This window comes from Mobula birostris, chromosome 12 (genome assembly GCF_030028105.1).
Source record: "Mobula birostris isolate sMobBir1 chromosome 12, sMobBir1.hap1, whole genome shotgun sequence".
Lineage (NCBI taxonomy): Eukaryota > Metazoa > Chordata > Chondrichthyes > Myliobatiformes > Myliobatidae > Mobula > Mobula birostris.
This window is the reverse complement of record NC_092381.1, coordinates 76,083,014-76,371,371: the sequence shown is the minus strand read 5'-3', so window position 1 is coordinate 76,371,371 and position 288,358 is coordinate 76,083,014. Positions and strand designations below refer to the sequence as shown.

The 288,358-nt window shown below is 39.6% G+C and overlaps 1 protein-coding gene across 8 annotated transcripts; it reads left to right on the top strand.

Moving 5' to 3' along the window:
* The first annotated feature begins 56,848 nt into the window (after window positions 1-56,848).
* nek7 (NIMA-related kinase 7) lies at window positions 56,849-284,402 on the top strand. 8 transcript variants are annotated; one of them, XM_072274171.1, is made up of 14 exons: window positions 56,852-57,086; window positions 72,435-72,502; window positions 112,159-112,325; window positions 143,020-143,125; window positions 152,274-152,364; window positions 152,741-152,830; window positions 202,294-202,434; window positions 204,020-204,082; window positions 210,574-210,684; window positions 241,645-241,753; window positions 243,100-243,207; window positions 257,950-258,044; window positions 275,768-275,881; window positions 279,819-284,402. In XM_072274171.1, the coding sequence occupies exons 6-14, from the start codon at window positions 152,768-152,770 to the stop codon at window positions 279,927-279,929; spliced, it is 915 nt and encodes a 304-aa protein (XP_072130272.1). In that variant the 5' UTR covers window positions 56,852-57,086; window positions 72,435-72,502; window positions 112,159-112,325; window positions 143,020-143,125; window positions 152,274-152,364; window positions 152,741-152,767; the 3' UTR covers window positions 279,930-284,402. The 8 variants fall into 8 exon arrangements, with proteins under 8 accessions (XP_072130277.1, XP_072130275.1, XP_072130272.1 ...); XM_072274170.1 differs by having other exon boundaries at window positions 112,156-112,325; XM_072274174.1 differs by lacking the exons at window positions 112,159-112,325; window positions 279,819-284,402 and adding an exon at window positions 276,200-276,553 and having other exon boundaries at window positions 56,850-57,086.
* The last annotated feature ends 3,956 nt before the right edge of the window (window positions 284,403-288,358 follow it).

The following is a 288,358-nucleotide window of genomic DNA, read 5'->3' as shown; positions in this document are numbered from 1 at the left end:
AAGTAACCTTTTGAAACAGTAAATCTCTAAGAAGGATCCATCCAAAAATAGTAAGCAACATTTCTAATTATATATAGGCAGAGAAGTCAGAATTATTCCAATGATCATTATATGTAATTTAAATAATCACAGCAGCAGTGATGCTAAAATTAGGGAAGTTTTAAAAATATTTTAATAATGCTAATTGTGAATTAGATGCTTAAAAGTTAATTGGAGGAGTACATTATTGGAGCTTTCCATACACGTTTCCAAAGTAGAGTGAGTGGCCACAGTACCAATTGCATTATGCATATTCTTTTTCTATTTTACAAAATGAAATTGATTGTTTGAGAGATCACAAACCTACAGGAAACACTGATCATAATGTGACTTTGGGGTGGCTCAGTGGCACAGTGGTTAGCTCAACGCCTTACAGTTCAGGCGACCTGGGTTCAATTCCCATTGCTGCCTGAAAGGAGTTTGTACGTTCTCCCCGCAACCGCGTGGGTTCTTCCCACAGTCCAAAGCCCTACCAGTTGGTAGGTAGGTTAATTGCTCATTGTAAATTGTCCTGTGGTTAGACTAGGATTAAATTGGGGAATTGCTGGGTGGCGTGGCTTGAATCACTACTCCACACTGAATCTAAATAAAATAAAAGAAAATGTACACACGCTAAAAGGAAACAGAGTGTGTCGTGTGTCATCAATTCTCTCCACCCAACTGATGCCTCCTCTGAATCACATATATGCAATTACACAGAGTGTGAACAGCATAGGAAATCTGATCAGGGCACCAGGTATGTGCTCCTGCTGTTTGAAGAGGTCATCAATTATTGGCAAGTTTGTTTGAGAGTCAGTTGAATTAGACACACAACTTGAACCGAGCAAAAGTGATCTGTTTGAAGACAAAACATTAGCTGTGATCCTGTTAGTTCCCCAGAACCAGATACCAAGCCAAGGCCTCTCTCACAGAGGAAGTCAAAGCAGGAGAAAGGAGGGGCTATGGCTAGAAGTTTCAAAGCCCAAAGCTTTCTGGGATCAACACTTCTAACCCAAAAAGCAGTGTTTGCAAATCAGAGGCTTTCAAATGAATGGTGAGAGATCTGCTGTCTTATGCAGAGAGCTTGAGCATCACTTCATGTCTGGGACTACTCTGATCAGTAAGAGTGGTGATGTGGTGTAACCAGTAGAGCCATTGCCTTGCACTGTTAGGGACCTGGGTTCAATCCTGACCTCAGGTGCTGTTTGATTGGAGTTTTCATTTTTTTCCGTGTGAATGCTTTGTTTTCTCTGGGTGTTCTTCTTTCCAATCATGCCCAGAAGCTGTTCAGCTTCCTAGGTTAATTGTGCTCTGTAAATTGATACAAGTGTGTAAATACGTGGTAGAGTTTTGGGGATAATTGAAGAGATTGAGGGAAGAATAAGAAATGGATTAATAAAGGGTTGGTGTAACAGATAGTTGATGGTTGGCAAGAGCTCAGTGGATCAAAAAGCTTGTTTCCTTGCTGTATCTCCCTCTATAAAAGTGAAGATCTGTGTCACCCTACCCTACTTAGTCCCCAGATTATTCCAGATATTAGAGGCTTTGCTCCTAAATTATAGAGAAATAGATAGTCGCTGATGACTGATGGAAAGGTACACCAAGAAAAATCCTAGTACTAAAATGCTCTGGTGAGCAGGATAAGGAGGTAACCATTGGAAAAAGAAATACAAATATACAATCATAGCATTTTCATGAAACTTCACTTTCAAAAGAAATATTGTGAAGATCTCACTTTTTCCCATTTCTCTTATATTAGTTTTACCAATTAGGCGGTTGCATGGGATTAAGGATGATTTGATTCTATATGCTTTATGTGGACACTGGGTTGACTGTTAAGAAATAGGAGCAGGAGTAGGCTACCTGACCCAAAGAGTCTGATTAGATTAGATTAGATTATGAGGACACTCAGTCCTCGTTTATTGTCATTTGGAAATGCACACATTAAAAAATGATCCAATGTTCCTCCAGAGGGATATCACAAGAAACACAAGCCAAACCAAGACTAAAACTGACAAAACCACATAATTATTACATATAGTTACAACAGTGCAGAACGATACCGTAATTTGATAAAGAGCAGACCATGGGCACGGTAAAAAAAGTCTCAAGTCCCGATAGCCCCATCATCTCACGCAGAAACTCTCCCTGCGATGAACTTCCACCTGCCGCAAACTTGCAGATGCATTGGAAGCACCCTACAGCAGCCGACTCTGTGAGTCCGTCCGAAAACTTCGAGCCTCTGACCAGCCCTCCGACACCGAGCACCAAGCACCATCCTCTGCCGGGCGCTTCGACCCGACCCCAGCCACCAAGCAACAAGCAAAGCCAAGGACTCGGGGCCTTCCCCTCCGGAGATTCTGGACCACACAGTAGCAGCAGTAGTGAAGCAGCCATTTCAGAAGTTTCACCAGATGTTCCTCCGTGCTCTCACATCGCTCTCCATCAAATCAGGATTGTGCATGGCACCCTACTTGAAAGATAACAGATATCATCATCATTGGAGTGGCCGCTGCAAGCTGCGTCGCGTCGCGTCGCCATCTTCTCCCTCCTGGCTGATCTGGTCATGGACTTAGCTCATTTTTCCCATAACTCTTAATTTCCCTGCTATGCAAAAATCTATCTACTGTGAAAAAGGATCTAGTGCTTTCCTGGCGTATATGACAAATAAACTCTTATCAGGCTTCCAGCTGGGTACAGTTATCGATTTTAACCAATGTTTTGATGACAAACTGCCATCTTCATCACCAGTGATGGCTTGGGCATATCTAGTCCAGTGGTATTTATAGTCCTCAACCAATCAAGTTTCTGCTATCCCACCTTGTTTACAATCAAATTCCAGTTCTTACTTAGAGTGAAACCTTCACTTTTGAGGTACTGGAGGAAAAGAATTTTAACAAAAATGAAGTGTCACTGAGTGGCGCCATTGATGCCCTCGCTGCCACTGAAAATGCTTGTTGAGAGCTATCTATTAATACTCTTAGCTTTTCAAAGCAATATTAGGTTTATGCATTTCCATTCTCTGCCATTAAAGGTATCCTTTGCCTTGCAGAGATTGCACTAGTAAAATACATATTGTGCATTTGTGTTTGATAATTTTTCAATAAAGTTTTTAAAACAATGCATGATCTCCATGCATCTTAAAAGAACACCTTTTTTGTCAGTCTGTCTTACAGAAAGTGTGACATTCTTATCAGTGATATCTTGCCAATTCCAGAGCGAGTTCTGAACCGGAAGCTGGGCCGCCTCAGCCACGTAACGGTGGCAGTGCCGGAGATGGAGCGGGCCCGTGCCTTTTACCGAGAGGCGCTGGGCAGCCGGGTGGGTGAGCCGGTGGTTCTGCCCGAGCACGGCGTCAGCGCGGCCTTCGTGGAGCTGGGCAACATCAAGTTGGAACTGCTGGAGCCACTGGGCGAGCGCAGCCCGATCCTCAGCTTCCTCCGCAAGAACCCTGGCGGCGGCATCCACCACGTTTGCCTGGAGGTGGGCCACATGGCCATTGTCTTTCAGCAGCTGCGGGCCCAGCAGGTGCGTACCCTGATGCCGCCTCTTGGTGAGGCCGAGGCCAGGGCCCGGCCAGAGGCCGCCCGTCGCCACCGCACCGTCGGTGGCCTGCAGCCAGTGCGAGGCGGCGGCGGGTGGAGGGGGCGAGGCCCGAGGCCTGGAGCTGGCCTGCCGCTCGTCGCGACCGCCGCTGCCCACCCCTGCCGCCTGGTATGGCCAGCGCAGCGGCGAGCTGCGAGCCCACTTCCATAGGCCAGTAACCAAGGTGATCATCCCAGCGGCAGAGCAGGCGGAAGAGGAGACATCTCTCAACGGCTGCAAAGGCAGATGAGGATGCCCAACAATGGGTAGGGAGGCTTGCGAGCACACCACAAGAACTGCCGTAGACCCACAACACTCAGGGCTTGTCTACCTAGCGTGTGAAGCCTGGATTCGGCAGACTGTGCGGAAGAAACCATCACTGGTTCAACGGGCAGAAAGGCAATTCTCAGCAATGCGTCGTGGAGCTCTAAGAGGGCACAGTGAGACACACAGAACACTGCTGGCCATCCACTGCATCCTGACCTATCTCCAGCCATCTCGACTATGTCTTGCCACTGGGTCCAGATGGGCCGGGACGAGGGAATGAGGCTGACGACCTGCGCAGCTCTCCCTCACTTTAATCCAAGTCAAGCGTAAGTCATGACTTCAAACCCAACGCACAGCCTAGAGTCCTGTGGCGATGGGGGAGTGGCGGAGCAGCAGGTACGGATACACTGGAAGCTGTAGTCGCAAACCTGCACACAGGCGGCCCAGGGCATAGGGTCGCTCTCTACTGGACAAGCAGCAGTTGAGTTCAGCAGCCCCCTGGGTGTCTGAGCAGCCCTCTTTAGGAAGGCTCTGCTCACCTCCATGGAGGAAGGGGCTGGAAAAGGTGCCTCAAACATAGTCTGCTTCACTTCACCCTGACCAGCTTACCGCGGCTGGTAGGGATCCCTCATAGCGGTCGACCTACAACAGTGAAGAAGAAAGTGATGGTGCTCAACCTTGGCACATGGAACGTGAGAACTCTGCGAGATAACATCAAGGCAGACAGACCAGAGAGAAGAACTGCACTGGTTGCAAAAGAGCTAGCTCGCTACAACGTGGACATAGCAGCTCTCAGCGAAACACGCCTAGCAGACAAGGGCCAGCTGACAGAACGTAGTGGTGGATACACGTTCTTCTGGAGCAGTCGCAGCAGTGCTGAACGACGAGAAGCAGGCGTGGGATTTGCCATCAATTCTAACCTTGCCCGTAAACTCACCAAGAACCCAGAGAGCATCAACGACCGCCTGATGACATTTCAGCTCCCACTTGCAAACAAGAAGAGTGCTACGCTGATTAGTGCCTACGCTCCCACCATCACCAACCCAGATGACATTAAAGACAAGTTCTATGAAGAACTCGACGCCCTCATCTCAGCAATCCCACAGTCAGAGAAGCTCATCGTTCTCGGGGACTTCAATGCCAGAGTAGGGACAGACTACCAAACCTGGGAAGGGATCATTGGAAGACACGGCACTGGCAAGTGTAACAACAACGGCCTTCTGCTCCTCAAGACATGTGCCAGACATGACCTTGTCATCACCAACACCCTGTTCCGCTTACCCACCCGTAAGAAGACGTCATGGATGCACCCACGCTCGAAGCACTGGCATCTGATTGACTACATCATCACCAGGAAGAGGGACAGGATGGATGTCAGAGTGACGAAAGCCATGTGTGGTGCCGACTGCTGGACTGATCACCGCCTCATTGTGTCCAAGTTCAGGCTTCGCATTCTGCCCATGAGAAGACCCCAAGGGCAGAAGATTGCAAAAAGGCTGAATGTCTCCAAGCTGAAAAGCAGCAGGGTTGCAGAAGAACTCATCGATGACCTTGAAAGCAGACTGCCAGACACACCACAGGATGATGGGACCAGCGTTGAGGAACAGTGGACGGCCTTCAGAGACGCTGTCTACACTACCGCCCTCGAACATCTCGGACCAGCAACCCGAAGAAACCAAGACTGGTTCGATGAGAATGATGAAGAAATACAGGCACTACTAACGGAGAAACATCAAGATTACAAAGCGCATCAGAATGACCCCACGTCGCTAGCCAAGAAAGATGCCTTTACCAACGCAAGAAAAAATTTTGTGAGATGCAGGACAGCTGGTTCAGCAAGAAGGCCGATCAAATCAAGGGCTATGCAGACAGCCACGACATAAAGCACTTCTACGATGCGCTCAGGCTGTATACGGACCCCAGTCCTCCGGCTCCTCACCTCTCCTCAACGCAGATGAGACACAGCTGCTGACAGAGAAGAAGCAGATTCTGGATCGGTGGGCTGAGCACTTTAACAACGTCCTTAATCGCCCTGCCGACATCAACGACGAGGCCATTGCCCGCCTGCCCCAGGTAGAGATCAACAAGAACCTCGACACCTTCCCCACAGTAGATGAAGTCAGGAAGGCAGTGAAGCAACTCTCCTGTGACAAAGCGCCAGGACCCGATGCAATCCCTGCTGAGGTATACAAAGCAGGAGGCCCTGTCATGATGCAAAAGCTGACTGTACTCTTCCAGTCCGTGTGGGAAAAGGGACAGGTCCCGCAACAGCTGTAAGATGCCAGCGTAGTCCACATCTACAAGAGGAAAGGCAACCGCCAGTCTTGCGACAACCATCGAGGCATCTCCCTCTTGCCCATTGCGGGGAAGATTCTGGCCCGCATCCTGCTCAACCGCCTTCTCCAACATCTTGAGCAAGGTCTGCTCCCAGAAAGCCAGTGCAGCTTCCGTGCTGAACGTGGGACTGCGGACATGATTTTTGCTGCGCGCCAACTCCAGGAAAAATGCCAGGAGCAACACAGCGACCTCTTCGTGACCTTTGTCGATCTAACCAAGGCTTTCGATACGGTCAGCAAAGAAGGCTTGTGGAAGATCATGGAGAAGTCTGGCTGCCCCAGCAAGTTCAACACAATCGTCCGGCAGTTCCACGACGGTATGATGGTGAAAGTTCTGGATGACGGCGACGAGTCGGAGGCCTTCCCAGTGACAAATGGTGTCAAACAAGGCTGCGTTCTTGCCCCGACTCTGTTCAGTATGGTATTCTCTGCCATGCTGACAGATGCCTTCCGTAACTACGAAGAAGGAATCCACGTCAGGTACAGGACTGACGGCAGGTTGTTCAACCTTAGGCGCCTGCAGGCAGTTACAAAGGTGCGAGAGACTGTCATCAGAGACCTCTTGTTTGCTGATGACTGCGCACTCAATGCCAGCACAGAGCAGGAGATGCAGTGTGAAATGGACTGCTTCTCACAAGCCTGCGACAACTTCGGACTCACTATCAGCAGCAAAAAGACCAAAGTTATGTATCAGCCTGCCCCAGGAAAGCCATACCAGGAGCCGCGCATCACGGTGAAGGGCCAGAACCTCCAGGCAGTCGACAACTTCACCTACCTGGGCAGCATACTCTCTCGCGCAGTGAACATAGACGCTGAGGTCAACAACAGGATTGCCAAAGCCAGCGCTGCCTTTGGGAGACTCCGTGAGAACGTCTGGGAGCGGAGAGGACTCAGCCTTACCACCAAGCTGAAGGTCTACTGTGCAGTGGTCCTTACCACCCTCCTTTACGCCAGCGAGACCTGGACTGTCTACAGCAGACACGCCAAACAGCTCAACCATTTTCACCTGAGCTGTCTCCGCAGACTTCTCCACATCAGGTGGCAGGACAAAGTCCCCGACATGGAAATCCTGGAACGAGCTGGGCTCTGCAGCGTCTACACCCTCCTGCTGAAAGCCCAAGCCAGGTGGGCTGGACATGTGGTCAGAATGCCAGATAGCCGATTGCCTAAGCAGCTGCTGTACGGAGAACTGTGTCAGGGCAAGTGCTCAGTCGGGGGGCAGAAGAAACGTTACGAAGACTGCCTCAAAGTGTCCCTCAAAGGCCTGGGTGTCGACATCAACACGTGGGAGATGCTTGCCTTCGACCGTCCAGATTGGCGCAGCAAGATCACCACAGAAGCCCGTGCAGCTGAAGTCAGGCGCATCATTGAGGCGCAACGAAAGCGTGCTGTGCACAAGGCCCGAGCAGCATCCACTGCCACGACAGCACCCACCCACTTGTATCCCACGTGTGGGCGAGCCTTCAGGGCCCGGATTGGCCTCATCAGTCACCTCCGGACCCACAGCCACCAATCTTCCATTTGACTTTGAAGCCATGGCCATCTTCGACTATGAAGGACAAACAACAACAACAACATCTTGCCAATATAATAATTGAAACATAGCACAAGTCACAAATCATTTACCATAGGCATATAATTATGTTCATTCAGTTCTATTGTGCATCTGTACAGAATACAGAGATTTGTAGCTATTCACCTAGATTGGACCTGCTGTGATTTTTTTAAAGCACTGTAGTTAATTTATTGAATCACTTAAACAATGGGCAGCATTTCTGAAAAGTAGATTCAATCATGTAGGCAGGCCAGAAAATTGAGGACATGTACTGTGTCAGTGAGAGATACTTCCTAAAACCACTTCAACATATTATGTTAAAATGTCAATTTGCTAAAGTGGTGTTATTTGCATGTTTCTGCATAAAATGTTTTGCCTTATTGCACTCTACTAATGAACACCTGTATTTGAAAGAGCACTAAAAAATGTTATTTTTCTCTGTTTGATTTCATTATAGGTAATATAACCACACATACTTTTGACATCAGTGGTTGTGCTCTCACCAAAAATAAAAATTATAGCATTCTGTTGACAGGTGAAATTATTATTATACACACGGTAGCAAGGTTGATATAAAAGGGATTGCTCACAGTAATTGAGCAATAAATAAGACATATCCCTTTTGAGGTTTCTTTATATGTAGAACCCTTGGGTTAGGCCTGAAAAATATACCTAATGTCAAACCCATCTTGCTAATTTCAAAAATGTTTTTTCAGTCTCATAAAATATCAAAATTTAAAATGAGCATATAAAATGTAATTCAGTGCTAAGCTTAAATTACTTGAACCTTGAAATTGGAATTTGCCCTTTTTTTTTAGAGTGCTCAGCATGTGTTGTATATCACACAATAAAATGCCTTACAAAAAATTCTGAAAATGACCAGAAATACATTGGGGCTATTGTTAATTACAGGCAGAATCATGTGTTGAAGTACAGCCTGTGCTGTCCTGAATGGGATTGCACTCATTATAGCGCACTTGCATAATAATATTTCTATATTCTAACTGAGAAAAGTGACAGCTCTTAACGGCACATTCCCCAAGACAACCTGATACCAGCAATACACACCAGGGCTGTAGTGGAGGAAAGAGGGAGTTTGTGGGTGAGAAAGGGGCAGAAATTGTAGATCTAGTGAAAGGGATACTGTGAGATAAAAGCAAGGAGGGAGGCAAGGAGACCTGTAATGGCCACCACAGGAAGAACCTAGCAGAAGGTGACGCTGAGAGACTTTGAAGGTATGAGAATCCCCTGTTATTCCAGTAATGCAGAAACAAATTTCACATCATAGAACTTAGATGAGTACAGCACAGGAACAAGCTGTCGGCCCACAATATTGTGCTGAACCAGCTAAAAAGCAACTCAAATACACCCTCATACTAATCCCTCCTACCTATACTATCTGCATATCCCTCCATCTTCCTTACATCATGTGCCTACCCAAATGTCTCTTAGAAAACTCTAATGTATTTGTCTCTACTGCCATACCAGGCAGCACAGTCCAAGCATCCACGACTCGCAGAGTGGCGGGAGGAGAAGAGAAGCAGCGTGCCGCGCGTGCACAGCCCTCCAATGAAAAATGATATTGTATCTGTTGAATAGGGGCTGTGGACAATTCTGATTTGATGAAGATGGATGTGAAAGCACAGAGGAACATCTGGAAAAATTTCTGAAACGCTTGTTCGCTGCTGTTGTTACTGCATGATCGGGAATCTTTCGGCGGGTAGGCCTCAAAATCCCCAGCTTTGCCTGCTGTTGGCGACTGAGAAGGAGGTCGAATCGTTCGGATAGTGATGGCGCCTAGCACTCGGTGTTGGAGAGCTGATCAGAGCTCGAAGTTTTCGGATGACTCAGAGTTGGACTGTGGTTGGGTATGGCAGGGAGAGTTTTTCTTCCTTCTCTCCGTCTACCTGAAATGTGGGACATTTGAGAGACTTTGAACTTTACTGTGCTCATGGACTTCTTCATCAAGTTATGGTATCGTTGCACTGTTGTAACTATATGTTATAATTATGTGGTTTTGTTAGTTTTTTTCAGTCTTGGTCTGTCCTGTGTTTTGTGATATCACACCGGAGGAAATATTGTATCATTTCTTAATGCATGCATTACTAAATGACAATAAAAGAGGACTGTGTGTCTTCATAATCTAAAAAAAAACTTACCCCTCACATCCTCCTTGAAGCTATCCCCTCCCACCTTCAATTTATGCCCTCTGGTACAGTATTGGACTTTTCAACCTTGGGAAACAGATAATCTCAGTCCACTTTAACTACACCTCTCATAATCTTGTACACCCCTATCAGATCTCCTCTCAGCCTCCAACACCCCAGAGAAAGCAACCCAAGTTTATCCAGCCTCTTGTGAGAACACATGCCTTCTAAACCAGGCAGCATCCTGGTAAAACTCTTCTGCACCCTCTCTAAAGCTTCAATATCCTTTCTATAGTGAACAACTAGAACTGTATGCAATACTCCAGATGTGACCAACCAGAGTTTTATAAAGTTGCAACATAATCTCCATTTGAACTCAATGCCTCAACTAATAAAAGCAAGCATTCCATAAGTCTTCTTAACCACCTCACAAAATATATAAGAGTACACCAGAAATGAAAGTTAACTGAGATAGACTAGTACATCAGATTGAGTCAGTGTGAATGGGTTAAAATATTAGCAATACAACTGTGCTAATATGGAGCTTGATAGTTTCATCCGAATGAAGATAGTTTCAGCAAGCTATTTAAGTCATTAGAATGGGGATTTCCTTCATTCATGTCTGCACATGGATCTGCAAAGGAGAAAATGAGGCTCTATTACCTGTCATCTGGGGTCTGTTGGGAGAGTATTGGTTAGCGCCCATGATGGGCACTGGCCTCCTCAGCATTCAGGGCATCTTCAAGGAGTGATGCCTCGAAAAGGTGGCATCCATCATTAAGGACCCCCATCACCTGAATGGACATTGAACCCATGAACACTGCCTCACTACTTCTTTTCTTTTTGAACTACTTATTTAATTTAATTTTTAAATTATATATACTTCTTACTGTAATTTACAATAATAACAATGTTTTTATTATGTATTGCAATGTACATTTGGTTAGGCACATGGATGAAATTTGCACAACAACAAATTTCACAACATATGCCAGTGAAAGTAAATCTGATTTTGATTCATAACTATGTTTTTAAAGAGTAGAGTGTGAAGAGGGTCACTTTATTTGGATTGGGGACTTTGATCTAACAACAGCCTTGTGAAATATTTGTATTAAAGAGTCCCTTACTGTCACTGTCTTCAGTGACGGTAGTCTTCTTGATGGTATTTTGCGGGGCTAACTTTTCAGTCCTCTTGCTACTGCTGTTCTTCACATTGCCCCGTGTGACCCTCAAACACTGGTCTCCATTCCACTCTTCCTTCAGCTGCTGTCTTTGGTTGGCTAGGTCATGTCACATAAAGCTCACAATGTTGTCTCGGTATCTGTCACACATTATATGGGAAGATGCCGCTGAACTGACTTTGGCACCGGAAACCCAAAGCATCTTCCACAAGTTCCCATCCTTTGAGGCCCCTATTGTGATGGTACTCAGCATTGTGATAGTACTGCAGGTTGTTGTCAGGAGTCAGGGAAACAGAAGTTAGCCCTCATCACCAAGGATCCATCTCTCCAGATATTGTTAGCTAAGTCTGGCAATCTAATGTTTTCATAGAATTGTAGACTTGTACAGCAAAGAAGCTGATCCTTCATCCCATTGAGTTTGTCCTGACCATCAACCACCCACTTGAAACAAGCTCATTCTCCCTACAATCCCATCAATTCATCCTAGACCCTATGATTCATCAGACACTAGGGACAATTGACAGTGGAAGGTTAACGTCCCAACCCATGTTGTGGGATGTGGGAAGAACGTATAGGCCCCGGAGGGAACCCACACAGGGTCATAGGAGGATATGCAATCACCACACAGACAGCACCAGAGATCACAAGCTATTAGAACTCACGCCACCGTGCTCCCCTTGTCTTAACAGTTGATAGATGGATGTTGAAATATTAAATATTATGAAAACCTCTGAGTTTCCAGTGTGACATATTTTGATCAGTTAATCCGTGTATTTTATGCCAGAATGTTGCTGGGTACAAATTACTACCAGCACTGTACTGCTGCTGCAAAAACAACAAATTTCATATAATTGATTATATCTGACTCCGAGTTAACATTTGGTCATAATGTTGCATAAAAGCTGGTGTCACTGTTTCAAAGAGTTGAACTGCACGTGCATATAACGAGAGTGTCTTGGACCTCCAGGTGGTCCACAGCAGGGATGATTGATAAGTTCGTGGCCCAAGGTGGAAGGAGATGAATTATACAGCTCTTGTTACATGCACATGCTGTTCAACTCTAAGTGAAAATGCAGAAAGTTTGAAGTTAATAAATCATCTCCGTCTACCTTAGGCCACGAACTTATCAATCACCCTTGCTGTGGACCACTTGCTGGAGGTCTAAGACGCCGACTTCTACAAAGAAGGGATCCGTATGCTCCACCATGGACTAAGTGTGTAAATGTAGGAAAAATAAATGTGCTAGGTTTTCTAAAATTGACTCCTTCTACCTTAGGTCATGAACTTATCAATCACCCCTCTTATATCTTGGTGCAGCTTTTAAAGCTACTTGCTTCAAAATAGTTGTAAGAAATATATAGATCTACATACAGTATATACAGTAGGTCAAAGCTGGAGATTAAATGTAATTTTCTAATCTAATTTGCTGTGAAGAAATTTCAGCCTTTCACATCCGGGTTCATTTCCAGGAACGTATATTCACAATGATAATCTTTGATCTTTACACCTGCCGATTTGGTCTGTGACTGTCAGAGACTCTTCACTAAAGTGGCATAAGGAAACTAGCAAAGCCTTTCTGAAACTTTCACTACAAGCATCCAAGTATTGCCATTTGTTTCAGTTAAAACCTGCAGTTACAGGTAAGGTTCCTATGATTGAGTGAGTAACTGTGAGGACAAGATGTTGATATCATAAATGTACAGATAGCAGTTCTTCCAATTTAATTGTTCAGTAGTGATGAAGAAAAATACCTACATAACACCATGACTAGAATTTCACACTTCATAACATTCCCACTTGAACAAATTTAGGATTAAGTTATGTTATTTTTAACTGAAAAGAAACATTTACTGCTGTACAAGTAGAGGTTAAGTTGCATCTTCACAAAGCAAAAATGTTGAATGTAGCACATACAGATAATTACAATTGTTAAAAATGAACAACAGTCATTATTGGTGTTTTTTTTGCACATTTATGGAAAAGTATAAAAATGCATAATCCCTGTACTTCTGGAGACCATCCCTTAAAATGCCAATGGATTAAAATACTAACATGCTTGCTTTAAATGACCATTATATGTTGATAAATAAGGTAATTACTAGGCTAATATCTCCACAATAGACTCAAAGAATTAAAGATACACGTGGACTAAGATGTTAACTGTCCTGTGCTATCACCAGTGGGATCATCAGTTGATCTGCCACCTGTCTTCAGGAGTTTTGGCCCGCTTATGATCAAGACTCCCTCGAGGTGGTGGGCCAGCAGTGCTAAAGCACCACCTCCCACTGGTTAGCTTAAAAACTTGGCATCTGCCTCTATCAGAGTTGTTGGTCCCTTCCATCCAACAGATAGTCTGCTCGCCAGGTGTCTATGCAACTACTGAAGGGTTTGCAAAAGATGTATACACTGTCTGACTATCTGCCCCTCTGGACATACTTGGTCCACACCCATGATGATCCCGTCTCTGCTGCCTCAGTTACAGCCCTGCTGTTTGACTTGATGTCTCTTCTAGTGAAGCCAAGGTCACACAGCCACTTCTGGAAAGTGAACGCAATAAACCCACGGCAGCCTACTTCGAATGGGTAGCATGAGATCTTCCACCCTCTGTCTCTACACTCTGATCTTAATTCTGCATACTTGATTAACTTGCGCTCATGGGCTTCACCGACGTTGTCTTCCCAGGGGACTGTGAGTTCACCAATAACCACTTCTCTACTGGTGTCAGACCATACGATTATATCTGGATGCAATGTGGTGAAAGCTATTTGCTCCGGGAAACTGCCTTTCCCGTCCAGGTCAGCCTTGACACACCAATCATTGGCTGAAGAAAGTATGCTTGATCGTGAGCCTGCGCTGTACACCCTTGACTTGGAGCCTTCTTTCACAAATGATATGCAATGTTCTGTGCAGCATGGGGCATGAGATAAGTTATGCTGCAGTACTCTCTGCTCAGCCGCTTCTGTTACAACTTTGAGAACATTGTTATGTCTCCAAGTGTACATGCCGCTGGAAAGAATGACTCTGCATGCACTCAAAATATGTTGAAGAGTTCCCTTCTTGCCACAAGCAGCACACCTGTCTGTCTCATCTTCATACCAGGTGCTGAGGTTGGCAGGTGTTGGGAACAGATCGTACGCTGCTCTGCATAGAAAAGAGATGCGGAGCGGTTCCATCTGCCACAGAACATTCCAAGATAGATGTCGTTGTTCAACACTTTCCCACCAGGTCCAAGACCCTTGTATGGCCAGGCCAGGTGTCTTAGCTAACCTCTGCTCCTCTTCTACCTCTCGTAGTTTTTGAGTTACAAGCTCATGGTGCTCCTTACCTGTAGAAGATGACCACCACTTGTGGGTTGTCCATCCAAGTCCCTGGCAGCCTAGCTGGATAGCCCCAACCGTCTCCTTGTGCTTCAATCTAGACTCTGCCTCATCAACTGGTACATGGGCTGAGCACTTCCTGCCTGTCTCACAACTGGCTGGATGTTCTTAATGACAGGGTCTTTTGAGTCTCGAAGCATCAAGAATGATCTTACCTTGGCTACCTTGACCTCTTCAACAAGGGATTGCACTGGGATGGTAAGCTTTATCTGGCTACTCTGGATTGCAACATTGGTGAGGCTGCTCGTTACTCCAAGCCACTTCTTCACATACTTGTTGATCTTCCATTCCAATGCCTCAACATGGGACATTGCCACTTCATAGACAGTTAGTGGCCACATTATCTGTGGCATCAGTCCGTATTGCAAGCACCACAACTTCAACTTGCCAGGCAAGCCACACTTGTCAACAGACATCAGACCTCTGCTGATCTGTTCTCCTGTCTCTTGAACCCTCTTGGTGTCTCTCAGCTCCTCTGTGTACCATTGCCGAGGCTCTTAACTGGTTGGTCCTGAATGGATGGAATCTCCTCTCCACAAAGGGTGAAATGAAAGTCAACCAGCTTTCCTCTCCTAAGAACAAGGCTCCTTGACTTCTTGGTCTTGAACTTCATTCTTCCCCAATCCATTGGCTCCTCGAGTCTAGATGGTACATTTTCCACTGCCTCCGTGCTGGGACCCAAAAGGGTGAGATCGTCCATGAACGCTCGTATTGTTGGTAATTCCCCTCCGCCATCAAGTGCGACACCTGGTCCCACTGATTCTGCAGCCCTCACAATGACCTCCATGGCTAACACAAAAAGGATGGGTGAAATCGCACATCCCATTGGGATTCCAACATCCAAGCTCTGCCACCTAGTTGTAAACTGCTGAGTAGAAAACCTCATCTGGAAATTGTTGTAGTAACAACAAAGTTCCTCACCTTAGCAGGAATCCATAGGAATTCCATCGCAAACTCAATCAGGACATGGGGAACAGAACCATATGCATTTGCCAGATCAAGCCAAACTACAGCCAGATTTCTTCTCAACCTTTTCGACTCCTGGATGTTATGCTGTATCATACTAGAATGTTCAAGGCATCCTGGGAAGCCTGGTATTCCTGCTTTCAGCACAGATGTCTTTACCAATCCATTCTCTATCACAAATGAAGATATTCTTTCTGCCAGAATGCCAAACATAATCTTCCCCTCTACATTCAGGAGTGAAATTGGTCAGAACTGATTCAATGTAGTAGAATTCTCTTCCTTCGAGATGTATACTCCTTCAGCCTCACTCCATGACAAAGGAACAACACCTTGTCTCCACACTACCTTTAACAATCTCCACAAGTATTTCCTCAGCTGTTCACACTTCTTGAACACCTTATATGGCACTCCATTAGGTCCTGGCACTGAGCCTGACCTTGCCTTTCTGATGAACCGTTCGACTTCTGCCAGTTTGGATTCTGACAGATCGAACTTCACTCCTGGCTTGGTAGGCTTCACAAGCCCTGAAACGTCAAGCAAAGGAGCCTCCCACTGTTCATTAGAGTAAGTACTTGCCAGGTGATCCTCAAGTTCTTGTTGAGAGATGTTAAGCTGCCCGCTCTTACTTTGTTCAAATAGTTTCTTTGAGAACTTGTGAGGGTTCTCAAAGGACGACATTTTTGCCTTCTCTCTCTTCTTTCTCTTTCTCTTTCTCAGCAAATGTTATTTTGAAGTGAATAATGAGAACTACTCAGTGCATTAACAAGGAAATTTTAATGTTTTATTCAGTATTTGGATTGTTAATGAAAGGCGCATTTATTTAGACATCTGGGAATACCAATAAATTCTGTGCTTATCACGAAGTGATTTAATCCTAATGATAGCATGAAGATGCACAGTTGTCGCAACACTTAAATGTGAATAATGTGAACACTTTCAGGTTGAGACAAATGGTGATATACTGTACATTCAAGCAATAACTTGTTAGTCTTTAATCTTACGAAACTGCAGAAACAAACTATGTCCTATTTTATCTTGTTTATTTAATCAACTGCTTTAATAATTTAACTTAAGTGAAAAGACAGCTATGTATTTACCCATTCACTCATTACTTGACAAGCAGGCAACCCAGCTGACAATTAAGAGGCAACTCAAAACACATCCAAATGAAATGGATGTATACCTGTACACCTGAAGATAAAAATGTGGAAAGCAATTTATGTGGCAACTCTACATAAATGGTATGAACAAGTACTTTTTTTTTTGTAAACATTACCTATTCTTCCTTCAAGCTATTATGATCAGAGACATCTTTTTAAAAACAGAATAAAACAAGCTTCATTCGACATTGATGGAAAGAAATGAGTCAGAATTCTCCTAGAAAGATTTCTTAGCTTTGTATGCCTAGAGTGATGGTGAGGTCAAAAAGCTCACTCATTGCAGAGTTTTTGCTCTATCTTGTTTTTGCTAAGTTATCATGTTTTCTAGTAGAAATGAAAACCCCAGGAACTGCATTATATTGCAAACTTCAAGTGTTACCTATCAAGGAAGACCCTGAAGTATTTCTTTGATCTGGCCTTAAATCAGTCGTTTCAGAGAAATAAAAGGCTTCCAAGTGTCGAGAATATTTTCTAGTACAGCAGAAAAGATGGAAACTGCAGTGTGTTTTGCTAGATTTATTCACTTTCTGTTTACATATACAACTCTGTCCCCACAAAATAGCTAAAGCAATTTGAGGTCACTAAATTGCTTTAAAGGAGAGGATTGTAATCCTCTAAAGTGTAATAAAATGACCAAATATGTCAGTAAGCATTTAACTATTCATTCAAGAAACAGCACACATGCAAACAATTCTGCAATAATCCAGGCAGATTCTTAAATTAAAAGCAGAAATTGTCAAAAATATTTCACTATTGCTTTGAAATACTTCAAGCTTTCAGGGCATCCCAGTCGTGTAGCATAATACTATTACAATGCCAGCAATCACTGATCAGGGTTCAATTCCCGCCACTGTCAGTAAGGAGTTTGTATGTTCTGCCTGTGAGAGCATGCATTTCCTCCAGGATACTTCAGTTTCCTCCCACGTTCCAAAGATATCCTGTTAGGGTTAGTGAGTTGTGGGTATGCTAGTACCAGAACCATTTCAACACTTGCAGGCTCAATCCTCATCGATTTGATTTGACTTGACAAAAATGATGCCATTTACTGTGTATGTTTCAATGTACTTGTGACAAATAAAGTTAATCTTTACTTGCCTTGACTTAACTTACTCTGATTTTCCTTAAACTGAAAAACATATAGGGGAAAGGTTATCACAATTTAAATGCTGGCGCAGTTAGACTGGAAGCCCAAGTGTCGGGTACAGAGGGAAGGGTCAGGCAGATCTTGCTCGCTGTCCCATGAATGTTTATTCCCTTCTCTGCGGCGCCGAGGCTGCTATGCATTTTTGTCCCAGTGGTGTGATGAACTGGGGACTGAGGCTCTGGGCTGACTCCAGCTGCTCCACAAATGGATCTGGGGTTCAGTGCAGTTTGAAACGCTGTTGGCCTGTTTCCATTGTTTGCACGATGTGTGTGTGCTTTTTTCTCGCTCTCTTTCTCTGTGCAGTAGTTTTTGTGTTTTTTTTAATTGAGTTGTTGGGCTTCTTGCTTTGTGGCTGCCTGTAAGCAGATAAATTTCAAGGTGTATAATTTATACATTCTTTGATAATAAATGTGCTTTGAATTGAATTGAAAGTTACATTTTCAGTGTCTGTTAGACAGGCATATGAAATTAAAGATATTCAACCTTTCAATTTAACTCAGCTTTTTATTGTTTAGTTTCAGATATTATTGACCGGACCTGACCTGACCTGACTTTGGGAGCCAGTAGCTTGACTGTGCTAATCTACAAACAGACTGCTCATAAACATCTTTCATTTATTGTGGTATCAATCTTCGTTGCTGCCAAACGTCAGCGCCAAGGTATCTTCATCTTTCAGCAACAGTGAAGTTTTCAAGCAGGCTGATTATTCAATCACATTGAATAATTTGCACATCTGGCAAAGCATATGGAATAAACTGCAATTCTTAATAAATGTTTTAAGCTTTTTACAGAACAGGAAAAAAAGATTTAGCTGTTATGAGATGGAGGTATGAACTGAAATATCATATCTTAAGATTTTTTTTCATTATTTACAGAGATAAATTTTGCTTTCATTGGTGAACTAGCCATGTTTGCTACTGATGCATAAGAAACATCAGTGCTTATCTTGTGCTGTATAATTAACACTAGTTTCTGCTGGCAAGGCCACTCAATCCTTAGCATTTAGACTTATCTCTTCCACTCCTTTAAATCCCTTCATGTCGGACAGGGTGTGATGGGGTGTAGAATAGGGCTGGTTAAGTCAAGAGCTGATAGAGCTTTGACAAATGGCTAAGTAATTTCCCAGCTTCAATCTGCCATCAGAGCTCTAAAAACACAGCAAATGTTTTGAACATTTCAAATATTTAAAAATTTGAAAGCTTTTATAATTATCTCCTATTTTTCAAAAATATTCGGCATCCAAAGAAAAGCAAAAAATTTAAATAACTCTAAAGATTTTCCCCCATCACTGTCTTAAGTGGGTGACTACTTACTTTCAAACAGTGACTTTGAATTCTTGATTCTCCTTCAAGAATAAACATCCTCTCCACATCCATCCTGTTAAGACCCCTTAGGGTAATTTATATTTCAGTTAAGTTCCTCTTGCTCTTCTAAACCCTAGCAGCTAAAAGCCAAACTTTTCCTCATAAGACAACCTATCTGTTCCAGGAATGAGTCCAATAAACTTCTAATCTGCTTCAAATGCATATATAACTTTCCTTATACACCCAGAACGATAAGGCTGAGGCTTTATAATGCAATGGTCAGACCACATTCGGAGTACTGTGAGCAGTTTTCGGCTCCTTATCTGAGAAAGGAAATGCTGGCATTGGAGAGGGCACAGAGGAGGTTCATGAGAATGATCCCAGAAATGAAAGGGTTAATGTATAAAAGCAGTTGATGGCTCTGGGCCATACCAGCTGGGGTTTAGAAGAATGAAGACCTTATTGAAACCTATTGAATATTGCAAGGCCTAGATAGAGTGGACATAGAAAGGATGTTGCCAATAGTCGTAGTGCCTCAGACCAGAGGGCACAGACTCTTTTCTAAAGATGTGTTGGCTGTGGAGGCCAAGTCATTGTGTGTATTTAAAGTGAAGGTTGATAGGTTCTTCATTAGTAAGGGTGTCAAAGGTTACGGGGAGAAGGCAAAAGGATGGGGTTGAGAGGGATAATATATCAGCCATGGTGGAATGGCAAAGCAGACACGACGGGCCATCTAGTTTAATTCCATCCCTATTTCTTATGTTTTTATGGATATTGTACACAGTTGGAAATAATTCAGAAGATGTGTAGCTCAGATGGTCGATGGTTGAGTTCAGTTGTTCTCCTATATTGGCAATTTACTTACAAATGTTTCATCACCATATGAGGAGACATCATCAGTGCACTGTTGAATATGGAGCATACTCTGAATGCTTGGTCTTTATATTCTTTTCTATCAGCTGATTGGGTGTAATTTCAGAATCTCAGTTGTGATGAAGGGAGGAAATCTTGTCGCCGATTGGTTGTGCATCAAACTTCATGCATTGTGGGCTGGAATTTTGCCCACATTGGCTCATAAATAGGATTGAGGTCTACATATTTGTTTACAGATTTGTTCATGGAAAACCACACTTCTAGAAATTCTCTTGAATTCTCTGAATTCTAGCAATTCTAGGAATTGCTCACTGGCGCCATGACTTTCACTGATGCTTAGTTGAATTTGTACCCTTCTCGATCTTCATGGGTAGAGACTAGGGAGATTTGGTCATGCCACTTTACAGCTAGTTGATATTCCTAGATCCTTGTGGATAGTGTTCTCCCAGTTTGTAATATTTAATACTTGCTGCAGTCCCCACATTGGATTTTGACCAAAGTTCGACACACAACTAATCAGCAACAAGATTTCCTCCCCACATCACAAAAGAGTTTCTGAAATTATGTCCAGTCAGTTGTCTAATAAAACCTAAGCATTTGGAGGACACAACACATTCAACACTGCACTGACAATCTCTCCTCACATGATAGCGTTTGCAAGGAAATTGCCAAGATCGGAGAACAACTCAACTCAACCCAATCATTGTACACAGTAACACATGCAAAACCCTGGAGGGACTCAGCAAGTCAGGCAGCATCTATGGAAATGAATAAACAGTTGATGTTTCGTGCTGATTGAGCTATGTAGCATAATTTTGGAGATAGATCTTCCAACCCGAGACTAGAACTATTGCTGGAACTGATCAGCATCTCATAAAGTCATAAACGGTCGTGGGGCCTTACAGCATAGAAGTGGAGCCTTCAGTCCAACATACCCATGCTGGTGGTGACGCCTATCTATGCTAATCCCATTTGCCTGCATTAAGCTTCTGATCCTCTACTCCTTCCTATTTAAGTATCCATCCAAATTCATTTTAAGCATTGAAATTGTATCTGCCTCTATCACCACCTCTAGTAGTTTGTTCCACATAATCACTACTCACTGTGTGGAAATACCTATTCCTCTGATCTCCTTTAAATTTCTCTGCTTTCACCTGAAACTTGTGCCTATTAGTTTTGGATTCTTCTATTCTGAGAAAAGGACTCTGTCTATCTACTCTATGCATTCAATTCATAGTCGCATTAACGTCTATAAGGTCTTCCCTCGGACTCATATGCTCTATTGAGAACAAACCCAGCATGTCCAGTCTCTCATTGTAACTGAAACCTATTCCCAGAAACATCTGGGTGAGACTTTCCGCACTCTTTCCAATGCTACCACATCCTTCCTGTGGTGAGGCAACAAGGAGTGTACACGGTGCACTAACCATGACCTGGCCAATGTTTTGTGCAGCTGAAACATGATGTCCCAGCTCTTATGTTCAATACTTTGGTTATGAAGGCAATCATGCCGAATGTCTTTTTTTTTCCCTATTCATTTGTGTCACCATTTTCATGGACCAATGAACTTGGACCCCAATGTCCTGGTACATTATTTCTGAAGTCCATGCCATTTACTCCATGGATCTGTATTTCCCCACAGAATTTCCAGTTTCTAATACTGCTATGGCCGTAAGCACCGACAGCATTTTCTGCCTTGCCATTGCCAGCAGTAACTGCTCCTTCTTTGCGCTGGTGGACTCCAATGGTGTGACACAACTTCTTGTGTTCCAATGAATGCCAGCAGTTTCCTAGTTTTCAGGGCAGGAAGGCTACCCACTGAACTTGTGCTGGGTTAAACCTGGGGGCCAAGCACAGCAGTCGACTTTTAAATGAATGGAAGATATTGGCTGAAGGGGAAGTACTGTAAACCTCATTCCATTATTTAAGTATTACAGTCTTTTAACTGCATTTGAATGTTTTATCTGTAAACTGAGTTTCATGCGCTTTAATTTTTTAAAACTGGAACTATTGTTAATACTGCTTGTAGAATTGGAGCAAGAGCAGGTAGGAATCAGTGATCAACCTCCAAGAAGTAGCAATCCTTTTAAATGTGTGTTCAGGAGGTGGAGGGGGTAGATAATATCTTTCCAGCTGTTCATATTAAGTTCATTTGAGGTTCAGGAAGGACATATTTCCCACCCATTTGAGGGTAACGTAATGGCTCAGTTAGTAGAGCAGCTGGCTTACAGCTCCAGTGGTTTGGGTTCAATCCTGACTTAGGTACTACCAAAATGGAGTTTGTTTGCTCTTCCCGTGAGCAATTGGTTTTCCTCCAGGTGCTCCACCTTCTTCCACGTCCCAGGAACTGTGGCTCTATATGTTTATGTATGAATAAGCAGATGAATCTGGGAAGTAATAATGGGAATGTTGGGATAATAAATGAGATTAGTGTAGGATTAGTGGAAACAGGAGGTTGATGGTTGGTACAGACTTGAATAAAAGATACCGCTTCCCCTATTACAGCAGCATTAAGTTTCAATTTGTCAATATTAGCATTCAATAAGGATTGCATACTGGCATCACAATCTGCCTGTGCTGTTTACTTCCAACGGGCGTTCATGACTCACAAAAATTTCCTTCCCAAAATGGGAGCCAGCATGAATCACTGGAATGAAGAGATAATTAGTAAATGATGTGCATTTACCATGGTGGTATTTGAATGATTCAAAACTTTGAAAGGGGGACACATGATTCACTCTTAAACTATGCATTAGAATAGATCGGAAATACTTGTACAGACCAACTGCAGAAGTATTGAGGCCATGATCACCCAGTGTCAGCTGCAGTGGCTGGGGCACGTGATAAGGATGCACCCATGTCGGCTACCCCGTAGAGTGTTATACGGCCAGCTACATCATGGTCGACGCTCAGCTGGAAGGTCGAAGAAGCGCTGTAAGGATCAGATGTAGAATGCCTTAAAGAAGTGCAAGATCAGACCCGAGGACCTGGAGGATGTTGATGCTGACTGTACCACTTGGCGACAGCTGTGTAGGAATGGGGTTCGTATTCTGGAGGTGGAAAGAACAACCGGAAGACAGCAGAAGAGAGCCAAGAGAAATGCAGCCATGGTTGCCACCATTACCACCACCACTACTACATATACATATCCCACCTGCAATAGAGCTTGTGGGTCCAGGATAGGACTGTATAGTCATCAAAGGTCTCACCGTTAAAGGAGTGGACGTCGTCATCAGATTTCGATGGATAACCGAAGAAGAAGAGATCATCTTGATCTTGTCCGCATACACAGAAGCATAACCTTCAGTTTGCACAGGTTCATGGCTAGGCGTGCTGAATGCAGAGGAGCTCCCTCACTAGTCCTCTGCATGATGGTCTGAGCAGTGAATGGGGCTTAGGTGGCATTGTACAGCGATCCTTCGACAGTTTTTGGACAGAGGCAAAGTTAGGGGCATATGGCTTTGTCAGTTGCAAAATTTCTCATTGGATTAAAATTTCATGCCTTACTATACCATGAGCATGGTATTGTTGAAGTGTAGCTTTTAAATCACATAATTGCATGATTTATTTGGGGAAACAAATGGTTTCAACTCCCAGGGAATGCAACAAACCAATATTAATAGGCAGATGCAACCTAAATTCATTCAGTTTAAAAAAAAACAAGCATTAACTTATATTGCACAGATACATATGATGACCTAAAGGTTGTTTTCTATAATAATATGACCATCCCTGACTTTTTAAACTGCGGCTACAGATTTGGTAACATGGACAAACATCTATCCAAGAACACTGTCCCATTTTCACAATATAAAAGCAAACCTCAAGCAAGAGAGTGGACACTAATGCAATAGTTTCCCTTGTTGCCAAACACCCACCTCTGCAGCCACCATGGTATCCCAGCGTTCCATTATTTCACACCTTTGGACCTTTAAGGCAAGTTACAATATATAACCATATAACAATTACAGCATGGAAACAGGCCACCTTGGCCCTTCTAGTTCGTGCGGAACTCTTACTCTCACCAAGTCCCACCGACCTGCACTCAGCCCATAACCCTCTATTCCTTTCCTGTCCATATAGCTATCCAATTTTTGTACTTTAAATGACAATATCGAGCCTCCTCTACCACTTCTACTGGAAGCTCGTTCCACACAGCTACGACTCTCTGAGTAAAGAAGTTCCCCCTCGTGTTACCCCTAAACTTTTTCCCCCAACTCTCAACTCATGTCCTCTTGTTTGAATCTCCCCTACTCTCAGTGGAAAAAGCCTATCCACGTCAACTCTATCTATCCCCCTCAAAATTTTAAATACCTCTATCAAGTCCCCCCTCAACCTTCTACGCTCCAAAGAATAAAGACCCAACTTGTTCAACCTTTTTCTGTAACTTAGGTGCTGAAACCCAGGTAACATTCTAGTAAATCTTCTCTGTACTCTCTCTATTTTGTTGACATCTTTCCTATTATTCAGTGACCAGAACTGTACACAGTACTCCAAATCTGGCCTTACCAATGCCTTGTACAATTTTAATATTACATTCCAACTCCTTTACTCAATGCTCTGATTTATAAAGGTCAGCATACCAAAAGCTTTCTTTACCACCCTATCCACATGGGATTCCACCTTCAGGGAACTATGCACCATTATTCCTAGATCCCTCTGTTCTACTGCATTCTTCAATGCCCTACCATTTACCATGTATGTTCTATTTTGATTAGTCCTACCAAAATGTAGCACCTCACACTTATCAGCATTAAACTCCATTTGCCATCTTTCAGCCCACTCTTCTAACTGGCCTAAATCTCTCTGCAAGCTTTGAAAGCCTACTTCATTATCCACAATTTAGTATCATCTGCATACTTACTAATCCAATTTACCAACCCATCATCCAGATCATTAATGTGTATGACAAACAACATTGGACCCAGTACAGATCCCTGAGGCACACCACTAGTCACCGGCCTCCAACCTGGCAAACAGTTATCCACCACTACTCTCTGGCGTCTCCCATCCAGCCACTGTTGAATCCATTTTATTACTTCAATATTAATACCTAATGATTGAACCTTCCTAACTAATCTTCCATGTGGAACCTTGTCAAAGGCCTTACTGAAGTCCATATGGACAACATCTACCGCTTTACTCTTGTGAACTTTCCTAGTAACCTGTTCAAAAATTCAATAAGATTTGCCAAATATGACCTTCCATGCATAAATCCATGTTGACTGTTCCTAATCAGACTCTGTCTATCCAGATAATTATATATACCATCTCTAAGAATACTTCCCATCAATTTACCCACCACTGACGTCAAACTTACAGGCCGATAATTGCTAGGTTTACTCTTAGAGCCCTTTTTAAACAATGGAACAACATGAGCAATACGCCAATCCTCCAGCACCATCCCCGTTTCTAATGACATTTGAAATATTTCTGTCAGAGCCCCCGCTATTTCTACACTAACTTCCCTCAAGGTCCTAGGGAATATCCTGTCAGGACCCGGAGACTTATCCACTTTTATATTCCTTAGAAGCGCCAATACTTCCTCTTCTTTAATCATCATAGTTTCCATAACTTCCCTAACTGTTTCCCTTACCTTACACAATTCAATATCCTTCTCCTTAGTGAATACCGATGAGAAGAAATTGTTCAAAATCTCCCCCACCTCTTTTGGTTCCACACATAGCTGCCCACTCTGATTCTCTAAGGGACCAATTTTATCCCTCACTATCCTTTTGCTATTAATATAACTGCAGAAACCCTTTGGATTTATTTTCACCTTATTTGCCAAAGCAACCTCGTATCTTATTTTAGCTTTTCTAATTTCTTTCTTTAGATTCTTTTTACATTCTTTGTATTCCTCAAGCACCTCATTTACTCCACGCTGCCTATATTTATTGTAGGTATCTCTCCTTTTCCGAACTAAGTTTCCAATATCCCTTGAAAACCATGGCTCTCTCAAACTTTTAGCCATTCCTTTCAACCTAACAGGAACATAATGGTCTGTAACCTCAGAATTTCACTTTTAAATGACCTCCATTTCTCTATTACATTCTTCCCATAAAACAATTTGTCCCAATCCACTCCTTCTAAATCCTTTCGCATCCCCTCAAAGTTAGTCTTTCTCCAATCAAAAATCTCAACCTGGGTCCAGACCTATCCTACTCCATAATTATATTGAAACTAATGGCATTGTGATCACTGGACCCAAAGTGCTCCGCTCCCCAACACATACCTCCATCACCTGACCTATCTCATTCCCTAACAGGAGATCCAACACTGCCCTTTCACTAGTTGGTACCTCTATGTATTGCTGCAAAAAACTATCCTGCACACATTTTACAAACTCCAAACCATCCAGCCCTTTTACAGTATGGGCTTCCCAGTCCATGTGTGGAAAATTAAAATCTCTCACAATGACAATCTTGTGCTTACTACAGATATCTGCTATGTCCTTACAAATTTGCTCCTCCAATTCTCGCTCCCCATTAGGTGGTCTATAATACACCCCTATAAGTGTTACTATGCCTTTCCCATTCCTCAGTTCCACCCAAATAGCCTCCCTAGACAAGCCCTCTAATCTATCCTGCCAGAGCACCGCTGTAATATTTTCTCTGACAAGCAGTGTAACACCTCCCCGTCTTGTCCCTCCGATTCTATCACATCTGAAGCAATCACACCCCTCCTGCAACCATGTTTCACTAATAGCTACAACATCATACTTCCAGGTATCAATCCATGCCCTAAGTTCATCCACCTTTCTTACAATGCTCCTAGCATTAAAATAAATGCATTTAAGAAATTTTCCACCTCTCACTCTCTGTTTATCGCTAACGGTGCAAACAACTTTACTAACTCTTTTTTCTTCCTTCTCCCCTACATCTGTTCCTACACTCTGGTTCCCCTCCCTCCTTGTATCTAGTTTAAATCCACTGGAGCCTCTCTAGCAAACCTACCTGCAAGAATATTTGTCCCCCTTCAGTTCAGATATAAACCGTCCCGCTAGAACAGGTCCCACCTTCCCTGGAAAACTGCCCAACTATTTATAAATCTGAAGCCCTCCCTCCTGCACCATGTCTTCACCCACGTGTTGATCTGCACTATCTTACTATTTCTAAACCCGTCTGCACGTGGCACTGGTAGCAATCCTGAGATTGCTATCCTGGAGGTCCTGTCCTTTAACCTGGCGCCTAACTCCCTAAACTCACCTTTCAGGACCTCCTCACTCTTCCTACCCACATCATTGGTCCCTACATGGACCACGACATCTGGCTGCTCACCCTCCCTCTTGAGAATACTGAGAACTCGATCTGAGATATTGCGGACCTTGGCACCAGGGAAGCAACAGACCATCCGGGATTCTCGATCTCTTCCACAGAACCTCTTATCTGTCCCCCTAACTATCGAAACCCCTATCACTACTGCTCTCCTCTTTTCCCTCCTTCCCTTCTGAGCTGAGGGTCCAGTCTCGGTGCCAGAGATGCAACCACTGCAACTTGTCCCTGGTAGGTCGTCCCCATCAACAGTATCCAAAATGATATACTTATTTTTGGTGGGAACGGTCACAGGGGTGCTCTGCTCATTCTGTCTTTTCCCCTTCCCTCTCCTGACAGTCACCCAGCTACCTGACTCCTGACTCTTAGGGGTGACTATCTCTCTGTAACTCCTGTTTATTTCTGCATCTGCCTCCACCTCCCGAATGATCCGAAGTTCATCCAGCTCCAGCTCCAGTTCCCTAACTTGGTTTGTCAGGAGCTGCAGCTGGATGTACCTTCTGCAGGCGTAGTCATCAGGGATAATTGTGCTCACCCTGACTTCCCACATACTGCAAACGGAGCACTCAACTGCCCTAACTGCTGCCTCCATTACCTACTCGTAAGGTAATTAAATTAATTAAAGGAACTTACCCGGCTTTACCTCACTTGGAGTGAAGCTCGTCCTCAGCCTCTGTTCGCCGAAGCCTCTTGAGCCAAAGCCTCCCTACTCTGTCTGCCTCTACTCCGTTGCCTGCTAAAAAAATCAAAGGAGTTGTTTTTCCCCCATTGGGATGTAATTATGAATTTAAGGATTTCTGACATTGAAACAAGCAGATATTCTGGCACTATTTAGAATTACCCTTAGATGTCCAGCCTGTATGTTCTATATATTCTTTCAGAGGTAAATTAATTTTAGAGTATCTCTAAGATGAAGCATATATATATTTTAGAAAGCTAGTAAGGACACATTCAAATGAAGGGGGGATGAATATTTTATGGAACAAAATGATTGTGCAATTGCAGAGGAAGTGAGGTGATTCATTTTCTAGTTAAACAGAAATCTTTTCATTGGAAGAAGTTGGCACATATCCTATTCTGAATGAGAATAAGAAATAATAGCTGTATGGAAATAAAACCAGAAAAAGTCAGAAATACTCAGCAAGTCAAGCAGTATCTGCGGAGAGAAAATTGGGTGAACATTTCAGGTTGATTACCTTTCATCAGAAGAAAAGTAGCAGCGAATCATTAAATAATATAAAAAATATTACTCCTTTTATTCAATCAACAAACATTTCAATCTCTACTGATTAAGACCAGTGCCACATTTTTCCATTAGTGATGCTGATTCTCTGTTGTCTACTGAATCAAACACAATATTAGTTTCATGGTTGTATGAACTGTGGAATCTCTATTGAAACTATCTGTATTTATTTTATAAAGTATATGTGCAGCCACCAGAGAGGGAAGCTTTCATTCTGTTAATGCAAGGCAAATTTGATCCAAGAATCGGCAATAAAACCATCTACTCCTCTGCAACATCTGAATCTTCAAGATTAACTTCTTTAAATTCTCACTTATCATATCATGTTTCATCCATTCCTCTTCTGCATGTTATTCCCAAATTTGAGAAGGGTCACATTAGTTTTGCTCCAGAGCCTTTGAATGCCTGCAATAGCATGTATTGATTTGCTATTGTGCCTTCTGTCGTCCTCTTGCTCTGTGACTGCCTTGGTGGATTGAGCCGATAGCTTAGTTGAGATTTGTAACCTGTTGTGTGGAATTGTGCACATGAATCGAGCTCCAGCTGTTCTTTATATTCCACCTCACGCAGCCAAAAGATAACCCCAAATATTTCCATATTTATGATATTAACAACATTCCCCTGGCTTGCAAGAGACATAACGAGTTTCTCTTAACCTAGCTTTCCAACTTCTGTGATGCATGTGTTTCTCTCAGCCGTCTGGAAGTTATTCATATCATCCCAAAGCAACTTCAGCTTTCCCACAGACATGTCTTTTAAGGAAACTTAGCTGTCCTCAGCTAGGGTATCCACTTTGGGGCACACAAGGTCTTTGATTTCCTCCGAAACCCCTCATTCCTTTGTAGGCTGGGAATTCAGCACCTCAATTCGAATAGAGATTGGCAGCGTCAATAGGAAGGAGTGAGGGAACTGGAAAAAAAAATTAGAAAGGGAAAGATATGAATAAAAGAATTGACATGGAAAATGACAAAGAAAAATAAGGAAAAGAAAGACAATTTGCTCTCAGACTGAATGAAAGCAGAGAGTAAAGGGTAAAAGTGGAAGTGAGAAAAGAGGTCTTAAAACGAAAAAGTGTGATTGATAAAGGAGAACAACAGCATGAATCTGAAATTAAAAGAGGAAGTCACAATGCTAATAAATTACACGTTTCAAATAAATCTTAAGGGTACATCCTTCCTGGCTGATTTGTTTTCGTCTAGTTATATTTGGTCAATTGATAATTATACTACAAGAGAATATGTAATAATAGAGAGGATTTATTTCTGGACACATGTTAGTACTTTGTTAATCTCTATGAGAAAATTAATCTTTATTTCAAATAGATAACATGACAATGGCAAATAAAAATAAAAGCCATATGACGACTTCCTTCTCACTTCAGTCGCTGCCATTGCACTTGTTTGGTTTGCTATTTGGTACAAATCTGACCTCTTTCAAAAGGCCCCCCTGCTGCTAAAGTAAGCAACATGACTGATGCAGTGAAAGAAAAAGCAAGGAACACATCCCATGAAGGATACTGCTAACATTAATTTGTAATCCTCTAGAATATGATTAAACTTTGACCTATATTTTATAATATATATACTCACGAGAAGGCTCATTATAACCAAATTTATGAACTTTGCCTTAAAAACTAACAGTTAATGCAATGTTACATTAATTGTAACTGTAACTTCAATTAGGTGATTCCATCAAGGAGACTTCAGCGCACAAGAGAGTCACTTAGCTCAATGTGCTGATTCTAGTAAAATCTCCAGAGCCATCCCACTTTTATTTATCTATATAAAGATATAGTTTTATCTTTAATGTTATGATTCTATTTCCAAAAGGCATGTGATAACAAATTCTACTGTATACTCTATCTTATTAGGTCCTTTGCTGTACGTAAGCCTTCTGATTCACCTGCACCGACTTACTTGCTGTTGATCTGCTGGTTACTGGTAAGAATTTTTACCTCTTTTTAGGTTGTGCAACTTTAATATTCTGATGCATGTCAGCATTGTAAAATACATGAAACCTCTCTCTCATTCATGCAACTACAGGTTAATATTAAGGGCTGTCTTCTGATGAGATCCATTCAGACTGGCCAATAGATAAGCCTATAACTGGGCCAATCCCAAGCACAGCTTCCAGCACCAGAACACGTGCAATGTACTTGTGAGCTCCTCATGGAGTCTGAGGTGATGGAACCAATTTCCCAGTTCTCACTCTCGAGCATACAATATTTCCTTTGAGCCTGTGTCAGTTTAAATTGACACAAATTCAGTGAGTCCATTGAAGCTAATGGGAGAAATTGTTGACCAGCAGGAAAATAAGTAAGGACTTTCATTTATTTCATTTCAAATAGTTTTAAATGTGTTGAAGTGTGCATATGGGTTTCAACTTTAACAATCTTCAATGTTATTCACACTCCTTTAAGAGGACCCAAATATTATTAATGATGTGAATGTCAGTATTCAATTCAATACTGTTGATCACCTTGACAGCTATGAGCCTCACAGGCTGTTGGAGCAGTTCTGTGAGAACAAACAGCTGCTTGTGCTGGCTTGGTCCCTGTGCTGCATTCCATTGTGACCGTGTATTGGGAGCTGGGGTCTCTGCGTAAGACTGCAGTGAAAGACACACTAGATAACATCAAATGACCCAAGGACAGACCATCATCATACTGAAGCAGTAAAGGAGCTCCTTCAAACATTATGCATTGTTGGTTATTTTATCATTGTTTTCTGCTTCAGTCTCAGTTTGCTCGGTATAGCATCAGACAAGCCCCAGACTTTCTTCTGTTCTTCAAGTTAACAGAAGGATCACCTAAACTCTCAGATCATACAGACTGAAAGATGTGATCCAAATGCTAAATAGTGTTTTTGAAGCTGCACAAAGAAAAGTACTGGCAAAAATTACTGAACCTCCAATGGATAGACTCCCTGATTTCCATCCCTTGCCAAAACTATCCTAGAACTTCTTTCCCTCTAAAATCCCCTCACCCCAACATTTTCAACACTCTCGCTGAATGGCTCCATCCTCCAAATACCATCCTACCTTCCCCCTCCCCCCCCACCATCCCCACAACCTTCTGTCTATCCTACATGAAAGCAACATGGGAAGCAGAGCCACTGAGGAGTAGAACTGCGCAGTTAGGATTGGGTGGGGTAGAGCTAGCAGCAAGTTTTGAAGACGTCCGGTAGCAATTGGGAGGTGGCATTGGGTGATTGGAGTTGTATGGGTGAAGGCAAATGGCAGGTCTCTGGGAAATAGAAAAATGAGGGTATGATTGAGGATTGTAGTGGTTTGTCATCCAGCGAAGAAGGCAAGGATTTAAATTTTTAAAAAAACTAAATGATACATTTCACTTTATGCTTTGATGTACATACGGCAAGTAACTTTAACCTTTAAAAAGGAAGAAGGAGTTGGAGGAAGTAGACAGGATTTAAATAAAAAGAAGTAGTGGAGTGCTGTTAGCAGTTTTGGACCCTTATCTAAGAAAGGATGTGCTGACATTGGAAAGGGTTCGGAGAAGGTTAACGAGAATGATTCCGGGAATGAAAGGGTTATCATATGAGGAGCAATTGATAGTTCTGGGCCTGTACTCACTGGAATTTAGAAGATTGGGTGGGGGGGATCTCATTGAAACCTATCAAAAGGCTTAGATGAAGTGAATGTGGAGAAAATATTTCATATATTGGGTGACTGTAGGGCTAGAGGACACAGCCTCAAAATAGAGGGACATCCATTTAGAATGGAGATGAGGAGGAATTTCTTCAGCCAGAGCGTGGTGCATTTATGGATTTTGTTGGCACAGATGACTGTGGAGGCCAGTTCATTGGGTGTATTTAAGGTGGAGGTTGATAGGTTCTTGATTAGTCAGGGCGTGAATGATTGTGGGGAGAAGGCAGGAGAATGAGGTTGAGAGGGAAAATGTATCAGCCATGATGAAATGGTGGAGCAGACCTGATGGGCCAAATGGTCTAATTCTGTTCCTGTCTCTATGGTCTTATGCCTTCACACCACACTACTTAGAGGATGATGGGCAATAGATATGCCAAGCCAGGTCTCAAATTCATTGGTGCCTGGGTATTTGTTGTCTTGAGACAATAAGGCACCCAGGGCCGTTATTTTCCCTGGTGAAGGGAAGGCAAAGTTTGCAGCCAGTGTCAAGGATTTTGGAAATGGCTGCTGAAATCAGCACTAGAAGCTTGGTCCCATGTTCAGTGCTGACCAGTGCAGGATGTATTTTGATAATGTTTTCAGCTCAGGAAACAGTGCCACCCTCACCTTATTGGTCAGGTGGGTAATTACTCCAACGACACACCTTATATACCGTTCACTCTTAATTTGTCATGTCTCATATCTAAGCATACACATCCCTCTCTCTCCAGATAGTTTCATATCAGCAACTCTGCAGCCACTATCAAGACTTAATTTTATACAATCTTCCTATTCTTCCTATCTTTTTTCCTATCAACAGATGTTCTGCTTAATTCTTTACTTTTGAGATCTGGACATTACTGACAAGGAACCTCACCAATTTTCCAATATCCTTCAGGAGTTGGTGGAGAGCAGCTACCTTGAACTGTTGCAGTCCTCTGGCGAAAGTGTTCCCATGATGCTGTTGGGTAAGGAATTCCAGGATTTAGACGCAGTGATATCAGAGGAAAGGCAATGTATTATCAGATTAGGTTGCGACTTGGAATCTGCAGGTGGCAGTTATTCCCATCGGCTTTCTTGGCGACAGAAGTTGTGCGTTTGTCACGTGCTCTAAAGTAGTCTAGGTGAGTAAATGCAATGCCTTATGCAGATAGTAAACACGAGAGCCACAATGCATTAATGATGAGGGAATGAATTTTAATGTACCTGATGAGTTTTCAATAAAGTGGCTTGTCTTGTCCTAGATGGTGTTAAGTTTCTTGAAAGTTATTGGAGTGGCATTCGCTAGGCATGTTGAGAGTATTCCATCATACTTCTGACTTGTGCCTTTTCAATGGTGGAAAGGAGTGTTAGAGGATAAGTCATTCATCATAGGATACCCAGCCTGTGATCTGTGCTTGTATCCTTTGTATTTATGTGCCTGATGCAACTTAAGTTTCTTGTCAATTTTGACCCTCAAGGACATTGATCACAGATGACTTGGTGAAGGTAATGTAATTAAATAACAAGGCATCCGTGCTGAATGTGGCTTTACTCTCACTCATCAGTCTCTTCCTTCCCTTCTTGCAGCAGAAGATTACATAAGGAATGTAGGAGCGGCAGCCCTCCATCTAGTAGCAAAGTAATTTCTGATCAAGAGGAAATAGCTGGGATAACAGAAGGTGTAGCTGAAGGAGGGGAGTTGGGGATTTCGCAATCAGCTGGTGATAAAATTCTATGTCACTCACATGTGCAATGCTGAAATGGTTGCATAGGACTTCAGCAGCAAGTGAGGCTAGCAAACTCTGAATGTCACCTTGAACAGGATAATAGGTATCCCAACATTGACTATTTAGTGTCTCATTGAGCTGCCCTCTCTGGTCAATATCTTAATATGAACAGTGAGGTGTGTTGTGACCATTTCTCCTACTGTAACCACAGTGGTTGCACTGCAATGGATCATTTATAAGAAAATGTAAAGATATGCAGCAGGAACAAGGCATGTGCATGAATGTCTTACATGTGTTCGGCTGCAAAGGTTTTATTGCTGGTACTTGAAACAAAAATATTTAATTGACTTCACTTCCTTCTCTATGGCCATTGTTGCATAAATGATAAACAGGCTTTGAGTGTGACTTTGAAATGGAGAATCAGTTAAGGCAATCGTGAATGGCTGTGAGGCAGCTTTGTGTGGGAGGAAAGAAAAGCACAGAGGAGGCAACTGCTGCATCTTGAATGAACCCCACAGTTGTCAATGCGCCTCAGATCCTGTGTAGCTCTGCAACCTGGTTTACATCCTTTCTAGGTTATTGCTGCTCTTGCAAAATCTTGTCCTTTACTGTTCATCTGTAGCTGCACAAAGGTGTGCAATACACAGCAGGCCACAAATAGTCTTGACATCCTGCAGTCCACCGAACGGAATATCTTATTCTGGACAAATATCAGAGGAAGAAGTAGATTCTAGTTTGTGTCATTAGGCAGACTTACGAACTCATACAAAAGCAATAAGACATTGAAAATTTTATGAACCTATTCAACACCAGTTACTGATTAGTTTCAGGTTTTATTGACCTCTTTATGAAATACATAGATGAATGTGCAATTTCTGTATGGTTTCCACAGTGTTCTTTCAAACAAAATTGCCGTATAATTGGAACAGCCATTTTGTGAATAATTGTGGTGCACTGAATCACACAAAAACCTTTTTGCTCAGGAAACCTAGACCGCACTTCAGCCAGGCTACCGGCAAGAAGAAAATTCCAATGTCTGTCATTTGTAAGGATCCTAAGTGAAGCTAATTGGAATAGCTTTGACCTAGAGTCTAATAGTTCAAGTTATACAACATCAAACAACTTCAAATCATTAGAAATTGGGAATTTTGCTCTTTATATCATAAGAAGTATGTTTCACACATGGTATTGAAAATTTGCATGACATGGGTATTAAATAATACTTAGAAAGCTTTATTTTTAGAAGTGACTCATTTATGCTGGGATTTTTACCTCATTTACATTCAGTCTTGATGGAAAAGGAAGGGAATATACAATTTAATTTTTTTTTAAAACTCAGGAGAGTTCCAGAGACCTCTTTAACCTGGAATCTTAAGTGTTCCACTTTCTGCATATGCTGCCTGACTAGGTGAGTTTTCCTGTGTTTTATAATATTTTTCCCCAAGTTTTCAGCATTTAGAGTTTTGTTTTGATTTTAATGTGCAGTTCTTTGACTGGAAGATTGATATAAATAAAATGAATGATGTGGGCAGAGTCAATAAATAATAGCATAAAGGAATGTGGAATTCAAAGGAAACCAGAACCAGTGGATGGAAGGGCATGAGTGAGCCTCGTGGTCACAGGAGGTTCAGATGTTAGAAGACCCAAAGGCAATGATGAATTTGAGGTGCAGGTCATGGACCACAAGGAAAGTAATTTTACCTTCAGGCTTAGTGACCAAAACTAGATAAAATATGTTCAGTGTAACTTCTTGCATATCTTTCATTCTGTTTCTTATTTTATTTTTGGAATGACTGAAGAGAACAGTGAGAAATGGACGTTAGTCTACAGCAGGGGTTCCCAACCCGGCATCCACAGACCCCTCAGTATTGCTACGGGTCCATAGTTTAAAAAAAGGCTGGGAACCCCTGGTCTACAGAGACTGGAAGTCCAAAACTCAATTTAACACTGTTAAGCTGCTGGCACAGACTTTAATTTCAAGTTACCTACCTTACTGATTGCTTCTGTCATCTATATAGAAGGAATGAAAAGGGAAGATTGCAGGGTACATGGAACAACGGGCGGAGTATGAATGACTGCAGCATATAGAGAGGGAACTTCTGCTCCCATTCTAAGAAGTTCTACTAAAAATTCAATTCAAAACACATTTGGCATTAAACACCACTGAAGCACTCTGATTGCTGAACTGTTCAAATCTATCTGTATGTCTCTCACTTAATAGTGATCAACATATCAAAGCAGCACCATAACACCAAAGTAAGCCATTAATCTCTATATCCAAATGGTCTATTACCTGTCCGGGACATCTGTTTCTAAAACTATAAAATTGGAGCCTATAAATTTGGAGTGGGAATAATCTCTGCACAAATCAGATACAACTGCTGTTGTAGGGATGTGATTAATTCTTTAAAGTAAGCCAAAAGCACATTTATTAAGTGCAAATGTGTTATGAATCCTAAGGTGCTTTCAATTCCACTCACTGTTGTTAACATTATTTAATTTATTCGATTTCTTTACTCAGTTGTGTCAACTAATGTGAGCAGAATTCCTGAATACTTGCTGTTGAACTAATTTTGAAGTAGTGCTACTATTATCATCAGCTGTGGTTGACTTTTAATCATGGTATTTGGGCCTGGACTTTCCACTCAGTTGTGGTATTTTACACAAATGGGGTTAGACATGATTCAAACTGCTGTGATCTTTTGAATTAACCATAAAAATAGGTCTTGTCCATGGTTGGAACAAGGGAATTGATACATTTACTCTTGCAGGAGTTTCTTGAACCAGAAATCAGTCTCAAGGTCAGTGATCAAAGTTCAAAAGTTCGAAGTAAATTTATTATCAAAGTACATATATGTCACCATACACAGTGCTGAGATTCATTTTCTTGTGGGCATATGCAATAAATCCAAAAAAATGACAGAATCAATGGAAGACCGCACCAACAGGGCTGACAACCAGGGTGCAAAAGACAACAAACTATTCAAGTACACAAAGAAAGAAAAAATTAATAATAACATTAAAAATAAATAAACAATAAATATTAAGAACATGCAATGAAGAGTTCTTGAAAGTGAATCCATAGGTTGTGGGAACAGTTCAGTGATGGGGCAAGTGAAATTGAATGAAGTTATCTCCTGTGGTTCAGGAGCTTAATGGTTAAGGGGCACTAACTGTTCCTGAATCTGGTGGTGTGAGTCCTTAGACACCTGTACCTTCTTCCTGATGACAGCAGCGAGAAGAATACATGTCCGGGTTGGTTAGGGCCCCTGATGATAGATGCTACTTTCCTGCAACAATACTCTGTGTAGATGTGCTCAAAGGTGGGGAAAGCTTTACCCGTGATAGACTGGGCTGTATGTACTACTTCAAAACTACTTATTCAGTAGTACTCCACTATTTCAGTCATTCAAAACTGAGCTGAGAAGAAATTTATTCTCTTAGAGGGTGGTGAATTTTAGAATTCTCTACCCAAGAGGGCTATGGAAGCTCAAACACGGAGTAAACTCAGGATAATGAATGAGAGATTTCTCCATATTGGAGAATGGCGATTGGTTATGGCACACATCAAACACAGCCTGCCAGTCAGCCTCCACGCTTTGCAATTCGCCTACCGGAGCAACAGGTCAACAGCAGATGCCATCTCTTTGGCCCGACATTCCTCCTTAGAACACTTGGAGAATAAAGATGCACATGTAAGGCTCCTTTTCATTGACTACAGCTCTGCCTTTAATACAATTATTCCAAATAAACTGATTCCTCAGCTCCGGAACCTGGATCTTAGCACTCAGATCTGCAGCTGGATCTTCAACTTCCTCACAGACAGGACCCAGGCTGTAAAAATAGGGGACAAGCTCTCCTCTACAATCACTCTGAGCACTGGTGCCGCACAGGGCTGTGTACTCAGCCCCCTGCTGTACTCACTGTACACCCATGATTGTGTAGCCAAGTTTCCATCAAACTGAATATATAAGTTTGCTGATGACACCACAATTGTAGGCCGTATCTCGGGTAATGATGAGTTTGAGTACAGAGAGGAAATTAAGAACCTGGTGGCATGGTGCGAAGACAATAACCTATCCCTCAACATCAGCAAGATGAAGAAATTGGTTGTTGACTTCAGAAGGAGTAGCGGACCGCACAACCCCATTTATATTGGTGGTGCGCAAGTGGAACAGGTCAAAAGCTTTAAGTTCCTCAGGGTCAATATCACAAATGACCTGACTTGGTCCAACCAAGCAGAGTCCACTGCCAAGAAGGCCCACCAGCACCTTTACTTCCTGAGAAAGCTAAAGAAATTTGGCCTGTCCCCTAAAACCCTCACTAATTTTTATAGATGCACCATAGAAAGCATTCTTCTAGGGTGCATCACAACCTGGTACGGAAGTTGTCCTGTCCAAGACTGGAAGATGCTGCAGAAGTTTGTGAACACAGCCCAGCACATCACACAAACCAATCTTCTGTCCTTGGACTCACTTTACACTGCACGCCGTCGGAGCAGTGCTGCCAGGATAATCAAGGACACGACCCACTCAGCCAACACACTTTTCGTCCCTCTTCTCTCTGGGAGAAGGCTCAGGAGCTTGAAGACTTATACGGCCAGATTTGGGAACAGCTTCTTTCCAACTGTGATAAGACTGCTGAATGGATCCTGACCTAGATCTGGGCAGTATCCTCCAAATATCCAGACCTGCCTCTCGGTTTTTTTGCACTACCTTACCTTCCATTTTCTATTTTCTATTTATGATTTATAATTTAAATTTCTAATATTTACTATCGATTTGTACTCCACAGAGCAGGAAGCGCAGAATCAAATATCGCTGTGATGGTCGTACGTTCTAGTATGAATTGTTTGGTGACAATAAAGTATAAAGTATTAAGGGAATCAAAGAACGTGGGCACAGTGCGGTGAAGTTCCCCACCACTGAGTATATTTATGTGAAATGCTGCCACATGAAAGCAGAATCCATCACAAAAGATCCCCACGGTTCAAACAAAACCCTCTTTTCACTACTACTATTGGGCAGGAGGTACAGGAGCCTTAGGCTCCACACCATCAGATTCAGAACAGTCATTACTCTACAACCATCAGGCTCCTAAACTGGCACAGATAATGTTAATCACCACTGCTCTGAACTGATTCTATGATCTACAGGCTAACTTTCAAAGACCGTTTACAACTCATACTCTCAGCCTTATTTTTACTTACACAGTTTGTCTTTTGCACATTTGTAGTCTGTCAAACTTTGTCTGCTTATGTATAGTTTTATATGAAATTCTACTGCATTTCCTTTTTCTTGTAAATACCTGCAAGAAAATGAATCTCAGGGTAGTTGTGGTAAACCATATATATATGTTGTTACTGGGTTACCTGTCTGGACACGCCCCTCTGCTGACTGCTCCTGTGGCTCCTCCCACAGACCCCTGAATAAAGGTGATTGTGCCATTGCTCCTCTCTCAGTCCAGGGCAGATACTCAGCATGATGGAGGTCACATTTCACTGCTAATAAAAGCCTTTCAGTATTTACTCTACCTCCAGTCTTTTGGACTTATTGATGGTGCATCAGTAGTACATAGCAACATATGCAAACTTTGATTAAAAAAATTGCTTTGAAATTTGAGAAGTGGCCGAGGTAGGGAATTGGTTATGAATACAGCAGTAGATGTGATGGACCTGCATTTACTATATGGTTCATGTGCTTGTGCTGATATAATAGGACACTTTAAACCTTTTTGATTTTTAAAAAAAAGGTTACTGAGGAAGTTCTGCACAGAACTGCAGGCACTTGCATTTCTGTTTATGTGTAAGTTGAAAACTCCCACACAAATGAGTGTGAATGTGTTACATCCAAAACTTCTATGTAGCTAATCAGAAGTTGGCAAGCGGACATGGAAAATGAACATCAAAATTTTGGGAACAGAAGAGGGATTACATTGGCTGCAGAACTGTGAAGTCACTGGATGCCCTCATCTTTGAGGATGCTGGAGGAATTCAGCAAGCCAGGCAGCATCTATAGAGAAGAATAAAGAGTCAACGTTTCTGGCTGAGATCCTTCATCAGGACTGGAAAGGAAGGACGAAGAATCTAGAAAAAGAAGGTTGGAGGGGGGAGGGAAAGGAATACAAGCAGGAAGGCGATAGTTGAAGATAAGTGAGGAGAGCGTAGGTGGATGGGGGAGGGAGGATGAAGTGAGAAGCAGGGAGGTGATAGGTAAGCGCTGAAGAAGAAGGACTCTAATAAAAGAGGACAATGGAGCATGGAAAAAGGAAAGGAGGAGGAGCACGAGAGGGAGGTTTTAGGTGAGAGAGGTGAAGAGAAGGGTTAATAGGGAAGCCAGAATGGGGAATGGAAAAGGAGAGAAGAGGGAGGGGAGGAATTACTGGAAGTTGGAGAAATCAATGCTGGCAGATTGGAGGCTACCTAAATAGAACATGAGGAGTTGCTCCTCCAACCTGAAAGTGGCCTCATTGTGGCAGTAGAGGAGGCAATGAACCGACATGTCAAAATGGGAATGGGGAATGGAATTAAAATGGTTGGGCACTTTGAAATCCTCCCTATTGCAGATGGAATGAAGCTCCTTGACAAAGCGGTTCCCCAATCTACTTTGAGTCTCACCGGGGTACAGGAGGTCACACTGGGAACACCTGACACAGCAGATGACCTTGACAGAATTGCAGATGAAATGGTGCCTCACCTGGAAAGACTGTTAAGGGGCCTTAATGGTGTTGAAGGAGGAAGTGAATGGGCAGGTGTAGCAATTGTTTTGCCATCAGGGTTGAGTGCCCTGGAGGGAGATCAGTGGGGAGGGACTGAGGTTAGGTGAGACCACACCTAGAAGTCATGGGTTAAAGGTGAAATGTGAAATGTTTAAGGGCAACATGAGGGGGAACTTCTTCATTCAGAGGGTGGTTAAAGTGTGGAGTGAGCTGCCAGTGCAAGTAGTGGATACGTGGTTGATTTCAATATTTAAGAGAAATTTGGTTAGGTACATGGATGGGAGGAGTATGGAGTGCTCAGGTACAGGTGCAGGTTGATGGACTAGGCAGAGTGATTGTTTGGCATAGATAGGTGGGCCAAAGGTCCTGTTTCTCTGCTGTAGTGTACTGTGACTCTATGATAAGTAGACAACGGAATCATGGAGAAACAATCCCTGTGGAAAGTGAAGAGTGTGAGGGAGGTAAAGATGTGCTTCATGGGAGGATCCCATTGAAGATGGCAGAAGTTGCAGAGAATAACGTACTGGATGCAAAGGCCCATGGGGTGGTGGGTAAGGACAAGAGGAACTCTGTTTCTGTTGGGGGGGAGCAGGAAGATCAGGTGAGGGTGGATATCCAGAAAATGGATGAGATGCAGGTGAGTGCAGCATCAATGTTTGAGGAAGGGAAATGCTGTTCTTTGAAGAAGGAGGCCTTCTCAGATGTTCTCAGAAGGAAAGCCTCATCTTGGGATCAGATGTGGTGAAGACTAAGGAACTGAGAAAGGTGAAAGGCATTTTTACAAGTGACTCGATGGGAAGAGGTATAGTCAAGATACCTGTGAGAATCAGTGATGGAGACCAACAGATCATGAAAGGATTGAGTGGTGTCAGAAATGGACCAAGTATATTTAAGAACAGGATTGAAGTTAGAGGCAAAGTTGATGAAATTGACAAACTCAGCATAGGAGCATGAAACAGCACCAATGTAGTTGTCAATGTAGTGCAGAAAGACTTGGGGAGCAGTACTAGTGAAGGCTTGGAACATAGACTGTTCATGTAGCCAATGAAAAGGCAGGCATAGCTGGGGCCCATGCATGCAGGTGCCCATGGCTACATCTTGGGTTTGGAGAAAGTGGGAGGGGTCAAAAGAGAAATTGTTGAGTGTGAGAACCAGTTTTGCCAGACAGAGGAGATGGTGGTGGAAGGGAACTGGTTAGGTCTGTTGTCTAGAAAGAAGTGGAGAGCTTTAAGTCCTTCCTGATGGGTTTTTAGAACTGTGCACGCAAACAATAAGTGTCAAGTGGGCTGAGGTTATACCTGTCCCCAATTGTTGTGAAGGAAGGATCATACTATTAATGCATTGAACTGTACTGCACTGCGTATCATTCAAAGAAAACTTTCTACAGGGAAACATTTTTGATCAAAATTTCATCAGGCCTGAGTCAACACAGAATGCCCTGTGAAAGAAGGACATGACAGATCCTGGGATAGTTTCCTGAGCAGATGGTAAAAGTCACTTGGAAGAATCTCTCATTGCCAGAACTCCCAAGCAAGAACCAGGACCTTGCTTGGCTAGCAGTTAGATAGCCCATTCTATCAGACCCTCCCCGTGCATTTGGAGTCTCACTGACACTGCACACCGTTCTTGAGATGGCTTTAGTGCATATCAGTCTACCTCCTGAGGCACTACAAGTTGCTAAGAAGTTCTGGAAAGGGAAGCAGCGGTCTTTGCTGTGGTTTGCCCCAAGCACCAACATAACAAAAGACTCTGTTCTTTGTGGGCTGTTAAAAGGGACACAAACGGACACAAACATGAACTGCTATTGGAAGACGATCAACTGGGTGAAAAATACACTTGAGCATGCCTGATGTGTTAGTCTTGAAATGTAAGGAGATATCTATGTGGGTGCTGCCAGCTGGTACATTCCAAGGTGAAGGAGTACGTGCTGGGGGGGGGGGGACACTGAAATTCAGTATAACAACTGCAAAGGCTTATGGGAAAGGACCACAGTCCACAGTCTTGCTGCCTCTGAACACTGAGGGTCTGGATTCTGTGTAGCAGCTTCTCAAATGCTCATACGTGCATCGCTTAGGGAGGAAACATGGGTGGCACTGATACTTTTAAAGATAATGTATTGAACTGAAGGTACAATGAATCTAGAGAAAGATATGTTCCAAATGTATTTACAATGCATATTATGAATAAAGTATACTTTTGAAATAAAAAGCTAATTTGTGAAGTTGCCAGATAGGATAATTTTCATAGGATAGATGTTGTATTGCCACTGTTCAAAAATAAAAGACAATATGATTTATAATGTGCCAAAGCGCAAAGTGATTATGTCAGCAGCCATTTACAGCCCAGTAATTTTCCACAAGCAAAGAATGAATGGCCTAAATTTTGAAGTATAGTATTAGGGGAGAGTTGTTTACATGATTCACTGTTTTGCATTGAATCAGCCCACTGAATCTCTAACGCCAGTCTGACAAAGCTGGTATTGGAGTGGGTTCAGAGGAGGTTTACAAGAATGAAAGCGTTAACATCTGAGGAGTGCTTGATGGCTCTGGGCTTGTACTTACTGAAGTTTATAAGAATGAAGGGGATCTTATTTAAACTTACTGAATATTGAAAGGCCTAGATAGAGTAGACATGGAGAGGATATTTCCAATTGTGAGCGAGTCTAAGACCAGAGGGCACAGCCTCTGAAAAAAAGAACATCCCTTTAGAACAGAGATGAGGAGGAACCACTTTTACCAGATATCGTCTTCATTGACAGTTTCAAGCATTTTCCCACTACAAATGTTAAGCAAACTGGCCTATAGTTACCTGTCTTTTGCCTGCATTCTTTTTAAAACAGTGGTGTGACATTTGCTGCCTTTCAATCTACCAGGGCCTGCCCCTAGTTCAGAGAATTCTGGCAAGTTATGACAAATGTATCCACAAATCTTCCTGCCGAAGGGTTTCAGCCTGAAATGTCAACTGTAGTTTTTTCCAAAGATGCTGCCTGTCCTGCTGAGTTTTCCCAGCATTTTGTGTGTGTTGCTCGGATTTCCAGCATCTGCAGATTTTCTTTTGTGTGCTTTAATTTCTGCCATTTCTTTCAGTACACTGGGATACTTCGCAACAGGATCAGGGGAGTTGTCTGCATTTGGGATACTAGTTTCGTCATCACTACCTCTTCAGTGACAGTGATTATATCCAGGTGAACACCTCCCATGGCATCAATAACATCTCTCTTTGCATGTTAGACATGTCTTCCACCATGAAGACCAGTACAAAATTGTTGTCTGTTCAAGGCCTCATCCATGTACACATTACCCAATATTAATTCCCCTTCTCATCTTCCAAGGGACTCATGTTCACTTTAGCCACCATATAATTATAAAAACTATTTTTATATGTTTTATATATTTTGAGCTGGATTACTTTCAGAATCTATCTTCCCTTTCCTTATTCTTCCTTTGCGGTTCTTTGTTACATTTTAAGTTTTCCCTATATTCCAGTTTCCCACCACTCTTGACAACTTTGTATGCATGAGCTTTTAGTTTGGTACCTTCTTTTATTTCTTAAGTTATGCAAATCTGGCTTTCCCCACCCTTACTGTCCTTGTTTTTAACTGGAATATACTTTTGTCGTGCACTGTAAAAAATTTATTTGTTACCCTTCCACTCTTCCTCAACTGTCCCACCATGTAGCTTGTATTCCCAGCCTACACTAGCCTGCTCTCTCATCCCCACTGTAGTTACCCTTGTTTAGGCATAATACATTGTTTTTAGATTGAACTATTGCACTTTCCATTTGTTTGAGAAATTCAATCATACTATGATCACTCTTTCCAAGAGGATCCCTAACTGCAAGATCATTAATTTCACCTGTCGCATTGAACAGGACAAAATCTAACTTAACATTTTCCCTTGTAGGTTCACTAACATGCTTTTCAAAAAAAGCTATAGTGGATGTATTCTATAAAGTCCTCCTCAAGACTGCCTCGACCAACTTGATTCGCCCATTCTATGTGCAAGTTAAAGTGCTCCATAACAACTGCTGTTCCATTCTTTTATTGTGTGCATCAGATATTTCTTTGCTTTATTGCCTCTGCCATTGTAGTATTATTATTTGGTGCCCTATAGACAACTCCCACCATTGATTTTTTTCCCTTTACTATTCCTAATATCTACTCAGGACTCAATATTCTTTCACTATAAGCCTGATTTCTTCTTTAATTACGAGCGCTTCCCTACCTCCCATACCTTCTTGCCTATCCTACCATATTATTTGATATCCTTGGATATTTAATTCCCAATTTGGTTCCTTAAGGTTGTTAGGGCCAGGAGTGGTAATGAGGACAAGCTCCCACTACCTATTAAATGCTCCCAATCACATGCACCTCAAATAACCTCTGTCTACTAAGTCTGGTTCCTTGCCTTCACATGTGGCTTAGCTACTATGCTGGCAGAACCATTTCTACTGACTGGAGAAGGGGCAAAGGTGGGTTATTGGCATCTTAAAACCAATTGCTTCAGGCAGATGGGGCTCTTCAGCTATGGCTGGCAGATCATCTAGGAGAAGGAAAACACTGATCTCAAACCTCCAGTGGACACTCATGGGGAAGGCTTGTGGAGTAAACCCCAGTGGAGTCCCTAAGGCGGACCTACATTGAGTTCAATGCTAACTGGCAACACCTGCGACACTGCTGGTTCCTTTGGGTTTATCAGCTCCATGGAGAGGGGGAGCTTGCTACATGGACAACAGCTTCTCTCCATATTGTACTGCTCAGGCTTGCATATTTAGACAGGTAGGTTGCAACATCCATGGTCTGCCCCGACCAATGGAGACCCCACTCACTCACTAATTCCCATTGGCCACCAAATCATACCCCTTTGTACAGTTTTGTTCAATGACCGTGCTTCAACTACTGACATTTAGATAAAGTACCCTTGCACTTATTGTCCTTTTAGAATCTAGTAACTTTATGTCGTTTCTGTACTTCACTCTGACTTTTTTCTTTACTAACTTTTGTTTTGTTTTCCTCTGTCTCTGCTGGATTTGCCAACCCTCTGCCATATTAGTTTAAACCTTCCCGAATGGCACTAGTGAGAGAGCTTGGTGTAGAATGTAGTGAAAGGTGAAGATTTCTGTTATGAAGGATAATACATGATTGGAGTGAAATGTATTTGTGGTTGAGGAAAGATAGTATCTGAAGGTATATGTGGTTGTGGTGTAGATCATTGATATTGGTGGGGTAGAGTAGAGACAGCACTTTAAGTTATTTTGGGGGCTGAAATCATGATCAGCTGCAGATTCAATCACAGTTGCAAGGCATGCAGGATGCAGTATGATGACAATTTAGTCCATATCTTTTTATGTTTGTTGGAAAATTTCCTGATCTTCCTGCCACCTCCCACTGTAAAGGAAGTTTCCTGATGGATCTGGTCCTTCTCATCTAATTCTCCATGTTAGATTTTGCAAAGCATGGGAAGCCAAACCAGCTTGTATTAAAATTGGTAACAATATTAAAATTAAGAGGCCATGAGATGTGAAGTTTTGCCGCTGCTTATAGTGTGAAGTTGCAAGCCTCTTGTGAGAGTATTAGTTGCTTGCTCTTTTATCCAATCTCCATTAGATTTCAGTTTTTGGGTCTTGAAAATGTATAGGATAATTTAAGTAAACTCTATCCACAATTGCTAATTCCCATGCTATTTCAATAATTAGTACAGAATTTCCAATGCAAATACAGATATTGGAATTCGGTGCACAAACATTTATGTTGACTATAAAGAGTAAACACGAAGCAAATATCTTAGTCACATTGTGGTTTGTTGATGAATTAATCAAATTAACTGAATGCTTTCTAAAAATATTTGTATTTGGTTTGTTTTAACTGTAACATAACAAATAAAGTACTATATGCAATGTTTATCCAAAAAAATACAATGTCATGAAATGCAATCCTAACATTGCGTTTCAGTTTGCTCTTCCACACTATAAATAGCAGCAAAACTTCACATCATATGACATTTCCTGCCCGGAATTGTTTGGAAACTTAAGCTCTTTATTTGAATGTATTATTCAAACAGTTGTTAGACCTGGATTCCTCGTATGTGTATGGGACTGTTTGGCACTCAAATACAATTGTTCCAAGCAAAGTTATTTTAAGAACTTAATTAACAGACAACATTTCTGACACAACAGATATTAACATCACAGTCTCAATTCCCGTTTCTTAAAGATGATCATTAACATAGCACTTCTCATGACTTCAGTAATATCTCAATGCACTTTTGAAGTATAGCACATGTCACACATAATGAACTCTCATAAAGAGTTCTTACTTACTCTGACTCCTCATCTTTTTTTCCAGTTTGATGAAGGGTATCAGCCTGACACATTGAATATACTCTTTCATAGATCCTGCCTGGTCTGCTGAGTTCCTCCAGTGTTTTGTGTATGTTTCTCATAATGAGTACTGGAATTTCTTTTTAAGTGTACTCATGGAATGTGGCCTTTCTGAGAAGACTAACACTTACTGTTCGTTCTTAAATTTCCTTGAGACAGTGATCATTGTAGATTATTGAATCCTTGCATACTTGAAAAATATAGGCATGATGTGGTATGATTTTCAATGCATTGCTGTATCAGCTACTGTTGTCAGTTGCTGGTTGTTTCCCATCAATAGAGAATAATTGATAAGAGGCCCTACGCTTGCTACTCATTTTACTCGGATATAGATGCTATGTCGGTAATGAAAACCATTGCTGGGAAGTAACAAACGAGTAATCAAAGATGAAATGGAAAGCACAGAATGAAGTGTTCTGATGGCCTAATTCTGCTCCTATATCCTATGTTATACGTCTTGCACAGAGTGGTGATAATAGTAGACAATGGAAGTAGCTCATAAAAATAATCATCTAGGGATCCTAACAATCATTCTAGGTCAAGCAGAAATTCACTAGCTCTTCTTCCAGTCTAGTGTACTGCATTCAACGTTCAGAATGTGGCTCCTCTGGATTGGGTAAACCAAATACAGATGGGGTGACCACTTTTCCAGGCATCTGCATTGAGTCCACAGGGCAATCCAGAGTTTCTCAGTGCTTGGTACTTTAACTCTTTATCTCAGCTTAACAAATTTCTTTTGCTTCACTTCCATTTGATAAAGGGTCTTCGAACTGAAACATTAATCTTGTTTATCTTCCCACTGATGCCTCTTTACCTGTTGAGTATTTCCAGCAATTCCTGTTGTTATTTTAGATTCCAGCATCTACAGTTTTTTTGATACACAGATATAGCAAATATGTTGGTAAGATGGAAATGTACGAGAGGCTTGATCTGTACACAGGAAAAAATTAAGATCTTCAAGACAGCAAATGATATTGTTGAGACCTTAGAGAAAAACAGAGAACAAAGTAGATGAAAAGAGGAAGGAAGTAGAAGTACCAGAAGTAAGACCAGATATGCAGGCACTGCTTGTGAGTCTGTTTGTGTGATGGATATTCACACAAACAGATCCTGGGGCCTTTTTTTGCAAAATACAGCAGCTAACACTTCTAGCGATCAAAGTGTTATTTTGATTAAACGTTCAACCAATATTCTTTGTTTAGTTTCTTGTTGTAATCATGAAATAGTCTTTAGTTTTTAATGTAAATGGCAAGCAGCAAACAGATTGAAATTGAAAGGACAGCTTTGCAAACAGACACACTGCCAATAGAATGCAAGATGTTGGTTCATAGCACCTAGACTGACTTCTCAAGAGTTGCAGTGTAAGACATTAGGTTACTTAATTGAGCTTGTTTCTAAGTACAGACAAGTTGGCTAAGCTATTTAGTTCAATAAGTTTGCAGACCAGATTGATATCACTTAGCATATCTAATGGCTGATCTGTTAATGGTTGGGAAGTGTGTATGTTCAAGAGTCAACTGCACAGCATTAACTGTGGGAATCTGGGAACTGTGTCTCCAAGAAGCTTTTAGACCAGGGGTTCCCAACCTTTTTTTTCATGCCTTGGACCAATACCGTTAAGCAAGAGGTCCGTGGACCTCAGGTTGGAAAGTCAAAGTCAAAGTACATTTACTATCAAAGTATGCATGCAGTACACAACCCTGAGATTTATCTTTCCACAGACAGCCATGAAAGAAAGAAACACCATGGAATCGGTTCAAAGAAAACGTCACACACTCAATGCAAAAAAAAAAGAACAAATCATGCAAACAGCAGAAAAATGACTGAAAACACAGAGAATATATAAAAAAAACTACAGAGTCCTTGAAAGAGCCTAGGGATGTTCAGTTTAGTGCTGTGTCAGTCACTGACTGCAGGCCACAGAGACAGTCTGCCCCAATCAAAATTGCACAAAATAGCAATTTTAAAAAAGGAGTAACCCAAGATTCTGGCATCGTCCTCCAGCAGCAGTGACCGCAAGGGAGAGAGAGGAAGGGGGCGAGAGAGAGGAAGGGGGTAGGAGGAGGGGGAGGGAGAGAAGGGGAGGGAAGGGAAGGGGGAGGGGAGGGGAGGGGAGGGGGAGGGGAGAGCAAGAGATAGAGAGAGAGAGAGAGAGAGAGAGAGAGAGAGAGAGAGAGAGAGAGAGAGAGAGAGAGAAAGAGAGACTGAGACTGGTAGGCACTTTAGTCAGCAAAATTGGCAAGAAATGGAATCAATCATGGGCTCACACCCTGTCTCCAGCTTTCTTGGCCTCCAGGCTGCACACTCCATTCCAAACCTCACTGAAATTCCTTGGCGACAGCAAAGTGCCACATCGTTCAATCAGCCCGAAAACGCATCATCAAACTGTAAGTTGCCTGAAGGATGTTGCCTTTGGTTACATTGTTTGCTCGCGCCATCTTCTTCAAGACACCCTGTTTAGACTGGTTTTGTAAAAAGGGTATCTGAAAAAAATCATATATGCGTGAAATCACCCAAGTGGCAGAAAAACAGTATAAGTGTAGAGAGCAGTTCAGGCTTATTAGGAATGGTTAAAGACAATCAAGAAGAATGACAGAAAGACAGGGTGACTAGAATCCATTCCTTTTCCTTCGATTTCCATGATGGCGGACTCGTTCATAGGCATTGTTAGTATGTCATTTTTACTTATAGAAATTAAATCTTTGATTTGGAAATCCTTTGCGCTTTAGAAATTGTTTGTAATATGGAAATGCTTTTTAAGATAAAAATCCTCCATAAGTTTTAAAAGTGTTTTAAGAATCTTGTCTGGATTTAAATGTGTATCACTAAAAATGAATGAACTGTGTTTAAACTACTATGTTAGCTGGAAGCACCTCCTCCTTAGTAGGGAGGGCAGACCCACCACTCATATAGTAGTATTGGCAGCTAAACTCAGTGTGGAAGATAAACAGAAAAGTGAACTTGTTTTTGAAGAGTAGGTAGTTGCAGTATAACCTCCCTTATGGTACCCATAGCTATCTATATTGGATAGGACTTAACGTATTTGTCTGAATTTAGAACTTTGTGGTCAGCAAACCCAATATCTCCAAATTTTTCATGCTTCTTCAAGATGCTTCAATAGTCACGCAATAGGACATGTTGAATGCAGGTACAGACCACTCAAGAAAGCAATTGCTGATAAGGGCAATTATCACAACCAACAGACCTCAGATAGTCAGTATGCTTAACCCATTAAACCCATTGCTGTATGCTCTACTCACACATGACTGCACGGCCAAACAGCCGAGTAATCAAATTGTCAAGTTCGCTAATAACACGACAGTGGTGTGCTCATAACCAACACAGAATAGATGGCCTACAGGTAAGAGATGAAAGAGCTCAAGGGCTGGTACCAGACAAATAACTTCTTCCTCAATGTCAACAAGACAAAGGAGATGATTATCGACTTTAGGAGAACTCACACCACTCACACGCCTTTTTACATCAGCAGCACAGTTGTGGAAACTGTGAGCAGTTTCAAACTCCTGGGAGCACACTTCTCACACAATCTGTCATGATCTGAGAACACATCCTACACAGTCAGGAAAGCTTACCAGCTACTTTCTGAAAAGGCTGAAGGGAGCTAGACAATGCATATCTCTACTCACTTCATTCTACAGATGTGCATCCTAACATGCTGTATCATTGCAAGGGACGGAAATTGTACTATGGCGGACAGGAAGGCTCTACAACGCAAAGTCAAAATTGCCCAAAACGTCATCGGCACCAGCCTACCCATCCAAGGACATATATACAGAAAGGTGCTAGAAAAGGGCCAGTAACATCATGAAGAATCCCACCCACCCTACTCATGGACTGTCTGTCATCAAGGATGAGGCCACACATCATATATGCCAGGATCACTAGACTTAAAAAGTTACTTTCCCCAAGCAATAAGGCTGATTTCAACACCTCCACCCATTAACCCACCCCACCACTACTTTATCACTTCCTGTCAGTCACTGTATTTATTGATACTCCTGCGCCTAATGTCACGTTATAGATAGGCAATCAATCTATGTGTATAAACTATCTTATATATTTATTAACGCAAACACGAGAAAATTTGCAGTTGCTGGAAATTCAAGCAACACACGCAAAATGCTAGTGGAACGCAGCAGGCCAGGCAGCATCTATAAGAAGAAGTACAGTCGACGTTTCAGGCCGAGACCCTTCATCAGGACTAACTGGAAGTAGAAACAGTAAGTGGTGGGGGGGGGGGGGGAGGGAGAGATCCAAAATGATAGGAGAAGACAGGAGAGGGAGGGAAGAAGCTAAGAGCTGGGAAGTTGATTGGCAAAAGGGATACAGAGTTGGAGAAGGGGAAGGATCATGGGGCATACTTATTATGTTTTTTTTAATTATTGTGTTCTTTATCTTATTATGTTTTTTTGTGCTGCATTGGATCCAGAGTAACAATTATTTCTTTCTCCTTTATACTTGTGTACTGGAAATGCCGTTAAACAATCTTGAATCCATTTTCCTTGGACAGATGGGGGCAAAGAAAAAGAGCATTCCCCAGTGGATTATTTTTGTGTGCTGGAATTGAAGATCAAAAAGCTGGAAATGTAATTACTAAATACAGGGAGTTACCAACCATAGATTTGGAAGGTTCCTTCAATGATACCATGCCTATTGACACAGAAACAAGCCGGCTGGTTCTAGAGCATGAATTACTGAATATGAATCATACCTTTAGTACTTTTTGTTAACTAATGTTAAGCAACTATGCAAGGCAAATGTCCAGGTTATTGGAGAGTTAAATTGCTACGTTGTCAGTGGAGATGATTGGATCCTTTTGTCCATCATGGTAATGACCATGTGTGTGATCATGGGCATTGATTGGATTGTGTTGCTTTGGCTGACAAAATGTGTTCTTCAAAGAAGTGCTGTGTTGCAGAGTAAAGAGGTCCATGAGCTGCACAAGGTGTCAGGAGGCTTAGAGCTCAAAGAAAGTTGTAGCCAAACCAGGAAGATAATAACAATTTTCTAACAAGGTAATCATGGAGAATGAGAGGTTGGACACCATTGTTCGACCAGCTGATAAGATAAGAGACAGTAAGCCTGGAAAAGAGAACATGGTACAGGCAGGGTAATTCTCTCTGTGGAAGTGAGCATGGTGGCAAAAGGGCTGGGATACACCAACACCGGAAAGCTGTAGTGTGAATTGAGGAAAGAATGAAGAATGTATGTTCTGTGACATTCGAAGACCTCATAAGAGTGTTCATTGAAACCTGGGGAGTATTGACAGTTAGTGTGTCCACTAGGAAGAGCTGTGCACATATTTACTGCACCACAGTGCAGCAAGTACAACAAATGGTGCAGTTCAATAGCAGTGCGAGACTTGGGCAGAAGGTGTACATACTGCAAGTCTCTACGGGGACCATTAATGTGGTTGCAATACAAGTCTGCAGAGAGAAACAACAAGCAGGGTCAAAAAGCAGGTCAGAGTGAAAAGTCCTGGTGACAGAAATCTCTACTTTCAGTCCTTAGCAGTTTCAGCATGTTTAGAAAAGGGGATAACTGCACTCAGTTGGATCCATTCTGAAATGGTAGGAGATGGGGTGGTGGGTCCTGAAAAGGCTTGACCTTGGATGACATTCTGGATGTTTCACATGCAACCTTTTTTGAACTAAACAGGCTACAGGTAAGCTACTAGGTATAGATCTATCAGTGTATAACTCCATGATACAGTACTGCTTGGGAAAGGTTTGTCACTACGAATGTAACATTGGAGTTCAGTTTGTTATAGAGCAGGTTTGTCCAAGTGTGAACTGCTGGAAACAAGTGTAACAATATGGTGTAATATTGGTGCATACAGATTTGTCATTGTATAACATTAGGGTACAGTACTGGTGGCCATAGTCTGGATCAATACCTACCAGCATTGCCTGGGTAAAGCAGAGCATGGAGGGAGAAAAAGGAAACAGAGAATAGAAGTGAAAGTGTTTTTTACTCAGTCATGAGGGAAGTGGTCACCACTAGTCAGTACGAGGACCACTACTATGATTAATATGGATTAATGGTTTGGACTTGGGTTTCCCACATTTGGAGATGACACAAGATAAAGGGGAAAAGGCAACTGTGATAAGGATAGTGAAAGACAATCTAGATGGGCTAGTGAAGTGGGTGGCTGATGAAAATTAATGCTGAGAAATACAAGGCATTTCATATTGCAATATAGTCATAGTCATACTTTATTGATCCCGGGGGAAATTGGTTTTCGTTACAGTTGCACCATAAATAATAAATAGTAATAGTAATACTACTATTAGTAAATAGTAATAGAAAAATAGTAATAAATAGTTAAATAGTAATATGTAAATTATGCCAGTAAATTACGAAATAAGTCCAGGACCAGCCTATCGGCTCAGGGTGTCTGACCCTCCAAGGGAAGAGTTGTAAAGTTTGATGACCACAGGCAGGAATGACTTCCTATGACACTCTGTGCTGCATCTCGGAGGAATGAGTCTCTGGCTGAATGTACTCCTGTGCTTACCCAGTACATTATGTAGTGGATGGGAGACATTGACCAAGATGGCATGCAACTTAGACAGCATCCTCTTTTCAGACACCACCGTGAGAGAGGTGGAAAATAAAATATAAAATGGAAGGCACAAATAGTAAAAGTGTAGAGAAACAGAGAGTTCTGGAAGTGTATGTGCTCATTTCATTGAAAGTGGCAGACTAGGTTAAGACCAAAGTTGTAAGAAGTTTACATGATCCTGGCATTTATAGATAGAAGCAAAGATTCCAAAAGGAAGTTGCAGGGAGAATGGATAATGGTATTTAGAACCAAGATGGATTTTCACAGGGAACTGAAGAGAGGGCTATAGTGAAAGAGAAGCCAAGAATATGAAAACCATTCAGAAAAAAAAGTTAGAAATTGTTATTACTGTGCTTGTCTCAGATAATGCTTTAGAAATTATGTTTAATTTCAATTACTGTAATTGTAATGCAGTTCTTGATTGCCATTAAGCTTTGGCTTCACAGTTGAAAAAAACATGTGATATAGTATATTCATGGTTATTTATCAGTAAAGCAACTGGAGTACAGGATGTGAAATTAGTCATTCACTAGCTTTATCAGTGTCTGTGTCATATTAATTTATCTATGTTGAGAGGATAAGATGTGCTGATTTATGTTCAGCTAACTTTACAGTTGTTGACTAAATGTATCCTGTAATTAATTACCTGCATATTGTATGTAAATAATATGTAGTTACTATTGTTATGGGTTTGCTCTTTTTTGTTTGGGAAGTGATCAATGTGCAATGTATTATAATGGATGTGTATATACTATATAAGAACAATACTTACAATTAGGTTTATTGTATCAAACACTTGTTTGTTGGGTGTGCTTGCAATCAATAAAGGATTTTAGTTACTTGCCTAAATATTGTAAAACTTATTTTTTTTGGGATAGCACATTGCTGGCAAGACAAGTACTTATTTCCATATGTCACTCACAAGTTTCACACCCTTTGACCTGTTCTTATAGTTATGGCATTTATATTGCTGGTTAATTGAACTTCCTATTAATTTGATGGCCACCAAGATAAGTATATTTAAAGTGGAAGTTGATAGGTTCTTGATTATTAAGGGTGTCAAGTGTTATGGAGAGAAAACAGAAGAATGGAGTTGAGCGGGAAAATATTGAAAGGCAAAGCGGACTCAATGGGCCGAATGACCTAATTCTGCGCCTATAGCTTATGGTCTTAATTTGATTCTAGGAGACTTGGCAAAGTTAATATCATTGAATGCCAACAGTAGGTGGTAGTCAAGGGCCAACTGCCACTGGTGTTACATTCATGCCCCTATGTCCTTGAAGAAGGAGCAAGTGGTATCTATGGGTACAATGTGGGATTTCCAAGATGACTGGGCACCTCAGGAGCTTGAGTGCATTCTGAATGGCGAAGACAATGTTATAAATTTAAAACTGTAAATACTGTGCACTGTAATATCATGTTGTTGTCAACAACAACAACAATATCCACCTTTGGGTAAATGTGATCCTGAATAAACCAGCCCTTTGATGCCCATTGTTTTCAGATTGTATCCCGGTGATCAGGTCTAAGAAACATAGAAAACCTACAGCACAATGCAGACCCTTCGGCCCACAAAGTTGTGCCGAACATGACCCTACCCTAGAAATTACTAGGGTTACCCAGAGCCCTCTATTTTTCTAAGCTCCATGTACCTATCCGAAAGTCTCTTAAAAGACCCTATCGTATCTGCCTCCACCACCGTTGCCGGCAGCCCACTCCACGTAAAAAACTTACCCCTGACATCTCCTCTGTACTTATTCCCCAGCACCTTAAACCTATGCTCTCTTGTGGCAGCCATTTCAGCCTTGGGGAAAAAGCCTCTGCCTATCCACACGATCAATGCCTCTCATCATCTTATACATCTCTATCAGGTCACCTCTCATCCTCCGTCGCTCCAAGGAGAAAAGGCCGAGTTCACTCAACCTGTCTTCATAAGGCATGCTCCCCAATCCAGGTAACATCCTTGTAAATCTCCTCTGCACCTTTTTCATGGTTTCCACATCCTTCCTGTAGTGAGGCGACCAGAACTGAGCACAGTACTCCAAGTGGGGTCTGACCAGGGTCCTATATTGCTACAACATTACCTCTCAGCTGCTAAATTCAATTCCACGATTGACCAAGGCCAATACACCGTACGCCTTCTTAACCACAGAGTCAACCTGCTTAGCTGCTTTGAGCGTCCTATGGCCTCGGACCCCAAGATCCCTCTGATCCTCCACACTGCCAAGAGTCTTACCATTAATACTATATTCTGCCATACTTTAATCAAACAATACAAGATTAACAGCCCTTCACTTATTTAAAACCGGATCATTAAATACTTTTTACACTCTTATTAGGACATATGGAAACCTGATTTAACACGTCATATAAAAGTACAAAATTTCTGTACAATATAGTATTACCTGTATTTTATACTGGAGCAGGACCAAATTGCAATATGAAGAACGCTACATGTTGAGTTCAGGCTGAAATTATGCAGTTAAAAAAACAATGCATCCAAAATAAGCAAAATCTATTTCAAGATAACAAAACGCTGTGAAAAGACTTTGTACTGCAACGAAGAACCTAAGTTTGGTGATCCATGACACATCCAGGCAGCATAAGAAATAATTAAATATTTAACATTGAAGACCTTTGTGACCTAACGAAAACTTACGAGCCGGATGTATGGCAGTTGTAATAAGTTGTAATATACTAATAGCTTACACGTAAAAAGTCACCACAAACTGTATGCCCTGTTTTTGTTTTCGTCTTGAAGAGATTTATGATCTCACTTAAATTAGGTGGTCAGTAAGGGTACAAGCAGTTTTGATTGTTTCAATTACTTTATGGATGTTTCTCTGACAAAACAGTAAATAATGTGGTCTGCAAAGTCTCCCACTTGAAAGTTTATTTTCGTTGTCATTTCTCCTTGCAGCAAATTTCAACTAGATTCATAAAGCGAATTGGCATAAATCTAATTTAATCGGTTTGATGTTGTCGTGGCTGTTTATCTTTTTCCACTGTGTCACTACATGTTGTCGTGGCGTGTTTTTTCATCAGATTTGGGATGGGAGACTTTACCTGCGCACCAAAGGGCAGAAAAATTTGTAACACAGCTGGGGAAATTGGAAAAGCTCTATTGAAGAGGAGGTACAACAGCACAGACGAAAACCCTGCATCGTACAGCACGATAACAATTGACTCAGAGATACTATCTCCAAGAACTGAACAAATAGTGACTACGTCGGACAGTGGCGGTAAAAAGCACTGCGGTAATATGACGGCTTGAGATACAGGGCAATACTAGATACAATGAAAACCCGAGGGGTGACAGCCGCCGGGAAAGCTGCGCGCACACAAACACACCCCCGTGGCAGCAGCCCCGCCCCGCCTGCGAGCGCCGAGCCGGGGAATGCTGGGATGTGCAGACCTATGGCGGCGCGGATACTGCTGGAGTGCGGCGCGTGATTGCTGCACTGACATCAGCGCGCGAGCATCCGGTCGCCAGCCCGAGTCCCGGCTTCGCGCGCGCATTTTCTGCCAGAGAACGGGTGCCGTAGAGTGGCCCGAGGCCGGAGTCGCCAAACGGGTAACCGCAGCGCCGTCGGCCGCCCAAGCTCAGCTTGGTACTTCCTGGTAAGGACATTGTGCGGGCGACCTGCGCAGAGAACTGTCATTCGCTTTCTCCGTGCTCATCTGGCGGCCTTCCTTTTCTAGTTTATTTCATCACTGCTCTGGCCTTGTTGGTTTGACCGACGAACCGCGTCGTTCCCCTGTATTGAGAACAGGTGTACCACTTGCCGGCCTAGAGTCTGAGCTGCTGTTGGTTTATGGCCGGTGCTCCAGTCTTCAGTTGTCACGGTCTCTGAGTACCATCAACGGAGAGGCAGTGCCAGCCGAGCTGCAACCAAACCGCTGTTCTGCCCCTCTTATCCGCCTATTGGCTTTTCAGCGGGCCTGCTCAACCAATTGGTGTTCTGATTGGCTGCCGGGCACGTCAGTTGATTATTTGGCCTGTGCTTTCAATTAATGAAGTTGCTGTGATTCAAAGGACAAAGTTGTCACAGGAACACTTTGGAAACACAAAGGCAGGTATGGCAGGTGATTTAAGAAGGCCATACAATGTTGGCATTTACTGTAAGGGATGAAGATATAAAAGTAGAGAATTTTTGATGCAGCCTCTCAAGTTGCTGGCCCGATTGCATCGGTATACTGCATGGTGTTTTGGTTTCCACAATTAAAGGATACACTGTACTTTGGAGACGGTGCAGAAAATGTTTACCAGCTTGATTACTGAATGAAGGGTTGAGGATTAAAGAAATATTAGGTAGATTGTGGTTATAGTCATTGAAGTTTGGAAGAATCAGAGACACTCTTACTAAAACATGTTGGGGGTGGGGTGAGTTGAAGAGGTTGGCATTGAGAGTGTATTTCCACTGTTGGTGGTGAAGAGTTGAGGGGAGATTTAGAACCAGAGCATAGTTTCCGAATAAGGGATTAACCAGATTGGTTACCGATGAGGAATTTCTTTGGTGGGCTGTGACTCCTGGGAATTTTCTAGTCTTGTAGAGGTTTGGTATCAATGAATATGTTGATGGGTTCACAGATTCTGCTTCTGTTTCTTATAATTGAAACTTGGTTGTTAGGATGAGTAAAGTTTTACTTTGTGAAACATTATCTTGCAGTACTGGAAGAAGGTTGGATGACAGTCTTCTGAAAAGAACAATGGAGGGTGGGGGGAAAAGCTTATCTTAACTGGGTAGGTGATTCAGATTCTTTTAACACTTTTAGTCCTTGACACATTTCATTTACTTTTGCACTTTTTTTAACATTACCTGAAAATGTGCGAGCATAATACATTCATCAGTTCAAGAGGAATATACTTGGAAATCCTCAATATTAAAACAAGCATTTCATGGGGAGATTGCTTCTTGGTACATTGGAACAGTGAATAATTTTTGATTCCTCTAGGATTTGCGTTATAGTAGTTGCTTAGTATCATTTTAAGAATTTATTCCAAGCAAAATGTATAGTTTTCTCTTCCATTATTGTGAAACTTAAGATCTTAATGCATTTTAATATTTTGAAAACAAGGTAATGAGGCTTTTACATTTTGTCTACAAATTTGTCCTTGGTTTTCTGTGAAATTTAAACATACTCTTAAGCTGCACCATTAATCACACAACTATCCCCAACCATCCCTCCATTTTGTTCTGAGAATTGTTAAGGCATGGAGGACTGCATTCAGTTTAAACCTATGACAGCTTGTAATAGAGGAACTTCTTGGTCTCTTGCTGTTCCTTTTTCCACATAGGCACAAGGCCCAATCCTTTTCTTACTACTCTTTCAAAATTTAATGTTTCCTTGTATCTAGAGATACGAATGAAGGAACTTAAGCACTTGTAATAAGCCATTCAACCCATGTCTCTGCTTGCCATCTTTTATCTTTGGTTCACTTTGCTGGTTGTGTCCCTTAAATTTGGTTCCTTGATAGGCCCATCAAATCATATCTGCTGACCTCTCACTTTGAGACTAATTCATGTTCAGGACACCCAATAAGGGAAGGTGTCAAACAAGAGAAAATCTGCAGATGCCGGAAATCTGAGCAACACACACATAATGCTGGAGGAACTTAACAGACCAGGCAGCATCTATGGAAAAGTGTACTTCTGATGTTTCGGGCTGAAACCTGTCAGCAGGGAAAGTGTCATCTTTGTTTCCACCCTGTCAAGTTTTCGTATGTTTCAATAAGTTCGTCTTGCTTAAACTTTTTTCATAGGACAACTCCTTTGCCCAACCCCCATGAACCCTAGGAATCAATTTGGTGAAGCTATTTGTATTCTACTGGAAATCTATCCTTCCTAGGTAGAAAGTGTACACCTGTTTCATGTTCTGTCCCAATGGAGCCTCTGTAATTGGCACATAAAGTTAGTTTGCTAATTCCTTGCTGATATTTCATGGTAATTTGCATATATTTGTATTTAAAGACAACCAGCTCACGCTGAACACCAATACCTTTCAATCTCTCCCCATTTAAAAATTCCTTTTTATTTTCTTTTCTACTGTAAAGTGGTTCATCTGGCATTTTCCACATTGTATTCATCCATTTACTTAATCTGTGTCTGAAGGCACATAATCCATGCTAGTAGCTCGGCAGCAATATACATTGATGTTCAGTTTTCTTATCCTGATTATTGATGTTGGTTATGAACATTTGATATCACAGCATTAAACCCAGTGCCACCCCACCAGTTACAGCCACCAACGTGTTATTTCTGCTGTTTCCTTTCTGTTAACTAATCCTCAATCCATGCTGGTATATTCCTAGTCTTGTGTACTCTAATTTTAATTAATATTTTTTCTTTTGTCTCGTGTGTGTGTGTAAATATATTTTGCTTGTCTGCCCCTCCTGCTACTTATTTATTATCTTCCTAGCTGCCTCATTTGATCATACTTCCAAATTTAGTATTATCTGTAAATTTTATCAAGTCCACCGCAGCCATTTCATGCTAATGTCACTGAGTGGGAGGGGGTTGTCGGTGCCTATTGTACTCCATTCTGGAAAACATGCATATAACAACTCTATTTTTGTCTGTTTACCAACTTTCCATCTGGGCTAGTCTTCCTGAAAATCATATGAACAAGATCTGATGCATTCATTTTATCTTCCTTATCTTCCTTTCTTAAGCCCATCACCCCTGCTGGGGCATAGGCCACCAACAGCAGTTCGGCAGAGTGTTCTGTCGTGGGGCAGTCCTCTTCTTTGAAGATTCTTCCTCTTCGGGGTGAGGCCTCTGGAGCCTCTGTTGGAGTTTCTGTAGCTCTGGGGTTTTAAAAGGGATGGTGTTGCTCACCCCATCCCGAGCCCCCCTCCTTTAGCATCTGAGCTTGGGACTGTCCATGGCAGAGTTTTATCCACCTTATGACTGAACAAAAAAAAATCAAGTAGATCAATCAAATGCTGTTTGCTGCTTTCAGATCTCTGCTGGCTTTCATTTAATTCCACCTCCTGCCTAGTTATTTTGTTCAATTTTGTTGGTTAACTTTACATGAAGTGAACAAGCAAGACATTGTTAGCATTTTCCATTACAGAAATTTATATTTGTTTGCTCTGTTATTTGAAGTAGTTCTGACAGAGATGAGTTGACTAAACTTTGTTTCATTCTGGTTTTTTTATAGATGTGTTGACATGCATGTGAAATGAAAACTATGCTTTTTGAAAATATTGTTCTTAATATTGATTAATCTTTATGTATAAAGAAATGCCTCCAATCAACCATTTTTGATATTTACCTTGCAGTATTTCATCCTGTTTCCCCCCAGTCTTGAACAGCGCACAGGATGATTTTAACTTCATCTCTGAAGGCTCAAATCTTTTTTGGTCTTTTATGGTTGAATAGTTTAGTTTAGCCATATAACTCTCTTCTCCGATAATGTTTTTTCTCTTCTTAAGCACAGTTTCCAAGGCTAGATCAGTGAACTGATTGTGTGTATTGGGCGGTGGAAGGAAATCGATGGAGAGAGTTGCATGTCATTTTTATAGATTCAATTTGCGTTCCTATTGTTTATAGCCATTCCTGTTGTTTTAATTCAAATACTGTGGCTTCTTGATAGCTCAAATAAAAAAAAATGCTAACTTTCTCTGGAAGGATGTTACATAAGGGTGTAGGAGCAGACATAGGTTCTTTGTGTTTATTCTACCATCAATAAGATAATGACTGATCAGATCTTGCCATTGATTCTGTTTTTCTACTCTTACTTGAATTCGGTTCGTTTCAAGTCCAGTGGCATCATGCACTTTTTAAGTGTTATTTTTGATAAGTTGGTGTCTGGGTATTTAATGTCTTTTTCGGAGGAATTAATTCATTCTGAACCCACTGAGTCTAGTGAAACCAAAAATTCTCTGGTTCAGCTGGTTGGTGATTAGTGGAGTGACTCTGATAATTATTTTTTTTTCTCTCTAACAGTACTCAAATAATTTCTGGAACAAAAAACAAACCACTGGAGGAACTCAATAAGTTGAGCAGCATCAGTTTAGGAGGCAGAGGACGACTGTATCAGGGTCTGAGTGGAGAGGAAGGTAGTATAAAGAGGAAGAGCAGAAGGATGAGACAGGCTGGTATGTGACAGTACTAAGGAGGGATAAACTATGATGGGAGAAGGAGCTAGGTGGGGGCTTCCACCTATCAGCACTTGCCTGTGTCTCAATAACTCAACCCCTTCCCCAACCCCACGCATGATTTTATGTCATATCTGTGGCCTAATTCCATTTATCTGTTGTTGGTAGTTGGATGTTGCAAGGTTACTGATCTATCATACAGAGACTGGGGCCATTGTTCTGGAAACGAGTTCTAGTACCACCGAGGGAGTTGGATGAAGTTGTATTCAAATAACTAAATAAATCTGGAATAAAGAAAATCCATCATTAATAGCAGTCACAAACCATTGGCTTGCTACAAGAAGTTATTTGGTTAATTAATTCCTTTAAAAAATGTTGCCCTTATCCAACCTATTTTGTAGCTGACTGGAGATCCATCAATGTCATTAACTCTAATTCTCTTCTCACTTCAGTAAGGGATGATAAAATATTTCTGACTTGTCAGCAGCACCCACAACTCAGAATTGAACTTAAATCAGTTCAGATTTAAAATCAACAATTGATTGACATTGATTGCTTTCTTCCAAAGATAGCTCAGCTTCCACCTCTGTTTCCATTGAAAGTATTTTTTTTACCGAATTGTTGAAGGCATGGTTGCAAAGTTTTGATAAAAACAAGAGATTATGTGGACGGTGGAAATCTAGAGCAGCGCGCACAAAATGCTAAAGTAACTTAGGCAACATGTATGGAGGATAATGTGAGAGTAACCTCATCATGACAGTAGAGGAGGCTACGGACTGACATGTCGTTATGGGAATGGGAAGTAGAATTAAAATGGTTGGCCGCTGGGAAATCCCGCCTTCTGTGGCGGATATAGTGAAGCTATTTGACGAACTTTTTCCACAGTCTACGTCAGTTCTCACTGATGTAGTGGAGACTGTACTAGGGGTTGCAAATTTCTGCTTGTGTACCCTAATCCCAGGCAGCAGAAATACATTTCCTTTACCTATTTCCTTTATCTATTTACCTAAAAGAAATACATTTCCTTTACCTAGTTCTCCTCTGATGTGAAATTGAATTGAATTGACTTTATTTCTTACATCCTTCACATACATGAGTAAAAGTCTTTACATTACATCTCCATCTAAATGTGCAATGTGCAATCATAGTAATTTATAATAAATAGGACAGTCAATATAATATAGAGTACACTCAAATCAGCACGGGTTCATCGGTCTGATGGCCTGGTGGTATTTCCTTAAATAAATCTTAGAGATAACAATCCCATTTTTATTCAGCATTCCAATACTGAAATACTTTTAATCAAAAGTAACAAATGTCATCCTTTCCAATTGTAATAAAGATAATACTCTTTTGACTTCATTATAAAACCATTGACATGATCGGCCACAACGTCTTCATGTACCTTTCTACTATTGTTTAGTAGGAATGGAAGCAGTCATAGTTTTAGGTTAATCACAGTCAGAGAATCACTTGGTGTAGTTTCTCCTTTAGCTTCTACACTGTGACTTGTAATATTCCTGAAGGATCTCTCATTTGGGGAGCTGCCCCTTTGCTGAGTTCCATGGTGTCCTTTAGTAAGCATTCAGCAATACACTGAAGTTCAGCTCTACATTAGTACAGTTCCTTTTAATTTTTTTTAGTCTCAAAGTTGTCAGACTACATGTTCAACATCCTTCAGTGGATGAACAGATATTTTTGCTATCTACGTATATGACAGTTGAAACCATTGCCAAGGCAACCATTCAAAATTGAACCAGCTTGTTTGCATTCTTTTGCAGTATTCTTGACCTTGCTTTAGGTATTACAGATCCTTTCTATTATTTACTCAGCTATTTTTCTCCAACTATAGCTGTCCGACATTATTTTTTACCCTCCTTCTCCTCTTCATGTTCTGCTAAAACACCAAACTGTGCCACTCTTTACCTCAACTATTCAAAAGCATTCTTATCATACATTTTCACTCTACCGTCTATAATCTTGTCATCCAAACTTGTCCTAGTCCTGTTTAGGCATCCCTTCAGTATATATATTTTTAATCATTATGGATTTTAAATCTCTCTTTAACCTTGCCCATCCTGTTTCTTTGTAATATCTCTATTCCCACCATGGGCCTGACTTTTGTTAATTGCAGTTTAACAATTACCTGGTTGTATTCTAATTAGCTTTTGTATGTATAACAGTTTAATATGCCTCTAGTGGTGTTAAAAAGTATAATTCTAAAGCTTCTGTTCTTTCATTAAGTGGCTAATATTTTCTCATTGGTTAACTTTTTACTGCAGTAATGAATAAGTATTTTCTAATTGAATTATTGTTATCTATAGATTAGAATGGAATTTTCCTTCTCTCTAAGGTATAAAAGCAGCTGTTTTGTGCTAGACATTTTCTTTCTCTTGAGAGTAGTGAGGCCAACTGTCACTGTTTTGTTCCTGTTCTATCAACCCTTAATAAAATAATCGTGAAGCAAGTTTTAGGCCTTGTTCCTGACTTCTAAAAGAATCTTGGATTTAAAGACCAGAGTCCAACACTATCAAAGCCCCAAACTCTGTAATATCTTCTCTAAATCTCTTTGCCTTTCTATCCACCAGATATTCTGTAAAGTTTACCGTAGTCTCCTTGATTTGTGTTTTTGCTCTTCTAATTCAGTGTCACCTTAAGTGGCTGTGTCATATTTGGTTTTTAATACATCAAAAGGGAACTGGGTAAGTAAATGAAAAAAAGAGAATTTACAAAACCACGGGAAAATAGGACTAATTGAATGGTCTTTACCTTGAGATTTGATGGCTTGAATAGCCCCTTTTCATACTGTAAGTATTGTGTGTGACCTGTCTAGGGTTTAATTCAGTTGCTCTAAAGATTATTCCACCTTGATTTTAGGTATCAAAGCTAACATTATTTTATCATTATGATTATTGTCTGTTATATCAGACTCCATAATGATGCCAGTTTAAGTATTTATTTCTAATGTTTCAAACTTTGTACATTTTAGTAACTTCTTGTTATTCCTTTTCTTGTGTTCAAAGTGTGTGACTTCCTTGTCTGCATTAAAAATCAATTTAGCACATGCTTACCCATTGCTTGATTGATTTTTTTTGTACATTTGTGATTCCATCTGTGTTGTCTCTTTTCTCCCTTCTTCAACAGTCACTCGGTGTCAAGGATGACTGTTTTCCTTTTGAGTTTTGTGGGATCTGAGATGGTTGGAGTCCTCTACTGATCTGTAAGCTCTGCCAAAGATGCGGCAGGTGGAGTTTGACAGGGTTGTGTGGGCTGTTGTATGCTCTTGCTATTGTTTGCAAATGGCTTCCAAGTGCTTCTGTCATAGAGATTCAAAGTACTCAGTGCCTTCCTAAATGTTCCAGATCCACCAATCTTTGTTACTGGCAAACTGTCCTTTTATCTCATCTGAGCTATTAATAAATATGATGAATTGTTGAAACCTTGACCAAGGAATAAAGTGCTGGTTTAAAAAGAAGCTTAAAATGTGCATTTATGGGATGGGTGCTGTCAAATAATGTATTCTTCAGGGTTGATTCCTTTTCAGACTAAATTCATGTACTCTTATATCTTGGGTTAGGGTTGTATGCACAAAGTGTCATGTTTTGATTAAGAGTGTAGTCTTGGTTGCTGTTGGAATGTATTACTCTATTGTTGGATATGCCATCTTTTGGAAGAGATGCTGAATCAAGGCTATGAAATAGTTGAATACGCCTGTGTTGTACTGTTTGAAGAAGAGGGAGAATTTTTATTTAGTATTCTCATGTTATTCCCCCTTCAGCCCTAACAGATTTTCTGTATGTATATTTATGATGAACATCCACAAACTACAAGTTACCATTTTTGATTACATTCTTTTTCCCACCTCTCTTTGAACTCATTCTTTGTTTCTATTTGTCACTGTTACTGGAGTAACCTAAGAAAGGTCTTTGCTATTGAGCCTGCTTGCTAGCAGTTAAATTGGTAGTTAATTTGTCAACAAGAGCTGGCATTTTCTATCTCCCAAAACCCAGAGAAAAAAGTGATAATTCTGAGATGGAAGCAGAATGTCAGTAATGGCGGCTTGTGTAGATCATTTGTAGAGCTACAATAAATTTAACTCAGAAGAAAGCTTTGTGATACTTGTTTGAACTACTGCATTAAGGTTTACTTCAACATGTGAAAATGAAACAGATCAGAGCGAAGAATACTTTTAAGTAGCTTATGTACCCCTTTGAAATGTTTTCCAATGTAATGTCAAAAGGAAGTTATTTTGTGGGGGGGGGGGGGAGAAAGAAGTGGCATTAATTCCATGCTTTTATCAAATTTAGGATATCCCCAAATGCTTTACTGACACTAAGATAGTTATTTTACAAGTATAATGGTCAAAACACAGCAGCCGGTTTCCCTTAAGTTCAATGGATTTTTAATTTTCTGGCTAGTCTGATCTTGCCAAACCATTGATTAAGCCCATATACAAATGAAATGTATGATTTCCATCAATTTGTCACGGCATCATAATTCAGTCAGGTTAGTCCATGCTGATTTCTCTTGATTAACACCTTCTTTTGTAAGTGTTAAAGTGTTAAAATTGTAATTTTTAGCTGACTGACTTGTAATACTTTGGTCTGTTCACTTCAACACTTTCAGCAGTCTTCCAATCCTTGGGCACCAATTATGTAGCCAGATAGAAAAATGAATGTGCTAGAGGTGCTTGGCTCTTGTTGGAAAGGAAACGTGGTTAGTGCTTCAGATCTGACCTTTCATCAGAGGTATTGAAAAGTAATGGTTAGAACTTTTACCATTTATTCATTCTTTGCAACGTGGGTGTTAATTCTATGTGAATCTTGGTATTATATTTTTAAAGTTACTAAATGCTTTAATGTTTAATCTCCCCCAACATTTATTCCTCCACTATTTCACATTTATTTAATGTGTTTCTGGAATCCCCTGTAGAAACACAGAAAACCTACAGCACAATACAGGCCCTTTGGCCCATAATACTGTGCCAAACATGTCCTTACTTTAAAAATTACCTTGGGTTACCCATAGCCCTCTATTTTTCAAAGCTCCATGTACTTATCCAGGAGTCCCTTAAAAGACCCTATCGTATCCGCTTCCGCCACTGTCACTGACAGACAGCCTATTCCACACACTCACCACTCTCTGCAGTTTAAGAAAAAAACACTTACCTCTGACATCTCTTCTGTACCTACTTCCAAGCACCTTAAAACTGTGCCCTCTCGTGCTAGCCATTTCAGCCCCGGGAAAAAGCTTCTGACTATCCGCACGATCAGTGACTCTCATCATCTTATACACTTCTATCAGGTTACCTCTCATCCTCCACCGCTCCAAGGAAAAAAGGCCGAGTTCACTCAACCTATTCTCATAAGGCATGCTCCCCAATCCAGGCAACATCCTTGTAAATCTCCTCTGCGCCCTTTCTATGGTTTCCACGTCCTTCCTGTAGTGAGGTGACCAGAACTGAGCACAGTACTCCAAGTGGGGTCTGACCAGGGTCCTAAATTAGATTATGAGAACACTGAGTCCTCGTTTATTGTCATTTAGAAATGCATGCATTAAGAAATGATACAATGTTCCCCCAGAGTGATATCACAGAAAAACAGGACAAACCAAAGACTAACACTGACAGAACCACATAATTATAACATATAGTTACAGTAGTGCAAAGCAATACCATAATTTGATGAAGAGCAGACCATGGGCACAGTAAAAAAAAAAAAAGCCTCAAAGTCCCAATGGACTCCCGAGTCCTCGATAGCAGGCGGCAAAAGGGAGAAACTCCCTGCCATAAACCTCCAGGCACCAACAACTGCCGATGCATTGGAAGCACCAATAGTTGTAACATTACCTCTCGGCTCTTACACTCAACCCCACAGTTGATGAAGGCCAATGCACTGTATGCCTTCTTAACCACAGAGTCAACCTGTGCAGCAGCTTTGAGTGTCCTATGGACTCAGACCCCAAGATCCCTCTGATCCTTCACACTGCCAAGAGTCTTGCCATTAATGCTATATTCTGCCATCATATTTGACCTACTAAAATGAGCCACCTCACCACTTATCTGGGTTGAACTCCATCTGCCACTTCTCAGCCCAGTTTTGCATCCTGTCGATGCCCCACTGTGACCTCTGACAACCCTCCACACTATCCATAGTACCCCCAACCTGTCCTTTTCCAATTCTTCCCACTTGCACACCTCCAGAATTTGTTCACTTATCATTGCTTTGTGATGTGTTAATAGAAGCATATAAATCTTGTTCGAAGTTCGGCTCTGAACTTTGAAATTTCCTCAGTCTTTCCTCTAATTCAAATTATTCCCTAAAACTTGTACTTCATTTCCTAGTACTTCCTATGGTAGCTATGTACACATGTGCGCATGCACCGGTCGTGCATGCAGCCTGTTACAGTTGCTCCGTAATTTTTTACTTTTAAACTTTTTAACTTAGTTATTTGTTTTTTTTTCACACAGTAACACGTTGAAGCTGCACCCTCTCTAACATGCTGGTGGAGAGAGTTTTACTTGTTTTTTTAGCGCTGGAATTAGTTACATTTGGATGTGTCTCGTTAGCTTGGCAGCAGGATGGCCGCATTGTTTATTCCAGGGAACAATTGATGGCGCTCATGCCCGCTGGTTTAGCGAACAGAGCAGCAGACATCCCGGCTGAAATCTGGAGGAAAACACACAGAGGATGCAGAGGGGGATCAAAAAGGCGAGGGAAGAGGACTGGGTTGAGACAACAGAGGCTTATGGAGAAGGGAAGTTATAAGCCGTGTCTCCCCTCTCTCATCATGGGAAATCTGAGATCGCTGGGGAATAAAATCGACGAACTGACGGCGCTTGTCAGGAGTCAGAGAACATTTTGGGAAAGCAGTGTCATGTGCTTTACTGCGACGTGGCTGCACGAGGACATACCTGATCAAAGCGTTTCCATAGGTGGCTTCCAGACCGTTCGAGCTGACTGGAATTGCACTGAGAGCGGTAAGCGTAAAGGAGGGGGGCTGGTGGTTCTGGTAAATAACAGATGGTGCAATCCTGGGCATATTACGATCAAGGAACGGGTCTGTAGCCCGGATATTGAACTTTTTGCTGTTGGACTCCGGCCATATTATTTGCCAGAGGAAATCTCGCATGCAATTGTGGTTGTTGTGTACATCCCTCCCTCTGCCAACCCAACATCGGCGTGTAACATCATTTACACCGTCATAGCCAGATTACAAACCCAGCACCCGACTGCCCTCATTACCATCTCGGTGACTTCAACCAGGTTACCATGGCTAGAACACTGCCCAACTTCACGCAGTATGTGAGCTGTACAACCAGAGGGGAGAGGACTCTGGATTTGATGTACGCTAATGTTAAGGATGCATACAGCTCCTCTCCCCTCCCCCCACTGGGAAAGTTAGATCACAACCTGGTGCATCTAAAACCCTGCTACGTTCCTCTGGTGAAGAGTAAACCTGCAACCTCGAGGACAGTGAGGAAATGGTCGGAGGAGGCTTATGAGGCGCTCCGGGGTTGTTTTGAGGTGACAGACTGGCAGGCACTCTGTGAGCCACATTGAGAGGATATTGATGGGCTCACAGAGTGCATCACTGATTACATCAACTTCTGTGTGGACTGCAATGTTCCGACAAGAACTGTCCTTTGTTATTCAAATAACAAGCCATGAGTGACAAAGGACATTAAGGACATCCTGAACGCTAAAAAGAGGGCGTTTAGAGATGGAAACAGGGAGGAGCTGAGGGCAATACAGAGGGACCTGAAAGCCAGGATCAGGGAGGCTAAAGACAGGTACAGGAGGAAGCTTGAGCGGAAACTCCAGCAGAACAACATGAGAGAGGTCTGGAGGGGGATGAGGACCATCACTGGGTTCCGGCAAACTAGCAACAGAGGAGCTGAGGGCAGTGTGGACAGGGCCAACGAACTTAACCTGTTCTTTAACAGATTTGACATTGTGACCCCTGCTCATCCCCCACATGAGCCATCTGTTATCGGCCCCCAATCAACACATACTCCACTCTCCCCTCCTACCCCTCCTCACGGTGGGCTTCATGGCTGAACAGGTGAGAAGACAGCTGAAACGTCTCAACCCAAGGAAGGCTGCAGGACCGGATGGTGTCAGTACCAGGGTGCTCAAAGCCTGTGCCCCTCAGCTATGTGGAGTACTTCGCCATGTATTCAGTTTGAGCCTGAGGCTCCGGAGGGTTCCTGTACTGTGGAAAATGTCCTATCTTGTCCCTGTGCCGAAGACGCCGCGCCCCAGCGGCCTCAATGACTACAGACCGGTGGCATTGACCTCCCACATCATGAAGACCGTGGAGAGACTTGTTCTGGAGCTGCTCTGGCCTATGGTCAGGCCACACTTAGATCCCCTCCAGTTCGCCTACCAGCCCCGACTAGGAGTTGAGGATGCCATCATTTACCTGCTGAACCGTGTCTGCGCCCACCTGGACAAGCCAGCGAGCACTGTGAGGGTCATGTTTTTTGACTTCTCCAGTGCGTTCAACACCATCCGCCCTGCTGTGCTGGGGGAGAAGCTGACAGCGATGCAGGTGGATGCTCCCCTGGTGTCATGGATTCTTGATTACCTGACTGGCAGACCACAGTACGTGTGCTTGCAACACTGTGTGTCCGACAGAGTGATCAGCAACACTGGGGCTCCACAGGGGACTGTCTTGTCTCCCTTCCTCTTCACCATTTACACCTCGGACTTCAACTACTGCACAGAGTCTTGTCATCTTCAGAAGTTTTCTGATGACTCTGCCATAGTTGGATGCATCAGCAAGGGAGATGAGGTTGAGTATAGGGCTACTGTAGGAAACTTTGTCACATGGTGTGAGCGGAATTATCTGCAGCTTAATGTGAAAAAGACTAAGGAGCTGGTGGTAGACCTGAGGAGAGCTAAGGTACTGGTGACCCCTATTTCCATCCAGGGGGTCAGTGTGGACATGGTGGAGGATTACAAATACCTGGGATACGAATTGACAACAAACTGGACTGGTCAAAGAACACTGAGGCTGTCTACAGGAAGGGTCAGAGCCGTCTCTACTTCCTGAGGAGACTGAAGTCTTCTAACATCTGCCGATGATGCTGAGGATGTTCTACGAGTCTGTGGTGGCCAGTGCTATCATGTTTGCTGTTGTGTGCTGGGGCAGCAGGCTGAGGGTAGCAGACACCAACAGGATCAACAAACTTATTCGTAAGGCCAGTGATGTTGTGGGGATGGAACTGGACTCTCCCGCAGTGGTGTCTGAAAAGAGGATGCTGTCTAAGTTGCATGCCACTTTGGTCAATGTCTCCCATCCACTACATAATGTACTGGGTGGGCACAGGAGTACGTTCGGCCAGAGACTCATTCCTCCAAGATGCAGCACAGAGCGTCATAGGATGTCATTCCTGCCTGTGGCCATCAAACTTTACAACTCCTCCCTTGGAGGGTCAGACACCCTGTGCCGATAGGCTGGTCCTGGACTTATTTCATAATTTACATATTACTATTTAACTATTTATGGTGCAACTGTAATGAAAACCAATTTCCCCCTAGGATCAATAAAGTATGACTATGACTGTGACTAAACGTCCAATTACATTCAGTTATTCTCCTGTGAAGTGTACACTGATGTGTTGAATCCTTAAGTCCTTTGGTAAAGGAATTGCAAATTTTTTGCTTCATGCTGTTGGGCTTCAGATGGCTGGTTTCTCTCACTTTGACAACTGCAGCTCATACTTTTATCAAGTTGCCAAGAGAGGGAAAAAAAACAAAAACAAACCTTGAGTGTGTAAAGGCAAGCACCATTACATATTCTGTCATAGCAAATTATTACTCAATGGTTCTGGTGGTATGAAATTGTTTAGTTAATTCTGATTGTAATGTGGTGATGCTTTTTGATTTTTTTGAAACAAGGAATTAGGTAAGCTTTTTAAAAATATGCTTGAAACTTAAGGTAAAAGTTTAAACAATCATGCATGTATTCTTCCAATCAAACAAGATTTACGTGGTTCTAGTAGCACATATAGCAGCAATAAGCTGATGTCTTAATATGGACTTGCAGTAAAATGGCACCTTCAGTCACACCTATAATTTCCCTAAATTTACCTTTACTTTGCTTTTATAAAGAATCATATACTCTTGCACTAATTCAAAGTTGTAATTACTCAAACCTATGAATTCTATTTACTCACATACCTCATTCTTGTGCGGATCAGCATCTATTCATTGCTATTTTGCAGCAGAGACTGTACTTGAGTAATTGATATTATATAGTAGATGAGCTCTATAGATATAAATATTTCCAAAATGAATTATTTCATGTTCATCCATATTGAATTATAGGACTTCTTAATCTGTTTGAACTCCCTCAATAGTGACCTTTGACGAAACACCTTTATGCTGTCTGCAAATTCTGAAATTCTGCCATTTTGATCTGATTACACATTATATTTGTTTCTCATTTGACTGAGTTTTAAACCTATGGGCCCTACTTTGTACCAGTGCACATTGAGCAAAATGTTAGGTTTCTCTATGCCAATTTTACTTTTTAGCTTGTTTTTACATTTTTTCCAAAACGTTTGACTTTTTCTAACAGATTTTAACTGTAACTGCTGAAAAGTATTCATTGGTGTTTAGCAACGTCATGCCATTGGTTTTCACCATGACTGCTTTGGATGAATATTCGACATGTACTGCTGATCCTAACCCATTTTCATCCCATTTAAATGCAGGGAAGGACAATTTGGCATTTCATTGACATTTCATCATTGGCAAACTTTACTGCTTATTTTGTAAGCAGGTTGGGATCTCTATTTCCTGGCCCAAGTCCTGTTTGCATACATTGACATAGTTTTGCCCTCTTTTGTTTTGCAGCTACCAGTTGCTATTCCAATAATTTAGGAGTGAACATAGTAAAAGAAAATATACAGTGCAAGATGAAGGTAATTTCTTTTAACATTGTATGACAAAATGCTTACTAGCCAGCCCATTGAGCCCGTGGAAAGTACTTATAATACCACACTAATCCCTCAGTAACTTGAAATTAAAATGAACTTCTAGCAATATTTGACTTTTATTGGGTTTTAGAAATGTTGCTGAAATCAACGTCACATTTTTCCCTTTATAATATCTTTTTGTTGCATTTGTCAATTAAATAAGAAAATTGAGTGTGAAAAGCCCGTTAAACTTTTAGTTAGCGATCATGCTGTGCCCTTTTTCAAAAGAGAATGCAATTTGTATTCTGGCAGCCCAAATAATGAAAACTGAATACATGAGGAGAAAAGCACAAAGGAATAAAGGAATTTGGAAGTAACGTTTATCTTAGTTTGAATGTACTTTTAAAGCATTGGTGCTACAGTTTGAGCTGTTTTATTTTAGATAGTGGATATTGATGTAATGTAAACTTTATGATATTTTGATGGATAGCCATGAGGTTTGTTGCAGTAGGAAGGACTTTACTAAGCATTTTAAAATAGTTCAAACTGTGCAATTCTCTGTGTACCTTGTGCTCCAAAAGTAATGGAATTGTTTGAGTGTTACATGTTTCAATTAAATATTAACAGAAAGCTCCAGCAAATAAAGCTTAAGCTTTATTCAGTGATTTGCATATTTTTTGCAGGTTTATCTTAAATGAAAACAGAGTTAACATTCAATGTGCAAGTTTCTATAGAAGCCCAAATATATGAAGCCTTGTTGATTTGTGAAAGCTTGTAACTGAGGTACAGTCGACCTTCACTAATCCGACTACTGTAATCCGGTTCTTTTGGAAATCCGGCACTGATTATGCTTAATGTGATCCTTCTGTAATTCGGCATTTCCACTAATCCAGCACTTTTTAGGTCCCAACGGTGCCGGATTAGTGAAGGTCAACCTGTATTACTCTTTAGTTGAAAGAATTTCATGTAGTATCTGATAACTCAAAAGGCAGCAGATCCTGTTGAAGCAATGTATGCGTATTTTAATCCATTCCCTCGTATAGCATGGATTTGCTGTATTCCTACATTTTCACACCTTTGCAATTTCTGTTTCATTTGAACGCAGTTCATGTCAAAATATGGGTGGCAAAAAAAGCTGCAGGTATTTGTGACTTTTGAACCATCTTAAAGAGCATCAAGAAGTGGATAGAAAATTAATTTTCAAGCTGGCTGGTATTTTTGCTGATGGTCATAGAGTACAACAGCGTAGAAACAGACCCTTCATCCATCTAGTTAATGCTGCAACATAATTCTGGGGAGTCCCATCAATCTGCACCTGGACTACAGCTTTCCACACCCTTCCCATCCATGTACTCATCCAAACTTCTCTTGAGTCTTGAAATTGAACCTACATCTAGCACTTGCGCTGGCAGCTCCTTCCACACTCACACCATCCTTTGAGTGAGGAAGTTCCCCCTTGGGTTCCTGTTAAACATTTCACCTTTCACTCTTAACTTATGACCTCTAGTTCTAGTCTCAACCGACCTCATTGGAAAAAGCCTGCTTTACCCTATCCATACCCTTCATAATTTTGTACACTTCCATCAAATCTCCTCTCAGTGTCAAGCTCCAAGGAATAAAAGTCTAACCTAGTCAACCTTTCCCTATAACTCAGGTTCTCATTTCCCAGCAATATTGGTGTAAATTTTCGCTCTGCACTCTTTCAATCTTATTTGCATCTTTCCTGTAGGTAGGTGACCAAAATTGCTCAGAATACTCCAAATAAGGCTTCACTAACATCTTATACAATTTCAACAAAACATCCTAACTCCTGTATTCAATACTTTGAATTATGAAGGTCAATGCGCCCGTTGCGGTTACTTTATAAAATACCACAAAAGGGCTGAGAGGCTACACTAAAGGTAATCAACACTGTATGATGCAATTCCAAATAATGAATTTCCAAATTGAAAAAGGTGCGTTTGATCCTTTGTTAGGCAACTAGCAAAGATGAACGATCTTGTATCGATAATAAAACTAATGAAGCTAAATTAGCGATATAGTGATCTTGGCGTTCAAATCAGTGTAATAAGTGTTCTGATTAGCATTATCAAAATTAGAATTCTATACGTATTTAAGTGATCAACAAAAACAAATCACTCAGTGGCTTACACCCTCACAACAAGACTAAACTAAACAACCAACTAAAACAAAGCTAGATTTCATAACTATACTCATTTGCTTCTACCATGCTGCAACCCACGTGACAGGTTACCATAATAATCACGCCACAAAATACAATATTTACAGAAAATAGATGCATGACTCCTTCAGTGCCAAAGGCTTTCTTTATGTCCCTATCTACCTGTGATGCCACTTTCAAGGAATGATGGATTGGTATTCCCAAATTCCTCTCTTCTACTGCACTCCTCAGTGCCCTAACTTTTTCTGTGCAAGTCCTGCCCAGGTTTGTCTTCTCAAAGTGCAACACTCTTACAATTGTCTGCATAAATTTCTGTTTTTGCTATTTTTCAGTCCATTTTTTCAGCTGGTCCAGATCCTGCTGCAAGCTATGAGTAATCTTCCTCACAGTCCAATACACCCCCAATCTTGGTGTCATCTGCACATTTGTTGATCCACTTAACCACTTTATCACCAAAACATTGATACAGATTGCAAATGCAATGGACCCAGCACCGATCCCTGTGGCACACCACTAGTCACAGGTCTCCAGTCAGAGAGGCAACCACCTACTAGTGCTCTCTGGCTTCTCCTGTGAAAGCAATGTTGAATCCAGTGATGAGCAGTTAAAGATTATATCCAAAATACTAAAATTTCACAAATGTAGGGTTTTAGTTCTGACTTTTGAAGATATTCAAGTTTTATGTTAATACCCTCTTAGTTAATATGGAACATGTATTTATTTTATGATATATGGCTCATCCTTTTGCTAAGTTGAATGATATGTTATGGATTACGGATTCCACAACCCTCCTGGGTCGTAAGGGCGCTGTACAGATGAGCATTGCACCAATTTCTCCATTTCTCAGGGTTGTAAGCCTGTGTTGTGGCAAAGTTCTCTCCAGTCCACTCTGCAATATTGCCTGCCCATTTCTTCCTCTGTCTGTCCCTTTTTCTTTTCCCCTGCACTGAAGAATGGTCTTTGCAAGTCCACTTGATCTTGTTATGTGGCTATACCAGCTCAGTTTCCTCTTCTTTACTGTGGACAGTAGATCTTTGTAGTGTCTCATGTGATGGGTGATGATTTTTCATACTTCATCGTTTGAGACAATGTCTGTTTGGGAGATGTCAAGGAGACTTTTGAAGCACCTCATTTCTACCGCCTGGATAATCTTTTGCAGTTCTGCTGTCAAAGTTCATGATTCGTATGCATACAAGAAGATGGCACAAGTGCATGCAGGAGTTACAACTTGGATATGAGAGTGATGTTATCGTCTCTCTAGATTGATTTTACTTTAGCCAGCATTGCTGTTGTTTGGGCTGTCCTTGCAAGAACTTCAGGCTTTGATCCATTCTGGTTGATGATGGTGCCAAGGTACTTGAATCGTTTGACAGTCTCTTGTTCTTGTCCACTGACTGTGATTTTTGTTGTGATTGGCTCCTCACTGTTTCTCATCAGCTTGGTTTTCTCTGCACTGATCTCCATGCCATATCTGGTAAATGTATTGTCCAGACGGTTCACAAGGCAGGCCAATTCATCCTCACATCCTGCCAGCCCATCAATGTCATCTGTGAAACTGAGGTTAATTATGATATGTCCTCTGATGCTGACTGTGCCAATATGGTCTTCCAGGTATCTGTCATTATTTGCTCCAGGAAAATATCAAATAGCGTGGGTGAAAGGAAGCAGCCTTGTTGGACTCCAGCTGATGTGTGGAACAACTCTTCGACTGTGCCTTGAGCAAGTACCGCAATGCTAGCTTTGGTGTAGAGCTGCTTGATGGTTTGAATCAGCTTCTAGCCCAGGTTATAGCTCTTCATTGTGGCCAGAGTGCATCATGCCGCCACCCTATCGAATGCCTTCTTGAAGTCAATGAACATGTGGAAGATGTGGAAATTGGTGTGTTACTAATTTAGCTGAGTGGTGTAATAACAACAACCTCTCACTCAATATCAACAACACCAAGGAAACGATTGTAGGCTTCAGGAGAAGGAAACCAGAGGTTCATGAGCCAGTACTCTTCGGAGGGTCAGAGGTGGAGAGGGCCAGTAACTTTAAATTCCTGAGTGTTGCTATCTCAGGAGACTAGTCCTGAACACATCATATAAATATAGTTGCAAAGAAAGCATGGCAGCACCTCTACTTCCTCAGGAGTGTGCGGAGCTTCGACATGTCATCAAAAACCTTGACAAACTTATATGGATGTGTTGTGGGAAGTGTATAGACTGATGGCATAATGGCCTGATATGGGAACACCAATGCCTTTGAACGGAAAATCCTACAAAAGATAGTGGATTTAGCTGAGTACATCATATGTAACGCCCTCCTATCCATTAAGCATATTTACATGAAATGTTGCCAAAGAAAAGCAGCATCCATCATCAAAGGTCCTCACCACCAGACTACGCTCTTTCCTTGCTGCTGCCATCAGGTGGAAGGGACAAGTGTCTCAGGACTTGCATCGCCAGGTTCAAGAACAGTTACTACCCCTCAACCACCAGGCTCTTGAACAAAAGGGAGTTATTACACTCATTCTATTTCTGGTGTTCCCACAACCGCTGGTCTCACTTTAAGGACTCTTTACCTTGTTATTTCATGTTCTTGTTATCTATTACTATTTATTTTGTATCTGCATTTACACAGTTAATCATTGATCCTGTTTACAGTTACTGTTCTATAGATTTGTTAAGTATGCCCGCATGAAAAAGAATCTTGGGGTTGTATGTGGTGACGCGTATGTACTCTGATAATAAATTTTACTTTGAACTTTGATCTTTTACGTTTGAGAGAAAACTGTCCGGGGAATCTTCATTGATATCTTTAGCAATTTTTTTGGGAATTTGAAGTGGCTGGTGAGGCCAGTAGAGGAACTGTAGACTTTTCCACAGAAAAGGCAGGAGATGCCCAGCAATATGGACAGGTGGATAGTTTGCAAGGTGATGGATAAACAATTTTTATACATAGTTTAACTATCAATCTGAGTGCTTTTTCTCCACAAAGTGAAGTCATGGGCCAGAGATTCCTAGGAGTTTATGGGAATGTTGCATTTGTTTATGGAGTCTTGGAGGACATTTTTGGATGTTTTCTTTTGCCTACTTGGTATCTTTTCCCATGACAGAACGTGGAATACTGTTTCTACAATTGCAATAGTAAGTTAGGTCGTGTAATTCAAACAGTTTAGTACAGAACAATGCAAAAAAATGCACTGGCCCTTTGACACATGATAACTGTGTTAAGCATGATGCCAAATTAATCCTATCCTGTATGTGATTGATACCCACCCATTTTCTGTATGTTGATGTACCTATCTAAATGTTTCTTAAAAATTGCTATTTTATCTACTTCTACCACCCCTTCTGGCATGCATGCCAGGTACCTACTATTCTGTATACAAAAAAAAAACTTTCCTTACACTTAAGCTTTTCTTTTTCAGGTTTAAACTGTTCTGTCTAATATTTAACATTTCCACTTTGGGAGGGGCACGTGTGGATGGGGAAGACTTGACTATCCACTGAACTGGGCCTATGATTTTTTTTATACTTTCATGTTGTCCCTCAGTCTCTGGCACTCCAGAGAAAGCACTCCTAGTTTGTTCAACTTCTCTTTGTAGCTAATGTTCCTTAATTTTAGCAACATCCAGTTAAATGTTTTTAATGCCTTTTTTTATACTGCCTGTGCCACGTGACAATGAGTATAGGAATAGAGTGAGGTGGAGGATAAATGCGTGGCTGAGGGATTGGAGCAGGGAGCAGGGATTCAGATTTCTGAATCATTGGGACCTCTTTTGGGGCAGACGTGACCTGTACAAAAAGAACAGGTTGCACTTGAATCCGAGGGGGACCAATATCCTGGCAGAGAGATTTGCTAAGGCTACTGGGGAGAGTTTAAACTAGAATTGCTGAGGGGTGAGAACCGAACTGAAGAGATGGAGGAAGGGGTGGTTGGCTCACAAATAAAGAAAGCTTGGAGACAGTGCGAGAGGGTGGATAGGCAGGTGATAGAGAAGGGATATGCTCAGACCGATGGTTTGAGATGTGTCTATTTTAATGCAAGAAGCATCATGAATGTTCCGACAAGAACTGTCCTTTGTTATTCAAATAACAAGCCATGGGTGACAAAGGACATTAAGGACATCCTGAACGCTAAAAAGAGGGTGTTTAGAGATGGAAATAGGAAGGAGCTGAGGGCAATACAGAGGGACCTGAAAGCCAGGATCAGGGAGGCTAAAGACAGGTACAGGAGGAAGCTTGAGTGGAAACTCCAGCAGAACAACATGAGAGAGGCCTGGAGGGGGATGAGGACCATCACTGGGTTCCGGCAAACTAGCAACAGAGGAGCTGAAGGCAGTGTGGACAGGGCCAACGAACTTAACCTGTTCTTTAACAGACTTGACATTGTGACCCCTGCCCATACCCCACATGAGCCATCTGTTGTCGGCCCCCAACCAACACATATTCCATTCTCCCCTCCTTCCCCTTCTCACAGTCCCCCACCCTGCTCTCATGACTATACCCCTTCCTCACATGAAACCTCCACGGTGGGCTTCACAGCTGAACAGGTGAGAAGACAGCTGAAACGTCTCAACCCAAGCAAGGCTGCAGGACCGGATGGTGTCAGTACCAGGGTGCTCAAAGCCTGTGCCCCTCAGCTATGTGGAGTACTTTGCCATGTATTCAACCTGAGCCTGAGGCTCCGGAGGGTTCCTGTGCTGTGGAAGATGTCCTGCCTCGTCCCTGTGCCGAAGATGCTGCGCCCCAGCGGCCTCAATGACTACAGACCGGTGGCATTGACCTCCCACATCATGAAGACCGTGGAGAGACTTGTTCTGCAGCTGCTCTGGCCTATGGTCAGGCCACACTTAGATCCCCTCCAGTTCACCTACCAGCCCCGACTAGGAGTTGAGGATGCCATCGTCTACCTGCTGAACCGTGTCTACGCCCAGCTGGACAAGCCAGCGAGCACAGTGAGGGTCATGTTTTTTGACTTCTCCAGTGTGTTCAACACCATCTGCCCTGCTCTGCTGGGGGAGAAGCTGACAGCAATGCAGGTGGATGCTTTCCTGGTGTCATGGATTCTTGATTACCTGACTGGCAAACCACAGTGTGTGTGCTTGCAACACTGTGTGTCCGACAGAGTGATCAGCAGCACTAGGGCTCCACAGGGGACTGTCTTGTCTCCCTTTCTCTTCACCATTTACACCTCGGACTTCAACTACTGCACAGAGTCTTGTCATCTTCAGAAGTTTTCTGATGACTCTGCCATAGTTGGATGCATCAGCAAGGGAGATGAGGCTGAGTACATGCTACGGTAGGAAACTTTGTCACATGGTGTGAGCAGGATTATCTGCAGCTTAATGTGAAAAAGACTAAGGAGCTGGTGGTAGACCTGAGGAGAGCTAAGGTACCGGTGACCCCTGTTTCCATCCAGGGGGTCAATGTGGACATGGTGGAGGATTACAAATACCTGGGGATATGAATTGACAATAAACTGGACTGGTCAAAGAACACTGAGGCTGTCTACAAGAAGGGACAGAGCCGTCTCTATTTCCTGTGGAGACTGAGGTCCTTTAACATCTGCTGGACGATGCTGAGGATGTTCTACGAGTCTGTGGTGGCCAGTGCTATCATGTTTGCTGTTGTGTGCTGGGGCAGCAGGCTGAGGGTAGCAGACACCAACAGAATCAACAGGCTTATTCGTAAGGCCAGTGATGTTGTGGGGATGGAACTGGTCTCTCTGACGGTGGTGTCTGAAAAGAGGATGCTGTCCAGGTTGCATGTCATCTTGGACAATGTCTCCCATCCACTGCATAATGTACTGGTTGGGCACAGGAGTACATTCAGCCAGAGACTCATTCCACCAAGATGCAACACAGAGCGTCATAGGAAGTCATTCCTGCCTGTGGCCATCAAACTTTACAACTCCTCCCTTGGAGGGTCAGACACCCTGAGCCAATAGGCTGGTCCTGGACTTATTTCCTGGCATAATTTACATATTACTATTTAACTATTTATAGTTCTATTCTTATTTATGGTGCAACTGTAATGAAAACCAATTTCCCCCGGGATCAATAAAGTATGACTATGAGTATGACTATGACTATGAACAAAGTGGATGAGCTTAGAGGGTGGATCAGTACTTGGAGCTATTATGTTGTGGCCATTACAGAGACTTGGAGGGCTCAGGGGCAGGAATAGCTACTTAGTGTGTCAGGCTTTAGATGATGTTTCAGAAAGGACAGGGAGGGAGGCAAAAGAGGTGGGGGCATGGCACTGCTGATCAAAGATGGTGTCACAGCTGCAGAAAAGGAGGAAGTCATGGAGGGATTGTCTACTCGGTGTCTGTGGGTGGAAGTTAGAAACAGGAAGGGGTCAATAACTCTACTGGGTGTTTTTATAGACCACCTGTAGTAACAGGGACATAAAGGAGCAGATAGGGAGACAGATTCTGGAAAGGTGTAATAATAAAAGGGTTGTTGTGGTGGGAGATTTTAATTTCCCAAATATTGATTGGCATCTCCCGAGACCAAGGGGTTTAGATGGGGTGGAGTTTGTTAGATGTGTTCAGGAAGGTTTCCTGACACAATATGTAGATAAGCCTACAAAAGGAGAGGCTGTACTTGATCTGGTATTGGGAAGTGAATCAGGTCAGGTGTCAGGTCTCTCAGTGGGAGAACACTTTGGAGATAGTGATCACAATTCTATCTCTACCATAGCATTGGAGGGGGATAGGAACAGACAACTTAGGAAAGTGTTTAATTGGAGTAAGGGGAAATATGAGGCTATCAGGCAGGAACTTGGAAGCATAAATTGGGAACAGATATTCTCAGGGAAATGTATGGCAGAAATGTGGCAAATGTTCAGGGGATATTTGAGTGGCGTTCTGCATAGGTACGTTCCAATAAGACGGAAAGGATGGTAGGGTACAGGAATCGTGGTGTACAAAGGCTGTTGAAAAACTAGTCAAGAAGAACAGAAAAGCTTCCGAGAGGTTCAAATAACAAGGTAATGATAGAGATCTAGAAGATTATAAGGCTAGCAGGAAGGAGTTTAAGAGTGAAATTAGGAGAGCCAGAAGGGGCTGTGAGAAGGCCTTGGCAAGCAGGATTAAAGAAAACCTCAAGGCATTCTACAAGTATTTGAAGAGCAAGAGGATAAGACATGAGAGAAAAGGCCAATCAATTGTGACAGTGGAAAAGTGTGTATGGAACCAGAGGAGATAGCAGAGGTACTTACTGAATACTTTGCTTCTGTATTCACTACGGAAGAGGATCTTAATGACTGTAAGGATGACTTACAGCAGATTGAAAAGATTGAACATACAGACATTAAGAAAGAGGATGTGTTGGAGCTTTTGGAAAGCATCAAGTTGGATAAGTCTCTGGGACTTGGAGAGGATGTACTCCAGGCTACTGTGGGAGCCAAGAGAGGAGATTGCTGAGCCTCGGGTAATGATCTTTGCATCATCATTGGGGAAGGGAGAGGTTCCGGAGGATCGGAGAGTTGCAGATGTTGTTCCCCCATTCAAGAAAGGGAGTAGGGATAGCCCAGGAAATTGTAGACCAATGAGTCTTACTTCAGTGGTTGGTAAGTTGGTGGAAAAAATCCTGAGAGACAGGATTTATGAACATTTGGAGAGGCATAATATGATTAGGAATAGTCAGCATGGTTTTGTCAAAGGCAGGTCGTGCCTTACGAGTCTGATTGAATTTTTTGAGGATGTGACTAAACATGTTGATGAAGGCAGAGTAGTAGATGTAGTTTATATGGATTTCAGCAAGTCATTTGATAAGGTACCCCATGCAAGGCTTATTGAGAAAGTAAGGAGGCATGGGATCCAAGTGGACATTGCTTTGTGGATCCAGAACTGGTTTGCCCACAGAGGGCAAAGAGTGGTTGTAGACAGGTTATATTCTGCATGGAGGTCACTGACCAGTGGTGTGCCTCAGGGATCTGTTCTGGGACCCCTTCTCTTCGTGACTTTTATAAATGACCTGGATGAGGAAGTGGAGGGATGGGTTAGTAAATTTGCTGATGACACAAAGGTTGGGCGTGTTATGGATAGCATGGAGGGCTGTCAGAGGTTACAGCAGGACTTTGCTAGGATGCAAAACTGGGCTGAGAAGTGGGAGATGGCGTTCAACCCAGAAAAGTGTGAGGTGGTTCATGTTGGTAGGTCAAATATGATGGCAGAATATAGTATTAATGGTAAGACTCTTGGCAGTGTGGAGGATCAGAGGGATCTTGGGGTCCAAGTCCATAGGACACTCAAAGCTGCTGCGCTGGTTGACTCTGTGGTTAAGAAGACGTATGGTTCATTGGCCTTCTTCAACTGTGGGATTGAGTTTAAGAGCTGAGAGGTAATGTTACAGTATATAGGACCCTGGTCAGACCCCGCTTGGAGTACTGTGCTCAGTTCTGGTCGCCTCACTATAGGAAGGATGTGGAAACTATAGAAGGGGTGCAGAGGAGATTTGCAAGGATGTTCCCTGGATTGGGGGGCATGCCCTATGAGAATAGGTTGAGTGAACTCAGCCTTTTTTCCTTGGAGCGGTGGAGGATGAGAGGTAACCTGATAGGGGTGTATAAGATGATGAGAGGCATTGATTGTGTGGATATTCAGAGGCTTTTTCCCAGGGCTGAAATAGCTAACACAGGAGGGCACAGTTTTAAGTTGCTTAGAAGTAGGTACGGAGGAGATGTCAGGGGTAAGTTTTTTATGTAGAAAGTGGTGAGTGCATCGAATGGGCTGCCGGCAACGGTGGTGGAGGCAGATATGATAGGGTCTTTTAAGAGACTCCTGGATGAATACATGGAGCTTTGAAAAATAGAGGGATAATTTCTAAAGTAAGTACATATTTGCACAGCATTGCAGGCCAAAGGGCCTGTATTGTGCTGTAGGTTTTCTACGTTTCTATGTTATGCTGTCTTGCATGCCTCCACATCTTCACTTGCACGCAGTGCTCCAAAAGTGGCCTAACTAGAGTTTTACACAGATGGGCAACGTGACTTCCTGACTTTTAAGCTCAGCACTGACAAAGCCAATTTTGCATACCCACCTTTGTTAACTACTTTTGCTTTGCCACTTCTAGGGGGCTAGGGACTTGCACCCCCAAATCCTTCTATATATCAATGCTCCTGAGGGTCCTGCAGTTTACTGTATGTTTTTCATTTACATTTGACCTTCCAGACTGTTACACCTCACAGTTTTATTAAACTCCTGTATTACTCCACACAAATCTCCAGCTGGTTGACATCCCGCAGTACCTTTTGACAACTTTCTTCCCTCTCCAGAACTTCAATTTTTGTGTCTTCTGCAAACTTAATAATTCCTTCTATATATCCATCCACATCATTTCCATATATCTCAAACAACAGAGGTCCCTGCACTGATCCTTCTGGAGCATCATTGTTTGTAAATAATCATCCACAAGAATCAATTTTGTTATGATCCTCTGTTCCTGGTTGTGTATGCCATTTTTCTTGTGAAGCATGAGTGAGTTCCATAATGTGAAGTTGATGCCAAAAGAAATAGTTTTGAGCTTTTGAGTACATTGTATGTCTGATCTTTCAGTTAGACTGTGCTTTGAGGTTCTTCAATGAAATACTAATGGTCAAATCTGTTACTTTCTCTTCTTTCAGTTAGTCCTGACGAAGGGTCTAGGCCCAAAACGTCATCTGTACCTGTTCCTATAGATGCTGCCTGACCTGCTGCGTTCACCAGCATTTTGTGTATGTGTTGCTGGTAATGCAGAATGGACTGATTTTTAAGATTCTGCAAATTATTTAGTGGGACATCTGGATATAAGTGGTTCCATCAGGCAGACACAGCATAGATTCATGAAAGACAAGTCCTGTTTGACAAACTCATAGGAGTTTTTTTAGGATATAATGAGCACAGTGGATAGAGGGGAACAGTTGGATGTTGTATGTTTGGATTTCCATAAGGCATTCAATAATGTGCCACATAAAAGACTTGTCCATTAGATAAAGTTGCAAGGAGTTGGAGGTAATGTATTAGCATGGAGAGAGAAGATTGTTTAACCAACAGAAGACAGAATTGAGATAAATGGGTGCTACTCTGGTTGGCAATCAGTAGAGAGGGAGTGCTGCAGGGGTTTGTGCTGGGCCCACAACTATTCACAATATACATTAACAATTTGGAAGAGGGGACTGATGCTGATGACAATAAATTGAGTGGTAAAGTAAATTGTGTCAGCAGACATAAGTAGATAGGTTAAGTGAGTGGGCAAGGGTCTGGCAGATGGAGTACAATGTTGGAAGGAAAACCAGTTTATTATTTAAATAGGAAGGATCACAGCTTGCTGTTGTGTGGAGGGACTTCAGAGTGCTTGTGCATGAATTACAAATGATTGGTTTGCAGGTACAACTGGTTATCAAGAAGGCAATTAGACTATTGCCCTTTGTTACTAGAGGGATTGAATTTAAAAACATGGAGGTTATGCTACAACTGTGCAGGGTACTGGTGAGCCAGCTCCTGAAGTACTGCAAGCATCTCCTATCTCCTCACTTGAGGAAGAATATATCTGCTTTGCAGGGTGTGCACTGAAGATTCACCAGGTTGATTCTGGAGATGAGTGGGTTAGCCTATGAGGAAGATTGAATATCCTGGGACTGTACTCACTGGAATTCAGAAGAATGAGAGGATTTTACAGAAACATAAAATTATGAAAGGGATAGATAAGATAGTGACAAGAAAGTTGTTCCTACTGGTAAGTGAGACTAGAACTAGATGACATAGCCTTAGGATTCAGGGCTATGATTTAGGACTGAGATGAGGAGGAACTGCTTTTCACAGAGGTTAGTGAACTTATGGAATTCTGTGCCCAGGAAACAATATAGGCTATCTCATTAAGTATATTAGATAGATTTTTGCATTGCAGTGGAATTAGCGGTTATGGGGAAAAGACTGGTAGGTGGAGCTGAGACCATGGCCGGATCAGCAATGATCTTATTGAATGGTGGAGCAGGCTCAATGGGCCAGATGGTCTACTCCGCTTATTTCTTACATTCTGATGTTCTTGTGTATTTGTTACATTGGCATATGCAAGTTGTCTGTTTGTATAAGTGCTTTTGTTACTGTTTATCAAGACATGGAGCATCAATAGTTCCCCTCCAAGTCACACGTCATCCTGACTTGGAAGTATGTCATGTGTCCTTTATTGTCACAGTTCTGAATCCTGGAGCTGCCTGCCCAATGACTATGGGTAGAGCTTTACTAGAAGCATTGCAGGGTTCTAGACTGTGGCTCACCACTCAGGGCATTAAGAGATGGGCAATAAAAGCCCATCTTGCTAGTAGCACAAAGATTCTGTAAACAAACATATAAAACAAAAAATTGAGTGTGGTCTGGAAACTGTAATCTTTGTCAAATCAAGCATTTCTTCACCCACCTCACATGATTTCAACAATGAGCTGCCACAGCAAAATAAGATGTTTTCATGTTGTTAAATGAAACGCATCCTTTATTGGAACCTTGTGCTCATATGGTGCACATTCATGTTATGTTGATTGACGACAATCTGGACAGCTTTGTGTATTTGCAGTGTTCTTGATTGCAAATCTAAACTAAAGTGTCAATTACTTTGTGCAGGGTTTGGATTCTGAATTTTAAACACTCAGAGCAGTCCTTCACTCTGCTGTTGTTTAAGCTGTGTGGGTAACTCATAAGATTCTACTGTATTGAGAGAAAAAGTAAAGGTCCTCGGTGTAACTTGACTTAGTAGAAGCAGAAATATTCTCAAAACTACGTTATTGAAGTAGCAGGCAGCGAAAGCTAGTGTTTTTAATTTGAGGTGTAATGCAACTTGCATCTGTATTCATATCCTGTTTACAAATGGAGTTTGCAACTCTTTCTTCTGAACCACTGTTGAAGTTTCAATGCTTTAGATCACTAAAATGTGTCTTGACACTCCAGATATAAATATGTTGGCACATGTTAAAGATAGCAAGGCACAATAGCAAAGAAGGCATGGAGTTGATGCTCAATTACCAAAATGGCATCTGATCATTATTGCCTTGTTGATTGAGGAGTTTGTTATTGGCAAATAGGTTGCTGTGTTTCTTACTTAACAGCAATGACTATATTTCAAAAACATTAATCAATTACATAAAATTGTCTTTTCTGTTCTTGTACAAAATCTTTGATTGAGACCGTAAGACTATAAGACATAAGAGAATTAGATCATTCAGTCCATTTAGTCATGGCTGATCCATTTTCCTCTCAACCCCATTCACTTGCCTTCCTCCTTTAACCTTTCATTCCAGACTTAACATGAATCTATCAATGTTCAGCTTAAGTGTGCCCAATGACCTGGTCTCCACTACAGCCTGTGGCAACTGATTCCACTGATTCACCACCCTCTGGCTTTAAAAAAAATTCTAATTTCCATTCTAAATGGACATCCCTTTATTCGAATGTCCCACTTTTGGAAGGATCCTCTCTACATCCACTTTATCTAGGCCTCTGAATATTTGATTGGTTTCAATGAGTTTTCTCTCCTCTTTCCCCCTCCCCCTTCTAAATTCCAGTGAGTCCAGGACAAAAGCCATCAAACACTCCTCAAATAAAAGCCACTTTTCACAGAATCATTTTCATGACCTCCTTTGAACTCTCTCCAATGTCAGCACATCCTTTCTTAGATACATAAAGTGTAAAAGAGAGGTGAAAGTGGATATTAGACTGCTGGAAAATGATGCTGGAGAGGTTCTAATAGGAGGACAATGAAATAGTGGACGAACTGAATAAGTAGTTTGCACCATTCTTCACGATGGAAGACACCAGCAGTGTGGTGTAAGTTCCAGGTGTCAGGGGTGACAAATTTTGTGAAGTTACCATGACAAACGAGAAGATTCTTGGGAAACTGAAAGATCTGAAGGTAGATCAGTCACCTGGACCAGATGGTGTATACCCCAGGGTTCTGACGGAGGTGGTTGAATAGATCACGGAGGCATTAATAAAGATCTTTCAAGAATCACTAGGTTCTGGAATGGTTCTAAAAGACTAGAAAATTGCAAATGTCACTCCATTCTTCAAGAAGGGAAAGGGGTTGAAGAAAGGAAACTATAGGCCAGTTAGTTTGACCTTAGTGGTGGCGAAGATGCTGGAGTTGATTACTAAGGATGAGGTCTCAGGGCACTTGAAGGCACATAATAAAATAGGCCATAGACAGCATGGTTTCTTCAAGGGAAATTTCTTGCCTGACATATCTATTGGAATTCTTTGGGATAGACAAAGGGGAATCATTTGATGTTATGTACTTGGATTTTAAGAAGGCCTTTAACAAGGTGCCACACACAAGGCTGTTTACCAAGCTACGAGCCCATGGTATGACAGGAGAGATTCTAGCATGGATAAAGCAGTGGCTGATTGGCAGGAGGCAAAACGTGGGAATGAAGGGAGCCTTTTTAGGTTGGCTGCTGGTGACTAGTGATGTTCCACAGAGATCTGTGTTGGGACCGATGCTTTTTACGTTATACGTCAATGATTTGGATGATGGAATTGATGGCTTTGTTGCAAAGTTTACCGACGATATGAAGATAGGTGGAGGGGCAGGTAGTTTTGAGGAAGTAGAGAGGCTACAGAAGGACAGTCAGGTTTGGAGAATGGGCAAAGAAGTAGCAGACGGAATACAGTGTTGGGAAGTGTATCGTCATGCACTTGGGTAGAAGAAATGAAAGGGTTAACTATTTTCTAAATGGAGAGAAAATACAAAAACCTAAGTGCAAAGGGACTTGGAGTCCTTGTGCAGGATTTCCTAAAGGTTAATTTGCAGGTTGAGTCAGTGGTGAGGAAGGCAAATACGATGTTTGCATTCATTTTGAGAGGACTAGAATGTAAAAGCAAGGATGCAATGTTGTGACTTTATAAAGCACTGGTGATGCCTTAGTTGGAGTATTGTGAACAGTTTTGAGCTCCATTTCTTAGAAAGGATGTGCTGAAACTGGAGAGGGTTCAAAGGAGGTTCATGAAAATGATTCCAGGATTAAACAGCTTGTCATATGAAGAGTGCTTTGATGGCTCTGAGCCTGTACTCACTGGAACTCAGAATAATGAGTGACCTCATTGAAACCTATTGATTGGTGAAAGGCCATGATAGAATGATGTGGAGAGATATTTCCTATGGTGGGAGAGTCTAATACTGGAGGGCACAGCCTCAAGATAGAGAGGTGTTCTTTTAAAACAAAGATGAGGAGGAATTTCTGTAGCCAGAGAATGGTGAATCTGTGGAATTCTTTGCCGCAGGCAGCTGTGCAGGCCGAATCATTATGTATGTTTATGCAGAGGCTGATAAATTCTTGATTGGTCAGGGCATGAAGGGATAAGGGGAGAAAGCAGGAGATTGGGGCTGAGAGGGAAATTGGATCAGCCATGATCAAATAGTGGAGCAGGCACGATGGGCCAAATGGCCTAATTCTGCTTCTATATCTTATGGTCTTACAAGGGGCCAAAACTACTCGCATTACTCCAAGTGAGACCTTACCAGTGCCTTTAAAACGTCTCAGCATTTTATTCTTGTTTTTATATTCTATTTCTCTCAAAATGAATGTTAACATTGCATTTGCCTTCCTCACTACTGACTCAACCTGCAAGTTAACTTATAAAGAATTCTGGATGAGGACTCCCAAGTCCTTTTGCACGTTGGATTTTGGGTTTTTGATTTTCCTCCCTGTTTAAAAATAGTCTAAGCTTTTATTCCTACTTGCCAAAGTGCATGACCATAAACTCTATGACACTGTGTTCCATCTGCCACTTCCTTGCCCATCTTCCTAATCAAAGTCCTTCTGCAGCCTCCTTGCCTCCTCAACACTACCTCCCCCTCCACCTATCTTCATATCATTTGCTAACACCCACAAAACCATCAATTCTATCATCTAAGTCATTGACATATAATGGAAAAAGAAGTGGTCCCAACACTGACCCCTGCGGAATACCACCGGTCACTGGCCTCCAATCAGTAAAGGCTCTCTGTACATTCTTTGCCTCCTGCCAATCAGCCAATGCTCTATCCATGCAAGGATTTTTTCCAGCAATACCATAGGTCTTAGAAAGCAGCCTCATATGCGGCACCATGTCTAAAGCTTTCTGAAAATCACACCATCAAATGATTCTCCTTTGTCTATCCTGCTTGCTATTTCTTCAAAGAATTTCAACAGATTTGACAGGCAAGATTTTCCCCTTGAGGAAATCATGTTGCCTTTGGCCCATTTTATCATATGCTTCTAAGTAACCCGAAACATCATCCTTAACAATTGACGCCAACATCTTTCCAACCAGTAAGGTCTGGGTAACTGGCCTGTAATTTCCTCCTTCTGCCTCCCTCCTTTCTTGAAGAATGAAATGATATTTGAAGTTTTCCGGTCCTCCAGAACCATGCTGGAATATAGTGGCTTTTGAAGTAACTTTAATGTCTGCACAGTCTCTTTCAGAACCCTGAGGTGTAGTGCATCTGGCCCAGGTGACTTTATCTACCTTCAGACTTTTCAGTTTCCCAAGCACCTTCTCCCTAGTAATAGCAAGTGGACTCACTTCTGCGCCCTGACACTCTTGCTAGTGAAGACTAATACAAAATACTCATTCAGCTCATCCATCATTTCTTTGTCCCCCATTATTACGTCTCCAGTGTAGTTTTCCAGTGATCTGCTATCTACTTTTGCTTCTCTCTTACTCTGTATATCTGGAAAAAAAACTTCCGATATCCTCTTTGATGTTATTGGTTAGCTTACCTTCATATTTCATCTTTTCCCTCCATATGGCTTTTTTAGTTGCCTTCTGTTGGTTTTTAAAAGCTTTCCAATCCTCTAACATCCCACTTTTTTTTGCTCTATTATATGCTCTCTCTCATGCTTTTGTGTTGGCTTTGACTTCTTTGTCAGCCATGGTTGTGTCTCCTGCCTTTAGAATACTTCTTTGGGATTTATCTATCTTGCCACTTCTGGATTTCTCCCAGATTCTTCAGCTGTTGTTGTTTTATCAAGTCAAGTCAAGTACTTTTTATTGTCATTTCTACCATAACTGCTGGTACAGTACACGGTAAAAACGAGACAATGTTTTTCAGGACCATGGTGCTACGTGAAACAATACAAAAACTACACTGAACTACCTAAAACAACACAAAGTGACACTAGACTACAGACCTACCCAGGACTGCATAAAGTGCACAAAACAGTGCAGGTATTACAATAAATAATAAACAAGACAATAGGCACAGTAGAGGGCAGTAGGTTGGTGTCAGTCTAGGTTCTGGATATTGAGGAGTCTGATGGCTTGGGGGAAGAAACTTACATAGTCTGGTCGTGAGAGCCCGAATGCTTCGGTGCCTTTTGTCAGATGGTAGGAGGGAGAAGAGTTTGTATGAGGGGTGCATGGGGTCCTTCATAATGCTGTTTGCTTTGCGGATGCGGCATGTGGTGTAAATGCCTGTAGTGGCGGGAAGAGAGACCCCGATGATCTTCTCAGCTGACCTTACTATCTGCTGCAGGGTCTTGCAATGCGAGATGGTGCAATTTCCGAACCAGGCAGTGATGCAGCTGCTCAGGATGCTCTCAATACAACCTCTGTAGAATGTGGTAAGGATGGGGGGGTGGGAGATGGACTTTTCTCAGCCTTCGCAGAAAGTAGAGATGCTGCTGGGCGTTCTTTGCTGTGGAGCTGGTGTTGAGGGACAAGGTGAGATTCTCTGCCAGGCGAACACCAAGAAATTTGGTGCTCTTAACGATCTCTATGGAGGAGTCGTCGATTTTCAGCGGAGAGTGGTCGCTCCGTGTTCTCCTGAAGTCAACAACCATCTCTTTTGTTTTGTTCACATTCAGAGATAGGTTATTGGCTCTGCACCAGTCCGTTAGCTGCTGCACCTCCTCTCTGTATGCTGACTCATCGTTCTTGCTGATGAGACCCACCATGGTCGTGTGATCAGCGAACTTGATGATGTGGTTCGAGCTGTGTGTTGCAGCACAGTCGTGGGTCAGCAGAGTGAACAGCAGTGGACTGAGCACACAGCCTGTGCTGGTGATGTTTCCCTCCCAGATGGGTTGACCATTATCCCTGCTAGTGTCCTCTTCCAATCAACTTTGGCTAAAGCCTCTCTCGTGCCTCTGCAGTTCCCTGCACTCCACTGTAGTAGTGATACGTATGACCTTAGATTCTCCCTCTCAAATTGGAGGGTGATTTCTATCATATGATCACTGCCTCCTTACGATTCCTTTACCTTAAGATCCATAATCAAATCTGATTCATTACACAACACTTAATCCAGAATAGCTGATCTCTTTGTGGGCCTAACCACATGCTGCTCCACAAATTCATCTTGTAGACATTCTACAAATTCTTTCTCTTGGGAACCAAAATCTGCAGCAACCTGAATTCCCCAATCTACCTACATATTAAAATTCCCCATGACATTGCCCTTTTAGCATGCATTTTCTGTATCCTGATATTTGTAGGCCACATCCTGACTTCTGTTAGGAGATCTGTATCAGGGTCTTTTTACATTTGCAGTTTCTTAATTCTACCCACAAAGATGTACTTCTTCCAATCCTATGTTACCTCTTTTTAAGCATTTGACTTCACTGTTTTCTTTACCAACTGGACCATTCACACCCTCTGCCTACCTGTCTGTCCTTTTGATACAGTGTCCATCCTTGAATGTTAGCTCCCAAATGTAATCTATCAGTCATGAGTCCATGATGCCCACAATGTCATACTTGCCAATCTCTAATTGCGTTACAAGATTGTCTCCTTATTCTGTTTACTGTGCATTCAAATATTACACCTTCACTTCTGTTTTTGTTACCCTTTTTGATTTTTGTCACCCCTTTTGATTTTTGTCCCCGTTGTACTGCAACTCATCCCACTGACTACAATTTTACTGTATCATCTGCCTGTCCTTCCTGACAGTCTCACTGCACACTGTCTCTGCTTGTATACCAACTGCTCCATTCTCTGCCCTATCACTCAGGTTCTCATCCATCTGCCAAATTAATTTAAATCTTCTCCAACAGTTCCAGCAAACCTGTCTGTTGTTATATTAGTTCCCCTCGGGTTCAGGTGTAATCCGATCCTTTTGTACAGGTCATACCTTCCCCAGAAGAAATGCCAATAATCCAGAAATCTGAAGCTCTAAGCTCTGCACCCTGCACCGGTTCCTCAGCCATGCATTCAGCAGCCAAACCATTCTATTCTTACCCTCACCTGCTCCACTCCTCCAGCTGTGGATTCTGGTATAACAACTTCAGTCGTCTTCCCCACTTCCTTTCTGAGCCTCAATGCCAGAGACCTGGTTGCTGTGGTTTCCAGAGATTACTGCCCCGGAAGTCTAGCTTTTCAGCTTTCTACCTAACTCCCGAAATTCTGTCTTCAATACTTCCTCCCTTTACTTACCTATATCATTGGTGCCAATATGTACGGAGACACCTGGCTGCTCACCCTCTCCCTATAGAATGCCATGGACCCGATCTGAGGTGTCCCTGACCCTGGCGCCTGGGAGGACACATACCATTCAGGTGTCTCTGTTGTGTCCACATAATCTCTTGTCCACTCCTCCAAACGTGGATTCTCCTATCACTACTTCAGTTGTCTTCCCCACTTCTTTTCTGAGCCGCAATGCCAGAGACCTGGTTGCCGTGTTTTCTCCCTGTTTTCCACTCTACCTCGCCCCCTCGTGGCATACATAAATTCAGACAGGGCTCTAGTTCATTACAAGGAGGCCAGGAAGGCTCTTAAACCTAGACTTAAGAGAGTAGAAGGGGACAGAAGAAGGCCTTAACGAGTATGTTTAGGGAAAACTCCAAGGCATTCTACACATATGTGAAGAACAGGAGGATAACAAGAGTGAGGGTAGGACTGATCAGGGGTAAAAGAGGAAATATATGCCTGGAGTTGGAGAAGATAGGGAAGATCCTTAATGAGTATTTCAGTATTCACTGGTGAGAGAGCCCTTGACAAATATGAGATAAGTATAGAGCAGGCTGATAAGCTAGAACGTGTCAGCATTAAGAAAGAGGATGTACTGAATATAATGAAAAATATTAGGATACGTAAGTTCCCAGGGCAGGATGGGTTATATCCCAGGGTACTACGAGAAGCAAGAGAAGTGTTTGCTGCATCTTCAGCGATGGATTTTGGGTCCTCACTGACCACATGGGTAGTGCCAGAGGATTGGAGGGGGACAAATGTTATTCTTTTGTTCAAGAAATATAATAGGGATAACTCTGGGAATTATAGACTAGTGAGCCTTTTGTTAGTGGTGGACAACTTTTCGAGAGGGTTCCTAGGGACAGAACTTATGAGTATTTGGAAAAGCATAGTCTGAATAGAGATAGTTGACAGGACTTTCTGAGAGACAGGCCGTGCCTCACAAGTCTTGATTGAATTCTTTGAGGAAATGTCAAACAAATTAATGAAGGCAGAGTAGAGGATGGGCTGTATATGGATATTAGAATGGCATTTCAGAAGGTTCCATTTGGTGGGTTCATTCAGAAAGTGAGGAAGTATAAGATCCAGGGAAACTTGACTATGAGGATGCAGAATTTGCTTGACCGTAGTAGATGGAGCATATTTTGCTTGGAGGGCAGTGACCAGTAGTTTTCCACGGGGATCTGTTCTGGGGCTTGTGCTGTTTGTGATTTTTATAAATGACTTGAATGAAGAAGTGGAAGGATAGATTTTTAAGTTTGCACAAAAGATTGGTTGGGTTTTGTATAGTGTAGATTGTTGTCCTAGGTTACAATAGGACATTGATAGGATGCAGAGCTGGGCTGAGAAGTAGCAGATGTAGTTCAACCTGGAAAAGTGTGACTTTGGGGGGAAGACTCTGGTTAGACTATACAGGTTTCCCCCGCCATCCGAAGGTAGAGCGTTCCTGTGAAACGGTTCGTAAGCCGAAATGTCATAAAGCGAAGAAGCAATTGCCATTTATTTATATGGGAAAATTTTGTGAGCGTTCGCAGACCCAAAAATAACCTACCAAATCATGCCAAATAACACATAAAACCTAAAATAATAGTAAACTATAGTAAAAGCAGGAATGATATGATAAATACACAGCCTATATAAAGTAGAAATACTTCTCTACAACGATTGCCTGCACAGATCTCCGTAGCGAAAATCTCACGCAAGCGCTCTCGGCAGAAAATCTCACGCAAGCACTGTTGGCATAAACGCGCTCTCCAGAAACCTTTAAACTATGAAGCTGCCAAATCTACCAAATAACACGTAAAAATACACAGCCTATATAAAGTAGAAATAATGTGTAAGGGGGTTTTGTCTTTTACTGCGTAGGCTAATTAAAATGGCTTCTTTGTCATGTTATACTGGGGAATGCTTCTTTGTTATATTAAATGCTGAGAAAGTCTCTAGCTAGACAGTTGCTTGGGTTAATACAGATAGCAGGGTGCTATTAACCAATTGGGATAGTTGTTATTATTTTGGTGTATCTGGGAGATTTGTATGTGCGGGGTTTTGGGGCAGAAGGCGGGAGAGCGAGACAGAGGATGGTGCTGTGATGTCCGCTAATGGGGTCGGACCCCGAGGAGGGCGTTCGGCGAGGAGACGGAGACAGACTCATGTAGAGTGCCTGGTCGACCACCGTTGTGGGTCCCATGCGTCCGGTCGAGGTGGTCCAAGGGGTCGCAGGGTGAAGAAGAAGGTTCTTGAGCTCCAACTGTTTTGTGCACGAAGAGATTGAACTTTGCTAAGTGTGGTGCCTTTTATTTTCCTTTTATATTTTATTCTCTATTAATTATATAGTTCCAGTAATATCTATAAACTGTAAATCATTTAATGGTATCTGGTGTATTGTCTGTTATTTGGGCGGGGTGGGATACATCACACAGCATCCACACAAACTAATTACCCAGTTTGGCGGGGGCGAGGGTTGTTTCCCTAGACGACAGCGAGCTGAGCGACCCTGAGGCTGACCTGGGGGCTACAAATAAATGTACAGTGTAGTATCACTTACAGGAATTGGGACGACATCGAGCACACTGATGATGGTGTGTTAGACTGAGTTGTCGCAGGTTGGGATGGTGCAGTGGCCCCCACCCTCTGGGCCGCTGATTGATACATTGCCGCGAAGCACGTAGGCGTAGCTGGGAGGCACACAGCACATCTTTAAGAAAAAAGCCGAAATAAACATGCTAATTAATTAGGTGCTGCCCGGCACGTAAATGTCGGCGCAGATCAGAGGCGATTGCCGATTGCATCGGCACTGATCTGGGCCGACAATTACGTGCTAGGCGGCACCTAATTAATTAGCATGTTTATGTTGGCTTTTTTCTTAAAGATGTGCTGCGTGCCTCCCGGCTACCCCTGCATTCTCCGCGAATCGGTACAGTATCTGTCTGGGGCCCGGGGGTTGGGGTGGTGGGACGCGGGGGTGTTATCTCATCGTCGATCAAGGCAGGCAGCTCATCTTCTCCTATGACTGCCGGCCTCGATGTCGAAGGTTGAGGTTCGTCGTCTGCTGTGGCTGATGTGGAAGGCTTGCTTGACTGCTGAGCCTTGAGCATTTTTATATCACACAGTTCTTTGTAAGGACTCAAAACATCCTGCAAATATCCCCTAAACCTACGTACCCTTTCAAAATTAAAGTGGTACTTTATCATTGCAGCGAAAATCTCACGCAGTTGCTTCGCTTTCTGCATTCAGTTTCAATTATTATCCTTTCCTCTTCCAATTGCATCAGCTCTTCACCTATCAGTTCTTGGTCATGGGATGCCAAAACCTCTTCAACATCATCTTTGTCAGCTTCCACAAGCCAAACTCACTTTGTCCTTGCTTCCAACCGGAATTCTGCAGATGCTGGAAATTCAAGCAACACACATCAAAGTTGCTGGTGAACGCAGCAGGCCAGGCAACATCTGTAGGAAGAGGTGCAGTCGACGTTTCAGGCCGAGACCCTGACGAAGGCTCGTGATTAAGCAATGCCATTCCGAGTCCGGGGGAGAGCGGTTGCTCGGGGTGCGCGCTGCCTTTTATTGCGTGCTGCCTTTCTTCGTAACAGTGAAAACACCTTCTGAAAGGGAAAACAGGGTACTAATGTAGGTCTTTCATAACAGTGAGGTTTCGTAAAGCGAACGTTCAAAAAGCAGGGGACACCTGTACTTGGAATATTGTGCTCAGTTCTTGTTGCCTCATTGTAGGATGGATGGTGAAACTTTAGAGAGTATGCAGAGGATTTACCAAGAATGTTCCTGGATTAGAGAGCATGTCTTAGGATAGGTAGAATGAGCTGGAGGTTTTCTCTTTGGAGCGAAGGAGGGTGACAGGTAGCTTGATAGAAGGGTACAGGAAGCATGGATAAAGCAAGCTAGAGACCTTTTCCCAGGGTGGAAATGTCTAATATGAGGGGGCATAATTTCAAGCTGTTTAGAGGAATGTACAGGAGGGATGTCAGGTTTTTACAGAGTGGTAGGTGCGTAAAACGTGCTGCCGAACGTTGTGGTAGAGGCAGCTTTAAAGATACTTAAGAGGTTCTTTGATAGGCACATGGATGAAAGAGAAATAGAGGGCTATGTGGGAGGAAGGAGAGATCAATTTTAGAGGAGGTTAGAGTCAGCACAGTATCATGGGCCAGATGCACGTAAGAGTAATGTTCTATGTCGTTTATTCAATATTGTTTACTTGCCAACTAAAAAGGATTGTTTCCTATTGTGTAACGTTTCTGTGATCATGATGCCCTTCATCTTGAATATAAGACTGGAATCTTAGCCAGTCAGTAGTCCACTTAGTCCAGTCAGCAGATTATGTGCTTCAACCTTCTATTTTAAGATGTGGTCACAAAGAACCAGATCATAGTTGCATGGAGGCATTTCTGCACTGTTGGGACGTACAGTAGATGAGATGGTGAACTAGGATCTACTTGCCCTTGCAGTGGTTTCAATAATCTTATTATGAAGCAGTAGATTTCAGCTAGTTGTGTTCAATGGTTGTTTCAACGAACAAGACTCTAGTGTTTCTCTGAATAAATCAGCACCATTCTTTTTCTTTCAACCTGTTTTTCTTTATGCTTTTCTTTATGCATGTGATGAAAGGTCACAATTAAGGCCTTTTTTTTCTAGAAATGCAAACCCCCACCCCCATCCCATGAGTCAGGAGTCACACGCAGTAATATTTTTTTCTGTGAATTTTCACTGATGCTGCTGTGAAGGCAATACTCTATATAACTTCTGGGAGATTTCAGTTGCATGAATGAAATTGAGAATATATGCCAGTACAATCCAAGGAAGCAAAGTTCTTTCAAGATTTGGAGTTTTCTGTTTACAAATAATCAATAATGAAGTGAGATACAAGTCATGTCATTAAAGATAAAGGTTTAACAATAGATGGTTTACCTTTTAAGTGGTAACTGTGGCCATTGCTACTTTAAGAGCAGCAATGTGTTCAGTGTTGAGTGTTGGTGAACATTCTTGCGCTGTTATAATTTTTTGGTTCTTTGGTTCACATTTCAATATGATCACTTTACTGATTGAAACATGATTCTTTTGCAGTATCAGACTTGTCTGCAATTAATGATACTCAGCAACTATTTTTGCATCCTGCTTCCTGCACCCAAGCTGAGCATGTCGACCATCAACTTTTCCTCCAATTTCTGATCCATTTCTGACACCTTCCTTTCCTTTCTCGATCTCTGTCTCTGGAGACAGCTTATCTACCGCTATTATAAATCCATTGACTCTCACAGCTACCTGGACTATACCTCTTCCCACCCTGTAACTTGTAAAAAAACACCACTTCCTTTTCTGAATTCCTCTGTCTCCTCCACATCTGCTCTCAGGCTGAGGCTTTTCATTCCAGAACTAAGGAGATGTCCTCCTTCAAAGAAAGGGGCTTCCCTTCCTCCTCCTCCTCCATCATCAACGCTGCCCTCAACCGCATCTCTTCCATTTCGCACAGGTTCTTGCCTCACCCCATCCTTCCACCACCCCACTAGGGATAGAGTTCCTCTCGTCCTCACCTACCACCCCACCAGCCTCTGCATCCTGCACATAGTTCTCCGTAACTTCCACCATCTCCAGAAGGATCCTACCACCAAGGACATCGTTTCCTCCCCCCCCACTTTCTGCTTTCTGCAGGTATTGCTCTCTATATGACTCCCTCCTACTGTCCATTTGTGCCTCCCCACTGATCTCCCTCCTGGCACTAATCCTTGCAAACAGATCAAGAGCTACACCTCCTTCCTCACTACGATTCAGGGCCCCAAACAGTCCTTCCAGCTGAGGTGACACTTCACCTGTGAGTTTATATCCGATGCTCCTAGTGTGGTCTCCTGTATGTTGCTAAGACCTGATGCAGATTGGGAGACCACTTCGTCTGCCATAAAAATCAGGTTCTCCCAGGGGCCAGTCATTTTAATTCCACTCCCCATTCCCATTCTGATATGTCTGTCCATGGCCTCCTCTACTGTTGGTCACAATGAGGCCACATTCATGTTGGAGGAGCAACACCTTGTATTCCACCTGGGTAGCCTCCAACCTGATGGCATGTCCCTTCCACCCCCCCCCCCCACCTTTACCATTCCCCATTCCCACTTCCCTCTCACCTTATCTGCTTATCATCTCCCTTTGGTGCTCCTCCCCCTTTTTCCATAGCCTTCTGTCCATTAGACCATAAAATATAGGAAAAGAATTAGGCCATTTGGCCATCAAGTCTGTTCTGCCATTCAATCATGGCTAATCCTTTTTTTAAATAGTTGACATTTTGGGCTGAGACCCTTCATCAGAACTGGAGGAAAAAAGATGAGAAATCAGAGTAGGGGGGAGGGGAGGAACCAATACAAGGTAGTAAGTGATAGGTGAAACCAGGAGGGGAGGAAGGGTGAAAGCTGGGAAGTCGATTAGTAAATGAGATAAAGGGCGGAAGAAGAGGGAATCTGACAGGAAAAGACAGAAGGCCATGGAAGAAAGAGAAGGTGTCCTCTCCTATCAGATTCCCCCTTCTCCAGCCCTGTATCTCTTTCACCGATCAACTTCCCAGCTCTTTACGTGACCCTCACCCCCCCCCAACCCTGGTTTTAGCTATCACCTTGCAGTTCTTCCTCCCCAACCCCCACTTTCTTACTGATTCCTTGTCTTTTTTTCCAGTCCTGATGAAGGATCTCGGCTCAAAACATTGACTGTACTCTTTCTTATAGATGCTGCCTGGCCTTTTGAGTTCCTCCAGCATTAGATGTTTATTGCTGCCTGGCATTCAGTTTAATTGCATGAGACTTTGCCTCTACAGATGCTAATTGACCCATTAAGTTCCTCCAGCAGACTTTTTTTTTGCTCCAGATTCCTGTATCTGCTGTTGCTTGAATAAGTTTTGTTGCTTGTGCCCATTCTAATCCAAGTTTTCTCACTTTGGTGTTAAGCATACTTTTATCATGAGATGATTTGTATTTTTAGAGTGGTAATACTTGCAAAGTGGCAGGATTTCCAAATAGCTTTTTGAAAAAAGTGCTGGAAAGGAGTAGCATGTGGAATTTTGTTTTGGACAAAGCATATAATAAAACTTACCACTTGTGGATTGTTATTGCAGGTGCTATGCTGAATTGTAGGGCTAAAAATAATAGGATCAACAGTCGTCATGAAGTTAATTGAAGTACAGCTTCTAAAGTTGGCACAATTGCTTTCCCAGTGAGTTACTGCGCTGTCCAGAAGATTTCCTGTAGTGATTCAGCTGTGAAACATGAGAATGAAATGTACTTATCTTTTGACAGCAGTTTGAAATAGAACTGCGGGGAATGGGCTGCATTTGCAACTTCCATCCCTGTGCAATGCAGCATTTAAGTGCAGATATGCTAGAGGTCAAACGCTGGTGGCAGACTTAGCAAAAATTTCAGGGTGGAACACAAACATCCTGAGCTTGAAGGACTGTATGTGCGGTGGATTCTGGTTAATCAGTTAATCAGGCAGCAACTTATTTGGGACAACTCTTTAAAGAACAAAAATGGTTCGAGAAACTAGCATGATTCCTTTTTATTTGGGACATTATGCTGCCTAATTGAGACAAGACTATTGCAAACAGTTTCTAACTAGCATCAGTCACGTGCACTTGTGTAGCTGTTAGATTTTAAAGCAAAGAGTTTTTAAATAGCATCAGTTGCTTGTATTCAAAATCCAGTGATTTTTGTCACTGATAGTGAAAAATAAGCAGGAAAATAATTCAGCACTGCTTTGTTCACTGTAGTTTCAAGCATCCAGGCTTGGAGACTCCAGAATTGACCATTAGACATTATGAAGTGAACAGTTTTCAAATAGAGTCAGTTTATGTGCTTGTGTTATGTTATTCATTTGGGCCAACAGATACCGATTCCAAAAAAAAAGTGATTTTTTTGAAAATTTGTTTTTTTTTAAATTTCAACTTTAATCAGGAAGGCAATGAGGTAGTCCATTATGTGCACTAGTTGGCGGTGACCTCTGCTGATTTTGTTAATCAAAATAGCAGTGATGAATTCTTCCGTTGATAACTATTAGGAACTAAAACACAGTTTTACCACACTGTAGTAGCTTGGCAGTATTCTAATTTGTTCTGTATTTCATTTCAATGCGTAATTTGTTACTCAGTTAAATGATACTTTGTTGTTGTTATGTCTTTTAACTATTTCCATTAAACTTCAGCTAATTGGGGCAGCCACTTATTAGGGCAAAATGTACTGGTCCCGATGTGACTGAATTAACTAGAATCCACTGTAATTGGTATTTGCCCTATAGTTATCTTTTGCACTCTGATTTATATGAATTGGGCCACTGTTCTAAATGGAAAATTGTTGGTTAATTTGAATTCTGATTCACGTTTATTTACATCAGTAAATGTTTTTGTGGACTTTTCAAATATGAGGTGAAAGCTGGATTAACAGTCTGGCCCATGCACATCATTAGATTGCTGAATCCATTACTTACCCCCAAATATAACATGAAGATGTTACAAAAGGTGCACTAAAGTATAAACAAATATCTCATGGTAGGCGGTTTAACTACTGCAAAGTAGTCATGATGTTGCTATTACTGAGGCTGTGATAGGTTTGTGGAGGTTAGTTCAAGAATCTGATAGTTGAAGGGAACCCAATCTACATTTGTTCCTCCAGTACACAGGAGGCCTTTTATGATCAGTGAATGAGGTATGCTAGATTGGAAGAACTGTGAGTGATTTGCAGCTTCATCTGGAAGGGGGTTGGTGAGAAGACAAAATACTGGAGGAATTCAGCAAGTCAGGCAGCATCAATGAAGGGGAATAAACATTTGACATTTTGGGCCGAGGCCCTTCATCAGGACTGGAAAGGAAGTAGGCAGAAGCCAGAATAAGAAAGTTTGGCGGGGGGGGGGGAGGAATGAATACTAGCTGCCAGCTGATAGATGAAATCAGGTGGGTGGGCGGGGGAAGGGGGGAATGAAGAAAGTAGCTGGGAGGTGATAGGTGGAAGAAGCAAAGGGCTGAAAAAGAGGGAATCTGATAGGAAATGACTGTGGAAGAAGGGGAAGGAGGCAGGACACCAGAGGGAGGTGATGGGCAGATGTAGAGAAGAGAAATGGGGTGATGGGAACCAGAATGGGGAATTGGAAAAAAAAGGAAAAGGGAGAAATTAGAGAAATCAATGTTCATGTCATCAGGTTGGAGGCTACAGAATTTGTAGCCTCATCATGGCAGTAGAGGAAGTCGTTAATCAACATCTCAGTCTGGGAATGGGAAGTCAAATTGAAATGGATGGTCACCAGGAAATCCCATCTTTTGTGGTGGATGGAGCGAAGGTGCGCGACAAAGTGGTCCCTCAATCCATAGTACGTTGGGTCTTCTCACCAGTGTCGAGCAGGCCACACTTCGAGTACTGGTTATAGAAGACCACCCCAACTAGACTCACAGGTGAGCTGTTGCCTCACTTGTGTTCCTCCAGCATTTTGTGTGTTTTGCTGAAGATTTCCAGCATCTGCAGAATCTCCTGTGTTTAAAAATTGGCTTCATTTTGTAGCCACAAACATAATTGCTCTGATTTTGAATTTATTTCTTCCTGGATACAAAAACTTGTTTAGAATTATTGCTGTACTATTTTAGGGAGATATGCACCACGTCTGAGCTTGTACCCTTATTTCTGTTGGTGACAGCTGCACTTAGAAACCAGCATGCAATGAAATACATGTTACCAATATTGACTAAATTTTTAATGTCTAGCACAAGAAAAATTTAAGTTATTGTTTAATTAACAAGACTGATCATATGTGACTCCACAACAACTTTAACAAGAACTTTTAAAAGTAACTTGATAGTTATATTGACATCTTTTAACTAAATGGATCATGCGAAAGTTTAAGCAACAGCTAAGCAAATTCTGTTGCGTATCTTAAAAGTGTCCTTGGTTTGCATATGAGAATTTGTACTGCTTGAACTGGGTATGTGTGATGAGACTGGCCCTTTAAAGGGCAACTCCCACTAAGGATTTGTATTTGGCATGAGAAAAATTCCTAAACTAGACAGCTGAATATATTCCTCAAAGATGACAGCAGGATCAGGGGTCGGTTGTCATTTTGAATCATTTGGAAAGTTTGATTGTGTTATATCTAAGTCTAAAATTCTTTGAATATTGCCATCATTTGTTAAGTTGTCATGTTACTTTTATTCCATAGGCATACACAATGTTAATTAAGTATTTAAATTTATTAAAATCTGTTTTGTGCCCAGAGAACAAGTTTTGTACTTGAATCTATCATGAACCTTCTACTTGTGGAGACTAAATGTAATTTTGTTTGTTAGACTTGTGAAGAGAAAGTGCAAGGCAATAATTCTTATTTCGTGCTTGAAATGACTTGCAGTATCAACATGTTTGAAAGCTTCAATGTAATGAACAGTTGGTCAGGCATTTTGGAGCAGTCAGAAGCTTAGTGTTAGCTTGAATATTGAGACATTGTATGATATTTTGGCATTCCAAAGGAAAACAAATATAAAATGTTGAATTGTGTGCTATTTTCAATTTGCTGCTTTTTTTGATCTGAAGCATATTTATCAAATAAACATTAGCATTATGTTCATTTTAATAACCTTAGAAGAGCAGACAATAATACTAAGTGTTTTCTTGTTGCCTACTGTGAGTTATCAGCAAACATAAACTGTAATTAGCATTCAGGCAGTATGTTTTCTGAGAACAATAATTTTGTTCAGTTTGTTTCATGGCACCTTTGTGGGCGTGTGCCGTAATGGACTGTGGATGGAACACATTGTAACTTGATCTGTTTCAATTTAATCCTGAGAGCTAACAGATGAAGTATCAAGATGTGACTCAGGTCATTTGTCAGAAGTGCAGTGTTCAGTATTGTGGATAGAAGACTTGTGCCTATGTATGTTTCCAAGAGGATTCTATACAATGTTTCTATGGAGCTTTTTCTTTTAATGTTGTCTAAGTATGAATCGCATAGTTGTGTTGGAATTGGAGCATTTGTGAATGGTTTGTAAACCAAACAATGAAACTGGAAAATGCAGTGAGCTCTAGGAGGTACAGAAGTAAATGTAATTACTACTAACAGTGTTAATACTGGCAATAGCAGGGAAATTGTTGATTTGAATATGTTGGATGGATCAGATAACAGTAACTGGTAACAGTAAATTAATTAGTTCAATGTGAAACTGTGTGTTTCATTTCCATGTGCAAAGAATATTAATGCAAGTTATTGCAGGTATTCTAATTTAATTGTTTTGTTGCAAATGGTGTTTATTATAAGCAACTTAGCTTCAGTACCTTCTTTATTGCAATACTGACTTTTTTATTGTCTAAATCAGTTAAGGACTTCCTCCTCTATGATAATGTAAATGTGAAACTGCCTGTGACTAGAGCAGAGGAATTAATGTTCAGATGCTAGGTCTAAAGGCTGATTATTGAAATGTAATGTGGCTCAGAGTATTTGCCATCAGTGATTAAGGGAACTAGATTGATTCCTTCAGAAGTAGCCTTTTTACAAAGTTGATTTGTTTTTTTTGTAAAACGTTTACATAAAACAATTAAACATATATTTCGTCTTTAGAGTACAGCTAATGGTTAGATTTCTGTTGATTTGCACAACATTCTTGTGCGAGAAATTTTGCTGTCTGCAGTTTGAGATAAAGCCTCATTAACTTGGTAATATGACAGAAAGTAACACACATCAAAATTGCTGGTGAATGCAGCAGGCCAGGCAGCATCTCTAGGAAGAGGTACGGTCGACATTTTGGGTCAAGACCCTTCGTCCTGATGAAGTGTCTCAGCCCGAAATGTCGACTGTACCCCTTCCTAGAGATGCTGCCTGGCCTGCTGCGTTCACCAGCAACTTTGATGTGTGTTGCTTGAATTTCCAGCATCTGCAGATTTCCTCGTGACAGAAAGTAATGTGTAGTGAATTTTTCTGGAAAGGTTATGCTGAATAGAGTAAATTCAATTCAATACAGTTGGCCCTCTGTATCTGCGGATTCAACCAACCGCGGATCGAAAATATCAACCCCGATTGCGATTATTGCGTCTGTACTGAACATGTACAGACTTTTTTTTCCTTGTCATTATTCCCTAAACAATACAGTATAACAACTATTTACATAGCATTTACATTGTATTAGGTATTATAAGTAATCTAGAGATGATTTAAAGTATACGGGAGGATGTGCGTAGGTTATATGCAAATACTACGCCATTTTATATAAGGGACTTGAGCATCCGCGGATTTTGGTATCCGTGGGGGGTCCTGGAACCAGTTCCCCGCGGATACCGAGGGACGACTGTAATTACAAATAAGAACTCATTTCCAATTGAGATAACTCTTCACCATTCTTTCTTCAAAATCAATTGCAATAATTCTGAATGATAAAGAGCTATCTCAATTGGAAATGTGTTTGTAAGGATTATTGTTTTATTGTCTGAATTCAGATGCCATGTGAATTTCAGCAGATCATAATCTAACAGAGACATGAGAAATGGTTCCTTAGATTTTTAGTTCTCCCCTTGACAAATTGAGTTTTTCTTACTTACCATTTCTAGGACTGTTAAGTAGCTAGGTGCTGAGATTTTACAATATGTCTCTTTCAATGATATTTTCGGTCGTGAAGCTTATTTGGTAAAGCTGGTTGATCATATAGCTACCTTTTTATTTATTGCCAAGGTATTAAATAAGTTAATGAATTGTGGATATAGAATAGATAAAAGTCATCCATGCTGTGCTAGATAGTGAAGCTGTGAACAAAACAATATATTATGCTTAATACACCAGGGATATCTTTTGGGATAAAAAGCATTTGAGCACTAGAAAAGTTATGCTTTAGACTTGTAAAATGAGTGACAGTATTGATTTATATATTCCTTTGGCATTGATTGCTGGTGTTTGTTCAGCTTCCTTCTGTTTGAATTTTGGATTTAAAGATCAATAATAATATTGTTTCACTTTTGGAAATACTAAAATTTAACCTTTGCACTGTTTGGAAAGGTGAATTGTGGATAACTTATTCTAACCTCTTTGCATATGCACTGTTATTGCACATTCGGAAAATATGTTTACTTAAAATGAAAATTCCACATTGAAATCCAAAGGACAGATTTCTCATTTTAAAAGATTTTGTAGTATTTTGGTTAAATCATTGAAATATGTAGATTGTAATTATAAACTGATGTTAATTATTATCCTCAGTTGTCATAGTTGAATTTTACCCTTTTAAAATGGTGGCAGTTTTAAAAACATCGGTTTCCCTCTTGCAAGGAACTGTCACCTGGTTGTTTGGAAATAGACTTGAAAGTATTTGCAATATAGCTTGTAAACTAGACTGAAAGACTTCGATACCCATGAGTAAGCTTTACTCTTATGATGTAGAGTGTTTATATTGTATGTTGGTATACGTGTATATCCTATTTTTTATTTCAGTTTTGTATGGTGCTTTTTGTTTATTTTGAGCATGCTAAAGTTTTTAAAATTAAAATTGATTGTACATTTCTCCAAAATTCAGTTATACATCTCATTATTGTGTTTTCTAACTTCATAACATTACATAATTCAAAGAAAAAGTATTTAAACAAACGAGAACACAATCAAACAATATATATAAAATATTACTCAAATACTAAAAAAAAGACACAACACTCCGCCCTGCTTAGCTATAAACCAGGGGTTGGCAACCTTTTTGCCTCTGTGGGCCGGATCACGTACTGTATTAATGAGTGGACGGTGGGCCAGATAAATGCCATTAAAAACTTGAAATATGGGAATTATCCAGTTAAATACATCTAGCTATATTTTGCATCAAATTAATGAATAACGCATGCTAGGAAATCATTTGTGCTTAAAAAGGTTGCCGACTCCTGCTATAAACTCTTAACTCAATAGAAAATGCATCTCAACTAAAGACAGTATAATGTATAATACACCTACTATAGACATCCACAACATAGTTAATTTCTAAATTGTACCATTCAGACCTGAATATCTAATCGCTGTGGAGGATTTCTTGCTCTTGTGAGATAATGTCATCCCGGACATGGGAGGTCACTTTGCTTGGCCCGTGAGACTTGAGACTGTGAAAACAATCTCAGTTTCTGGGGCCTCCACCGTGGTGGTTGTAAGAGTTGATTCTGAGACTTCAGGAAGTGGTTCTGACAGCTCTGGACACCTTTCCTCTCCATTTCTTGGCTCTTCACTTTCCTTTTTCTTCTAGTTTGTGCACCTTGATCCTGGGAAGGTCCATTTAGTTCAAGGGAGTATTCTCTTATTAATCCTTCTATTTCTTCCTTTACAATCTGATATCCTCTCGGTTTCCTCATCCACAACGTCATCTGATAGATCCTCTGTTTTCGTATCTTTATTGACCCCTTTCTTTTCGGTCTTCCATTCACTTTGCAGGCTTTTGTATCAACCTTTACAAGCAGCTTTTATTCTCCCACTTGAAGTTCATACAATAACATTAATGTACACAGATTAGATTCTGGTTCTTTATACGCAGAAAAGCCATATGCTTGCGACTTTCCTGTAGCTCCTTGAACTCTCTTCCAACTTAAAACCAAGCCATGGTTCACAAGTAACTGCCTGGTTAGCATATCAGAAGCTTTCTTAGATATGTTGCCTACAAAAACTGTTGGAGCCGGACCAGTATTTTCTTCACTTACTCACTTCCTCTGAGCAGCATGGTCTTTCCTTGGTCCAATATGCTTTCCAATCTGAGGCACAGAGACTGGGATCAACACCTGCTTGCTCTCTGTTACGCAATGGTTCTTGGTTTTCAGCATGGAAGTGGTTGTGGCAAAATCCAGTACTTTTTCTTAATTTGATTTCAGTTGTCTCAATTTCAGGGGATGTGGCATATAAGTTATGGATGGATCTCCTTTCAAGTTGTAGTTGTCTGTCACTCACGACCTCAGAACGCCAGCTGTCCTGTATTACCACATACAAGCCCAATGTGGCTTGTTGGTTGTGGTATTTCACTGTTATGAATGTCATTCCCACAGGAATGATCTTTTCTCCAGTATAAGTTCTTAGTTGGATATCTGGAGGCTTCAGTTTAGTATCTTTGAAATGCTGTTCAAACTAATTTTGTGAAGTAATTGAAACAGCTGAGTCAGTGTTGAATTCCATTTTAATTAATTTGCCATTCACTTCTGTTGTAAGCCATTTTGCTTGTCTACTATTAGTTTCCACATTGTAAAATCTCAAGGCTATCCAGTCCTGTGTCACTCATCATTATCAGATTTTTCATTAATAGCATGCAGATTAGTGCTCTTTTTGAAACTACAAATTGACTTTTATCTTTTTCTCTTCCATGTGCAGTCCGTTTACTTTTGTCTACCCAACATGCTCTTTTGCATGTGTCCTAATTTATTGCATTTTCAGCAAGTTTCACCTTTAAACCTGCATTGGTCTAGTGTATGTGACCCTCTGCCACAATGGTGGTACAATTTGTTCAGCCAGGCCAGTTTCTTTTTAGAGATTGCAATTTTGTTCATGCTCACTTTCATTCCTGACTGCAACTCAATGGTATCTCCCACCACTGTTTCTATTGGTGCAGCTATTGTAGCTGCTCTTTTAAAAGTACTTTGCGCTTCAGTTAGGAGCTGTTTTTGTATACTTTTTTTTTGTAAGATTCCACAAGCTAAATAATCTCTCAATGCATAATTAAGCCCATTACCAAACTGACGATGCTCAGATCTCTTCAATTCAGTCACATATGCTGAAAAGGACTTCCCTTCCTTTCGATTCCATGTATGAAACCTAAAGCATTCTGCAATCAACAATGGTTTCAGTTCTAAATGTTCCTGCAATACTTCACAATATCAGCAGAACTTATGACTATACCCCTTCCCCACACGAAACCACCATGGTGGGCTTCACAGCTGAACAGGTGAGAAGACAGCTGAAACGTCTCAACCTAAGCAAGGCTGCAGGACCAGATGGTGTTAGTACCAGGGTACTCAAAGCCTGTGCCCCTCAGCTATGTGGAGTACTTCGCCATGTATTCAACCTGAGCCTGAGGCTCCGGAGGGTTCCTGTGCTGTGGAAGACGTCCTGCCTTGTCCCTGTGCCGAAGACGCTGCGCCCCAGCAGCCTCAATGACTACAGACCGGTGGCATTGACCTCCCACATCATGAAGACTGTGGAGAGACTTGTTCTGGAGCTGCTCGGGCCTGTGGTCAGGCCACACTTAGATCGCCTCCAGTTCACCTACCAGCCCCGACTAGGAGTTGAGGATGCCATCGTCTACCTGCTGAACCATGTCTACGCCCACTTGGACAAGCCAGCGAGCACTGTGAGGGTCATGTTTTTTGACTTCTCCAGTGTGTTCAACACCATCCGCCCTGCTGTGCTGGGGGAGAAGCTGACAACGATGCAGGTGGATGCTCCCCTGGTGTCATGGATTCTTGATTACCTGACTGGCAGACCACAGTACGTGTGCTTGCAACACTGTGTGTCCGACAGAGTGATCAGCAGCACTAGGGCTCCACAGGGGACTGTCTTGTCTCCCTTTCTCTTCACCATTTACACCTCGGACTTCAACTACTGCACAGTCTTGTCATCTTCAGAAGTTTTCTGATGACTCTGCCATAGTTGGATGCATCAGCAAGGGAGATGAGGCTGAGTACAGGGCTACGGTAGGAAACTTTGTCACATGGTGTGAGCGGAATTATCTGCAGCTTAATGTGAAAAAGACTAAGGAGCTGATGGTAGACCCGAGGAGAGCTAAGGTACCGGTGACCCCTGTTTCCATCCAGGGGGTCATTGTGGACATGGTGGAGGTTTTCAAATACCTGGGAATACGAATTGACAATAAACTGGACTGGTCAAAGAACACTGAAGCTGTCGACAAGAAGGGTCAGAGCCGTCTTCATTTCCTGAGGAGACTGAGGTCCTTTAACATCTGCTGGACAATGCTGAGGACGTTCTTCGAGTCTGTGGTGGCCAGTGCTATCATGTTTGCTGTTGTGTGCTGGGGCAGCAGGCTGAGGGTGGCAGACACCAACAGAATCAAGGAACTCATTCGTAAGGCCAGTGATGTTGTGGGGATGGAACTGGACTCTCTGACGGTGGTGTCTGAAAAGAGGATGCTGTCCAAGTTGCATGCCATCTTGGACAATGTCTCCCATCCACTACATAATGTACTGGTTGGGCACAGGAGTACATTCAGCCAGAGACTCATTCCACCGAGATGCAACACAGAGCGCCATAGGAAGTCATTCTTGCCTGTGGCCATCAAACTTTACAACTCCTCCCTTGGAGGGTCAGACACCCTGAGCCAATAGGCTGGTCCTGGACTTATTTCCTGGCATAATTTACATATTACTATTTAACTATTTATGGTTTTATTACTATTTATTATTTATGGTGCAACTGTAACAAAAACCAATTTCCCCCGGGATCAATAAAGTATGACTATGACTAGTATGACTATGAATATTTCTGCTGGTTTGGTTGGAGCAGTAAATCTTCAAATCAAATCCAATACACTCAGCAAAATTGATATTTCTTTCTCTTGGGCTATTCCACTTGCTTCAAAATACAGTAGGCCCTCCGTATCTGCGGGTTTTGCATCCGCAGATTCAACCAACCACGGATCGAAAATACTGTACACAGGTTTCCCCCGCTATCCAAAAGTAGAGCAGAAATGGCGTAAAGCGAAGAAGCAATTACCATTAATTTATATGGGAAAAATTTTTGAGCGTTCCTAGACTCAAAAAATAACCTACCAAATCATACCAAATAACACATAAAACCTAAACTAACACTAACATATAGTAAAAGCAGGAATTATATGATAAATACACAGCCTATATAAAGTAGAAATAATGTATGTACAGTACAGTGTAGTTTCACTTACTAGAATCGGGAAGACAGCGAGCACACTGGAAGGTTCATGCATTTTACTATCATACAGTTCTTTGTAAGCACTCAAAACATCCTGCAAACCTGCCCTATACCTACGTGCCCTTTCAAAATTAAAGTCATACTTTTCTGCAATAATTGCAGCACTGTCAATCATAGCGAAAATCTCACGCAGTTCAAAGCTATGGCGTGCGCGCTGCCTCTATAACGGCTTGCTGCAAAACAAACGCTGAACGCTATTTTCGCTGAGGCAGCATCAGCATTCCCAGAAGAGCTACGATGGTTGCGTCTCTACTGAGCATGTACAGACTTTTTTTTCTTGTTATTATTCCCTAAACAATACAGTATAACAACTATTTACATAGCATTTATATTGTATTAGGTATTACTGTATAAGTAATCTAGAGATGATTTAAAGTATACGGGAGGATGTGTGTAGGTTATAAGCAAATACTACACCATTTTATATAAGGGACTTGAGCATCTGCAAATTTTGGTATCCCTGAGGGCTCCCGGAACTAATCCCCCGTGGATACGGAGGGCCGACTGTACTGTTCAATTAACTCTGTACATGAGCCACTTATCTGTTGAGGAATTGAACACAACTATTTTTTCCATGCAGCCAGCTATTTCTGATTTAAAAAAAATGATTATTGTCACCTGGTCCTCACTGTTTATGAACACATGAATTCATCCGTTTAGAGGTGGATGGAAGCTGGAAGTTACTGATGAATATTTGAAGATGCATGGAACTGGAGGCAGTCAAAGATCTGCTCAGTGTAGTAGTGAAGAAATTGGAAAGAAATGCTGAATGAGTGAAGTTTGAAATAAAACTTGATGTTTTTGTTACCATGGCGCATTACTTAGCAGACAATCTGTCAAATAAGTAGGGAGCTATTTAAGTAAAGGGTAATAGCAATGAAAACATCAACTTTGATTTCAAACTTCACACTAATGAGGAAGATGAGGAACTAAGTCTGAAATTTGATCAATTCCAAGGATGAGTGTGGGTATGAAAAGAGAAAACTATCTGATCATTTGAGTAGAAAGGTGTAGGATCATATAACACCATCAAGATTACATTGAATAACAATGCAAAGCATAAATGATCTGAACAGTCAGTGTCACAGTAGCTTGGGAATTATATGTTGATAATTTGTCATTATTACAGACAATGCTGCTTATGTCTTTGCTTTCAGAAGGAAAGGCAACAGCCCTGACCTGTTACGAGCCATTTAAAAGGGAAGAATAAATTTAAAGATGGTCTTCAGGATTGCAGTGGGAATAAAATGATCTGTTAAACATGAAGTCAAACATAAGTGAAGTATGGAGGTGGACGAACAAAAATTCTGGATACATAATTTTAAATGTAAGCATAAGTAAACTTTCAACTTTCACTACCCTTATTTTAGTGTCCAAATGAGGATTTTGGTAGCACCTCCAGCATTGTTCCTTTTAGTTTCAACTCTCAGTTACAGCTCTCCTCTGCACCTCCTCTGCAAATAATCCTTTCAGAACTATTGTTTCTGTATTGTATTTCTCCTCAACTTTCCTCACTAAGCTATTAATCAGACAGCTTTGTAATTGGAGATTTCCTTCTGTAACCTTGTCCACAGTCTATTGGTGATAATCTTTTTGTCTAAGCCATCCTCCTTCCACTCTCTTTATAACTTTAAATTCTCTTCCCATAAAAGCTGTCTGACGAGTTGAGTTCTTCCATTATTATTTTTCATTTCAGATTTACAGTTTTTTAAACTTTTATTTATAGATGAAGCATGAATAGCAGGGTAGTGTGGTGATCCAGGAATGAGGTGAAGTGAGTAAGTGAGGCACGGTGTGGGCATTGATGGAAGAAAAGCCAATTAAGTCAAACCAGTGAAGTCTCTTTTCATCTTTTAAGCATGTTCTGGTGAATAATCTGGAATTGAGTTCATTGTTGAATTTTATGTCTATTGAGCTACTTGTTTTATTAGAAAGCGGTCTGACTTTTTTTTTGCATTGTAGAAACAAACAAACATCCACATTTTTTAAAAAATCTTGTGTGAGAGAACCGTGGCATAATTTACAGAAACATCTTTGCAGTTATACAGTTATTGGCTAAAATCCTAAATTAAAACTTGTATTCTGCAGATTTTGAGAAGCAGTAGTTTTGGCATGTAATAATCTACCACATTGGACTTGCATTATATATTACAATTGTCCTTTAATTGCTTATAAAATGAGGAATTTAAATTGTGGGAAACTGCAAATGCAGCACTTGATTCTACTATCAGAGTTTATATAATATTGATAGGACTTGGCAGTGGACCCCCCATTGGCCAAGTAGAAATTGGTCACCTGTGGATGATGTCAGCATACATTCATAGGCCGGCCATGTGCAAATTTACAGTTAAGTCAAAGTGGATTTGAAAGAGTTTTGAAGGATGCTTAGCTATAGTAGAGTTGTTTAACTCTTGGAAAGATTCTAGGTAAATGGAATTATAACTGATGTGCTTTTAGATGGAAGAACAGGTTTGTTAGGATGATAACACGAATGTTAATCAGATATTTTTTGTGATGAACCCACTTATATTCTGTTCTTGTAAAATGCCAGTTATTTAACCCACAACTCAGTAGGGCCTTTGATAAGGTTCCACATAGTAGGCTGATTTGAAAGATTAGATTTCAGAGAGAGCTGGCTTATTGGATACAAAATTGGCTTGATGGTAGAAAGCAGAGCATGATGGTATAAGATTTTGTTGGACTGGTGTGCCTTGGGTAGGTGTTGGGCCCACTGTTGTTTGTCATCCATGTCAGTGATTTGATGAAGAATGTACAGTCATGGTTAATAAGTTTACAGATGACACAAACGTAGGTGGACAAAGAAAAAAGTTATTTAAAAAAATTACAGGGGGCATCTAGATCAGTTGAATAAGTGGTCAAGGAATGGCAAATTGAGTTAATTTGGCTAAGTATGATGCATTTTGGAAAGTCAAATCTAGTATTGACCTTTGCAGTATATGATAGGGCCCTGAGGAGTGTTGTAGAACAGAGGGAGTTTGGAGTACAGTTACATGGTTCATTGAAAGTGGACTCACAGGCAGACAGGGTGGTAAAGAAGGCTTTTGGTATGCCGGTCTTTTTCAGGGAGGGGACCGAGTGCAGAAGTTGGAAGATCATAGTACGAGTGTACAGGTGTGTAGTAACTGGTGAGGCTGTACTTGAAATGCTGTGGTCAGTTTTGGTCGTCCTGCTATAGGGAAAGATGTTGTTGAACTTAAAAGAGGGCAGGAAAGATTTATTAGGATAATGCCAGGACTTGAGGGACTGAGTTATAGAGAGAGGTTGTACAGGCTAGGACTTACTTGGTATAAGAAATTGAAGAGGTGATCTTCCAAGAGGTGTATAAAATCTTGAGGGGTATAGTTAGGGTGAATGCCTTTTCTCCCCAGAGTTGGGGAAATCAAGAATAAGATGGCATAGGTTTAAGGCAAGGAACTTATGGGGCAGCTTTATTTGCATGAAGGATGGTATCAATGTAAATCAGCTGCCAGAGGAAGCAGTTGAGGCTGGAACAATAACAATCTTTGAAAGCTAAATCGACAGGTGCATGGATTGCAGAATTGGACAAGAAGATAAGACTTTAAAGTCAGTCCACTGTGGCAAGTTATCTTACAACATTAGGATGTTGGAAAATCACCACACTTCTAAACCTTGTTCATTGTACCTACCTCTGAACTTCATTACCAGGAAACCACAATCTGTATGGATCAGGCATAACACCTCCTCTTCACTGACAGTCAACATGGACACACATTAAGAATGAAGGCTTAGCCCACAGCTCTGTTCTAGGAGCCATACAAGAGTGAGATAGATTAGCTGGTTGAAAGGTATTGCAACAACAACGCAAAATATCAGTAAGACCAAGGAATTGATTGTGGACTTCAGGATGGGAAAGTCAGAAGAACATCCACCAGTCGGCATTGAAGGGTCACTGTTGGAAAGGGTGAGCAACTTTTGTGGGTCAAGATTTTGGCGAATTTATTTTAGTCCCAACACATTGATAGATTCATGAACAACGCATGCCAGTGCTTTATTTTGTTAAGAGTTTGAGGAGATCTGGTGTGTCATCAAAAACTCATATAAGTTCCTACACATGTATGGTGCCGAGAACACTGACTGGTTGCATCACAGCCTGTTATAAAGGCTCCAGTGCAGATGATTATAATAGGCTGCATAGGGCTGTGGACACTGCCAGCTCCATCATGGACACAACCCTCCCCATCATTGATGAGGTTTTTGAGAGATGGTACTTCGAGAAAGTGGCATTCATCACTAAGCACTCTCACTATCCATGAAATGCCATCTTTTACTATCATCAGGGAGGAGGTACAAGAGCCTGCCCACTCAATGATTTAGGAGCTGCTTCTTCACCACCAGATTTCTGAATGGTCCAGGAACCCTACCTTGTTTTTCCTTTTGCATGATTTATTTATTTTCTAATTTGTATTGACTCTCTTTGCACTGTATTGCTATTGCAAAACACCAAATTTCATGTCATTTATGGCAGTGATAATAAACCTGATTCTGAAATATCAGGAGTAAGCCTCCCAGTCCCTCAAGCCTGTCCTGCTATTCAGAGTTTTTTTTTGGCTGATGTGCTTTGAGCTCTATCTCCTTTTGAGCTCTCCCTGGACTGTATTTCCCTGATCTTTGAAGAATTTATTTACTTCCTTGTTAAATCCATACTCCCTCTTTCCCTCACAGAGATTCAAAGAGAGACGCTGCAAGAAGTTTATGATGAATTATTAAATATTTTAACTGGCCATTTGTAATATTTTTGAATTGTACTGTGTCTTAATACTGGAGGTAATAACAAACAGAACATTGTCACTTTTGGATCAATTTGACTGATTTATAGTATTTGTAATTGTGAGGACCTTTTGGCCCCATGAAACCCAGAGGGGAATGTGATAATTAGCTCCATCTTATTTACTGGTGGTTTGTTTTCTGGCCATCATATAATTGGAATAAAATTATAGTGTGGTTTGTGATTACTTAGTCGCTTCAATAGTTTTGATAACATGATGGCAGATGCACCACTGTGCGTTCTAATTTAACACTTCATTTTGATTTGCCTACCTTGTCAAACGTAGATTTTGTGCTGAAACTTCCTTAAGATGACTTTATGGTGTATGTATGTATACCCAATTTCATTCAAGTTTACTTGGTAAGAGTAATTGTTGCAGATACATTCTTCCTTTCCTGTTGGGTATCTGTACTGCAAGGAACTAAGGAGCGTTTTTAACGTATGGGATGCAAGCTGAAAGAAATGATGGAACATGGGAGGCCAGTTGGTCCATCCAGTTTATGCTGGTCTCAGAGTTCAATGATTCTCTGTAACCTGTCCTCTGATCCCCAACTATACCTTCTACCCATCTCTAGCAGGGGTAATTTTTAGATGCTGGATTGACTCTAAACCCTTTGGAAAATAGTGAAGCTTTGTAAATTGAAAAGACAGAAGGAAATGCATATTGGATATTTTGATTTTGTATTCTTATGGATAGAGAGTGGCATGCTATTTGTTACAGCAAAAAAGTTTCACAGGTCAAAGGTGGATACCCAAAATGGAAAATTATAAATCAAAGAATTACTGTAAACAGTTTAACTGACGCCACAACCTCTAGTAACTTCCTTCAACCCTGCATACCTATTGCTCTTTTGATGGTTCATTGACAAATCTGACAATATTTATGTTCTGGTGACTGGCCAGATCACAACTTCCTGATTTGTAACTGCTTTGAAGAGAGGATGTTGTGTTTTTTGAGAATGAGCTCACCTAGTTGATGTTGTAGGTCTTTTCAACTTAATTCAATTCAAATTGTGTAATGGAGTGTTGACCCTTTGGTCAATGAATAAGGTAAATGACCACACAAATTGTAACTAATTCAAACTTGCAGCTTTACTGTATCAACTTGGATATCAAATTTAATATCCATGTAAATTATGTTGCCCCTCCCCCCAGGGCAACAATTCCCAAGTGCTATTGTTCATTTAGTATCGTACTCAATAGTACTCACCCAAATTACTGTTCTTATTTACACCAAAATGGGGATCACACATTTCCAAATGACTGACTCCATCTCTCTGCCCAGGTTTGAGAGTCCTTGCAATAGTTTGTCCTTCCAGAGTACTTGCTTGTTAGTTTCCTGAGTTATTAACGTTCTACCTCCAACAACCGTTATTATTATTTTCCTTTATTGGTTTTGTGCAATTATACTTTGATTCTATTGGCTCTGATGCATTGGGCCATCCTGTGTCTATCTGTCAATAACTCTAGCACAAGACTACAGGTGGTGCCACCTTTCTCCCAAAGTAGGACTATAATACGCAGGCACAGAATCAGGCCATTCAGCCCATCAAGTCTGCTCCACCATTCCTTCATGGCTGATCTCGGATTCCACTCAACTCCATACACCTGCCTTTTGGCCATATCTTTTGATGCCTTGCCCGATCAGGAAACTATCAACTTCTGCCTTAAATATACGCACAACCTTGGATTCCATCGCAGCCTGTGGCAAAGCATACCACAGATTTACTACTCTCTGGCTAAAAAAAAAATCCTCCTTACCTCTTTTCTAAAGGGTCTTCCCTCAATTTTGAGACTGTGCCCTACAATTCTGGATACCTCCACCATAGGAAACATCCTCTCCACATGTACCCTTTCAACAATTCCCAAGTGCTAAGTAGAATGTGTCTCTGATGTCATTCCTTTGCCTTTTGCTGAATCAGGCCACTTTCCCCTAAAGTTGCCTGTTCAAGTCAGACACTGGGATCAGACCACTCTAATTCATGAACATAGCCTACTCCTCAAAGAGCATCTCACAAATCACTTCTTATTTGGAAATTATCTCTGATTAGCAGATTATCAATAGGACTTTCATTATGTCCACATTCAATTACATAAATCGTAAAAAAAAATTCAGAAAACAGCTTCCATCTCTTCCATCACCTGGTGACAACTAAGATATTTGTTTCATTTACTTATCCACTCTTTGACCTGTTTCAGATTTTTAATTTGGTTAGGTCTACAGGAGACATGAGACTGCAGATGCTGGAATCTGGAGCAAAAATTAAACTGTCGGAAGGATGTTTCATGTTGAGAGTTTGCATCAGGTGGGGTGGGAATGGGTGGGAGGAAAAAAAAATTTGAACGAATATGGGGAAGGACTAGTGATAGAGACTCGTAGGTGATAGGTTATAACCAGATATTATCTGTGTCCTTCGAGTTTATCTTTGTAGAACTTACAAAGTCCATGGATATGTAATTAAAGCTTACCATGTGCTCCAGTACATCAGTTGATTGCATAAGTTTGTGTGTGCAAATGATCTTTTCTATCTTACACTTGATATTATCTTTATTCTGTTGCTATAACTCCATAGGTGAGTTGATTTGGGCAACAAGTCATTGGTCATTAAGGAATTGTTTGATATTCATCCATTATTAAGCAAAGTTGTTCTGATGGGAAAAGTTCTGGGTTTATCAGCATTTTAAAAGGTTGAATGAGTTGTACTCCAAGAATAATCTTGAACATGAACATTTTTAAGGCTTTGAGGATGGATACATATCTGATGAAGTCAATGTTTCTTTTGATATTTGGGTTTATAAATCTTGTAGAAAGCCAAGCAAAGGGATTTGGAACAAGATGGATAATTTAACTTTAAAGACACATTAATATTCTAGCATTTCCTTCAGTTTGCAAACAATTTTTAAAAGTTCAGTAATAATTTCCTTGGTTCCTTTCTTGTATGTTTGATCAGTTATTTCCTGTGATGGTCATAAATTGCCTTGACTATAATGGTGACTATGTCTATTAATGATAGTTTATTTGGAGATGGTCAGGCGTATGACTGAGTAGCCCAACTTTTCTTGCTGTAGATTTGGTTTCAACAGACGCAAGCTGCAAAAATGAATTAGTTAATTCTGTATTTTTCAATGTAGAATATGTTTCATAAATTTAGAACCCTAATCCATTTCACTTAAAATACTGGAAACCCACATGATATCACACAATTTTAAACAGTGAATTAATTTGGCTATTAATTAAATATTTACGATAATGGGATCAATTGGGTAGGGAGTAAAGTCTTTTACACAAAATAATTGAATTTGAAGCAGAATGTTATTAAAAAATTTGGTACCGTTGTGTGATTCATAAAGTCTCCACTTTGAACATGACACTTGTTTGATTTTAATCCTTTTGCTCTATCATGCACAACTATAGAAAATAGCTTAATGATTATTGTCTTTTATACATTCAGCACCTGCATTATCACTTAGGTATGTTTGTGGTCTGTAACCACAACTAACTACAACAAGTTTCTAATTCTAACTGCTTTAAATGAATGCTTTTTTCAAAATATTTGTAATAGTTCTATATTGCCTTAAATCGGAAGTTATCTTTTATGCTTTCTTTTTCTGTATAAGGTTTTTCTGGAAAAACATATTATATGATGAGCAAAGAACTGTAACACAGGTCACCTGTAAAACTAAATGCTTCAACTGCTTTGTCACCAAAGACAATGGTGGAAGATGTGTTACATAGTGGCCTAAAGCAACAACAAAACTAAGTAAATTTTAAGAGACCACTTTTTGTGTAGTTTCATGTAGATTGATTTTATTAAATGGAAAGTTTAAAAAAAAGTCAAACTGAATTTGTTTTATACTGCAACTTAATATTTTTATTGCAATCATAGAAATAAAAAACTTCTGAAATGACACAGTGAGATTAAGGTTAGTGATTCATACAATTTAATTATAGATGTAATTTAGTTAAAGTGTATTATAGATCCTTCATTTGATTGTTCCACCATTTCTTAGGACATTGAGGGGTTGGCATAATAATAATACTATAAGACACTGGAACAGACCATTTGGCCCACTGAGTCTGCTCTGCCATTTGATCATGGCTGATCCATTTCCCTGTCAATCCAGTTCTCCTGCTTTCTCCCCGTAGCTCCTCATGCTTGACTATTTAAGAACCTATCAATCTCCACTTTAAATACACTCATTGACCTGGCTTCCACAGCAACCTGTGGCAGTGAGCTCCAAACATTTACCGTCTGGCTATAAAAAAATTTCTCCTCATCTCCATTCTAAATGGTTGTCCCCTCTATCTTGGGGTTCCTCTCATCCTAGACTCTCCCACTATAGGAAACAGCCTCTCCACATCCATTCTATCTAGGCCTTTCAGTATTCAATAGGTTTCATTGAGATCCCCATCCATTTTTTCTAAATTCCAGCAAGTATAGACCTAGAACCATTAAATGCATTTCAATCCCAGAATAATTTTCGTTAGCCGCCTTTGAGCCCGCTCCAATGTAAGCACGATGTTAGCACATGCTTTTTTAGGTAAGAGGCCCCAAACTGCTCACAATACTCCAAATGAGGCCTCACCAGTGAATTTTAAAGCCTCAGCATTACATCCTTGCTTTATTTTTTTCCTAGTCTTCTCAAAATGAATGCTAACATTACATTTGCCTTCCTCACCACTGACTCAACCTGCAAGTTAACCTTTAGAGAATCCTGCACAAGGACTCCGAAGTTCCTTTGCACCTCGGATTTTTGAATATTCTCCCTGTTTAGAAAAAATTCTATGCTTTTATTCCTTCCACCAAAATGTATGACTGTACACTTCCCAACACCATATTCCATCTGCCTTTGTTCAATCTTGCAATCTAAGTCCTTCTGCAGTCGCCTTGTTTCCTCAACACTTCCTGACCCTCCACCTATCTTTGTATCATCCACAAACTTGACCACAGCCGTGAATTCCATCATCCAAATCAATGGCATACATGCGGTGATTGATAAGTTTGTGGCCTAAGGTAGAAGGAGTCAATTTTAGAAAACCTAGCACATTTATTTTTCAACATAGTCCCCTCCTACATTTACACACTTAGTGCAGCGGTCGTGGAACATACAGATCCCTTCTTTGTAAAAGTCGGTGTCTTGGACCTCCAGAAAGTGGTCCATAGCAGGGGTGATTGATAAGTTCATGGCCTAAGGTAGAAGGACATAAGTTATACAGCTCTGGTTACATGCACATGCAGTTCAACTCTTTGGGTGATTATGCAGGAAGTTTGAAATTAATAACTCATCTACTTCCACCTTCGGCCACGAACTTATCAATCACCCCGCTGTGGACCACTTTCTGGAGGTCCAAGACATCGACTTCTACAAAGAAGGGATCCGTGTGCTCCATGACCACTGGACTAAGTGTGTAAATGTAGGAGTGGACTATGTTGAAAAATAAATGTGCTAGGTTTTCTAAAATTGACTCCTTGTACATTAGGCCACAAATTTATCATTCACCCCTTGTACAATGTAAAAAGAAGCAATCCCAGCACCAACCCCTGTGGAACTCCACTAGTCACCACCAGCAGCCAATCAGAAAAAAGGCTAACTTTATTCCTAATTTTTTGCCTCCTGCCAAACAGGCAATGCTCTTGCCATGCTATTATCTTTCCTGTAATACCATGGGCTCTTATCTTACTAAGCAGCCTTTTGTGTGACACCTTGTCAAAAGCATTTTGAAAATCTGAGTACATGACATCCACCAATTCTCCTTTGTCAATCCTGCTTGTTATTTCCTCAAAGAATTCCAATAGGTTTGTCAGGCATGATTTTCCCTTGAAGAAAGCATGCTGACTTTGGCCCATTTTATCTTTTGTTGCCAAGTACCCTGAAACCTCTTCCTTAACAATTGACTCCAGCGTCCTTCTAACCACTGAGGTCAGGCCTATAATTTCCTTTCTTCTGCCTCTCTCCTTTCTTGAACAGAGGAGTGACATTTGCAATTTTCCAGAAATCTAGAACCTTGCCAGAATCCAGAAGATCATTACTAATGCCTCCACAGTCTCTTCAGATACCTCTTTCAGAACCCAGGGGTGTAGTCCATCTGGTCCAGGTAACTTAGCCACCTTCAGACCTTTCAGTTTCTTAAGTGCCTTCTTCCTCGTAATAGCAATTGCACTCACTTCTGTGTTCCGACACTCTCGAACTTCTAGCATACTGCTGTGTGTTCCACAGTGAAGCCTGATGCAAAATGCTTATTCAGTTTGTCTGCCATTTCCTTGTCCTGCATTACTACCTACCAAGCGCCAATTTCCAGTGGTCTGATATCTATTCTTGCATGTTTTTACTCTATATATCTGAAAAAGCTCTTGATATCCTCTTTGATATTATTGGCTAGCTAACCTTCATACTTCATCTTTTCCATCCTTATGGCTTCCTTAGTTGCCTTCTGTTGGTTTTTAAGAGCTTCCCAATCCTCTAACTTCCCACTATTTTTGCTCTATTATGTTTTCTCTTTTGCTTTTATGTTGGCTCTGACTTCCCTTGTCAGCTACAGTTGTGTCATCCTGTCGTTAGAATACCACTTCAGGATTTATCTATCCTGTGCCTTTCAAATTGCTCCCAGAAACTCCAGCTATTGCTGCTCTGATGTCAGCCTCGCTAGTGTTGCCTCCCAGTCAGATTTGGCCAGCTTATCTCTTATGCCTCTGTAATTTCCTTTACTCCACTGTAATGCATTCCACTGTAATACTGATGCATGTGATTTTTAGCTCCTCCCTCTCAAATTGCAAGGTGAATTCTATCATGTTAAGGATTCCTTTACTATAAGCTCCCTCATCAAATCTGATTCATTACACAACACAAATCTGGAGTAGCTGATCCCCTGGTAGACTCAACCACAAACTGCTCTTAACAACCTTATTTCATAGATATTCTATAAATTCTCTCTCCTGGGAACCAAAAGCAGTAGCAACCTGATGTTCCCAATCTGGCTGCATATTGTGATCCCCATGACTATCGTAACATTGCTCTTTTGACATGCTTTTCCTATTTCCTGTTGTAATTTGTAGCCCACATTCTGGCTGCTGTTTGGAAGTTTGTGTAAAACTCCCATCAGGTTCTTTTTATCCTACCAGTTCCTTTGCTCTACCCACAACAATTCAACATCTTACGATCCTATATCACCATTTTCTAAGGATTTGATTTCATTTTTGCCAACAGTGCCATGCCACCCCCTCTGCCTGATTGTGTATCCTTGGATGTTAAGCTTCCAACTATAGTCTTCTTTCAGCCACAACACAGTGTTGCCCACAACATCATACCTGCCAACCTCTAACTGTGCTGCAAGAACATCTACCTTATTCTGTATACTGCGTGCATTTAAGTATAATGCCTTCATTCCTATATTTATCACCGTTTAAAATTCTGTCCCCTTGTTTCACTGCAACTCACTCCACTGACAGCTAATTTGCCTGATCATCTGCTTGTCCTTTCTGACAGTCTCACTAATCAATTCAGATTCATTAAAAAAATGGACTCATTGAGTTCCATGAGCCAGTAATCACTGGATGATCAGAGGTGGAGAAGGTCAGTCGCTTTAAATTCCTGTTTGTCACTCGGAGGACCTCTCGTGGACCCATCATATAAATATAATTGCAAAGAAAGCACGACAGTGTCTCTTCTTCCTCAGGAGGCTGTGGAGATTCGGTATGTCATCAAAAACCTTGGCAGACGTGTAGGTATGTGGTGGAAAGTGTGCTGACTGGCTGCATTACAGCCTGGTGTGGGAACATCAATGCCTTTGAGTGGAAAATCCTACAAAAGTTAGTGGATTTGGCCCTGTACATCACAGGTAATACTCTCCCAACTATTGAGCCCATCTAAACGAATTGTTGTAGAAAAACAGCATCCATCATCAAAGATCCTCACCACTCTATGCCATGTTCTTTTCTCGCTGCTGCAATCAGGTAGAAGGTACAAGTTCCTCAGGACTTGCACCACCAGGTTCAAGAACAGTTACTACCTCTCAACCATCAGGCTCTTAAACAAAAGGGGATAACTACACTCGTTATATTTCTGGTGTTCCTACAACCAATGGTCTCACTTTAAGGACTCTTTATCTTGTTATTTCATGCTTGTTATTTATTGCTACTTGAACAGTTTCTTGTCCGTTGATCCTGTTTACAGTTACTGTTGTATGGATTTGTAAGTACGCCCATAGAAAAAGAATCTCAGGGTTGTATGTGGTGTCATCTAAATACTCTGATAGTAAATTTTACTTTGAACTGCACACTGCCTCTGCTTGTTTATCGACTGCCCTATCATCAGCCCTATCACTCAGTTCCCCTCCTCCCACCAATTTAGTTTAAACCCTCCTTATCGGTTCTAGCAAACCTGCCCGCAAGGATATTGGTCCCCCGTGGGTCCAGGTGTCCTTATGTACAGGTCATAGCTTTTCCGAAAGAGATCCCAGTTATCCAGAAATCTGAAATCCTGCAATCTGCAGCAGTTCCTCAGCCACGCATTCATCTTCCAAATCATCCTAGTAATATGCTCAGTGGCACATGGCACAGGCAGTAATCCAGAGATTACTACCCTGGAGGTCCTGCTTTTCAGCTTTCCACCTAGCTCCCCAAGTATTTTCTTTCGGACCTCCTCCCTTTTCCTACCTATGTCACTTGTGTCAATATGTACCAACACTTCTGGCTGCTCACCCTCCCCCTTTAAAGTGCTGTGGACCCGACCTGAGATGTCCCTGACCCTGGGAACTGGGAGGCAACATACCATCCACATGTCTCTGTTGCATCCATAGAATCTCCTGTTTACTCCTCTAACTGTGGAATCCCCTGTCACTGCTGCTGTCCTCTTCTTCCTCCTCCTGAGCCATAGTGCCAGACCCAGTGCTAAAGACCTGATGGCTGCGGCTTCTCCCTGGTAGGTTGTTTCCTGCCCCCCCCCCCAACAATATCCAAAGCGATATACTTATTATTGAAAGGAATGGCGACAGGGGTATTCTGCACTGGCTACCCATTTCCTTTCCCTCTCCTGACAGTCACACAGGTGCATGCCTCCTGGAACCTATAGGCGACTAATTCCCTATAGCTCCTATTTGTCACTTCCTCAGTTTCCCTTACGAGCCGAAGGTCATCAAGCTGCAGCTCCAGTTCCTTAACATGGTCTCTGAGGAGCTGCAACTCAGTGCACCTGATGCAGATCTGATTATCTGGGAGCCTGAAGGTCTCCTAGAATTCCCAAATTTCTCACAGCCCCTGGTGCCATCCTCAGCTCTAAGTATGCAGTAACAGGAAGAATGAAGAAGAAACTTACCAGTTACCTACCTCGCTCAAGCCTCCCCACGCCAACATTGGTCCACTCCAAAAATTGCCACTCTCTGCCCTACTTTTATTTTCCCTTGCTAATGATCTATGATTTGATTGGACCACTGGAAACGTGGGTCTGAGGTGGGAGTGAGAGGTGTTAGGAAGATAGCTGGAGGAAGCATGTAAGGTGATTTTTATTTTGGGGGGGATTTATTTTCATGCAATGCAATATACTGCTGTTACTGCCTTCAAGAGTGTCCTGCTCCATAAAAGGGGGTGGGGGAATATTAACTTGCCCTACAAACTGCAGGCTTATCTGGCTTTTCATTACTGATGGAATATTATTTTGCACTTGAAATTACTGCTAGATTTTATTCTGCTCAAGTGGGCTTAATCTAAGCTTTTTGTATAGTCTGCAAAGTAGATTTTTTTAATTGAATTATCTTTCATTTGAATTACTCTTTCAAAATTACGAGGTCAGTTGCAGGTCTGTTTGAATGAGCAGTGGTGCTCAGTACAGAATTAATTGACCTACTATAGCAAGGTTTTAAATTGCTGCAGAACACTTACTAAGGTAATTTGATGACTTTGGCTTGCCTAATTTAGTAACTAAAAGTTTGTTTTAAATTAAAAAGCAGAAAACTACTTATAATTTTGATTTATTTTTGGATGGGATTCTCTGATGAGAAAGGACATAATGTAAGGGACTAGAAATATATAGCTTTACTTTGATAAATAATTACATTTTATCTGCAAAAATTGCACTCATTCATCAATTCATTACATTTATTAGTTGTACTTTCCATTTATATGACATAAAATTTCAGAAGTGGCTTGCAATCAATCTGTTATGTGGCATCAAAGAGTGCTTTTTATTTTTTTTTAAAGTTCTTTACCACCAAAATTAAAAGCACATTTTCTGTATTGTGCTGAATAGTTTACAGTGTTATTTCAATGGATTGTTCAGCAGTCAAAAATAATTAGATAATTTTGCTGAAACAATAAATCTGAATTAAAATTAACATCATGCTTGTGTTATCGAAGTCATGAAATTATTCTTGTCAAAACATCTTAAGAGGTGTGAGAATTTTATATCGGCTAAATTTTCTGCATTGTATTTTACCATGCGTTTGTGTATGTATCTACTCATTAATACTCATCTCCTGCTCTTCTGATCCATTTTCTGCAAAGATCTGATTGCTTAGCTTCTTTTTATGATCTCCCTATTCGCTGATATTATTCCTAACCTCAATCAGAGTTGTTAGTTCTTAAAGATAAAAATCCCAGAACCTATTAGCATTGTTCCTTAACAAAATGCTTGAAAATGTTTTTGTATCCCAAATCTACATCCATCGTTGCCACATATTTTCATCCCTGTAGCAGTACTAAAATGATTCTTATTAAATTCGTAATTGATATGATGTGACTATTAGTGTGAAAACTCTGTTTGACAATGCACTACTTACTTCTCTATCACATTTGTATCCTTCAGTACTGGTTATCATTGCAGTCTTTCTCCAAAGCCTTTTGTTGCTTGGTATGGTCTGCTTTGTTGTGCTCTATGTTGTTTTGCTGAGCTTTGTCGGCGACTCTTGAGGGTGGCCTCCAGCACATCCTTGGGTGTGTTGGTGGTTAATGCAAATTGCACATTTCATAGTATGTTTTCATGTACATGTGATAAATAAATCAGAATCTGAAAATCTGAATCAAAGATATCTTTAAGAATGAAAGAATAATAGATCCTGTATGTTGAATATTTTATGTATAAGAAAATGATTTTTTTCTGTTGAAGCAGTGAGATGCGTTAATGTTAATTAATTGAAAGAAAACTAGTATTTCTGTTGGAGATCTCTTGAGTTGCATGATCCTTCTTTTCATGTAAATTCCATGCTTGGCATTCATTTGTATGTACAGGTATATGCTTGTTTGCAACTTTCCCATTTACTGAGCATGCAGAATTTGCTATTTGTAGGCCCATTTCCTGCAAATTTGTTATTTCAATGTATATTGTTGCTATTGATAACTCTCATGGAAAATGACATTTTGGGCAATAAAAAATATCCTGGATTGCTGTAACAGTATGCATGTACAGTGTGAAATACAATCATTCTTTCTTTGAGGTCTTATTCTTCTTTATTCTTCTGAAAAAAAAACTTATATTCTGATGCTGTTCTCATTGTTACTTATATTTTGTTTTTAAATGCTTATGCTGTTCCTTTCTTTAACTTGGATTTTATAATGACTTTATCAGCAACATTACTGCAGATACTCTCATAGCTTCTTCCATCAGGCCATCAGACTGATTAACTCACGCTGATTAGAGTGTATTTCTATGTTATATTGACTGTTCTGTTGATTATAAATTACTATGATTGCACATTGCACATTTAGACAGAGATGTAATGTAAAGAGTTTTACTCCTCATGTATGTGAAGGATGTGAGAAATAAAGTCAGTTCAATTCAATAATCACAGGAGATTCTGCAGGTAGGTGTTGGATATCTTGAGAATACAAACTGAAGTCAGGCAACATCTATGGAGGGGTATAACGGTTGACGTTTCAGGTTGAGGCTCTTCATCAGTACTCCTGAAGGATCTTAGCCCAAAACATCGACTGTTTATTCCTCTCCTTAGATGCTGCCTGACCTGCTGAGTTTTCCAGAATTTTTGTGTGATACACTCATAAATAATGATGCTGTGACTATGTTTGTTTTCCTGGCCAGTTTGTAATTCTCTTTTAGAAAAGGTTGTATTAATTCTGATATTTTTGGTTGGCCTATATCTCATAATGTGATGTCTGTTCATGTAAGAAGAAACAAAATAGCACTTAATTTTAATAGGCTGGTTCTTGTTGATTCTTGCCTGCACCTGATTATTTGACCTGTGGCTTTTGAATAGTTTCTGAATGCTTTTTGCTTTCAGCAACACAAACTACTGTACTGAATTTAATGTAAATAATTAACTACATTTAAAGATTAATTAAAACATTTAAAAATCATTGAAGATGGAGTAAACAATTTTATTTCCTTTTCCCTATTACAACAATCATCTCACCTGCTCTTCAAGGCTATGCCGCTCTCAGAACGATTCCCCACAAAATTTGCCATATCTCTTCTATTTTCCTGTAACCTATTTTCTTTCACATAGCCATTAATGCCACACTGATTCTCCTACCATCTATGTCCACTCGGATTGAGTACCTAATTAATTTCTTCACTTTTACCCTTTTAGTCGGAGATTCCCTGATTTTGTTAATGGTTTGTGACTGCCCGGAACATTTAATCCCCATCCCTAATTCCTCAGTGGATTCATGTGCCTATTGAATATGCTCTTCTAGATTCCTTCCCCCCCCCCCCCATTATATATACTATATATTCTGAGTTCTGAATCCCTTTTGTATGTTGTGGAGTGCTGTTGTCACAATGCATTTGATTCAGGTAAATGTCATTCTGTCATTACCCCTCTGCAAAACAATAAGCAAGCACACCCCACACATGTGATTGCAAGAAAAAAGTTTGTGAACCCTTTACAATTGCCTGGTTTTCTGCATTAATTTTCATAAAATGTGATCTGATCTTCATCTACGTCACAATAATAGACAAACACAATCTGCCTAAACTAATAACACACAAACAATTGTACCACTTCTCGTCAATACCGAGTTCACCATTTAAACAATCATAGTCTAGGTTCAAAGAAGTATGGGAACCTCTGGGCTAATGCCTTCTACAAAAGCTATTTGGAATCAGGTGTTCCATTCAATAAGTTGAGATTAGGGGTGTGGGTTGTTGAGGTGCTCTGCCGTATAAAATGGACAGCACAAAGTTAGGTTACTAACAGAGCCTGCTCTTCTCAAGAAAGATCTGTTTATGTGCACCATGCCTTGATCAAATCAACTTTCAGAGGACCTTAGAAGGAGAACTAGAGAGATGCATGAAGCTGGAAAAGGCTATAAATGCACTTCTGAAGACCTGAGTGGTAATCAGTCCATAGTAAGAGAAACTGTATACAAATCGAAGAAATTCAGTACTGTTGCTTCTCTCATTAGGAGAGGGCATCCTGCAAAGATTACACCAAGAGCACAACATGCAATGCTGAAAGAGGTTAAAAAGAACCCAAGGGTAATAGCAAAAGACCTGCAGAAATCTCTAGAACTTGCTAAAATCTCTGTTCTTGTGCCCACTATAAGTAAACACTGAACAAGAATAGTGTTCATGGAAGGATCCGCAGAGGAAACCATTGCTCTCCAAAATAAAAAAAAACATTGCTGCACATCTCAGGTTTGCAAAAGTCCACCTGAATGTTCCACAATACTTCTGGGACAATGTTCTGTGGCCACAATGGACAAATATTGAACTCTTTGGCGCAAATGCACACTGCTGGATTTGGAGGGAAAAAGGGCACTGTACACCAACACCAAAACCTCATCCCAACTGGGAAGCACGGTGGAAGGAGCATCATGGGTTGGGGCTGCTTTGCTTTCTCAGGGCCTGAACAGCTTGAAATCGTTGAGGGAACAATGAATTCAAAATTGTATCAAGACATTTTACAGGAGAATGTCAGGGTAGCGGTCTGTCACCTGAAGCTTAATAGAAGTTGGATGATGCAACAAGACAAGGATCTGAAACACGAAAGTAAATGTTGGAGTAGCCAAGTCAGAGTCTAGCTTAAACCCAATTGAGATGCTGTGGCATGACCTGAAGAGGGCTGTTCATGCAAGGTGTCCCAAAAATATTGATGAACTTAAACTGTTTTGCATGGAGGAATGGTCTAAATTCCTACTCGCCATTGTGTAAGTCTGATTAGCAGCTACAGGAAATGATTGGTGGAGGTTATTGTTGCTTACGGAGGTTCTACCAGTTATTAAATACAAGGGTTCACATACTTTTTCTAGCCTGGGCTGTGAGTGATTAAGCAATGTGTTCAATAAAGGCACGAAAAGAATCAGAATCGGGTTTAATATCACCAACATATGCTGTGAAATTTGCTGACTTAGTGTTAGCATTACAATGCAATACATGATAATATAGAAAAAAATAAGTTAATCAGTTACAGTAAATATAGGTATGTATATTAAATAGTTAAATTTTTAAAAAGTGCAAAAACAGAAATAATATTTTTAAAAAAGTGAGATAGTCTTCATGATTTCAGTGTCCATTTAGGAATCAGATGGCAGAAGAGAAGAAACTGAGAAGCTGTCCCTGAAACACTGAGTATGTGTCTTCAGGCTTCTGTACCTCCTTCCTGATGGTAACAATGAGAAGAGGGCATGTCCTGGGTGATGGGGATCCTTAATAATGGGCACTGCTTCTTGAAGATGTCTCTGATGCTATGGAGGCTAGAACCCAAGATGGAGCTGACTAATCTTACAACTTTCAGTAGCTACTTTCGATCCTGTGTAGTAGCTTCTTTCAATCATGCGCAGGATTGAAAAGTACAATTGTTTGCGTTTTATTAGGTTAGGCAGATTGTGTTTGTCTATTATTGTGACTTAGATGAAGATCAGATCACATTTTATGAGTAATTAATGCAGAAAGCAGGTAATTGCAAAAGGTTTACAAACTTTTTCTTGCAACTATACTTGTTATATTGAATATCAATGATGCTATTAAATGTTGAGAGAATGTGTCAAGACTTCTGAAGATGGCGATGATCATAACGCAAAAATATTGTTTTTAATCTTGTGAAAAGAATCACTCACATTGTTCATTCCTCAGTTCAAATAGAAACACATTTATTTGACCCAATCTGGCACTTGTAGTTGAGAGATGGTAGTCTACACATTCCGAAAATTTGTGCTGAATATGGTATTTTACATATAATTAAAGAGATGGTACAGGCATTGCTTATGTGCACATACTTTTATTATTTGAAGCTATTGAAAGAAAACAGTGCAATTATTTATAAACATACCAATTTTTGATGTTTTGATGAAAAGATCAATAATAAAGGGTAAAAATACATTGTTCTGGGAAACTTCTGTTGTGATGGTGTCTACTTGTTCTATAATGTTATTTTAGTGAAGGCTAAACCATAAGATATTGCTTTAACATTTAGCTCAAGGCTCTGTGTAATGACTTGATCTGTATAAATAATATGCAAGATGAGCATTTCATTGTATCTTGGTACATGTGATAATAATACACCAATATAGCTATGCTGTGCTCTAAAATACCAATATAGAAACTCTGTTTATAACTGCTGAGTAAAAATTCTCTGACCAGTGTGGTATGTTTGGCATTCTCAGTGATTGTATTTTATGGGTATCCTAAACTACCATACTTCAGTCTTGTACATGTTAAATATTATTTCTAATTCAACATATTGTACCAAAGATATTCATATTTTATGACCTCATCTGTTTGTTTTTCCATGTTTTAAAAACTTGCCACAAAAGTATATCTATGGTCACCATGTTGTTGGAAAGATGCTGTCAAATTGGAGAGCATATGGAAAAGATTTGGAAAGATACTGCCTGGACTAGAGGGTGTGAAATGTAGGGAGAGAATCTTTATTTCTGGAGCATAGGAAAATGAGAGAGATCCTGCAGGTTTATAAAATCATGAGGGGAATAGACAAGGTGGATGGATGGTCATAGTCATTTCCCAGAGTTGGTGAGTCTAAAACTAGAGAGCACAGATACAAGATAAAAGGAGATACTTAAAAGAGACTGGAGAAGTAACTTCTTTATACAGAGGGTCATGAGTATCTGGAATGAGTTGCCTGAGGAAGTGGTCAAGGTGGGTGCAATTGCAATGTCTAAGAGGCATTAGATAGGTTCATAGAGGGAATGGCTTGGTGTAACAGAGAGGTGTCGTTGGCATGGACCAGATAGGCTGAAGGGCCTTTTCCTGTGCTCTATTACTCTAAGGTGCCACTACTTTTCCAGTCAGAACCATTTTCTTGCACGTCACTTAAGATTCAAAAAATATGTTCATATGTATTTTGAAAATATTCAGTGATGTGCTAAACCCCTCCCTGCTCTCTTGGGTATGGAATTCCAGTTTTAATGTCCTTGGTGTGAAGAAATTTCTCCTTGTCCTGAATAACTGACTCCCTCATTTTGAGACTGTGACCTTGGATTTTTAGACACAGTAGCCGAAAGTAATATCTTCATATACCCCGTCAAATCCCAGAAGAATTATGTATGTTTCAATGAGATCACATCTTAGGGTTTGAAACAAGTTATCTTCACTATTTTTCAACCACGAGTGTCTTAGGCACAAATAGTCCATCATGAGTACGCAGTGTTGTGATTTTACAGGGCAACTTGTGGAACTAAAACAAAACCTGCTTGTATAAACTACGCTTGTAGGAAACTTAGAAAAATATCAGAAATTGGCAAGACACCCAAACATCTTCACATAATAATGCTCTTTCAGACACAAATAGTCTTGCCCACTGCCTCCCTTCTTTGCATCTCATCCACCTACCTCTTCACATCTTGCACTTGCTCTTCCACATCACTGAAGTTTCCTATTCCTCTTCCTCATACAGTAATTTAGCCGCTTCCTTGAATATCATCACCTTCCTTTAGCCTCTGCACCTCCTCCCTCTCAAAGCACACTTGACTTTACTTTGTCTACTCACCTGGCAACATTCTCATTGATACATAATAGAATATAAAAACAATATTTTAAGAGCTGCACACTGGGTTAATGGGAACCATCACTGGCTCTTTGCCATTGCTGTGAAAATGTCACTCTAAACTGTAATGGGTATAGGCAGCTGATTTGTTTGGAGCTTTGTATGTGAGATGTTTAGCATGTATATTAATCAAACTGAATTATGTCCTCTGATTTTTTAATGCTTCTTGTAAAAACAGTAAATACTAAAGCCTTTGTAGTACAGAATTATTATTTGCTCTTTGTAATTGTTGAAAAATTATCTATTTAGATATTGTTTTGTATTCTACTTCGACAAGCTCATCAGAATGCGTGTATTCAAATGACTAGGGATGGTCTGGTTTCATAGAGGGTATTGTGGGCAGCAAATTGCATATTTTAGGTGGGCTATCTTTAGCTTTTAGGTAGTTGCTAAGTATGCATTTATCAGTCTTTTGGGAAGTCTTTCTAAGTACTGTATACTTGCACTTGAGTTTGGAATTTTGAGTATTTTAGTTAATGTTCAGTTTTCTTGCATTTTTTAAAGAGGTGGATAGTCAGAGGTTTTTTCCCAAAGGCTGGAATGGCTAGCATGAGAGGGCACAGTTTTAAGGTGCTTGGAAGTAGGTACAGAGGAGATGTCAGGGGTAAGTTTTTTTTTAACGCAGAGAGTGGTGAGTGTATGGAATGAGCTGCTGGTGACGGTGGTGGAGGCATATACGATAGGGTCTCTTAAGAGACTCCTGGACAGGTACATGGAGCTCAGAAAAACAGAGGGCTTTGGGTAACCCTAAGTAATTTCTAAGGTAAGGACATGTTCGGCACAACTTTGTGGGCCGAAGGGCCTGTATTGCGCTGTAGGTTTTCTATATATAGCACAGCAGCAGCCTCTTCTAGCCCAACGAGCCCATGCCACCCAATTACACCCATGTGACCAATTAACCTATTAATCAGTATGTCTTTGGAGTGTGGGAGGAAATTGGATCACCTGCAGGAAATCGTGTGGTCACTGGGAGAATGTACAAACTCTTCACAGATAGCATCAAAATTGAGCCTGGGTTGCTGGCACTGTAGCCACATTACGATAACTGCCTCGCTACTGTGACACATTCTATCTCCATATCAGAGGAATATCTTTGTATAACAGAGATGCTTTCAGAAATGTATTTACTTGGAATGGACATTGAAATATCCTGTAGTAAAATGTGGAACAATGGTGCAGGTAAAAATCTTCCTTACAAGAAAATCTGATTTTAAAAGAAGGAAATGATAGGACATTCATTGAGTCTTTTCTCTTGCTATATACTTCATTGAGATGTTGCAATGACTGCACAGCAATATTTTGTTGAATCTGATCATTTTGAAGTAAATTTTTCAGCGTGTTTACATGCAATGTTAGAAATCGTTTTGCATGAACAATTATAGTAAATATACACTTTGGAATAACGTGAAGTGGTGAGCTTTGGAAGTGCGTTTGACTTGACATGGACCAGAGCAGCAAAAGCAGTACTTTTTAAACTCCTAACATCTGAATTCCTAGGTATATCGTCATTTAGGCACCAAGCCTAATGAAGAAATATCAAGGTGAATTATAAAGCATAAAAGTTGTGTCTTGAGGTTCATCTTAAGGTATGGGAATGTCAAATACTAGAGAGTATAGCTTAAGGTGAGAGGAGGGAAGTTTCAAGGAGTTCTGTATAGTGTGTAGTACCTGGAATGCACTGCCAGGAGAGATGGTGAAAGCAGATATGATAGCAACATTTAAGAGACATTTAGACAGGCATATGAACAGATAGGAGATTGAGAGAGATTGACTATATTGAGGCAGATGGGTTAAGTTTAAGTTGGCATCATAGTTGGCACTGATATAATTGAGTGAATGGCCTATTCTTGTGCGGTATTGTGTTATGTCCCGTAGCATACAACGTGATTGATAATGGAATTTGCTGCAAGTTAGGACATGGGGAGGAGAGATAGAATGAATGACTCAGACTTCCCAGAAATTTGTTGAAACTATCAGTTCTTCAGTTAACAGAAGAGTGAACATGAGCTTCAGAAACTGTTGGGGTGAGATAGAGCCAGACAAAAGTATGTAGGTCCAAATAAGTGGTTAGAAACTAGAACAGTGCTGCATAGAACCTTTCCTGCTACATAGCCTTTCATTGTTCTTTTATCTGTCTGCCTAAGAGTTTATTAACTGTACCTAATGTATCTGCCTCTACCATTACCCCTTGCAGTGCATTCTATGCATTTACCACACTCTGTAAAAGAAAAACTACTATCTCTGACATTTCCCCACCACATACCTTTGTCCAGTCACCATATAAATATGTTATCTGATATTAGCCATTACCACTGTGGTGGGGGGGGGGGGGGTGCTTGTTGTCCACTTTATCTATGCCTCTTATCATCTTATACAACTCTATCAAGTTTCCTGTCTTCCTTCTTCATTACAAAGAGAAAAGGTCTAGCTTGCTCAATCTTTCTTCGGAAGACAGGTTCTCTAATCCAGGTAGCATCCTGGTAAATCTACTGTGCACTGTCTGTAAAGCTTCTGCATCCCTCGTGTAATGAGGTTACCAGAACTAAATACAATACTCCCAAGAGTGATCGATCTAGAGTTTTATAGAGTTGCAGTATTACCTTGTGGATCTTGAACTCAATCCCCCGACTAACAAAAGGCCAGCACACCCCCATACACTTAATTTGCACGCAACACACATAAATGCTGAAGGAACGCAGCAGGCCAGGCAGCATCTATAGGAAGAGGTACAGTCGACGTTTTGGGCCGAGACCCTTCGCCAGGACATAATTTGCATGGCAACTTTGAGGCATCTTTGGATTTGGAACCCAAGATCCCTCTGTTCCTCCACGCTGCTAAGAATCCTGCCATTAACTTTGTAGCTGCCATTGGGTTTGATCTTCCAAAGTGTATAAGAATCAGAACCAGGTTTATTGTCACTGGCATGTGACGTGAAATTTGTTAACTTAGCAGCAGCAGTTCAATGCAATACATAATCTAGCAGAGAGAAAAAAAACGTAATAAATAAACAAATCAATTCCGTATATGGAATAGATTGAAAAAATATGCAAAAACAGAAATACTGTATATTTTAAAAAAAAAAGTGAAGAAGTGTCCAAAGCTTCAGTGTCCATTTAGGAATTGGATGGCAGAGGGGAAGAAGCTGTTCCTGAATCGCTGATTGTGTGCCTTCGGGCTTCTGTATCTCCTACCTGATGGTAACAGTGAGAAAAGGGCATGCCCTGGCTGCTGGACATTCTTAATAATGGACACTGCCTTTCTGAGACACCGCTTTTCTTGATTGAACGCCATCTGCCACTTCTCAGCCCAGTTTTACATCTCATTTTAACCTACGGCAGTCTTCTACACAATCCACAACACCACCAACCTTTGTGTCATTTGCAAACTTACTAATCCAACCTTGCACTTCCACTTCCTCATCTAAGTTGTTTATAAAAATCACAAAGAGTGGAGATTTCTGCAGGACACCACTAGTCATATAACTCCTAGAAGAATATGCTCCAATTTCACCACCCTCTGCCTTTTGTGGGCAAGCCTTTTCTGAATTATTGGCAACAACGCAGTAATCTCTTCTCTTGCCTCCCATACTAATCTGACGTGTATCCTGGCGACTTATCTATCCTAATGTTTCCCAAAAGTTCGAACACTGCCTCATTCATAACCTGGATGTGTTCCAGCACATTAGTCTGTTCTATGCTGACCTCACATTCATCAAGGTCCTTCTCACTGGTGTATACTGAAACAAAGTATTCATTAAAGATACCCCTTCCCTACTCTGACCCCAGACACATGTTTCATCTTTTTGCCCTGAACCTGACCCTCACTCGAGTTATCATCTTCCTATTCACGTGTGTTGAACGCCTGGGGGTTTTGCCTAATACTACTCGCCAGGCCTTCCCATGTCCACTTATAGTTCTTGAGCTTTATCCTGGCTGCCTTATAACTCTCAAGAGCCCTGTCCGAAATTTGCCTCCTAAACTTTAAGTAAGCTTTCTCCTTCCTCTTAACTAAGTGTTCCACCTCTCTTGTCCAATATGGTTTGGGTTAAGTAGTATCACTTATTATAAGACCATAAAATGTAGGAGCAAAGTTAGGCCATTTGGCCCATTGAGTCTGCTCCATGCCATCATTGCTGATTTGTTAACCCTCTCAACCCCATTCTTTTGCCTTCTCCTTATAACCTTTGATGTCCTTACTAATTAAGAAACCATCAACTTCCACTTTAAATATACCCAATGATTTGGCATCCACAGCTGTCTTTGGCAATGAATTGCACAGATTCGCCATGCTCTGACTAAAGAAATTCCTCCTCGTTTCTGTTCTAAAGGGATATCTGTGTATTCTGAGGCTGTGCCATCTTGTTCAAGACTCCCCCATTATGGAAAACAGTTTCTCCATATTCTCTGTATTTAGGCCCTTCAATATTCAATAGGTTTTGATGAGATCCCCTTGATTTTCTAAACTTCAATGAGTACAGGCTCAGAGCCATCAAATGCTCCTCGTATGGTAACACTTTCATTTCCGGGATCATTCTCTTGATTTTCCTTTTGACCCTCTCCAATGCCAGCACATCCTTTCTCAGATAAGAGGCCCAGAACTACTCAGAATACTCCTACGTGTGATCTGACCAATACCTTATAAAGTCCCAGCACTAAATCCTTGTTTTTTAAATTCTTGTCCTCTTGAAATGAATGATGACATTCCCTTCCTTACCACCAATTTAACCTGCAAGTTCTCCTTTAGGAAATCCTGCACCTCTGAGTTCTGAATTAGCTCCCCTGTTTAGAAAATGGTCTATGCTTTTATTCCTTTTAAGTATTCTGAAGATCATCCTGGGGCAGATTGGATGGTATGAGGGAAATGAGTTGGAGGCCAAGAAATAAAGATTGTGAAAGGGGGCTGAAGGCAATGACTTTAATATTCCCAGTCTCCAAATGGAGAAACTTATGCCCATGCATTGAATGGTGTAGATCAAGGAAGTTTGTAAACTAGGGAGTGTTAGTGAGGTAGAGTTGCATGAGTTCATCTCATGTCTGGAAATTAACAAATTTGGATGTTGCTTTTTTTTTTGAAAAGTGTTGAGGAATAAGAAGGGGCTAAGGTAAATCCCTGCAGTTCACTTCAAGTAATAGTCAGAGCAATTCAGCATGGAAACTGATCCTTTGACCCATCATCACTGTCAACCAGTGAGCACTCATCCATATGAAACTTTCTTCGAGCACTCGGTTTATAATCTTCACTGCCAAGATGATTTAAATGCAGTTGGTAACTGTGCTTCCACCACACTCTGGCAGGGCATTTCAGGTATTCATCATTCCCTCTGTGGGGGTAAGAAGTCCCATTCAAATCCCCTCTAAATTTCTGAGACAACCCCATCAATGTACACCTTCATACATATCCAAATCACTTACATATATTTTAAGAAAAAGATCCCAACACTGATTCTTGAGGAATGCAATCAGTTACTTGAATCTAATCATAGAAACAGCCCTCTGCAGCCCTCTCTCTCTCTCTCTCTCTCCTATTGTTAAGCCTTTTTTTGATCTGAGTTGCCTTGAATTAAATGGGCCCTAACTTATGGACCAGTCTCCTGTGTGGCAGGTTTGGCAGCAAGGAACAAATGAGGGATAAGAATTGCAAAAGAATACTTAAGGAGGAAATCAGTACAGATAAGTATAGATTTGGACAAATGCAGTTTTACCTAGCTATACGATGATAGAAACATTGAAGGAAGATGGAATTGTTAAAGGATGCAGATTGACTGATAAAAGCAAGCAAAGTTTATTAATGTCATTAGCAACTTTGATTCGAGATGTTTTGATATGATGCCAGAGAATGAAGTAATTGAAAATCACGAAGAATTCAGGAGATGGGCATAAATTTCAGAGATTGTGCAATGGAATGGTAAGATTGATTGAGATGGGGTGGCACCTTGAAAAGAGGGATGGTTGAGGTTTTTGAGCTGAAGGATAATGGCAGATTTGCTGGCAATATAGCATTTCCTGAGAATAGACAATTAACAAAAAAAAGCTAACGAGAACAAAGAAATGCAAACTTTAGTCTAGTAGTCAATGGACACTGACTGATGGTCTTAGTCAATATGTCAAAGTCCATGTACCGCCCACACTGGTTGCGAGCAAAAAGGGTAATGGGTGTGCAAGGTGGGATGGAGAGGGGAAAATGGGCTTGAAGATCGTTTGCAATGTGGAATGGTCAAGGACAGAGATGGGAAATTAGAGTTAGTCTGTTGGTGTTTGTAGCCAAAGCTGCAGAAAAATGATTAATAGAGATAGCTGGGATTTTAGCATGTAAGTAAGTTGGGAAAGCTACTTTTTCTTTTTTTCCCCAGGATGTACGTGGACAAAAGTGGTATTTGAAGGAATATGAGTGGTGGGCAGTACATTGAAGTATCAGAAATCACATTATCTGTTACTGAGTTGGAAGCAGAAAGGTTACAAGAGATGGCAAGTACAAGGATATTTTCTTGAGTTTACATGGAGAGTGAGATTAAGAAATGGGAGGACAATGACAAAGAATGAATTAAGATGAAGGTAGAAATTTCACAGGTTATGTTACTTGATCTATAAAGTTGAGGAAGAAGGTAACTAATGAAGATATCAGTGGAAAAATGTATGTAGTACATGGATGAATAGTAGTAGGGGGCTTTAAACCAAAAGGTGAGAAGATTGGAACAACCAAAGATGCCCCAAAACAAGAGAAAATCACAGATGTGTAGAGAGCAGTCCAGCAGGTGGAGTGGGGCATGACTTGGTAAAAGGATGCACACTACTGCTGCAGTAATCTTGGCAGAACAAGTGGTGTAAGGTTGAATTAACGAAAATGCTTAATTTCAGGTGTCTTCACTAAGGTTTTTGTCAGGTTGTGGTGGTGATTTAGTTAAAGGTTCTTGAACTGGAAGAAAATGTTTAGAGAGCTGATAATTCATATTCTGGAAGGTTATTGGATATGAAAGAAATGAACAGTTCATAAAGGGTGGGAAGTTTAGTGAGAGAAAAGATTGGGGTTCCTTGCAAGGAGGTGATGATGCCTGTCTCTGGGTATTTTGGAAGTTGAAGAGGAACACAGGAAGAAATCTTAATCATGAAGGAGTCTAGGGTGGGATGATGATAAGAGTAGAAGATTGAGTACTATTGAAGATTTGGTATTGTATTTGGAATAACAGGTTGCTCAAGAGCCACTACAATAGTCCACCATTTCCATCTGCTTCAAGAAAACCTCCATCATTCCAGTCCTCAAGGAAAATCATGTCCTGGCTCAGTGACTATTGATCATTGCCTTTAAAACTTAAGATAATGAAGTGCTTTGAAAGATTAGCCAACAGCAACACCAGCCTCCTGTTTGACCTTGGCTCCTTGTGATTTGCATACTGGAAAACTAGGTCTCTGGAGGACACTGTATCCCTTGCACTACAAACAGCAGTAGATCACCTTGACAACAAGAATACATTTGTCAGGATGCTCAATATCAATTACAGCACAACTTTCAACAACCGAATACCTAAGAAGATCTCTCCTAACCCTCAGTCTTAGTGCTCAGTTCCATGTTCTACTCCATGTGCTGAAATACAGCAGCATCTTGATCATTTCTAAGTTTGCCAGTATCTCCACTGTTATTAGGTTGGATCAACAACAGTGATACAATGGAGTACAGGTATAAGATCGTAAACCTTGTATCATGGTGTGAGAATGACAACCTAGCTCAAAATGAAAGAGCTGGTTGGGGTATGGGATAGGGTAGGGTGGGGTCGTGCGAGGGTGATCACAACCCTGTCCTTGTCAGTGGAGCTACAATAGAGCTGGTTGATAGTTTCAGGTTCCTAGACATTCATATCATCAGTCACCTCATCTGGTCCATCCATACTGATGTGGTGATTTAAAAAAAAACATTGGTTTCTTGGGCATCTGGAAAATTTGACTTATCCTCAAGAATTCTCTTGAACTATTACAGATGCACTTCAAAAAGCATTTTTATTGGTTGCACATCGATATAGTGTGGCAACTGCTATTCTCTGGACCAATGGAACATGCAGAGAGTAGTAAACACAACCCAGTCCATACTGGATCTTCACTTTCTTCCATGTGATCTATTTTCATAGTGGATTGCTTTAGGAAGGCTTATGGTATCATCAAGGATGCCTAATACCTTTTATCTCTTGTATTTTCTGGGAGAAGATACAGGAGCTTGAAAGTCTGGATGACCATATTCCCCATTGCTATAAAATTACAAAAACAATCACGTCTTTCACATACCTTTCCTTGTGGTACTGCTGCCACATTATTGGACTCTTAATTCTACTTTTCTTGGTTACACAATTATTGTCACTAGCATTTCTTGCACTACTTCAAATTTCACTACAATCTTTGTATCATTCTGTTCTTTCGTAGTAGTTATATTACCATGCATAGCGTTTACTCTGTGAGCTTTGTGTGAAAAGGAATTTCATTGCACTCCAGCATATATAATTATAAGTTAGTCTGAATCTGAGAAATGGAAGTGATGGACTTAGTAAAGAGAAGAAGAAGAGGGGAAAATATTGAAAAAGTATACTAATATTTAAGTAGGAAACCTTGCTAATGTACAAATTATTATGTTTTATACAGAGCATTTGGAGTATTCTGTACAATTTTAGTCTCCTAACATAAGAAAGGAATATACTATTAGACAGAGTGAGTCTTCAGTGCACAAGATTGGTTCCAGACATGCTGTTGTAACAGGGGAGATTAGAGAATATAGTCCAACTGTATTTTCAAGAATAAGAACTGCTTTTTTTTTATTGAAGCGAAAGGGATAACGGGCAAAACGCAAATACTCAGACCTAAGTAGCTTATGTCTTATTCTGAGACTGAACTCTGGCTGATCAATTCAAACCCAGAGTTGGAGCCTCACAAATAGGGGTAGGGCATTTAGGAGTGAAATGAGAAGTTTTCATACTCAGTGGGTAGTGAACTATTGGAATTCTGAGGGTTGTGGAGGCTTGGTCTTTTATGTTCATTCAAAACAAGGATTGGTAGATTTCTGGATTCTAATTGAATCAAGGAATATGTAGATACTGCAGTAAAATGGTACAGGTGTAAAATTGGCAATGATCTCAATGAATAGTGAGGAAGGTTTTAAGGACTAGGTGGCTGCTGTTATTTTTTGGTTGTTTTGAAAAAGATTATAGTAATAGGGAATGATTGAGATCTAGACTTAATATCCAAAGGTAGTATGGTTAAAGATGAGGTGTAGTCTATATGAAGTATCTTCCAGCTTTAAAAATAGGTGACACATTTGAATGAAGTTCAGAATCGGAGTCAGAATCAGATTAATATCACCAACAAATTAGTTGTTATGCGGTAGCTGTACACTGCAATACACAATAAAAATTATTAAAAACATTAAGTAAATAGTGCATGAAGAGAAAAAAGCATTAAGAGCATTAATGATGGCAGAGGGGAAGAAGCTATACCTGAATCATTGAGTATGTGCCTTCAGGCTCCTCTACCACCTCCCTGATGGTAGCGGTGAGAAGAGGGTATGTCCTGGGTGATGAGGGTCCTTAATGATGGATACTGTCTTTTTGAAACATTGCTCCTTGAAGATGTCCTGGATGCTGGGGAGGCCAATACCGATGATGGAGCTAACTGAGTTCACAACTTTCTACAGCTTATTTTTATCCTGTGCGCACCCCCCCACCCCCATCCCAGCCCATACCAGATGGTGGTTAAGCTTTTTGAAAAGAAGTAGTTTTGATGTTAAAGTACAGTTTATAGAGCAGAAAAACAAATAGCAACAGTTCAGAAGCAGTGGAGAATATTCCTTTGCCCAAGATAGGCAGTGTGTTCCACATCATTGAACCTGTGATGTAAGCTGAAATGTGTCCTTATTCAAGACCATGTTTCTGAAGCAGTCAAACTACATTGCTGGAGAAATGCTAAAGGATGTAAATGAAGAGAAAGGAGATCTATTAGGAACTTGCTTCTCGGCAACTATCTTTAGGACAATTGATGTAAATTTTTAATCTGGACAGGTTTGGTTAAATCAGATGGTCTATTCTTCTGCATGGTGTCTTTGTATATCTTTTGTATTTTCACTGCTGTGTCACTGATTATTGTTTGTTGTTGACTGAGAGATCACTTTCTGAATGAAACTTTGAAATTTCATTCATGGCAGATACAAAATCAATTTGTTCAAACATGTTTAAGTTCTGAAAGTATTAATTATAAATAGTGACAACATTGAAGTGATATATTTTATTAACAGTAGAATGCTGCTCTTCAATCAAGACAACATGTAAAGTGACAAATCCACACGCGTCTCCTGGAACGTTTCAACAGCAGAAGACTCATCCATTGTGGTATCAGGCAAGGTAAGCATTTGCAACACAAGTTCTGTCCATTTTTTTGGTAATAAAATGCTGATGAAATGGGCAACAAAATTAAATGAATAGCAATTTAAATTGAAAGACTTTTCCCTAAAAAGTGTTATTGGTAATATAGCAGACAGTAATGAAAGACGAGCGATTATTAACTGTTAAGAAGCGCTGAATCACCATGCTATTTTTCCTCCTGATTTCCATGCTGTGAATAGTTTCTTTCAACGAAATAATGAAGTTAGCATTTTGAAGAGCTTGACATAAAAACATTAAAAAATTAATATCAAAATAACAAAATTTGAACATATTCTTGCAGTATGATAGGAGTATCAAAGATGCCTTCTTTTAGAATTAAGTTTCAAAGTTTTTCTTCTTAAGACTGTTGGCGTATTATAGTTAAATATAAAATAGTATTGCAGATTGGATACTTCCTGCTTGTATTACTACACCAGCTCCTGAGCATATTTAGAATCTTCATCCAGGCTAATGTTCCTAAACTTAGTGGTACTAAACAGATGTTTAGGTCACTGCTCTCTTGATAATCTAAACCCTCCTACTAATGTGCAAAATTTGTATCTTTTCCTTGTTATCCTTTATATCTTTTTACGAATTTTTTGATATTACTTGCATGTGGTAAAATTGGACATTTTAAAGAAATTTAGTTGAAATTCATTAACTTTCTGTCTCTAAGAAACAAAATCAAACTCTATAATATGCATTTTCAAAGTCTCAAGTTTTTAATTTCTTGTTTGTGCTTCCAAAATAATGGTAAGACTGGGATTAAGATGCTGCTGTTAACATGCAAGTTTCAAAAATTGGTGTTAAAATTTTGGTATTTTGAATGAAACTGCAGACATTTGTTCTGCTCATTTTGCAGGAACAGGTGCTACATATGTGAGATGATAAATGACATTTTCACATGTTATTGCTGCCAACAGCAAAGGATATGTTGGCTAATTCTGGCTATTAAGTATGTTACCTTTACAAGTATACATGTTGTAACATCCAGATCTTAGGGTTGGAATGAATATGGCTTCAATTAACTGATCCTGCAATACTACTTGATCTTCTTTCCATGCAAAACAATTAAAAATCAAACTAATCTTGTAGGGTTGGGCAAATTACTCCACAGATGCTGCATTATTGACTTTCATATCAAACTGAATGACTTTTCTCCTCCATAGTGTATGCCATAGAAACATAGAAAACATACAGCACAATACAGGCCCTTCAGCCCACAAAACTGTGCTGAACATGTCCCAACCTTAGAACTACCTGTGCTTTACCCATAGCCCTCTATTTTTCTAAGCTCCATATAGCCATCCAGGAGTCTCTTAAAAGACCCTATCGTTTCCGCCGCTGCCGGCAGCCCATTCCACGCGCTCACCACTCTCTGCATTTAAAAAAAATTACCCCTGACATCTCCTCTGTGCCTACTTCCAAGCACCTTAAAACTATGCCCTCTCGTGCTGGCCATTTCAGCCCTGGGGAAGAGCCTCTGAACTATGCACACGATCAATGCCTCTCATTATCTTGTACACGTCTACCAGGTCACCTGTCATCCTCCATTGCTCCAAGGAGAAAAGGTCTAGTTCACTCAACCTATTCTCATAAGGCAGGTTCCCCAATCCAGCCAACATCCTTGTAAAACTCCTCTGCACCCTTTCTATGGTTTCCACGTCTTTCCTGTAGTGAGGTGACCAGAATTAAGCACAGTACTCCAAGTGGGGTCTGACCAGGGTCCTGTATTGCTGCAACATTACCTCCTGGCTCTTAAACTCAATCCCACAGCTGAAGAAGCCCAATGCACCGTATGTCTTCTTAACCACGGAGTCAACCTACATAGCAGCTTTGAGTGTCCTATGGACTCAGACCCCAAGATCCCTCTGATCCTCCACACTGCTCAGAATGTTACCATTAATGCTATATTCTGCCATCATACTTGACCTACCAAAATGAACCATCTCACACTTATCTGGGTTGAACTCCATCTGCCACTTCTCAGCCCAGTTTTGCATCCTATTGATATCCCGCTGTAACCTCTGACAGCCCTGCACGCTATCCACAACATCCCCAAACTTTGTGTCATCAGCAAATTTACTAGCCCATCTCTCCACTTCCTCATCCAGGTCATTTATAAAAATCACGAAGAGTAGGGGTCCCAGAGCAGATCCCTGAGGCACACCACTGGTCACCGGCCTCCATGCAGAATATGACCCGTCTACAACCACTCTTTGCTTTCTGTGGGCAAGCCAGTTCTGGGTCCACAAAGCAATGTCCCCTTGGATCCCATGCCTCCTTACTTTCTCAATAAGTCTTGTATGGGGTACCTTATCAAATGCCTTGCTAAAATCCATATATATTACATCTACGACTCTACCTTCATCAATGTGTTTAGTCACAGCCTCAAAAAATTCGATCAGGGTCTTAAGGCACAACCTGCCTTTGACAAAGCCGTGCTGACTATTCCTAATCATATTATGCCTCTCCAAATGTTCATAAATCCTGCCTCTCAGGATCTTCTCCATCAACTTACCAACCACTGAAGTAAGACTCACTGGCCTATAATTTCCTGGGCTATCCCTACTCCCTTTCTTGAATAAGGGAATACTTCAACGTGCCATGTTGAAGTATTCTGTTGTTATCTACATTGTAGTAAATAATAAATGAGACAGAGACTTAAAATGTACTGCTTGGTCTTCATTTGAATTGAGTACCTGGAATTTTTGCAGAGCCAAGTTTCCATGTCCAAGATCATCATATTTTTCTTACAAACTGCAATTTTAATTCAAAATTCCTAAGCACTGCATAAATCTATTAAAGCAATCTTGTTTTATTTTCTGGAACTTCAGAACTGAATTTCTTGAATCCAGAGGATGTGTTTGAGAGGCTGTTACCTAGCAGGAAATTTTTTAAGTCCTCAGTGTTCAGCCAAGCCATTAACAATAGCACCGAGAGAAAAGCAACGAAAGAAGCAAAATTAAGACCAGTCTTCTTCATCAACATCTTAAAGAAGTTAATAGGAGTCCCATACCTGTATTGCTGTAAAATCTGGATTGTTGGATTTTAAATTGGAGGAAAGCTTTTTGTAGCTTGTAGAATCTATGCATAAATAAGACTTCAAGATAACGTTTTTTAAACAATATTGCGGTAAAGGGAATTGTATTCTTGCACAATTTCCACATCTACCATTGCTTATTCTTCCTAATTTTGGTGTCATCATAGAATTTAATAGGGAATGTATAACTTGATCACAAAGTACTTCAGGGTTTTCATCAAGGGAATGGGGCTTTTTACTGTTATCCATTATCCCTGCAGTGCAGCTCAAATTATTTCCTAAGTCCTGGCAAGTACATCTTAAACCTGGTGTGCCTGTGCTGTAGGAGCTCTTGTGAAACAACTCACCGGGGGATCCATCTGTTTAATTCACTGTCATCCCAAATGCACTATTGCCTGCACAAATTCATGAGTGATCCCTTTTTATTCTTCTGGCCTTATTTCATTTTTGCTGCAGTTTCTATGTGTGACATTTGTATAGCCTCAGACTGAAACTATAGTTAATTTATGTGCCAACATGTGGGGGTGTTTCAAAATTCAATACACAGTTTTTCTGAAACTCTACAACTATGATAATTATAGATTCAGGCATTTCTTTGAAGAATTTTACAAATAAGTTGTCATTTGCAAATCTGAAACATCTTTTGTTTTCTTTCTGTATTATACCTCTCCACCTTTGTTTACTATTATATCATTAATCCACACAGCACAAATGAATGAAATTGGTCAAAGTCTACATGCAGAAATCAACTGCATTTTGAAAGACACGTGTTGCATTCTTTTAAAGCAAAGTACACAAATATAGTGTAAGCTTTGCATATTTGACATGCATTACCAGCACAAAATTGTCAGTGGTGTAATAAAACATTATTGTTAAGTTGACATTTTTCCCCATTGGTTAAAGCTGGATTTAGGAAAACCTAGACACTGGTATTTTATTTCTACATGTGCCATAGTTCTTTTCTAAATGCACATTCTTGAAATGGACAATCACTCAAATAAAAACTCCTATTAGCTTGTATTCTTACATATTTGATTAGTGGTAAGGCAAATGAGCCTGCATTTAAACTGTGTTAATTGAACTCTCTCTGTAAAGGTAATTTTATGGATTCACTCTGCCTATCTTGTGATTATTTGTGTAATGAAAACAAGATTGTGTTTTAAACAGTTAAAATCAGAGGATTTTATCAAAAGTTAAGTTTTATAGGAGAAATAATATGTTAACAAACATGAGAAAGAGATTAGAATTGTTATTACTTCCACAGGCAGTTTATCTCCATTAATTTGGGCTGTTTGATTCCAATATCTGTGACACATATGTCTATATATGTGGGAACAAAATACATTAGAGACCAGAAACTTGAAATAAAAGTTTAAAAAAAGTTGTATGAAATTTACCAATGGGGAGAGAGGGATTTCTCCTGATGAAGAATTATCAGCCTGGAAGATTAACTCTGATGTGTGGCATAATGGGTAAATGCCTTTAGGTTATGAGAACACTCAGTCCTCTTTTATTGTCATTTAGAAATGCGTACATGCATTAAGAAATGATACAATGTTTCTCCGGAGTGATATCACAGAAAACAGGACAGACCAAAGACTAACACTGACAGAACCACATAATTATAACATATAGTTACAGCAGTGCAAAGCAATACCATAATTTGATGAAGAACACACCATGGGCACAGTAAAAAAAAAAGTCTCAAAGTCCCGAGTCGATCGACTCCCAAGTCCCCGATAGCAGGCAGCAAAAGGGAGAAACTCCCTGCCATAAACCTCCAGGCACCGTCAACTTGCCGATACCTTGGAAGCAGCCGACCACAGCCGACACTGAGTCCATCCGTTCGAAAAATTCGAGCTTCTGACCAGCCTCTCCGATACAGCCTCCCGAGCGTCATCCTCTGTTGAGCGCCTTTGACCTCTCCCCGGCCACTGAAACACGCAAAGCCGAGGATTTCGGGGCCTTTAGCTCCGGAGATTCCGGTTACCACATAGTAGCAGTGGCAGCGAAGCGGGCACTTCAGAAGTTTTCCAGATGTTCCTCTGTACTCTCACATCTGTCTCCATCAAATCAGGATTGTGCACGGTCCCCTACTTGACAGATAACAGATATCATCACGAAGTGGCCGCGCGCGCTGCCATCGCGCCGCCATCTTCTCCCCCCTCCCCTTTTACTCATTACCCTTTTACGCCTTTTTAATCATTAGCACAGTTTCAGTGAAGTATCTTTTATGACAATCTTCCAAAATGCTGTTATTGATACAAAGAGAAGGGGGCTTTGAGTATTCAATATTCCTTAAGATTCTCCATTTAAATTACTTAAATTTATTTGTTCATTCTATCGGATAACAACAACCAGATAATCCTGTGCTTCACCATTTAACTACAGCATGAGTATTTTGCATATAGATCATGCAACCTCAGGTACGACATATGGCAGACAAGATAATAGTTAAATGTGGATAATGCCTTCACTGTATAAAGTCAATATTTTGAATTAATATATTCATATGTCACACATAATTATGAACTTGAGTTGAGAAACCTGAAAAATGTTTAAAATTATAATAACCATTTCCCTTAAATGTAGTGTTGGTACATAATGAAAGAGCATTTCTTATCAAATTTGGAATCCTTATAGAAATTGAATGTTTATGTCTCAAATTTGTTTTAAAATGTAACATCCAGCTGCAATAAGATCATTAGACAAGGAAGCAGAATTAGGCCATTCGTCCCATCGAATCTGCTCCACCTTTCCATCATAGCTGATTTATTATCCCTCTCAAACTCATTTTTCTGCCTTCTTCCTGTAACCTTTGATGCCCTTTTTAATCAAGAACCTATTAACTCCGCTTCAAATATACCCAATGACTTGGCCTCCAGAGCCATTAATGGCAATGAATTCCACAGATTCACTACCCTCTGGCTAAAGAAATTCCTCCTTATCTCTGGACTAAGCGTACGCCCCTCTATTCTGAAGCTGTGCTCTCTGGTCCTAGACTCCCCCAATATAGGCAATATCCTTTCCATATTCACTCTATCTAGAATTTACAATATTCGATAGGTTTCAATGAGATTCTTTTCTCCTCCCATTCTTCTGAACTCTAGGCCAAGAGTCATCAAGCATTCCTGAGATTCTTTTCTCCCCCCATTCTTCTGAACTCTAGGCCAAGAGTCATCAAGCATTCCTCATACTTCAACCTTTCACTCCCAGAATCATTCTTGTGAAACTCCTATGGATCCTCTCCAATTCCTGCATATCCTTTCTTAGATAACGGGCCCCAAACTTATCACAGTACTCCATGCAGTCTGACAAATGCCTTATAAAGCCTCATTATTATATCCTTCTATCCTTTTATATTCTAGTCATCTTGAAATAAATGCTAATATTTCATTTGCCCTCCTTACCACTGACTTAGCTTGCAAGTTAACCTTCAAGTATCCTGCAAGAGGACTCCCAAGTCCCTTTGCCTCTTTGATTTTTGAATTTTCTCCCCTTTTATAAAATAGGCTACATCTTTATTATTTCTACCAAAGTACATGACCATATATTTTCCTACACTATATTCCAGCTGCTAGTGCTTTACCCATTCTCTCAACTGGTCTAAGTCCTCCTGCAGACCTTGCAATTTATAGATATCTATGATCAACGATTGCTGGAAGCCCTTATTTCTAGCATTACTTAACGTACTAAGTACACAATGGCATTTTGTAATTTGGGTATGAGGTGCTGGTTATTTGAAACTGAGAAACAACTTCTGTATAAAGAATTAGGACAACAGGATTAAGAGAATTCATTATTTTTTGGAATTGGGGTGAAAAATCTGAGTTTGGCAATATATAATTGGACAGTCCTGTATAGAAAATTAAGTCCTTCAAAAAAGAATACAAGCATTACACAACAATATTTGAATTCATTGTTGTTTATCAAATGTGGTATACGTTACTTAACTAACTCCTGGGAGAGCAGGAAATATTACTATATTAATCCAGAAAGCTCATTAATGAGCTGATTATATAAAACAAAATTATGGAGATAAGGATTTGATGCTTAATTGGAGTAGTTGGTTGGAATTCAAAAGTAGTAGTGTCATTGCTGGATTTATAGATGGTGCTTGAGCTGTGCTTGGTTGCACAGTCATAAATGTGGAGAGAATAGGACATGGGCAAAGCATGCAACCCTGGTATGCCTGCATTGACAGTCCGTAAAGAGGAAATTTTATTATTGACCTGCATTGACTGTGGTCTCCCAATAAGGAAGTCAGGGATCTCATTGCAGACAGAGGTATAGTGGCCCAGGTTTTAAAGCTTGGTTATTAGTACTGAAGGAATTGTGTTTTGAATGTTGAGCTGTAATCGGTAAACAGTAATTTGATATGTCTTGTAGTTGTCTAGGTGCTCCAAAGTAGACTGGAGAGCCGGAGATGAATGAGGAATTAGTAGGCTTAAGAGAATTCATTAGAAATCAATATTCTTTGGAAGTCTCAATGGGAATGGGGAAAATAATCTGTATTGGTCAATATATAATTAGACGTTCCATTTTAGAAAATTAAGTTCTTCAATAAAAAAGTCAAAACATAGTTACCCTACAATACTTGAATTCATTATTTTTTTCCAAAGTATAGTTCTGCAGTATATATTAATGAATTTTTGAGCGAGTGGACAGATTATTTGAGTAGTTGGTAAGGGGTCTTACAGGGGTGAGATAGATTGGCTGGTTGAGTGATGTCACAGCAACAACCTTGCTCAATGTCAGCAGCACCAAGGAACTGAGTATGGACTTCAAGAAGTGGCAGTCAGGACAACACATGCTACATATTGAATTGTCAGAAGTGGAGAGGGTGAGCAGCTTCAAGTTTCTGGGCATTAATATCTGAGGATCTACCCTGGAACCAACGCATTGATGCATTTATGAAGAAGGGATACCAGCAGCTTGACTTAATTCTTAGTTTGAGGAGATTTTATATGTCACCAGGGACTCATAACTTTCTATATATGTGTAACATGCTGTAACCCAGGCTGCCCACAGATAGCCCCCCCCCCCCACTTCCCCTGCCCCAAATTCCTTATGAGGATTCTGTCTCCTGGCAGGAAGTGGGAGAACATCACCTTTTGATCACACCTCCTCTTGATTCTGCTTGGCAGTTGCGATCCCAGCCCTGAGAGGGATATTGATTCGGAGGATGAACACTTGGATGTGTAGGTTATGCTGCCTTTTGCTAACTCCCCATTGATTGAGGAAGAGACTCCCGACCCTTCTCCCATTGAGTCAGGTGAAGTGGGGGGGCGGTGTGCTATCTGTGGGCAGCCTGGATTACAGCGTGTTACATATGTATGGCAGAAAGTGTTCTGACTGTTTGCATTTTTAGCTTGGTATGGAAGCCCAATGCTCAGGAAGATGAGGGTGCAGATGGTTATAGACTCAGCCAGCTCCATCGCGGTCATATTCCTCCCACCATTGAGGACCTCTTTAGGAGACAGTACCTCAAGAAGGTGACACCTATCTTAAAGACCTTTACCATCCGGGACATGCCCTCTTCTTGTTACTACCGTCATGGAGGATGTGCAGATACCTGAAGACCAACATTCAATGATTTAGGAACAGCTTCTTCCCCACGCTGCAATCAGATTATTGAATGGTCCATGAAGACTACTTTATTATTCTAATTTTGCACCCTTTATTTAATTTTCTAATTTATAGATTTTAATGTCTTTGCAAATAATAAGTTCCACATCATGTCAGTGATAATCTGATTGTGTTTATATCTTTAGGCTAGTTTTTACTAGTATCAGTGTAAAAGATTGTTTGATCTTTACAGTGTGTTTACTTGTTGAATCTTTATATGCACAAATTTGCCATTGCTGTTCTATTTCAAAAGTGTAAGCACTTGGCAGTAAGTATTTTGAGTTTTTTAAGTGGAAAAAAGCAATACATAATTGCCAATTATTTTAATTTTATTTTGATGAATACAGTCACTTTTGGGGATGTAGAGCAAAGTTCTTGATTTGTGAACAGTTTAGATCCCACAAATAATATGTGAATGATCAGATTTTATGTTCTCTTCCACCCTGCCCCTTTCAGGTTTTCAAAGGAATCTTGGCTACAGCCACACAAAAACTCCTGTGCTTAAATTTGAATTATTCTATGGGATCTTTTACATCCACCTGAACAGGTAAACTGGAGGTTGGTTATGTGTCCTATGGTTTCACCCTCAATAGGATATCAGTCTCTTGATATACATTGAAATGCCAATTTTAAAAAAAGCATTTAACTGGAAAATATAAAAATCAAACTAGGTTGCCAGTAAATGAGGCATGCTGATGGCTGAACTGCATTGATCCATTGTAAATATGAAAACTTAATTGACAGGTATTTTTGTGTGTATAAAGCACCTATTACAATTTATTACAATTAATCATTTGGTGTGAGTACTGCAAGTAAACAAAATGCATGTAATTAGCTCACTGTATTAAGATTAGCTGAAACATTGGAATAATTCTGGGTATAATAATGTCATGTCAGTAAATTTGCTACATTTACTATCTTAGGTAAAAGGATCCTACTTTTCTTGCGTTATGGATGAGCAGCCTCCTCAACAGTTTGCTGGTCATGTTGCAGTTTCTGCATTTCAATCACAGGTACAAATTTTAAAGTTATAAATGTCATTGCAGTAAAAATAATCCAAAATTGCTTTCTTTTTCACTGCGATTTTTAAAATTAACCAATTCACTTTCATAACTCAGGATTATTTCATTGGAATTTATTTCCTTTGAAGTACTTTAGAAGTGAAGTTATGGTTGTGATCTGAGAAACACTGTGTTCTATAGATGGCCACATTCTACAACGACCTTTGTGATGATACCCATACAGTCTTTTCTTGGGTTTATGGAAAATCTTTGGCCTGCATCAATATATGGAACCTTTTCAACTCAGCTGAGGATGTTGTGTCTGTGCTTAACCAAAAATTGCATATCTGAAAGTGAAGCAACCACTTGCTTTTGCACTGAATTAACCACTTGCTTTTGCACTGAATTAACAACATGGATAATGTTGCAACGTCTCTGGAGTGCCATTGAATTACTTCATCAAACTTAGACTAATAAGTTTTTAGCATATTTCAACAAGTATGTGAGCTGATGCCACATAATCTAATAGAAGAATATACTAAACTCATTATTAAAAACGCATGTCTCGGAATTCAGATGTGTGAGACAATCCGTGAAGATCATTTTGTGATTAAAAACATAATGGGGGAAGTGTACTGGTGTGCAACGTGTTTGGAAGTGAGCCAACAGCAACATTTACCTTCTGTGAAGTTGTGATTTATTGGATACCAATATTGAACTAATTCAGTTTCAAAAAAATCCTATTTCTGAAACTTGGAAATGCATATTTGATTGCAATATTTGCTTTTGTTGTTTTTGCTTCAATAGTGTGTTTGATAGTCTTGAATCCAATTAAGCATTTGAACTGCGGGCAATTAAATTGGATAGTATTGGGATGACAGTGTGTGATTAATGCAGACTTTTTGATGATCGGGACACAGACTAAACTTTGTGCTACAATCTCTGGTTTGTTTTGAGCCACCAAGGAGCAATAATTGTAAAATTTATGAATGTAATTGTGCCTTTTTTGTGTATCTACCATCAATTAAAATTAGCTCCACTGATGTTATGCCTGCACGTTTTCGAGGACAGATGCTTTGTGGCTGCAGATGGTGGTAGAGATCATTCCATGGGTCTCTGAAGCTTTCTGGATGACGTGGCTGATCATGTGATTTTTACTGACATAACTCAGGTGGCCTTGGTAAATGAGGCAGAGAGAATGCCCTTTACCATAAAAGAGTCTGCAAGTGCACCAGGAAAATAGTAGCTTGAGAGGGCTAACATGACCTTGAGGAATCAAACCTGAAGCTTAATGGCCTTGCATGCATGGCTAGAGGATATATTCCTACCAACTGCACTGTTAACTCATTGTTCTGTGCAATGCATCCCATCCCTTGTCTTAACAAAACATCTATCTATCTAGATTCATATTTGAAATTGATTGGATCATCTCCTCAGATACATAGCATTTACACTTCAACTTCCAGATGCCAATAGCTATTTGGACACAATGGACATATTGAAATATTGCTATTAACCACTTTTCTCCCTCTTAACGGAGAAGTCTACATAACAATGTTGCCAGCAGCAAAGCAGTGGTGTATACATGTGATTTCAATGAATCAAAATGGTGGATGGAATGTTGGTCTTTATTGAAACAGGCAACACAGAGTACTTAGCACAAGCCTAGGGATAATGAAAAATAAGGGTTTACTCTTAACCGTGATCCATTTTCATCATCTCAAATATCTTATGTTTTGGAAACTGCAGTGGTGTAAGCATGAATCTTTAACTTGCCCATTCCACCTCCCCTTACTTTCACTCTACCCCTACATCTTTCTTTCAGGTGGCCAAGATCATCTGCCTGCTCGGCAATGGCAGCTGATCAAAAAGAGAATGATGAAGGTACCTCAACACTCAATTTGGCAGTAACAGCAACACAGCTCAGAATCAAGCACTTAATGTAACTTAGAGGTGGCACCTGCATGTGATGTGTCACCAAGCAGAGCAGGGAGAAAGTGTAGCCCAAATGCTTGCTTCCTTGGAATGAGATTACACATGATTATCATTCCAGTTGACTTGTCTGCTGGCTTTACCACATACAAGGATTTTGAGTTTATATAATACGTTAAAATTCTTCACGCATTAGCTGATGCTTAGCATCCTATTTGACTCTTCCTTTATTAACCATCACACTGCTATGATAGATGACATCTTTACTTACATTATAATATAAGTAGAAGACCCAGTTTCTGAGTGGGTCAATAAATGCTCATCTTCAGCCACGTAACTTCAATTTGCTGGCATTCGATATCCAATTGTTGCCTTTATAGTTCTAGATATATTTTCAAAGGGGCTTTGCAGATAACATGACACTAATTCTAATAGGTTACCAGAATGCTTAGACGGTGCTTTCAAGGAGTGACACTGGCTAGATGAAGTACCAATCATCATCCTCTCGAAGGATAACAATAATCATGTTCTTAACACTGTTAATCCACATTTGGCCTAACCTGTTTTATATCAGTCAGCTTCACTGAGATGAGTCTTCTGGACCTGGTTGTTACCTTGCAAAGCTGTTTATGACTTTCATCATTGTGTGTCAGTACCATCTCACCGATTATCTTGTGGAGTACATAGAAGATGCGCGATAAGGATCTGCACACTGTGATTTGTTCATTTCATTTAGTTTTGGATAAGAAGACTTAATTTCATGAGAAACCAAGGTCTGATAAGTTGGGAACAACTGTGGAATAATGATTTTTTATAAAAGTTTATTCATGGAATATGGATGTAATGGCATAGCCACAATTCATGCTGATTATTATTTTTAGAGAAATAGCACTTTGGGCTGGTTGATGGTGCAATGACATCAGCGCCGGACTCTGGAATGGAGGTTCCCGGGTTCGAACCCAGTCGGGTCTGCTCCCGAGTACGCTCTCCATCCGTGCCGGGTCGAGTGTCGAGATTGCAACTCAACCTCGTAAAATAAAGGGGAAAATGCTGCGAAATGTCTGTGTGGGGAGTGGCGCGCTACACTGTCTCTCTCTCTCTCTGCACCTTGTAAAGACATGAAGAAGACATCGTCCCGCCAACATTGCACACGCACGGACACACGCATGCAGACGCACATGCACGTACATATCAAAAAAAATTATATTAAAAAAAAAGAAATAACACTTTAAAGCATATCAGTACTCATGGAAAAATTCTTCCACAGTTCCTTGTGGTAGGAGATTTCAGGATATTGACCATAACAAATAGAGAAGTGCAGATTTATCTACAAGTCTACTATGTTATTTAAAGGTAGACTTCCAAGTCATCATATGACTGTGTGCTTGATGCCCCTTTCCTTGCATGGGTGGAGTTGAAGAAAGTTAGTTGCATTTTGTAGATAGCCATTTCATATCATTTAGTAGAGAGAGGGAAATTTGAAGGTTGGCTAAGAGTCAAACCAAGTCGATTATTTTTATTTCTTGGATAACCTTGAGCTGAGAGTTTCATGCATCCATGCAAGCAGAGACAGTACCATCATAATCCTATTTGTACCTTGCTGATGTGGAAGAAGTTTTGGAAGTTAGCAGGTTAAGTACATCACTGCAGGGTATCCACATTTACAACAGCTGACTTTTTAGTTAATTGGCAGTCAGTAATAATTATCTTCTCATTAAAGGGATCTGTTGTTAGTTAATAAGTTTTAATTTCAAGAAATAATAAACTCGAGATTCTGCAGATGCTAGAAGTTCAGAATAACACACACAATGCTGGAGGAACTCAGCAGGTCAACCAGTATCCATGGAAAGGATTAAACAGTGGATGTTTTGGGCCGAGGCCCTTTATCAAGACTGGAAAAAAGGTTGAAGAAGCCAGAGTCATAGGTGGGGGGAGTGGTAGGAGTTTAAGCTAGAAGGTGATGACCGAAGCCAGATGGAAGGGGTTGGAGGGGGGGTGTTGGGGATATGAAGTTAGAAGTTGGGAGATGATAGATTGAAAAGGCTGAAGAAGAAGATGAAATCTGATATGAGAGGACAGTAGACCATGCAATAAAGGGATAGAAGAAGTGGTAGGCATGTGAGGAGAAGAGGTAAAAGGGGAGCCAGAGTGGGGGATAGAAAAACTATAAAGTGTTGCTCCTCCAATCTGAGATTGGTTCAGCCTGATAGTTAAGGAGGCATGGTTCAACATGTCAGAATGGGAATGGGGATTGGAATAAAAATGGTTGGCCACCAGGAAGTTAATTTTTTTAACTTTAAGTAGGGCATTTAATAGGGAGCTAATGGTTTTTCCTGTAATCTTCATGAGAACAATGCAATATAGAGTAAGATGTAGATTTTGCAATGAAACATTGGATTAATGCAAATTGTTGACTTGTACATGTTAAATTGCAATTTTGTTATTGCCTAGGGAGAAGTTGTTGATGCAAGCTGTGAATTAATACTGGTTTGCATAATTTAGGAACTAGTTGGTTTTTCATTGTGTTACATGCTCAAGGAGATTTGTTTTTTTTTGTGAGAATGATGTAATGGTCTTTTGGAGGTCACCTGATGTGATTTTCCTGCTGATGTGAGGTCACGTGATGACATGTGCCCCGTGACTATATAAGGGTCGACCCAGGTGACGCAGTTGGTTTTTTTAAGTTTGTAGATTTCCAGGTAGAACGTGCTGTGCCTCTGTTTCTGTTGCGTTTGTTTTTGTAACGCAGTTTCATTTTTTAAAATGGGTGTGCGTTTTGTTGAAAGATTCCATATTACTTGGACTGGAAATTTGTGGCTGGATGTGCCAGTTTATTCAATTTCAACAGTTGAAGGGAGAGTGAAGAATTTATCGAAGGATCAAGAGAAGTCGGCATTGTTTGGCAGTTTAATAAAGAATCAACCTTATTGAGTCTTCGCTGGAGGAGTACCTGCATAGAGATAACTCTTGCCAGAAAGAGCAGAGTTCATGCAAAAAGGTGCGCTCTCTCTCTAAAGGAATTTAAGGTCAGTTGATTAAACTGTTTACTTTCGGCATCGGGAATCCTGTGGACAACCAGCAGTAAAGGTGCGTCTGTGAAGAAATCCTTCTCCAGAGAAGTCTCTCCCAATTGAATGTGTAAAACTGTTTGACTTTCGAAGTTATCATTTTAAGAACTATATCTGACTGTATCGCTTTAAGAACTGTTTTCGCACTTAACGCTTTAAGAACCAGAGCCGAGTGGCGAGTTGGTAAACAACTGCATACCTGTTAACTTCCGGCTGAAGTCTTCGTTTGTTTTCTTTTTTCCCATATCGTTTATCGGTGTTTAATAAATGTTTGGTTATTTTTATATAACCTATCTCGATTGATATTCATTGTTGCTGTTTCCATAACAATTGAATCCAATCTTAGTCATTGAGATCTAGGGTATAGGCAGTACTTAGGGTTCTTCACATCAGAAGTACAGCTCAAAGTCATTGTCACTTGTTCACAAATGCAGATGGCAGAATAAGCTATTCATATAATATTTGCAAAAATCATCTTCTGCCAGTCTGCTTAGGATGATCAATACTATACTTAGCTGATGAAAGTTCATGAGGTTCTGGGAAATAATGCCTGCTTCCTGAATCTCAGCCTCTTCCCAATGAGGGCAGACATTGGTGACAATTCTTGGCTGCTTTCAACATAGAAGCACAGTCTTTGGCTCTCTGGAACAGAGTTTCCAGATCATGACTTCAAACCCTTTGGAAAAGCAATTTATTGCCCAGCTATCTACTGGACAATAGTGATCTATGCCCTGCTGTTCGATTCTGAGATGTGGTCTACCTATAGCAGGCACTGATAGGTACCACCAATACCACCATTGCAAAATCCACTGGAAGTTTATTTCCTGTCAGGTCATCAAGTTCTCAGTTACATCATGTCAGCTTTTTTGGCAGATCATGTAATTAACATCACTGATGTGAGATTTTTGAGATGCACACTAACTCAACCTCCCTCCAGGAACAATCAGAGGAATTTCTTTTGCCTATGGCATCCTTCTGCAGTTTTCTCTTTTTTTCCTGTTATAATGAAGATTCTTTGAATAAAACAAATTATAAAAACAAGCTGGTTTCTGCTTTCTCTGAAATGAAGAGGGCTGAGGGGTGAACTTATCAATGCTGATAAACCATGGGGGACGTAGATCGGGTAGATTTTTTTCCCCCAGTATAGAAGTCCAAAATAAAAGTGCAAAAATTTAAGAATGTGAAGGGAATAATATAAAGGGAACCTGAGAGGCAGGTTTTTGACACAGTGAGCATTTGCACAGGTTCATGAATAGGAAAGGTATAGAGGTCTATGAGCCAAATACAGACAAATGGGGCTATCTCAGGTCGGTACCTTAGTAGGCATGGACAAGGTGACCCAAGTACCACTTTCACGCTCTGTAACTCTATGTCTATGATTTTGAATTAAAAGTTGGAAATTTCAATGAATCATGCAGCTGATGTTCTATTTTAACTCTCATGTGCAGGAATTCCTAACAGGAATGTAGGAAATTACCTCACATATCTACACCAGGAACCTGTTCTTTTCATGGACAGAAATTTATCTTTTGAATAACTAAAATGATCAAAACTCAATGTTGGTGACACTGATGGGAACATATTATTTCAAGACTTACTTTAGGCTATGGCTCTGGGTCTTGCGCTCACTATAAATCTGTCAAAGAATGATACCTTCAGTGGGAGGAATTGATTCTTCGATCACAAACACTGCTCCGACTTCAGTCAAAATCTGTTCTTGAACAGTTAGCAATTCGTTAATATCTCACAGGATCCAAGTTGGCTAATGACAACAAATTGAATCTTACAGCAAAATGGGTGGATTGGAGCAGAAAATTGGGAAGTAATATTGATGGACTGAATGCACCCACAAAAGGGTTGAAATTGTGAAGCTGATTCCTCCCTGATAGGATATCAATTTGTTCCTAGGTAATACATACTGTTAAATTGATCTTCTGTTTACATTGATTCTTTGGCACAGAAGGGCTGTCAGTGTAACTGGAGCCTTTTGTGGCTAAGCTTCCTCTTGGCACTGTTCATCCTACCAGCATTGTTTATCATTCCATTCGTTTTTGGTCTGGTTATCAGCTCACCTTAAGTTCATTTGGAGAGGTTATTTGAGGTAGCATGTTCTCCCAAATTCTTATCAAGCCTTGGGTAACTGCACCTTCATTGGCATTTTCTCATGACTCTGATACCTCTATTTGCGAAGTGCATATAATAATGATTAAGAAAGACCTTCAGTACTAGCAACAGTTGGAGTAATCGTCATTGTCAAAGGCACCATGAGTATTGCTGTTAATAGAGTCAACACTTTATTCAGTATAATTGGCAGGGAGTAGAATTCATTTGCTCTGAAAACCCAAGTTGGGTCACTTGCGATTTCTTTCAGTTGTGCTATTTCAGCGTTCTTGTTTCCTGCACCAAGGATCTTTACAGCAGCTTGTTTCAAGGCATCTGCTGGTGATTTGATATTATCCATAGCCCTTGCACCAGTAAGTTGCAAGAGTATATGGGGAGCACCTTTTCTACTTCCTGCAGATTTGGTAAAGTGATTTTCAAGGACGTGGTTAAGTGCTGACCCAGTGTTGACTGTCCTGCCACCTTTAAACTTAAGTCCTTACAGGTGATTCACAAGTTCAGTTTTTGTTGAGTAACAGTTCAGGTAGCAATCTGTTCTTACACCATCGCTGTACTGTGCTACACCTACTTGCACTCTATCTCTTCTAATATCCAATTGATCAATTAACCGAGTGATGTAAGTGAAACTAACATTTCCAGTGGTAGCAGAGCCACCAATAAGGAATACAAAGTTTTCCCTGTCCACATCCTGTGGTACAACTGGAAAATTGATAGGATTGTAATTCACAACAGATCATACTGTATGTTGTAGGATGTGATGCACAAAAATGGGAACCTTTTACCCAAACTCCCAAAGTAGTTTGCTGCATCAGACTCAGTTAATGGAAGTCTGGATCATTTAAATAATTGATATTATTTAATAAGTTAAACTCAGTAAGAAATTATTGTATAAGTATCCATGCATTTGATCATGGATGGGGCCTGACCATGTGTATCCTAAGATCTTTTGGGAAATAAGCAGAGAAATTATTGGGGTTTGGCAGAAATTTTTGTATCTTTGTTAGAACAGGTGAGATACTGGAAGACTGGTAACTGGCTAGGTTTTTGACAAGGTTTCACATACTAGGCTGGTTGGTAAGGTTCTATCACATGGGATCTAGGATGTGCTAGCTAAGTGGATACCAAATTGACATGGTTACAAGACTTCGACAAAAAGTAGTGGAAAGCTGTTTTTCAGATTGGCATTCAGTGGCCAATGTCTACTGCAATGCCCTCATCAACTGTGAGACACTACTTACTGAGACAAACAGAGGAACAGGCAGAGAATAGACACTCAAGACTGTGTTCAGGTAGATGGGATTAGTTTGGATTGACATTATTGGCTAAGGACCTGTCTTTGTTGGGTTGTACTGATCTCTGTTCTAAGAGGTTATATGGCATGCTTCTCTTCATCATTCAGGACACTGAATACAAGAGTTAGGATGTTACGTTACGGCTGTACAAGATGTTGATGAGACTGCACTTGAAATATTGTATGCAGTTCTGGTCACCAACTATAGGAACAAACTAAGTCATAGAGGGTGCAAGGGAATTTATTTCAGATTTCAAGCATCTACAGTTTTTATTTTGGATGTGGGGATGATGTTTTGCCTCTGAGGTGAAAAGGACTAGTGAGTCACTGTCACGTTAGGGTGACTGAGGAAATGAGAAGAAATGTACTAATTTGAAGTGTAGTAAATCGTAGGGTCCAAGAGGGCTGCAGATGTCTCAGTTAATTGAGTATATTGAAGGCAGAGGTGATAGATTTTCAGATATTTAGGGAATCAGTGGATACATGGAGGTACTGAGGTTGGCTGTTTTTGGCTTTTGGCCTTTCTTTTGACACTGATCAACAGAAAATGACTTTTTTGTATCAAAGTGAAATCAGATCTCTACAAAGTGATCTAAATTAATTGCAAAATTAAACACTAAATATTAATTGCATAAATATTCACCCCCTTCAAGTCAGTATTTAGTAGATGCACCTTTGGCAGCAATTACAGTCTTGAGTCTGCGTGGATAAGTCACTATCAGCTTTGCACATCTGAACACTGCAATTTTTCCCCATTCTTCTTTACAAAACTGCTTAAGCACTGTCAGTTTATATGGGATATGGGGATCGTGAAAAGAATAACCCTTTTCCAAGTCCAGCCACAAATTCTCATTTGGATTGAGGCCTGGACTTGATGAAACTATGTACAGGGAGGAGGTCAAACACCTAGAGAGCTGGTGCAGGGATAACAACTTGATGCTTAATGCCACCAAAACCAAGGAGATGATCGTCGATTTCAGACGGTCTCAGCCTGAGCACACACCCCTCAGCATCAGCGGCTCAACAGTGGAGAGAGTGGAAAACATCAAGTTCCTTGGGGTGCAGATCTCGGACAATCTCACCTGGTCCAGGAACACCACTGGGATTGTGAAACGGGCCCAGCAGAGATTGCACTTTCTGAGGAAGCTTAAGCAGGCATCACTCCCCACTAACATCTTAACTACATTCTACAGAGGCTTGTTGAAAGTGTGCTGACCTTTTGCATCACAACCTGGTACTCCAGCTGCAGTGCTGTCGACAAAAAAGCCTTGCAGAGGGTGGTTAGGGGAGCAGAGAAGGTTATTGGGGTCTTGCTACCTTCTGTCCAAGACCTCTTTCAGAGTCAGTGCCTCCAGAAGACACGGTACATCATTAAAGATCCCTCACACCCTCTCCATGAACTGTTTGTTCTTCTGCCATCAGGCAAACGTTACAGGAGCATCAAAACTAAAACCATAAGGCTACTAAACAGCTTCCTCCCACAGGCAGTCAGACTGCTAAATAGCTGCTCCACCTGACTCTGCTTTGGACACTTTTAACTTGCACTGGACACTTATAACTGATTTTAACTGACATGTGGCTGTTGTGTTTTACTGTTTATTGTTATGTTTATTATTTAGTGTTGCGTTTGTTATGTTATGATTGCACTGCCCCTGAGAAACGCTGTCTCATTCTGCCCTGCAGAGCTGATGTATGGTTAGAATGACAATAAAGTTTTTTGAATCTTGAATTTGAATCTTTGAAATCTTGACTTGGCCATTCCAGGTCATTAACTTTATTGTTTTTAAGCCATTTCTGTGTAGCTTTGCCTTTATGCTTGGGGTCATTGTCTTGCTGGAAAACAAATCTTCTCCCAAGTCGCAGTTCTCTTGCAGACTGCGTCAGGTTTTCCTCCAGGATTCCCCTGTATTTTGCTCCATTCATTTTATCCTCTACCTTCACAACCCTTCCAGAGCCTGCTGTTGTGAAGCATCCCCACAGTATGATGCAGCCACCACCATGCTTCACATTGGGGATGGTGTGTTTTTGATGATGTGCGGTGTTTGGCTTACACCAAGCATAGCATTTAGTCTGATGGCCAAAAAGCTCAATTATCGTTTCATCAGACTATAGAACCACCTTCCAGCTAACTTCAGAGTCTCCCACATGCTTTCTGGCAAACTCTGCCCAAGATTTCACGTGAGTTTATTTCAACAGTGGCTTCCTCTTTGTTACTCTCCCACAAAGCAGTGAATGATGAAGCACCTGGTCAACAGTTGTTGTATTCACAGTCTCTCCATTCTCAGCCACTGAACTCCTCCAGAGTTGTCATGGGTCTCTTGGTGGCCTTCCTCACTAGTCCCCTTCTTGCATGATTACGCAGTTTTTGATGACAGTCTGCTCTAGGCAGATTCACAGTGGTGCCATATTCTTTACATTTCTTGATGACTGACTTAACTGTACTCCCAGGGATATTCAGTGACTTGGAAATTTTCTTATGTCCATCTCCTCACTTGTGCTTTCCAGTAACCTTTTTGTGGATTTGCTTGGAATGTTCTTTTGTCTTCCTGGTGTAGTTTTTGCCAGGAAGAGATACTGGGATGGAGAGCTTTGATGCGAGAAATTGGCATTGAACTAGAAATATCTAAATCAATCAAAGATATTTAGTCTTTGAACAGCTGCTGACAGCAGTTGGACCTTCCAGATACAGATATATTTTTACGACAATCAATTGAAACAAACACTTTTACTGCACATAGGTCACCAAGAACAAATCTCTACTTAATTAATAATGTGACTTCTAAAACCAATTGGCTACACCAGTGATGAATTGGTGTGTCATATTAAAGGGGGTGAATACTTATATAATCAATTATTTTTGTGTTTTATATTTCTAATTCATTTAGATAACTTTGTAGAGATCTGTTTTCACTTTAACACAAAGGGGTCTTTTTCTGTTGATTATTGTCAAAAAAAAAGCCAAATTAAATCCACTGTGATTCAATGTTGTAAAACAATAAAGCATGATAGGTGTATAAGATGATGAGAGGTATTGATCACGTGGATAGTCAGAGGCTTTTTCTCAGGGCTGAAATGGCTAGCACAGGAGGACACAGTTTGAAGGTGCTTGGAACAGAGGAGATATCAGGGTAAGTTTTTTATGCAGAGAGTGGAATGGGCTGCTGGCAACAGTGGTGGAGCCGAATACGATAGGGTCTTTTAACTCCTTGATAGGTACATGGAGCTTAGGAAAAATAGAGGGCTATGGATAACCCTAGATAATTTCTAAGGTAAGGACATGTTCAGCACAGCTTTGTGGGCCAAAGGGCCTGTATTATGCTGTAGGTTTTCTATGTTTCTATGAAAACTTCCGGGGAGGGGGGGTGGTGAATACTTTTTATAGGCACTGTATTTCAATGTTTATAACTGCAATTGTCCATAAAAATACTAAAATACTAAGGATTGAATAAGCCCTGGTTTAGCCAGCTGTCAGCAGCTGTTCAAACACAAATATCTTTGTATGATTTGGACATTCTTAGTCCAATGCCTGTTTCTCTCTTCCTTATCCCTGTATCTCTTCCTTTTTATCTAAATATACTGGAGGCACAAAGGACTCAGATGCTATAACCTAGAATTTAAAAAAACTGCTGGAGAAGCTCAGCAGGTCAAGCAGTATCCTGTTGCAGTCTCAACGCAAAGCGTTACATATCTCTTTTTCCTCACAAATACTGCCCAATCTACTGAGTTCCTCCAGCCATTTGCTTTTGTTATATAATTAGGCTCTTCAAACAAGTTTCTTGCAACACAGTAGCTCTAAAATACTGTCACAAATAGTATTGTCATTCTTCACACCATCATCTACTTATCTCTTACTGTATAACTTTACTTAGTTCCATTCTTATCAGAAATATCAAGGTAAATGATGGTAATTTTGAATAAAAAGCCAAATGACAATGTATTTATAGAGAGGGTCATTCGGTTGGGGGTGTGAGGAAAGTGGGAGTAGTTCCTAAATGAAGAAAACTTGCACTATGTTAACTAATATTAGTATAAGGAATGAAGCTTGGTGGTTAGCAATTTTCCTGGGATATTGAGAGAATGCAGGGTGAAAAATAAGGACAAGATGAACTTGGGAAATGCAAGAACGACAATGGCATAGAATGCAGGGAAAATGCTGATTCACGGAGAAACATTGGGATGAACTTAGACAATGTAGGTGAAGTTGAAGTTGAAGTTGAATAATCTTGTATTTTGTGATGTAAATGTCCTTTATTGATTGGAATAACCTTTTCATGGAGTTGCTTGGAGTGTTCTTTTGTTTTCATGGTGTAGTTTTTTGCTAGGATACTGACTCACCAGCAGCTTGACCTTCCATATACAGGTGTGTTTTTACTGCAATCATTTGAAATACTTTGACTGCACACAGTGATCTCAATTTAACTAATTATGTGACTTCTAAAACCAATTGGCTGCAATAGTGATGGTTTGGTGTGTCATATTTCAAGGGGATAAATACTTAGCAATCAATTATTTTGGGTTTTATATTTGAATTAATTTAGATCCATTTGTAGAGATCTGTTTTCACTTTCACATGAATGAGTCTTTTTCTGTTGATCAGTGTCAAAAAAGCCAAAGTAAATCCACTGTGACTCAATGTTATAAAGCATAAAACACAAAATCTTTTTATAGGCACTGGTAGAGGACCTGAGATTGAGGGAAAAATGCACATACAAACCACCCAAAAGGGGTGAGGGGGAAAGATACTTATTTAATTATTTTCTCATCCCTTGTGGGTGGTGTGTATGTGTATTTTTCCCTCAATCTTAGGTCCTCTACCAGAGGCCTGGGAGCTTGAGGGTTCAGTGCAGTATCCTTGCTGTTACTAGTAGTGCGCTCTTCTAGACCGAGATCTCAGATATTGTTTCAGGGATTTGTTGGATCCACTCTCCCTGTCCAGATGTCACAGCTCCAAGTGCTCCTGTCACCACCATGATTACTCTGAGTTTAACTTCCCACATCATTTCTATCTGCTCTTTCAAGCCCTTGTATTTCTCCAGCTTCTCCTATTCTTTCTTTCTGATATTACTGTCATTCAGGATTGCCAGATTGCTTTCTTCTGTGCCTTGTCCAGTATTACTATGTCTGGTTGGTTGGCCACTACCTGCTTATCAGCCTGTATTTAGAAATACCATAATACCTTAGCTCTGTCATTCTCCACTACCTTCTTAGGTATTTCCTATTTGGACTCAGGAATGTTCAATTCATAATTAGCACAGATGTTCCTATACACAATTCTTGCAACTTGGTTGTCTGGTTCAATGTATGCTGTCTCTGCCTGTACCTTACACCCTGTGACTATGTGCTTGATAGTTTCAGTGAGTTCCTTGCTCAGTCTGCCTCTTGGGTCTTGTCTGGTATGATAGACCCTTGCTTCTATTCCCCTGTGCTGTCACTCAGCCCTGCCATTTCCAGTCATTGGTAGGACTTGCTTATGTCAGCCACCTCTGATATCTGGCAATGGTACATCCTGTGCAGAGACTTCTCCTGCTATGGCCCCTGGCTGTGCTTCACCCACTTCTATTTCTGTATCCCCTGCCAATTGTTTGAGGTATTCTCCTGACAGGTTGTCCTTGGGGGTCATCTTTGTGACATACTCATAGATATTTTGCATTTCTTCCAGGACTGTGTCCTTAACACTTCCAAGTCACTGTCCTCCTCTATTCCTGCAGGTGTACAGTCACTTGCTGTTGAACTTTGGATGTAATCCTCCGTGAATTGTTAGTAGTTTCTGGGTCTTGATGTCAACGGTTTCCAATTCGTTCCTTGGCCAGCACAATATTGTGGCTGGGTATCTCATGACCAGTAGGGCGAATGTGTTGACTGCCCTGATCTTGTTCTTCCCATTCAGCTGGCTTTTTAGAATCAGTCTCACTCTACGGAGGTACTTGGATGTTGCAGCCTTCCTTGTGTCCTCATCGTGGTTCCCATGCACCTAAAGGATCCCCAGGTATTTGTAGCTGTCCTGTACATCAGAAAGTATAAACTGTAAACAAAATATTTTGAGGTTAGCTTCTGTCTGCTGCACACAATGAGCAGAAAATCCTACAAAAGTAATGGATTTGGCCCAGTACATCACAGTTAAAACCCTCCCAACCATTGAGCGCGTCTACATGAAATGTTGCTGTAGAAAATCATCAAAGATCCTCACTACACAGGCCTTTCTTTTTTCTCACTGCTGCTGTCAGGCAGAAGGTACAGGTGCCTCAGGACTCACACCACCAGGTTTAAGAACAGTTATTACCCCTCAAGCATCAGACTCTTGAACTAAAGGGGATAGCTACACTCATTAAGAACTATGTTGTATTGTTATTTTATGCTCATTACATTACTATTTATTTATATCGTATTGCAGAGTTTGTTTACAGTTTATAGTTTCTGATATTTACAGTTACTGTTCTATAGATTTGCTAAGCATGCCCGCAGAAAAAGAATCTCAGGGTTGTATATGGTGATATATATACTCTAATAATAAATTTTACTTTGAAATTTGAAAATTCAGTATACAGTACCTACCATTCAGTGCATCTCATTGATCAGCGAAAGAGTGATAAACATTGACAGTAGTGTTGGTGACTTTGAAAATTGCATTTGAATATATACATCTTGTCTCCTTGGTTTCTGTCACATATATCTTAAATAATAGTGAGTGAATTTGAGCCCATTGCGCATTTTGTTTGACTCTATCAAGGAAGGTCCATCAGCATTTCAATAAGAATTAATTGTTGATTCTTCCAAGAAAACTTTACTGATAATCGCTTCAATACCTTAGACCTTTTCAACGGTGTATGTACTGTGCAGGTGTTTGTGTTTAATTCATAGTTGGAAAAACAGCGTTTGTACTGATTTATCAGAAGTTGCTATAGCTGATTGGTTTAATTGTAAAGCCATAGTTTTGGGAAGTATTGCTGCATTCTATTTTGGAGATCTAATCAGTGCAATAATGAAGTGCAATACAGAGAACTAGACAGACAGATCAGACAATTGTGCAATATTGCAAAGGAAGAATGGCTGACTCAAAATGCAATGAAGTAGAAGGCCATATTAACAACAGCAAAGAAATGCACAAGAAAGTTAAGGAAATTACTGGAATTAAGAAAACCTCCTCAACAGGATGCAAGATCAGCAGCTGGATCCATACTAACAGATCCAGATAAAGAATGTGAGAGGTGGATTCAGTATATAGAGCAGCTTTTTGAAGATAATAGAGGGAAACCCCCAGATATTAAACACCCTAATTCTGGCCCACCTATTACCAAAGAAGAAACAACTAAAGCAATGAAAAGCATGAAACATGGTAAAGCCACTGGACCTGATGATATTTCAGTGGAAATGATACAAGCCCTAGAAGATCTGGGCATAGATATTCTTTTTGAGCTGTTTAATGGCATATATGAGTCTAGTGTATTGCCTGACTTATATTATCAGTCTTATAAGTCACATAATAAAGATTTTGTTGAGAGTTGTTCTGAGTCGAATTAAAAACAAATTAAAGCTAGAAACTTCTAAACTGCAATAGGGGTTTATTGAAAATAGAGGAACTAGGAATACAATTTTCATACTATGAATGCTTTTAGAAAGGGCAATTGAATATCAAAATGATGTCTTTTTATGTTATATTAATGTCAGTAAAGCATTCGACAAAGTGCAACATGAAAAATTATTTCAAATTCTCACTAAACTAAACATTGACAGAAGGGACCAACAACTGCTTCAAAATTTATATTGGAATCAAACAGCGGTGGTAAACATTGATTATATAAGCAGTTGGACTAAAATTCTTTTTTAAAATCTTTTTATTAATTTTCAAGTTCATAAACATAATAACAATAGTGATACAAAAAGATTGGAATTACCTTATTGTTAATAGACATATACAAAAAAGACTACAAATAGTACAAGTGTAATAGACTTCCAAACTCTTGATGTAGTTAATCATGAAGAAAAAAGAAATAAAAAGAAAAGGACATTGCAAAGAAAAACCCCAAAAAACAAATAAAAAATTTAAAAATAGAACTAATGGCTAAACCCAAAAAAAGCAAACAGAACAAAACAAGGCTAAATGAATTAGATGGAATATATTCATTAATGTCGTCAACTCCGCTGCTCTATTCATATATTCTAAGTTAATAAAAAGGATTCAGGAAAAAATCAAACTACATCATATGAAAATGTTGAATAAATGGCTTCCAAGTCTCTTCAAGTTTAACCGAAGGATCAAAAATTTAGGTAGAATAATCATTTTAATAGCATTGATTTGGCCAATCAGTGATAGAGACAATGGGGACCATTTAGTAAGCAATTGTTTAACCTGGCTAATTAAGGGTAAAAGATTGAGCTTAAATAAGTCTATATGTCTCTTAGCAATTTTAACCCCCAAATAGGTAAAATAGTCAGTAATCAATCTGAATGGTGAACATCTATAACCTGCATATTTAATAGAAAAAGTTCACTTTTACCAAGATTCAATTTGTAACCAGAAGAACTACTAAATTGAGCAAGCAGAGATAATATTGCCGGAATGGATTTCTCAGGGTTAGAAATATATAGTAAATCATATGCATATAGTGATAATTTATGTATCTCATTCCCACGGGTAATACCAAATATATTAGGAGAGTCGCGATTAGCAATAGCTAACGGTTCCAGGGCAATACCGAATAATAATGGACTAAGAAGGCAACCCTGCCTAGTAGCACGGAATAACTGAAAAAAGGGAGATCTTTGATTATTGGTAAATACCGAAGCCAAGGGAGTAAGGTATATCAATTTAATCCAAGATATAAACATTGGACTAAAATTAAATTTCTCAAGCGTATAAACAAATATGTCCATTCGACTCTATCAAAAGCTTTCTCAGCGTCCAATGAGATGACACATTCTAGAGTTCTTGGTGAAGAAGTGTAAACAATATTCATTAATCTCCTAATATTAAAGAAGGAGTAACGCTTTTTAATAAATCCAGTCTGATCAACGGAAATAATTCGAGGCAATACATTCTCCAGTCTCGTTGCCAATATTTTAGAAAAAATCTTAGAATCTGGACTAAAATTCAAAGAGGAGTTAGACAGGGATGCATTGCCTCACCGGAATTATTTAATATCTATAGTGAAATGATTCTCAGAGAAATAGAAGATCTAGATGGGATAAAAATTGGAGGTGTTAACATCAACAGTATAAGATATGCAGACGATACCACCCTAATAGCAAGTGCTGCAGAAGACCTACAAATCCTCCTAGACAAAGTAGTACAAAGAAGTGCAGATTTTAGTCTAACCATCAACTGTAAAAAAAACAAATGTATGGTAATATCGAAACAGCAGGATACTCCCAACTGCCAATTGTACATCGGTAACCAAGAGATTGAACAAAAGACCAGCTTTAGTTACCTTGGTAGCTTTATATCACAAGATGCTATAAGTAAAGTAGAAATAAAAAGAAGAATTGCCATTGCCAAAACCAACTTCCAAAAAATGAAACCCATTTTACCAACAGACACATTTCTATGACAACAAGGCTTAGGCTACTAAAATGTTACATCTGGTCAATCTTGCTGTATGGACTATAACACCAGAACTCCAAAGAAACTTAAAAGCAACAGAAATGTGGTTTCTTTGAAGAATGCTGAAAATATCATATAGAGATAGGGTAACTAATGTGACAGTACTCCAATGTGCCCAAACAAAAAGATCTTTAATGAGAACATTAAATAAAAGGAAACTTAAATTCCTGGGCCATGTCATCAGAAAGGGAGAAATAGAATGCCTTACATTACAAGGCCGTATGCCTGGGAAACGTGGAAGAGGAAGGCAAAGAAGAAAATATTTGGATACTGTGAAAGAACTAACAGATCTAAGTGTGCAAGATACCATTGATGCTGCGAGGGATCGTTTGATATGGAAAGCCATGATCGCCAAGCGTGTAACATGCAAGGCGCATGAAGAAGAAGAAGAATCAGTGCAATAGCCAACTGGTTTGATTGATTATTTCTGAAATATGATTAATTGAAGCTGCATTAGTCACTTGTTAAGTGGACTTGTAGTTTAACAACAGTCACTTAATTATGATAAATGGATGTATTTTAAATGCACTCTGTGGCCACTTTATTAGGTACAGGAGTGTACCTTAAAAAGTGGCCACAGAAGTGGAACCCAGTGTGGTCTTCTGTTATAGTCTATCCACTTCAAGGTTCCCTGTATTGTACATTGAGAGATGCTCTTCTGCACATCACTGTTATTATGTGTGGTTGAGTTACTATCGCCTTCCTGTTTGCTTGAACCAGTCAGGCCATTCTCCTCTGACCTTTCTAATTAACAAGGTAATTTTGCCCACAGAACTACCATTCACTGGATGTGTTTTGCATTTCACACCGTTCTCTGTAAATTCTAGAGACTACTGTGTGTGAAAATCCCAGGAGATCAGCAGTTCTGTCTGGCACCAACATTCTTAAAGTCACTTAAATCACATCTCTTCCCTGTGTTGATGTTTGGTCTGAACAACAACAACCTCTTAATCATGTCTGCAAGCGTTTATGCATTGAGTTGTTGCCACATTATTAACTGATTAGATATTTGCATAAATCAGCAGGTGTACCAAATAAAGTGGCCACTGAGTGTTGATTTTAACTGAGTCACTTAAGCAGTAAAGCCTTCTTCATTGAGGAGTTTGATCATAAAATATGTTTCAAGAAAAGTCATTTTTATTTTTAAATCTTTGTTATTAATTATTATTGAAGATCAACAAAAATACATTAAAGTAATCAAGTCAACGTGTCAATATGTACAATGAGGAATTAAATTATCAAATAACTGATTAACAAAACTAAACAATATATCATTAATAATAAGAAAAAATAAACAATTTTTTTGGAAAAAAGAAAGAAGGAAATAAAAGGAACCCTACTAACTAAAACAAAAAAACTCTGCTAACAAAAAAAAACCAAAAAGAGAAAAAAGAACCCATTGGGAGCACAACCCCGGAGCTATACGCCATACAAGCTTCCATAAAAGAAAAACACCAATCCGCCAACTCAAATCCATTTAAACAAGAATCAGAAGGAAACCATCTTAAGTCCGATGGTAGTAGCGGGCAAAAGAACCCCACCTTGTCTCAAAATCAAATCGAGGATCAAAAATTCGACTTCTGATTTTCTCCAAACTAAGACACAGCATCACCTGAGAGAACCATTGTATCAAAGTGGGAGCAGGGGCATCTTTCCATTTCAGTAAAATAGCCCTGCTGGCCAATAATGTAACGAATGCAATTACATGTTGGTCTGATATAGAAATACCATGAATATATTGAGGGATTATACAGAACAAAACTGTCAATTTATTAGGTTGTAAATTAATTTTTAAAGCTTTAGAAATTGTACAGAAAATAGATTTCCAAAACTGTTTCAATACAGAACATGACCAGATCATATGTGTCGATGTAGCTGTCTCGGTTTTACATCTATTACACTGACTATCAACATTAGGAAACACTTTAGACAGTCTCTCCTTTGTCAAATAGTAACTATGTACAATTTTTTTTAGAAAGTGAGGTAGTGCCCAAGGATTCAATGTCCATCTAGGAATTGGATGGCAGAGGGGAAGCAGCTGTTCCTGAATCGCTGAGTGTGTGCCTTCAGCCTTCTGTACCTCCTTGCTGATGGTAACAGTGAGAAAAGGGCATGCCCTGGGTGCTAGAGGTCCTTAATCATGGAAACTGCCTTTCTGAGACACCGCTCCCTGAAGTTGTCCTGGGTGCTTTGAAGGCTAGTACCCAAGATGGAGCTGACTAGATTTACAACCCTCTGCAGCTTCTTTTGGTCCGGTAGTAGCCTCTCCATACCAGATAGTGATGCACAACTATAGAAGTTTTTGAGTGTAGTATTTGTTGACATGCCAAATCTCTTCAAGCTCCTAATAAAGTATAGCTGCTGTCTTGCCTTCTTTATAACTACATCAATATGTTGGGACCAGGTTAGATCCTCCGAGATCTTGACACCCAGGAACTTAAAACTGCTCACTCTCTCAACTTCTGATCCCTCTATGAGGATTGATATGTGTTCCTTCATCTTACCCTTCCTGAAGTCCACAATCAGCTCTTTTGTCTTACTGGCGTTGAGTGCCAGGTTGTTGCTGCGGCATCACTCCATTAGTTGGCATATCTCACTCTTGTATGCCCTCCTGTTACATGCTAAGATTCTACCAACAATGGTTGTATCGTCAGCAAATTTATAGATGGTATTTGAGCTATGCCTAGCCACACAGTCATGTGTATATAGAGAGTGGAGCAATGGACTAAGCACACACCCCTGAGGTGCGCCAGTATTGATCGTCAGCGAGAAGAAGATGTTATCACCAATCTGCACAGATTTTGGTCTTCTGGTTAGGAAGTTGAGGATCCAATTACAGGGGGAGGTACAGAGACACAGGTTCTGCAACTTCTCAATCAGGATTGAGAAGAGGGCATACCCTGCATTGGGAGGGTCCTTCATGGTAGATACGCTGTGTTGATGCACTACTTTCTAAGCCTATGATTGAACTGGCTGAGTCTACAACTCTCTGAAAGCCTCTTATGATTCTGTGTACTGGTAGTTCCAAACCAGATGGTGATGCAACCACTCAAAATGCTCTCCGTGGTACATCTGGAAAAATTTGCTGGAGTCTGTGATGTCATAACAAATCTCTCCAAATTCCTAATAAAGTACAGCTGCTGGAGTGTTTTTGTCATGCTTTTATGGATATAGTAAACGGAGGATATATCCTCTGAGTAGTTGGCAGCCAGGAACTTGAAACTGCTCAGCCTTCCTACGGGTGACCCCTCAATGAGGATTTGTGCATGTTCCCTTGATTTCCCCTTCCTGAACTTAACAATCTTTTCTTTGACCTTGTTGACAATGACACCACTTAATAAGCCAATCTGTTTCATTCCTTTATACCTTCTCTTCACCGTCAGAGATTCTGCCAACAACAGTGGTCTCATCAGTGAATTTACAGATGGTATTTGAGTTACGCCTAGCCACACGGATGTGAGTGTGATGGGAGTGGAGCAGTGGGCAAAGCATGCATCCTTGAAGTGCACCTGTGTTGATTGTCTGGAGGAGATATTATCACCAATCTGTATTGACTGAGATCTCCCAATGAAGAAGTTACGAATCCAATTGCAGAGGGAGGTACATAGGCCCAGGTTTTGAAGCTTCTTGATTAGTACTGTGGGGATGTACAGAGCTGTAACTTGAACAGAGCTGTAACTGGAAAACAATACCTCACCTGTTTCTGATATTTTTAATCTTGCTTATGAAGATAGAAATTCTATCTTTCATGCCCTATTGCTATAAAGCAACGAGATGGAAAAATATCTTTAACATATTGAACTTTCGGCTTACATTTTAACATTTTTACTTACTAATATAATTTAATAATTCTTATTCAGGCTGGGTTTTGAATCTTGCATCTCATTATGGTCTTCAAGATATTCAGCAGTTTATGAACTGGACACTATTAAGTATATCTTGCTAATATTGTTATAAATTGTCTACAATTTTCTCTTTACTGTGTCTACAAAATGCATTTTGCCAGCTGCTTAGTTCTCTACAGATGTTACCTGACTTGCTTGATGTTTAATGGCTTTGTTAGAGATAGTTTTTTTTAATAGAAACATAGAAACATAGAAAATAGGTGCAGGAGTAGGCCATTCGGCCCTTTGAGCCTGCACCGCCATTCAGTATGATCATGGCTGATCATCCAACTCAGAACCCTGTAACTGCCTTCTCTCCATACCCCCTGATCCCCGTAGCCACAAGGGCCATATCTAACTCCCTCTTAAATATAGCCAATGAACTGGCCTCAACTGTTTCCTGTGGCAGAGAATTCCACAGATTCACCACTCTCTGTGTGAAGAAATTTTTCCTTATCTCGGTCCTGAAAGGCTTCCCCTTTATCCTCAAATTGTGACCCCTCGTTCTGGACTTCCCCAACATCGGGAACAATCTTCCTGCATCTAGCCTGTCCAATCCCTTTAGGATTTTATACGTTTCAATAAGATCCTCCCTGAATCTTCCAAATTCCAGAGAGTATAAGCCTAGTCGATCCAGTCTCTCATCATATGAAAGTCCTGCCATCCCAGGAATCAATTTGGTGAACCTTCTTTGTACTCCCTCTATGGCAAGAATGTCTTTCCTCAGATTAGGGGACCAAAACTGCATACAACACTCTAGGTGTGGTCTCACCAAGGCCTTGTACAACTGCAGTAGTACCTCCCTGCTCCTGTACTCGAATCTTCTTGCTATGAATGCCAGCATACCATTCGCCTTTTTCACCGCCTGCTGTACCTGCATGCCCACTTTCAATGAATGGTATACATCCACTGGTTCTCCCCTATCCACTCTACTAGTTACGTCCTCAAAAAATTCTATGAGATTCGTCAGACATGATTTTCCTTTCACAAATCCATGCTGACCTTGTCCGATGATTTCACTGCTTTCCAAATGTGCTGTTATCACATCTTTGATAACTGACTCTAGCATTTTCCCCACCACCGATGTCAGGCTAACCGGTCTATAATTCCCTGGTTTCTCTCGCCCTCCTTTTTTAAAAAGCAGGGTTACATTAGCCACACTCTAATCTTCAGGAACTAATCCAGAATCTAAAGAGTTTTGAAAAATTATCACTAATGCATCCACTATTTCTTGGGCTACTTCCTTAAGCACTCTGGGGTGCAGACCATCTGGCCCTGGGGATTTATTGGCCTTTAATCCCTTCAATTTACCTAACACCACTTCCCTACTAACATGTATTTCCCTCAGTTCCTCCATCTCACTAGACCCTCGGTCTCCTACTATTTCCGGAAGATTATTTATGTCCTCCTTAGTGAAGACAGAACCAAAGTAGTTATTCAATTGGTCTGCCATATCCTTGTTCCCCATGATCAATTCACCTGTTTCTGACTGTAAGGGACCTACATTTGTCTTAACCAATCTTTTTCTTTTCACATATCCACAAAAGCTTTTACAGTCAGTTTTTATGTTCCCTGCCAGCTTTCTCTCATAATCTTTTTTCACTTTCCTAATTAAGCCCTTTGTCCTCCTCTGCTGGACTCTGAATTTCTCCCTGTCCTCAGATGTGTCGCTTTTTCTGGCTAATTTGTATGTTTCTTCTTTGGAATTGATATTATCCCTAATTTCCCTTGTCAGCCACGGGTGCACTACCTTCCCTGGTTTATTCTTTTGCCAAACTGGGATGAACAATTGTTGTAGTTCATCCATGCGATCTTTAAGTGCTTGCCATTGCATATCCACTGTCAACCCTTTAAGTAGCATTTGGCAGTCTATCTTGGCTAATTCACGTCTCATACCTTCAAAGTTATCCTTCTTTAAGTTCAGAACCTTTGTTCCTGAATTAACTATATCACTCTCCATCTTAATGAAGAATTCCACCATATTATGTTCCACCATAGTTCAGCAAGTTTGCACTAAAGCTATGGGTATCAGAGCTGCAGTTATTAGAATGTTCAAGGGGGAAGTAGCGATATAATATATTTGGACTTGTGGAAGGGTTTCAATATGGTCCCAACTAAGACAATAGTGCAAAATATTAAAGCTTCTAGCTTAAATAAAATATATTTACATCGATAGAGACGCAGTTGACAAACAAGAAATAGTAAGAATAAACATGTCTTTTTCTGTATGCAGGGCAGTGACAAATAGAATGCTGCTTGAAGCCTGAGAGGTCCACAACGTAAATCAATGTTTTGTATGAGGAAACTAAATGTATTGTTTTATGTTTTGTAACTCTAAAACGTAAAGGTAATCAAAATAAAAACAAGGGCAAGCCAGTGATAACTCATGTACTTGGTTTTTACTTTAAACGAGGTGCGTATGTATCAAGTGGTAGGTTCATGACGTAGGCAATTCACGTAATTTTACATGTAAATATAATGAATTGTATAAACAATGAAGAATCTGAATCAGGTTTAATATCACCAGTATATGTTGTGAAATTTGTTAACTTAGCGGCAGCAGTATACACTGCAATACATGATAAATATAGAAAAAAATAAGTAAATCAATTACAGTATATATGTGTGTATATTAAATAGTTAAATTAAAAATACAGTCGGCCTTCCTTATCCGTAAGTTCCACATGCACAAATTCAACCAACTGCGAAACGAGAAAACCCGGAAGTGCTCTTTCAGAACTTGTTTTTCGAACATGTACAGACTTTTTTTTTCTTGTCATTATTCCCTAAACAATGCAGTATAACAACTATTTTACATAATATTTACATTGTATTAGGTATTATAAATAAACTAGAGATGATTTAAAGTATACGGGAGGATGTGCGTAGGTTATCGTGGATCAGGATCGAAAAAAAAACGGAAGTTCTCTTACTAAGTCGGAACAGGTACATCCGGTATTATTTAGCGTCAGTTAGTCAAACGTTCGTCTTAGTATATAGTACATATTTTATCTTTCTTTGCATATAAAACACTTAAGAAACTATATGTTTCAGCGCGGGCTCGGGAACGAAAATTCCCGAGTTCTATCCAGTGAGAGATCGCTCCCGAGCACACTCTCCATCGGTGCTGGGTTGATGTGGAGGATCAAAAACCCAAAACCCAATAATTAAACCACTGCGTTGCTTAGTAATAATCGTAGCTTTAATCGGGCAGGGCCTTTCTCACTTTATCCTTTAAAATTGTTCAGATCGTTGACCGACTGTAGTCTAACGCTTTTCCAATGACCGATGGCGTTTCACCTCTTTCTGATCACTTTATTATTTCCACTTTATTTTAAATCACGATCGTGATTATTTTCTTTCTTTCTTTTTAAATCTTTTTATTGAATAAGTATACAAAAAGGTAAGCCATATAGGCACTAATACACTGTTAGAATATAATAAAATAACGGGGGTATTAATACAAAAAAAATGATACAAACAATGTAATTTAAACATAACATACTAAGGTAACATAATAGTATACTAATTTTATATATATATATATATATATATATATATATATATAGCAATAGAGAAAAGGAAAAAAAAACCACCGTGCAACTAACTAAAAGCAAAGCAAAGCAATGGGCTAACTTGGAACCAAGCAGAGTTAAAAAACTTAAAATCACGTCCTCAATCCCGACCTCCATTAAAAACAGTAAAAAAAAACAGGGGTATATAAATATGGAGCAAAAAAAGAGGAGAAAAAAAATTACATTAAATGAAAATATTGAATAAAAGATCTCCAGGTCTGTTCAAATTTAAGTGAGGAATCATAAAGATTGCTTCTAATTTTCTCCAAATTCAAGCATAATATCGTCTGAGAAAACTAAAAAAAGGTAGTTGGAGCATTAAGCTCTTTCCAATGTTGTAAGATACATCTTTTCGCCATTAAAGTAAGAAATGCAATCATTCTACGGGCTGAAGGAGAAAGATTACTGGAAATTTTAGGTAGTCCAAAGATAGCAGTAATAGGGTGAGGAGAAATATCTATATTCAATACCTTGGAGATAATATTAAAAATGTCTCTCCAAAAAGTTTCCAGAGTAGGACAAGACCAAAACATATGAGTTAAAGAGGCTATCTGCCCCGGACATCTATCACAAAAAGGATTAATATGAGAATAAAAGCGAGCTAATTTATCTTTGGACATATGTGCTCTATGAACGACTTTAAATTGAATTAGGGAATGTTTAGCACAGATAGAGGAAGGATTATTTTCATGAACAGAAACACTGCGGATTCAGAGCTCCACCGCCGAGTCCTAATGTCCACCGCACCGACACAGGTTAAATAAGGCCCGGGGTTCCGCGGGGTCCTAAGGTCCACCGCACTTAGACAGGTTGAATAAGGGACTTGAGCATTCGCGTTTTTTGGTATCCACAAGGGGTCCTGGAACCAATCCCTTGCGGATAAGGAGGGCCGACTGTAGTGCGAAAACTTAAATAATGAGATGAGGGCATGAACTGGGTGATGGGGATCCTTAATAATGGACGCCTCCTTTTTAAGACACCGCATCTTAAAGATGTCTTGGATTATGGAGGCTAGTACCCGAGAAGGGGCTGACTAATTTTGCAACTTTCTGTAGCTTCTTTCAATCCTGTGCAGTAGAACCCCCTCCCCAATACCAGACAGTGATGCAGTTTGTCAGAATGCTCTCCATGGTAAATCTGTAGAAGTTTTTGAGTGTTTTAGGTGACAAACCAAATCTCCGCAAACTCCTAGTGAAATATAGCAGCTGTGTGCCGCCTTTATAGCTTCCAATATGTTGGGACCAGGTTAGATCCTCAGAGATCTTGACACCCAGGAACTTGAAATTGCTCACTCTTTTCTCTTCTGATCCCTCTATGAGGATTGGTTCGTGTTCCTTTGTCCTACCTTTTCTGAAGTCCACAATCTGCTCTTTGTTTTTACTGATGTTGAGTGCAAGGTTGTTGCTGCGACACAATTCAGCTAGCTGGTACACCTAGCTCCTGTATGACCTCTCATCTCCATCTGAGATTCAAAGTTGCTGGTGAACACAGCAGGCCAGGCAGCATCTCTAGGAAGCGGTACAGTCGACGTTTCAGGCCGAGACCCTTTGTCAGGACTAACTAAAGGAAGAGCGAGTAAGAGATTTGAAAGTGGGAGGGGGAAGGGGAGATCCAAAATGATAGGAGAAGACAGGAGGGGGAGGGATGGAGCCAAGAGCTGGACAGGTGATTGGCAAAAGGGATATGAGAGGATTATGGGACAGGAGGCCCAAGGAGAAGGAAAAGGGGGAAAAACTCAGAGGATGGGCAAGGGGTATAGTCAGAGGTACAGAGGGAGAAAAAGGAGAGAGAGAGAGAAAGAATGTGTGTATATAAATAAATAACGGATAGGGTACGAGGGGGAGGTGGGGCATTAGCGGAAGTTAGAGAAGTCAATGTTCATGTCAAATTTTCAGCATCTGCAGAATTCCTCGTGTTCCCATCCGAGATTGTTTGAGAATGCTTAATCAAACAATATATTTACAAAATAACTCAAATATTACTGAAATATTAAATACACAATACTCCTCGCTGCTTAACTATAAATGCCAACTCAATATAGAATGCATATCAACTATACACAAAATATGCTATTTAATACAGTGAATATACAGAGATCTCAGCATAGTAAATCTTAAATTCTCCCATTCAGGCCTAAAGATTTAATTGCTGTGAAGGATTTCTTACTCTTGTAGGGTAACATCTTTCAAGACTTGTAGCTGTGAAAACAATCTCAGGTTTTGGGGCCTTTTCCATGGTGGTTGCAGGAGTTGACTCTGAGACTGCAGGAAGTGGTTCTGACAGCTTGAGACACCTTTCTTCTCCTTTTTCTAGTTTGTGTATCTTGATCTTAGTAAGGTGCATTCAGTTTACTGGAATATTCTCTTATTAACCTTTCTATTCCTCGCTCTATGATCTGATCTCCTCTTCATTTCCTTGTCCACAACATCATCTGACAATCCTCTGTTTTTATATCTCCATTGACTCGTTTCTTTTTGGCCTTCCATTCATCTGGCTGAGCTTTGGTCTTTGCATCTACTTTTATACGCAGCTTTTAGTCTCTCACTTGAAATTCAGCCAATCACGTCACCACAAAGCTGGCCCTCCTGTTTTTACCACACACAAACCCAATCTGGCTTGTTGGTTGTCATATTTCAAAGTTACAAATGTCATTTCCACAGGAGTTATCTTTTTGCCAGTATAAGTTCTTAATTGGATGTCTGCACTTTCAGTTTAGAATCTTCAAGGTGTCATTCATGCCCATTTTGTGGTTCACTGAAACAGCCGAGCCAGTGTCCAATTTTATTTTAACTTGGCATTCACTTCTGGTGTAAGCCATATTGCTTGTCTGTGGTTAGTTTTCACAATACATCTCAAGGCTACCCAGTCCTGTGTCACTCTTATACTCTCATCATTATCAGATGTTTCATCAATAGCAAACAGATTAGTGCTCTTTTGAAACTGCAACTTGTCTGCCCAACATCCTTTTTGTTTGTGTCCTACTTGGTTACATTTTCTGCAAGTTTTGCCTTTAAACCTGTATGTGAGCCCCTGCCACAACAGTAACACAGTTTGTTTGGTCAGGCCATTACAATTTTATTCACATTCATTTTCATTCCTGACTGCAACTCAATTGCTTCTCTCTCTGCAGTTTCCATTGATACAACTATTTCAACTGCTCTTTTAAATGTAAAATGTGCTTCAGTTAGAAACTGTTTTTGAATATTTTTATGGAAGATTCCACAAATTAAACAAATTTCTCATTGCATTGTTAAGCCAATCACTGAACTGACAATGCTTAGACTATCACTTCAATTCAGCTATGGACACTGAAATGGACTCCCCTTCCGTTTGATTCCACATATGTAACCTAAACAATTCTGCAATGAACAATGGCTTCATTTCTAAATGTTCCTACATTACTTTCACAATATCAGCAAAACTTATTTCTGCTGGTGTAGTTGCAGCAGTTAAACTTCAAGGCAAACTGTGTGCCTTTAAACCCAATGCACTCAGCAAAACTGGTACTTGTTTCTAATTGGTTATTCCATTCGCTTTAAAATACTGTTCAATTCACTCCATATACAATATACATGTCAATTTTATGATTATGAAGACACGTAGTCCCCTTTTATTGTCATTTAGTAATGCATGCATTAAGAAATGATACATTATTTCCTCTGGTGTGATATCACAAAACACAGGACAAACCAAGACTGAAAAAACGGACAAAACCACATAATTATACATATAGTTACAACAGTGCACAATACCATAACTTGATGAAGAAGTCTGTGAGCACAGTAAAGTTCAAAGTTTCTCAAATGTCCCACATCTCATGCAGATGGGAGAAGGAAGAAAAACTGTCCCTGCCATGCCGACCACAATCCGACTGAGTCATCCGAAAACTTGGAGCTTCAATCAGCTCTCCGACACAGAGTACTGAGCGCCATCTCTGTCCGAGCGATTCGACCTCCTTCTCGGTCGCCAAAAGTAGGCAAGTCTGGGGATTTTGAGGCCTACCCTCCGAAAGGTTCACGACCACACAGTAATGACAGCAGCGAACGGGCTTTTCAGAAATTTCTCTAGATGTTCCTCTGTGCTTTCACGTCCATTCTCCATCAAATCAGAATTGGCCATGGCCCCTATTTGACAGATACGATATCATTTTCACCAGAGAGCTGCGCAAGTGCGGTGCGCCGCCGTCTTCTCCTCCCGCATCCGATATAGCCAGCCATTTCTGCTTTTTGCATGATTATTATCACCCGGTTCTTATTGTTTATGAACCAGTGAATTCTTCCATTGTCTGGCTTTTTTAAACTTGATCGTGTCTTCCCTTCTGAAGAGACACATGTTGCACTGTTTTTATTAAAACAAAAGTGTCTCACTGTGTCACCTCGAGTTTATTTTAAAAATATCTCATTGTCACTGTTTTATAACTGCAAAACGTTAAACTAATTCAAAGGAAAATACGAGAACCGAGTAATGCAAGTCTTAGTTTTACCTTACTTTAAGTGAGGTGTGTGCCTATCATGTGGCAATGTCATGACATGAAATTCACGTATATTTACATATAACCTGTAATAAATTATTTAAACAAATGAAGACCTGCTTACTCAAATAATATATTTACGATATTACTCAAATATTACTGAACTATTAAATACATAACATACTGTATCCAAGTTTGTACACTACACAAAGCTGAAAATGGGGGAATGTGAGCTCTGAGGAAGACAGAAAGAGGCTACGTTATTATTTAGACAAATAGGGTGGAGTATGCAAATACACGACAGATGCAGTTTGAAGTGAATAAATATTAGGTAGGTCATCCATTTTATTTTGAAATGAGAAATACAGGTTATTAGTAGAGGAGTGATAGATTAAGAAACAAGAAGGTACTGCAAGACCTAAAGATCTTACAGCATTTGATGAAAGTAAGTGTATAGATGCAGAAAGCTGTTAGTTATGTTGCCCTTTATTATGAGAGGATTTGCACAAACGAGCAGTAATGCAGTTTACAGGCCTTGGTAAGATGTCATCAAGAGTTGTTTATAATTTTGGTCTCCTTACCTGTAGAACGTTTGCCATGGAGGGAGTGTAATCAAGGTTTTCTGGACTGATGAACGAGGAGAGATTGAGTTCATTGGGTTTATATTCACTGAAGTTAAGAGAAGTGGGAGGTGGGATCACATTGTTACCTATAAACTTTAAACATGTCTAGACTTGTCCAGGTGTCAGATCTTGAAGATGCTGGGTATATTTTTTTTTTGGAACAGATCAGGGGAAATTTCTTCATCTGAAAGGTGATGAACCTGTGGAATTCTCTACCACAGAAGGCAGTGGACACCAGGTTATTAAGTGTATTCAAGAAGGAGGTAGATATTTTTCTTAGTGCTAACTGGATTGACAGATGAAGGTAACAGGGTACTGAAGTGGATGAACAGCCATAATCATTTAAAATGGTAAACCAAGCCTGAAGCTGTTCTCTGCACCTACTTTCTATGTCAACATGAGTCTACCAAATATGCCCAGGGCTGCTATTTAATCAAAACAATATGACCTTAGTGAAAACAGAGTAAATATCCTATTGGTAGACAAGTAATCCCACATATCTATCCAGCTAAAACTCATAGGCATTTGGATGGGATAGAAAGAAACATACAACCTCTGAAAATGCTGCACACATTGTTGCTCCATATACCTCATATAAAAGACCTAAGGCACTGTTCAAAGGAAAGCAAGTAAGTTAACAGGTGTCTAAGTCAATATATATTCACCAATAAAGACAACTTGATTAGTTTATCTGGTCACTGTCATTAGTGTTGCAATGCAGTGTTTAAATTGGCTGTCACCTTTTTTCTTCATGACAAGGTGCACACTTCAAAATTACTTCATTTTCTGGTAAAACATGTTGGGGAACCTCTGAACTTGTGACAAGCAATGTCACAATGTCACAAAACATGAGGTGTTTTTTGTCAGCACAATCGGAAATAAGAAATTTAAACACGAGATTCTGAATTATCTCATTGAAACCTTTTGAATCTTGAAAGGGCTAGACAGAGTAGATGTGGAAAGGATGTTTCGCATGGTGGGGGAGTCTAGGACAAGAGGGCACAGCTTCAGGATAGCGGGGCGCCAACCCAAAACAGATGTGGAGAAATTTCTTTTAGCCAGAGAGTGGTGAATGTGTGGAATTTGTTACCACAGGCAGCTATGGGGGCTGGTGTTGGGTGTATTTAAGGCAGAGCTTGATAGGTTCTTGATTGGACACAGCATCAAAGGTTATGGGAAGAAGGCAAGGGAGTGGGGCTGAGGAGGGGGAAGAAAGGATCAGCTATGATTGAATGGCAGAGCAGACTCGATGGACCAAATGGCCTATTTCTGCACCTATGTCTTATGGTCTTAATGGAGATAGAACATAGAATAGTACAGCACAGTACAGGCCCTTCGGCCCACATTGTTGTGCCAACCCTCAAACCCTGCCTCCCATATAACCCCCCACCTTAAATTCCTCCATATACCTGTCTAGTAGTCTCTTAAGTTTCACTAGTGTATCTATCTCCACCACTGACTCAGGCAATGCATTCCACGCATCAACCACTCTCTGAGTAAAAAAACCTTCCTCTAATATCCCCCTTGAACTTCCCATCCCTTACCTTAAAGCCATGTCCCCTTGTATTGAGCAGTGGTGCCCTGAGGAAGAGGCGCTGGCTATCCACTCTATCTGTTCTTCTTAAGATGGTGCACAGGTTGTTGCTCCTGATGCTGGAAATCCAGAGCAACACACACAAAAAATGCTGGTGGAACTCTGAAGATTAGGTGTCATCTATGGAAATGAATAAACAGTTGATGTTTCAGGTTGAGACATTTAATCGGGACTGGGAAGAAAGGAGAAGAAGCCAAAATAAGAATGTTGGGCAAGGGAGTGGAAGAAGCATAAGCTAGAAGGTGATAGGCGAAGCCAGATGGGTGGGAGAGGGGGGTACAAAGCAAGAAGCAAGGAAGCAATAGGTAGGACCATGGGGGAAAAGTAACGAGGAGGCGAACTGGGGGTGGGAGGTGGGGGAGGAGAAGTAATAAAAGGGGAGCCAGTGTGGGGAATTGAAGAAGAGAGAAGGGGAAGTGGAGGATTATTAGAAGTTGGAGAAATCTATGTTCATGCCATCAGGTTGGAAACTACCGAGATGTAATATGAAATATTCCTCCTTCAACCTGAGAGTGGCCTCAAGATGGCAGTAGAGGAGGTCATTGGTGGAGGAAGGGAAACCTTGTTCTTTCAAGAAGGAGGACACCTCTGATGTTCTGGAAAGAAAAGCCTCATCTTGAATTTGGATAGTAGTGGCAGGATAGGTCCGATTCAGCATGGATTTACGAAGGGGAAATCATGCTTGACTAACCTTCTGGAATTTTTTGAGAATGTAACTATGAAAACGGACATGGGGAAGCCAGTGGATGTAGTGTACTTGGACTTTCAGAAAGCCTTTGATAAGGTCCCACATAGGAGGTTAGTGTGCAAAATTAGAGCAAATGGTATTGGGGGTAGGGTACTGACATGGATAGAAAATTGGTTGGCAGACAGGAAACAAAGAGTAGGGATTAATGGGTCCCTTTCAGAATGGCAAGCAGTGACTAGTGGGGTACCGCAAGGCTCGGTACTGGGACCGCAACTATTTACAATATACATTAATGATTTAGATGAAGGGATTAAAAGTAACATTAGCAAATTTGCAGATGACATAGAGCTGGGTGGCAGTGTGAAATGTGAGGAGGATGTTATGAGAATGCAGGGTGACTTGGACAGGTTGGATGAGTGGGCAAATGCATGGCCGATGCAGTTCAATGTGGATAAATGTGAGGTTATCCACTTTGGTGGCAAGAACAGGAAGGCAGATTACTATCTGAATGGTGTCAAGTTAGGAAAAGGGGAAGTACAACAAGATCTAGGTGTCCTTGTTCATCAGTCACTGAAAGTAAGCATGCAGGTACAGCAGGCAGTGAAGAAAGCTAAAGGCATGTTGGCCTTCATAACAAGGGGAGTTGAGTATAGGAGCAAAGAGGTCCTTCTGCAGTTGTACAGGGCCCTGGTGAGACCACACCTGGAATATTGTGTACAGTTTTGGTCTCCAAATTTGAGGAGGAACATTCTAGCTATTGAGGGAGTATAGCGTAGGTTCACGAGGTTAATTCTCAGGATGGCGGGACTGTCATATGTTGAAAGATTGGAGCAACTGGGGTTGTATACACTGGAATTTAGAAGGATGAGAGGGGATCTGATTGAAACATAAGATTATTAAGGGATTAGACACGCTAGAGGCTGGAAACATGTTCCCAATGTTGGGTGAGTCCAGAACCAGAGGCACAGTTTAAGAATATGGGGTAGACAATTTAGAACGGAGTTGAGGAAAAACCTTTTCACACAGAGGGTTGTGGTTCTGTGGAATGCTCTGCCTCAGAAGGCAGTGGAGGCCAATTCTCTGGATTCTATCAAAAAAGAGTTAGATAGAGCTCTTAAAGATAGCGGAGTGAAGGGATATGGGGAGAAGGCAGGAAAAGGGTGCTGATTGTGGATGATCAGCTATGATCACAGTGAATGGTGGTGCTGGCTCGAAGGGCTGAATGGCCTACTCCTGCACCTATTGTCTTTTGTCTAAATCAGATGTGGTGGAACCAAAGGAACTAAAAAAGGAATGGCATTTTTACATGAAACAAGGTGGGAAGACATATAGTCAATATAGCCATGGAAATCAGTGGTTTATAAAATATATCATTAGGCACTTTATCTCCAGAGATTGAGAGAAGAGAGAGAGGTGTCAGAAATGGACCAAGTGAATTTAAGGGCAGGTTGGAAGCTGAAGACAAATTTGATAGATTTACCAGGATGCTGCCTTGTTTAGAGAATATGCATTATGATCAGAGATTAAGGGAGCTAGGGCTTTACTCTTTGGAGAGAAGGAGGATGAGAGGAGACATGATAGAGGTATACAAGATATTAGGAGGAATAGATAGAGTGGCTAGGCAGCGCCTCTTCCCCAGGGCACCACTGCTCAATACAAGGGGACGTGGCTTTAAGGTAAGGGGTGGGAAGTTCAACAGGGATATTAGAGGAAGGTTTTTTACTCAGAGAGTGGTTGGTGCGTGGAATACTCTGCCTGAGTCAGTGGTGGAGGTAGGTACACTAGTGAAATTTAAGAGACTACTAGACAGGTATATGGAGGAATTTAAGGTGGGGGGGATTATATTGGAGGCAGAGTTTGAAGGTCGGCACAACAATGTGGGCCGACGGGCCTGTACTGTGCTGTACTATTCTATGTTCTATGATGAGCTCAGCATGGATGCATGAAGCAGCATCAATGCAGTCATCAATAGAGTTTGGGAATATTACCAGTGAAGGCTTGGAACATGGATTTCTTCACGTAGCCAGTGAAAAGGCAAGCATAACTGGGGCCCATGTGTGTGCCCATGCTACACCTTGAATTTGGAGAAAGTGGGGGGAAACAAAACAGAAATTGTTGACTGCAAGGACTGGTTCTGCCAGATGGAGGTGTTGTTGGTGGAGGAAGTTATTTGGGTCTGTTTCTGATAGAGAAGCAGAGAGCTTCAAAGCAGTCTTGATGGTGGATGGAAGTGTACAGGGACTGGACTTCCGTGGTGAAAATGAGGTGGTCAGGGCGAAGGAATTGAAAGTTGTTGTGATCGAGAACATGTGAAGTGTCACCAATGTTGGTGAGAATAGACTGAACCAAGGGGGATAAAGTGGAGTTGAGGTATGCAGACATGAGTTCAGTGAGGCAGGAGCAAGCAGAAACAACCTGGATACTTGCTTTTGTGGATCTTGGGTAGACAGTAGAAATGAGCAGTGCAGGGTAAGGAAACAATGAGGTTGGTGGCATTTAATGGGAGATCTCCAGAGTTGATGAGGTTGTCTTTGGCACCATCATCAATGTCCTGATGGTCATGAGTAGGGTCCATTTCAAGGGCTAAGGAAGAGGAGGTGTCTGAGAGTTGCCTCCTGGCCTTAGGAAGGTAGAAGTCAGTCCACCAGACCTTACAGTGCTGCCTTTGTCTGTGTGTTTGATGATGATGTGGAATTGGTGTGGAGAGAGTAGGGTGCATTCAGATGGTGTGAGGTTCGAAGAGGAGAAAGGAGTGCTGAATTCAACACAGTTGATGTCTTATTAACAATTGGAGATGAAAATATCCAGAACAGGCAGAGAACCAGAGCAAGGTGTCTAAGAAGGGGAGGAGGGTTGGAGACTGGAAATGTAGTTATTGGTGTTGAATGGGGAATCCTTGCTGTTGATGGAGGTGACAGAAAGAGAGCTTGGTGTCATCATGGGTGTGGAACTCATTGAGGCATGGGCAAAAGAAAACAAAAGTGAGACCTTTGAGGTCAGTGCATTCAACCTCAGACAAGGGAAGTTCAGAGGGAATGGTGAAGACTCACTAGGGATAAGAACTGGGATCAGAGGGGAGAAGGGAATTGGTGGAATCAGAGGAGGGGGAGGATTGGGATATTTATGAAGTTAGGATGGGATGGCATCTATTTCCATAGATGCTGCCTGACCTGAGTTCCTCTGGCATTTTGTGTGTGTTGTAAGGAATTACATTTTCTGCTAATAACTGGATATATAAGATGTCTGAAATTTGGCCAAGACCATCATGCTTAATTGGTCCGTTACATTATTTTTATTGCAAGACTATGTGAAGGCTTTCAATAAATCTTCACCTGATTAGGTAGCAAATTTAATCCCAGTACGTGAGTAATTTATGGTTTCTGTGCCACATTTTAAGTTGAAAAATTTCTGTTGTGTCGTAGATTTTTTTTTATTATGGAGCTTTTTCTAAGAAGACTTGTCCTTGGACAAGTGCAGTGGATGCACAATATGAAATGAAATACTTATAATGCTGGACATTTGGCAAGGTTCTTAAAGTGCTTGTTGATGAATACATTAGAAATATTGTTAAACTCAGCCTGTTACGTTTCCTGTTATTGGGCTTTTAAATATATTTTTATTTCCAAAAGTATTTTGCTAATAAGTACAGTGATTATCTTTTTTAGTTTTTTATCCTTGATTTACTGCTACTGTTACAGGATGTTGCTTAGCTTTTGTCACATAGAGCCAATTGAGCAGTTTGCCAGTTTCTGGGTGTCAAAAGCTTCCTGTCACTTTTAAAATGTTTGGGTGGAATTTATTTTGCCAAGTCATGAAAAATCTGTTTAGCATAATTTGCTACCTAACAGTAATTTGCACTTTATGTAATGTCCAGTATTTCAACATCTTTGTGGTATGATATTTAATTATATGATTATTTAAAATAGCTTATTTTATGAAGTAGCATCCTGGAACATCTGCACAGTGAAGATTGATACTTCAAGATTGTCTTTATTGACTACAGCTTGGCATTCAGTGCTATCATCCCCTCAAAACTAATCAATTAGCTCCATGACCTCGGCCTCAATACACCCTCTGCAACTGGATCCTCAATTTCCAAACTTGCAGACCCCAGTCAGTTCGTATTGGCATCATCTTCTCCACAATCTCCATAATATCCATCAACCCAGATGCATCACAAGGCTGTATGCTTAACTGCCTGCTTTGCACTCGCTTTATACTTATGACTGTGAGGCTAAATACTGTTCCAATGCCATATTTACTTTTGCTGTTGACACCACTGTCACTGGCTGAATCAGAGGAGGTGACGAATTATCATATAGGAGGAATATTTCAGATCTCGCTGAGTGGTGCCACATGAATAAATTCGCACTCAATATCAGGAAGACTAAGGAGCTGATTATTGATTTCAGGAGGAGGAAACCAGAGATCTTTGAGCCAGTCGTCATTGGGGGAATCATAGATGGAGAGGATCGCCAACTTCAAATTCCTCGGTGTTATCATTTTAGAGAATCTGTCCTGGGTATAGCACTTAAGTGCCATTACAAAGAAAGCACGGCAGTGCCTCTACTTTATTGGAAGTTTGCGAAGATTCGGCATATCATCTAAATCTTTGACAAACTTCTGTAGTTGTGCAGCAGAGAGTATATTGACTGGTGGCATCATGGCCTGGTATGGAAACCTTGATTAGAAAATCCTACAAAAAGTCATGGATACAGCCCAGTCCATTGTGGATAAAGCCCTCAGCACCTCTGCATGGAATGCTGTTGCAGTAAAGCAGTATTACATCGTCAAGGACCCCACCATCCCCGTCATGCTCTCTCTTTGTTGCCGCCATCAGGAAAAAGGTACAGGAGCTTCAGGACACACACTACCAGGTTCAGGAACTGTTATTACCCCTCAACCATCAGGGTCTTGAACCAGAGGGGATAACTTCACTCGCCCCATCACCAAACTGCTCCTACAATGTGTGGACTCACTTTCAAGGACTTTACAAAATCATTATCTCATTATTTATTGTTTATTTATTACTGTTATTTTGTAATTTTTTCCTAATTTTGTAATTGCAGTTTTTTGTCTTTTGCACATAGGTTATTGTCCATCCTATTGGGGCTGTCTTTCATTGATTCAATTGTGTTTCTTGTATTTACTATGAATGCCCACAAGAAAGCGAATCTCAGGGTTGCATATGATTATGTATATGAACTTTGATAATAAGTTTACTTTGAACTTCGAATATATTTGGTGGAAACAAATCTTTGGAGGCAAATAAACCTTTGCAGAAGAATGAACCAAAGACTTCACAGACTTTTTAAAAATAAGGTGGTTTTTAACAAATGCATATTGATTGGTGTGTTTTAGTAATTGCTGGGAATAGTATTCACATGATGTTCCACATAAAAAAGAATTATCAAATATAAACATTTGTCATAATACAGTTGAAATACTAGCAATTCAAGATGGAAATTGTTATGAGATTGCTGGTCAATGCGCAGTCTGAAATGAAATTCTGTACCTCTAATGTTGAGTGGTAGCACCACTGAAATTTCTTAAAAGAAATATTGATCAAGCTTTGGATGAATGGGTATTTCAATACGCTATCTGCAATCTTTTGAGTACAATAAATTTAAAAGCACATTAATAATAATACATTGTTTTTTTAAACTATTCATCCATTCAAATCACAGTTTGCACTGCTAATTGCTTATTTCCAAACTGGAGTTTTGGTTGATAAATTTGCATTGATTATATGTAACAAGTTATACGTGACCTGCTCGTTTTACTTTGTACAACTTTTGTTTATATGGCTTGAGGGATTTGAGCTGGTAAAGACGGCTTTAAGATCATTCTTTTTTTTCTTGGAGTTGCCTATGCTTTCTAGCATTCCGCCATCATAATTGCCTTCACTGAAGAGAGGGCTATTTTTAGTTCCTAACATGGGAACAGCAGCAACGTGCTAAAATAAATCTGCTGACCTGCAGTGCATCTGTGGATTCCTTGTATCTCATAGCTCTAGAGAGAGGAGAGGACCAGTGGTTGAAAAACATAATGAGTGGTTATCGGACAGAATATGGAAAAAATGGATATTAAGCTCTAACCATATTTGAGTTGCACGGAAACGTATATCCCTTAGCCAAAAACTCAACACATTTTAGTAATTTTACATCACCTAGAAATTTTGAATGGGTGTATGTTTTGTTAATCATTATGTTATTCATATTTCTCCACGTTTGAGCAGTTGCATTGGAAAAATAATGTAAGACATATTCTGAATTGACACTTATAATGCTCAAGAGGCAACCAATGGTGAGATTTTGCCAATCTGTTTATTGCAGAGAAAATATGTACCTCTTCATCTAAAAAACCAGTAACTTTATAGACCCAGCTTAACAATTGATTTTAATAAATAGGATATTTCCAGAGAATAAATTACCACACATGGATTGAATATTGTCTTGTCTAAGAAATCACATTTTTGTGACTTCTGGAATTCAACTATTTGCAGGTGTCATAACATTTTGACAACCCAAGTTAATGCTATTTAGAATTACTTAACCTTTGCTAAATTATTCATTGCTTGAGGCTGGCCATTTAATAATCAGTTAATATCTTAACTGGCATTTGGTATTACTGCATTGGGACTTGGCAAGTGCCATGTGATTTGAAATACAGAATGATACTTCAAATGAGACATAAAATCTTCACAAAATAAAGCAATATGATATCTGACTCTCCATCTACAGACTATAAGACAAGTAATTTGGCTTCCTTAATTGCAGAATGATGAATGGTTTGAGTCTTTAAAATTCCAACTTACTTTTCATAACTAATCTATGTGCTTAAGTTTTTTGAAGAAATTTCAACAGAAATTCATATTGTTGCTTTATCTTAATGCACCTACTAAAAGGTACAAATATAGTTTTGAACATATTACAATATTTCATTACGATATTTCTGAGGAGGCACTGAAGTGTAAAGAATCTTTATTTCCAAAATAGTGTATGTTGATTGCATAAGGTCACTTGCTGAGATATAATGGTTTGCAGGAAGATTTTTAGTTTGTCGTAGAGTGCATTACAAGGTTGCAATGCACTTTAGGCGTTCTGATAATTTCCTAAACTGAGAGACTGCAGCTCAAGCAGTTTAGAGTTTCAGCATCACCCTATGATTATGTTACAGCCTGCAAAGCTGGCACATCATTTTTATGCTGTGTTTACTGTTGTTGATTTTTTTAAATTGACTCCCCAGGAGTTTACTTGCAGCTCTTGAGTGAGATGAAAGGCTTCTTCAGTCTTTTGTTTCTTACTGTAAGTAAAAAAAAAGCAGCAGGTGTATCTGACCATTGGAACAGGGATATAAAACTTGATATTTTATGGTAAAGAACATTGAAATGATGGTTGAGGTATGTTTTTATGAATTTACAGTTTTGCCTGTGACAGAAGCAATGTGCCATAGAGATAATCTAGGAGAAATAGGTACTCTAGTTATTGATGAGCTAAGATAATTTTGGATGAAACCAAAGAACTAAATATAGACTACAGGAGGAAAAAGCTAGAGGTCTACAAATCTCCTTGTTGGGGAAACAAAGGTGAAAAGGATCAGTAGCTTTAACTTCCTTAGCATTAACATATCAGAGGAGCTGACATGCAACTAGCAAACAAGGTCATCACAAAGAAGACAAGATGAGGTCTCTACTTCCTTAGAAGTTTGCATAGATTAGGCATGTCACCAAAATACTTGACAAAACTTCTCTTTATGCACAGTGGAGAGTATCCAAACTGATCTCATGGCCTGGTATGGAAACACCAATGCCCAGGAACATGAAGTGGTGGACACAGCCCAGTCCATCATAGGCAAAGTCTTCGCCACTACTGAGTACAGTACATTTACATGGAGTGCTGCCACAAGAAAACAGCATCTATCATCATAGACCCCTATCAACCAGGCCATGACTTCTTGCTACCACCATCTGGCAGGAAGTACAGAAACCTTTGGTCCCACATCACCAGGTTCAAAAACTGTTAGTACCCTGCAACCATCAGGATAATTATTCATCACTATCCTGAACTGATTCCATGGTCTACAGCCTCACTTTCTAGGACTCTACAACTCATGATCACCGTATTGTTTTTATTTGTGCAGTTTGTTTTCTTTTGCACATTGGCTGTCAGTCTTTGTTTATGTATAGTTTATTTTTGTAAAACTCTGTTTTTCCTGTAAATGCCAGCAAGAAAATGAAACTCAAGGTAGTATTAGGCAACAATTATGTACTTCGGTAATAGATTTATTTAGAATTTTGAATTACTGAATCAAAACTTTACTGTCATGTTTCTATTGCTTTGAATTTGTAGCTTTCTCTTGATATTGCCTTACACATACTAGATAGTTTAATTTAATTTATTTATTGAGATACAGTGCAGAATAGGCCCTTCCGGCTCTTCGAGTCCCGTCATCCACCAATTCCCCGATTTACATGGGACGATTTACCATGACCGATTAACCTACCAACTGATATGTCTTTAGACTGTGGGAGGAAACCAGAGCGCCTGGAGAACAAGAACAACGTATACCTCCTTATAGGTAGCAGCAGGAATTGAACCCAGATCGCCTGTACTGTAAAACGTTATGTTGACCACTGTACTAATGTACCACTTGTGTTATTGGACAAAGGATTGAAGTGTAATTAGAGTAACAATTATGATACTGTAACGCAGAAGGGGAAGAACTGGCAATCAATGTATTGATACTTACAAGATTTCAAAAAATATATTTAACTTTGATTTGAACTTAAGTAACGAATTCAAAAATATTTTTCATATTATTCTACTGTAATATTGCCTGTTGAATTCTGTAAAATAAACTTTAAAAATACAAAATTCTTTTAAAGAAATCTGCTATCTAAGCATGAGTTGCTAAATTAGATTTGAGTTTCTGTTTTATTGTTTGGACAGTGATGTTTATATTAATGTGAAATGAGGACGGTTTTAGAGTGGTGTTCCAGTGACCTGAATGATAGTCATTGGAAAACATTTGGAATTTGGAACATGAAATAAGCAAATTGTATTGTGAATAAAAGTGACTCAGTGGTGGTTAGGAATGTACAGTTATGCGCTTCCTCATGTCAGCTTTCCATGTCTAAATTGTATGACAGGACAAGGCAGCAGATGAGACAAGCTGTCGCTCAGCTACTCTGGCCTTTTGAAGAGAGGCCATGGGAGGAAAAGGTGCTGCAAATAGGCTGTGAAGTTTACATACACTGCCCACTGTTAAACAGATTACCTCTAATGAAGTGTCTAATGCTCAGCCTGTATCAGCCTAATCCTAGGTGGCAGTTTGTCCCTCAGCTGCCAAGAAACACCACCCTCTGGCCTTATATCACCAATGTCTTCACAGTGCACTGGGAGGTGCCCGGCTTTAATAAACCAAGACAGTGTGTGATCTGACATGCAAATGTAGGTCATTGCATATGTAAATGTGTGATTACAGGCTTGCATGCCAGAACACATTAGTGAGACTTTGCTCTCAGCATGTGGTTGTCATAGTTCCTCAAAAGCTGATGCTAACATTTGTCAAGTTATCACATACGCCAATAAGACAAAAAATTGTGCTGTAGATTGGGTATATTTATTGAATGTAAAATACCCAAATTCTGAAATAACCAAAAATGTGTACTTAATGTTGTTTATAACATCAATAACATCATTGCTAACACTGTTACTTATATGTTGTCAAATACTTCAAAATTTTGTTGATCAGTGGCAGATATAGCTCATGCACAATTAAAAAGTTGCATTATTTTTGTTTCTATTTGCTTTATTTTTACCGATATGCTGATGGTATGAGTTGGTGTGGTCAATCATATACACAATATATTGCATGTACTTTATATAAAAGTGGATATATATGAATATCATTTTGCTTCCAGAAATCTATTTTAAATTGGAATGTTGCCTCTTGAATGTGTCCCTTTTGTTTCATAAGAAAAAGTTTAAAGGATCAAGCAATTGCTTCATACGTTTGTAACACTGTCTCTGAATGCATTCTCACAATAAGGCAAATAATGTTAGGTGCCCCAAAGCAATCAAGGTGGGGCTTGGTTTAAAAAAAAATGTATAAAATTAGTTTTTTCAAAACTTATTAATCTATTGGAAGATATTGTACAAGTCTGAATGACTGTACTATTCATGCAAAAAGGTTAAGTCCTTTTGAATTTAATAAAGTCCAAGGACATTAGAAAAAATAATCAATATCAATCAAGAAGATATAGCTTTAGTTACTGGAGATGGTTTATTTTTAGTGTGCCATCAAGTGAATGATGGAACACAGAAATGATTTTATTTCCATCACGCACCAATTTAAGTGTTACAGATAGAATGTAGAATATTGAACAGTAAGTACAGCAGGGTCCTTTGGCCCATAATGTTGTGTCAAACCAATTAAAATGGTAATCAATTGGCTAACTAAAGTAATTTCTTCAGCCTCCACAATGTCCATATCCCTCCATATTCCTCACACTCATGTGCATGTATAAATGTCTCTTACAAGTTCCTATTATATCTGTCTCTAGCACCACCCCAGGCAGTTCATTTCAGGCACTCGCCACTCTGTATAATTTAAAAATACTTCCCCTCACATCTTCTTTAAAATTACCCTGTCTTACCTTAAATGCATGTCCTCTGATATAACACATTTCAACCTTCAGGAAAAACATACTGTCTGTCTACTCTATCTATGATTTCATAATCCTTTAAACCTCTATCAGATCTCCCCTCAGCCTCTGCTGCCCCAGAGAAAACAACCTAAGTTTGTCCAACCTTTCATTATAGCATATGCCCATCCAGGCAGCGTCCTGATAAAACTCTTCTGCACCCTATTGAAAGCTTCGACATCCTTTCTATAATGGGGTGACCAGACCTGAATGCAGCCCTTCAGGTGCGGCCTAACTAGAGTTTTATAAAGCTGCAACATAATTTTCTGACTCATTCCCTCGAATAATAAATGCTAGCATGCATCTGCAAACTTACTAACCCACCCATCTACATTTTCAACCAGATCATTTATATACATCACAAACAGCATTGGTCCCAGTACAGATCCCTGTGGAACACCAGTTATCTCAGGCCACCAGTTAGAATAAACCCCATTTTATCTTCAATGAGCAAACAATTTCTGCAATTTTGGAATCCAAATAGGCAATTCTTCTTAATCTTCTGGATGAGCTTCCCTTGAGGGACCTTGTGAAAAGCCATACTAAAATCCATGTAGACAATATCAACAGCTCTATCTTCATCAATCACCCTTGTCACCTCGTCAAAAAACTCAAAACAATTTGGTAGGACATGAATTACCCTGCAAAAAGCTATGCTGACCCTCCCTAATTAGGCCGTGGTTTTCCAAATGCTCATAAATCTTATCCTAAAAATTCTTTCTAGTAACACCCCTACCACTGGCATGAGACTCATCAGTCTTTAGTTTCCAGGATCATCCCTGGTTCCCTTCTTGAACAATAGAACAACTCTAGTTACTCGCCAGTCCTCCAGGACCTTGCCTGTGGCTAGAGAGGATATAAAGAAATTGGTCAAGGTCCCAACAATCCCTTCACTTCCCTCTCTCAATAACCTGGGGTATATCCCACCAGTCCTTGGAGTCTTAACCACCTTATTGCTCTTTGCGAGACCCAACGCTACCACCTCCTTTTCTTCGAAATGCCCTAGTATATTAATATTCTCGGCATTGACTTCCCTATCTTCCATGGCCTTCTCCGAGGTAAATACTGATGTAAAGTACTTAGTAGGACATCATTCACATCCTCTGCATTCAAGCAAATGTTCCCCTTTCATCCTTGCGTGGTCCCACCCTCTTCTTAGTTATCCTCTTTCTTCTGATCTGTGTTCAGAATGTTTTAATCCTACTTGCCAAGGACTTTTCATGGCCCCTCCTGGCTTTCCTAGTTCTGTTATTCAGTTATTTTCTGGCTTCTTTATAATCCTTTGCTTGATTCTTGCTTCCTAAGCTTTACATATGTTTCCTTTTTCTTCTTGATTAAATTCATCACCTCTCTTGACATCTAAGGTTCTCTTACCTTGCCATCCTTGTACTTCCATTGGACTGGAACATACCTGTTTTGTACTCTGTGCAGTTTGTCTTTCAACCCTCCACGTGTCAGATGTAGATTTGCCAGAAAACAGCTGTTCCCAATTAACTCTCCCTAATTCCTGCCTAATGCTCTTATTTGTTCTGCTCCAATATAATACTTTCCTGCAATGTCCATACTTATCCTTATCTATAGCTATCTTAAAACTTAAGGAGCTGTTGTCACTGTTCCCTGACTGCTCACCCGCTGAAAGGTCAGCCATCTGGCCAGGCTCAATTCCCAACAGCAGATCCAGCACAGCCTCTCTTCCTGTTGGCCTATCTACATATTGATTTAAGAAACCCTCCTGGATGCACCTAACAAATTCTGTCTCATCTAATCAACTTGCATTAAGAAGGTGAAGACTCCAGACCAACAACCTTACTTAATTTGCTTGCATATCTGTTCCTCAATGTTCTGGTGGCTGTTGAGGGGTCTGTACTACAATCCATCAGAGTGGTTGCACACTTCCGAATTTTGAACCCAGATAGATTCAGTGGACAAGCCCTGCATTGTGTCCCTTTGAGTGCAGATGTGTTATTGTTCATAATGAGTAATTCAACTCCATCCTCACCCCACCCCCTTCCCACCTCTCTTTCTCCCTCTCTATCTTTTCTAAAACATTGAAACCCAGGGACATTAAGCAGCCATTCCTGTTCCTCTCTCTCAACAAAGCCTCTGTAATGACTGTAACATCATAGTTCCATGTACTGATCCATACTGTAGGTTCATCACCTTTACCCGTAGTACTCCTAGCATTAAAATGCACACACTTTAAACTATCCGTCCTGTCATATTTATGACTTTGCGTCCTGCCTGTCTTTACTGGCCCTGGATATCTACCTTCCTCTGTATCCCTCCACTTTCTGACTTGGTGCTCTGGTTCTCATTGCCTTGACAAACTACAAACGTTTGTAGTTTTAACCCTCCAAAGTAGCACTTCCAAACCTCCTGGCCAAGAAATTTTTTCCCCTCCAGTTTAGCTGCAACCCATCTCTCTTGTACAAGTCACCCCTGCCCCAGAAGAGGTTCCAGGGTTCCAAGGAGCTGAAACCCATGCCCACTGCACCAATTCCTCAATCACTCATTCATCTCTACTATCATCCTGTTCCTGCTCTGACTTGCATGTGGCACTGGGAATAATTCGGAGATTGGAAGTCTTGCTCTTCACACTCTTTCCTAGCCTAGTTCTCTACACTCTCTACAAAGGACTTCTCTTCTCTTCCCCCCACCCCCCCCACTATGTAGTTGGGGTCAATGTGCACTACGACCTCTGGCTGCTCACCCTTCACCTTGTGAATATTCTGCAGCCACTTTGAGACATCCTGGACCCCAGCACCTGGGAGGTGACACACCATCCTGGCGTTTCTTGTTCGGCCATAGAATCTGCTGTTCATCCCCCTATCGAGTCTCCTGTCACTATTGTTCCACCTGACTTTACCCTTTTCTGCTGAGCCTCCGAGCTAGCCACAGTTTCAGTTGCCTGGCTGCTGCTGCTGTGTGCTGATAGGTCATTCTCTTCTTCCTCCCCCCTCCCCCATTCAGTATTCAAAGTGGTATACTTATTGTTGAGGGGAATGACCACAGGGGAACCCTGCACTGACGGCTTATTCCCCTTACTTCTCCTGGTGGTCACCCATCTACTGACTGAAGCCTGCACCCTGGGTGTGACCACAGCAGTAAAATTTTCATTTGTGATATTTTCAGCTTCCTGGATGGTCCTGAGTACATCATCTCAAACTCCAGTTCCTTGAACTTGTCAGTTAGAAGCTGAAGTTGGGTACAGTTCTTGCAGATGACTGGAAGTTACCTTGAAATCCCACATCTCACAGGAGGAGCATCCATTGCCTTAACCATCCTGCCTACAAAGGCTAAGGATTTATAGACAATAAAAATTACTTACTTGTTCTTACCTGTGCCTTCTCTTTGAAAACTTTGATTTTTCCACACAGTTGAGTCACTTACTCAGCTTCCTCTTACCAAACTTGTTATGCCTTTTGCTCCAACTGTTCAATCCCAAGTTCTACAATCAAAAACACAAACTACTCGGCACCCTTAGCCTGTTGAGCCATAGCCTGACCACTCTTAACACTGGCCCACTCACACAATAGCCGCTCTGATAAATACCTCCCTTTTTTTACTGACTCAAATAAATACATCTTAAACAATGAGTTGGTAGTGAATCACAACAGCAACCTTGGGATCAAGTTGCTGCTAATTTAAAAAAATTGAATTGAGAGAGAAGGAAAATAATTATCATTTGCCTTAGAGGATAAAACACAAAATAAGGAGATTTCAACTATAGAAGTTCTGCAGTTGAAATGTAAGATTTATGGTGTTCTAATGTACAGTTTACAGTGTTCTAATGTAATGTAAAAAAGCACAAATTCAAAACCACTGTTAAAAATCTGTTGGTTCTGCATTATGGGATTGGTTCATTGAATTAGATATTTTGGTGTAGTGTTTGTAGCCACTTCAGACTATATATATTCAGACTATATATATAATCATTCTAGACTGATCAATTGAATTTCTTTTTATTTTCATTTTCATTTTTTATATTAGTTTGATGTTATATATTAGAGAAACTCGACACACTTGTGTGTGTTCTGTTGGTGCATCAACTAAAGCATGAAACGTCGACTGTACCTCTTCCTAGAGATGCTGCCTGGCCTGCTGCATTCACCAGCAACTTTGATGTGTGTTGCTTGAATTTCCAGCATCTGCAGAATTCCTGTTGTTTGCATTTTTAAAACTGTAACATGGTTGCTTTTACAAAATTTAAATTTTGGAAATTTGGGAAATGGGAACAGTGAGACATAGAACATATCTGTCGGTATCTGAAGCTTGGAAGATTTGTGTGTCAAATATCAAGTTATCAAATATCAATCTTTAAAGTAACCTATCCTACTTTTTTGGCATAAGCTTTGTACGTATATTGAATTTCTATTTGGTATTAAAAGTTAAATCCTTCAAAATGGTGATTCAGAGTTTATTTATAATGTTCCAAGCAGTTTCTTGCATAGATTCAGGGAATTAAAGGATTGAAGAAATCAAGGGCAAGCTTCGGGGAAGGGATAGGAGGCAATGGTCCAATATTCAAAGGGGTTGGAAATGATTGGATCCAAGACCTGCTCAGAATGTGAAACAGTATGAGATTGGCATTGATTGAGGAAGGAAGGAAGGAAAGCAGACAGATCTCGTGGAAGGTTGAACTAGGAAATTGTGAAGAGTGCAATTTAAAATGTTATATTTAGATGAATGATCGTATTGTTTGGGAATAAAACTTAATTTCCCAGAATACTTGCTAATTTAATTGTTATCATGATTTAAAATGAAAATTAGCATTGCATCAACAAAAGGAGCAACATTCAATCATTCAATTTTAGTAATAAAGTACCTATGGCATCTTCCTAGCCCCTGTTCTCCAAATTTGCATTATGTTCACTGGCGTGCAAAGACTGCTAGCGCTTGATGCATAGAACATGCAAAGTTAAGGCAAGTCCAATTTCTCAAGGAAAGCTGACAGACTTGTAAAGCTGACTAGTGGAAAAATTATTTTATTTCCTAAAAATCTATTAGTGGATTACCTGTGATGTTTCTGTTGGTTTGTGAGACCTATGTTGGGACCCTAGTATAGCTGAATAAACAATCCATACTGTGCCTGTGCATAAAAGATTAAATATTTGTCTCTTATGCCGGATACCATCGGTTGCATTTAATCAAAGACATTTGAGCTGTTTGGACTAATGACTTCACCTTTACGCCATAATTAAGTTAAGATTTCAAAGTTATCTCAAAAGTATCATTCCACTTCCCTGACCGTGTAATGCTATTCTGCAGACTCGTAAGTCAGGTGTACTTTGAGTCCTAGCATAGGCCCTATTCAAATAGAAAGGGAGAACATGTAAAGATGGAAGTAGTAGAGCACTTCCAATAATATATCTCAACTTTTTTAGCAGCAGGTGTGAGTGGTCAATACAATTTCAAAGTGACAACTTCCAGAGTATGAAGCTGCAATGGTAGAAATCCAGAAGTCGTTTTCCATTATCTTACAAAACTCAAAAGCACTTGCAAATAATTTTTACTAAAATATCTTGAAAATGCAGTGTTTTAAGATGTTAATGGCAGATGAAGCTAAAATAATTGATTAAAACTTAGTTTTCCTTGAAATCTAAAAGCATACATCAAAATATCATTGTTATCTTTAATCCTATTGAAAATTTAGTGTTTTTTTAACTCCAATCACTATATTTTGTCCATTCAAGTGTTTCAAATTCATTAAAAATTGTCTTTTATTCCTATTAATGATTGTCTGCTTAATGATATTATCAATATATGCCAGGGATTACTTTGAACTGATGCTGAACAAGACCAGATCTGAAAAACCTGGTTAAAGTATATATAGGGGCTTGAATGACATTTCCTTATTTTTATATTGAAGCAAAATTTCTGCTTTCTGCGGTGTTTATCTTCACGTATGCTTCTTGTTCACAGAAACCTCTGCGTCCTGATTTGGGCCTCAATACACTGGGAAATTTCCAAATAGAGAAAAAGATTGGTCGTGGACAGTTTAGTGAAGTATATAGAGCATCATGCCTAATAGATGGAATGCCTGTAGCTCTGAAGAAAGTCCAGGTATGCACACTTAAAATATAATTGTTCTTGAAGCTCAACAATCATAATTATAGATGTATGAATCAGAAGTAAGGACATGTTTTTTTTATATTCTGAGAAATTAGAGAGATATTTCAGTACAGTTGTTTTACCTTAAACATGATATCAAGTCATGGAGTGAAAGTTTTCAATGCCTCTGACAATGACTGCAATTTTCATTTTTGGAATCTGACTCTTACTGCCAATGTCTACACTGATTACACTTTGCTGTCTTCTCTTGAACTTGTGTTCTCTTGTTCCATTACCTCTTTGCTACTCTAACCAACTATGATGCTATATGGTATGTTTAGCTAATTAATATTTAGGATCAACATTGTTAATAATCACTTAAAAAAGAAACCCAGAGAACACTTTATGATCAAGGAAGTTTTCATAGCTAAAAGATTGATCAAAGAGCGTGCTGGTGTATATTGCTGAGGACTCTCATTGAATTGTGGATCATGTGTTGCAGTAAGAATTGATAGACAACCGTGATGACGTTGTTTTAATTGGTGTAAATCTTGCTGTCAGGTAGTGAGTATACTTCAAAATTATTGTCATGAAAGCATTTGGTACATTTTGCGGTCATTGAATTCACCAAACAAATCCTCCTTTCAGGCATCCCATAAGTTACTTTTTGAAAACAAAACTAAAAGGCCTCTAACCTTATGTGCTACAGAAAAGTTTTTAACTTTCAGACTTCCATTATGCTTAATTACATTTGAGAACAAAAAGGATTGATTTACAGTTGTTCCTTTTTCTCCATCTACCTTTGGAGAATTTTGATGAAGCCAATTCCCTAATTTGGTTCTTTGTAGAATATGATGCCACATCTATTTATGGAAGAGATTAAACTTTTTAAAAACTTGGGTACTGTTTACATTTAAAAAAATGTTGGCCTTCGTATTCTAGCAAACATTTTTAGTGATGAGGTTTGATGAAATTAGAAAAGATATTACAGTTTTATTTTTGTCATTTATGTTGCTTTAACAAGAATGGCACTCCTGAAGTATGTGTCATTCATGTACTTTGTTGCTGAGCTAACAACTTACTTAGGCATATCTGGGTATAAGGTAATGTCCATGGAAAAGATAAATCTATCTACTTTGTTTAAAGTAATGAGAACAATTGAAACACTTCGTGTTTTGGCTGAAATCTTGGGTAACTTCACAAATTCTTGAATTTAATGATTATGGTACCTTTTTTTTAACAAGTGATTGTTGGCTTTTAATATGTTTTTTGTATCTGTATTTTTGTGTGACATGAAGTTCAAGTACTCTACTGAAATGAAGTTCCTCTCCAAGCCATTGATAAGTCTCAACTATTTTTGTGTGTATATCTTGTTTGGATAAATCAATATCAGATTTTGATTGATATGTAATACTTGTTCAGATATTTCAGTTGTGCTTCCATCACATCTGTGCATAATTTTGCTGTAGTGTTTTACTACAAGAGAAAATACAGATTTTCACCATGTAGAGAAAATAAAATGACCCTTGTTGAATTTAGTGCTTTTTTTGTGTATTGGGTGTGAAAAAGAAACCTAAAATTTTAATATTTTTTCCAGATATTTGAAATGATGGATGCCAAAGCTCGTCAAGATTGCATAAAAGAAATAGATCTTCTGAAGGTAAAAAGAGCATCTTAGAAAAAAGCTAGAAAAGGGAAGAACTAATTTTAAGAATGTATGCTTAATGTTTGTTGGCCAGATTTTAGCTTTTTCGAAGATGTAGCCAAAACGCTGGAGAAAATTCATGTTAACTTTTACTTTGGATTCCGTAAATCAGCAGCAAGAGCTTCTGGTTGGTTCCGTGTCCATTACTGTGCGCAGAAACCATGTCATAGAACTGAAAGCTTGAACCTTCTGTAGTTCCAACAATTTTTATTGTATGTAATGATCTGGTACTCCATGTTGCTCAGTGCAATTAATCTTGACTACGGCTTTATGACTTTTATCAGTCGCAAATCAACTTTTGGGCTTGTATCAAACCAAAGCATTCATTTGCCTTGTTCATATGAATAATTCTAGCCATGAAAGGTGAGCTGTTGTCATTGAGGAGATCTCTGTCAAAAAACAATGATGTGAAATGGATGACTCACTATGTGTGGAGGACAGTTGAATAAAGAAGTATTATATCAGTGCTTTTCAGAATTGGAGCATTCCTTCTTTGAAGTTCTATTTTGTAGCTATTTTCTCCTCATTACTGAATAATTTAAATATTTCAAAGGTTCATTTTGTTGTGTGATGGGGTCCTGAATTACCCCTATGAACTGTGCTTTTGAAAAGAGAGAGAGAGAGAGTTGTTCAACACCAGACACCTTGTTATTAAGAGAGAGAGAAGCAAAGACTACTTGGATATGGTGTTATGGTTTCTCTGCAGCATGTTTACACTTCTGCAAGGACACTGGCAGCTTCTAAGTTCTTGCAGAGAGAGAAGGGAGGAACTACTTGATGGACAGCTGGTGTTCAGCATGGTGAAATAAATAGAAGGTCAGATGATAGACAGACAGACACATGGTTTTGGACACAGGCTGAGCTTTGTTGTGCCCACATGAAAAGGTGGGTTTTGGAGGATTGATTAAGTGGATCGATCAGTGGCTGTGGCAGTGTGAAAAGGGTGTGACCGGTGGGGAGTTACTTGTGTGTGCGACCCTCGCATGGGTTGATAATTCCACCACAGAAGAACGGTTCTCTTTGTTGTGGTCACAGTCGGTGACTTCTAAAGGATTTCGGAGGACAACGAGAAGATCAACAGCGTCAACTCACCTGAGGACTCAAACCTCTCTCTCTTCATCACTACTCAGCTCAATACCACGAACTGAACTGAACTTTACTCATCATCGTAAGACTATCTGTTTACTCCTAGACTTGAAGAAGCTTGGTTTTCATATATTTCCACACTTATACATATCTAATCATTGCTAACCTGTTTCATATATCTGATTTTATATTACTGTATTGCATAGTTACTAAAAAATACCATTAGTTAATAGCAATACTCGACTCCAAAATGTTTTACATTTCTGCTGGTTGTTTAACCCGTCACGGGGTACGTGACAGTTGTCAAAGTATGCATGTAGAATACAATACAACTCTGAAATCTGACCTCCAGATAACTATGAAATGCAGGAAAACTACTGGAGTCATTGAAAGAAAATATATCACCCCCCGTGCGAAAAAGGAACAAAACCTCGCTAACCTCAAAATCTCCCAACCCTGACCTCACACAAAAAGTTAACAGATCGCCTACCTAGAAAATGGTAACTAGAACATCAAAATCCCAAAATCCATCCCCTCCCTTGCACAAAAACTAACAGATCACCCACCCAGAAAACGGCAGCTGGAACACGAAAAGCCCCAAACCCCAATCCCCTCCCTCACAAAAAAGACAGTGACAATAACATCAAACTGCCAGACCCTCCCCTGCTAAAAAAGACCAGTGACAATAGTATTAAACTCCAACTCCCTCACAGAAATACAAAAAACTAACATCGCGCACAGAAAGAAACATCAACAAGAACATCAGACCCCAAATACCCAACCCCTCCCTCAAACAAAAACGAACACATCTCCCACCTGGAATCGCAAATTCCCAATCCTCAAATCGGCAACAAGAAAGAAAACACAGAAAACAGGAGGAGACCAGTATAAGCTACAGTCCAATAATCACATAAATCTTAGAATTTCGAGAACATCCAGCATCAAAGAGAGCTACCATTTGAACTCAGCCCGTCCGTGGAGAGTGACTGGTGATCCCACAGCTTTGCTGACCCATGGCCTCAGTAGAAAGTGTCCACTGACCTCTCCATTAGCCTCGGTGCTTCAAATGTCCTTGATGATTTGAAATGGAGTTGATCATGGCCTCTGGTCTTCTCCATGAGGCAGCCTGTGCTTGCAGTCCTCTCTTGGAATCTTCTTGAGGACATTAGAGTGCTAGATCATTCGATCAAACTCCAAACTGCACGTCACAGGCTCCAACATTTCTGAAACACAAACAAGTCAAAAAGAACAAGCAGAAGGCAAAAAAAAAATGAAATATTTGAAATGATTGGCTATCGGAAGATCCCACCCAAGGAATTATTGTTCACTGGAGCCATCTTGACTGGTAACTTTACATGCCAGCTGTATTTTTAAGCACAAAACTAACTAACCTTTTGCATAGTTATAAATTTCCTACAGTTTTTTTAAAGTTTTGACAAAGTCCTGTACAGTAGCCTGGTCCAGGAGGTTGGGGCACATGAGACTTGCAGTGTGTTGGCAAACTGTGTCCAAAATCAGCTTAATGATAAGATAGTCCTTGAGCCAGTAGGGTTGGTGGGTACCATCTGAGGGGAATAATGCTCGTAGTGATTTTTGACAAGGTATACGTCTCTAGAGTTAGAAAATATGCGATAGCATTGCACCAGTGGTAGCTTTATTACTTCAAATAAGTAATCACTTATTGTATATATTCCATATTAACATCAGTACAGCAGAAAATATTACCCCGCCCCTCAAAAGGTGAAAAACCTCATTTTGAGAGATTTCTGGAGTTTTATCACTGTCATAATATTTTCCATATTGTATCAAATTAAAACAATCTTAAGCTTTTGTCATAGCATATAGAATTACGGTACAATAATTCAAATGTGGGGTTCCGCACAGCCATAACCTAGGCCCCATTTGGTTGTAAGATGAATATATGTAATCAAAGACTGCTTTCCATACTTTGTTTTCCATACTTTCATAACCTATTAATAATTGTAATAATTTTCCAAGTCTTTCACATCTTCCACATCTTCATCTGAACTTTCCACACTCTCTGAGGTGGATGCCTGGTTCTCACAGTCTGCCAGTCTACACATGTCACTACACCTGAGGCCATTTGCAACACCCATACATCTTGGGAGTGAACATTTTTTTTTGGACAGTTACAGGCCAGTAGATCCAGGACTGCATCGGATGCTGACTGGCCTTCCGTCCAGTGCACCACCAACTGTTCAGCTTCCTCTTCTCTCTCCATCTTCCATCCTCTGCCAACAGGGCTTGGCCCTTGTGGGTCCTTCTCCAGACATCTTCTCCATATACCAGCCTGGTAGTTGACTCACTGTGCATGTTTGTTAAGCAGTCCTTGCATGGTGGGAGTTGATAACTTTCAATTTCACCTTTTTTGGCACAGAAAAGGTGATACCGGAGCTCATTGACCTTGGTGGTCGATGCTTTCGGGGCATACAGGAGACATGTAAATGCCTCCAGTTTGTCCATCAATTCTTGGGAGAGTTCCCATTCCTGACCCAACTCTAAGAATGTGTCGTGAGTTTCCCTGTTGCTGGTCAGAAGTTTTAGGGCACTTGTCTTCCCTTTGCCTGCAAAAGCGCTTACAGTGTCACATCTTGTATATGTGTGCAACTAGATGAGAGCCCTACAAACCTCTATGCCAGCAGTGGCAGCAACCTTCCTGATGTCTACAAACCTTGTACGGGTTCTAGTGCCACTTTTCTGGAACAATGGGGCCTCAATCTTGTCACAAAATGCTAAAGACATGATAAAGACATCTGTGTCTTCTGAACAGATCACTACAGATTGGTGTTCCTCTCTTGTGGCATGGGCAGCGTGGAGAAGTAGGCGGCCATCTGCTTCTTCTTGTTGACACTGAAGAGCTGACACCTCACTGTCTAGAGATGTGATTCTGTAACATTTATCATTCACAGTTGCATACTGAATCTTCTCCTGTAGCTTTGCTCTGTACTCTACCATCCTGCATTCATGGACTATGAAGCATATGAGACTGTTTTTGTTCCTGACTTTGGTCAGGAAGCTCCTCCACTGCCTCACCATCTGTGTACCTGTGATACCTTGCAACTCATGACCAGTCTTTTCACCCCATAGAAATCTTTCACTATTCTTGATAGAGTTCTCCTTGTATGTGTTGAACACAACATCTATTCTGCTACTCTGACCGCCTTCCCTCAGAGCCATACCCAGAATTGTTGTGGCAACATCTCTGAAAGTAACTTGATCGCCTTTCACTCTTTGGACCTAGTTCATTCCATCAACCACTGTAGCAGAGTTTCCTGGGAGTTGCTCTTCTGCTGCTACATTTTTCTGCAAGGTTGTGGCAAAAGTAGCTTTATTTGTCTTTCTCAGCATTTCTTTTGGTGTGGACAGGGCCTGATATGTGATGAAGTCTGATCTATGATCTTGTTGAAATTGGTTGCCTTGACCCTCCAAACTTTGAGTTCCCTCTGTAGAGTTTGATTTTCCAAGAAAACGTCCCTCAATGATACACTTTCAGGAACCATTAACAATTTTCCTTTGTCATCTGGAAATATATCTACTGAATTGCCCAGCTCAGATTCCAGTTTCCTATGAATGTGCTTCCTTGTAGAATCTTGCAGGAGTGTAACTCCATCAGATAGCATGAAAGATTCAAGTTTCGTGACCAAAGAAGCGTGTGATAGCAGTTCTGATATACTTGAAAAGGTCCTTTTATAGGCTTCCCTTTCAATCCTTTTATACAGTTCAGCACCATCTGTTTCATCATCATTCTCTTTGTACTCAGGTTCCTTTTTCTTGATTCTGGTATAATCCTTATAGCATGAAACATGATAGTGGGCCTCTGCAGCAACTATGTCTCTGCTTGTTACTGCTAGAATCTTTTCATCTTCCTTTTGGGTTGCACTTTCCTGTAGTGTTTGGTCAGCTCTGAGTTGTACAGCTTGTGTAAGCTTTTCACGTGACTTGGACCCTTTCAGAAATTTCACCTTAATTCAAAAAATGCAAATTTGATCATACGCCCTTGCTTCTGATGAAGATCTCCTACTTGGCCTTTTTGATGTACAAGTACTCTCACCGCCTTCATCAGTAATGCTTTCCTTGGCTTTCCTTTTCAGAGTCTCTTAAGTCTCTCTTCATGGTGAAGAGGCTTCGGCATTTTCAGTGAAAGTAGATTCTTGGGACTTCTTTTTCTCCAAGTTCTTTAGCAACGTGTAAAATAGGGGCATAGTTTCTCACTTTGGCTGCTTCAAATAATGTTTTCCAGGATTCATAGTCTTGAGGACTAATTAAATGGTCATCATATTCTTTTGATGTTTCCGGTGTATGATACACTGCTTCTTAATAGATTCTTTGTGCTTATGGCTCTCCATTCTGAAGCAAAGTGATTCAGCTACTCCAGATCTAAATCTACTCTACTCTTCCCTCTCCTCTATTGTGCAGAACCATCCTACCACCACAGTACCTGAAACAGAAAAAAATCACATTAGCATTGCTGGTGAAAAAGCACCTGCTGCAAAGGTGATATACATGTATGTATAAATGGTGATACACAAGATATAAATGTGAAACAGAACATGAAAACAGAAGTACATCTTATGTAATGTATAGTCACTGTGTTGTCACTGCCAATAATAGGTAACATTTGTAGAGATGCTAATTTTAACAACTTTTCTGAAAAACATGTAGTCTGAGCTATATTCCCACCAATTTTCAAAGACAAGGCGTCAATAATAAGAGAGAACCATCAGTTTGAAGTAGAATGCTTTATTCTGTGCTATGTATAGTTTTGAGAAATGTGTTTTGGCATTGGGTTATAAATCGAGTGATAACACACAGAAAGCTATCACATAACTTCTAGCACTAGGGGTGTATACACCTTGCCAAAAATCACTCAAGAATTATTCCCCCTAGATGGTACCGGTGGCCCAAATTTGGGGTCCTGGCTCACAGACTAAGAGGCAGAGAGTAGTGTCGAGCATGTATTTCTGGTTGAAAGTATGCAAACAATGGTGTCTCGCTAGGACTGTGGTGTGAGTGTCTTGGATGAAAGTGTAGGTGAACTGATTTGGAAGTTTGACAACATTACAAAAGTTGGAGGAGATTAAGTGAACAGTCCTTTATCTTGTAACTATGTCCTCCCATTCCAGACTTATCCACTATATAATTTAGAATGACAGAAATAAATTAATTCATGTTATTTGTTTATTTTTAAAATTTGTGTTCTTCATGAAATCATTGATTCATCAGAATTATTTAGAAAGACAAATAGCTAGTGATTATATTTTATCTCTAAGAAGTAGCAAAATCTGTAATATCCATAATGAATATTTGATTGAATTGTTTTATGCTTATGTATTTTACAGCAATTAAACCATCCAAATGTAATAAAATATCTTGCATCATTCATTGAAGATAATGAGCTAAATATTGTACTGGAACTGGCAGATGCTGGAGACCTTTCTAGGATGATTAAGGTAAATATTTGTAACCTTATGTAGTTTTTGCCCTTATAATGTACTTATTATTGGATTTCATGTGGTGTTTATTTAAATAATTTAAAGAATATTTGATTGGAAGTATTGATGACAGCATATTAAAGGAAAAAAAATTTATGGATCAACTTTACTATTGAAGTAGACCTTACTGGGGGTGATGGGTCGACGGCGGGGAAAAAACATTTTCTTCTCAGTTAAAAATGTAACTTTTTTTGCCAGCTTGGAAACACTTAAGTTGTTTCTCAGCTTTACTAATTACTGTGTTATGTATCTGCTGTTTTTTTTTAATGTTGCATGGGTTACATTAGCAGGCAGTCCAAAACTTGCCTGTCTAGAAATTTGATTGCATGGCACTGTTTTTCCAGTGCTACTTGCAAGGAAATCTGTTTTCCCTGGGGGTACCCTTCATCACTCACCCCATACTCAGAAGCGGAACATGTATTTTGCTTTCCTGTCCAGACCGAAACGTGTTTACGGTAGCATTTCCTTCTGTGGCTTGCATAGATGTAGCATCTGATTTGCACATAATGTGTTTTCTGGCAGTCTGATCTTTTTATAATATTTTGAAAAAAGACAATGGCCCAGATTTTGCATATTGATGATTTTGAACTCAGTGGAACTATCGATATTTCCTGTGAAACTGGCAAGAAGCAAAGGATTTCCATCCATGTTTAATTTAAAGTAGAAATCCCAAAGTTGCTGTCAGCAGTTCGCTCTACCTTCAGACTTTTCATACCACAATGAAGCTAACTGGTTTCAACCAGTGTGTATTTCAGATATTTATGAATGAAACCTATGCAAAATACATTGGAAATCTTTTGCTTTGTTGGATTAGTTCCAATTGAACTTCCACCAATTTAAATATTTCTTAGTAAAATATATGATCCTCACCGTTTTATTTCTTCTAATATTCTCACATGAATATTTCATATTTTGTGGTTTTAAAAGACAAATTTATTAAAATGCTTATTCAGTACTTCACCTGTATTTTACTTGTATATGTTCTATCATTTTATTAGTTCCCTTAATGGATGAAGAGTTAGGTAAAGAATGTATTTGCTTACTGATTTTCTAACTCTAAAATGTTTTGATGTGATTCATTGCTCAATCATCATGATAGTATCTCTGTTGCTGGGATACAGAGATTCTTTTGAAATGATGCTTGAAAGAAAATTCTTGTAGAAATTTCAAAATCTTCAAGAGAATTATTTTGTTTAAAGGCCTCTGCAAACTGACTATCAATTCTGGGCCACTGTAATATTATGCAATTTTCTTTGCGCAGTAGTAATTTTAATATTTTGGTGGTTCTGCTAAAGAAAATGTGTTAATTTATTGCTCTTTTAACAAATCTCTTGTGTCACTAGTCATTTTAATATACTTGAAGATAAGCAACAGATGAATACTGTGAAAATGTCAGCGGCGCTACATTAATAGAAAAACAACAATTAAAATCCAAAAAAGTCTGAATAAAATTGCTTCAAGCATTCTCTGGAGATGTAGATATGTAACTTCTGGAAAAATAATTCATTTGTATGAAAACTTAAAAGTATTAGCAAGCGAAAGGAATGTCATGTCTGCTTAAATTTCTTTTTAAAACTGCTGTGAATCCACATGCAAACCATGCAATTCTCTCATAGCATATTTGTGATATCTGTGAATAGAGTATTGAAAAACATACTGGCAAAAGAATGAGTCACATCTGCTCAACAGTTTAGTAAGTAACAGTTCCTTCTAAAACTTATTTTAGGAAATTTTAACTAGAGGGATCTTTATTAAAAAATGTAAAAGTCTATCACAGATCAAGGAAAAAAGGCCTCAAAGATTTGGCAAAGCTTTTTAATGTTAGCAAACTGGGGGGGGGGGGGGCGGGGAAGGGTTAAGAGTCATTTTGAATACAATCGTTAGATTGTTTGCAGTCACATCCTAATGTTAAGATCCTAATCTACTAAACAAGTCTTTTTTCTCACTAAACCTGGTGTGAAATATTGAGTCATACTTGATTAACTAGCAGTGAAGTTGATGATGTCCATTTGGGAAACAAAATCATCTAAATCATCTTTCAATTTCAGTATCAAAAATTTGAAATTGCTATCCATTTCAGGGAGCAATGGTAGGAGACAATAATTTTCTTTATTGCTATCACAAATTCTAAGCCAATATCCATAAAGAGCAGGAAGATGGGATCAAGGGAAACCAAAGTGAACAGAAAAACAAATTGCAAGAAAAATTAAACAAAAATCACCAACACATTTAACAGCTCTTGAGCTCTTCATTTGCAGAAGTTAATTGGCTGCACCTTAATCTATCATACCTTTATTTAGAATGTGCAGTATGTCATGAAAGAGTGTGGATTCTTTTATGCTATTTGTGACACTGGTCAGAAAACCTGACTTTGTGCTGTTTATAGAAGAGTAACACGGATAGGAAATTCAAGAATAATTTTTAGTTAAATTCCAGCCCAAAGGATTTCTTATTTTGATAACATTATAGTGTTAGCAAAATATTAAAAATATATATCTGCTACCATTTGAATAGCAGTTACACAAAAATAAAACATTTTTTTTCTCTTTAATAGATACCCATGGAGGAGTTGTTGGTTTCAAAGTACATTGATTGCATTGATCTGTTTAACTAGTGCCAACATGTTTTTGTACTTATTTATATTATCTTTTTAACTATGTGGTAGAAAGTATCTTTTAGATAGCACCATATGGTCAAACATTAGCTACAGCTAAATGAGTTAGTATGTATAAGTCAAAAATTGACATACGCGCAAATTTTCCTGGGAATGGTGGGAGTAGGGGTAGGGGGAATGATCACAAACACTGAAGTGATGTGTAGTTTGGAAGAATCTATTTTTGCACAAGTTGCATTTCCACAATGCTTTCAAGCTCAAGACTTTTAGTCAGTTGATGTGATAATGAGGGTTTTAAAGTAATGAATAAAGTCCTGACGAAGGGTCTTGGCCTGAAACGTCGACTGCACCTCTTCCTACAGATGCTGCTTGGCCTGCTGCGTTCACCAGCAACTTTGATGTGTGTTGTTTAATAAATATGCTGTTGTTTTTAAGCAAATGAATTTAACAGTGCAATACAAAACAATCTAGATGTACATTTTAGCTATAGATTATCAAATCATATATGCTTAACTCTCAAGGCTAATTATTCTGAAATCAATTATTTATAAATTTTGCATACAGGTTTTTTTGGGTTTTGTGAGCAAATATGGTTTTGTATTTGATATGTGATGACATGCAGGCATCTTGTCTCAGTTGTTTCTTTAAACAGGATTTTGAGCAATGTTTTCAGAGCCACCTTTTTATGAATTCCATCAAATACTGTTTAAATGTGCAAATTTTTGTTATGATTGATATGCAGTTAAATGTACTATGTGATGCCTTTCATGACCTTTAGATCAATCACTACTTTAGGTTTTTTTACTGTTACAATGCAGGAAGCTAAACACTTAAATTTCCACATACGTTAGTGAATCATGAATACACATACATTTGCAATAAGCTAATTGTTCTGTCCAAATGAGGCAGCTGGTAAAATATATGAATCAATTCAATTGGCCTTTTCCTCAACGTGGTTGGTGAGAAGAGCAAATTTGAATGAGAAGTACCAGAATTTAAATTTCAGAAATTAAAGCGATTAACAGTGATTTAAAAAAAATTAAACAAATACTCAAAACTGAGGAAGTAAAGTTGAGAGTACACCCTCGAAGAAGACCTCGTTCACTTAGTTGATTGGATTTCTCCAAATTAACAGAAGTCTGGAAAAGTGAATTAAACATTGAGAGTGAAGAATTTGGGATATTACTGGAAATTGCACGTACCTGGAATTAAAAGTATTGACTTGGCATTTGAGTATGTAGGAAGTGAAGATTTTAAGGAGAATACTGGCTGATGCTCTGTGAAATTACACATGGAGTCAAAACAAGTGTAGTCTTCAACTCGTTTATTTGTCCAGGATATCTAGATGTATTTCAGATTCTGTTGCAGAAGATTTTCTGTCCTCTCAACTGAATGTTCCGATTTTTGATTAGGATTAAATAATGAGTATATATTCATTTGGGAAACAGCATTTATTGATACTTTAGGTTTTCTTTTCCTGTTGCAACTATGAAATGTCCTTTTTATTTTTAATAGCAGCAATATGCGTACAATGAATGATAAGAAAATTTCTGTTATGTGTTGATATTGAGTGGAAAGCAAAGCATCATAGCACAGAGGTCAACTTCACCATACCTCAGCTGGTGGAAAATTTAAATAAATCAAAACGAACTGAGGCACAAGGTGAATGAAAATCAAAGTGTTACTGGAAGGGGTAGAAAATGTAACCAAAAATATGCAGTGGTCTTTGAATACTGAAAGGAGGAAAATTATGCTGAGAGGAAAAAAAGCTTAAGGATCCATGTCTGTATGTATGTAGCATTTGTAGCAAGATAGATAAATTGATGGTAGAAATAGATATGAGTTATATTTTATCTGCAGTTACAGAGATGTGGTTGCAGAGAATGTAGGAGTGGAAGCTCAGGACTCTTAGTTATTTAGTGTTCCAAAAGAATCAGCAAAAAGGACAAGGTTGCATGGTTAATGGAGTAAGGACCTATGCATTGGTGAGTCTTTCTGCCTCCAAAATAAAGTGCATCAGAACTATCAAAGGACATTAGCAATTTTTTTCCTATTAAGTGCAATCGTGAACAATAGCCAGATCAGAAATGCTGATCAAGTCAACTAGTTCTCAGAGAGAACTCTGATAGGCCAATCAGATGGTTCACTGCTGCTCAGCGATAGAACATTAAAAAATCATGTGTACAATTAAGAAATGTTACTGAATAGTAGAAATACTGGAGTCATGATGATCATGATGAGGTCTGCTGGAGAGAGACATTTATACACATGCTGTCCTCCATAATTCAAAGAGATTGAAGAATAAGGTTGCAGGGTGACAAAACGTGGCGGGAGCACTTGGAACTAGAAACTAATCCCTACCGGGAGAAAACAGCACCTGTTCTTTTCGCACTGTTCTCCAGCAGTTTAAGGACTAAGTCCAGCCAGAACATAACTGACAAGTGCTCTTGAAAGTCAAGTATTAATCCTACCTACCAACAACCAAGCACTGCCGTCCTGGTCCCCTTCAAGATAGCTTATGAATAAGCATGTGACTTCTCTCCCAGAGATGATAGGTGTTTGTGCACTCGACTCTTGAAGGCTTGGACCCCATCGTCGCAGATGTTTCCAACCACAGCATCTGGAAGGCTGTTCCAAACTCTGATAGCACAGTGAAGGAAGCTTCTATCCAGTGTGTAGGTTCTCACATCAGGCACAGAAACGGAATGAGCGGCATAGATAACCTTGATCGTGTGGTGCGCCATCTCTCATAAGGTGAAGGCAGCATGGCGCGAAGGTCTGCAGGACTGTGACTGGTCTGTATTTTGTATAGCACAGTAGCTGCAGCAACCTGTCGTCTGTGGTGTAAACTACTGATGGCTAGCTTCTCACGAGCTGTGGCTTCATCTACACCTATAATCCTGAGAGCCTTTCTTTGAATGTAATCAAGCTGGCTGAGGACACTCTGTGAGGCATCCATCCATGATAAGCAGGCATACTCCATGATACTTCGTACCTGGGCTTTGTAAACCATAGCTCTGCCCTCTTTGTCTAGTTTGGATGCTGCTTTCTGCAGTGCTCGAAGCCTTTATCCAGCCTTGTTTGAAATAGTGGAAAGGTGTTTATCCCACACCAACTTGCTGTCAATATTAACACCAAGGATTACTAGCTCCTTCTTTAAATCCAGCTTGCACTTCCCAAAATACAGGTTGGGGTTAGATGGATTCCTCTTCCTAGACATCACCATCACCTTGCACTTAGTAGGCTCAAAGGTGACATTCCAGTCGTCTACCCAGGCTTTTATCCTGTCAAGATCCCTATTCAGTCTTGTTGCCACTGTATTACTCTCTCCTGCTCTAATTGGTGCAAATAGTGTGGGGTCGTCAGCGATGATGTAAGATTAATAAATTGTCTTGGATTAAAGTTCTAAGGACTTTTGATCATAATATGACAGAATTCTAGATACAGTTGAGGGTGATTCATCAGATGCAAAACAGTGTCCTCAGTTTGAGGACAATTGCAAAGATATGATAGAAGAGCAATCTGAGACCAAACTGGGGAAAATATGCTGAAGAAAAGGCCAGTAGTAAAGCAGTGGCATATATTTTAGCCATAGTATTCATCAGAAATTTATCCTAATCTAAAAAAAATTAAGAAAGCAAGTTTAAAAATGCGAATTTAAAAACTTGCCCATACAAAATGACAAAAAGTGACGGTGTACTTGGCAAAGTACTAAAAACCTGTTCCAATCAACGTGATGGAGTATTCAAAGACTCCTTCAATCTCTCACTGCTGCAGTCAAAGGTTCCAAAGTTCCAGAGATTCAAAAAGACATCAATCCTAGTAGTGCTCGAGAAGAGCATGGTGAGCTGCCTCAATGACTATTGGCTGGAAGTACTCACATCTACTGTGCTTTGAGAGGTTGGTTATGGCGAGAATTAACTCCTGCCTGTGCAAGAACCTGGATGCTGCAATCTGCCTGCCACCACAACAGGTGGACGCAGTCTCATGGGCTTTTCACCCAGCTTTGGAGGTCCTTGACAACAGCAATAGATACATCAGGCTGCTGTTTATTGATTAGAGATCAGTGTTCAGCACCATCATCCCCTCACTACTAATCAACAAGCTTAAAAAAAATCCTGGGTCTAAAATGTACTACCCTTCACAACTGGATCCTTCACCTCCTTATTGGGCAACAATCAGTCAGTGCAGATTGGTAACAACATTTCCTCCTCAATGATAGTCTACACAGGTGCACCTCAATGATGCATGTTCAGCCCACAGATCTACTGTCTCTATGCTCATGACTTTGTGTGGCTCAGCACAGCTCCACCGATAACTTCATTGATGACATCACAGTTGTTTCTAGAATCTCAGTTGGCCATGAGGAGGCATGTAGGTCGGCTGATTGGGTGCTGTTGTAACAGCAAATTTGCACTCAACATCAGCAAGACCAAGGAATTGATTGTGGACTTAGGAGGAGAAGTTGGGAGAGCACACTCCAGGCCTCATTGAGAGATCAGCGGTGGAAAGGTTTAACAGTTTAAAGTTCCTTACTGTCAGCATCTTAAAGGATCTATCCTGGGCCCAACACATTGCAATAAAATAAAAAGGCATACCAGTGTTATACTTCATTTGGAGTTTTCAGAGATTTGGTATGTCACTAAAGACTCTAGCAAAAAAGACTCTAGATGCATTGTGGAGAGCATTCTGGTTGCATCACTGCCTGGTATGGAGGCTCCACTACACAGGATCAAGAGACAGCAGAGCATTGTAGACTCTGCCAGCTTTATTATGGGCACAATCCTCCCCATCATTGAGAACATCTTTAAAAGGTGATACACGAAGAGATGGCACCATTAAGAACCCTCACCATCTGGACATACCCTTTTCTCTTTACTATCATCAAGGAGGAGGTAGAGGAACCTGAAGAATCACACTCAATGTTTGAAGAACAGCTTCTTCCCCTCTGACATCAGATTTTTAAATGGTCCATCAACACCGTTATTTCGCTTTCATACAATTTATCTATCTATCTGTTTTTATAACTTACTGTAATTTTTTATGTCTTGCAATGTATCACGGTCACAAAACAATATATTTCTTGACATATGGAGGAGGAGACGATGGTGGCGCGACACTGCTTGCGCGGCCACTCGGGTGAATGATGTCTGTAATCTGTCAAGTAGGGTGCCGCGCACAATCCTGATTTGATGGAGACAGACGTGAGAGAACAGAGGAACATCTGGAGAAACTTCTGAAATACTTTTTTCGCTGCCGCTGTTACTGTGTGATCCAGAATCTCTGGAGGGGAAGGCTCCGCATCCTCGGCTTTGTTTGTTGCTCGGCGGCCGGGACGGGGTCGAAGTGCTCGGTGCTGGGTGTTGAAGGGCTGGTCGGAGGCTCGGATTTTTCGGTCGGACTCAGAGTCACCTGTGGTCGGGTGCTTCCAATGTATCGACAGTTGTCGGTGCCTGGAGGTTTATGGCAGAGAGAGTTTCTCCCTTTTGCCGCCTGCCAGCGGGGACTATCGGGAGTCGATCAGAACTTTGAGACTTTTTTTTATCTGTTCCCATGGTCTGCTCTTTATCAAATTATGGTACTGCTTTGCACTGCTGTAACTTATAATTATGTGGTCTTGTCAGTGTTAGTCTTTGGTTTGTCTTGTTTTTTTTTGTGATATCACTCTGGAGGAACATTGTATCATTTCTTAATGCATGCATGCATTTCTAAATGACAATAAACGAGGACTGAGTCTCCTCATAATCTAATCTAATCTAATCTAATCTAATATGCAGTGGTGATAAACCTGGTTTTGATTCTGCCATAAGGTGGTGATAGCCTAGAGGAACAGAGGCAACTAGGGGTGTACCTACAAGATGAAAAATATTAACTATGAGGATTGTTGGAAAACAATATCAAAACATTCAGCAAGAGCCATGGATATATACAAAGTACGAGGGTAACCGAGATTGGTGTGCAATCCCTAGGGAATGAGTGTAAATTGGTGACTTGGTTTATTATTGTCACATATACAGTGTAACTGTATATGTGTCATATTGCATAACTATATAACAATTACAGCATGAATACAGGCCATCTTGGCCCTTCTAGTCCGTGCTGAACTCGTACTCTCACCTAGTCCCACCGATCTGCACTCAGCCCATAATCCTCCATTCCTTTCCTGTCCATATAGCTATCCAATTTAACTTTAAATGACAACATCGAACCTGCCTCAACCACTTCTGCTGGAAGCTCATTCCACACAGCTACCACTCTCTGAGTAAAGAAGTTCCCCCTCATGTTACCCCTAAACTTTTGCCCTTTAACTCTCAACTCATGTCCTCTTGTTTGAATCTCCCCCACTCTCAATGGAAAAAGCCTATCCACGTCAACTCTTGTCTATCCCCCTCATAATTTTAAATACCTCTATCAAGTCTCCCCTCAACCTTCTATGCTCCAAAGAATAAAGACCCAACTTGTTCAACCTTTCTCTGTAACTTAGGAGATGAAACCCATCTCCTGTATGTATCATACAGTGTCATATTGTCACTGTAATGTACAGTGAAAAATGTGCCTTGCATACTGTCCATACAAACCAATTCATTACAACTTTGCATTGTAGTAATACAAAGTAAAACAACAATAGTAGAATAAAAACAACAGGAATTCTGCGGATGCTGGAAATTCAAGCAACACACATCAAAGTTGCTGGTGAACGCAGCAGGCCAGGCAGCATCTGTAGGAAGAGGTGCAGTCGACGTTTCAGGCCGAGACCCAGAATAAAGTGTTACAGTACTCAGAATGTGTAGTGCAGCGGTCCCCAACCACCAGGCCGCAGAGCATGTGCTACCGGGCCCCGAGGAAACGATATGAGTCAGCTACACCTTTCCTCATTCCCTGTCACACACTGTAGAACTTGAGGATATGGTTGCCAACTGTCCCATATTTGCCAGGACATCCCGAATATTGGGCTAAATTGGTTTGTCCCATATTTCCCCCCACTAAAGTAGAGCGTTCCTATGAAACCGTTTGTGCCGAAATGGTGTGAAGTGAAGAAGCAATTACCATTAATTTATATGGGAAAAATTTGTGAGACCCAAAAAATAACCTAACAATTCATACCAAATAACACATAAAACTGAAAATAACACTAACATATAGTAAAAGCTGGAATGTTATGACAAATACTCAGCCTATATAAAGTAGAAATAATGCATGTACAGTGTAGTTGGGAAGATGAAGGCAAAAGTGATTTTTGGGGGGGGGGGGATTGGCACATACGCGCACGCGCACACAGGTGCCCGCGCAAGGCTTCATGGTCATGGTAGTTTTTCCTGGGGTAAAGCGTCCTGGGATTTGACTGCTACTTTTGTCCCTTATTTGGGAGTAAGAAAGTTGGCAACCCTAACTGTAAAAGTCATGTTGAGGTGAGTTTAACCCTACTTAAACACTGCACCCCCCCCCCCCCCACCCCCGGTCAGCTGGTCCGCAAGAATATTGTCAATATTAAACTGGTCTGCGGTGCAAAAAAGGTTGGGGACCCCTGGTGTAGTGTATGTAGATAGTATGATGTAAGGTCACGAAATGGTAGATTGTGAGGTTAGAATCCATCCTTTTGCACTAGAGAATCATTCAGAAGTTTTGTAACAGCACAATAGAATCTATCCTTGAGCCTGGTGGTATATGCTTTCAGGCTTTTGTATCTTCTGCCTGATGGAAGGGGAGGTAGAAGAGAGAATGACTGTGATGGGTGGGAACTTTTATTATGCTAGCTGCGTTATTGAGGCAGTGAGAAGTGTGGACAGAATCCATGGAGTGGAGGTTGGTGTCTGTGATGTGCTGAGCTCAGTCCCCAGCTCTAAAAGTTTCTTGTAGTCATGGGCGGAGCATTTGCTGCACCAAGCTGTGATGTATACATACAAGGTCCTTTCTATGGTGCATTTATAAAAATTTGATAGGATCAAAATGGACACTGTGAACTTCTTCAGAACAGGTATTGATGATGTCATGATACGATGTCATTAGCATCTCTATACCCTTGTACTCTGACTCATCATTGAACGGAATGATGAAATGATGAATAATTTAAGCCAATATGCTGTATAAATTTTCATTGTGAAGGACATATTCCAAATATTCCAAAATTAAGATGGGTTCAAAGTGAATTTATTACTGTATACTACCTTGAGATTTATTTTGTTACAGGCACTTGTAGGAAAAAAGAAATGCAATAAGAACCTGGTGGTGTGGGACCTAAGGCTTTTGTACCTTCTACTAATGGTAGTAGCGAGCAGAGGCCATGGCTTGGATGGTTGGAGTCTGTGATGATCGATGCTGTTTTCTTATGGCAGTGCTCCATGTCAATTTCCTCACTGGTGGGGAGAGCTTCACTTGTGACCAACTGGGCTGTATCGTGTTTCTGGGCATTGATGTTTCTATGGCAGGCTGTGATGCAACCAGTTAGGATATTCTCCTCTGTGCATCTATCGAAGTTCGTCGATTTTTGGTGATCTGCTAAATCTATGCAAAGTTCTAAGAAAGTGGAGATGCTGTCATGTTTTATTTATGATAGCACTTATGTGCTAATTCCACAGCAGATCCTCTGAAATGTCACAAGGATTTTAAAGTTATTGACTCTCTCCACCTCTGGTCCCCTAATGAGGATCACCAGCTTCTTTCTCCTTTAGTCAATAATCAGCTCTTTGGTTTTGCTGACATTGAGTGAGAGGTTGTTGTGACATCACTCAGCAAGATTTTCAATCTCCCTGCTATATGCTAATTCCTCATGTCCTCTGATTTGGCCAACAACAGTGGTATCATCAGCAAAGCCTTTGACAAACTGCTGCATGGGAGATTAGTCAAGCAGTTTCAATTGCTTGACATTCAGGATAGATAGAAAACTAGATTCAATATTGTCTCTGCAGGAGAAGCCACAGAGTGGTAGTAGATGGTTGCTTCTCTGACTGGAGGCCTGCGACTAGTGGAGTGCTACAGAGTTCAGTGCTAGATTCATCATTGTTTGTCATCTATATCAGCAATCTGCACGATAATGTGGTAAACTAGATTCAGAAATTCATGGATGACACCAAAATTGGGGGTGTAGTAGACAGCAACAAAGGTTATCAAAGCTTGCAGCATGATCTGGCCAGCTGAGAGAATGGGCTGAAAAATGGCTGATGGAATTTAATGGCAGCCAAGTATGAGGTGTTGCACTTCGAGATGATAAACCAGGGTAGGAATTACGCAGTGAACTTACACAGTAAAGCACTGAGGAGTGCAGTAGAACACAGGGATCTGGGAGTACTGATCCATGATTCCTTGAAAATTGTGTCACTTAGCTAGGGTCATAAATCTGAATTTTGAGTACAAGAGTTGGGATGTATTGTTGAAGTTGTATAAAATGTTGGTGAGACCAAATTTGGAGCACCATGTGCAGTTCTGGTCACCTATATACGGAGGAGATGTCAGTAAAGTTGAAAGAATACAGAGCAAATTTACAAGGATATTACCAGGACATGAGGCCCTAAGTTATAGGGAAAGTTTGAATAGGCTAGCACATTATTCACTGGAATGTAGGAGAATGAGGGGAGATTTGACAGAGATATACAACACTACGAGGGGTATAAATGGGGTAAATGCAAGTAGGATTTTACCACTGAGGTTGAGTAAGACTAGAACTAGAGGCCATGGGTTGAAGGTGAAAGGTGAAATATTTAAGGGAAATCTGAGGGGGAGGTTCTTCTTCAGAGGATGGTGCAAGTGTGTAGATATTGGTTCAATTTAACCATTTAAGAGAAGTTTGGATAAGTACATGGAAGGGGTATGGAGGGCTATGGTCCAGGTGCAGGTTGGTGGGGCTAGGCAGAATAACAGTTCAGCATGGACTAGATGAGCCAAAAGGCTTGTTTCTGGGCTTGAGTGCTCCATTACTCTAAATAGTGGATTGGAGCTATGCTTAGTCGCACAGTCATAAATATAAAATAAGTAGAGCAGGAGGTTAAGCTGAGAGCTCTGAAGTGTAACTATACTGGTGGTGGGTATGAAGGTAATGTTGTCAATCTGTAATACCTGGGATCTGCCACTGAGGAAATCAAGTATCCAGTTGCACAGGACATTAGTGAGGCCCAGGTCTTGGAGCTTAGTGATGAATTTTGAGAGGATAGTAGTGTTGAATGCTGAGCTGTAATCGATAAACGTCCTGACATATGCATCTATCTTGTTCAATTTCAAATAGGAAAGAAGAATTAGTAACAATCCCATCATGAGTGGCAAAGTATTAAGAAAGTCCAGGAGGACTAAAGACTGACATATTACTAGGACCTGACGGCCTCTATCCAAGGCTATTAAAGAAGTAGCTATAGAGATAGTGGAGTAATTGGTTGAAGTTTTTTAAAGCTCAAAGTTCCAGATAGTACTAGAGGAAGGGGAGATCACAAATACGGCTCACTTGTTTAAGGAGGGGAGAGGCAAAATGTGGAAAACAATAAGCATATTAATGTCTTTAATTGGAAGGATTATAATAAGACCATAAGTCTATGAGATATAAGAGTAGAATGAGGCTATTCAGCCCATCATGTCCACTCCACCATCTCATCATGGCTGATCCATTTCTCTTTCAGCCCCAGTCACCTGCCTTCTCTCCCTGTCCCTTCATGCCTTGACTAATCAAGAATCTGTCAATCTCTGCCTTAAATATACCCAAACACTTGGCCTCCACAGCCGCCTGTGGCAACAAGTTCCACAGATTCACCACCCTTTAGCTAAAAAAAAATTCCTCCTCATCTCCCTTCTAAATGAACGTCCCTCTACTCTGAGACTGTATCCTCTGCTCTTGGACTTCCTCACCATAGGAACATCCTTGCCACATCCACTTTTTTGAGACATTTGATAGGTTTTAATAAGATCCCCACCTCATTCTTCTGATTTCCTGTGACTACAGGCCCGGAGCCATCAAACACTTCCCATAAAATAAACCTGTGGTCGGATGCTTCCAGGATGCTGCACTGGCAAGTTGGCGGTGCTGGAGGTTTACCGTCTGTGTGAGATGTTGGGACTTTCAAGAGACTTTGAGACTTTTACTATGCCATGGTCTGTTCTTATCAAATTACGGTATTGCTTTGCACTGTTGTAACTATATGTTGTAATTACTTGTCGGTTTGTCATGTGTTTTCGTGATATCATTCTGGAAAAAAACTTTATCATTTCTGAATGCATGCATTACTAAATGACAATAAGAGGGGACTGTGTGTCCTCATAATCATAATAATCAATCCTGGAATCATTTTCGGGATTCTCCTTTGAACCCTCTCCAACTTCACCACATTCCTTCTTAGATAAGGGGCCCAAAACTGCGCACAACATTCCAAATGAGGCCTCAGCAAGGCCTTATAAATCCTCGACATTACATCCTTGCTTTTATACTTTATACTTTATTGTTGCCAAACAATTGACACTAAAGCGTACAATCATCACAGCGATATTTGATTCTGCGCTTCGCGCTCCCTGGAGTACAAATCGATAGTAAATATTAAAGATTTAAATTATAACTCATAAATAGAAAATAGAAAAGAGGAAGTAAGGTAGTGCAAAAACACCGAGAGGCAGGTCCGGATATTTGGAGGGTACGGCCCAGATTTGGGTCAGGATCTGTTCAGCAGTCTTATCACAGTTGGAAAGAGGCTGTTCCCAAATCTGGCTGTACGAGTCTTCTATATATTCTAGGCCTCTCGAAATGAATGCTAACTTTGCATTTGCTTTCCTCATCACTGACTCAACCTGGAAATTAACCTTTAGGGGATCCTGCACAAGGAATTCAATTCCCTTTGCATCTCAGATTTTTGAATTTTCTCTGCATTTTGAAAATAGTCTACACTTTTATTTCTTTTACCAAAGTGCATGACCTTACACTTCCTGTCACTGTATTCCATCTGCTCTCTCTTTGCCATTCTCCTAATCTGTCTAAGTCCGTCGACAACTTCTCGGCTTCCTCAATACTACCTGTCCCTCCATCTCTCTTCATATTATCCACAAACTTGGCTACAGAGCCATCAGTTCCATCATCCAAATTGTTGACATATAACGTAAAAAGAAGTGGTGCCTACACAGACACTTGTGGAATACCACTAATCACCAGCAACCAATCGGAAAGGGCTCCCTTTATTCCCACTCTTTGCCTCCTCCCAATGTTCTGTCCATGTTGGTATCTTTCCTGTAATACAGTGGGCTTTAAGGATCCAAGGAATCAAGGAAGAAAGAGCTGTTTAGAGAAGCCTAATGTAATCAAACCAAGTTAGTATGATTGTCTAAAAAGGTAATTAATTTTGCTAAGTTTTTTAGAGTTATTAATGGGTATGCCATGCAAGGTCAGTTAAGGGGAACCCATAGGTGTAGGCTATTTGGATTTATAGAAAGCATTCATTTAGGTGACACAAAATTCTGTTGCACAGCTTGAGAAGATGCTAGGGAAGTGCATCAACATGGACTGTTAAATCATAAAGGTGACAAAGTTGGAATAAAAAACAAACGAGAAAATCTGCAGATGCTGGAAATCCAAGCAACACACACAAAATGCTGGAGGAACTCAGCAGGTCAGGCGGTATCTATGGAAAAAAAGTACAGTCGATGTTTCAGACTGACATCCTTTGAATATTGGTTATTATTTATTATTAGTGATGAAACATCTGAAAGCTAATTGCCAAGCTCAGTGAACATTACAACATTAAAACGGCCCAACTTGAGTTATCAATGTTGGTTAGAATAAATGGGTCTTTTTTGGGCTTATGTGATATAATTAGTGGTGTGTCCCAAAGACTTGTGCCATTGATCATTTGCTATCTTTATTATTGACTTTGATTGGGGACAAAGTGTAAGATATCAAAAGTTCGGTAAAAATAACGAGGGTGGGCTTGGTGGGATAAAGGTATTTGAACTCTGCAGCAGCATACAGATTAAGAGAATGGATGAAAACATAGCAAATGAAATTTAATATTGGAAGGTGGAGATCCTGCATTTCAGGAGGCAGAATTAAAAGGCATTTTATTCACATAGAGAATGACATTATGGAGTGATCTGGGCTGATCTTGTGTTTGGATGCAGATGCAGAATGTTGTTAAGAAACCAAATGGTATTTCTTAATTGCTAGAGGATTGAATTTAATTATATTTTTAGGCTGAACCTGGAGTATTTTATACAGTTTTGGTCTTAATATTTATGAGAGGATATAACAGCATTGGAATCTGTCCAAAGAACTTCCGTAGGTCAATTTCTGTGACGAAAGGGTTCTGTGACGAATCTGATTATCGGGTATTTAAAATAGATGTGTTGTCTTTGAATAAGGTATAAAATTTAAAGTTGAGCTGACCAGATAAATGCTCAGATGTTTCCACTTGGAGTCTCTAACATAGTTACAAAACAAGAGGGGAGGTTATTTAACATTAATATGCATAGGAATTTTGTGTTGTGTGGGTGGTGAATCTCTGGAATCCTCTTCCTCAAAGGGTTGTAAAGAGGATCATCAGGGCTATTTAAAGTAAAGGTAGATACATATTTGACAGATTGGGGGATTGAGCATTATGTGGAGGTAGCTCAGTGTTGATAATATTGAATGTTGGGGCAGGCTTCAAGGGTCAGGTGGTCTGCTCTTTTTTAAATTAGGCTGAGTAAGTGAGACTGTGATGAATGACTGGGTTATATCCAATTGTGAGTAGTGGACACAGTGGTGGATATGTGGAAGCTGACAGCTAGAGATTGTCTTTATTGGAGTTCTTTCAAAAGAGCAGCATGTTTTGAGGTCTTGAGGTACCACTCAAAGATATAAGCAATAAAAATTGTCACCAAGTTCATGAAAGAAATATTAGGGCAGATAATTTTTTTAAAAACACATTTGTTTTGGATTGCAAGGAAAACTCTTGATAAGGCACAATTTAGAAGATTGGCCTGAAGTGGTGGAGGAGGGATTCAATAATGTGGTTCATAATTTTAAATGATAGTTGTTGTCCACAGAGATCGGTGAAATGGCCTTGAAGTAGAAAAGTGAGAGAATCAGTTACTATAGCTGAAGGTGAATATCAGACATAGAACAGTCAATGTGGGTTCTTTGCCCCATGATGATTTGCTGACCGAAATAAGCCTACATCATAATCAAACTAACTCTTTACTCTTTTAGAGCGTATAACCCTCCATTTTTCTTAAATGCATGAGCCCATCTAATAGACTTATAAGTATACTGATTACATCAGCCTCAGCATTTACCGCCCTCAGCAGAGTGTTCCAGGTGCCCACTGCTCTCTATGTGTAAAATAAACTACCTCTGATATTTCCCCAAGACACTCCTGTACCTCAGATGGATGTAGTCTGCTATTGGCCACTGTACCTTTGGGGGAAAAGGTGTTGGCTGTCCACTTTATCTATGCCACTTATGATCTTATACACCCCTATCAAGTTTTCTCTCATCCTTCATCGCTTCAAAAAAAAGGCCCTGGCTCACGCAACCGTTCCTCGTTAGACATGTTCTAATCCAGGTAGCAAAAAGGTAAATCTCCTCTACATCCTTTAAAACTTCCACATCTTTCCTATAATGAGGCAATCAAGACTGAATATGGCACAGTAGTGTAGTGATTAGCACAACACTTTACAGTACCAGTGACCCGGGTTCAATTCCTGCTGCTGCTGTCTAAGGAGTTTGTATGTTCTCCCTGTGACCACGTGGGCTTTCTCTGGGTAGTGTGGTTTCTTCCCACAGTCCAAAGATGTACCAGTGGGTAGGTTAATAGGTCATTGTAAATTGTCCTGTGATTAGGCTAGGGTTAAATCGGTGTTTGCTGGGCTGCGAGGCTCAAAGGGCCGGAAAGGCCTTTTATCTATCTATCTATCTATCTATCTATCTATCCATCTATCTATCTATTTGTACAGGTAGATAGATAAATTGATGAATGAATGGAGTAGGAGTGAAGCCTGTCCCACCATTCAACATAATGGCTGATCTCCCACAGAGTTCACCTCTTCTGTGCTAGATCCTCATTCCTCTCAATCCTTTCATGTGCCTATCTAAATATCACTTAGAAGTCCCTAATCTTTCTAGTTCTACTAATGCCCTAGGCAGCCACAACTCTCTGTGTAAGTAAAACTTGCTCCTCGCATCTTACAAATTACCCCCTCGCCTTAAATACATACCCTTCTGTATTTGAAATTTTAACCCTTAGAAAAAGATACTCCCTGTCTATTCTTTGTATGCCTCTCATAATCTTATAAATTTCTTTCAAATCTTCCCTGAGCCTCTGCCACTCCAGTGAAAATAAAGTTTGTCCAACCTCTCATTATAGCACATGCCCTCTATTCTAGGCAACATCCTGGTAAACCTCTTCTGCACCCTCTCCAAAGCTTCAACATCCTTCCTATAATGGTGTGACCAGAACTGTATGCAATACTCCAGATGCAGCCTAACTGGAGTTCTATAAAGCTGCAACATAATTTTCTGAATTTTGAGCTCAGTGCCTTGACTAATAAAGGCAAGCATGCTATTTGCCTTTTTAACCGCCCTATCAACCTGTGTAGCCACTTCCAGGGAGCTATGAACTAGGACCCCAAGATCCCTCTGCACTTGCCCTTAACAGTGTACTGTCTCTTTCTATTTGACCTGCCAGGTGCAAGACTTCATATTTGGCTGGGTTAAACTCCATCTGCCATTTTTTACTTAACTACCCAAAAGTTTAATACTTGTGCATGGATCCAATAAGTTAATTAAGAAAAAATATAATTCATATTGTTCCATGCTCCAATAAATTGGCTGGCCCTTAATAAACTCAAACCCAAAGACTGAAGACACCACTGCGCCATAAGTTCCAGATGTTTCACACCTAGCAAAGGAAATACCACTACCAGTTATTCCATTTTGGACCTGCATTTGCTCTTTAGGGATTTGCAAATTACCTTTCTTACTACTGGCTATTTGTGGCTACAGCTAATGCATGTGTAATTTTAGTTGGGAAATTGGCTCACGTGAGCATCTTGTCAAGATATGATATATATGATTATGAAGACATGTAGTCCTCTTTTATTGTCATTTAGTAATGCATGCATTAAGAAATGATACATTATTTCCTCCGGTGTCATACCACAAAACACAGGACAGATCAAGACTGGAAAAACTGACAAAACCACATAATTATAACATATAATTACAACAGTGCAACAATACCATAACTTTATGAAGAAGTCCATGAGCACAGTAAAGTTCAAAGTTTCTCAAATGTCCCACATCTCATGCAGACGGGAGAAGGAAGAAAAACTCTCCCTGCCATGCCGACCACAATCTGACTCTGAGCCATCCGAAAACTTCGAGCTCTGATCAGCTCTCCGACACTGAGTACTGAGCGCCATCTCTGTCCGAACGATTCGACCTCCTTCTCGGTCACCAAAAGCAGGCAAGGCCAGGGATTTTGAGGCCTACCCTCCGAAAGATTCCCGACCACACAGTAACGACAGCAGCGAACGGGCGTTTCAGAAATTTCTCCGGATGTTCCTCTGTGCTTTCACGTCCATTCTCCATCAAATCAGAATTGTCCACGGCCCGTATTTAACAGATACGATATCATTTTTCACCGGAGGGCTGCGCACACGCAGGCGCACCGCCATCTTCTCCTCCCGCCTAGTTGTTTCAATTTCTCATTTTGGTAGTGTTTATTTGTTTACAAATGAAAAGGAATATCAGTTGAGCTGTAGACAAAACTGCAGAGTATTGTGGCTCAGCTCGCACATCATGGAAGTCCAGCCTCTGCTCTATGAACTGTCTACATATCTCAGTTCCTCTTTAATCAAAGTCCCTCCCACCCCAGACATGGTCTCTCCCATCGTGCAGAAGGAACAAAAGCCTGAAAGCATATACCACCAAAATCAAGGACAGCTTTGAGTCCACTGTTATAATATGGACTCTTGACTTCATAACCTACCTGCACTGCACCTTTTGTGTAGATGTTACAAGTTATTCTGCAATTGTTTTATTTTACTCTTCTTCAGCGAACTGTTATGAATTGATCTGCATTAAACAGTATGCAAGGAAAGTTTATCTCTGTATCTCAGTACATGTGACAATAATAAACTAACTCCAATTCCAGAAGAAGCTCATCATGCCTCAAAATTATTGCCTTTTGAATAGGCCTTGCTACTGTGGCCAAAATGATGTGTACAGAAGCATGGATCTTTATTTCCTCCAGTCATCAACATTTTAAATATAATGTATAGATTATATCAGAGGTTAATTTAATTAATGTTCTTCAGATTGTTTGTCATTGCCACCCTGTGGTCTCTGGTGGTAATAGCAGACTATATATATATATTCTGGCATTGAAATGGTCTTCTGGAACAAAATGTTCTGTTAGGGTTTCAGATTACTACAGCTACCTTTGTCCTTAACAAGCTGCAGTGTACATAGCCTAGCCGCACGGATGGAAACACTTTCAAGTAGGATATGACCAGGCTAAAATTACATTTTGCTTTTATTGTTCCTTGTAACACCGTACTACCTTTTATTATTGTCATTTTTAAACTCTGCACTGAAATTTGATGCTGATAACTAGTTATCAACTTTTGGATGTATGCAAATCTGACTGTTGTCTCTATACCCTTTGGTACCCCAGCTTGAGATGACCTATCACACTTCTTTAAGTCTGCACCTTGCTCAATTTTTAACATAATATTTGTGGACTGAATATTGGAGGATGGGGTGAATTGTTGGTTTGAAAAACTGGATGGGTGGGGATTTTTCCTGCAAATTACTCTTGAGCCTGGCCAAAGTGGCCACTTGATTCTACTTCAAGCAAAAGTGATATCACGGAATCAAAAAGCTTTTGATGCTGATGGAGACCTTTGTCCCATTTTGTTCACACCAGTCAAATGTGAGGTTTTTAGATTAGCCCTTCTTGTCAGCTCTTGGTCCATAGCCATATGTTTTCAAATTTTCCTTCATTTGTTTAAAGCTTCTACTAATCTTTCAGGGAATGCCTTCCATACTTGCACTGCCAGAGGGGTATAGCAAAACACAGGAAATGGGACTAGCTCAAGTGAGGACTAATCGGCATAGACAAAATGGTCCAAAGGGTATTTTTCTGTGAATTCCATTTGTTGATTTTGAACCCTGTACCCTTGAGCTTTCTCTTTTTCTGCCAGCCATAGCTTTCATGAATACAACCGCTGCAGAACTCATTTAAACTTTGCCCAATAGCTGAAACACATCTTGAAAGATTATTGGTCTTGGTCCTGTTGAAATGCAACTTTTCTGGCCTTTTCAGAACTATTCGCCCAGATCTGTCACCAATTCTCCTGAAAAATAAAACCCTTTCCTGTGTCATTTCCTCAGTTGCACATTTGTTTCCATTATTCTCTTTATTTTTGCCTCCTTTTTATACATACTATCCAAAGAATAATAATTTGAGATCCTGTTTTCTGATGCCATCTATAGCTCCTAGTAATTCTGCCTGTAGTATCTCATCCTTGCTGAGACTTCAGCTGGGAAAGACCATGACATGTAGTTTTTCGCCCTCCCCATCAAGGTTCTATATCCAAACATTTCTGTCCTTGACCCTGCTAAGAAAACAAAATGTCAGCAAAATGCAGCAACTTGGGCGGCATCTGGAGCGAGAAAGAACATTGATGTTTTATTTTTAGTGATCTGTAATCAAAGACTGTATTTGGAGAAAACCAAAGGAAGGGGTTTCTCAAGTATTTGGAAATCAGGACAAATTCTCTGAAATTGGAACATATTCTCTGAAATTATGACAGTTTCTGGGGTGAAGACTCCTGGCCAAATTGGTGCAAAGAAAGAGATTGAAGAAGAACTCAACATAGTCTTTGTGCAATGCAGTCTTGTGTTACATGCTTGATCCTGCTTAGTCATTTCCTTTTGGCCTGTGGATACTTAAGATCTTAAGGGGATGGGGAAGAGGAGGAATGTCTCCTATAACAGGATATTTTTTATAAGATTAAACCAGTGGATTTTGTGAAATCATGCTAACTACTTTTTAGGGTTTAAAATTCAGGATTTGAGTTCTTCAATTGACAAAACAGGCTGTACATGTGGCTTTCTGGAGTGCAAGAGGCTTTTTGGATTTCACACGGAGGAAAGATGCAAATTCATTGGAACAGAAAGCCTGGTGTGCTTTTAATTACAGGTCCTCCCAGGTTATAGCAGTGTTCCATTCCTGTGAGCTTTTGTAAAGCAAACAGTTGGTACGTTGGAAATGGGGCCACAAGCTGTTGCACATGGCAGAAGAGATCTGCAACCCTGCAGCAGGAAGAAAATCACTCCTACTAACTACCAAACACCCATTCACATGTATGGGCTATATACAAGTCTAGTCTTCAACAACTGGGAAGGGCATGTACTAGAAACATAAGAAATTCCCATAACTCTTGGCTTTCTCCCTGGAAGCCTCATTGATTTAATTAATTAATTGCCTTGTTTATTTATCTAATTTTAATATCAACCACTAGCAATTTCCTGTCTTGCAGCACATTTCTAACCTGTACACTGTTCAGGCTGCACTCCCATTTTAATGAGTAATTTAGAAATCTAGGTGCCCCCTTTATTGGGTCTTCTTAAGATTTTTCTCTGGGAATTTATGAAATTGGTTATTCTTTCTCAATCCCTTGTGATTTTACAGATTTGTTCACAGCTAAATTCATCTTTCATTGAACCTGAAGGTCTGGTGGTTAGTTGCCTTCATGATAGTATTTTCCAGAGATTGTAGTAGAAAGCTTTGTAATGATTTTTGCAAAACTAGTCTAGATTATCTATCAAAAGCTGCTGTCTGCCACACTAAAACTGAATTTTTTTCTCATCTAAGTAGGTATTTTTATTCTTTTTATATTTGTAGTAATCTGCCCACAGAACAACCACTACAATGGAATGTGCTAATTTTCTATCATGATTTCCTGAAGAGAGTGCTTCCACATGTTAAGATCCATCTTAAATCAGCCTTGCTCAGTGTTTTTATATAAAAATAGAGCTGACAAAATGTAGTTTATTGTTTTGTTTATCTACAACCACTTCTTTTATTACTTTGTATTAAAATGAATCCTTTTGGTCTCTTTTGTTTCAAAGTTGATTCTTGACTTCGGGCCAGTTACCTCATTATCTTGTAATTAATATCTATTGTCAATATGCATGCAGCACAGTTACTGCACTTGAACAATCTAGTGATGTTCAGGCTCAGTTTATGAACAATATATTCAGAAGTGAATTTTTTTTGTATACATTTTAAATCACATAAATAGTGTGGTGCAGCTATTTCTAGTGCACATAAACAATGTATTAAGAAAAACTGACTTAGGTTAGATTTGCAGGAAGAGTCTTTCACTATGCATAAATCTTTGTGATCATGGGAGAATTTTTCCATTTTTTTCTCGGTTCTGTACTTATGAAAACTGAAGGCGTCACATAACTAAATCATGTTATCTATCAAAATATCCACCAGTTGTTAAAGTCAATGCTATTTTCAAATTTAATACACATCTGTACTAGAAGCAACTGTAATAATAGTTTTAGACCTGCACTATTGCTAAAGTACAACTTGCATTAACATTTAATCTCAATTAAAGTAATTTACAATGTGGGTGAGTTATTTGGTGAATCTAATCATATTTAGTTGGGTCCACAGTCCATCTTTATCTAGGTTATACTAGTTGAATAATTTTCAGGTAACTGACAGCTATTACTCAAAGTGGTTAAATATCAAGCTTAATGTTAGAAACCTGAGCTTCATATTTCCTGCCTGTGCATAGAATTCCCAGAGCTATTGCTATATTGATATTATATCTAAAATCAAAATTTTAAGTATTTGTTCATTATCTTTTTATATTTATAATTGTAATAGTTGCAAAATATTCAGCCTCTAGTCATTTGTTGATGCTTGAATGTCTTGTGAACGATATTCTGGTAACATATGCAGAAGTTAATTTTATCTCCTGCTCATGGCATTAATCTTTTTATTTGAGATTGTATTCAGCACTTCTATTTGCATTATTTGTTTTTTGTATTCCATGCAATATTCTTTTAGTTTTTTTAGAATCCTTTTTTCCTGTCTCAATAGAAATGTCAATTTTTATACATTTATTTTTTTCATTTCACTGTACATGTTATATAGAATGCAGCTCCTGAAAGGAAAGCTGTTTCATATCCTTACCCTCCCGACATCAAACAAACCTCTGATATGTAAATGCTGCTTTGGGAAGAATAGATGCAAAGCCTCATTTTGGATAGATGCCAAAACTTACTTTCTTAGAATTGTGTTTGAAACATGAGAAGAGCAGCTGACCAACAATTTACATATGAACCGAAGTTGAAAACCATGTAGAAAGCAAAATTTGACTTGGTAGACTGCTGTTGTCTGATGTCTCTTTTGAAAGAATAGGAAAAATTATATTTGGGAATTTTAACATCTTCACAATGCTAATATTGAAATATATTAATGACATTTGAGTCAGAATAGTATTTACACAGTACCACCATCTTAAATTATTGCCGACATTGATTGCATTTTAGTAGAAACCAGATATTTAATTTAACAATTAATTGTTTATCATTGAGTTGTTCCTTTTATTGGATGTGGAAAAAGTAACTATTTCACTGTTTCAAATAAAACCAGGTAATTCCACTTACCCCATGCTAATTGTGATTTTATTTCTGTAAAACGCTGATGCCGTCTCAAATTGAAAACAAGATTGATTTGTTTGTCTTGATTTTGCCTCTGTTGAGGTTAATTACTACAGCATTTGTTTATTTTGGTTCTTGTCTGATTAATCTATATTGTATGGTAAATTTATGCCATCAGTATTAGCTTTTATCCTGTGGAAATCTGCTATTAGATTGGCTGACAAGATATCTAACCCAGTCATTATGGCAATGCAGTACCATAATTTTTTGATGTAGATGGAGAATACCAAGAGGGGACCCCAGGGAATGGCATAGAGTGCACAGAAATGGTGTCCAAGACATTGGACTTGGAGACACTGCAGGAAACTCTTGGCATTGATATCCAAATCACTATTTGTTGTATAAATCATTAGCTTGGATTTGGATACCCCTGGTAAGTTGATGAACTTAGTAGGAAATACCAAAATTGGAGCAGCGGTAGAATTAAAGGAGGGAGCTCAAATTAAAGAATGAAAGAATTGAAAAACATAATTAGTGAATGATGGAATATAAAATATGATGCAGAAAATCAAGAAGTTCTCCATTTTGGAGGGAAAAGCGGAAATGCTTGTACTTAATTGAAGTTGAAATGACTGAAGGGAAAGATGTCATATATCTAGTAACCTGGGCTGGTGTGACATTCAGAAATGATGAACTAATGCAGAATAGAATATAATAAAGAAAATGCATTTTCATCTGTGAAACTAGCGGTATGTCCACTCAATTTTCAATCATTTCAATATAAATAACTTTGTTATATTTTCTCAGTTGCTCAAATTTGACCAAGTGATTCACTGATGTGAAAGGCTCAGTTTCATTTCCCAGTTATGTTTTTGAGTTAGCATGATGCACCAATATTGATATTGTAATTGGCCTACTAGGTTAGGTTGGAGAAAATTAACCGGTGATCATAAAAATGTTTATTTATCTTTCATTGACCAAATTCAGGTACCTAAAAAGCAGAGTTTTGCTGCAAGAAATGATGCTTACATAAGGCCACTTGGTTGTGCAATGTCATCTCAACATGAAGTCAAACTTCGGAGAGAGCAGGAAAAAGAACAAACAGATAGCGGTTTCATTTGGTAATAAAGAAGATTGGGTTGTCAGGTTCTATCTTGCTATGAGGTGATGTGGTAGAGTTGAACCAAATGATGCTTGCTTATGAAAGGGGAGCTTGGATTGGGGGTGGGGGGGGGGATGAAACTGAAGCTTGTCTGTGAAATGTATATTTCCTATCAGTCTTTCTTTTTTTATTGCCATACTTGCCTCTGGTTAATTCTTCCTTTGTCTCTCATTTCATTTCATTTCTTATTCCTTTATATTGATGAATTGTGCATTCATATCTCAATCTAGTATTAACTCCATTTCGGAAGTAATTTATTGACTGTGAGATGCCTTGAGATATTCATGAAACATCCTAATATTTTGGTAGCCCATTGAAGTAGTCTTCAATGCCACTTCTGTAAGCAGTGTGATGTGAAATTTATTAAGAACAATATTAAGTATATTGATACTGCTAGTTCAGAATTTAGCATTAGAAATCAAATTCTTACCTGTACGTTTCAGAAGGTAGAGAGCTATTTTTCTGGCATTTTTAGCTTGCCATCCAGTGTTAAAAGATACCTTTACCAAAGCAACATTCACAAAATGCTGGAGGAAGTCAGCATTTCAAGTAGTATCTTTTGGAAATAAGTAAACAGTCGATGTTTTGGACCAAGACCCTTCTTCAGGACTGAGAAGGAAGGGGGAAGACACCAGAAGAAAAAGCTAGGGGGAGGGGAAGGAGACTAGCTAGAAGGTGATGTTTGAAGCCAGGTGGGTGGGAAAGGTTAAGGGCTGGAGAGGAAGGAATCTGATAGGAATGGAGAGTGGACCATAGGGGAAAGTGTAGGAGAAGGGGACCCAGGAGAGAAGTGATTAGCAGATGAGAAGAGGTAAAAGTTCAGTGGGAAAGAGGAGAAGTGGGGCAGGGGCGGATTTTTTTTACTGGAAGGAGAAATTGATATTCATGCTGTCAGTTTGGAGTCTACCCAGATGGAATATTAGGTGTTGCTCCTCCATCCTGAGAGTAGCCTCATCTTGGCATAATTTATGATGTGTCTCACCAATGTAGAGGAGGCCACATCAATGGATGACCCCCCGCAGATTCGCAGGTGAAGTGTTTTCTCGCCTGGAAGGATTGTTTGGAGCCCTGAATGGGGGTGAGGAAGGAGGTGTATGGACAGGTGCAATACTTAGGCCGCTTGCAAGGATAACGTTTTTCATGCTTATAAATGTTAAGTGAATGAATGTTGTAAGAAAATAAGTCAACAGTATATCTAATAATCAGTAAAGCAGTGAGTATTCACAAGAGGAAAAATATGTGCAAGTGTGTAGGTGTGTCGGTATAAAACTTCCAGTATCTACATAAATACATCAGTTGTAAATCAGAACTTGGAAATATTTCAGTCTTCAGAACAGAGAAGGGAATGAATCTATAAAGGATTTGCTGATCTATCTAGTATCAGTGGATTAGAGTGCGAATTACAAATTTAAGAATGTGATATTGGATTATATTGCATTGGATAAAACTATGAATTGTGAAACAGAAAGCATTCAAAGGATCATCATTTTGATCATAATTTGTCTACAGAAATTAGAGAAATTAAATGCATTTTGTTCAGTAGATCACTAATGGGTTGTAATATAGTAAAAGTAAATCAGATCTTAAGTGCTTGAGTAGATATCTGAAGAATGGGCTCCAGCATCCAGTACCATATTTAGTCATTATATTGATCCAGCCTGACTACTCAGTTTATGGTGTAGCATTAGGAGCACATCAGTTTTGCAATAAAAGGCAATGAAACCAAGGTCTTTAATCTCAAGAAGCACTAGAGCAATGAAGAGATCGAATGCACACTGTAGATATTTATATTTTAGGAGAAAATTGGAGAAGGAAACTTGCAATACAGAGATGCATAAAATTTTTATTCTGATCATTTTTTTTACAAAATCACAAACTTTACAGGAAGGAAGATAACCATTTTTGCTGATTGAATGCAAACAGGTTAATTTTGCAGGTTAATTCAGCTGTGCAGAGCATTTGGATGACAATCTAGAATACATTGCTGAGAGGGAGCTAAAATGTGTGGTCTAGTGATTTGTCCAAGTCAAGAACGAATGGGATAGATACCGTATTTCTCAAGGAATTAGGTTTGTGAATAAATGTATATTCTTTTGAAAGTATTAAATATCATCAGTAGCTCGGGAAGGATTGATTATCCTTGTTTTGCTTGTTTTCTTTGATCTTGATGATTATTCCAAAACTTGCCTCCATTGTTTTGATGTGTAGTTGTTACATCTCAGCTGGAATAAATAGAATACAGTGTGGTCTCTGGAAGGAATTTTCCTCCTGAGAACAGTGGACTTTTCCCATTCCAAAACACATTTAACTACTCCAAATAATTAGTTATTCCAGCCTCATATCTCATTGTCATAGACGAATGACTACTATCTTTGTCAATCTGTACCATCTTCTCCTTTCACTTACAAAATTAAGTACCTCTACCTTTACCCATCTTAATGTAAGATCATCAATCTGAGGAGTTAATTTTCTTTTTCTCCATGGATGTTGTCTGATCTGCTTGGTATTTACAGCACTTCCTACTTAATTTACATTCCATATTCGATTGTGCACGCTTATGGTTTTGCATAGGCCAAATTGAGCTGGCTGATGGCCATTGATTCTATTGTGAGCTGCCAGTTGTCAACTGTTCACATTCAGTGTGTTGTGGACTTTGTGCATTAGTCCAAAATGACCTGGAGGTGAGATGTCAGCATTTCTAACCTCGTGCTGCACCGCAGAACTCATGACTGAGCCTACCACGAGGAGACTGATGCACTAGAACTGGTATCAACTCTGTGTGAATTATTTTAATGGAAATTGTTTCTTGTTTAGCATTTTATAGTGTTACTTTTTTACTTCTGCATTTTGAATTCTTTCTAAGTTATTTAAAACTGACTGAATAATGCACTGAGCAATGCATAGTAAGTGGGTATATTATTGTTCTTCATCACTGGATATAAATTCTGGCATGAAGGATGGGTGTGCTTCCACCAGACTGTCAGCGAAACCTCACTGTTATGAAAGACCTACATTAGTACCCTGTTTTTGCTAACAGAAGGTTTTTTCACTGTTACGAAAAAAGCAGCGCGCGAAAAATGGCGGCGTGCGAAAAAAATTGCTGGCGTGTGAAAAAAAAAGCAGCGCGCGCCCGAACAGCCAAGCTCCTCCCCCGGAACTGCATTCTAGCAGCCATTGCTTAAACACATGCTTTATCTCGATTTATTTTGTGCATCCATTAGCAAGATGAGTTCGAAGGTATCGGGTGTTACACTTAGCGTAAAACTAGATATTGCCAAGTAAGACATTTATTTCGAAAGAAGAAAAGCAGGCTAAGGGACACAGGGCATCGAAGGATAGGTTTACCCTAATGCCTATTATTAACGCCACTAAGCCTCTACCAGTGTACCATTCAGAAAATCCGAGGGCACTTAAAGGTATTGATAAAAAAACACTTCCCGTTGTGTTCTGTTCACATCCAAGCAGTTGGAACACCCAAGTGCTTTTTTCTGAGTACATGAGCAGATACATTAGTCCTTTTGTTGAAAAATACTGTTGAGAAAATAACCTCGATAATAGGTGTCTTGTGATCGTCGTTAATTGTGCTGCTCATCCGCCTGACATTACCGAGTATGGCAGTAACGTTCGTGTTGCGTTCTTACCGCCGAATATGACATCGTTGCTGCAGCCGTGTGACCAAGGCCTAATAGCCGCAATTAAAGCTTACTATACGCAAAATGTGATGCGTTTTATTGTAAGTGCTATTGACAGAGAGGGCAACTCCAAAGCATCTTTGCGAGAGATCTGGAAAGACTACAATATAAAACTGGCAATCGCCAACATTGGAGATGTTCTCAATAGGCTAACAGTCTCGATGAGAAATGGCGTTTGGAGGAAACTATGTCCCGAAGCAGTGAACGATTTTAAAGGCTTGGAACCATCAACAATAAATACGACAATAGTGAGCTTGGCTAAGGAGGCTGGGTTTGTGGAAGTTGACGAAGATGATGTTGAAGAGGTTTTGGCATCCCATGAGCAAGAATTGACAGATGAAGAGCTGATGCAATTGCAAGAGGAAAGGATAACAATCGAAACCGAACACAGTAGCGAAAATGAAGTCGTCCAGGGACTGAGCGTGAAGCAGTTGCGTGAGATTTTCGCTGTGATTGACAATGCTGCAATGATTGCAGAAAAGTATGACTTTAATTTTGAAAGGGCATGTAGGTTCAGGGCAGGTTTGCAGGATGTTTTGAGTGCTTACAAAGAACTGTATGATCTAAAAATGCGCGAGGCTCAGCAGTCAAGTATACTGTCATTTTTCAAGCCTTGCACATCAGCCACAGCAGACGACGAACCTTGACCTTCGACATCGAGGCAGGCAGGCACAGAAGATGATGACCTGGCTGCCCTATTGGAAATAGACTACAATGAGATGACACCCCAGTCTCCTCTACCTCCCACCACCCCAATTTCCGACGATTCAGCCCAACACACCATCCTGATTCCCGTAAGTGAAACTACACTGTACATACATTATTTCTACATTATATAGGTTGTGTATTTTTGTGTTATTTAGTATGATTTGTTATTTGGTAGGATTTGGCAGCCTCATAGCTTAAAGGTTACTGGAGAGAGTGCTTCTGCCGAGAGCGCCTGTGCCGACACTGCTTCCGCCGAGAGCGCATGCGTGAGATTTTCGCTGCGCTAGACTGTGCTTCAATGATTGCAAAAAGTATTTCTACTTTATATGGGCTGTGTATTTTTGTGTTATTTAGTACGATTTGTTATTTGGTACAATTTGGCAGCCTTATAGCTTAAAGGTTACTGGAGAGAGTGCTTCTGCCGAGAGCGCATATGTGAGATTTTCGCTGCGCTAGACGGTACTCCAATGATTGCAAAAAGTATTTCTACTTTATATAGGCTGTGTATTTATCATATCATTCCTGCTTTTACTATATGTTACTGTTAGTTTAGGTTTTATGTGTTATTTGGCATGATTTGGTAGGTTATTTTTTGGGTCTGGAAACGCTCAAAAATTTTTCCCATATGAATAAATGGTAATTGCTTCTTCACTTTACAACTTTTCGGCTAACGAACCGTTTCATTGGAATGCTCTACCTTCGGGTGGCGGGGGAAACCTGTAATTGCTGACATTTCCAGCAGTGCCCATTATCATGAAAAGATAATATAAAATTTATATAAAAAAGCCTTTGTCAAGGTTTGTCAGGGTACCAGGCTTGGAGAACAAAGATGAGTGATATTCTGATTCAAACCTGTTCACCATTTGCAGATCCTTACATCTTGCAGGGCATCTCCCTGTTGAAGAGAGAGATTACCCAGCTATTAGCATCTGAAAATGCTAATCATTGACAGCATACAAGTCCAATACAACCTGGTCCCTTGTCAATCGGTTTTTATTTCCAGTAGAAACTTTGTTCCCAACAAGAAATTTTCTCGATAATATCATGCCAGTTATTTGTATGATCTGTAGTCTTAATAGCTTAGCATTTATAATTCTGTTTAATATTTTTATAGCATTTTAAGAAACAGAAGCGGTTGATTCCAGAAAGAACAATTTGGAAATACTTTGTTCAACTCTGCAGTGCCTTGGAACACATGCATTCTCGGCGTGTCATGCATAGAGGTAACATATATATGTAATAGTAGATAGTACTTCATATTAATAAACTGTTGCACTGTCATAGATTGGAATTGTATTGTTGAAATGGTACCTCCTTACCTACTATTCCACGAGCCTCCACATCCAGCACGTTATTCTGCTTAACTTCTGCCATCTTCAATGGGATCCCACCATGGTAACTCACCAGTGACTAATAAAAAGTGCAAGAATCTCTGTTAGGGCCCAAGCTTTCTCGTTCCTTGCTGCCAGTGGTACCCTATGAAAGATTTCATCTGACACTGAGTATTTATCAACTTTTATGTTTTACCTGATATCCAATATCCAACAGGTGCCACACACAAGGCTTCTAAACAAGATAAGATCCTATGGTATTACAGGGAAGATACTAGCATGGACAGAAGATTGGCTAATCAGCAGAAGGCAAAGAGTGGGGATAAAGGGACCTTTTTGTTTAGCTGCAGATGGTATTCCTCAGGGGTCAGTGTTGCGTATGCTACATTTCAAGTAATATGTTAATGATCGGGATGATGGAATTGACGGCTTTGTGGTCAAGTTTGTGGATGATACAAAGATGGATGGAGAGGCAGGTAGTGTTCAGGAAGCAGGGAATCACCAGAAGGACTCAGACAGATTGGGAAAATGGGCAAAAAAATGGCAAATGGAATACAGTGTTGAGGAGTGTATGTTGAAGGAATAAAGGCATAGACTATGTTCTGAATGGGTAGTGAATTCAGAAATTGGAGACTTGGGAGTCCTTGTTTTGGATTCCCTAAAGATTAACTTGCAGGTTGAGTCAGTGGTAAGGAAGGCAAATTCAGTGTTAGCATTTACTCCAAGAGGACCAGAATATAAAAAGAAAGATGTAATGCTGAGACTTTATAAGGCGTTGGTCAGACCGCATTTGGACTATTGTGAGCTGTTTTGAGCTCCATATGTGCTAGATTTGGAGAGAGTCAAGAAGAGTTTAAAGAGAATGATCCCGGGAATGAACATGTGAAAGTATGAGGAGCATTTGATGGCTCTTTGCCTGTACTTGATAGGGTTCAGAAGAATGGGGAAATCTCGATGAAACTTACTGGATATTGAAAGGTCTAGGTAGAGTGGCTGTGGGTGGGGAATTCATTGCCACAGATAGCTGTGGAGTCCAGCTCATTAGGTATATTTAGTGTTTAGGTTGTTGATTAGTGAGGGCATCAAAAAGGGAAAAAAAACATTTTTCTTTCTGTGAAAGCTGGGTTTCAATCATTGCCATCCTAAAGTAATTCCTGATGTACAATAGTAAGTAATATGTCTATACTTCTATCATCATAGTTTAAAGTATTCATGCTATTACTTGTGTTCTCTTTCAGATATAAAACCAGCTAATGTGTTCATTACAGCAACTGGAGTAGTAAAGCTGGGAGACCTTGGATTGGGCAGATTTTTTAGTTCGAAAACTACAGCAGCACATTCTTTAGGTGAGCAATCCTGCACAACACGAATCCATCTAATTACAGAAGTGGGATGTATTTCATTAAGAGTGTGAACGAAACCATGTGTCTGTTGTAAACATGTAAGCAGTAAAAGGCAAGCTCCCCAACCACTATCAGGTTATCTATTTCATCGTGCATTTAGGGGGTTTCCTGTTTCTTTGACCTTTGCCATTACACAGGGCATGTCTGGAAGTAACAAGTCCAATCTTGCTACTGATACAAAACCCTGATTACACAACTGTGTAATAAAGACCAAAGAGTTTATGATGAATAGACTGCTTTCAGGCTACACACTGGGTGACCCATTGATCTTTCCAGAGGTTTATAATGCAGAAAGCCTTGAAAAATCAGACAGCTTTTTTTATTGCATAATTGCCTTATTTTTCAGAGAGAGTTTTCAGGATGCAGTTTAACTGGCAATTTAATATTTTGTTTTTTTGACTAAAAATTTACATCAAGGAACTCGGAGATAGCTACGCTATTGATTAAAAGTGGAGCTCACAAACAGCTTTCTGCAGTACTGATCCACATGGGAATTGAGTCATGTAGTATGTTGGATCACTTGGACCTCATAACACCATTTTAGAGATCCTGGTTCTCAAAGTGCCCTTTTATTTGAATGAAAATTTTCGTTGTATGTAAGTGTATCACTGGTTTTTCTCATAAAGCTGTGGATTTTGAACTGGATAACTGCAATACCAGTTAGACATGGTTTTCTACAATTGCTTTGAAAATGAGATGCTTCGGAGTTCCCATTAAAATCCCTAGTCAAGTGAACAGAAAGGTCTCTGGTAACTACAACTAGGAGAATTACCATCAATGTTCCCTTTAATTTTTTTTTACAGCGGTGTGGACCAACCATTGCTCTGAGAAGGAAATTTTTACCAGGCCTGAAAACGGCATGACACTTAAAATATTTTTTTTTGTAATATGCATACTATGAATATTTGGAATGAAAATTGAAAAATCGCATACTTTTGATTTTATTTATTAATTGAAGGGTATAATGCAATACAGTACAACAAAGACAATCTTCCATGTGTCGTAGACGTTTTCTAGCTGTGTCTAATTCCAGCTGCACGGCAACAAAGACTATCTGCACGGGAGCATTTTGGTTGATGCACAGTCACATACTTGAGCAGCTTAGAAGGAATAGTGATCACCATCTTCCAGGGTCTCTTTGAAGGTCCAAAGTTTGATTTTTTTTTAGTATTGGCTTAGAAATCCAAACCATTTCCTTTGGTGCTACAGTCTTATAGGTCCAAGAATCAGGATTTGTTCCTGACTCTGCTGCGGTCAGAGTTTGCACATTCTCTATGTGATTGTTGAAGCTCTGGTTTCTCCCACCTTGCAAATATGTGCTGATAAGTTAATTGCCTACTGTAAATTAGCAAATAGTGTAGCTAAGTGGCAAAAAGAATTAAAGGGGCTTTGATGGTCATGTGAAAGCGAGAATATAGGACCATAGGGTAAACTGGAATAGAAATTGATGGGATTGCTTTACAGGGAGGCAGCATGGACCAGTAGAAGGCCTCATGATGTGAAAATTAAGAATATGCCAGTTAATATACCCACTTCATTGAGCTGGGTTTGGTTTTCCTGAAAGAATCAACCAATCAGTTGCACTCTTCTCTTTCTCAATAAGCTTGCAAAAGGTAAGTATTTAGTGGATAGTTATAATACTTATAATAACAATTTAAAAAGATCTTTCAAGGGGAACGAACTAACATATTGAGAGAATTGCAGGGTGCACTTAATAAACTTGCTACAGATTCCAGTATCTACAGTCACTTGTCTTTGAAAAATTTGCGGCTGAATCTTGAACCAGATCAACTAAATTGTGGAAAAGAAATTATCAATAGCAGTAATTTTCAAAAGGCATTCAGCAATTCAGCACATTCATTTCAGATTGAGGGGGGCAGGAGTCTAGGGTGATAAACGTCATGACCTATGTAAATCTTTTATATGGTTGTTAAATTGTTTTATTTTTCCTCATAATAGTTTTACCTTGTGGCTCCTGTTGAGAGCTTGCTGCTATCCTTCCTCAGACAATATTCTTCAATGAGATTTGTGCACTGAATGCTACATTAGCTCACAGTGTGATAGCCCAGATGGAGGGGCTACTGTGCTGCATCTTGTACCTATAGTGGGGAGGTGCTGCTCCAACCATCACATTGATCCAATCATGAGACTGGGGTATATTAAACAGGCAACTCTCCCTCACTGGTATGGTATGCTTAATCCCTTAAAATCTCTGCAGGAAATCCACCACACTAACCTTCTTTCCTCCATTCTCTGCTCGCTGATTCAGACACTGCAGACATTACACGAATCACCTTGTCCTGAAGCTGTGATCTGTGGGTACCATCACTTTCTCCATTTTTTGTTCTTGGAAGGTGTCTCGAAGACAATCAATACAGGTGAGAGAGTGAGTGGAATCAGTGTTTGAGTGCGCAAGGCAGCACTCAACACTAAAAGTGGTGGTACAGGCCTAATTATGATGTCTGCTGATCATTGTGCAAGATCTATATGGCAAATCTTGGGGGAAGTTTCTGAGGCTATTCTTGTTTAATGATCCCAGGGAATTACATTAATAGAAGTAGCTAGATAAAAATAAAAATTTACACTAATTACAATCTCAAAGATAATTTCTTCTTTGACTATGCCTCAGTAAACACTGTCTGCAAATACCCTCGTCCTCCCCCGCCCCCCCCCCAACAGACACACACCCTATTCCAGCCCTTCTTTTATTTCTAAAACAATCACTGTGTAACAATTTTCTCCAGGTTAGGAATTTTAGTTTGGGTGGTGTTTTACCCCATTTCTTCGCTCTAAACTGCTATTCTCTGACTTCCAATCATAAATGTATGGAACCAAAATAAACTAGAAACCAGATCTGAAAGATTCCAGAACACCTTCTGTCATTAGCTGGAAACTCAATGCTGATTTAAACCGACAAACCTTTCTGATCCCTTATACATGAATTTACAGTGTAATAAAAAATTCCTTTGGATTCCCTCTGACCTGGTCTTTCCCGATCTTTAACTTGGACTCGTACATAAAAAATGTATTTTATGTATTATATTTTATTGTATTGCTGCCACAAAAGAAAATCATATTTCATGACATATGTGAGTAATGCTAAGTTTAATTCTGATATAGATCTGTATTGTGTACTTAGAGTGGGAAGGGGGCAGGAAAAGGGGAATTATGGTTTGGAAAAGGGGAAGAGAGAGGGGAAACACCAGAGAGACATTCTGTAATGATCAACAAACCAATTGTTTGGAAACAAGTGACCTTGCCTGGTGTCTCGGGTCTAGGTGTGTTTGCACTTGCGTCACCCCATGCCTCTGTCACTTCTCTGTCACAGCTAATGTATTTTAAAGATCTATTTTGAGAACAGTTCTAAAAGTTATTAAAAGCAATTATAAATCCTTGACTCTTACTTTTATATATGGCATAGCAGTCAATAGCTGCATTCACTTATTCGTTGCATTACAGGTTGACACAATGTCTGTTTCAGTGGTCTGGTTTAGTACAGAGAATGGAATGATGCAAGTCTTTAAGAGTTATGTTGACAGAATTTCTGTCACTTAACTGCTTCCAAGCTCTGCTAGGAGCACCTTCATCTTGTAATCTAAACATTTTTATATAACTTCAGTTTAGAATTTATCAAAACCCTGCTTTGCTTTGTAACAGAAGACACTACTGCTAATTGAAAATGTAATCTGTGTTACCACTAAATGAATGCCATCTGTGGGCAATTCTTAACAGAAGTAGAATCAACAAACATATCAGGCAATTTCCACGAGGAAGCAAAGTCTCCTAAGTTAACACTCTTGGAAAAAGGTTGCTTCAGAAAGATGACACAGTGTAGTTAGATACGTAGTGACAATTAACAAATGGTGCACATGATTGAAGCCATAATTTTAAAATTAATTGGAACTAAATTGGCAGGACTATTATCTTTATTAAATACTTCTGTTCAGATAGAATATAGTAGAACTTTATCGTCATTGCTCAAGACAATGAGATTGTGGTGCAACTCCAATCCACGCAAAAACAGATAGTACGACTTAATTATAAAAAAATCCTCCACTTACGTGCAGCAAGTGGCTTCGGTAGTCCACAACACTCAAACACCATTGGCAATCTGGGGTGCAGCACTATTCAACTGCACAACGGCTCTCACGATTAAGTTGTTTTTCATTCTTACTGCCTTGGCTAAGATGTTTTTGTATCTCCTACCAGATGGCGAGAGATTACCAGGCAGTGTTCAGGATGGGGTGGGTCTTTAATGATGTTGTGAGCATGACGTAGGCATCAAGAGTTGTAGATTGTCTGGTAGTTGGTCCAGTAGTTGATTCCTAAAGATGTGCTGAGCTATTCTGAGCCTATTGGAGTGCTTTCTGATCTGTCTTGCTGCAGCTAGAGTACCATACTGTCATTCCGTATGTTAGTATGCTCTATCACACATCGATAGAAGTTGGCCAGCAATCTTTTACAATTAGCCATTCTTTTGGGCATGAGTAGAGTACATTTTTTCAGATGTTTGACTTGAAGATCCATTTCATTTCAGTCACTTTTTGTTTTATAAAGGACAAGATTAGTTGCTTTGTCTTCCAAAGGTTTGCACTCTGCTCTTCAGGAAGAACTGTTAAACTGCAGAATCATACTAATGCATTTCCCTAACTATACTGCAATGTGTTTATCCCATTTTAAGTTTGCGCCAATTCACAGCCACAATTGTTTCCATATTTCTGGAAGTAAGGAAGTTTCATCCTAACAGTATATATTCAGTCAGTACATCAATGGGGCAGGATATGCTCTCTGGTACCAGACATTTCAACCCTGAAAAAAAGATACCGTCTACTTACCATATCTGTGCCACAAATAAATTAACAAATAATAAGTTGCATTTGCAACACAAGTTTAAAAAGTAAACAGTATAACAAGCACAAGAAATGCAGATGCTGGAAATCCAAGCAGCACACACAAAATGCTGGAAGAACTCAGCGGGCCATGCAGTATCAATGGAAAAGAGAAAACAGTCAACATCTCAGGTCAAGACCTTTCATCAGCTGGAAAAATAGATGAGAAGTCACAGTAAGCCAAAAAAGTGGGATCGCCCAGTGGCTACCAATTTCAATTCTTCTTCCCCATTCCCATTCCGATATGTCAGTCCATGGCCTCCTACTGCCGTGATGAGGCCACACTCAGGCTGGAAGAGCAACACCTTGTATTCTGTTTGGGTAGCCTCCAATCTGATGGCATGAATATCGATTTCTCGAACTTCCAGTAGTTGACACCCCTCCTCACCATTCCCCATTCCTATTTCCCTCTCTCACCTTGTCTCCTTACCTGCCCATGACCTCTCTCTGCTGCTCCACCCCTTTCCTTTCTTCCATGGTCTTCTACCTTCTCCTGTCAGATCCCCCCTTCTCCAGCCCCTTATCTCTTTCACCAATCAACTTCCCAGCTCTTTTATTTCATCCCTCCCCCTCTCTCGGTTTCACCTATTACCTACCACCTTGTAATTCTTCCTCCCCTCCCCCTCACCACCTTCCTTTGACTTTGCATATTTTTTTTCTAGTTCTGATAAAGGATCTCAGCCCAAAATGTAAACAGGATAATGCTACTGGCACTTGATACATGATGAGACCTGGGTGTTGGCAATGAGTTCAGTAGTCTTACAGCCAGGCGGAAGAAGCTAATTGCCATTCTAAGAGTTCTTGTCCTAATGCTGTGGTACCTCCTGCTTGATGGTAGGTGGTCAAAGAGATTGTTGGACGATTGGGAGGGATCACTGACAATGCTAAGGGACCTGCGTACACGGCACTCCTGATAAATATCGGGGAGGAGAAGATGGTGCAACGCACCGCGTGCGGCGGCTCCGAAAGATATTGTATTTGTGAACTAGGATGCCATGCACAATCCTGATTTGATGGAGACAGCTGTGAGAAGCACGGAGGAACATCTGGAGAAACTTCTGAAATGCCTGCTTCACTGCCGCTGCTACTGTGCGATCAAGAATCTCCGGAGGGGAAGGCCCCAAATCCTCGGCTTTGCCTATTGCCTGTTTCCGGGGCCGGGGTCGAAGCGCTCGGCAGAGATGGTGCTCGGTGTTGGAGGGCTGGTCGGAGGCTCGAAGTTTTCGGACGGAGTCGGAGTCGGACTGTGGTCGGGTGCTTTCAGGATGCTGCATCGGCAAGTTTGCGGCGCTAGAAGCTCATGGCAGGGAGAGTTTCTCCTCTCAACCGTCTGCGTGAGATGATGGGACTTTCAAGAGACTTTGAGACTTTTTACCGTGCCCATGGTCTGTTTTTCTATCAAGTTACGGTATTGCTTGCACTGTTGCAACTATATGTTATAATTATGTGGTTTTTGTCAGTTTTTTTAGTCTTGGTTTGTCTTGTGTTTCTGTGATAGCATTCTGGAGGAACAAATTGTATTATTTCTTAATACATGCATTACTAAATGACAATAAAAGAGGACTGTGTGTCCTCATAATCTAATCTAATATCTCTGATGGATGGAAGAGAGACCTTGACAATCCTCTCAGCAGTCCTCACAATCCTTTTGTAGGGACTTGCAGTCAGATGCCTTATAATTTTCATACCAGATAGTGATGCAGCTGGTCAGGACATTCTCCATGGTGCTTTTGTAAAAATTGGTTAGAATGAAGGGTTAGTGGGAGGGGGGAGGGTAGCCTCACTCACCTCAATCTCCTCAGGAGGTGAAGACACTGCTGTGCTTTCCTAACCAAAAAGGCGCTGTTGAGGGACAAGGTGAGATTGGCCATTATGTGCACTCCTAGAAATTTGGTGCTCTTAATTCTCACCATGTACAGTGAGGAGTGGTCAGTCTGAAACTTCCTAAAGTCTACAGTCATCTCTTTGGTCTTATCCACATTGAGACTTAAGATGTGGTTGCACCATTCTATCAGCTGCTCCATCCCTCTCTGTACGCCATCTTGTTATTGATGAGGCCAACCACTGTTGCATCATCAGCAAACTTAATGATTTGGTTTGAACTGGATCTTCAGTTGAATTGGATTTGGCTGGGTTAAACTCTATCTGCCACTTCTCTGCCCACATCTGCAACTGATCTATATCCCGCTTTATTCCTTGCCGGTTTTCTGCACAATCCACAACACCACTAATCTTCGTATCATCTGCAAACATAATAACCCACTCATCTACATATTCATTCAGCTCATTTATATACATCAAAAACAGCAGAGATCCCAGTATAGATCCTTGGAGGACACCACTAATCACAGCCCTCCAGCTAGAGTAAGTCCCTTCAATCACTATACTCTGTCTTCTATGGGCAAGTCAGTTCTGAATCCAAACAGCCAATTCACCGTGGATCCCATACACCTTAATCTTCTGGATTAGACTCCCATGAGGGACCTTGTCAAAGGCCTGACTAAAGTCCATTTAAACAACATCCAGAGCTCTGCCTACATCACTCACCCTTGTTGTCTATTCAAATAACCCTATCAAGTTAGTAAGACGTGACTTGCAGTGCATAAAGCCATGCTGTCTCTCTAACTAAGCCATGGTTTTCCAAAAGCTCATAAACCCTATTCCTAAGAATTCTCTTCAGTAACTTCTCTACCACTGATGTAAGACTCACCGATCTACAGTTTCCAGGATTATCCTTGGCTCCCTTCTTGAATAATGGAATATTATTGGCTATTGTCATATTATTCGTGAGCACTAAGAGTGCAATTCTCTGAAACTGAGTTACTTTTTCAGTTACAGATAAAGAGTAGCTATTGAAATACAAACCCCATTTCCAGAAAAGTTGGGATATTTTCCAAAACGCAATAAAAACAAAAATCTGTGATATGTTAATTCACATGAACCTTTATTTAACTGACAAAAGTACAAAGAAAAGATTTTCAATAGCTTTACTGACCAACTTAATTGTATTTTGTAAATATACACAATTTAGAATTTGATGGCTGCGACACACTCAACAAACGTTGGGACAGAGTTAAAATAAGATTGAAAAGTGCACAGAATATTCAAGTAACACCGGTTTGGGAGACTCCACATTAAGCAGGCTAATTGGTAGCAGGTGAGGTATCATGACTGGGTATAAAAGTAACGTCCATCAAAGGCTCAGTCTTTACAAGCAAGGATGGGTCGTGGCTCACCCCTTTGTGCCAAAATTCGTGAGGGAATTGTTAGTCAGTTCAAAAGGAACATTTCTCAACGCAAGATTGCAGTGAATTTAGGTCTCTCAACATCTACAGTACATAATATTGTGAAAAGATTCAGAGAATTCAGAGACATCTCAGTGCATAAAGGGCAAGGTCGGAAACCACTGTTGAATGCGCGTGATCTTCGAGCCCTCAGGCAGCACTGCCTAAGAAACCGTCATGCTACTGTGACAATTATAGCCAGCTGGGCTCGGGAGTACTTTGGAAAACCATTGTCACTCAACACAGTCCGTCGCTGCATCCAGAAATGCAACTTGAAACTGTATTACACAAGGAGGAAGCCATATATAAACTCTATGCAGAAACGCCGGCGAGTTCTCTGGGCCCGAGCTCATCTCAGATGGACCGAAAGACTGTGGAACCATGTGCTGTGGTCAGATGAGTCCACATTTCAGCTAGTTTTAGGAAAAAACGGGCATCGAGTTCTCTGTGCCAAAGATGAAAACGACCATCCAGATTGTTATCAGCGAACGGTGCAAAAGCCAGCATCTGTGATGGTATGGGGGTGCATCAGTGCCCACGACATGGATGAGTTGCATGTATGTGAAGGTACCATTGACTCTGAGGCGTATATTAGGACTTTAGAGAGACATATGTTGCCATCAAGGCGACGTCTCTTCCTGGGACGTCCATGCTTGTTTCAGCAGGACAATGCCAGACCACATTCTGTACGGGCTATAACAGCATGGCTTTGTAGACACAGAGTGCGTGTGCTTGACTGGCCTGTTGCCAGTCCAGATCTATCTCCTATTGAAAATGTATGGCGCATCATGAAGAGGAGAATCAGACAACGGAGACCACGGACTGTTAAGCAGCTGAAATCTTATATCAAGCAAGAATGGACAAAATTTCCAATTGCAAATTTACTACAATTAGTATCCTCAGTTCCAAAACGATTAAAAAGTGTTATTAAAAGGAAAGGTGATGTAGCACAATGGTAAACATGCCTCTGTCCCAACTTTTGTTGAGTGTGTTGCAGCAATCAAATTCTAAATTTGTGTATGTTTACAAAATACAATTAAGTTGGTCAGTACAACTATTGAAAATCTTTTCTTTGTACTTTTGTCAGTTAAATAAAGGTTCACATGAATTAACATATCACAGATTTTTGATTTTATTGCATTTTGTAAAATATCCCAACTTTTCTGGAAATGGGGTTTGTACTTCTGCAACTTAGAACAAGAGAGGCAAATTCTGAGGGGCAAGTTTTGCACTGTAAGGTGGTGATTATATGGAATGAGCTGCCAGAGGAAGTATTAGAGGGAGATGCAATTGGTGGTTAAAAGATATTTGAACAGGTACTTGGGTAGGACAAGAATAGAGGGTGACAGGCCTAAAGTAGGCAAGTGTGCTTAGTGCCGATAGGGGTCACTATCAGTATGGATGAGTTGTGCTGAAACGTCTGTTACAAGTTGTAAAACTCTGTGATGCTGTGACTGAGACATTGTGTAATCTAACGATAAAGGTAATACAGTTACGAGAAAAAGTTTGTGAATCCTTTGCAATTACCTGGTTTTCTACATTAATTACTCATAATATGTGGTCTGATCTTCATCCAAGTCACAATAATAGACAAACACAATCTCCGAAACAAATAACACAAACAATTGTACTTTTCATGTCTGTAGTGAACACATTGTTTAATCATTCACAATCCAGGCTAGAAAACGTATGTGAACCCTTGTATTTAATAACTGGTAGAACCTCCATCATACGTTTCCTGTATCTGCTGATCAGACTTGCACAACGGCAAGGAGGAATTTTAGATTATTCCTCCATACAAAACTATTACAGTTCATCAATATTCTGGGACACCTTGCATGAACAGCCTTCTTCAAGGTCATGCCACAGCATCTCAATTGGGTTAAGCTCTGGATTCTGACTTGGCCATTCCAAACCACAAAGTTTCTTCTTTTTAAACCATTCTGTTGTTGATTTACTCTTGTATTTCACTCTTGTGTTTCAAATCATAGTCTGATTGCATCATTCAATTTTATTTAGCTTCAGGTAATGGACTGCTACCCTGACATTCTGCTGTAAAATGTCTTGATACAATTTTCAGTTCTTTTTCACCTCCTTCAGCATTGCACGTTGTGCTCTTCGTTTGATTTTTGCAGGATACTCACTCCTAGAGAGAGTAGCAACAGTACCGAATTTCTTTGTAGACAATTTCTCTTTCTGTGGACTGGTGAACTCTGAAGTCTTTAGAAATGCTCTGGTAGCCATTTCCAGCTTCATGCATCTCTATAATTCTTCTAAGGTCCTCTGAAAGTGGTTTTGATCGAGGCATAGTGCACGTAAACAGATGTGAGCTGCCTTAATGACTATCGCCCAGTAGCACTCACATCTACGGTGATGAAATGCTTTTGAGAGGTTGATCATGACTAGATTGAACTCTTGCCTCAACAACGACCTGGTCCCATTGCAATTTGCCTGTCGCTACAATAAGTTAACGGCAGATGCAATCTCAATGGCTCTTCACACTGCTGTAGACCACCTGGACAACACAAACGCCTATGTCAGGATGCTGTTCATCGACTATAGCTCAGCATTTAATACCATCAGTCCTACAATCCTGATTGAGAAGTTGCAGAACCTGGGCCTCACTACCTCCCTCTGCAATTGGATCCTTGACTTCCTAACTGGAAGACTACAATCTGTGCAGATTGGTAATAACATCTCCTTCTCGCTGACGATCAACACTGGTGCACCTCAGGGGTGTGTGCTTTGCCCACTGCTCTACTCTCTCTATACCCATGACTGTGTGGCTAGGCATAGCTGAAATACCATCTATAAATTTGCTGATGATACAACCATTGTTGGTAGAATCTCAGATGGAGACGAGAGGGTGTACATGAGCAAGATATGCCAACTAGTGGAGTGGTGTTGCAGCAAAAACCTGGCACTCAACATCAGTAAAATGAAAGAGCTGAATGTGGACTTCAGGAAGGTTAAGACGAAGGAACACATACCAATCCTCATAGAGGGATAAGTGAATAGAGTGAGCAGTTTCAAGTTCCTGGGCGTCAAGATCTCTGAGGATCTAACCTGGTCTCAACATATTGATGCAGTTATAAAGAAGGCAAGACAGTGGCTATACTTTATTAGGAGTTTGAAGAGATTTGGTGTGTCAACAGATACACTCAAAAACTTCTATGGATGTACCGTGGAGAACATTCTGACAGACTACATCACTGTCTGGTATGGGGTGGTGGGGGGGTGCTACTGCACAGGACTGAAAGATGCTACAGAAGGTTGTAAATTTCGTCGGCTCCATCTTGGGTACTGGCCTACAAAGTACTCAGGACATTTTCAAGGTGCGGTGTCTCAGAAAGGCTGCATACATTATTAAGGATGTCCAGCACCCAGGGATGCCCTTTTCTCATTGTTACTATCAGGATAGGAGGTACAGAAGCCTGAAGGCACATGCTGAGCGATTCAGGAACAGCTTCTTCCCCTCTGCCATCCGTTTCCTAAATGGACGTTGAACCCTTGGACACTACCCCACTTTTTTAATAAATATTATTTCTGGTTTTTGCCCAATTTTTAATCTATTCAATATATGTATACTGCAATTGATTTACTTATTTATTAGTGTTATTATTTTATTTTGTTCTTTTTCTATATTATGTATTGCATTGAACTACTGCTGCTAAGTTTAACAAATTTCATGACACATGCCTGTGATAATAAACCTGATTCTGATTCTGATCTTTCTTGAGAAGGGCAAGGTCTGACTTTGTCATTTTTTATATAGGACAGGGCACCTTTGCAACCCACACATCCAATTTCAACTCATTGATTGGATCTCCTGACTCCATATAGCTCTTGTGAAAGGCATTACCCCAGAGGTTCACATACTGTTTTGAGTGTAGACTGTGATTGTTTAAATGGTGTACTCAGTATTGACAAGAAGAAGTACAATTGTTTGTGTGTTTTTAGTTTAGGCAGACTGTGTTAGTCTATTATGGTGGCTTAGATGAAAATCAGTCCACATTTTATGAGTAATTAATGCAGAAAGCCAGGTAATTGCAAAGGCTTCAGAAACTTTTTTTTCAACTGTATATGATAGTACTGTCATTCATATAATGTTTTTGACTAAATCTTAATACTTATTTGTGAAATTAATCTAAAATTCTAATTGATTGTAGCATAATTTTTCAGATTTATAGAAGAACAGCTTGACTATCTTACATTTCTGAAGCTAGTTTTGAAATTATTTTGACTTTCAATAAGCTGAGAAGCTGCATACTGAAATGTTTTCTCTGCCCCCTGTGGATTCTCATGTGAATTCTCCACATCCACAGGCCTGCATGTTGTTAGCTGCCAATTATTAGTGTCATATTTTATGATAACCAAAAGTGATTATTGTTGATCCTTTGCTGCTTAAATGGGCTAAATGCATTTTATGCATAATAATTGTTTACATATGATTCTGTATCTTTATTACAGGAAAATCATTTCTGTTGCTGGTGCTCCTAAATTACCATGATTTGAAATGTGCAGGAATAAATAACTTTAAAAAAAATAAGCCACTACCACATTACAGTCACACAGATCATGCACGTTTTTTGAAAATGATGGGTATTGTACAGATAGAATTGAGCTAAGTGCTTTCACAGTGAAAGGTCAATGGACAAAGTGAATAACTGGTGATAAATTAGCAACAGTGTGAGGAACCTGACTTTTAGTTAGAAATTAAACTTTAAAGGCAGTGTCATTGAAGAAGGATATTTTGTTTAAAAGCAGCATTGATATGTGCTCAGAATTAGGAATGAAACATTAAATTACTTTGTTAAACTAAGTTAAGTGATTTGAGCTGTCATGACCTCAATCCTACTATTTAAGTATTGTTTCTTTCACCTGTACCCTCTATCCTGTGATTTTATAGTGTTACATGAAGATTTTACAGTATATATACTCTATTTTGTGATTATTTGTTTATCCCACTCTTGATTTTGTTATTTGTAGTCCACAGTTTGCTCTTTAGCAGAAACAAGAAATGGAGATTATTAGATTTTTTAAAACAATGCATTGTCTTGCATCTTTAGTCTGTAGTTGATCTTATTGTGCACTTGCCATATGCACAAGTGCAATGAAAATCTTATAAACAGCATCATCAGAGGCACATAGCATTTCAAAAATAGTATTCACAAGAAACATATTAAATTAAAACTTAAGTTTTACAAGAACAAAAAAGCAAAGTTTGTTTTAGTGCAAAATGGTCTTAGTGTTGTTAAACTGCAGAGATTAGGGTTTTGTCATTTGGTTCAAGAACAGAATGGTTGAAGGGAAGTAGCTGTTCTTGAACTTGGTAGTGTGTGTGGCTTTGGGCTTCTGTACCTCCTACTTGATGGTCGCTGTATAAAGATGCCATGGCTTGGATGACTGGTAACTTTGATAGATGTTGCCTTCTTGATGCAGCACCTTCTATAGATGTTATCAGTGGTGGGAAGCGATGTATCCATTATGTGTTAGGCGGAGTCCATTACTCTCTACAGCTTTTTATGTTCTTGTGCATTCAAGTTGCTTCACCAGAGCATGAAAGAGTGGGATTGTAAAAGGGATTACTACAAAGGTGCTGTTACTTAGGGTGAATAAATATTGCTAAAATATTTTCAACAATTAAATATAAATTTTCTCAGACATGCCTGCAGTTCAGTAAATCTTATTAACAAAGCAGTAGTGTATTGTTACTCAAGTTTGTTTAGCTAGGGAGGAAATGATTTTAAACATTTGAAATCCAAAGTAGGAAAAGATGCAGTAGAAATTATCGCAAATCTTCAGTCTATGCATACCTTCTTCAAATAGCCTTGAATTCCAGTTTAAAGATCATTAAATGCATCATTTTATTACCAGATCAGGCAACCTATATGATGTAGCACATAAACATATAGTTTGATTTCTGTTCTTTTGTGCATTTAAAATGATGACCAAAAATGTACAGTTGGAAAATTGCCTGCTAATAAGAACATTCATCCATTGGTTATTTGTCGTGTTTTATGGTGGAGGCGATCATGGTCTTTCCATGGCCATGATTGTTCTTGGCAAATTTTTCTACAGAAGTGGTTTGCCAGTGTCTTCTCCTGGGCAGTGTCTTTGCAAGACAGGTGACCCCAGCCATCATCAATTCTCTTCAGAGGTTGCCTGTCTGGCATCAGTGGTCACATAACCGAGAATTGTGAGTGCACCAGCTGTTCATGCAGCCATCCACCACCTGGTGAATTTTACCAAGTGAATATGGATCCTGTATTAAACCACAGAAATGTAACCTGTTCTGAATCAAAATTGATGCATCAGAAAAAATAGTAAGAAAGAACACTGTAACAGTTAATTAAATCTATATTTCCATACTGTGTGTATTTTTATATGCTTGGGACACAGAGCAATGTAGCTTTTGCACAAGAAAGTAGATAATTGGAATCACCAAGCTTGAATTAACTTTTTAAGCATTTTATTTTATAGTGTACAAGTAAAACTATTTTCCCTTACAGTGGGTACGCCATACTACATGTCCCCAGAGAGAATACATGAAAATGGATACAACTTCAAATCTGACATCTGGTCACTAGGTTGTCTGTTATATGAGGTAAGCTGATAAAATATAAACACTACAACACGGTGATGGCATTTTCCTGAGATGCAGTAATAATATTGAGAAAGCACTGAAATGAAAGTGTTTTTTCTTCATCTTTTTGGTGATACTCCTGTCCTTCAAAAGTGATTTGTGTATTTATGTTCCATTTTTTTGTTTCTGGAAAACAATATTTTTTAGTTTGTATAATGCAGGTGTTCACTAGAATGATGGTAATGAATAAAATGAAGCTGCAAATTGGACCCTTGAACTTGGTATCCTTCAAAGTGAATGCTGATTATATATTTTTTTAATTCACTTTGTATACTCTGGGTAAGATGTAGTATATGGAAATAATACTTCCTCTGTTCTCTTCAAACAATGTACAATATTTGAGCAGAAAATCCTACAAACATAGTAGATTCGGCCCAGTACATCACAGGTAAAACTCTCCCAACCATTGAACACACCTGCATGAAACATTGCCATAGAAAAATAGCGTCCATCGTCAAAGATCCTCACCACCCAGGCCATGCTCTTTTCTCGTTGCTGCCATCAGGTAGAAGGTACAGGAGGCTCAGTATTTGTATCACCAGGTTCAAGAACAGTTACTACCCCTCAACAATCAGGCTCCTGAACAACCTACACTTGTTCTACTTCTGGTGTTCTGACAACTGATGGTCTCACTTTAAGGACTCTTTACCTTGTTATTTTATTTATTGCTATTTACTTACCTACTTTTGGACAGCTTGCTTGCAGTTTACAATTCTTGATGTTTTCAGTTTAAAGTTACTGTTCTATAGATTTGCTAAGTATACCTGCAGAGAAAGAATCTTAGGGTTGTATGTGGTGACATGTATGTACTCTAATAATAAATTTTACTTTGAATTTTGAACTTAAATAACCTTTCTTAATTTTTAGCGTTTGACACTTGTAAATTTCAATAGAGGTACTACCTTACAGCACCACAGACCACGGCTGCTGAATATGTGGAGTTTGCACATTTACTCCGGGAGCTCTAGTTTCTCAAAGATATGCAGGTTACTAGGTTAATTGACCACATTACCCTGAGTGTCTAGGTAAGTGATAGAATCTGGCAGGAGTTGATCCAGGAAAGAGAATTTTTTAAAGTTGATTAATTTTGTATTAGTGCAACAGGGTGATTGATGGTGTGGACTCAATGGGCTGAAGAGACTTTTCCTGTGCAGTATCTTTCTGGGATTCTGTTGGTACAGATTCTAGCAGTTTCTGGAATGAGATACTTCATCCTCAGGTAAAATTAAATTTTGGAAAATAGCTCTGCTGAAGGCCTTTTCTTTTGTTCCTTATTATTCTGGCCCAAATTCCAATCGATATCTGGTAACTTCCTCCCTTCAGTCATTGGGTTTGGTAAAGCACTTTGAAGGTTTACAACAGTGCCATGTTATGTAAATAGATTATCGGAAGAAAAATAAAACTTATATTTTACTACATTAAAGTTAAAATAGAATGCAGAACACATATCATTTTGCTAAGAGTTAAGAACTTCACCTCTTGTATCTCGCAAGATCTTGCCAAAACCACTTTTGAATGTACCCTCAGGGTCAATACAACCTGAAGTTTTTGACTTTATCTATAAAGTGGATGTTAATGCAGGATTCTACATAGGGTGTTGTAACTCTGATTCCAATACTCACTGAAATCTCATTAAACCCTCTTCTACTAGTCCCATAGCTAAATAATAAATGTGTTTAGATTTTGTGAGATGGAGTGTAAACTATAAACTACATTCAACAAAGTCCAATTTATGTATGCATTTATAAATGATCATTAAACCCCTCTTGAGGCTTGATGGAAAATTTACCAGGTGAATATGGATTCTATATTAACCCAAAGAAATTCAATCTGTTCCGAATGAAAGTGGACGCATCAGGAAAAAAATAATAGAAGTTGTGAATATGTCTACAATTTTGAACACATTGATTTCCTATTGCTGCAAACATATAGAATATTCTTTCTCTTGGTATTGTGAAATTGGTTAGGGGACATCGCACAAACTGTGAAGAATGCAGCTCAGCTTCTTTTTTAAGCATATGTTTTGACTATGAGAAAACTCATAGTCTGTAAAGAGTAAATTGGTATCCAGAAAACACATTTGCACAAGGTTTATGTAAGGGGAACAATGGCATGAAACAAATCAAGAACTGGAAAGAAAGGAAGGATAGGAATGTGCAAGGATACAGCAAAGATAAAAGGTGATAATACTAGCTTGCATGATGGTGTTTGCATGAACTGATAGTTGTTTCCTGATGGAAGCTCAGTGCTAGGGTGTTAGGGATCATATTGGGATTTAAGGACAGGAATGTGGAGGAATTAGAGGTTAGGCCGTACTCTAGGACTCTGCTCCATGTTCAAAGGCCAGTGACATGGGCACGGGACAAAGGACATCTACAGTCTGGGCCTCCGCTTTGTGCTTGAAGGCCAGCAATGTGCCAAAGGATATACTTAGATGCCAAAGCAATACATACAAGATGCGGGAGGAACTCAGCAGGCCAGGAAGCATCTGTAGAAAAAAGTACAGTGGAAGTTTCAGGCTGAAACCCTTCAGCAAGACTGGAGAAAAAAATGTGAGGAATAAATTTGAAAGTTGGGAGGAAGGGAGAGAGAAACACAAGGTGATAGGTGAAACCTGAAAAGGGGGGGAGGGTGTTAAATGAAGCAAAGTGCCTCCAACCTAAGTGTGGCCTCACCTGGAAGGACTATTTAGGGCCCTGAATGGTAGTTCTTCCAGGTGAGGCAAAACTTCACCTGTGAATCTGTTGGGGTCATATACTGTGTCCAGTTCTACTGGTGTGGCTTCCTGTACATTGGTGAGACCCAACTTAGATTGGGAGACCATTTCACCAAGCATGTATGCTACGTCCACCAGCAAAAGTGTGTTCTCCCAGTGGCCACCCATTTTAATTCCCCTTCCCATTGCCATTCCAGTATGTCTATCCACGGCATCCTTTACTGTCGTGATGAAGCTCCACTTAGGTTGGAGGAGCAACACCTTGTATTCTGTTTAGGTAGCCTTCAACTTGTTGGCATGAACATCAATTTCTTGAACTTATGGAAATGCCCCCCACTCCCCTCTCCTTCACCATTTCCCATACCCTTTTCCCTCTCTCACCTTATCTCCTTGCTAGCCCATTACCTCCCACTAGTGCTCCTCCCCTTTTCTTTCTTCTATGGCCTTCTGTCTCTTTCACCAATCAACTTCCCAACACTTTACTTCATCCCTCCCCCTTCAGGTTTCACCTATCACCTTGTGTTTCTCTTGCCCCTCCTCCCATCTTCTAAATCTACTCCTCAGCCTTTTTTCTCCAGTCCTGCCAGAGGGTCTTGGCCTGAAACAGCGACTGTACTCTTTTCCATTGATGCTGCCTGGCCTGCTGCATTCTTCCAGCATTTTGTGTGTGTTGCTTGGATTTCCAGCATCTGCAGATTTTCTGTTGTTTGTCCTTGCTGTCCCAGGTCAGTGGGCCTCGGGAGCAGATGTCCATGCAAGGGGAAGGAATGAGGGTCAGTGAGGCAGCAAGTCCAGAGTTTGGGTGCAGGAGTTTAGGGTCCTGTCATCGACTAGTCTGAGGGTCAATACCAAACTTCAAAGCTTAAATGTGAATCAGAAGTCTGGAATTCAAAACCTGATGGCCGGAAACTGGAGAGTGGAATATCGAGGCCCGGAGGCCTGTTATGAGGTTGGGGGACTTTCCGTGTCTGTGTAGATGAATTATAGAAAATTATAGGCCAGTTAGCCTGACTTCAGTGTTGGTGAGATTAAAGATGAGATTTCAGGGTACTTGGACACATAATAAAACAGACTAAAGTTGGCATGGTTTCCTTAAGGGTTCAAATTTGCTTTGAACTGGAAAATTAGTGGATGTTGCTTACTTGGATTTTCAGAATATCTTAGATAAGATACCACAGATGAAACTGCTAAACAAAGTAAGAGCTCATGATATTACAGTCTTGTCTTGTTGACTGCCAATGACTAGTAGTGTGCTGCACGGGCTAATGTTGGGACTGCTTCTTTTATATATCAATGATTTGGATGACAGAACTGATGGCTTTGCAGCCAAGTTTGCTAATAATGAAGGGCAGGTAGTGTGGAGGAAGCAGGCAGTCTGCAGAAGGACTTGAACACAGTAGGAGAATGGACAAAGAAGTGGAAGATGGAATACACTGTTGGGAATTGTATGGCCATGCACCTTAGTAGAAGGAATAGAGGTGTGGACTATTTCTAAGTGAATAAGAAATTCAGAAATCTGTGGTACAAAGGGATTTAGGAGTCCTCGTGCAGGTTTCCCTAAAGGTTAATCTGCAGATTAAGTCTGTGGTAAAGAGGGTAAATGCAGTGTTAGCATTCATTCCGAGAGGATTAGAATATAAAAGCAAGGCTGTAATGCTGAGGCTTTATAAGGCATTGTTCAGACTGCACGTAGGGTATTGTGAGCAATTTTGGGCCCCTTTATCTAAGAAACGAGTGCTGGCATTGGAGAAGGTCCAGAGGAGGTTCATGAGAATGATCCCAGGAATGAAAGGGTTGATATATGAGGAGCATTTGGCTCTGGGCGTGTACTCACTGGAGTTCAGAAGAATTGGAGGGGTGGGGGAAAGACTCATTGAAACCTATTGGATATTGAAAGACCAAAATAGAGAGGACATAGTATGTTTCCTATAGCGGGGAATTCTCAGACTAGAGGGCACAACCTGAAAATAAAAGAATATTGCTTTAGAACAGAAATGAGAAGGAATTTCTTTACCAGAAGGTGGAGAATCTGTGGAATTCATTGCCAAAGACGGGTGTGGAAGTCAAGTCATTGGATTTATTTGAATTAGAGGTTGATAGGTTCTTGATTAGTAAGGGTGTCAAGGGTTATGAGGAGAAGCAGGAGAAGGGAATGAGAGGGATAATAAATCAGCCATGATGGAATGGCGAAGCAGAGTCAGTGGGCCCTATGGCCTAATTCTGCTTCTATGTTTTATGGTCTTATGGGAGTGGGAAGGAGAAAGGGGCTTGCTTTCCTGAGTATTCTGGGCACGTTATGTTGGGGTTGAATATGTAGTGATTCTTGCTGTCTGCTCCCAGCACAACCTAAGAATGTTAATGTACATCATGCATTATCACATGCATATGTACGTGTGATAAATGAATCTGAATCTGGTACCAGAATGATCAGTGAATGCTGTACCATTTAAAGGATGCATTCATAACTTGGATGAAAAGACTTAAATGTAATGTATCCAAGTTTGAATTTGTGCAGAGGACACAGAAACTGTAACAATATATAGTCCAATAAAGTGAATATGCAAAGAGCTAGCAGATTAAATGTAAACAAAAGAGATTCTGCAAATGCTGGAAGTCTTGAGTAATACAACATAAAATACTGGAGGAACTCAGCAAGTTTGTGGAGGAGAATAAGAACAGGTTAACTATATTATGGGACAATGTGGAGTTATTTACAGCTTTGGTCTCCACATCTGAAAAAGATCACAACTTTACTAGATTGATTGTTGGGACTGAGGTCTAGTGGGAAGAGGCTGAGTAAAGTTGTTCTTTGGAAATTAGAGATCAAAGGATATGTGGATTGTCTGGAAAAGTAGGTCTTGTCAGCTACAGCATACTTAACATTGGAACAGACTTGAGGAAGGATTACCTACTGTTAGTATTTGTCAAGTTATTAATTGTACTCTAACTGGATCTAGCAGCCCCACTCAGTTGTATCAAGCCATTACTAAAAATAGTAAGTAGATTGCTGTAGTTCAGGGATTGGGCCCACCATTTTCTTAATACGAAATGATATGCAAGTAATCCTCATTTTTCTTTAAAGAGAACAATCATAGTTTCTAATAAAAGTATTTTTTTCCTGAACATTTGCTTTGTACTAGTTTCACTGCCACCCACCCCCCCAGCCTGTGTAATAATAGTAGTCATTAGCCAGGAAGACTAGGCTGTCCAAATTATGACTGCACCCCTGTGTTTCTTGATTAGTGAACAGTGTGTTAATTGCTGGGTGACACAGCAGTATTTATCTTGCCCTCTGTCTTTCCCTTCGATGTGAGATTGAATTTTCTGACATCCTGGTGTGTTGAATGTTTGGATACCAGCCAACTTGTGTTAAGACTCGTCCAAACCCTGGCAAGCATATTGCTTGGTAAATGCTTTCTTAGCACAACTTTTCCAAGCAATTCTGGGAAGGTTAGTTTAAGATGACACACAGATGTATTGTCACCATCACCATGATTCTTTTAAATAACTACGTATTCTAAACCTTCACCATTATTTACTGCTATCCAGAGTAGGGATAAGTGTGGTAATCCAGTGCATTGTTATTTTTGCCTTACCTTTTGGTGGAGTGCTCTTTCTAACCACCTGCATTGCTGACTCGCCAGTTCATACTGATGGAAGACATCAGCTTAATGTTGAATGTAAAAGTACATTTATTAAGTTTTTTTCTGTTAATTAATTATAACTGAGTATAGATTTTAATGTGAACAAAATTAGAAACTATATTTAACATTTTATCAGAAATTGATGACAAGCAATGGCCTCAAAGAAATATATATTGACATGAAGATTATTTTCTTTGCCAAGGATGAAATGAAAATCTTTAAAGATAAATTGATCTTATAGATGGCATAATTTACATTTTGTCTATACCTCTTTGTAGTTTTATACTTTTTAGACTATCAAAGTAATTGTATTTGCTTGTTCTGGCATAATTGATAATTCATACATAAAAGCACTGCACTTTAATGTAGTGTTTCAATGTTTCAAATTTTCAGCTGTGGTATATTGTGGTGAAAAATGTTTTTAAATTATACCTTAAAGAAAGGGCCAAAGCCGCTTACGATTAATACTATAAAATTTGCAGCACAACATTTTTTGTGTGGAGATAATCCTCTAAAAATATTAGCTTTTTTATTAGTTAAGTGTATCGCTTTCTTCAGTTCGTGCAAAAAGAAATTTTCATATGAGAAATTTTGTTGGTTTTGGTTTTATGTTCTTGAAGGCAGTATGCCATAGTTAAACGGATGTCAGCCCAGAATGGTTGACTTTACAAGAATTATTTTGCATTTATAATATTAATACCTCACTGATTTTATATAATTAAACAAAATGCAGATAGTGAAAATACAAAATTACGAATGTGATTGAAAGCGATAGTGGTCACAATGCAATTAGTTTTTCTGAGCAAGTTGTGTAAGGTAGCCAGATTTATATGCGTTGAGTCTTTAAATGGTGTAAAATCATCAGTGCTTTATATTTTTACTGCGTTTTGTTTCTTGTGTTAAGTAAAACCAGTGTTTTGCAAAAGTAATCCTTTTCTGATGGATACTTGAGATCCAGCTGATTTGTCAATAATACAGATCTGGGAGTGTGAATAGAGCAACCCTGCTTATGTGGTTTGGTTTAATGGGTTGTCTCCATGGCAGAATGCTATTTTTGTTTAATTCTGCAGATACTTTTTAAACTGCTAATTATAAACAGTGCTGATGCTGTAAGCAATATCTATAGTTGTCAAACTTCGGTCATTCTGCTGAGATTGGCTCTTTCAAAATTCATGGATTCTTGCTCTCTAGCTATAGAAGACTGCTAGCTTACTCAGTGGCATCAGTTATGAGAAAATAGGAACTGACTGGAGATAATAGCCATGCATGCATAGTTCAAACTAAAATATTCTGGACAAGGATGAGCATATGTATACAGTCAGTGCTTTTGCATGAAAAACTACTCTTCAGTCCCAAGTACAAAAAAGGTAAGTATTATTCAAAATCATTTGCTTATTTCAAATTATCAGGTAAAGGATTTTGCATTTGGATTAATTGGAGGACATGATAAGAATTGTCCTTCAGAATAATTGGCAGTCATTCGTTTTTTTTGTGAGATTATGTGATTAGGATTATTCGGACAAGATTTAGACGGAAGTATATAAATCCCTTCCCCATTGTTTAATCCTAAAGAACAAGTGAGATTAAATTTTTCAGAAAATCGATTCAGTTTTAAACTAAATGGCTGATGTGGAGTTGTGTTGCAATTGGAGGAGGTTATTGCCCAGGTCACAGTGGAGAAAAATAAGACAATGATGTCAAACAATTAAATGTGTTACAATTTTGTTTTAAAAACTATTAAAATTATGTTGTGGAGCTGAAATTTGTAAATTATGCTATTATGTTTATTTTTAATCCCTGAAGAAGTTGTTATAGAATTTGGTAACTGTGTACATTTGAGTTTTGGACATAATATCAGGAATAATATTCTATTTTTATTGGTACAAAGATCACTCATCAATTATAGATGAGAATTAAAAGTATTTTTATACTCAATTATATTCAATTAACAATGTGTCGGTTGGCTACATAGGACATCACTCTTTTGCACTATAGGAGCAGGTTATAATAAATTTTTAGTGGCTGCCCCAAAATTCTGCTTCACATCCTGACTCTGATTTTGTGGCACTGTGGTTCTGCATATTTACTTCATTACAATAAAATTAATTTCATTGTTGTTGTCTGAAGCAAGATATTGGTTCCCTTTTTGCCATAGTTATAAACTGTACCCAAGTTCACAGACAGAAAGTGGCCCAGATTAGCCTTGAATACTAGCTTCATTACTGACTGGAACAAACAGTGCAATTCAAAACCAAGTACCTTGTTGTTTTTTTCAATATGTACTTGGATTAGTAACTTTTAATGCAGATTATGCAAAACATACTTAAAGCTTTCCTCAACCTACCATTTGTGTGTGGGGATATGAGATGGCATAACAATTGTGTTGGATATGTTGGAATAGGAGTTGAGTGTGCAAAGGAGGAAACAAGAACAATCCAATGCTGTTCTCATGAGTATAGATGGAAGGAATCTCACTGACAATGTTGTAGGGGAGTGACAACATCAGCAATGTTCTGGGAGTTGGGGAATGGGCTGGAGATGAGAACAGGGGATGGGAGTGCTTCCTTGTTACTGCTGAGTGTTTCTTCTGGGGTGGATGGGGGAGAGGTTCTGTTGAATAGATTCAGTGTGAGGCAGGGGCTAGGATTTAATTAGATGTTTCTAGTTAAATTAAGTTCCCCTATATTAGTAAAGTGGCAGTGGGAATATCCAATGATGAAAAAATGTTCCCCTATAATATTCGAAGAGGACTGCTGCATGATGGAAATCATGTTCTGTGGGGCTCTGATGCAGAAATCGCATTAGGATCACATGACTGACTCAAGGAAATGCCAGTTGAACTTACACACTAAACAACCCAGAAATGGATATAATTGTGCTTTTAGCAGAAAAAATTAACTTAATTTCCATGATGTTAGGAGAGGCAGTGGGAGGGTTGGGACAAAAGTATATTGTAATTGAATTGCCTGACATTTTTCTTATTGTTACACAACATAAAGTTATTGTTGAATGAAGGTAATAAATATTGAATTGAATTTTATATTAGAATGAGCGGTACCAAATTTTAAATGAAGATGATTTAATTGTAAAATGTTTCGGCAACTAGTCTGGGAACATCATGCAATAGAATAATTTCTAGTATTAATTAATGCCTTGTTGTTCAGTGTCACAAATTATTTGCATAAATTGATAATATAAATCAGTTACTCATCTACACGGACCTTGACATCTGAAGATGAGGTTTTACATGTTTCCTTCATTGTACAGAGCAGCAGTTGCCTCCTTAGAAGGTTGTAGGTTGGTGCCTTACAGTAAAAGAGAGAGTGCAGCCACCAGCCCTGAAGACAGACAGGATGCTCCCTTACCTTGAACATATCCAGAATACTAATAAGAAAAGTCGGACCCTTGAGGTCAGGGAGCAAGTCAATCATTTCAGTGATCGTCTCAGTGAGGAGAATCAAATTAGCCTGAAAAATTCAGCTGCTGGGAAGAGAGGGCAAGCAGCTGTCAGGGGCAGCAGCGATATGCACTAATGAACCAGATGAATAGTGCAAAAGCTAGAAAATAAAAACAGGACAGTTGACATTTTTCATCTGTCAAAAGCAGAAGATGCATGAAAATAGGTCCATTTTAACTCTTTATTGCATATGCTTCTCGGCTGTTAATTCTATTTTAAAATGTTTTATGGACTACTGTGTTTAATGGCATGTAGTGGAAAGGTTAGCAGTGTTACTTCTTGAAGGTTCACTTAAAAGTTTAGTGATATTGGAGAATTATGTCATTGGGACAGTTTAATGACAGATGCTCTTTGTCGATTCAGATATAAGTATTATTTTTGGGGAACAAACAGTTAAAGATACGTTTCAAAGAGCAGCCGACAGATGAGAGCCATTTTCAGCTTGTCCTGTCCCTGCTAAAGCTCACTGAGTAGCACAGGATGGTCTGCGTGTTTCGCAGAAGGTCTGCGTGTCTGGGGAATGTACACATTGTCCTTTGAAAATCAAACTTATTAACACATGCAGAAAAGGGTGACTGACTTTAGGGCACCACTGCACACATTGCAGTGTTGATGCTGTCCATGTTAAGGGATTTAAAGGGTAGTACTACTGAATCCCAAGGACAGTGTTACCATCAACAAAATATTATCTTGAGGATTATGCTATTTCTGCTTTAAAGCAACACATGTGTTATAGTCCACACAACTGATATGGCAACAAACTAATCTTGGACTTACCTAACTTACTTTTGGAGTAATATTTAAAATGTAAAAACATTAAAGTAACAGCAATTTTTGTGACTGTGTGAATATTCATCTAAAAACAATTATTTTGACTAATGTAAATTCTGAAACTTAAGTTACCTTTTCTGCAGTATTCTGGTTGCCCATTTTGGGCATAAGCGCTTCACTTTAAAGCAAGGACATAGAATTTATTGTTATGTGAGCATTTCTTTTCTTTCCAAACAGTAACCACCGGTTGTACCACAACCTACCATGAATTTTTGTTGTTTGGCATAATAAAAATGTCACTTCTTAATTTTTTTAGGAATGTATTGATGTAAATTTCTCTGATTCAGCCTTCTGCCACAAGTTTAATTCTGAAGGTTCATGATTATTGGCAGCACTGACTGAACTAGAGAGTTAGAATTAAATCGTTTGGTAATGCTATTTTAATGCTCATGTAGAAGTTAAGATGTGCAAGTCCTGAGAAACATGTAAGAGGAATGCATATTTTGCAAAAAGATGGGTGCACTTAACAAATGGGTTGGCTTTTATTTGACTGAAGAGGTGAACTGTATCTGTTCTAATTGGTGAATAACAGACCTGATAAATCTTATAAAACACACTTTCAAACTTTGACCATGTCATTCTAGCTCATATTTCGACATGTGGGTGTCATTTTTAAATGCTATGAAATGAGGCATGTGTATCACCACCATTTGTATTGATGTGGGTACTAATTCAGATAGATTTACAAATTCACAGTTGTTGAAGTGTTTTGATGAGAATAAAATGAGAATCATTTTACTGCTTCAATTTTGTAAGGTTCACTTGGCAGCTGATGGTACATTGGCAAATTATTTTTATTGAGTTCTGTCAATCAAATATTTGTTTCATCAAGCTTTGAAGACTAGTTCCATCTATTACATTCACAATGTACTTGGGCATGGGGTGGAACAGGATGAGATGAAGGACTAAAACTTTAACAATAGACTCAGCAATAAAATGTCAGAAAATTTTATTCCCAACTCCAGGTCCACTATTGTAGCTTGAGAAGAATCTGGAAATGTGAATTTCTGAACATCCGGGGTTAGTGATCATTCCAGTGAATTGTTACTTACATCCCCCTTGGGTTGACAGGATCAACAGTGACTTCTTTTTACCTTATCAATGGAGGTGCATTTAAGCTTAGAAGGCAAAAATTTATGAAGGGAAAATCATGTTCAATATTTCCAACAAGATCTGTTTTTTGAAGGTATAATTAGCAGGGTAGATAAGAGGGATTAGTGGATTTACTTTATCTGGATTTTCAAAATGGGATTAATAAAATGCCACATTGATTGTTACTTGAAAGTGCAGTAGATTGTGGTTAATTGAGACACATCGGGATTAGTACATTTTGGTGCATTTAGTTGGCTCCCCAATTAACCAAAGTTTCATGGAACTACTTAAATAGATATAAAAAAAGACGAGCTATCACTTAAATGAGTAACAAATTATGTATTTAAAAGAAATACAGAACAAATTAGATGCTACTACAGTACTATAAAATTGTGTTAGTTCCCAATAGTTATCGATGGAGGAATTCATCCAGTGTACTCTGCCATGTTCTTTTGACTGGACTGACTAAGTGAATAAGATCAGCACAGACACCTAGTGGAAATAATGGACTACCTTCATACAATGCTTTTGATGATTGCATCCTTCAAATCTTCATTTTCATTGTAACATTCAAGATGATTTTCCATACCTTCAAATTCTTCGTAGGTCCTAACTTGTTGTAGTACTGAAATTATTTCATTTTCACTCCTGGCTGTTTCTGGCATCTCCAAGCCTGGATGCTTGAAATCACAATGAGCAAAACAGTTCTGAATTGTCTTACTGTTTATTTATCACCAAAAAAATATCAGTGGCAAAAATCACTGCTTTTTGAATACAAACACACACAACTGATACTATTTAAAAACTGTTTGCTCTAAGAACGGGGTAGTGTCTAATGGCTACACAAATGTGCGCGACTGACTTTAGTTAGAAACTGTTCGGCAACAGTCTTCTGTCCCAATTAAGCAGCATAGTGTCCCAAATGAAATAAATCCCAGCTATTTTCTCTATTACCTTTTTTGTTAGTTCTGTAAGAGTTGTCTCAAATAAGTGGCTGACCCAATTAACCGAAATCCACTGTATTTGGGTTGACTTAAAAGCAGATATTGAAGATTGGTCTATGAGTAAATTGGAGATGAACTGAGTGAGTTGTTTCCAGGTTTGTACTCTGTTGCTAGTTTTGCTAAGTAAAATATATGTATGTAGGTTGTCAGCTATTGCAATTTATATTCATGAGTTTAATGAATGAGTCTGTGTAATGTTATCAACCAAGTATGACAAAGTCACCAAGCCAGGTGGGAAAATAAACTGGAAGGTGCTGAGTCTTCATATTGAGGAAGCATGATGTGCAATCATTCCTTTTCTATGATGAAAAATAAAATATGATTGTTTTAAATAGTTTGAAGCTAATAAATGTTGGTGCATTGAAGGATGTTAGTGCAGATGTTAGCAATTTGGATGGCAGTTGATATCCTGGCATTTCAGGAAAGAGGATGGAGAGTACGAAAACCAAGGAAGTCTTGTTGAGTTTTTAGAAAGCTTTGGTGAGATCTCCTTTGAAATAGAGTGTGAAGTTTCATTATCCCTTCCTCAGTGAAAGTAATATGTTTCCAATAAACTTGCTCCCTTTTTTCTAGGAGCATCAATGGACAGAGTATGAACTTTTTGGGTTGATAACCTTTATTCGGCTTTCTGACAAAATTTCATTGAACTGTAACACTGATCTTGTTTCTCTCTTCATAGATATTACTTGTTACTGTTTCCATTATTTTCATTTTTTTTGTGTAAAATGTTTGTTTTTGGCTTTCAGAACAGTACCTTGGTATAGTATAAATTCAGAAGGTTGATTCCTGCATGGTAGAGTTGCCCTGTGAAAATAAATTAAGTGAGGTTAGAACACGTTCATGGAGCATTGGAGAATGAGGTAATCTCACGGAAAATTTTGAATTCTCTTGGAGGGGTTGACAGGGCAGGTGTCTAGACTCATTTCTGTTATTACTAACTGGAGAGTCTAGAATAAGGAGTTGGCCAATTTAGTCTGAGATGAGAAATTTATTTATGCAGAAAGTTATAAATCTTAAATTTTCTACCGCAGTTGTTGCTCAAGCTGTGTATATTTGAGGTTGAGTTTGGAGGTTATGTGGATTGGATGGCAAAGTGGATCTGAGGCATAGGAACAGCTGTAATCCTGTTGTCTAGTTGAAATAGCTTGAGGGACCACATGGCTTATTGCTGTTCTTTCTTATATTCGTTTCAGGACTGCATATGAGAACTGATGAGTCAATGAGGGTTGGCTATGTTGTTGAAGGTGCTATTCATAAGGTGAAATGTCATATTGATACTCTGTTATTTTGCTGGCCTTTTAAAACAGGACATTCCCATTTGCCATGACCATCAAACCAAATACAGATACATAGCTATTGACAATTGTATTTGTGGATCTTATCCTGCTTACCTTGGCTGCTGCATTTAACAGTATAATAGTCGATAATTAAATATAGTTTAGCCATGATGATGGGACAATGCAGAACCTGTTAGAGGTAAAAGACTATGCTAATAGGACGTTTTAACATTTTCACCCATATTTGCCTGTGTATTTTTTTGTTGTATTCAAAACAAGTTTGTCAGTATTTATCCTTCTTTCTCAGTCTTTCTGATAGGTCAATCAGTCTTTCTCAGTAGTTTGTATATTGTTCCCACATTTGTAGTTTATGTGAAACTAAAGCTGAAAAACTATTTCATTAGTAACTGCTTTTTTTAAGCTGTGTGGGTTATTTTGCTTTTACATTATGGAAATGTCTGTTCATTCTAGCAATAAAACTCAAAAGATTTTTATTTGTATGGTTCAATGAATTCAATATGAATTGTACCTATGGCAGTTTCCAGGATTCGTTTCTGAAGAAAGGAGGTTCAGGTGACATAATTGAGAAACCTGAACTCAGTAATTACACCGAGGTTGGACAAGTTGCTGTTTTCTGATGTCAACAGCCTTTAGTTAAGCTTGAACTTTATCAATGTTTTGCATGGCAAGTAGCTTAAAGTGGAAACCATTGGTGAAAACGAGCTTGTGATAATTGAGAAAATGGGGCAAGCTGCTGTATACCTCCTTAATCAGTTTAAAGGTTTGTGATAGAAGTAATTCCAGGTATGAAGAGGTAAGGTAAATTATTGGGAGATTTTGAAGACAAATCATATATATTAAAGGAATATGAGAACATCAGAGAATAGAGGCAGTTGTGAGCCACTAAGTCCATCAACCTTGCCCTGCTATCGGTGTAACCATAACTGATCTGCTCTAGTTGTTGTCTCCTTTTGTGTGCCAATTCTGCATAAGCTCATTTCCCTGATACTTCAGAAGGTGTCTACTTTAAATATCTCCAGTGATCTAACCTCTACAACCATTTTGTAAAGTAGGGTGAGAGCGGTTATATTGGGGAAGTGGAAGTAAAAGGGTACATGTTTCAGATCGTAAAATCTTGTTCAAAATCTGACCTATACCTGAGTTTTAATGGAATAAAACTCTACACTTCTTATAATTAATTTTCATTATAAGAGGTGATGTCAAAATAATTAACACACATCATGTTATTAAACAGGTATTTATCCTGACATAGGCAGGAGTGTCAGTTTAATTTGTATCTCCTGTAGAAAATAAGCATGTTCATGCCAGTGAATGCCCTTTATCTGATGTTCCTCTGTCATTTGTATATAAGAACAATAACAAAAGTATTTTAACACTAAATTCTGGATAATTAACTCCCTTTCAACGATTCTGCAAATAAGTAAAAGTTAGAATAAATAATACTAGGGATATTCAGCAAGTCAGCATCTGTAGAGAAAGAAGCAGTTAATGCTGCAGATCAATGAAATTTAGCTGCTTTGTGATAACTAGAATTTACTTGTGTATTGATTTCACACCTTGAATGTAGAAGGTCTGAACAACAAGATTAGAGAAACCTTCTTTAACTTCATCGTCTTGCAGATTTAGTTGTAACATTGTCACATGCATATTTTTTGATTTTCCTCACGAGTGACCAAAACTGGATAGGACTCTTGCTAATTGCGTCTTCTGCATTTACATTTTTGCAGGACATTCTTTGAAAGGTCATTCCATTCCACTATGTTAATATCACAAAAAGTGACTTGCATGGAAAAGCCAGTTTATTCTTAGTACTTCGTTATTGTTACAGTGATCTCAAGTTCAAGAAAAGAATATCATTGCTAGACCACTGCATAGATGACTTTATCGTTGGTTGTATGATCATTTTTGAAAAACTAATTCCCAGCAAGGGGCCAAATCTGAGAAATTAAGTTCTATTAATATGGGACAAGTTAACCCTAAAACTCCTGCAGCTTTTTATCTTGCAGGTATTATTCAAGTTTATTTGGAAGAGTTATTATTTAAAATTCCTGAATTTATGACTGTTGATGGGGTGCACAAATCTGTGTTGCCACACATTTCATTTCATTTCAGTGTAATCAAAATTTAGATCAATTCCTTGAGGAGTTGGGAATAGCTCTGTGTCTAACAGCTATCAAAATGTTGACTTTTTTATGTATGACACTTTGTAGTACTCTAATAGTTACAAAAGTAGAATAGCAAAAATATCGGGTTGTAAATTTTGGACTAATAAATTGGTGAAACTTTTATCTCTTAAAGAATATGTGAAATTTAAGTTTATCATTATATTGGCTGATGAGATCAGATTGTTGTGCTTCTAATTTCTATCAAATCCAATGTTTTGATCATTGTACTTCTCGAACAGTAAAAATAAGAATTCTTCTGTTGACATACTTTTTTTTCCATATATATGTCATTTTACTTTTTTTATTCCAACACCTTTCATTTGCATAATTTGCTTACATTTTCAAGAGAGGATTTCAGTTCCTTTTCCAATCTGGTTTGCATTAGATAAAGGAAAGACTAAATCCTGGCAAAGCTTTACAAAACTCAGAGAATGGTCAGTGGGATCCTGGTAGATAGTTATACCTTGCTCAGACACTGAGGCTAGCAAACAAAAAGCAAGTGCAGGGAAATGTTTTACATAAATATTATACATGCACACATAGAAGTATAGATCGTGTGCATGAGATCTTGCGCAAAATTGCAGTTTTCAGGGTATCCAGCCCTCAAAATCTCACTTGGATTTCAAGAAGATAACCCTAAGTTAGAAATGTAATTACAAATTGCAACGCTTTAGGTATACATTTTAATTACTGTGGTTGAACAACAATTGTGCATTCTTCTGTTGGTAAACAAGTGTGCTTTATTTGCACTGGTAATGAAAATGTGAATGGATTCAAAGTGTCAAATCATCTGCAACTTAATTTCTTAGCATTACAAATCTGGGCTGTTTTGTTGTGTAACTTTAGTTGGTAATATCAAAACATTTATACATCACAAAGCAAGGTTCAGACAACCTGTTTCTCTTTCACTTAATACCTAAATAAAAATCAGTTTCATGCTGAAGCTTAGAAACATTGATTTCACCTGACCATGTGCCAACACAGGAAACCTGGAACTCGTGTTGGTCTTTCCATTCACTATTTCTGTTCTTATGTTACTGATGGTGCATAATATTGTGCAAGTGCTAATTGTTAAAGAGGTTCAACATTGCGTAAAAGGTAACTTCTTTTTCTTAGGGGCTAAATTAAGTAAATTAAAAAAAATTAGATGGATCCATGTTTCATCGTACTCGGTGCTCATCACAAATATCTACTTATAAGCAGAGACCAGAGGTTGAAACATTGAGAGGTCTATAGATTTGTGAAGTTTATTCATTTATGTTTTAGTAGAACATATCCTAGTCAGTCTGCTGAGATTATTTGAATGGTATAATGCAAATCAAATGTAGGAACCTTTTTTAAGGTGGAGTGATTAAAGAGCTAGTTTTGCATGGTCTTAAAAGTAGTAAATCAAATTTCTCATTCAAACACCATATTTCTATGCTTTTATTTCATCAGAAATAATCTTTTCTTTGATTTCTCCTCTTTTTTCCCTTAGATGGCTGCTCTCCAAAGTCCATTCTATGGTGATAAAATGAACTTATATTCTCTCTGTAAAAAGATCGAACAATGTGATTATCCTCCTCTTCCTTCTGACCACTACTCAGAAGAGGTGGGTTCTGTTTTGTTCAAACTATTGACAATCTTTTGATTTGAAGAACAACAGAAGAATTATGAGATAAGATAATGCTCAAATATTGGATCCCTATTGGAAAGTGTTTGCTTTCATTGCAACTAGCTGTATTTTGCCTTATATTAGAGGAATAAAAGTTAGTCATCATAAATTTACCTGTAGTGCTATTTTCTGTCACTTAAGTTACAACGGGAGGAAGGGAGTGTCAAATTATCTTGTACTGTACTTTGCTTAGATTTTCTTTGTGACAAACATCCTTGCACTAAGGCTAGTAAATTGTAACTTTATCCCCATCAGCTGAGTGGATCTTAGCCTGGCCATTTGCAGAAGATGGTGAAATGGGAAAAATGGAAGAATGCCGCTCTAATGTTCAGTTCAAGAGCAATAAAATGGTTTATTCCCTCCTTTAAACATTTATAAAAAAGGAAAATACACTTGTAAACTGATGCAGAATAATATATTTCTTATTTCACAAATCAGTAAAACTTGTTATTACTTGTAGTAATAAGTGCAAACATGTTTAAAAGAAAATTATATCCCATAGCAATTGCTGGATGACCTTATTTGATTTGTGCTTAAAAAGCACTCTTAAAGGTTTAATGGGAAAGTTATGTTTTGGCATCGGTGTAGAACCAAATTTGGAAATGGATGGGGGAGGGGGGATATTGGGAGAGAAATCTTTTGCAAAATTTCAGTTTTTCTTTTTAATATTTGCTTTGGATTAAAATTTATGTGGAGTAAACTTATTTTTTTTTTGTTTTCTAATTGTTCAAAAATCCCTTCTAATACTTCACATTTCCAGTAATGTATATATAAATGTGTCAGTACAGATTGCTTAAAATCTGTGGTCTAGATGGTAGAGCTAGGTGTAAACAATAATGTGAAAGATGGCAAAAATGTCATAGGTTGTTCTTTATTGTGTCATTCAGACTGTCTGCTTTTGCTGTGATGCACATGAATATTTCACGTATCTGCATCTTCATCCCCATTCTTCTTGACTAATTTTCAGACTGTCTGAATTTGCATTTCACATGGTAGCTGATTAGGAGATGTTGAGTGTGGTAGAGGAGCCTCAGCAGGCGGTTGCTATGGCTACCTTCGGCAGGATTTAATGATGATGCCACTAGTGGTTGGTTGAAGTCGGCCTGCCTGCAGGGCTACTCTGCTCAGCCTCTTATTGTGGCTAAGTGTGAAGTGGGGGTTGTGTATTCGCAGCCAAGGGGCAATTATCAGGGACCAGCCCAGATGGAAGGTCCCAGAGCTGGCAAAGGCTGAATCCGATCCATTTCTCCCCTACCTTCAGCAATGCCAGTGCGGAGAGATAATTAGCACAAAACAGGAGCATTTCTTTCCTTCCAGCCTGACACAATGTGAATGTGTATGGAAATAGATTGGCTTTGTTTTTTGTTAGTATTCTTGGCATTTGCTTCTTTTCTAGAGGCATGAGAGAAAGATTTACTTTGTTTCATTTCCAAATATGGAGTTATTGTGTATAGTTATTGCCATCCATGCTTACTCATTATTTTATGAAAAATATACAAATACTTCAAAAACAAAATACATGTTTTTTTTTTACATACAGTAGCCTAATAAGCACATGTTTCTTTCTGATATCCAAGAACTGGCAAGACTGGTATTTTTGACACTTGATCCTCTTTCAGACTATTTAGGTGATCTTTAAATGTACAACATAGTACAGGGACTTTGGTTATAGTTATTTTTTGGCATAAAATGTAAATGACTTTTTTACAATTGAAATTTGTTTTGGTATTCTATACTTAATGGGCTATGCTATAAAATATGAGTCAAGGAATAAATGTAAATGATCCCACTATGAAGTATAATTAATGCACCTACAGTAATTTTTTTTGGCATTGACTTTGTCAGTGCAGATAACAGAAATACACGGAGCCTTTTGAATCTAATCCAAACATTGTGTGCATTTCTATGAGCCATCTGATGCTGTTCAAAATAATTAAGCTGCTGAGTTCCTTGGGTATTATTTTGTCTCTGAAAGTCTTCAGAAGATGAATACAAAAATAAATTTTTGAACTGTCATTGCATGGCCTAATGGTTAATTTTTGGTTAACTATAAAAAGCCAACAATGTAATTTTTAAGAGTAAAACAAAAACCAAAGGCAATTATAAACATGACACACAATCTCTCCCAGTTAAATATGTTTCTGATTTCCAGACAGGACTTTGCCCATAACTCAGTTGAAGGAGAACAAACTGTTTCACGGTGACATTTGGTATCCAGTATGGCCTCACAGCTTGAAATTATTTTATATAGCAATGTTACACAATAGTTATCCCTTAATGAGGGACAAAATTTAATATTGTATAGTGCAAACAAGCATTTGCCCCTAAAGACTTTCAATTCAATCTTCATAATTAACTCTGTGTAATGAATTTTATCCAGATGTTTTGGTTCATACAAAACAAAGTCATAAATTTCTTTAAATATTTTATTTCTAATTTTTGACATTTAGCAGTATTTTTTAAAAAGTTCTAATGTATGGATAGTGTACATTTAAGCTAAACCTTTATTTATTATATGGGTCTAAAGGTGGCAGTAGTAATAAGCATACCACAGCTCAGCTTTTAGAGATGAACATTTTTAAGTCCAATAATTTTTGGGGAGAATTCAGGAAGTCACTACAGTATAACAGTTAAAGTGAAATGCAAATATTTTAATGACCCAGTAATTCCTCTGAAACAATTTGTAATGTGGAATGTGAATAATGCTGCTAATCCGAAATAATGTTGAAACCTGACATCTGGAACTGAAAACATTACAGTCAGTTGTAGCTCCTCATGATCACAAATTCCTTTCAGAATGCTTGACATTATTCCAAGAGGTAAACGGCTATCGATTAATGTTAATGTGTTGCTGGCAATGCTGTGCTCTAATGATCAATGCAGCTTGAGACAGGTAATAGCACTGAAAAATATACCAATTATTTTAACTAAGAAAAAATAGTTATTTATTTCTTATTTGTAAGTCAAGCTCGGTAATATGTTAGAAGATCATCTTATTCTGGGCTCACATTTTTCACGTGTGCACCATGTTCCACAGTTTCTCTCCTGTGAGTATCCATTATTGTGACATTAGAGTAGGATTGTTTGCTCCCTGAGGTTGATAAAAAAATATAGCAAATAATGTAACCATAAGTGCTCCTGTAGGAAAATGAGAAAGTGAGGTGCTTCAGTGAGCATGCCCTGCTTTTCAACAGATTAGTGACCAGTAGAGTTTCCACTTTTTTGTCCTATCCCTTGATTTCCTTAGTATCTAAAACTTGTCTATTAATTTCAAAAGCAAAAATAGTATTTTACATTGACATGGCACAAAATTATTTGAAAAATAAATGCAAGTGTGATGAAATGTAGCCAGTAATTACTGCATTTCTAATGGATAACATAATTATTTTTTCTTTCTCTATTGCCTTTTCATTGACTAGCACCTTTGTAAATTAAACACAATAGAAATTTGAGTCAATCACAGTTTGAAGGGGAAATTACTTTTGTCATAGTGTCAAATGTTAAGTAATCTTAAATGGCTTCAGCTCAATTATTTTCAGTATAAGTAGCTGTTCCAGAGACAAGACATCAATATCAAGAAACAAAGTTAATCTAGCTTGCTTATCTGAGTGATTTAGTTTGTCTTTTCTAGATAGGACTGATAACTATAAACACTTAACACATTTGAGTAGTTTTTGACTTGGAACCGCTTTTCACTGTTGAAAAGATATAATAGCTCACTCACAATATTGTACGCCATGATTTATAGTTCTTTTGGACTGAGTAAATGAACCTTTGTCCCAAGAACACATAGTACACTGCTAAGGCATTTTATAATATTTGTTCTTGATAATGGTCCTTTTCCTGTCATTTAAAGAATTCTTTTATTTTCTAGCTTCGCCAATTAGTAAATATCTGCATTAATCCGGATCCAGAGAAGAGACCAGATATTGCCTATGTCTATGAGGTAGCTAAGCGCATGCATGCACTTTCTTCAGGAAGCTAAAACAAATCATGCATTGTGAAGACAGGAAAACAGAAGACATGAACATAAAATTTCAGTATTTCTGTATTCTATCATTAGTCTATTATTCTATGTCTATGAATAGTTGTACAGAATTCAGTGGTTCAATGGAATGGAAGTTATACAAGCTCAGATGAATTCTTAATGACATGGTTCTTTCTGCTGAACTGCAGTTGTTTTAATAATTACATCCTCTCAGTGGCCTTCAGTGTTTTCATTTCCACACTTGATATTTTGAAAATAAAATTAGTGTGACTACAATATTTTTTACAATCATAAGCAAATCTGTTTTCTCTAGGCCTGTTGGACCAGAGTTGTTAGATAACTCATGCTTTTATTTACTAAATGCTGTAGCCTTTGCGGTATTTTCTGTTGACCCCAAGCTGCTTAATGGTATTGTATGAATTTGCAGAAAGTTTTGGTGTGCTATGCCAATCAGCATTTGGTTTGTCTGGACCAAATTCTCAATTGCTTCGACGTTCCTTGTAAGTCACATAAATGATAACCAAAACACTATTAAATATTAATTGACATTTATGGTTTCTAAAAAGTGCCTTCACTTTCATTTTGTTAAAACCTGCAGATTAATGCAATAATTTTAATTGCCCATCGATGTTGAACCACCAAGAAGAACAATTACTGCTCAGTTACAACTACCTTGTGATTGGGAAACAATATTATCCCGTTTTATTGTCTTTGCAAAGATCCAGTTGAGATTCCTAACTGAGCTGAAGAGACAAGAGTTCAACTTGTCTCTTGATTTGTAGTCTACCTTAATTTTATTTTTATTATTTTGTGGATTTAAAAAATTTTTGTAGTTTCTTTGCACCCCGGTTATTTGAATATTCAATTCTACTTCTGCAAAGCTTATGTAGTTGGAAAAGCTCCACACAGATTGACATTAAACAAATTTATTAATATGGTTCCAAACAAATGTGATAATTTTCATAAAATATGATAATCAATGGGGAACTGGTATAGAATCATAAAACTGTAGGCCATACCTGGAGGATTAATCCAGAACATTTTACAGCCAAAAAGTGATATTCATCAGTTAAAAAATAATTTTGGCCCTGAATGAAATTTCTTACAAGGTCTGATACTTGATCACGCAGACCGAAGATAATGTAATCTCAGCAATTATATTTGAAATGTTACAATTGAACATGGTGCCTTTGAATTAAGAGGGGGAAATGATTTGAGCTTTCTGCTCCAGATTACTATCAATATCCACAATTCTAAAAATCCCAATCAGAATTCACAAACAAAAATTGACTGTTTGGACAATATTAGTCAAAACACCTGGTCCTTTAGAATACAAGGCAAAAAAAAGCATTGGAGAATTTGAGAGGATAAGAAAAGTCCTTCCACGTGAAATAGACTTTCTGCTATACATTTATCTTCAATATTTTAGAATTCATTTGTGTATAAATATGTTACTATATGTAGAGAATGGTATTCACTGATTTGAGTAGTGCCTCTCCAAAAGTGAGTATTTGCCATCCAGCATTGTTATTGAGCAGTAACGAATTAAGTTAACTTGGGATTTTGGCCCAAATTAAAATTTGTTGTGTTTTTAGTTCTAAGACTTGATTTAAAAAAAAGTTCTCTAATTAATAAATGATCTTTTAATTAATTTGAAGAGTCATTTATTGAGTCAAATACATCTATTTTACAAACATTATAATTCCTTTGCAATTTTTTCCTTATTGCTTAGAGATTTTAAGTAGTATAGCTAAACACCACTGCTGGTTTTGTTGACGTATTCCATGTATTAAAACAAAATCAGTTTGATTTTTTGTTGATCATTTCAAGTCCAAAAGCAGCTTTTGTATTGGATGGTATGAACCGATATGAAACAGGACAATGGTACTGCATTCAATTTTTTTAAAAATAGGTAATATTAATTTGAAATTCTTTTTTAGCTCTGCAGTTTTGTATCAATTTAATGGACACCAATTTTCCTAAAATATTCATTTCTAAATTCTTCCTAAAATGCTGTACCAATTTGTGCAACTTATTTGTAAATCCAAGCAATATTATTTTTGCAAATTATTTACTTCTTTAGAAAAAGAAAACACATTTAATTTAAATCCTTCCTAATTTTCAATGTGTTACACTTGTTAATAGAGCCAGGTTCAAAATGTTCCTAGATTTGAATATTCTTTGACAAGAACTTATGTAGGGAAAACCAGAGTACAGAATAATGTGCTTTTATGTTTTACAGAGATGTTAAAATGTTTATATCTAATATCATTAAGTGCATACTGATAAAGAATATATATTAAAGATTCCACTGCAGAGATTTCAATTGCTTTCCAGTATATTGACAAGAAAAATGCATCTTTTGGTAAATAGTTGTATAATCTGTTCAATGGAAATGACACCATTTTATTACAAATCCAAAGGTTAGATATGAGATGGATTTTGCTTTTGTTCAAATTTATTCTTATTCACTGTAAAATCTAACATGCTGCTTGTCCTTGGTCAATTTTCAGATAATCGTTTACATTCTGAAAAATTGCTCTGCTTTTGCAATTCTGTTGCAACTACACTTGAAACTAATTACTTCCTTTCATATAATTGAAGAGCATTGCAGTAGATTTTCATGACTTAGCACTTGTGTGCATGCACCTCCTCTCTTGTACGTGGAATGATATTACTACCTGCTGTTTTGTTTTGTTCACTTCTGTGAATGACGTTTGTCTACCTATAATTTGTTGCATTCACCCTGAATATCTAAACATTGTTCTGAAACTTCGCTTAATATGAGTTACAAGAAGTACCTGCTAACCAGTTATCTGATTGTAATTGTTGATCAGTTAAAGATGGCATAGTAAATGGCTGAGTTGAGTGACATCATTGTCAATACAAAATGGATGTTTACCCTGAGCGCTGTATGGCTAGTTATTTTTTTACTAGATAATTTTCCATCCAATAAGTTAACTATTAGTCACTTTATAAAAGCTTGAATAGATTTTATTACCAATTCATGCATTTTATTATCATGGACTTTACAATTTGAAAGCTATCGTTGTTATTCTAATATATTACTATATAATTCTTTTTGCTGGATTTTAAAAAATGATACAAGAAACAATCTGTAGTCTTTCAGGTACTTGTAATGAAATTTTATTAATGAGATGTAAAAGGCTGGCCTCCAGGTTTGTTTCATAGCTGATTTGTGTGAATCTTTTGTAATATTTTGTGTGCAATTATCTACAGCCATGATAAGGAAGGGTGTTTTTCCTTCCAATTCTGATAAGTTCTTGTTATCCTTTTTTCTGTGTGTCTCTGCATGAAGTAGAACCCATCCCTTGCAAGTCAATATGCACGTAATAGCAATCTGTAACCTAGAGTTTTCTTGTCACAATCTTTCCTAATGATAAAAATCATTAGAATTCTTCATAACTTGGTTTAGGACTGTTAAGTTTAAACATGTAGTTTGCTGTGACGTAAAATGTATAAATGCATAATTAAAATGACTACTTAGTTACATATTTGTATCTGTAAAAGAATATTTCAAAATGGTTTATTAGTAAGAGAAAACTAACTAATTTTAATTGGAAAATGTACAAGTGCATAGTAATGAGGATAGACCAGTTTGAGTTTCTTGATTTTGTAAAATCTGCTTGATACAACTTTTTATTACTTAAGAATTTCTGATTTAAGTAATGAGTCTTGCATGTATAAAAGCACAATCCAGCACTGGGTGCAGGGATAATAATGCTCGCTAAGGAGACAGTGTCTGTATGTTGAAAAGTCACCTGTCAATATTTAAATGTTTACTCCTTTTTCATATACAGTACTCAGTGTAAAGTTGTGCTTTATTGCATTTGGTGGAGACGTGATACAATATATATATTTTTAAATAAGGCAATTTTTCAATTTGAATGGACTCACTAATATCAATTGTGAAGTTACTCAAGACACTCTCAGAAAGATTATTTTGTAAGCACACTGTTTATTTTTGCAGGGTAGCATATAGGCGAAGGAATAATGGTTTCTGACAAATCGCTTTAAAGCATATACTGTGACTATTAAATACATTTGCTTGTTCTGTGAAATTGAAAATCGAATGACGTGACCTAAAATGCACAAATTATCTGAGTTTTACTGAAATCCTTCTGCATTTCAGCAATTTTATTTGAATGTATGGAAGGTTAATTATGTCATTGTACTTCTGCTTTGTTAAATCCCAACAGTTCTCTCTGCCAGAGAAATCCTATCTGCTGGCGATAATAGTTTTACTATCTCATTGCCACCTAGTGGTAGCACAGTTATGTTGCACTTCAAGGACAACACTAACCAATAATAAAATCTATTGTTTTAACTGCAAAAATATGTATATATCATTTGTATACATCCTCAATCATTAATTTACCCTGTTCAGTATAATTTTTTTCTGATTCTAAGTGCAGTTGCTTTATCATTAAAATTGGAACTTTTATTCCACTTATGGGCATTGTTCAGTCAAACTGAGTTTTGTTTTGTAATAAAACGTTACTCAATTGAATCACCATGTGCACCTTACAAGAAGTACCAGACTCCTAACTAAAGATTTCATGCTCATCAATTGCCATTTATCTGTGATTCTTAATCTTGTTGTTTTGCCAGTTTCATTAACCTAATAAAAAGAATTTTGAATGTAGTGCTTCTTTCAACTTTAATATAATATTTTTTTCTCTTAAGTGATTGCATTCCTGGTGAAAGTGGTTTATAGGCTTACTTTGTTTTCCCTGCATTCTGGCAAGTTGCTATCAATGTGCAGAGAAGGGAAAAACCATTGCTTTCCAAAAAGTGTGGATGCTATCATTGCCCGTTGTTCAATGTAACTGTTGTGGTCCCCACACAACTGAAGTGTGAACACTCGTGCTTGAGTTGGTGAAGTGCAGGAAATTAATACAGGTTAAAAGACAGAACATGCCCACAAAATCTAGATTGGCACAGTGCATAAGTGATGGTGTGATACACTATCAAAGATTTGTGTCTGTTGAGATGTTGAGCTGGTGCCTTATTTACCTTCTCAAATGATATTTTGATGAGCACCATTTTGAGGACTTTGTTCCCATGTTCCTTAAATGATTCCTGTCACAATACATGGGAAGGACCTCATGGTCACTGAAGCTCTTTGGTAACCCCTCAAGCTGTAAAGATGTGCTACGTGCAATTATTTCTTTAAACTTTTGAATTAAGGAATTTAAAGATTAAAGATGGGCTTTATTTGGCATGTACACATCAAAACATACAGTGAAATGCAACATTTTGGCATCTACAATGAACGGATGTGATGGGGACAGTCCACAAGTGTCGCAATACTTCTGGTGGTGACATTGCATGCTCGTAACTTACTAACCCTAACCCTTGCTTCTCTTTGGATTATGGGAATAAACTGGAGCACCTGGAAGAAACTCACATGTTCATGGGGAGAATGTACAAATTCTTCACAGACAGTAGTGGAAATTGAATCCCAGTGTTCCAATCACTGGTGATGTAAACCATTACTCCAAATGCAAAGCTACAGTGCCATTTTCGCACAGTGAACACTTCCAGAACAACAACGTGTACTTAATGTGAAAAAATGTTACAAGCCATTTTGCAGGCACATAACATTTGATACAGTACAAGGTATGGAAAACTTAGCATGAACCTGAATAGATTTGGCTCGAGGTAGGTTTAAAGGGGCTTCTTGTAGAGAGCTGTCGGCCTTGCAGGTGAAATCACAACTTTGAAATAAAGAGCAATTAAAAAATAGGTGTTATCCAAAAAATGAGGTGCAGAGACATACGTATGATAGAGCTGGAGAAGGGATGTGGAGGAAGATTTGGAGAAAAAAAAACAATTGAGACCATGCAGCATATATGTGGGTTATATAAGCAGGACTTGATGTAATTTACAATGTTAAAAGCTGAGTTTGATATGACATCTGGTTGGGAGGTGGGGGGGAAGGAATTTTACAGGGATAATTAGCCAAGGATGTGTTGGAATATGAAGGAAAAAGTTATCGATAGGATCTTGACAATAGATGAGTTGAGGTAGGATGAAGCCAGATAAAGTTGCAGTGGTAATAATCAGTCATTTTACTGAAGGTTAGAGCAGTTCAGCTCTAAATAGATACCAGGTAAAGGGATGGCATGCGGTAGAGTCTATAACAGGAAACAGGATAAATATTGTTTTCTATTTTTCATTTTTCCATGGTAAATTGTATATTGATCATGAGCATGCAGGCATGCTGAATTCAGCATGCCTAATCCCTATCAAAAGTAAGAACAGAGCAGGTGATGTGGTTCCAAATGAGGCAAGATCAAATTTAAAGCAGATACTTAAAAATAATCAATGTGTGAAATAGAAGTCCCAGCTGGAATAGAGGTGACATTGATAATGATATCATAGGAGAGGATGGGGTCTTACAAAGGGAATGTTCTTTGCTTCTGGGTGAATGTAATATGGACTGAAATTTTCCATGGGTGGTAATATTGTAAGAGTATTATTCACGATATCGCAAACAGTTAACTGCTTTATTTACATAAGTGGGAAGATGCATCCTAAATTTTCATGTGAAATCACATACTAGGAAAATCAAATTTTCAGGCAGTTCAAGAAATGTATGCATGCATCAGAAGAGTTGGATTGGTACAAATATTGGGAGCAGACTAAAATACCATTGTACTTTTAAATCTGAGCTTTTTAATCTTAACAGATACTGTTTGGCAAATAAGAAAAATGCAGGCATGTTGAATTATTACATTGCATCACCATTTACAATATGCAAAGAATATGATACCAAGTAAACTACTGAAACATTGAGTCACGAAAATTGCAATAATGAAGTAATAACACTGGGCGATAAATTCCCAAGACCAGATGGCTTCCTTTTAAAGGAGTGGGAGAAAGCATTCATGATTCTTCCTTTTGGATTGGATTTGTGTGCATGGCATGTTATTCAACTCTTGAGAGGTATATGTTCTTCTAATGATGTTTGGAGGAATACTAGATATTGTAAGCAAGTTGGACTCAAGTGCATTTGAAAATCCAGAACATAATGAAAAATATCAGGTCATAGAGTTATAGAGCACCTAAACAGGCCCTTTAACCAACTGGTCCATGCCAACGAAGCTAGTTCCATTTGCCTGTATTTGGCTCATGTCCCTCAAACCCTTTCGTTTCCATATACCAATTGAGTACTGTTAAATGTTAATAAGTGAATGATTCTCATTAACAAAAAACATTTTATTTTGAGAAGGCAATGAAAGTAATAGGCAAGTATGTGTCATTGGATGTTAGTTACATGGTCTTTCAGAAGACACTGAAAGTCTCTCATAAGAGGTGGTTGAAGTCAGAGCCCGAGGTTAGAATGTAATTATTGACTATAAAAAATGACTGGGAACAGAGTAAGAGTCATATTAAGGACATCTGATTATGTAGAGACAAACCATTTTGGTTGGAGAATCTAGGAATGGGACAGTATCCTTAAAAAAAAATACAACAGACCTCTCAAAAATGATGAAACATCCTTAGTAATAAAATAAGACAAATTTTTGAATCTGTGACAAGGAGCTCTGATCTAAATGAATTGCAGAACTTTTTATGGTGGTAAATAAGTCTTGTTCCTTTGTTTCAGTATAGCTCCATCACGTTGTACCTGTACATGAAAAACTGATTCAGAAGTACATTGTGTAAATTATCTTAACACAGTTGCATTCCAGAATACCTAGCCTGTGTCCTAATCTGCTCTGGGCTAAACTTAATGCTTTTTGTCGGAGCAATTGCATTTCTGTTGCTCAATTACATTAACACAATTAATTGTATCGTCCTAACTTGTCTAGCTGGACATGTAAATGGCTTTCTTAATAGGTTATGAATAAATGAATCCTCTGTTCTCAATAACCAATTTTCAAAACTGATTGCATAATGATACCTACAATGGGCTCGTGTAGGTATAAAAATAATGAAATTATGTTTTTTTTGATGAATCTGGTTACAAGTTTGTAAAATCTCTGCTAGGGACACAAGATTTTCAATCAATAAGTGTGCATCATGTACTACAGAGATGTAACTTGCAGGGCATTTTATTTAAAGGTGATTTTTCTGATTTGTTGAGGTCAGAAATGTAAAAAAAAAATTTAAAAAAACAGAAACCCAATAGGAACAGAAATACATTACCACTTCCAGGGCCATACTTATTTATACACTTCTTACAATTATATTTCTATCCCTTACCTAGATTAACAAGGCTAATTTATCCTCCTTTTCTTTCCTAGATAAATTAATTGTTATTCCTTTTCACACTTTGTGAGTGTGACTTAGGGCAGTATTTTGTCATTTCTGTAGCATTTGACTGTTTTTTCACGAGTTGCTAGCTTGGCGTTCAACCCAGCATGAATGGAAAGCTTGCAAGGAACTGACCGGAT

Bases quoted from the DNA above. Each gene is read 5' to 3' on its own strand.
- nek7 (XM_072274173.1), top strand. From the start codon at position 152,768: ATGGATGAGCAGCCTCCTCAACAGTTTGCTGGTCATGTTGCAGTTTCT. The intron at 202,435-204,019 runs GTATGCACACTT...TATTTTTTCCAG, and splicing joins TAGCTCTGAAGAAAGTCCAG to ATATTTGAAATGATGGATGC. The intron at 275,882-279,818 runs GTGGGTTCTGTT...TTTATTTTCTAG, and splicing joins CTGACCACTACTCAGAAGAG to CTTCGCCAATTAGTAAATAT.